The following is a 255977-nucleotide window of genomic DNA, read 5'->3' as shown; positions in this document are numbered from 1 at the left end:
TTGTTTTGTTTTTTGTTTCTGCTTTGTACTTCAAACCAACAACATGTAGGCTTTTTTTCCATAGAGGTCATCCTCATTCCAGCGCGAGCTGCCAGGAATACATCAATACAATCTGTTGAAGCTGCGTTACTCAGTTGTAGCGCAGGTAAAATGTTCACATCTATCTTCATCGCATACATTAAAGCTTTCACAGTCATGTTCAAAGTTGCGTCGGTCTTGGGAGCTCAGAGCTAAGGTTGTGATGATTTTTGGGTCATTTTGTTTTGCGTGTGGTGTGGGTGTTTGCTGATGACTGGGTGTGTGCGCTCCTAGATTGGAGTTTACTTCAGATCACGGGCCATGACCTTGTGATTTATAAAAGGGCTATTTATACATCTTTACATAGTGTCTCTTATTTTACATTTAAATGTTCCCATAGTTGTGTTTATGTCGTCATTTCGAGGGAGAAAAAAACAAGTAGATTCCCATTTCTGATATGTGTTGGTTGATCGCGCTCCTAAATATCTATCTTTTCATTGTGATCTTATTCAATTGAAAAGGACATTGAGGCAGAGCCCCTTTTTGACAAACATAAAATATTAAATATACATTCTACATTCTACAGTAGGTCCTCTATTCCCCATAAGGTGCACACATTTGACTCCAAAATATGATGATGTGATGAATATGTATAACAGTGGCAGCAAGAGGTTGCTTTCTGCAGAACAATGCTTTCTGAGGGCTGTCTACTCAAAGATATTTGTGGAACATATCGTATAATGAAAACTCCAACATGAGGCCGATAAGCTTACGGGACACCTACATTTGAGATGAAAGAACAGCCAATTACGTGCTCATCCTGTGTTCACGTTGTCTATGTACATCCTCCACTCCATTCAAATCCACATGCATCAAATAATTGTGTTGAATATGTGTAGATCTAGCAACAACAACAAAAAACCTTCAATATGAGCATCCAAGATACAGTACCTATTTTCTGCAGTTACCTATGTCACTACTTAAGTCTATAGGAGCAGTAGCTTATCACTGCATGTACAGTGAAGTACAGTACACACACAGATTAGCCCATGTTTATCTATGGCGGCAGCTTCAACAGGAACTGAGGCATTGGTCCAAGTTGATGATCCAAGCATCCGCCACAGTGATAAGTGGAGCCATGCCTGTCTGACATCTGTCACACATCTCAGTACTGGGTAAAGAGCCTTCCACAACGATCTGATTAATCTTTGCTAAGCTGCTGCCTGAGTGATACCAGCAGGGGAGTAAGTGTCTCCCTGCTACAGAGGTGGTCTCAGTCAGAGCTGCAGATGCATGGGTGTCAGCTGATGGGAGGTGAGGGAAGTTTATCGCCTCAAAAGGCCAAGATGAAGCGCACGGTTACACATGTTCGTTCACGTGTTTCTCACTCTTCCTCATTAGCGTGTACGAAGCACCTTCTGGGGAAATAAAAAAAATAATACAATAAGCTCAAGGTCTAAAATTTGCCCTACTCTGTAGATGTGAAATTGCCAAATCAATTCGCCTGGACTTTTATTAAGAAGACACATACCGTATTTTCCGGACTATAGGTCGCACTTGCCAAAAATTGCCTAATGGAGAAAAAAACAACAGGCTGAATAAGCGTACAGTATGCTAGCATAACACATTGATGGCTAGCTACTAGCAAACTAAATAGGTGAAAATAACTAAACAGTTCAGATAACTATAGCAAAAAGAACATACTAAACTCTCGATCTCACTCTAAATCACTAAATCCAACAAAATCTTCATCCATTGTGTCACTTCTGAACAATCGCCTTGGCAACGACCTGGGCACCGTTGACAAGCCTCTCCCGGCAACATGTTTTTGAAGCTCTCATTTGCGAACTCATTCATCTAGCTGTGGCCATCGAGCTTCTAGCCCGTGATTAGCTTTGTTTGTTTTCTTCAAACTTCTTCAAGGCAGCTCGTCTCGTTGATTAATTCAGCAGGTACTTGCAACATTACAAGAACATAATTAAATACACACATTTTAAGTGTTTTGTCTGTTAATAGAAAGAAAGTTGAACTAATGAATAAGATGGTGCTTTTATTTTGATGTGCTGGATCAAAACAGGAAGACACTTTGTCTATTATATATAAACTATGAAAAAAGTGCAACTTATAGTCCGGGAAATACGGTACTTTTTGTTCACAGACCAGTAAATCCAGATGATAGAACTAAAAGTAAAAGGTGTAGTATTCCGACTAGATAATTATACCATTTTAGATGTTGTTGCCAAGGAATAGTAAAGTTGTCACTGACATAGTCCACAGACGTGGCCCTCAGTGAACATAGACCATATATGGACAAGTCACTGCGGTTCAAAGCAGGTCAGCCAAAGGTTTTGGTGCTGGAATCTTTGCTTCCCAGAACAAACCTGCATTGTGCTGTGAATATGGTGTATTATGTCTCTGTTTACCATCCCCGTGTGTGTTTTTATTGCATCACATTCTCGCTGTACAAACGCCACCTCCTTTTGCTCTTCATATGTGATTATTAGCCATCATCTTTATGAGACCATGCGTGCTCATCGTTGTGCTCAGCCCAGTGTCTACTTGCATGTACATCTGTGTAATAAGACCACAGTAAACATTGTCACTGTTATGATCTACAGATCATAATGTGCCGTCAGAGCTAAGGGGCTCGTCTTCATACGGCTAATGTCAAAGGGCTCAACTCCTTTTATGGAGAAAATACACACAATACATTGATCAGAGAGGACTTTCATTCCAAGGCTCTACTGGCTCCACTCTGAATCCGTGGCCAAGACTAATTTGTGTTTAGTTGGAGCGTGCCATACAGAGGTGAAAACTGTGGCATGTTCCCTCTATCAGTGTTCTATCTCTCACTATAACTATATCGCCGGATTGTACAAAGCAATTGAAGTGCCTTCCTCTGAGTGACACAAACAAATGACGCTTTTATGTTGGATCCCTGTTGAGTGAGCTGGGAGGTGGAGATCCTGTTACATTGTGAGTCCCATTAAGGAGCTTGTCACTCTGCCTTTCTTTCAGTCTGACTGTACTGTGTGTGCTTGGGCACGAGTGTGTCTCTCAGCTCTGAGCTCCCCTGCCTGTGGCTTCCATTTGACATCTTGCGACAGATTTTGAAAGCAATAAAATATTGCACATCGAAAAATCTCTAGACCTATCACTTTCTGTTATCTAAAATAGAAATCTGAAAATCTACAAAGTCCCATGACTGCATTGATACATTTCCGTACACACATGGGAGTACAGCAGTTTGCCCTGGTTTTGATTCTGTTATGTGTATATAGTGGTAACATTATGGACCTGTGCGTGAGTGTGTGTGCATGCAGTCTGCTCGTAGGTAGCTTCTGAGCATGACATTACCGTGGACAAACATGGCGTACATCGGGGATGACACCAAAACCGTGTGACTTTGTAACTCACTCCCTTAACATTCAATAGTAACAGGCTTCCAAAGACTCAAACGAGAATGAAAACATTGTATATTTTATATCACCTTTTATAAAATATGTTTTATCATTGTACAGAGACAAATGTAGTATTACAAATTAGATTATGTGCAGTGTACAGACAATTTTAAATGCTCTACCATGTACACATATAATGTGGCTTAAAATGGTAAAATGTTTATGAGACTCAACTGAAGTAAAAGATAAATGTGAGCCTTCTTAATCTTTGCTTTTTACAAATGTTCAGGTTTTAGAAGTGGCCATTGTAGTTTGATTGAACAAAAGAAAGAACCTCGCTAAAATAAGGTTTTAGGTTTTGACATAGACATTCAGAGAGCTAAATAGGCAAATACAAAAACAATATGATAAATTCATTAAAAAGGCTAAACTCACACCCAGATTGAGAACAAATATGTAAATTACACAATAAAATATAACAAACTGTATCAGCAACTTGCAGGGGTTGTTAAATGTATATACTGAGGAAGATATTTGACTTTTTAAATTGCTGCTGTATGTAATGTCCATGTTGTATTCACTTTGTGGCTTATTGTGGCTTTTCTTGCAATAGCAAAGTTATTTTAAATAGTCTATTGTTTGCACTGTATATATCTATATCATAAAAACATTATATGTAATGGAGATGCAAGCCCTTTGTACATACATGTGGTAAATAGCTACTGAATGTTCTCCCTGATTTTTCCGAAGAAACCCTGCCTCCCTGACTTAACTGTACATAAAGGATGATATTGATTTCCTTTCTGATGCATTGATTGATTATCTGTTCAGGACAGTAAACCTGAGTGTTAATATCTCCACCACATCTATGACACCATAAAGGAGCTGCATCAAGTGGTTACATGTGCCATAATCTCTCCAATAAACTATATCAAATGTGTTTGAAAACAGCCTTGAGTGTTATTAAAACAGAGATGACAAGCTTTTGTCTGTACCTTTTTATTAGATTATATAACAAGTAACAAGAACAACAAATATGGATGAGGATACAGTTAAATATATGTACCTAAATATTTTAATCCCAGGTGTGAAGGCTGGGTCAGTACAAATAATCTGAGGTACAAAAGTGTTGTAGCTGCATAACAGCAGTTATCGAAAAGCTATTTCAAGCAAACCTTTCAACATTAGAGTATATTTTAATGCCACAGAATCTCACAAAGCAGGCAAAGCAAATGTTTTAAGTTGAACCACCCAAATTCATTTTTGTTTTATGCACATTTTGAATATGAACCTTGTAGTTTGAACAAACTATTGCATTACATTGTGTTATGGAGCAAAGAGTTTGTGGATTTCAGGTTGTGGTGAAGAAATCAGATTTGTCAAAGAGAAGCATTTCTTGGATGAACTCACTATTTGCACAAAAGGATTATATTTGTTTCTACTGCTGGATATAATATACACAACTAGATGTGTAAACTTCTTCAGTCACTACAGAATATACACAGAAGAGTTTAACAGGGCTCATCTACAGAGGCATTAGTCCATTTGAGCGCGGTCTCGCTTCTTGCCTTCCTTCTTTTGTTTCTTAGCATCTGTAAGGAAAAAGAAGGGAAAAAGTCAAGTACATAAAAGTATACCACAAACCTATATAAATACAATGTACAGTACTGGAGCTGATTTATATCCCGTGTTTGGGAGGAGCAGTAATTTTGGTTAATAATCTTGCCTTTACAGTGAGTCTGTACCATGGCAGCCATGACTCATTGTCACATTCCTCCCCTTTACTATAATGTGATTTACTTTACAGACTTCAATTATAGCCCTATCATTGTGGGTCCAGTAATGAACATCATGGTCACGTGGGGACAGTAATTGTAGAGGCTGGTAAACTGTGGGATGGGGGAGTTATATGAATATGTAAATAAGGAATAGACTTTGTGCAAAGTGAAATGTGGAAAAATATTGCATTTGTGACACTGCAAGTCATTTCAACTTTAAGTTCATATTGGTCTTGAGTCGAACTCAAAATGTAGTCTATATTGTGAATTTGCTGCGGGCTGAAGTGGTCTTAAGTCTGAATAAATTCAGAAAACAGCTGCTGGCTTCGAGGTGAAGGCAATTTGAATTATGATTAGAATGAATATAGTGGTATGGACTTGAAAAAGAGTGGAACCATTTTTACTAAATGTCCTGTATATCTTTCATGCGTCTTTCAGGTACTGCCCTCATTCTTTTGCTCATCACTTTAATCACTAAAAATGTTATACTTTTACCATGCATTTTACTCACATAAGTTCACCCTGACTCTAAATGTTTTAGTTTTAATTTTCTAGTCAATTGAAAGCTCAATTTATAGGGACAAATTGTGGGAAAAAGTCTAACTCACTTATAGTGTGAAAGGATTATCTTCAAAAGGACACCTCTCCCTCTCACAAATCCTTTAATGACTTGCTATAAGGGAGTTCAGAGCAGAAACAAGGCATGCTTCGCCAATGAGATTTCAAACCATTTAATATTCTAAATGTGCACAGGATGGAAATCTCTTTCGAAATCAGATCTTGTCACCTCGGCAGCACACACTTTCACCACGCTCATACATTTTGACATGCAAAGCTCTCCCGTCCATGCAAATCGCCCGACTGCTCTTCCACCCTATTTGTTTGCTTGTTTTCATTTGAGTCAGTCGCCCCCAGTCTTTTGTCGTTGTCAGCAGATCCCTCTCAGAAACAGCTCAGAGAAAAGATTTGCTCAGTGATTCTGTGTTTCTGTCCGTCTCTGTCCCACATACTGTATGTGATTGGGGGCAGTTCTGGTGTACTTTCCCATTACCTCAGCTCAAAACATGACACAGCGGTTTCTACATCATGACTTTATTGTGCAATACAGCAAACTAAGGAAAACAGCAACAAAAGCAATGCCCAATGCAATATTACAATAGCCTGTGGTACAATTACAATCAGAGCAATTCATATACATTGGGAGCCATATGTTTACACACACATTATAAAAAGACACATTTGCATTTATTTCTCACTGTCTGACATGAAACAAGAAAAAAACTTTCTTTTTTTTTTTGATCAAGGAGAATTTTAAAAATTATTTCTATTCACTAAATGCCAGAAAAATGAGAGACATAATAGTTTTATATTACTTTGTACAAAGGTTTACATACATCTCATTAATATTTTGTAGCATTGCCTTTAAACTGTATAACTTGGGTCACTGAGCCAAATTTGTTGCCGCCTTGTGTACACATACCTTTTCAGCTTTGCCCATACATTTTCAAACATTGACTTTGTTATTCTTAAGCCACTTTGTAACCAGTTTGGCTGTGGGTCATTGTCCATTTGGAAGACCCATCTGCTGATAAGTTGCTCCAATATTTCCACATAGTATTTCTTTCTTCATGATGTCATCTATTTTGTGAAGTGCACCAGTCCCTCCTGCAGCAAAACAACCCAACAGCATGATGCTGCCACCCCCGTATTTCACAGTTGGGATGGTGTTCTCAGGCTTGTAAGGTTCCTCCTTTTTTCTTCCAAACGATGGTCATTATGGCCAAAAAAATAATTGTTTTCTGCCGTCACACCAAAGGGTGTGTCTCCAAAAATTTGCAGATAAAAAGGGGTGCCTCCCCTTGTACTCGGGTACGTCCGAGTAGTAAAGTCAGATATTACTGCGTGGCCGTCGAAGTGCTCCTATGTTATTACGCCTTGCTAGCTCAGGTAAGAACATATCTCAGCTCTGTGCTGAGGAGGCGGTGCCTGCAGGCTCGCAGTGATCCACATGCTCGATGCGAACCAGATTGTGGGAAATATAGCTGGCGGAGTACGCACAAGTCTCCTCTGCTGCATCTTCGGTAAACTGGGCCGAGTAAGTTCTCATCCGGGGATTTACAGCGGATTTGTTGAGACGCGGACTTTGAATTGGAACAGGACTATGGCCGCACGTGATGACGTTTCACGAGTCCATGTGCACACAAGTCCACACAGCCCATAGTTCCACCCGAGCCTCAACCTCAACTGGCTCCTCTAGAGGTGAAGGAGCAGCAGCTTTACTCCAAGCTCCTTCCCAGTGACTGAGCTCCTCAGCCACCCTGCGAAGGAAACTCATTTCAACCGCTTTGTATCCACAATCTTGTCCATTTATTCTTGTTGCATGTTGAATTTCTACTTGGAACCTTGTTAAGATCCAACCATGCAAAATGTGAATTATTGCCATCTATCAACTGCTCTTAAACTCTTGATCGGGAGTGTACCTTCCTATCTAAAGTTTATACACTCCTCATTAACTTCACACCCGTAAAAGTCGTAAATTATTATTATTATTAATGTCATTATCTTGGACCATTATCTTGACACAGCTTGACTCAAGAGTGTCATCATCTATAGCCATAAACCTTTAACAGCACCGTGAAAGATAATTGCCTTATAACAGACTCTTAAATCTTATATTTAATTCAAAAACTCTTAGAAACAATGATTGTCAAAACACTCTAATGATTTCAGAACTGGAAATGGGAAATAAAAACGTAATTTTCATTATTATCAGATTGCAAAATCCAACTTTTTCAATACAAGATAATAAGCAAACTCTTTTTAACTTTGGATGAAGTGGCATACGGTCTGCCCAGCGGTTTAGAGAGAGACCCAGTGCAATTGATGTGCAGACAGAGAAGGGGGGGCTTTGGGTCTCTAGTGACACTTATCATGCTTCAATTCTGTCATTCTCTCGTCTCCCTTTCGCTCCACAGGGCCTGGGTTTCCCTTGGTCTCGAATATTTGCAATATTTGAGTCTTCAGTCACTCTCCCTGGACATCTCTTAGCATTGTCTCCTCTCCGGAATCCTCAAATGACAATTTCTACATCCATCAAGGAAGCCCATCCCAGTCCAGCGGAATCTTCTAAAGCCAAAGTATTGAGAATTGCACACTCTCGCTCGCAGCCTCGGGGTTAGATCGCCTCTCATCTCGCTCTCTCCGTAGTCGACTCTTCTTTCGGTATGTTTTATCTGAACCCTGTGATCTGAGGTGGACCCGCCTATGCCATGAACTCAACACAATTGCGCTACTGCTTCCCACCTTGCCATGCACTGCACTGCATTTTTGGTTTTCACCACAACACTTGTGGTTTCTGGGCTTATCTTCCAACTGGCAGACATGGGAAATAACAGCTAGCTGTGATAGTTATGCTGCCTGGCTTCATCTATGCCACGCTCACTCAACCGCTCTCAGCCCTGCTCTACCCCCCAGCACTCTCGGCTCTCAGGCTGTCACTCCAGATCCACGCTGCTGATCTTCATTAGAATCGATGCAACACAGGTACTGTATATATGCACTGGTAACCAAGCAATTCATTTCTGTACACACATATATATAATTCCCGTTTCCTATGGAAGATTTTTTGTATCATCAGAATGTGAATTTTACATGTCTAAGACATAACATATTTTTTTGTCCCCGAATTTCAGACACTGAATATTCAACACAAAATCAAATTCAAAATGAAAAATTCACACTGAAAATATTCACTGTATTGTTTTTTAAATATTTGATATTCAACAGTCTAAATTCAGAGTGAAAAATGTGCTGTAGAAAAAAAATCAAATGGAAAAATTCACCCTTAAAATATTCAATGAGTGAAATTCGCAGTGAAAAATTCACACAGAACATCCTGGACACCAAGGCCTGAGCGATCGATCCAGAGTGAGTCAAGCCAAATTCTGGTTCATCAGAAAACAGTGCACAGGAACAATCAAAATCCTTAGATTTGACTCATCAACTCCTGTTTCCTCATCTGTAAGTCCTGCCCACTAAAGACACACTCTGAATTTCTACTGTTGAATTTAAGGGCTTGATTCTTTAAATATTGAATATTTTAAGGGTGAATTTTTCCATTTGAATTTTTTTTCTATTGCAAATTTGACACTCTGAATTTGATTTTTGTTTTATTTTACACTGAATTTGATGTGTTGAAAAATAATACCGTGAATATCAGGCAATTTTTTCATTTTCACTTTTAAACCCTTAAAAATGAGCGGGGATAATTCAGTGACTGAAATTCTGTGACTGAAAAAAATGTGATTTCAATGTTAAAAAGATTCAAGCATAAATTTCACAGACATTTGAAATTCACATTTTCATTGTTTCCCCTCTCTCTTAAAACATGTACATTCCTTCTGAGACCAGGACTTCCCTATAAAATAAATTCTGAATTTCAGATATTTCTGTACATAAAACATTCAAACCATCTTCATCTACTCTAATTATGTTTAACTTATGCTCACTTCAGTATTTGGAAGAGACAGATCCCAGCTGGCTAAACAAATATCCTGTCCTAGCGCATTCATTATGGGCCATATAGCAAAAAGTAAACAGTGTTGTCGCTTACACGTCAAGTAGAGTTTGGCGTCTTAAGACAAATATTGGGCTTGACAGAGGAGTTAGACTTGGGAACTGCAGCTCGCATCCTGTTACAACAGATGTCTCATTGTCTTATCATTTCATTTAGTCCTCACCTGCCACTGTCTGTTTGCTTTGGTGACAGTGAGGTGGGGTTAGGCAAGCTCTATGTGAAAACGGTTCACACATGTGTCATCTGTGGGGCTGGATGAGCGCACTCGTATGATCACTGGCAGTCGGCCGCACTCGTAATCTTGTTTGAACGGCGCAAATTTCACAGCGGGTCAATTGCATTTATAGAAATTTCAAAGGTCAATGAATCACTTGACATGAATAGAGTGCCACTTTGCCATTTGCTGTATTTCAGCCTCTCGCAGCAAATATCCCAATTGAGTTATTCTCTGCTGTGTTCATTGATATTTATCTCGTCACTTTAATAAGAAAGGTTTTCTCTTTCTTAAAATAACCGATGGCTAAATACATGTGATTAGACCAGAATAGTAATTTAAGGCGAGACACTGCAGGTGAATAGGGAAAACATGTATATTTACAGATATCAATTTGAAACTTTTGCTGTAGATTACTGGCATAAATTTAAGAAAAAAATACATGGCAAGTTTTCTGTCATTTTATCTTTTCATATAAGAACAAGGTGTTTTATGCCTAAAAATGCCCCAAATTTCCCATCATTTTGGCGACGAAATCTGAATAATGGATCGAGCTACATTCAAATTTATAGTTTCATTTTATTGCTAAATGAGCTACCAAGACATTTTCAGAGGGGATTTTGGATATCTTGTTTAATTTTAAAATAAGCTGTTTTTTAGTGGAAAGTTTTGTAAAAATTTAATTTTCGCCTTTTTTTTTTGACATTCAAAACTCAATACATGGGGCTAGAGAGTAAATAATAAAAAATCCCTCTGAAAAAATCTTCCAAATATTGTTCAGTCCAAGGCTGGAAAATGTGAAGTCTTTAGCTCATACTGACGTGGACATAGTGTCGCCACAATGACAGAAAAATGTGTTTTGAGAAAAAGGCCCTTGAAATTGCATTGTCCCATGTAAGTCTATGGGGGAACATTGAATCAGCGCAATATTTAAACATGTTGTTGTGAAAATTAGGTATATTTTCCGTTTCCGGGTGAAAGCTTGTATGTTCAGAGACCAATTTGGCCCAAAACCTGAAAACTGAAAAAATTGAGTTTTGCCTGTAGTGTCTCCCCTTAACCTTTCACCTTTACCTGAGCAGCCATTAACCTCTTAACCCTCACCTGAACCGAGCACATTTTCTCCAGTTCGGCTTTACCCAATTGTAAAAGCTTCTTGACCTGAGAGCTTACAGCCTTCAGGCAGGGTAACATTTGAAAGCTAAGACCAAACTCTTTCCTCGTTTTAGTTTTCGTCACGTTATTGTTGCTTTGTCACATATTTGTCATGTTCTCATCTTCCTTGTTTTGTTTTAATCAATCTTGTTGCTTCTTGTAGAGATTTGCCACATTTTTGTCATGTTCTCATTGCTTTTTCTGTAGCGTTTTTGGCCGCATTTTGTTTCTTTGTGTAATGTAACTGTGATAAAGCCACAAAACATGATGAAAACACGATAAAAATGCAACAAAAATGTTATGAAAAATGAATAATGCATCGTTTTTTTATATAGCGCTTTTCTGGACACTCAAAGACGCTTTACATTGCATTATTCACTCCATAATCGGTGGTGGTAAGCTACTATTGTATAGCCACAGCTGCCCTGGGGTAGACTGATGGAAGCGAGGCAACCAGTCTGCGCCATCGGCCCCTCCGACCACCACCAGCCACTCACTCACTCACTACATTGGGTAGGCTTCCTGGTGTTCTGGTGTTACCGAACGGTCTCCCATCCAAGTACCGACCAGGCCCTTCCCTGCTTAGCTTTCCAGGTCTGACGGGATCGGGCATAGCAAAGGCAGTATGGCCACACAATATACATAAATATACAACAAAAATGTGACAAATGGAACAATTTTCACCACGTTTTCGTCACGTTTTTGTCCTTGGGCAAGACACTTCACCCTACTTGCCTCGAGTGTCTGCGTTTTAATCACCTTTTGTGGCTTTATCACAGTAACATTACACTAAAAAACAAAATGCGGCCAAAATGCTACCAAAAAAAAGCAATGACAACATGCCAAAAACCTCTACAAAAACGCAACGAAATCGATAAAACAAAACAAGGATGAAGCTTAGACAAGTTTTGTAGGTCTTAGCTTTCAAAGGAGGCGCTACTCTGGCCTATAGGCTGTGAGCTCAAGTCGAGAAGTTTTTCGATTTGGGTAAAGCTGAACTGGAGAAAATGTTTACAGCCTCATCTAAGCTCTTGAGCCGGTAGATCTACACGTGAATCACTGCTGCGTTGTGTCCTTTGAACGGACACAGCACAAGCATGAAAGTCTAATGAAGTCAGAGTATTTATAATAACATAGTGAAAATGCAATGTGGCCTTTTAATTTTGAACGGAAAAACAACATTAAAAAAATTATTTACTGAATGTATTATCCTGAGCAAAAAACGTTCACCAAACAACACAAAAACTGAAATACCGAAAAGAAGTTTGGAGAAGTTTTCAGCGGAAATTTGTGGAAAATCTATAATGAAATCTGTAAGCATTTTTCTCCCTATTGCAACCTGATTTGGGATTTGCGGTTTGGAATTCAGATTTTGTTCATTTCCAGGATCATTAACGGGGACATGAGCCCAGACCTGTTCACCACAACTGCCTCTAAAATCCTGCACTCAAAAAGGTGTTAATTCGGGTCCTAAGTGCCGTCATGCTCGGGCTTAATATAGAAACTGCAGTTACACGTATGACCTGAGGTGGCAGTAGTGAGTGTAAAATGGCCAACTTGCATCTAGCCCCTTTAACATTGAGAGATGGCTAAAACATATGGAAACTGCTGATTTTGTTGGTGGAGGTTGAAAACTACATCTCAATTAATATTTTGATGCTCGCCTAAATAACTGTTATGGCAGTTGCAGCTATTCCAATTACTTCTAAGTTCTCTAAAGATACTGTGGCGCGGATGATCAAATGTTCAAAGACACAGAACAATTCGAAACGTAGTCCTCTTTTAGTCTCCACGTGTCCATCAATCCAACCCACAGCTGTCACAGAGGCTTGTTTGTTTGCTCTTGTTTGTGAAGTTGGAACGGTTTGGATTAAATTGCATCCATGAAATTGTTATTGCTATTATTTTCAATTTGATCCAAAAGTAGTTTGTATTCCAGTGTTGGATGGGCAGACAGTTTTCTCTCCATAGCGCGAGGAAACCCAAACAAAACAGAGCCGTTTCCTCGCGTGGCTGTAATGCAACTTGTCGTTCAAATACATTCCCATCTGACAGATAGTTTGTGCCGAACTTTCCTTCTGACGTGTCCTTAATTGCAATTCCACACCGCTTTTGCTTCTAAAACAGTAAAATGTCATAACTTGCTATTGTGATCAAAGATTGTGTGTATTTTCTCGGACAGAGTAATCCATCAGTCGGGCATTGGCGTATTCCCGTATTGCTGACACGCCTAACATGTCCATGCCTATGATTAATTCATTTCGCTTTACCTTGCAGCTTGGTCTTGGGGATTTTCCCACATGGCTTGGTGGCTGTGACTGTAGCAGCGCAAGTCGCGTCCATGAGCGCCCTCTTGAGAACCCCCGTCCTGTTCTTCTTTCCTGTCGCCAGATCGCACTCCCCCCAAGCGTCGAACTCGTACTTGCATTCCCCTGTAGAGGCAAACAAAGCAATCAGATACTTAATTAGATGCTTTTGTGCGCTGGAGTAGCTCTGAGCAGTCATCATGCTGAAGACGCCGGTGCTGTAAAAAACAAGTCAAATTACACATCATGGTGTCTATATTTGTGTTTTAAATGCTGCCAATTGAAATCATTCAATAAAATAGGCCCCTTGAGCATGTGGAGCTGTGAGTCATACGGTTTGAATGGGCATGATGGGTTTTTTTCCATTTACTTGGCTATTACCTTCTCGTAACAAAAGGAGCCATCCCACAACAGGCTAAATAATACACTTGCACTACTTATAGGAACACGTCACAACCTACCAGCAAAGAACTCTTTAGCAATGCCTCCTTTTGTAGACTTTTATTATTAAAAGTATTAACCTACATTTAGCCTCACATGGATGCCTAATTTAAGATTGCTCCAAAAATCAAAGCCAATTGCAGGGCCAAGCAAGGAAAGTTGTTTGTTTCAATTATGCCAGTGTTTTATATTTGTATTGCATTTCGCCATTAGCCAAAACAAGAGAGCTAATTAGGGGCAGTTGCTCATTTACAAGTCCAGTGAAATCAAACAGCGACGACAAAACTAATCTCCTCAGATTACAAATATCCATTTGGCCGAAGGGAAATACTGATTTACGGATAAATTGTTTTGTTTACCAATACATGAAGCTCGAATATGAGAGACCAATAGCTGAGTTTCCCCTTGGATAAAAGAAGCATTAACATAAAAGAATCACAATTAGTCTTTGCTTGTGCATTCTCTAAACTTGACTGTGTGGCTACTGTGCTTTATCTTAAAAACAAAAGGATTTTGGCCAATTGAAATACCATAAAGTTGTTGCCAGTTAATACTGTAGTAAAGTGTATACATTAAAAACTGTCTTTAAATGATACCTCTCTTTGATGTTGTGCTGCTGTAAAGTCTCTTGTCACCATTGGGCTACACTGTGTTTCAGACGACTGATCCACAAGGGAAATGGTCCATACTAGCGCTATGTCCCTGATGTTTTTATGTTGTTCGTGTATCCTTGCGACTTTATTATTGGTCCATCTTGTAGCATTGTCTTACGTTCCCAGGAAATTTCGTGAAAGCAGGTGCAGGTGACGAGAACGGTGAGGAGACAAGCAGCTTGCAGCTTGGACATGAGAGTGACTATTGCTACTACTATACTACAGGGACTTCATTAGCATCCCATTTTCCAAACCCTACACCTTCATACCAATAATTTGTCAGAAAGCAAACACTTCACAATCTCTGTGGAATAAGACGAAGTAGACAAGACAGTAGACAAACACATGGCTGTTTTCTCCAGCCTCCACTACCCTGAAGTCCACAGTAAAAGGACATCAGGGCTGGCAAAGGGGCTGTTATAATCGTATAGCACTGCCCCCATAGTGCGTGTAGCACATGAAACAACCGTGAAGAGCTCGCCTCCCCTCAAACATACACTCGAGCTTGCCATGCATGTTTTGTAAACACACCAAATACATGCAGACAAAGTGAGCTCAAAGCACTGCCCTAAAACACTCAAGAATGAACAAATGTCATGCAAAAATCAACATTAGAATTGTACAGAGCCCAAAACGAAGGGCGGAGTAATGTGCGAGCGCTTTCTGAAATATAGTTTACTATAGTACCCATGAAACTGAAACTGTTTTCGTATGGGAATATTTATTATTTATTTATTTCACACCATTGCAATTTTCACCTCAACATTTATGAAAACTCACTTTTATATCAGGTTTTTTTTGCATAGCAAGAGAGGACCTGTTTGCGAGTGTAATGTTTGCCACTGTTATTTTATGGGCTCTACTTTGTTCAGCGCAGAGTTACGCGCAGTGCTGTCAAATAATGAAGGTGGAGCCTCCCCAAGGCTGGTTAAACGCGAGCACCGTCCGGGGCAGTGTGGCTCAAAGAGCTGTTCAGTATCTAGGATCTTTTAACTTTTACTGAGCGTGAGTTTCCCCCTGACCATTCTCAATGATGCACACTCCAGCCAGGTAAGAGGCAGTAATGCCCCGACGATGGTGGCCAACCGCCAACAAATCTAATAGAAGAAGAAGAAGCAGTGTGGCTACTACGCAAAAACTTAAAGAATATCATGGGTGACCCGGTGCAGAGGTGCCAACAGGTTATGGGGCAGACAAGTCCCAGGTACAGCGATGCATGGAAGGGGACTGCCGCCGCGGTTCGACGGAGACGAAGCCTGCTACCAAGGCAAGGTTTTCAGCATTCTTGAAAACCATCGGCCTCAAAGAAGCTATCTTGTGAAGTGAGTTAGCAGCAGGGGCTAACGCCCAAGAAGCTGCGGAGATCGGTAGCAGAAATTAACTGGTGCATGCAGAACTGTGTGGTTGTTGATGATAAAACGCACACTAATCCTCTACGAAGCACCGGTGAAGGCAAGAAAAGCCTAGAAATATTGAGGTGCCAGTTCGAGTCAGAAGAAAAGCTGCGAATCGTTGCCCTGTATACAGAGCTAACCAATACGCTAAGGAGGAGCTTGTGGACTATTTAGCAAGTGTGGAGAAGATAGTGGTCGAATATGGATGAATACAACCCATTTTCTGTGCATGTTACTCAGACGAGGGAAGCGTTAACCTTCAATGAGTTCTTTGCGAGACTAAGAAGTTTTGAGTGCAGGCCCCGAACAGATGAAGTACTGACCGCGAATGAGTCCACACCAAAGTCTAAAGAGGAGAAGAAATATTTCAATGGAGAATGCTTTATTTGTGAGAAGGTGGGACATAGAGCCAGAGACTGTAAAAGCAAAGACAAGAAACCCCAGCGGAAAGTGACCAGTGCACATAACAACAACAAGGTGGTCACTGAACTATTCTACAAACTACAGACACTGGACTAGTCACTTCCTGCGGTAAAGACAGACATAAGTCCATGAAGAGACGTTTGTGCTGCGAGTGAGTGGCATGGAGCAGCAATGTCTACTCGTAGACACATCCTGACTGAAGAGGGAGCCTTCATTAGATTCAGCAGTCCAAGAACCACGTCATGCAGCTGGCAGATGGGACCTGGATCACCGGCAGCGTCCAGAGAAATGGGGATGCGCCGATCGAGCTGAGTGGATACCCACAGTACATCCTGTGGATGCAGCAGTTTCGAAAGGAGCGAGATTCAACTTTGAGAAGAATAACAAATAACAAAATGATCCTCCCTGATGGCACAACATGTACAATGAAGGTAAAAGACAGACTGTACGATCTGGACATGGTCACGGGGAAAGATGCAAACAGTGAGGACTCCTGTAATGTATCTTGTGATCTGAAAATTTGGCATGAGATAATGGGTCATTGCTATAGTGACTATAACTATAGTGATATAACTTGAAACCGTTATGGTATGAAAGATAAAGCATGCAGACCTATTTGTCTAAAGCAGACCTGGGCAAAGTACGGCCCGCGGGCCACATCCGGCCCGCGAGATGATTCAGTCCGGCCCATAACTTGTAGGGCATAAATTCATAAGCATGTCAAAAAAAAAAGTAAGTCTCTAGCTCATTCCTGTGCGGAGTTGTGATTTTTTATTTTTATTACCAGAGTGGTCACTCCAGCCACTAGGGGGCAGATTAAATAAGAATAAAAGTAAAGAATTCCACAGGTGTCCAGCAAAGGGCACTGGCATAATAAGATATAAAGATATAAACAACACATTGTGTGACTTGCAAGTGGGAAATGGACAGTCTGCCCCTGGGCAGCTGTGGCTACAATAGTAGCTTACTACCACGGAGTGCGGAGTGAATGAATATTGACTACAATGTAGCAGAGACTTGTGACACAGGCTTGTAAAGTGTAAGCCGTTTTTATGAGGCTACAGTCCTGCCAGGCTCATCATTATAGATTATATAGATATAATCTATAGATATTGAAATAATTTATAGATATTGAAAAAAAGTCCTCAATGTATTTTCCCAATCAAAACATTTTTTTATTTTGGAGCTTTTGTTCATGGACCCCAGCGATACACTCCCGATATATTATACTTATATCCCGATATAAGTTTGAGTTATTGTTGGTGCGGCCCTCCGACTCAATTCAGGCTCCTCATGTGGCCCCTTATGAAAATGAATTGCCCACCCCTGGTCTAAAGGGTAATTTTTGCCAAAGCAGAAATAGACAAAGTGATGTAAGGGCCAAAGAGCCGTTGGAACTGGTACATACAGACCATACAGTCATTTGGAGGGTACAAATATGCTATTACTTTCACAGATGATTTTCCTGGTGCTCTCTATGTGTACTTCCTTAGGAGCAAAAACAAGGTGGTTGAGGCAACTAAGCAGTTCTTGGCAGACACAGCACCTTATGGTAAAGTAAAGCGCCTGAGATCAGACAATGGAACAGAGTTTGTTTCAAAGGAATAGCAGTCATTGCTGACCATTTACCATGTTACCATTGTATAGTGATGACATGCGCCACACTTTATTCCTTTGCCTTAGCTTTTTTCTCCCCTCATCAATAACAATATACTGGACAGTCTGTTGTTGTCTTCCACATTTTGTTTTCAACACTGTGTTTTACTATTTACCTCTTCAGTTGTGAACAATACAGGTTTGTGGGCTCCTGACAGATGACAGCTTTTTTTCATTCTTAAATGAAAGGCCCGAGGCTTGCACCGGAGCTTGCCCAAAACTTTTGTGCCGTAATCTATATAAGCAGTTAACGGGCCCATTATTTGCCGCAGTGTGTTCATCACTCCTGACAGGCTCATTGGCGAGCAGCATGCCACTGCCTGAAAGCCTTTAGTGTGAAAACAAAAGTCCCCCAGGCCTGTCACCGAGAGACAGTTCAGCATTCAAGGCTACACAGCCTCCAACCTCAACAGACAATGGCAAAGGGAAAAAAAAAAGAAAAAAGAGCATTCCGCTGCTTCCTAGGAAGGATTTTAATAACTTTTGCATCACCTCAGCTTGATACACTGACGAGAGACGTGAACAGACAGGAGTACAAAAGGAACGTCAGGGTTCTTTGTTGTCTGGTTTGATATTTTACCTCCAAACTTCTTCTTCCAGTTGCAGGGGATCTTGCAGCGTTGGGTCTTGATGGTCTGTTTGCAGTCAGTGCCAGTACGGGTGCCCTCTCTGGTGCCCAGGCCACAGTCGCCCTCGTTCGCCACACACACGCTCCACTGCCACTCCCCACAGTCAGACTTGCGCTCCTTCCTCCCTAGAGACAACAACACAATAATAAAAAAAAACACTTCAGAGTTCGTCAAAATTCTTCTTGTCAATGCATCGTTGATAAAACCTATTCAGAGGTAGAACTTTTCTGTTTGTTTTTAGTTGTTGTTTTTTTTGGCTCTTCTAGTTCCATCTTCTATATTATATCTATATAGACACAGGGATTGGTTCATGAGACATTTTAAGTTTTTTTTTTTTTTTTCTAAATGGAATGTCCAAGCCAAAGATAAATAAATCAAATGTATATCATCTTTGCCTTTGTCTGTACATTTTCAAGTCCTATCAAACCCATGTGACGGTTAACCATGGGACAGACTCATTTATGGCTCCTTGGGTCAAAACTCAAGGTGGTGTTGTTTAATAATTAACTTGTGCTAATTGTGGGTTAAGTTTCACCTCGGCTGCGACATAGTTAGACTTTGGCTTCTTTTTTGTATGCAAGTTTAATTGTAGTTGAAATAACATAAAGTCTTAATTAGTTTTTCAAGTCTCCCACATGGACCTATTACTGAACCTCCCAGAGTGTAATTGTTTGTTCTAGTGTTAAATCTGTTCTCCCCCAACTCAGATTTAAAATAGTTTTGTTTTTCACCCAGCAGAGTAATCAACTATCTTTGAGAAACATAGTGTGTCTGAATATATTGTATTGTATTTACCCTTGGGACTTCATTTGTTCTGAACTAAAGCTGAATCAAACTCCAACACTTAACATTTTTAACAACACAGTCTTGCTAAGACATTGTGTCTTCATAATGTAGTTACAGGGAGAGGGAGCTTTCCTTGTGCAGACAGGATCAATCTTTCTTTGGCTGTGGCTCAAGAGCTTGTGTACATTATGTGCTTCTAGCTATAACAACACTCATGATCGTACATTGTCTAAAAGCTTATGTGGTCACCTGTTTTTTCAGTTTTCCCGCCTTCAGCCGCCATCACTGTCAGCACCAACAGCGCCATTGCGACCAGAAGTGCCAACAGCTTTTGTCCACACATCCTGAAACATAAACAATAGTTGTAAAGGAGAATCCTGAAAAACTGACATTGTTACAGCCCCCTGGCCTCCAGCTCCTCCAACTTAAATCTGGCCATCCTCAGCTATTGGTGGACTGTATCTGTACCTTTAAAGGACCCGCCTCCCTGCCATTCCTGGGTGAACATCCCAATGTCACTCTGTGTCTCTTTAGGGATTATGAATTTTGTGAGACACTAGCAGTCCTCTGTGAGTTTGTATGGAGACTGGTCTTGTTTTACTGTATTTAAGTAATTTTAGGTAGTTTTACAATGGCTCTGGTTAGGCCGACCTAAAGGGATTCTTAACCCGAGAGTGGCAGTTTTGAGTCAGTGTAAATCCAACTGCAGCATTTCGACCCGCTCTATAAAGTCACAAAGAGAGCGTCTGAAACAGGTGACCTCGGAGCGACCTCTGAATCACAGGCCGTTTCTCAATCTGTGTTCTTGTGCAAATTCTCGTGGACTCATGTAACGTCATCACACGCCGCCCAAGTCCTGTTCCATTTCAAAGTCTGCTTCTCAACAAGTCCGCTGTAAAATGCCTGGATGAGAACTTCACCTAGGATGCAACAGAAGAGACTTGTGCGTACTCGGCCAGCTATAGCTATTTCCAAAAATCCATTTCGCTTTGAGCATGTGGATCACGTTCCTCTTGCAGCAGCCCCTCCTCAGCACGCACCAAGCCATGCTCTAGCTGATCAACATCTGATCAACATATGATCCCGCAGTGACGTGAACTAGTTTGGATTAGTTTAAGCTTGCATTGTGGCTACCTGCAGAGGTGACGTCATTTTCTGTGGAGAAGTGGAGCTCCACTAATCACATCACTCTCCATTGGCTGCTTTTAGACCGTTTAGACCTTCTCGTTTGTCTTGCTGTGTGTTGATTGCTTGACCCGCCCTAATGTGTTTCACTTGTGCCTTGTTTCCTTGTTTCATTGGGCAAGGAACGCGCCTCTCTTTGGTCCTCATGGCTGAGAGCTGACGTTTCTGCAATACCACCCTCTGGTGGCCGGGGCGACTCCAAAGACCCTTTTTTTTAAAATGGATTCCAATGAAGACTTTGCAACAAGTTAAACCCCTTTTCCTAAAAATCTTAAGACCTGTGTGACAACGCTGGGCAAGGTGTCATATTTTTAACTATGTAAAAATGCGTTTTTATTTTTTATTTATTGGGTTGGGACAGTGCATGTTAATGAACACATGGGACTCATGCATGTAAACACAGCACGCCGCATTGTAGCCATGGGCTAATTCGCATCTGTTGTCCCACACTCGCATTCACAAACACACTTGCTTTCATCCTGGCCTATTGTACATGTTTTTAGTGGTAGGGGAAACCAGAGTACCTGGAGGAAACCTACGCAGACACAGGGAGAACAAACTCCACACAGAAAGGCCCCATCCGGGTGGAAATCGAACCCGGGACCTTCGAGCTGTGAAGCACGAGCCCTAGTCACTGCGCTACCGCTTTCATTGACTTGCACTGTGGAAGACTGTAGCCGCTCCAATTTTCTACCCATTTTCAAAGGTTTGGTAAAACCTCAGAGATGTAGGTATGAAACCGTTTGTAAATCTGTGAAGATTTGAGCGAGATATGAGGATTTGTGTTGTGCTAATCACTCACTTACTTGAGCTCGCCAGAAAGCTTCCCTGTGGCAAGATGGCCGCCCGCTATGCTGGAAGCGACTCTGCCTTAAGACATCTAGCCTTTATATATATCTATGGCTCCACCCACCCCGTGAGGGCGGGGCTCCTTTTTTTGGAACATGCTCTGTGGGAGGAGATTGAACTGCCGTCATGGATTTTCTTTGGAATGGAGTAATTCATGTAAATGGGGGGAGTGAGCACATACAGTCGATGGTATACCCCTGTGATTCCTTTGTCTTCTGTTAGCCCATTGACCTTTGTCTACATCAACGTCCTCCTTTCCTTGTCCCACACATTTTGTAATATTTAGTACATTATTGCTCCATTTTTGAAATGTTGTGTCTCAACACTTTTCAATAAACCATGGTTTCGCAGTTTTGCTTTTGGGTCTTATTTTTAAGGGGAAAAAACAAAAATATCTACAAAAAAAGTATGTTTTAATACATTTACACTGCTTGGCTTTTGCACCTGTGTCCTTTGGGTTTGTATCTCTGACAGTCAATAAACTGTGGTCTATACTTATATATATTTTATAAGGATATAACACTCGCTGGAAAGTGTGTGAAGCTAAAACAATCATCTGTTTGGCAGCAAAGACGAGGTATGAGACATGCAGTGGTTGTTTGAGTCTTATGGGAACGCAGCAGTAGCCTCCGGACTTTTCTTCTCTCTGTGTCACTTCCACTGCGCGAGTGAGGCAGCCCATTTCTCTCTGTGGTCCGTCTCCAGTGAACTGTCAAGTCCAACAACATGTTACAGCACAAAATATGAATAATACAACTGTATACAGCTAGTTTATAAAGAATGATGTAAAAATGTTAAAACGTCTTGTTTCAATCTGTGTATTATGTAACATTACATTGGTTTATTTGAAATAGAGGCTATGCAGGCTGATATAAACAATAGTTTATAAAGTTTACATCACAAATATATGAAAGGTTTGTGTGAAAACAAAAGAAATTGGGAAAAAACACACACAATATAACTCAAAACCTGGTCCAGATACACTATTTGGAAAGAATTGCACAGTAAAGCATTCATACTGTCTTCAGCTGCTGTGGCACAATTCTATAAAGGTACAGTAGTTGTGAATAATGTTATACAGATATTGGGTGGCACAGTGGTTGGCGCTTATGCTTCACAGGAAGGTACCGGGTATGGTGGCCATTTTGAATACGGAAGTACAATTAAGCAGTACTACAACATGCAACAATATCTCTACTCAGGATATAAAAGAAAGACAACTGATTGACAGTTGCATTTTTATGTACTCGTAATCATTGCTCAAGAAGAGAACAGTAAAAACACGGCCCCAGAGAGGCACGTTTATGTGAGGAAACCAGTAAGTCAGTGTTTAAGATGATAGCATGCTACCGGTTAGCATTTAGCTTCAACAGCTCAGCCCCGACCTCTCCAAAAGAAAGCCCTGAACCAAACTCCAAACCTTGGCTACAACATGTGACAGAGGTCAGAGCTGAGCTGTTACTGTAGTATTTCCTCAGTGTTCATGTGAGCCACACATGTGTTTATCGTGTTGAAGCTAAATGCTAACTGGTAGCATGCCATCATCTTGAGCAGCCTAAACACTGACCCAGACTCTCTTAACATGAATGTAAAAATTCCAGAGAAAGGTTTTCTGTTTCCTCTTAGATGTGCTAATTTAGTCTGAGGAGTGAAGCAGATCTTTTGTGATTCCCACTGTAGCTCAACAGAAAGCACTGCTACGTCTGTGCCACATTTGCTGGTTATATCACATAACCGTGCGGCTCTGGGGCCATGTTTTAACTGTTTTCTTCTTGAGCAATGATTACGAGTACATAAAAATGCCACTGTCAGTCAGTTGTCTTTCATTTTCATCCTGAGTAGAAATATTGTTACATGTTGTAGTACTGCTACTTCGGTATTCAAAATGGCCGCCGGAACTATGTGTGATGTCATTGGAACTGGTCATTGGTACTCCGGTTTCCCCTACCACCAAAACATGTACAATAGGTTCCCTTCTGGGGCCAGGACTCCCCTGGAAATGAGATTCCTAATCTCAGTGGGACTTTCCAGGTTAAATAAAGAATAAACAAAAAATAGACAGTGACCCAGGAGAAAAGACACAGCTGACTTGGTGGTGAAGATCAATGGGAAATTGGGCACAAAAGAGGCACCAAGTTGTAGAGATGCAAATCACTTTAGCGCTAAGTCAATAAGTGTGGTCTGATTAACAGACATATTCTGATCAAAAGTTCATTGTGCACAAAGCATTGCAGGATAACGAGTGAAACTGACTTAGAAACAGGGTGAGACTATGGCAGGTTAACCCCTTTCCGTTGGAGAGCTTACATTGACCAAAACAGCTGAGTCAAGAGCCTCTCCGAAGAGAGTCAGTACATCTTAAAATATAAGCAGTCCAGTTGACAACTCTGAAAACCTCTGCCGAACAAGTAGTCGTTCAGTCAGGCCTTTTGTGTTTAATCTCTTTGACTTTGAAGACACTTAAGAAATTTAAGCATTCACATTATTGATATTGTGCACTCAGACATTTGGCAGTTTTAACTATATTCTGTTTAAATAACTAACTTACTTCTTATTAAATTGTTGCCATATTCAAAGAAAAGGTTCATAAATCACCACAGCCCTGTACCTTCAGAGGAAATGCACACAATGAGTTCTAAAAGTTTCAGAGAGCAAACCCAATGCAAGCTCAACGAAAGATCATTTTCTAAGAAAAACCTATTGTGGCCTTTCAAAAGATAAGAGACAGTTTTCGTCTCATACTGTGCAACAGGCTCTAGACGCAGAGCAGGCATAAAAGGAAAGTGAGCTGATTACTTTAGGTCTATAAAAAGAGTTGGAATGAAAATGACTATACTGAATGAGCAATTTCTGATGAAGCAGGGAATCCTCCAAAAACCCAGATCCTCTTTCTATAAAGGGTCAATAAATTACAGCAGCCTCTATCCACTATGTACTCTTGGGACATTTAAAATGGATGTTTGGCTGTACTGCAATACTTGACTGTCACTCTGGTCCTTCTGGGTACTGTGATAAGCAGCACTGCCAGAGCTAAGGACATTTTTTGTTGCATATGCCATCTCACTTGGATTAGCTTAAACATATAGCATTAACATCATTATTCCATTTGTTTTTATAAAGCTTTAAAAAAAAAAAAAAGAAGCAAAGACTCCTAATTGAGACACACGAGATAATATGTGTGAGTTCATGGTTTATTGACAGCTGAGCGGTCCATATGAAGTGGCTAAGACACCTGGCAATAAATGTGGAAGGAAAAAAACAGTCTCTTCTACCTGCAATAGTTGAAATATATTTGGTGCAACGGTAGCACTGCAGAGACCAAGAGGAAATTCAATGGAAAGCACTTTAAATTCTATTGGTTTTGTTTTACACTTTATTAAAGCAAAACTACAATTACAGTGTTTTTTTTTTTCTAATTCCTTTTCAGATAATGCTAATGTATACTGCATGTTTGTTGTAAATTATCCATTACACAGACGTGTTTGGCAGAAAGGACATTAAACTGAATAAGGAACTATGCAGTAGAGAATTAAATTGAATCTCATCCAATTCTTTGGGCCTGCACATCTGTTATTTTGTAGAAAAACAGAGTGATATCCCATCACCTGAGTCCCATGAATCAGGAGGAAGCATATTTCCATATGGATCTCCTGCTTCGACAGGCCTTGTTATCTACATAATTAAGCTGAAATATTAAAAATGGCAGCCAGTTCAAATAAAGTGACTCCCGCTTTTTGCATGCAGTAGTAATCTCAAACACATCTTGATCTTGCACTTTGTTGATCTAAAATTGATTACACAAATCCTCCCTTTCCTATTCTTCCCGGAAAAATGGAGCAAGCTGCTGCGTGTTGCTGTCTAATGAAGCTTCGGCAATGTTTTTTGCCTACCTTCGGTGCTCTGCGGTGGAAGAATAAGCTTTGCAAAGATGTAAGGCTGCAGGAGGAGCACGAGGTACAGGAGGCACAGTACGATTCAATGACTACACAAACCTAAGCGAAAGACTCAAAACACAGCTCCAACTATGTATGATTTTGATAGGAAGAACATTGTAGCATAGTAACTCCCCTCCATCTCACGCACACACACACACACACACACGCACGCACGCACGCACGCACGCACGCACACACACACACACACACACACACACACACACACACACACACACACACACACACACACACACCTACACACACCCACACACACACACACACACACACACACCTTTAATGGGCCATTGAGGATTCGTCCAATCGAACACCTTACTTGCTCAATTGATCCTGAATAAAAGGGTCACTAAAGGGGAAAACCAAATAGCAGCTGCAAATCAGTGGGCCTGTGACCCCAGTGGTGTAGCACTCTGTTCTGACATCAAATACAAAACGCTGCGTCTTTCTTCTCCCTCATTAGGTCTGATGTAACCCCTGTCTGGGACATGAAAGAGAATCCTACACTGTCAGAAATGCTGCCTGTGTCTCCTCCATCATTATTGTCTCCGAACTATCCGGAAGAGAATTTTGAGAGAATCTATAATTTTATTTATTTATTTAATGCATTAAGATAAAGCGCTTTACACTGCATTATTTATTCCCCTCAATCCATGGGGGTAAGTTACTGACGTACTGCAGCAGCCCTGGGGCTGACTGATGGACTGGCTTAGCTACCACACAGCACCAGTGGCCTCTCTGATCACCACCAATTACTCAGTGTCTTGCCCAAGGACACAATGCAGAGGTCACAGCTGGGATCAAACCACCAGCCTTCTGGTTATGAGAAGATAGCCCTATCACTTGCGCCACAGTACATTTTATATACCTGCATTTTATATACCTGAATCTTTCGGTTACCATAGTGGAACGCAGGCATCATTCTCCTCTGCACAATCACTACTTCAGGAAAGGATGAATCTCTTCATTTCCATAAATTCAGTATGATAACTTTTAGTCTTTCTGGTTATGAAACTTTTCAGATTGCTCCTACATACATTGCTTCATGTTACCCTGAGTAAAGGCACAGCACTTGATCCTGTGTAAAGACTGAAAGCCTTTCACAAACCAACCTTGTGCATGTTCTATTCTTTTCATTTCTTTAGCACCTAAAATACAATGGCTCTTATGAGATGCAAACCCCTGTAGAGACTGTATTGTGGCAGGCATTTGCATACATGTATATGCTCAGTCAAACACAATCAGCCTGTTCATTTGTTAGATCTCCAGTGATTAATGAAAGCCAGGGTAAACCTGTTAGAGCGGTGGGCAGGAAGCCGAGCTCACTTCGCTGCTGTCTGCTGTTGTGGCACACGTGGATGTGACTGAAGCGCCACACCACGCTCCACCAGTTTCATTTGCAGAGTAAAAACAGGGATCAGTGCCAGCCACACAGCACATTGTGTAGACCATGATTGACTGTACATGAGGCCGGCAGCGAAACAGCATCTCAACATGTATATGGTACAGCTTTCATGCAACTAGGCTGCAAACTGTCATGAAACCAAGTCACACACCATCTTAATCTTCACACACAACTTTTTGTATTCTTGTAGAATTATTTTGTATTTTGTAAACATTGAGCCTGAACTGACCAATAAAATTGTGGCTTTACCAAAGAACAAGTGCCTTCTTCCTTAAAGGCACACTGACTAACATTTTGGACTCTACTGTTACCATCAGTACAAAACATGTTCCTAATGACCAGCTCAACACAGAAAATGCTTTTTCTGCAGGGGGTAATCAAACAGTGGATTGGGATGAGAAACTAAAACCTATTGAAATCTCACATTCTACTGCCTTTGCTCAATATCTCCATGGAGACGAGCTGGAGACTTACCCACTCCCTGTAAAGTTACAGTCATGTCTTAGGAGAGCTGAGCCGCTCACAGCGAAGTTTGTGTGTGCATTCATGTGGTATTTTTCAATGATGAAAATATCTGTCATAAAATAAATGCTTGTATTTAAATTATTCGTTCTATGCGGTGTGGCTTTAAACCAGCTGAAGGAAAATAAGCTTAATGGCTTTAGTCAGTATGACTTTAGGAGTAATTCGAGGCAATCCACGACCCTGGGTAAAATCTTATATCAAGAACACACAGCAGTTTGTTCAAATGGGTGTGTATCAGTCATTGTTAAAAAAGCATCACCTGTGGTGTCACTGTTCTGGAAACCCAAATATCCATTATCAAAACCAAGACTTTAAATTATAACGCTACACGGTCTATTGCCCTTTGGTATTACCATACGTTACCTACTGCCCTGAGGCCTGGGGAAACACTTATCATATTGCAGAAAAGAGTTATTCACATTGTACATTATGCTGGATACAGGGAGCACACAAACTCACGGTTTTTGAAATCTAAACCTTAAAACTATAAGATTTAATAACATTTATATTACTCCAAGTAATGCTAAAAAGCAAGGTCCAGAATGCTTAAAAAAAAACAATAACAGGTGTTTAGTAACAAATAATTTCAATGTCTCTGTACCACAACAAAACAAATGTCTATCACAACGTGTGGAGTTGATCTATGGGATGGCCTGGATCAGCAAATAAAGGGCAGCACTTCTAAAGCTCAGATTCAAGCACAGCATACTAAATCTTTTATGTATATTGATTGTTGTATGCATGTAGTGTATACAGTATGTGTGCGCATGTACATGCGTGTGATATGCATATATACAAACTATAATATATGTTTTTCAGTCAATGAAAATGACTGCTATCATTTGTGGACATGGGTTGGTATGGTTATCGTGTATGCCCTTCTCATGTCTTAATTACTGTATGTAAAATTGTGTTTATGGAATGGTACTGGATGTACTTATTTGACATACATTTGAAACTTTACCATACAGTATACAATAACTGAATGTAAATAATATATTTTTTCAAATATGTCAATTTTGTTACGTTTTACAAAGTCAGAAGTTTACATAAGACAAGATGGATATTGGATAATGGGAAAATTCACTAAAATACAAACATAAAATTACAATACCTTTACACAATTTGGGAAAGCCCAGGTGACAATGTCGTGACCTTGGAAGCACAAGTCTGGTTCATACATGGGTGCAATTTCAAGACGCCTGAAGGTGTCACGTTCATTGGTTCAAACCATTATACACAAGTATAAAAAAGATGGAAATGTCCAGCAATCATACAGATCAGAAAAGGGTGGGTTCTGTGTCCCAGAGATGCAGTGGTCTGAAATGAGAATATCAACCCAAGAACAAATGCAAAAGACCTGAAGATGCTGAAACTGGTAAGAGTTTGTCATTATCCAGAGTGAAACAAGTTCTGTACCAACATGGGTTGAGAGAGTACTCTGCCAGGAAGAACCTCTTACTCCAAAAGAAACTTTAAAAAAACAGATTGGAGTTTGCAAATGCACACAAGGATAAAGATTGTAATTCTTTTAGACATTATCCTGTGGTTTAGCGGAATACAAACAATTGTTTGGCCATAATGACCATCATCACGTTTAGAGGAAAAAGGGGGAATCTTGACTTGCAGCCTGAGAACACCATCCCAACCTTGAAATACGGGGGTGGCAGCGTCATGCTGTGGGGTTGTTTTGCTGTGGGAGGGACTAGTGCACTTCACAAAATGGATGACATCATGAAGATAGAACACTATGTGGAAATGTTGGAGCAACATCTCAAGACAGCCAGGAAGTTAAAGCTAAGGTGCAGATGGACAATGACCCAAAGTATATGGCCTAACTGGTTACTAGAGTCTCTTTTCCACAGGCAGGCGCAACTCAGCCCAATGCCTGGTCAACCTAGTTTGTCGTGCTTTTCCGTAGCCGAGGCCAAGGCCAAATCGGTTTGACCAGGTATCCGTTTTGGGACCGACCTCTGGCTGTGACTAAAGCGTGCTAACGTGACCGTGAGTTTGCAGGAGAATTAGCACTTGATGCTTTGTTTTGCTACTTACTGAGGAACCGTTGAAATCGCAAATGGACTTATCAGGAAACGAGGAGCAGAAACTATCATGAGGCTTTACTTCAATCACGTCATGGACGACTCTTTCTGTCCAGTAAATGGACTGAAGTGGAGCAGCTTTACCTGACGCTACAAAGCTGCTCTCTTTAGGTTAGTAAGACAGAGGCTGTGTCTTTGATTTTAGTTTGACCTTGCTTCTTGTTGATGCATTACTTTCATCACATGTGCGTGGCATTATGTGCTTGGGCACGGCTATTGTGCTGCATTTGTAGCAGTGATCAAAGTCATACAGAAGCGATAGGCCAGATGATACGTTTACCCCATGAAACGAAACATTCAACAAAATACAGCTGACTTTGTGTGGCATTTATGGATAAGAATGCACTGTATGTAGTAAGCCAACAATATAAGGGGAAAAAAAAGGGAACTTTTTAACACGACCCACCCGCACCCGAAGTTTGCAGTAATTTTGACGTACCCGACCCGACCGAGTCCACGGGCCCCGCGGGTTGACCGCGGGTTTCTGGTCGACCCGCGCATCACTAGTGGGCAGAGCTGAAAAGGCATGTTCATGCAAGGTGGCCTACAAATGTGGCTCACAGTTACACCAGTTCTGTTTGGAGGAATGGGCCAAAATTCTATTGCGAGAAGCTTGTGGAAGGATATCCAAAATTTGCTACCAAACCAAAAGTTTACATACATTTCATTAATATTTAATGAAATGTATCTAATGTTATCATAAGTTTACATACTTTTGGTTCAAAAGTATGAAAACTTTTGGTTTTGTAAAACGTTATGGAGAGTTATAGAGACATAGAAGAGAGAGTTAGAGATAGAGATCTCTCCTCCTTGTGGAATTTAGCAAATAGAAATAATTTTGAAAATTCAGGGAGAAAACAGGGAGAAAAAAATGCATACCGGTATGTGTGTTTTAGTGAATGTAAACATCTGGTCCACTGTATGTATCTTACTGCCACAGACCACTGAAATATTTATGGCATGATCTACATGAAATTCAACATATGGACGTTTCGCCACGGAGGTGGATTCTTGGACGAGAGTTGTAAATATCATAGAGAGGTGTAAAAAATGATAAATACATTAATAAACTGAGATGTAATGCCACAATAAGGCTACACACACGCTCAAATGAATGGATAAACCTGTGAAACATTAATGGTTATGCTGCAATAAACCATGGCATAAGCATATAGTTTTGTAGTGTTGATTAAACTGATTCTGATTAAGTTAATTAAGTTTAAATTCTTCATTTTTTTTTGAAAGCTTAGAGCAGTTTCCTGAATATCAGTGAAAAGGCCTTATTTGCCCAAGTTACTGATTTTATTGGCCACATATAATTGCATGTTGTTCATAATTCCCCACCGAGAATAACCCTGAATGAAGTCATTTCAAAGCACTCTCTTCGTAATTCTGACTAAAGAGCCCTCTGCACCAAATGTACATCATGTGCAGATGTTTGTTTTGTGACACTCGGGAACTCAGGTCTGTGTCCTTGAGAAAAGTCAGCCAAAAATCTACTTGAGAGTGCTTTACCGGTGGAGCAGGCGCCTCACAGACATGCGACACATTGAGAGGGATTAATTTGGGAATTATTTGGTTTCTGTTTCAGTGGGCTGTGGGTTTGAGACATGACTCTTCATAGGAAAATGGTGTATCAACTGGAGGACAGACAGGCCTGCAAAGTCAAGCATTTCAGCCAATCACTGAGGCTGCAAATCACAAAATAACCCATTATTGAGCTTTATTTATAAGGCTTCATTGGAAAACAGTATTGGGGGGGAAAAAAAGGTTAAGTGGATTCCGGTGCAGTGCAGTAAATCCAGCTGGTTTGATGACTATTAGGCAATGGGGGACACTATCCTTGTGTATAAAGCCTCAATTGAGCCTTGGTAACATTTTTGATGTGTTTAGTCATAGATATCAATGGGGTTTAGTTGGCAATGATTAGAGGGAAATGCCACACATTTCTGACTTGTGTTTTGTAAAGGTCAGGCAGAGGGGGAGAGACAGTGAGGAGAAGGTCCCTGCTATCTCTTCGAACAGCCCCAGAGGATCCCCAAGGGAGCCGTGCACCGGAACAAAACAGCATGTGCGACAGTGCTGCTGCGCAAGTCCCTGTGTAGGCCTCTGTGTGTGTGTGTGTGTGGACACGCCATAGAGCTTAGTGGGAAAGGCAATGGCATTATACTGTTGTACAATAGAAAGCGCAATAATAACTGCTTTAACATTTAAGCTGGTGCTGTGGCTGTAACTCCTGCTGCGGTTGGCCAACAAACAAAAAAAGGTAAATCTATTTTTCTAGTTACATTTTTATTTTGGTATCATATTTGGTAGCTTGGTATTCTCACAGTCAAGAAGTACAGGTGAAACTTGGAAAGTTAGAATATTTTGAAAAAGTTCCTTTATTTCTGTTATACAACTTAAAATGTGAAACTAATATATGATATAGACTCATGACATGCAAAGTGACACGTCAAGTCTTTGCTTGTTATTATTTTGATGATTATGGCTTACAGTCCATTTTCAACATTTTCAAATTTTCTGAGATGTTTTATTTGGGGTTTTTACAAGCTGAGCCATAATCCTCAACATTATAACAAAGGCTTGATATATCTCACCTTGCATGATGATTTTGGCCCAAATGTTATTCCAGCAGTCACAGTTTCCAGTGCATATCCAGCTTTAGCTAGTGCCGGTCTGAATTATGCACTGGCTACTGCTAGCCGTTGGGCCAAAACCTGGGGCATGAAGTTTAATGTCTCCAAGACGGTGTGTCTGTGCTTCACAAAGCAATATGCCAGCCAACTTAACAACCAGGTTGTATTTGAGGGTCACACCATTCCTTTCTCAAATGAGACTAAACATCTGGGGGTCATCCTTACGAGTGACCTCAAATTTACGCGTTACATCGAGGAGACTTGCAAAGCAGCTCGTCAGGAAATTTTTGTTCTGAGATTTCTTAAGACAAAGCTGCCACCGAGAAGTACTGAACTACTGCTGCGCATATACAAGGCCTACATCAGATCTCGATTGGAGTACTGCTCAGTGCTGCTATGTGGTATTGGAAAAACATTGGTGAACTGTCTAGAAAGCCTACAGCGGAGATGTATGCGCATAATTCTCCAGCTGCCATACCGTGCAGAAATAGCACCTGAGCATTACAGAAGGTTAGGTCTGATCACACTGCAAACAAGACGTAACTTTGCACTGTCGTGTTTTGCATATAAAATGTATCATGGACTTTCACCCAAAGCATTGGACCAATACCGTCCCACACAAATGATTCTACCTTACAATGTACGCAGACCAAACTTTGTGTTGCCTGATGGGACGCTGCCTGTGGCGGGGGGCAGTGCGGAGGTCGTGTTTTGTTCTGGCTGTACAAATACTTAACATCCTGGACTATGGCTGTGTCACTCAGCATGGGTCTATGGGGGGAATTTAAGGGGTACCTGACAAGCAATTTCAGAAACGAACAGTTTGTGAATTTTCCATTTTGCTAGGACCTCCCTTTTTAATTTTTTAACTCTTCCAACGGTCTTATGGCCACGGAATCCAAATTTGTATTTTAACACTTGTTTCCTTTATTGTATTTTTTTGTTGTATTTAATAAAGAAATGTATGTATGAAAAAAAAAAAAAAAAAAAAATTCAGAATGTCCGAAAATTAGAATATTGTGAAAAGGGACTATATTGTCGGCTCAAAGTGTCACCCTTTCATCAGCTAATTCCCCCAAAACACCAGCAAAGTGTCCCTGAGACTTTAAAGGGTCTTTCGGTTTGGTTCAGTAGTTCGCCATCCTGGGGAAGACTGCTGACCTGACAGTTGTGCAGAAAACCATCATTGACACTTTGAATAAGGAGGGAAAGCTTCAAAAGGTAATAGCAAGAGAAGTTGGATGTTCTGTATCAAAGCACATTAATAGAGTGGAAGGGAAAAGTGTGGAGAAAAAGGTTCGCATGCCGCAGGGATGAGCGCAGCCTGGAGAGGATTGTCAGGAAAAGTCCATTCAAAAGTGTGAGGGACCTTCACAAGGAGTGGACTGAGGCTGGAGTCAGTGCATCAAGAGCCGCCACACACAGACAGATCCTGGACATGAGCTTCAAATGTCATATTCCTCTGGTTGAAGCATCCTGGTATTAAGATAAGATAAACCTTTATTAATCTCACAAAGGAGAAATTCACTTGTTACAGTCGGCGTTACTTCACAGTCTTATTGTACAGTCTGACAGCAGTGGGGATGAAGGCTTTGCGGTAGCGCTCCGTCCTGCACTGAGGGTGTCTCAGTCTGCCACTGAGAGAGCTGCTCAGCTCTTCTACAGTCCCGTGCAGTGGGTGGGAGGTGTTGTCCATGATGGAGGTGAGCTTGGCTAACACCCTCCTGTCCCTCACCTCCTCCACAGAGTCCAGGGGGCAGCCCAGGACGGAGCTGGCCCTCCTGACCAGCTTGTTCAGTCTGTTCTTGTCCCGCTCTGTGCTGCCCGGGGCCCAGCACACGGCAGCGTAGTGGAGAGCAGAGGCCACCACAGAGTCATAAAAAGTCCTGAGCAGAGGCCTGCTCACTCCGAACGACCTCAATCTCCTCAGAAGGTGGAGGCGACTTTGGCCCTTCTTGTACAGGTCGTTGGTGTTGTGGGACCAGTCCAGTTTGTTGTTGAGGTGAACACCCAGGTACTTGAAACTGTCCACCTCCTCAATGTCCTCCCCCTGGATGTTCAGCGAAGTGTGCGGTAGTGGCTTCCTCGTGAAGTCGATCACCATCTCCTTCGTCTTACTGATGTTCAAGCACAGGTGGTTGCGCTCACACCAGTCCACAAAGTCTAGGATGACCGACCGGTACTCCAGGTCGTTCCCCTTAGACACACAGCCCACGATGGCGGAGTCGTCGGAGAACTTCTGGAGATGACAGCTGTCCGTGTTGTATGTGAAGTCCGATGTGTAGATGGTGAAGAGAAACGGTGAGAGGACGGTGCCCTGAGGGGCCCCAGTGCTGCAGACGACCACCTCAGACTCACAGCTGCGCAGCCGCACATACTGTGGTCGGTCCGTGAGGTAGTCGATGGTCCATGCGGTGAGATGTTCATCCACTCCCGCGTCCTCCAGCTTCCCCCGCAGCAGCGCCGGCCTGATGGTGTTGAAGGCACTGGAGAAGTCAAAGAACATGACCCTCACAGCGTTCCCGGCGTGCTCCAGGTGCGTGAGCGCCCGCTCCGACAGGTAGATGACAGCGTCCTCCACTCCGATGTTGGGTCTGTAAGCAAACTGCAGCGGGTCAAGGGTGGGGCTTACCACAGAGCGGAGGTGGGTGAGGATGAGCGGTGGTGGGAGGTCAGGGCGACTGGTCTGTAGTGGGCCGGTTCCCTGGCGTGCGCTGTTTTAGGAACTGGAATCAGACAGGAGGTCTTCCACAGGACGGGGACCTTCTCCAGGCTGAGGCTCAGGTTGTAGATGTGGCAGAGGACCTCGGAGAGCTGGTCTGCGCAGGTCCTCAGCAGCCTGGGACTGATGCCATCTGGTCCTGCAGCTTTCCCCCGCTTCAGTCGCCTCAGCTCCCTCCTCACCTGGTCCGGTGTGATGGAGAGGGGGGAGTGAGGGGGGGACCGGTGTGGGGGTGGACTGCCGGGGGCGGGGCAGGTGCTAGAGGAAGTCCGTGTGATGGGGGCTGGAGACGTGGGTGCAGGGGGGCTGGAGGCAGGTGAAGGTGGTCGGGGGAGGGGGGCAGTGTCCACTGTGCTGGAGACGCGTGAAGAGGAGGGAGTGGGGGGAGAATCAAACCGGTTGAAATGTTCGTTGAATTCATCCGCCCCGCGCTGGTCTCCATCAGCTGTCCCTCTGGCACTCTGTCCAAAACCGGAGATGTTCTTCAGTCCCCTCCACACGTCCCGTGCGTTGCCCTGCGCCAGCTTTTGCTCCAGCTTCTCGCCATAGTCCTTCTTGGCCTTCCTGATCCTCCACTGGAGTTCATGCTGGACTCTCCTCTGCTCCTCTCTGTCCCCTGAGTTGAAAGCCCTTTTCTTTTGGTTCAGGAGGGCTTTAAGTTCAGGGGTCACCCAGGGGTGGTTGTTGGAGAAACACCGTACCTTACGGGTTGGTACAGTGTTTTCCACACAGAAGTTGATGTAGTCTGTGATGCAGTGGGTCAGGCCGTCGATGTCATCTCCATGAGAGCTGCAGATCATGTTCCAGTCTGTGGTCTGGAAACAGTCCTTAAGTCTCTCTTCAGCCTCTTCACTCCACACTTTCACAGACCTCTTCTGTGCTGGCTCCCTTCGCACCCTGGGTGTGTAATCCGGCCGCAGTAGGACGAGATTGTGGTCTGAGCGTCCGAGCGGCGGGAGGGGGGCAGAGGTGTAAGCGCCCTTCACGTTAGCATACAGAAGGTCCAGGGCATAGACTGTAAAAAATAATGGACGTCTTATGCTCACTCCTCCCTGTTTACCAGATTGACCACGGCCGTGGGGCAATTCATGGCGGATTTACAGGCTCCCCCTCCCCAGCTCTGACGAAGCATGTTCCTAAAAAGGACATACGGGCGGGATTTTCACTGTAGACTCGGCCCTTGCGTGACGTGTAGCTCGCGCTGCTCCAATGCTAACAGTCCGACCCTCATTAAGTACGAGATTTCAAAAAATCCTATTACGAAAACCAGCCTGGTTTCATATAGTGTTATTAACCCAGTGTTATCTCAGGAGGAAGATCTAGCCTAGTCTAGCGTTGAAACAATTGAAACCAGGCTTTAAAGTAGTTTTTAACGTGTCTAAACTCCAATGCTTTTCAATGGGGGCCTAGCGGCGATATGGAGGTACTGCAGCAACGGCGGAGCAATGGCGGCCCCCACGTTTGTGGTCAAAAAGCAGGGTAGCCAGCGGCCATTGGTCCAGGGTCTTATTGTTCCTTGTGTGGCACTTAACATACTGCGTGAGTGTGGGGATAGTGGCAGAAAGAGAGGCGTGATTAAAGTCACCGGTGATGAGCAGCAGGGCGCGGGGGTGACGCATCTGGGTCTGGGTCACGGTACTGTGGATGCGCTCACAGGCTGCGGCGGCGTCAGCCGAGGGAGGGATATACAAGCACAACACGACCATGTGTGAAAACTCCCTCGGTAGATACCTAGGCCTCATGCTGACGACGATCATCTCCAGGTCCCGGGTGCATATCTGTTCTTTCACGTGCACGTGTCCGGGGTGGCACCATCTCTCATTCACAAACACAGCTACTCCCCCGCCTTTCTTCTTTCCGCTCCCCTCCACACACCGGTCTGCGCGCGCGAGTTTAAATCCGTCCAGGGAAACCACAGAGTCCGGTATATTCCCGTTGAGCCACGTCTCCGTAAAGCACATCAGTCCGCACTCCCGATAAGCCCTCTGATGGCGGGTCAGTGCGGCCAGCTCCTCGGTCTTGTTCACGATGGAGCGCACATTACCCAGGATGATGGAGGGTAGCCATCTTCTCCTCTTGCGTCCACCTCTGCAGCCTCTGCGTTTTCTGCGTATCTCGGCGGGGATCACCGGCCTCTCCACATGCATGAGAGGTGAGTCCTTGAGTCCGAGAAGCTGTTCCCGTGAATAAACAAGAGGACTTTGTGTGTCACCGTGGCAACGAGAACAACAAAAAGATGCAGATCCCAAAAATGCTGAAGACATCGCAAATAAAAGGGAAAGTGCAACAAAAAACAGCTTCCCCTGTGCACAAATGCACAATGTCTAGTCTACTTGATGAAAATTTTTAAAAAAAACACGTCTATAAATAAAGATAAAAGCAAAAAGTGTAAGAGAGGTAACAGAGCCAACGTAACTAGCTGCCAGTTAGGGCCGGCGCCATAGCACCACATGCCACTAAGTACATATGCATGCATATGCATGCATATGCATGTTTAAAATCATTTTTTATTGATTTCATGTAAGGTTGTAGTCTTTTGAGATTTTGAATTTGGTTTTTTTTACAAGATGTAAGCCAAATTATAAATAATAAAGGCTTGACATATGTCACTTTGCATGTCACGAGTCTATATCATATATTAGTTTCACTTAATATTTTAATTTTCCGAGTTTCACCTGTACTGCAAGTTCACTGAATGATCCTGGCATACAGTCCAAAAATACTTTTATAGCACAATTTTCATGTTAATAGAAAAAGATAAATGGTTTCCAATATTCCCAAATTCCTTGAGCGTTTTGACTTGTATCATTAGAGATCATTTGCCCAGTAGGGTATTTTTTTCCTCCATGCCACTCCATTGTATTGCACAGCTAAATCACAGGAGGCCATTACTGCGCCAGGAGACATCTTATCAATGTGCTTTAGCTCTAGCCCTCTTTCTGTTTTTCTTCATGTCCAGAAATAGCTGGGTTTGTTCCCGTTCCCATTGGCAGTGCCTGTCTGTCTGGCTGCAGGACCGGTGCCGTGTGACGCTCCTGACAGCTCTAAAACACACCTCCATCCTGCCCGCAGCCCATTGTTTAGCAGCTGCAGTCTCCAGCTCTGCTCTCATCACCGGGACACGTTCTGTGGCCGCTCTGTGATGGCACGCATTCAGAGGTGTCTGTCTAATTAAATAAGAAACATTTATCTCTATGTAGCTGTGCGGTTGGGTGTGTGGTACTGCTCACTCAAAGCACCTAGAGTTCATTAGAGTGCGCTGGGCTTTTTTACATGCAGCGTGGAGAGTTTTGTCTGCCGTTTGATTAAGCTGTCGTCCCTTCTCCCTGCGTGTCCTCTGCTATCTGTTAGACTAACAGCTATAGAGTGTGCACCAGAATGGGCCTGCGCATAATGTGGATTCCTCTTCGCTTTAGCAATCACTGTCAGCTTAATATTGTTTAGGAGTAAAAAGATGGGATTTATTTTGAAGAAAGAAGCAACAAACGCTGTCTGTGTGTGTGTGTGCGTGTGTGTGGTAGATCTACACTTCTTGTGCTGCTTATTAAGAATAAGCTCCAAGAAAGAACACAGTATCTTGCCATGAAAGACAAAATTTCAAAGTTGTTGTTTTTTAAGGGATTTTAGGGTACAGGATCAATCTAAGCCAAGTCCTTAATATACAAGACTGTTTTTCATGTAAAAGCTAATGGTGCATTGAAGGCATCATTGCATCTGTATGCAAATGTAACAAGGATGTTGCATTGCATAATTATAACACAATACCACTACCAGTACAATGAAGTATGGGGCTATAGTGTTGTAGGAAAAATAAACATCTAAAAAACATCTGTTCTTTGAATATGTGAAATATGAGTTACTGATTCGGTCAGTTATTGTGGTTGTTTCCATTCTCGATTCTCTATTTCTTTGCAGTTGTTTTCAGATGACCATTAAGTTCAACTGTCAGTGGCTAAAGTGTCGAGTTCAGACCTTAGAAAAATCTGCTGTTGATCCTGGGTCAGTGAAGGTAAGGAAAGCACAGACGTCTTTCAAGTCGAAGTGTGCGTCAAGAAAAGAGAACAGACGTTTGACTGAGATCACGAAGAGCAGAATCAATAAAACTTTAACTATGGATGTGCAGGGGGCACACTGTGAGGAGCCATACAGTTTTCTTCAGAAGTCTCCCACCACACTGTGTGTGAGGTCCATCAATAGCTTCTTTTGATGAAACATACTCTTCCAAAACAAAATTAGTGTGCGCGGACTATTCAAACCAAAACGCTTTTTATGTTTGTGGGTTTTTATACACAGTTAACAAATAATACCTACATTGCTTTTCTACGAAGAATTCCTTAATGTTTTTTTTAATTTACATGTTTATTGTTTAGATTATATATCATTATTTTATGTAAATGTGTGTAAATTTTACATATTTTGGAGTTGCTGCTCACACTTTAGACAACAAAGTGTCTAAAGCATAAATTAATTCAAACTCTAATGACTGTAATTGACAAAATGTCAACCAAAATATAAGATAGTGTGTCTATAAACTGGTACAAGTGAGAAAATCCTGAGCCAATTCACACTTGCTCTTTGCCAACTCCCCAGTGCTAGCTTTGAGTTTATTTTGAGATATTAAGGGGCAATTGTGGTCAAAGGCGCTGATTTGATTTTGAAGCTCTCTGGTGGACGAGAACCAATGAATGGTCTTAGTGCACATGGACTTGCTGACTGGATTGATAACAGTAATGGAAACAGGTTAAAGCCATGGCCCCCATTCACTCAATCCGGCCTTTTATATTGTACAGCAACAGCAGACAGCCGTCACATCGCATCTCCTCCGCACTCGAGTGATTCTGGTTAAAGCCCCATAAATCAACCCAAACCTGAGCAACCCAACACCAGATTAATGCCGGATGAGCTGGCCACAAAATATTTTATCTTTCTCTTGAACTTACTTTAATCTGAGATAAATAAGGAACCACATCATATTGAAAACACGCCATGTTGTGGTTTTCTGGTCAGAGACACCAGGGGGAGATGAAAGACCCCCCAATCATCACGTGTGTTACCCCCAGAGGGACTACGAAAAGGATTTATTAAGGTAAATAAGTGACATAGTTCTGCTTTAAGATATACAGTATTAAGATAACACAAAATAATATGCTAAACTCTTGATCCTCTCCATGCCTGGACATAAACAAGTAACTGTAGACAAAAGTGTTCATTGTGTGACCAATTCTAGACAAAAAAGTTTCCACATAACCTTCTTGTGGCTAGTAAAAATCTGCCAATCAGCAAAACGGTTAAAGTCAAGCATTGGAATCGTTCATTAATATAGTTAGAAAGAATGATAATTATACAAAAACAGTAATGGCAACAATAATAACAAACAACATGAAAAAAGAAACAAGCATATATGTGTGCGTGTGCATGTGTGGTCAAAATATATTCAGCTCTAGACACCCACATGGTTTGAAAATCTGTCAATTTAAGTTTGCCACCAGCACTCCTCACACAAGAGACTTTCAATGTCAGCCACTGGAAATGTATAAGACCCAAGAGCTGTGGATGTGAGATATTCTGCTGTATCCTGCAGTACTTGACATGGGCAACGTCACAAGTAGATATTTTTATCCCAAGAACATTATTTTACAAAAAATATATATACATATTTTTAAAAAAAAATGGCTGGAGTGATGTCTAAAATGAATATTGATTTTAAAACAATAGTAATTCTAGAAATGCAGTGTTGGGGTAGGTTGACAGTCCTCCCTGTGTTACTGCGGCTAACCCCATCAAGACAATCATTTATAATTTTCAAACACTCTTAAGATATTATTTGAGGGCTGATGAATTTTCTCTCAAAGTGGCTTGTGAGTGGACGAACCGCGGGGAGACATATGGCTTTGGTTGCTCAGATTCTTCTTTGAATGACCAGTTCTGCATCTCTGCGGGGAAGATGTTTTTATGTTTTCTAAATCAAGTCAAGAAACATTTGGGGAGTTTGAAAGTTCACTATTTACAAATGCCAGTGCTGTACATCATATGTGGCCTAAAGTAGTATCCTGCTAAGAGATTTTAAAGTAAGTGACAGTATTTTTCACGTCTGTAGAGTTTTTTGCCCCAGGCCGGACATTGCTTGCCCCTGCTCTAAAGTGTCAAACAAAACGAAATGCACTGCTAAGTTTGGGATCGTGATGTCATATCGATAAGCATCATGGGATTTGCAGAGGGTTCATTCCATAATAAACTAATGGAGGTTTTAAAAGGTAAAATACTAGTGTAACATTTTGCGCTTAGTAGGAGCGCACTTTCAGATCGTGCCACTCCAGACTTAGCGCTTTTAACTGGGAAGTACGTGGGCTGGAGAAACCCCCATGACCAATGTCTGTGTTATGTTCAACAGCCTTTTTCCTCCAACCAGACTCCGCGGCGGGTGTACTGCCAAGGGAGAGGGGTTGTGGAGGAGTGAGGGCTGAACATGTGCTTTTGTTTTGGTCACGTTAACACAATTACGGCCACGCGAGTGCCGACCCGCACCACATCTCTTTTTCTCGGGATATGGACATAGTTTAGCTCATGATGGGGTTAATAAAGTTTTTAGTTTGACATCTGAGAGCCTATAATGCTTAAGGAAGACAAGGCAGCGCGATGAGGAAATGAATGAGAGGCTGCCATCAGAGCGCTGCTATCATGCTGCTTGTAATAAACCACGCCTCAGTCGACCGCTCCTCTTTTTATAAGTGACTCCCTCTCGCAGGTGGCGCGGGCACTTGGCGCAACAGCTGCTCCACATGGAAGATGACCATAGCGCTTGAATCTTGGACTGTCCTTGCACCAAGCACATAATCTGGCCCTTGGACACTACAGTGTATTTGATGTATTTAGTGACTAATGATTTAGCTGAACATGTAGTTGTTCCATGGCTTTTTTTCTCCACTTTTTATCCTGCGTTTAGCTAATGTTGGTCTATGGAAAATGTCTGCTAGTACCCACAGACATTTTATATTAATTTAGTTTGTCCCAGTCTTAATGGACCTGTTTTATGATACTGGTTTTATAATGTCAACTTAAGTATTGCATAAACATGTAGACCATTTCAAAATGCATTGTGTCAAACCAAGTGACCCCCTGTGCCAAAAAGATCTAAAACTGATCTTATAAGATAATACCAGGTCATAACTTGGCCAATATACCAAGTTGAAGATACAGAAACAAAACCAAACAGAGCAATAAAATAAAATCAACATGTCTCTAAATTAGACAGTGAATCGAACTGCATGGGAGCCTGATACCAGCTGAAGCAGCCCGTGTATGGCTGCGGCACCACAATATAAGAAACACTTCAGTGTATTTACCTTTAGATTAGAGAAAATACAAAAATGTCTATTCAGGCTCACCTATAATAAAATGCCATGAGCCTTTTGCAGCAGGTCATGAGTGCAAATAAATGAGCGGTCTATGCTCAGGGCTTATACCACGGTGTGCATGCAGAAAATTACTATAAGTTTATCTTTGCAGGACCTTCCCTTTGATCATTAACTTTATTTCCTTCACGGCCGCAGGTGGGTGTCTGAAATATGACTGTGGAGCTAAATGATGATTAGACTTCCCCTCTCCTGCACTCCGAGATAAATGCTGTTTATTTACCATCCACAAAAAGAAAATACTTCTGAGGTGTGCTATTCCCATGCGCAGGAAACATATTGGTTTATAAGAAAATGTAACAGTCAGTAAATGATGTATCCCTTGCGCCTTTGACCTCTTGTATGAGCCACCGCGCAGTAATGACATCACTCCCCTGTACATCTATCGCCGTTTTACCTCACACAATGGTCTTAATGTTTACTTTACCTCATTGTCATACAACACACGTGCCTTTGTTTCATTCTGCTCGATGCAATATTGATTTCCTACACATTCTCTTACTTGAATGGACTGAATAATTTCCTTGGTCCCCTCTTTTTCACAGTAACCTCCAAATGATGGCGCTTAAACCTTCTTTTTTTTCCTTTTTTTTCTCCTTCCAGTGCAGAGCTGTCATATTGAGTGAATGACCTCATCAAGCAGCACACTGGCCTCTACTGGGCAAAAGACGTTATTGCTGGAGGAAAGGAAGAAAATAGATGTGGTTTTAGGGCAAACAGAATGACTCTCTCTCTCACTTCACTCTGAAACTGTCGCCAAAATTAAATGGTTCTCAGATTAAATTCAAAGTGTAGAGCTCACTTTGTTATGGCTTTATCCAGATTTAAAGGAGCTTTACCTGACATTGTTTTCTTTAATCTAGGGTATTAGCATGATTTGTTGATGCTGTGTATGGTCAACCCAAATAGTCAATATGTGACGAAAAAAGCTTTACCCTTTTCATCACAAATTGACGGACGGCCGTGACAGTAAAAACACCCATTTCGTCACATTTTGATTCAAACAGTTTAAAAAAGGTATAGTCTCTTTAAAGCAGAACGTAACTCATGCCCCTAGAGGCCAAAAGTGCCACTTCTTAACTCATTAATTGTCTGTGAGAGTAAATACTACGCTGACTAAGACAAAGGGAGAGAGTGATATTGTACATTGTGCCACAACTCAATTACACAATGGAGATAATTTTTCCATTCCATTCCTACATCCAAAAAGGATGTAAGAAGGTAAACAAGTTACTTAGTTCTTCTTTAAAGAGGTGGTATTCTGCTTTTTGTAAGTATTTGGTATAAATGTCAAATACATCTTTATCACTATCTGACACTGGTTTGGAAATGCAAATACTGATCTGTAGCAGCTGAAACAAAATCACTACTTTCACTTTCTGATCCTCCAAGTGAGCTGATATAAGCCCCTCCCACTCCTCCCTCCAGCTATTTCAATAAAGAGGGGTAAAAATGTAAAATACACTTCTTGTCGCATGGCTGTAGTGAAACGGTAGCACATGTTTTATTTTTCGATGAAACAGCAAAGCTGAGAAAGAGATGGAGAGCTGAGGAAAACCTTTCCTGGATACGTAGGACCTCAGGAGAGGGGCTGCCGCGACGATTTTAAAAATGGCCACTGGTGAAGATCTAAACATTACTCAAAGATGCGCAAGTGGTTTGAAACACAACTCCAAGTGTGTTTTTGTTGAGATAAACTGGTAAACAAAAGTGGTTTATACCAGTATAGATACATGTATTAACCTTTCTTGCTATGTGTGCTCTCAGCTGTTTTAAAATGATACCTTCGATGTCAAAATTTAAACCAAAATAATACAAAATAAACTGAAATAAATGTAGCAAAACAAGTCAATGTATGTTTGTGTCAGTCCCACGCAAGGATGCCAGAGAATTAATTCATCAACAGCACACTGTCCTCTACTGGGGGGAAATGTGTTGATAGTCAATGAAAATAGACTTGGTTTAAGGGCAGACAGAATTGCTTTAAATGCTTTTCCCTCTAGATGAAAGGTGTCACCCACATTAGGAGCTTAGCTAAAAATACCATCTATTGTGAAGAATAGTCTGGGGAAAGCGATGGTGAAAAAAAAAAAAGAAGACATTTTTTTCCTTTTTTTCAGCTGGAAAACTAAGTGTCCTCCCATCTCCACAGACTGCTCCAGTGACAGCCTTTGAATTACCTTCTCTCATCCCTGCCTAAATTGCTCAAATATGTTTGAAGCTGATCAAACAGAAAAGGTTTTGGAGGCGTGCGGCCAGTAGCTTTCCCTGTGGGCTGCTGGGGATCAGACATAAAAACAGCTAAAGAACAAAGGCTTGTCGGGACTGTTAAAGGCGTTCGGCCCACAGTTGCCCAAAATAAAATGATCTCACTTGAATACACTCCAATGTCAAAAAACAAATAAAGTCTTGTGTCATTAGAAAAATACAGTGAATTTCCCAAGAGACATTGAAACACAACATCAAAGTGATCCACATGTAGTTTTGTAGAATCAAAGTTGTACATAAGTGCTTTGTGAAGAAGTCACTTCAGTAACATCTACAATAAACAGTTTCAATGTATATTGTAGAACAAGAGAAAATTATGATTTCTGAGTAAAGGTCAATTGTCCCAAAAGTTTGAAAAAAAACTTTTTGAATCATTAACTCATCTCATAGCCTCTTAAATAATGTGTCAAGGCAGCAGACAGGTCACAAAAACAATTAACTTTATGCATATGAAGTTTGCAAAGATCATGCTAGGCAGTGATCTTTGCCTCTTGTCTTTTTCTTTCCTTTTTCAGGGTCATTGCCCAGCAAATCCTCTTCTTTGCATATTATTCGTGTGACGCTTTAACAAAACCTTTCCACTAAAGAGCGGACATACAGTATCTGCTCTCTCAGCTGAGCTACTGATGCACAGTGGATCTGTCACATATAAATATATCAGTGTCTTTCCCCTCGTTTCACTATATAATAACCTGTCCATACTTTTGGACAAATCTAACAAAAATATGCTGCTATTTTTAACCGTTTTGAAGCAGCCTGCGATGACACTGTCACTCAGCCGCACACTGCCAGGCTCAGCCCCTCCATGAATCAAACATCGCGTGTGAAAAGACCAGATGCACAACATTCCCACACTTAGACTGGGCTGAGGCAGAGCTGTGTGACAATTATTTACCAAGATTGGGTGACAGAGGAAGATTGGCTACTCCTGAACTGTCAAGGACATGACTTTAGGTCGAAGCAAATCTTTCTCTTTTATTGCATTGTGTTTGAGCCCATTTCCCCCACATCCACCCCCACGCGCACACAAGTACACAGCCTTTATCTAAAACTATCTTCAGGCATAAATAACACCTTGTGTATAAGGATGCGCCCTGACATGGTGGGTTCTGAGAAAATTATGAAAGCTAAACATCTGAAGCAATCCACTCAGCACCTCTGTTTGAAGGTTAAACAAACACCTGTGTAGTCATGGCGAACCTTCTCAAACAAACTTGATAAATCTGCACCTTTGAACATTATTGACAGCAAATAAGGAAGCCTTATACGGTAGTATGTAGTGAAATATGCCCTTATTTCGTGATTAATTTGTTTGACATGCTCATAATCATGAGACAGGACCAGATCTGGCACCGATGTCTTTCCTCTTGTGCAAGTCTCAGAACAAATGCTATTATGTGTCCGTATGTCTTTCACATTCGTCCACATCTTGTCATTGAAATCTGTCTTCTCCACTTGGTCACAAAAACTGCTTCAGAGCTCTGTGTAAATGCCAGGCTGTGGGGTTACGGACGGTGCATGGTGGGGGTAGTGTGGTTCTAACCCGGGGCAGCAAACATGGCCTTTCAACTTGCCACTGAGCATTAAAGCCATGAGAGTAGACACCAAGGTCCTCATGTGAATGAACACCAGTGTGGATAGTGGAGTTGCACAACAGCTGACACAATCTTTTTACTGCAAACGTGTTAAACAGGAGGCACCAGCAGTCAAGGTACATTTGCCCCGTGTACAGCAGTGGGCAAGCTCACTGAGCCGACATCAAGGTGCAATAAAGCCCGTATCAACATCACATCACATCATTATCAAAGGCTGTTGGCAGTTTACAAAGCCAGGCTCTTGGTGACTCTGGTATTTTGTAAGCCAAGCATCTATGTAGCAGCACTTCCATAGATAAAGGCAGCAGGATTCTAGGTAGAAAAGAGATGAGGTTGAAAACAGACTGGAGCTGTATAAATTTACATGTATCTCGTCCACTCTGGGACTCGCTTTCAAACAGCCCGTGGACCTGTGGATTACGAGCCCCCTCTAACCCCTGCTCTCCTGTGCCTGCTCCAGCTGAGACAAAGGTCCGGGCCACAGCTCTGACCTGGTGTTTATGGACACAGGAATGTGATCTCTCCATGTGTGAAGTCGCTCGGAGGCTCCCCCCCCCCCTCTGCAGTTATTTGTTTGGACTGACCGGCTGTCTCAGTATGCTGCATGTGGAATACTAATGCATTTGGCTAATGATCCACTCCATTCTTTGCCCCCCACTTTACTTGTTTCTATCCTTTGTGCTTCCGGGTCATACAGGGAAAACACATGCAATTTAAATACTAGCTCTTAGTTGATGAGGAGCACAAAGGTGAGTCCAGATGATGTTGCAAGATAGCCAAAACTCATGGGTTCAGTAATAACACTTTGATGGGGACAAAGAAATGACCTCCTGTCTCCACTAATGATGCACTTTTTTTACAATACTGTTTTTATGACAGCTCGAGGGAAAAACATGAAGATGTCTCAGAGCTGCAGAAAAAAACTGTGGATCAGATTAAAACCTGCCGCGGTTTACCCAAGGATTAGACACCCCCTTTGGCATTATGAAGCTGTGTGAACTGTGTAAAATAATTTGAGTATTAAGCGTTAAGTTTTCTCTTTTAATGTAACTGGAACGATTTGAAAACACAGAGACCCTTAAACGATAACCTGCAAGTTTATCTGAATTGGTTAACAATACCGTTAGCAGTCCAACTGGTGCTGGGATTGAAATGAGACAATGTTCCACGGCAATGCCCGCAATCACTGCGACTTTCCATTCAGCATCACCAACCGTATCACATGGGAGTGAGCTAATGGGCTGAGGGGACACTGATGCAAACTACCTCTTGTTTTTACCGTTGCACATCCCTGCACACTCGCTGCTCACACCGAATAAATCTTCACAGGCAATAAAGTGTAGTGAATGCTTGATCATTAATGGAGGCACAATGTCTCTGCGAAAAATGGAGTTGTATAGATTGAACCAATAAATCAGAGCGTTTTGGTGGAGCTTTAGTTTAATACATATTAACAGGGTTTTTCATTTCACTTGTAAAGGATATTTTGCTTAAAAGAACAGGCCATACTGAGATATGTTCTGACCTGAGCTTAGACGAGTTGATGCGTACCTGTCTGTTCTTTGTGTATGTGCTCAGTCTCCCAAGAAGACCATGATGTTGTTAGCTTTTAGCCTCTCCTCCTCTCCTCTATTGGGCCAAACAGGGGTGAAGTTACTTTAGTAATATCTTCACTTTACGGCGTGGATGTCGAAGTGCTCCTAAAGTATTATTACGCTTCACAATATAGTACCCCTTTTTTTACCTTTTTACCCACTTAGAAAATCGACATGTTCATTTTGTGTAACTATACTTAGTTACTCACGTAACCGTATTTAAATAGGGGAAACATGGAAGAGCTTGGTCGTTTCTAATTTCACCCCCATTTGGCTCCATAGAGGAGAGGAGGAGAGGCTAAATGCTAACAACATGTTTGGTCTTTTTGCGTGACTGAGTGCACACACACGACCAGACAGGTACACATCAACTCGCCTAACCTCAGATAAGAACATATCTCAGTATGGAAAAACGGTGGAGTGTTCCTTTAAAGCAGAACTAAGCAACTCATGCCCCTAGAGGCCATAGGTGCCACTGCAGGTGTCGTAGCATGTTACTGTTGTTTACTCATTAATTGTCCATGAGAGTAAATACTAACAGAAGCTGACAGAAAAGAAAAAGGAAGGGAGGGATATTGTACATCCAATTACACAATGGAGATAATTTTTTTCACTCAAACTTGTAAATACTGCTAAAATGGCGCTAGCCTACTGTTAGCTTCTTCGTCGTGATTCCATTAGTGTGTATTGGTGGCTCAGATCCGGAGGCAGGGAAGTTGCAATTGTGGTTTTCTGGACAGAGACACCAGGGGAGATGAAAGACCCCCCCAATCATCCCATTAACACTTGTATTACCCCCAGAGAGACAACGGAGAGGATTTATTAAGGTAAACAAGTTACTTAGTTCTTCAATTAGTAGTCCTTGCTATTAATCCGTAGCAACCGATCAAATTGCGCTGCCATTATAGGGAAACTCTTATTTGCGTGGTGACAATATTCCCGGAGGTAAAAAAATGCGAAACATTTCCCTCAGCAATGTACAGGTTTATTCAGACTGGTCGGCTGGTCAGATGCCCATCCTTACAAGGCTGTCTGTTTGGGAATGCCTAATCTGATCTACATTATCTTGTTGCACAATGTAGGCTTCAGGAGCAAGAAACTTGGCACAAACATTAACAGTGGTTCACTTTTTTCGAACATGGAGAATGGCCTCACTGAAAATCAGACCATGTGCCCTCTGTGACCTCCTATTACATTTCCCCACAGACTTTTTTTTACTCCAGTCAATTAGATCTAAATCCAATGACGACAAGCAACAACAAGCAATTAGTGCAAAGTTCAAGTTAGCTGTATGCACAGGGCACACAGATTAATCCACACAGGGTCCACAGAGCAAAAAGAATATTCATAACTTCAGTATTTACCGCAATAAAATTCGCCAGCCTTCCAGCATCTTGTTACAGCTGTTTACAGAGTAAATACTACTTTATTCATACCCATATCCACACTTTTTATTCCTTTAATCATTAGCAGGATGCATTCTCACTCAGCACGGCTCCCTCTTGCTGTTGCTCAGATGACATGTTGCGTGAGCTAGACAACATCATCAGTTCATTAGAGAAATACAAACAGTACCCTCTCCCCAGTGCCTCTCACTCCAAAGACAGTACACACTCTCCTATTGGCAGGCAGCACCCGGAGGATCCCGACTCTCTCCCTCTCTCTGCCATTTGCACAACATAACATGTCGGCAGTATCTCGGTACAAATCTCTTGTTAACAGCTGCTGGTGTAGAAACAAACCAGCAACACATTAAGGCCTATTATGTTTACAAATCCAGCTCAGAGGGTTATGTGTGTGGGATACGGCGTGTCTGACTGTGCAGATGCCATTTATAGATTTAAAGGGCTATTTTTCACCAAGACAAAGAAATAAAGACATCTGCTAAATGTGAACAGGACGGGTTATTCTTGAGAAATGATGAAAGTGATTATTTTGTAAGCCTTGCCGGTAGTGCTCAGAGTTCTGAAGTGATGCTATGAGTGAGCTCCCTCTCCATGATGCACGATAAATCCTGTCAATTCAATTGTTGAAATGAACTTGTTTGCGTTCGAGGAAAAAGTTTGCAGGGATAATCGGAAACCGGGCCATTTTTAAAACAATATTCATTTCAGAATTAAAATTGTAAACCAAGTCCAGGTGTTGCTCACCATAAAGGAATTGTTTTAGCTCAGGCTTCAATTTATTATGTTTGTAGTTTATTTGTCAGTGTGTTTTGTGCTCCTCTATATTTTATCACAGAATGTTTAGAGCCATTCTGATTTAATTACAATTGTGTCTCTTTAATATAGCTTATGTTAGGGACTGCGCACTGCCCAGAAACCAATCAGTGATAACCAAATTAACTGGTAATTAATAGTCAACTAGTCGCAAATAATGAGATTATTGGTTGCAGCCTTATAGCAGTGTTCAAGCATATCCATATCTGGCCGTTGTGTGTGTGATGGCCTTTGCCCTCTCCCTTAGGTGACCTCCATCATGTCGAGGACTGAGCTGCGTGCCTGTAGCACATGTGATGGAGGGCTGTGTGACTAAAGGGGACACTAATGAGCACACTGATTTCCAACTGCAAAGCCTCAGGATATCATTAACTCAGCCGCTATGAAACGTCGCATCAAACCATAACTCAGACAATGAGAGAGAGGATGCCTTTTTCACACACAGAATATCTGAGCAAGAAAAAACAAGAAAGCCTCTTTTGAGAGCAGGAAAACCAGACGCAGCTAGAGTGCTCAAAAACAGATTAAGAGATCGGCACAAACCCTGACTTGCGTATTTTGAAATTGTTCACAAAGGGCATTAGTGATCCGTCAATGGATTCCCCTCTCACATATGGCGGCAGCACGCAGGAAACATTCTCTGGTTGTGGGCTTAGCTTGGCTTTGATTGTCTCGCCTCTTCTGCAATGGGATAGAGTGCATGTTGACATCTGCATTAGCTCTGGGTATTTTCACACATCATTTGGATTGACTGTGCAACCTGAGGAAAATGTTTGTGTGCAGTCACTACATTGATGCAGCAGAAGCAGTATTTGTCAATTATGTGGATGATTATTTTGTGTTGCTATAGTTTACCAGTTGACCTGTTATTTCCTAAGGGCAAAGTTTGCACTACCTTGTGTAGTAATATACAAGGTATAATACTATATGATCATTGTGGTTCAAAATGATCATAGGTCTCCAGGCGGCACAGTGGCTGAGCGGTGAGCGCTCTTGCCTCACAGCAAGTTTTTGCTCGGGGTACGCCGGTTTCGCCTACTACTGGTCATGTTGACGCGTCGTCACTGTGGCTCAGGACTAACTCTCCATCTGAACTACGCAAATTTTGTACAATTGTACAATGGTAAATAAAGCACTACAATGCGCTATCCTATGTATAGTGTTGACAAAAAAGAATATATTTACTCACAGTGGCCCAGCTTTACAACAGTAGCTTTACTATAACTGAAGCCCTGCAGTAAACGAATATTCATACATATGCAGTAGTAGTATATCACTCTTTTCCCAATCCAATCCAATTTTATTTATATGGCACTTATAAACAAAAAAAAAAGAAAGAATCAAAAACATGAGCAACAATTCTAAAGTAAAATAATAATAATATTTTTTTTTTAAAGTACTGTTATTTTCAACTTCCAACTACAAAAAAATATGTTTAGAAGATACAATTATTCGATTCATCCATTTATTTGGACTTATTTCCTGCCATTCCGTCCTCTGTTTTCACATCCATTGTTCTCATTTGTTTGGGACTCCCCGAATCCCATCACTCACCACTGACTCTGTTCTTGAGGGGTAACAGAGCGCCCCTCAAGAACGGTATAAACCAGGCACTCAGTGTGAAGGCCACGCTGATCTCATCCCCCTTTAGACCTCCTTTCTCTGCTGCTTCCTTGTGTCCTGCAGACCAGAAACTGGTCTATTCATACGTGCTCTTCCCTCCCCCTCTCTCTCGGGGCTGCACCCCTAACAGGTCAATTCTCTGCCTTATTGCTTCAGTCCGCCTTAAAGAAGAGAGGACATGCTGTGAAATGAACCAACTTTGTGCTTGGCCGTGACATATAGTGGTGATCACGTGGCTGAGTCTGGGGGTAAGTGTTTAACAAGAGAAAAGGGCAGAATGTGTAAAGGGCTCCAAGTGACTATAATGAAAATGCCAGCGCCTCAAATTTGTAAAGATGTTTTTTTTTTTCTTCAAGTTTGGCTCCAATGGCAGTGGTCCAATGTAATCCACATGGTCTTTCTCCCGTGCATTGCTAGTTTCTCAAGCTCATCTCCACCTTGTGTTTAATCTCCTCTTTCACGAGGACCACACCATGTGTTGATTCTGGACAAATGGAGCGGATACCTCATTTTGAGTAAGAATGAGCCAGGGGATGCCTTTGTCTGACTAGGGAATGTCCATAAGCCCATAAGACAGAGAGGAGCACTGTTTGGGCCGCAGTGGGCTGCTATACCAGGACAGGACAGAGCCATGGCAACGCAGCAGCAGGTCTGCTGGGGTATAGCACTGGTACAAAGCCGCAGCCTGGGGTTTGTCATTCCAGTCAGGCCTGACCCAAATCAGCACATCCTGAGAACTACTGGCCTTCAAGTTGCACTCATCCACAGACAATCTGAACAGGGCTTGTAAGTATTCAGCTGGTAGCAGCAACAATCAAAACAGATGTCTTTTGTAGGTTTAATTACTGCTAAAATGCTCGCGTTAATGACTCAACACTGTAGCCCAAAGCCTATGGCTGCTCATGAAATGTATTTTTCATTTGTTTACACAATATGTTTACAAGCCATTCCCCATCTGCATATAACTCTATGCATAGCTTAATGGCCGTTTATGATTTCCTTCTTTTATTATCTTCCATCAACAGCTGCAGGAAAATATCTGCTTAACATGGGAAAAGCAACAAAGACGTTATTAAGACCGTGTCAATAAAAGTGTTTACTTCAACTGTTGTCATTTTCACCAAAAGCAAAGCATTAAGACACAAATGCAAAACAGATTTTTGAACACCAGCAAAACCTGCGGGTGAGTGAACTTTCTCGACTCTGGAAAATAAAACTTTTCTTTTAGTTTAAAAGTTGATGCCAGTTGTAAACTGATCAACAAATACAACCCAGTGAACCTTTCACCCAAACACACCAAAGTCACTCTTAGTTCTCAAACACCTGAGTTTCTCTGGCTTCATGCTCAGCTGGCTGCTCAAGCAAGACCCTGCCATATCATGTAAATGGTGAGGAGAAAATAAATCCACTTACTTTATGACGGAGGTCTGGTAGTTGTAGTAGTTGTCAGAGTTTTAAGAAGTAGTTTTTGTGAGCTCTTTTCATCTGCACTTGTGCCCCTCTGCCTCAGTCTCTCCAAAACTATTTCTCTGCGGGCTGTGCAGACGATGGCTGTGTACTCCCTTTGTGTGTGTTGTGTTGAGTGTGAGAGAATTTGGTTGGCTGTCGAATACTCTTTTTCCTGACTCGTGATCAAGAGCTCATTACCCCCAAGGTCACTCCTGGGACGTCCTGCCTAGCACTCAGCCTCACACCAGAGACAACATGTGAGATGACGAATGGAGAAGACAAGGGAGAGCACAGGAGCCAAAGAGCCCAGTCAGTCTGTGGGGACAGACTAAGACATAAAAAACCCCAAAGACAGAATTGAATAGTAATAAAAATGAGAACAAAACATAAACTAACCATTGAACAAGGACGCAAGAGACGTCCATCTTTACAGTTATATAAAAGATGTTGATCCATGGAAAGTGCAATCACACCAGTCAATATGGTATTGACACACACCAGCTGGACCCTGACTTTATTTTCACTGTTTTGTTTGTTGTGTTCATTTTCACTCTTCTTCTGTTTTTCAATATACTGATTTGGTTTATTGGGAGACAAATGAAAATACATATGCTGTAATTGGCTGTAATATTTCATATCTTTAGTTTGGCCTGCTGCCATATTCTCATTGTGCTCTGTGTGCCATCCCTAAGCAGTGATAAGTGGACAGTGGCATCTGTCATATGCCAAATTAACACTATACAGTATGATACTCTCAAAAGGTACAACACTGCTGTGAGTGAAAAGTACATATGAAGTTTATTCAGGCAGCTGCTTGAATAGCCTGAAGCCCTCTGCCTGATAGCTGATATCTTTTCGATGTATTGTGCTAATAAACGGACAATCCTCTCAGTGGGTGGACTGGCAGATGGCTGATAACCCTATAGAGTAGCTCTATCCCTGTGCTCCAGAATGGACAGATTACAACACTCACAAATCAATAGCATGTACCATTAGTCCAGTCCACAGACCCACGCGCAATAACTGATGTCAGAGGGCCCTGTAACACTGTCTATACTCCACACACTCACACGACCCGGGAGCTCGTCTTTTCTGTTTTTTTTATGTTTTTTTATTCAATGTCGACAAACAAGCTTTAGCCAACAGAGAAAATGCCCCATTTGTTCATTATCATTAGATAAGCAGTTTCAGAGCCAGATACATTGTGAATGTGCTATTGAGAGCCAGTGGGAATGTGAAAACAATGTGCTTTGTAAGAGCTGTACTGGTAATTTACAGGTAGAGCACAGCCAGAAGCGATAAAGGACAGAGGCCGTTAAATGGTCGTTTTTCAAAAGCAGATGAAAAGGAAGCCTTCATAATATCCTCTGATCTGTTAGGCAAAAATGTATTTCATACGGAGAATAAAATAAGTACGTATTCTGGCTGTCAAATATACTGAGGATTTAGGTTCAATCAGTAAAATGATTGAATAAGATATTAAGATTAATACCATGGATCAACCTAAAAATAATTGTCCCATATCTGAGCTGATTTCCCCCCACCTATCAAAGAGAATGGGATATTTAAGGTCTTTTAAGGTGCCTTTTGGTTCTCCTTGTGACTGCTTTTGGACATGTGTAGCATCATGTTTCACTGTTAGAGTGGCGTCCATGAGCTTCAGTGATGATGGCCAGTATGACTCATACCCCCACTGATAATACCACCGTATACCCAGACACCACTGCTGTCTTCTCAAATTCAAATACATTAATAATGAATTTCATCTATTTGCAGTCCTCCCTTAATTCTAAAAGCCACTTATAATGGCAGTAAGTGTTGATTGATTATCAGCAACGACATGCCTTTCTGGAAAAAATACTACAACATTTTATTCAGCTGGAGAAATCATATTGTGCGCATTTAAATTGCTCGTTTTGAAAACATTTTGTCACTCATTTCTCCACCAAAGTAGAAATAGATCTATGCATCATAAACGCCATTGTGTAATCAGTGGAAGAGCAGAATTGTCCAAAGGGAGCTATGCAAAAGACTTAGAATAATATCTTTGTATGAAATCAAAGAGCTTCTATGTAATTCTTGGTTTAACGGGTTGCTTTCAGAACGAGGGTAAGCTAAAGCCCTTTTGGCTGAGAGCATGTCCGTGGGTAAGTGAAATGAGAAGCGAGCAGTGACTGAGGCTGTCTGCAACACCCGCCTGATGAAACCAAATGAAATCAGGCTGTCCAAAAGAGCTCCTGCTTTTAACCACACCACATCAGCTCTGCCTCCCTCCACGTACTGACAGAGACTCTATCAACACAGAAGGGCAAAGGAAGTCCATTTTCGGAATCTACTTTTTGAATGCATTCAATTGGGAGCAACGTTTTTCAGGGGATCAAAGTGTTATATCACATTGAAGTTTTGTTTTGGAACAAATACCTGCACTGTAAGGATATGGCTGTTGTAGACTTTCTTTACACATCCGCTTCGATTGCTTCATCTAAATGCTGAATATTATAACAAACACTATATACCATATATGGGTATTGAACAACCACAACAAAGGTTCTCACAGTATAGTAAGTAGTAAATATACCCTCAAATACACAGATTTCCCTTAACAAGACACAAGAGTACAAATAGGTATGTTATATAAAGTGGGAGGAAAAGGTGAGTCCATTGTTTCTCACATTTCTGCCTAAAACTGGTCATAAAATGTGGTCTGATCTTTATTAAAAATCATAAGAATGAATAAACAGTGTCTGCTTAAACGAATACCACCCAAACATTTACCTTTTATCATATTTTTATTGGCCATAATATGTAAACATTCACAGGAGAGCGTGGAATAAGTAAGTACACCCCCTGAATCTCGCTGAACTGCAGCAGTTTTGTTTTGAAGAGGAACGGTCCAAGATTCATCCTGATCGTTGGCTATAGGGTGATGCAATGGCACGAAGCCAGTAACAAAAACAAAACATTTTTGTGGCAGAGCCTGCCTGCAGGCGATACTGTCACATCAGTTTAAGCAAACACTGTTTATTCATTGTTGTAATTTCAATAAAGATCACATTTTATGACCTGTTTAGGCTGAAATGTGAATTCCAAACGGTGTACTCACTTTTTCCTCCCACTGTAACTACTACTGAAGGTCGCTGAGACTCATAAACCTTTAGTATCTTCTCATTTCTTTTCACATAAGTATAATGGCCAGTGGCATCTTGGCACATCAAACTCCATCAGCAAACTGCCTAAAACTGCCTGATGGGTTAAACGGACATGCAGACTTTTTCAGATTTGAGCTTACTTTACTAACGTGAAAATGATTACACATTATTCGTAATCATGTGAAGTTGATTCACTGCTGTTATTAAGGCTTAACCTTTGTCTTGAGATGAAATTTAGATATATCTTTTTCATTCTGTGCAAGGGTCAAATGGCTTCCTATTATGCCCATTTAATTTCACAAGAAGCCCGTTTCATTAATAAGGCATAAGCTCTTAGTTGAATATTAATATTTATACGGCTATGCCCCAGCCAATAAAAGTAAAGCGAGCTCTACTTTTCCAAGACCAACTCTGATATTCCCTGCAGTCAGACTGGATTATTTTTTATTTTTTTTGTGATATTACTTTTCAACATTGTGACAGCAGGAAATGCGCAATAAGAGGCCAAAGTTTTACTCGAGAGGCTTGTGATGTGGCCCTGCTTATTATTCAGTCCTTCTTCAGTATTTAATCTCCATTTGAAACTCATTTGATGCTAATTAGTAATGTTACACTTTTAGCATCAACAATTAAATGGCAAAATTCTATTGATTAGCAAGCTAATCACTTTGCACTGAATGAATGCTGATTTATTAGGCTAACACATCGCTATGAGGGGGTGCACCCATGGGAGGAAAGACACGCTTCCAGGTGAGCCTTTGTGCTGGCTACAAGTCAAACAAATGGAAATATGATACAGTACTGGGGTTTATTTTGGTGTGCTTCTGAAGTTTGTAGACTGAATTTTAATGCAGCCCAACAGAGATCGGAGCCAAATCTTAGACTATGTTTATATCAAACTGTGTCAGAGAGCCAACCAGTCCATGTAATATTATTATTATTATTATTATTAGTGTTATTACTCTATGGTGGTAAACTACTGTGGAACCTGCGCCCTTTCACCATCAGGTTCAGGTCCCACTGGGGAGAAAGAGGGCGACCTGTTGAATAAATCACTGCCGGCAGCTCGGACTATTGTTTTTAATGTATTAACTGTATACTAGGGATGTGCAATTAATCTAAATTCAATTACAATTTTGATTATTACACTAGATGATTACAAAAATGGCATAGTCGAGAAGAAACGATCGTTACGGATGCCCTCTCACTTGTCCATCCAAAGTGCAGAAAGTCCATCCAGTGCGATTTGTCTGAGTGGGCTAATCGGGTCGTCTCCTGCAGATGGTGGGTCCACGGAAGGACGGCCTCACAATTCAAACTGAGCCTGTTTGTCTCTCATAAGGGACACATAAGGGGAAATAATAATATAAAAATTATAATTTGTATACGTATCTCTCAAGATAACACTACTGATTCATGTAGTGACGTTTTGAATCCTCAATATTCTTTGCCCAGGGCTGGTTGCTGCAGAAAAGTGTAGAACTCTTCTTCAGGAGCAGATATCACAAACGCAGCTCGAAGCAAACTTGTATTATTTCATGCTGCTGTGATGATTATTTCTGTTCCCTTCGCATTTCACATGCTATAGGCACATGCTTTGGTCCGACATAAACAAACTACACTGTGTGATGATGTGATCAGGACACGCAGCTTGGTTTGCTTGGGCAGGTGTGAGGGCTGGCCTACAGGGGGCATGTGAGCCAGGGATGTCTCTAATAAAGGATTTGTTTTGCAATGGTAGCATATTTAATATAATTTTTACTTTTTCTTTTATGTCCAAAGAAAAAACTATGCAAATGTTTTTGTTTTTGTAAAGGTACCATATAAGGGCACCGAATAATCATGATTTCAATTATTACTAATATAATCGTGATTATTATTATTTTCTATAATCGAGCAGCCCTACTGTTTAGCACTTGACATTATAGTGTATGTCACATGTGCTGTTTTTATTGGGTACGTACTGGCGCTTCCTCTGCAAATGAAGTTCCTCACGGTTAAATAAAGGGAATTCGATTTGATACTATTGTAGCCACAGCCGCCCCTGGGGTAGACTGACTGAAGCAAGGCTGCCGATTTGCGCCACTCCGACTGCCACCAACATGCACACCAACACACGCACACACAGGCAGACACATTCATTCTGGCCTATTGTACATGTTTTTAGTGTCATGTCATTCTATTTCACCACTGGCCAACGCAGGAATGTTTTGACTGACAATTAATCAGAAAGAGCCAAAACAGTAGGAGTGTGGTTGCTGGAGCGTGGCAGCGTGTGTGAAAAACAGCTTTGGCTCCATTCGTCTCTCTGTGCCGACAGTCTCAGCCTCACAGTTATCTGCCTCCATACGCTCCCGCCAAAAAACTCATTAATCTCTAATAGCTTAATTCTGTGTTCCCTGTATGGACTGTGTATGTCCTTTTAATAGCTTTTCAGTCTTTCTGCCATAGAGCAAAAGCAAAGATTATTAAATGTCCTGTTCTGTAAAAGATGATTAGATTAGGAAGATGAATGTGATTTTACGTGTAGTTATTTGAGGATGAAGGCCTGCGGATAATCAAATATGAGAGTGGTCAGGCAGAAGAATGCCAGACAATGAAAAAAATATATCAAGTGGCTTGAACAAGGGGCTGGTATTCATCATTTACACCAGCACCACTTCTCGGCACTCAAAGTTGCCTTACAAGTTGATACATTGTAAGAGTCACAGCTGCCCTGGGACAAAGTAACATATTCATGACTACATATCTAGAATCAAACTGTCAAACTAACCCAGTACAGACAAGATGGAACATTATTTTATGTAACGTATAATTTTACATTATTACAAGAACATTATAATTTATTTTGATACGGAGGGACAATACATATTAATGTAAATACTGTATGCCAGATTATAGCCTTTGGCTAGTTTCCATCTGCAGACCCCCTTGGCAGGTTGGTGTTACACACAAGTTAGTATAAACATACAGAGACACTATATACAGACTGTGTACAGAGAGACGAGAACAGTGATCACATCATGTTAAAACAAACAATGACAACAAGACAACAAAGGACAATATAGAAAACAGTAACGGAAATGCATTGACTGTATTGCACAAACCCTAATATTGCACATGCCCTGACAGACCTGATATTGCACTGACCCGTATTGCTGGGTTGCAGGTTCTAGAATATGATGATGTCACCGGACCCAGCAGGGGGCAGGAGCCAGTTTTTCCCATTAACAGCATTACACTTTCACAAGTCATAGCTCAAAAGAAAATGTATGAATTACAAAAATGATCATTAATATCATTCACTGCGTCCATGATCTCTCAGTATAAGACAAAAAATTTCCTCAAAAACAATATAATTTTTCCTCCATACAATAGTATTGGCCTTTAGAACGCTGTGATGTCACCTGCAACCCAGCAATTGCACCATTCTCTATTGCACTGACCCATATTACACCATTCTGTATTGGTTTAAAGGGCTAATATCACACAAAAATGACTTTTTGGACGCTTTGAAGGTGTTATTTAGCGACCCCCAAAGGGAAATTTTTTTGATGCATTCTCAGATGTCAAGCAAGGCTAATGGTCAGAATGGCTGGAGGATGAACCCATTGTGCATGTTTTCAGTGGTAGTGGAAACCAGAGGCAACCTAAGCAGACACGTTGAGAACATGCAAATGCCACACAGAGAGGCCCTAAGGTCCTAAGTGTCTTTTTAACCATTTTATGACGTGTCTTTGGGAGACCTGCTTGGTGAACCTTGGCCTGCCCCCATAGTCCAGGAGATTAATTCACGGATGAACCACCTGATAGAAAGCCCAGTAAGTAAGCCAACTTACTTAGGAAATTGTAAAACTGTGGTATTGTGTCAGGTGTTTTCGAGCATAATGTGCCACACTTGTTTTGCTGTGTTGGAAACATTGTTTGTTTCTGAAGGCATGGCTGTTGGAAGAGGATGAAGCTTGAGTTGGCCTTTTATTTTGTTATGGTTCTGTCTGTGTTGCTCATTCTGAAGTACTGTTTATTTAGCATATTCGCATATGTTCTAGCATGTAGGACTGAAAGTAGGCTAACGTGCTCAAGTATGCTGTGTTTGATCAAAAGAGTGAGGACAAATGTGTGAGGATGGATGATAGAATCAGTGTGTACGTGTGTGCGGTTGAGAGGAGCCCGGAGCTACATTCATGACGAAATGTAGAGTTTATGCTCAAATCAAACGCGGGCTAATGATACATTAATGATAGCTTATGGGTGCCTTAGAATAAGAGACATCGTCATGAAATGGGCAGCAACCACAAAGGGCCAACTCATATTTTCATATCAAATTAACTTTGGTAAAATATTAGCATAATATGTGCCCCTAGTTGACTTTGAAATGTGTAAAATAGCATGATATAGAACCTTTAAGATGAAAAATGTATTTTTCAAGAGTGCCCTGGCCATGAAGCTGCTAATTGATAAATGGCGTCAACCTATCTAGTGCTTTTCCACCTACATCAGGCACTCAGAGCACTTTTGATCAGGAACCACTCACCTATCCACACTCTCATTAACACACCAGTGTTTACTGTCGTTGAAAAGTTTGGGGTCACATAAAATGTCCTTATTTGCAGGAGAAAAGCACTGTTTTTAATTCAATGAGGATAACATTGAATTAATCAGAAATACAGTGGAGACACTGCTAATGTGGTAAATGCCTATTCTAGCTGGTAAATTGTGATTTTTAATGGAATACCTGTAGGTGTACAGAAGCGCATTTCCAGCAGCCATCACTCTTCTAATGGTACATTGTGTTGAAGGCTAATTGATAGTTACAAAACTCTCATGCAATTATGTTAGCACAGCTGAAAATTGTTGTGCTGAACAGAGAAGCTATAAAACTGGCCTTCCTTTAAGCTTGTCGAGTGTCATTGAGTTACATTGTGTATGAAATGCACGTGAAGAAGAAATTAAACAATAAGGCGAAACATTTTAGGAAGGGTCATGCACAGGTTTATATAAGATTATAAATTGCAAGCATTAGCGATGGAACCAGCAACCTTCAGATTGACAGGCAAATGTCTCTGAACGCTACAGAGCAAGGATTTTGGAATACGGACAGGAAAATGAAAAATGCCAAGGGAGAACATCTACATTTTGTATATTTTATATATATTCATTTAAAGGAACAGGCCACCATTTTACACGTACCTGTCTGGTCTTTGTGCGTGCCCGTGGAAGAGGTTGGTCGCTTCTAACTTCACCCCGTTTGGAGCCATAGGCATACACTGGGAGAGGCCAATTGCAAACAACATCTTTGGTTGTTTTCCGTGACTGAGGGCACGCACAAAGACCAGACAGGTACGCATCAACTCGTCTAAGCTCAGGTAAGAACATATCTCAGTATGGAAAAACGGTGGCCTGTTCCTTTAAAATAATTAATGTATCGAGCCATAGGAGGGTAAGGTGGTAAAACCAGAGCCAATTGGCTGCTAATAGTTGGCTGCATGCACTATGTATTTCTGGTGCAACATCTTGCTAAAAAAAGGCATATTTCAATCCTTATAAAAGAATCATGAGAAGCTGTATTTTTTCCCGATACGGACAAATATTCTTTGTTTACTTTGGGGTATATGCTCTGTAGTGAATAAACAGCCAACCATATCAGATTTCATTTCTTCCAAAGAAAAATGCGTTACTGCTCTCCTCCCCGCGATTTCCAAGGTTTCAACCAAAAAGTCAGCGATGGAAATGGGATTGTCAAAACTTGAGGATTTCTCTGCACCTCACTCCTCCGCACTCGCCTGCAAGAAGACAGAATCAGGGCCATAGTCAAAGCGAGTGCGAGGGAGACCAATTAAACAGTGTCTGGAGAAAATAGACAGCACTTTTTACGGATCACGCTCATAATCTGTTCTCTAGCTTCTATACGGGAAGTGAGTAAACGTATGTTAAAGTTTTTTCACTTAGCGACATATGTGGGACTCTCAGATACAGACGGACAGAATGGTAATGGCAAATCAACCGGACATTGTGGTGGTGGACAAAGAGCAGAGGAAAGTCGTTGTGGTCGACATAGCAATACCAAGATCCCGTAATACATCAAACATCTCAGTCCAGACAAGTGCAGTTCTAGCAAAGATACTGCGCAGAATCCTCAAGCTCCCAGGCCTCTGGTAGAGGACCCGAGCTTGGAGGAAAAAGAGAGACCACCCGCGAGTTTAATATATATGCCTATTTCAATGTGAGTGATTGGTGGTTGCCAGAAGTGAAGTGATGGTGCTGATTGGTTACGTAGCTTCTGTCAGTCAACCCCTTCTACCCCTCACCACCATTGAGAGTGAGTGAATGAATAATCAACTACAAATTAAACCATTATGTAGATCCAGCAAAACTGGACCTTTGTTATTAGTGGAGCCTCATCATCAAGTATTAAACACACTCTACAGCGTAGGGATCATTCTTGCTGTTTTTGATCAGGCTCACCAGGACAAATTGTTCACTGCAGAAGCCCATTTAGGATGGCCGCATGTGGCCTCATTAAAAATGCATGGAAATAAAAAAAGAGCAGAGAAGTGTGATCAAAGAAAGTCTATGGTTTAACGGGTTCTCCCTGCTGCTTTGGTTGCTTTAGTTGGATCCATTTACATTTATTCCAAGTTTATAACCTTTCCTTCATTGTAAGGATGTTTATCTCTTATTTACAAACAAGTCCATCACCTTTAATCAAGATTGATTCGATCTTCTCAATCTGAACTAATGAATTGACTTTTGGAAATCAAATATTTGCCGTAGTCTGGAGCAAATTCCCCCGTTGAATTAAACACTTACTGCTGCAGAACTCAATGTATTGAATGGCCCGTGGCAGAGGGCAGAGTCGACCCTCAGATGCTGATTTCAGATGGTACATGCTGTGTTGTTGTCTGATGTTTCCTGGATTGACAGTAAGCACCTGCAGTGGCCTGGACCAGTACCCGCTAAACTGATGTGAGTTTACACGCTTGGCTGACTCGCCAAGAACCCCTTAACTGGAGAAATGAGGCTCAGGGCCCAAATGCCAATCAGCTGCATTTTGGCTGTCTGACTGAGACAACACACTGAATCCATCACTTCTATAATATGGTCCCTGTCAAACAGTTCCTCCTCATCACCTTCATTGCTATTTTATAAGAAGAAGTAACATAGCCACAGCAATTGAGTCTTTTTCTTTGGCCCTTGAGAGAGGTTGCCGGTAATAAATTATTTTCTCATCGATTGGTGCTGTTGGCTCTCCTAACTCGCATGACTGGTGGAGTGAGACAGAGATATAGTATTTTATTATGGGGATATTGACTTCCATCTAAATTCGCTTTAGTGCTATCAGGTAGACGATCTTTATACAGCATGAGTTAATGCAGTAGCCATTGTATGTGGTATGTGAGAATTAGATTTTAATTTTCACAACAAGTGCTTTTAACGCATTAACCAAGAATCAAAAGTACCTTATACAATGCTAAGAAAATCATATTTTTATTGTGCTTCCACTGTACCACGCCTACCATTATCCACTTCATCAACAAAGTCATCATTTCTTTCTATTTTACAGCAAGTAACATTTTGCCTTACACATGAGAACAGTATGTGTCATTCCCACATGGCAAGCATGTGCCGCATTACTATATAATCAGGTCTATAGATCCTTATCCTCTTTCCCATCCCCTGCTCAAAGCATGTGGCTGAGAAAGCATTTGGACACTGAACTTTTCCCATCCCCTTTTTTTCCAATCGACTGATAAAAAGCCTGTGTGGAGCTTGGCAAACCGCCCGTAGCTCACTACAGACTAGATGACAGAGAACAAATCAAACAGAGACAAGTGCTCCTTCAGGGCTCGGGCTCCATCAGAGATGCCACCGATCCATGACACTTTTTAGTCTCTGCTCACCTGATGTTTTTTTGCTGCTCCATTTGGGCGCTGTATCTTATGTAAAATAAGAAAGTGTGATAACGTATATGCTATGTACTGTTCTAGCATCTTATTTCTTCTAGTTGTGATAGAAGTAGAAATTATTATAATTTGCCTATGCTAGCTCTGCAGGGGTTCAGAGATTCATCTGTTAGTGGTCAGTGATTATATCTTGGGGCGACAGTGGCACAGAGAATAGAGCGGATCATCTTGTTTTCGGAGGGTTGGCAGTTCGAAAACAACTGTTGTTGTGTCCTTGCCTCCAGTGTCTGCGTGCACTGGTGTATCAATGAGCGCGTGAATGTGTGTGTGGTTCCTTGGCGTGTGCCTAAAGCAGGTAGATTTCGGGATTAATGCAGCATGTTGTTAAAGAATACTGGAGGAAAAATGTCACTCATCAGCCTAAAAGCTGCACATGGGACGCACTTGGATGTTCCAACATGACAACGATCCAAAGCACAAGGCCATGTCGACCTCTCATTGGCTACAGCAGAATAAAGTGAAGGTTCTGGAGTGGCCATTTCAGTCTTCTGACCTCAATATCTTTGAGCCACTCTTGGGAGATCTCAAACGTGCAGTTCATGCCCGGGACAGCCCGGGAATTTACAGGACCTCGAGGCTTTTTGCCAAAAAGGTTTTACCTTCCGAGGAAATAAAGACGCCCATCCACAACTACCACAAAGACTCCAAGCTGTCATTGATGTTAAAGGGGCGAATGTATATTTTGGTAGTTTCAGTTATCATTATGATTTAAAAAGAGTAAACTCAGTTGTTTCATGATAAATGGCTTTGCACAACCACATATGAGTGAAAAAAAAAAAAAAGTGTTATCTTTCACTTTCTCTGAAAAATGCCCCCTCCCCCCAAAAAAAAAAAGTTCTGCCAGGGAATGTAAACTTTTGAGCACAACTGTACACGCACGCACGCACACATATATACAGTGTATATATTTATAGTTATGACAAAAACACCAAAAAATGTTTCATGTCCCATCCTAATTATTCAATGTGGCCACGAATGTTTTTTTCCTTTAATGATGATAATCCACCAGCTATCAATCCCTAGATATAGACTGTAGTAATAACTATGCAACGATGGTCCCAAGTTTATCCAAACACTCACTACTGCATGACCTTGAGTGTGGTCAAGGAGAGAAGTCCAACAAAAACAATTATCTCAGCCTGTTAGCCCAGCTCTCACCTACCATACATCATTGTTTTATCAAAATGGAAAGGGCCTTGGTGCTGCCCTTTTCTCTTCCGCACATGAATCGATGCTTGATTATAGCCCCAACAACGTCTTGAGCACTCCTTATTGCTGACAAACTGCAGTTCTGCACTTGTCCAAGTAAATACACCCATGGTTCTTGCCTTGTGAAGCCACTTAAAGATCTGCAACAGCTAAAACTACAATGTAACACTGTATGTTACATCATGAGCTTCCCGTGTTTGGAAGACCACCAGCTCAGTACAAACAGTTTAAGATTCTTCAAGAGTGTTTAAAGCTGCAGTGATGTTCAGCTGAGGATGATGTCTTGGGGACTGTCCTATGGGTATTACTAAGACTGAAGCCATTCTAAGCTTAATCATACTTGAGACAAAATACACTGACTTCAGACATGCTATTGTTCAGCTTCGCCCACATACAACCTGTGATTTCAAGTCGAGAACTCGGCCAAGTTTCTGGATAGTCTCATTATGCAATCGCTGCTCTCACTTCTATTGAGTGGAAGCTGCACTAAAAGAGTTTGTGGTGTCTCCTCTCCTTGAAAGAAACGGCAGTGATAAAAGAAAAAAAAAGGTCTCTTCCCTCACGCCTTTCTGCTTTTACCCACGTAATAATGCACAAAAAATCATTAGCACTTGCAATGTGACATTTGAATGCACTCTTTCTCTTAGTCATCTGGAAACAATATTCTTATCTTGCAAATGTCACACTAATAAGGCACACATAGCTTTCATAATAACCCTTTTCAGTGACTGTCTTCGAATGTGTGACACAATCCCTCCATTCAGCCCCAGAGTCTCCCGGCAACATGGCCGAGCCTATATGTTCGAAACCTTCCAAATCTCTACTGCTAACATACACATAAGAGCGCTAGGGGAAAGCTTAGTTACCACCAGAACAAGAATGAAGCCTCATTTCCTCCCTCAACAAAAAACGATGTGAGAAAGTAAGGAGCACTAAATTTGACATCTGCCATTTCAGTGAAGAGGATATAATGAATTTCTGGGAAGAAGAAGAAAAAAGGAACACCATGCAGGACAAAAAAAAATGAAGTCAAGAGTGTTTCAAAGGACAAACAATAAGAGCCGACCGGAGCATTTGATGGCTCTATCACTGGCATAAACTGCAGTGATAGGGCCATTAAAACCAAGACAAAGAGTAAGAAGAAGCGAGAGAACTCAATAGAGAGGCTCCAGGTAGCTTTCCATCATGGCAACAGCCTAGCAACAGAGCCAAAGGAGTAGCAAGTCTGCATTGTTTTAACTGGATTTGACACTTGGTAAAGAATGTTGAGGGTTCTATTCTACAATATAGAAAATCATATGAAAATACAACTGGCAAATGTGCTGTGCACTTAAAGGAACAGGCCACCGTTTTTCCATACTGAGATATGTTCTTACCTGAGCTTAGACGAGTTGATGCGTACCTGTCTGGTCTTTGTGTGTGCACTCACTCACGCAAAAATACCTAAGACGTTGTTAGCATTTAGCTTCTCCCAGCATATTCCTATAGCTCCAAACTGGGGTGAAGTCAGAAGTTTTCCCTATTTAAATACAGTTTTGTGAGTAGCACTATGACTTTACTGCGCGGATGTCGAAGTGCTCTTAAGGTGTTATTACGCTTTACAAGATAGTACTTAGAAAATTGACATGTTTGATTTTGTATAACTATACTTGGATCGTGTAACTTTATTGTATTTAAATAGGGAAAACGTGGAAGAGCTTCACCCCAGTTTGGAGATATAGGAATATGCTGGGAGAGGCTGAATGCAAACAACATCTTTGGTCTATTTGATTGACTGAGCACGCGTACAAAGACCAGACAGCTACGCATCAACTCGTCTAAGCTCAGGTAAGTACATTTCTCAGTATGGAAAAACGGTGGCCTGTTCCTTTAATACTAAATTAATTGTAACATATTTGCATTGGATAAACAATTAAACAAAAGAACAGATGTATTGTTTAGTGAATGCCTCACCAAAACAACACGAGAGGAACAAAAACTGTTTGCAAGATGTTACTGGTGGTTAATACAGAGCGAGCTTTAAAGAAAAAATTGTTCAACGCCTCATTCAAAATGACAATTATTTTAGCGAAGTCTCTGGGCTGTCTGTGTGAGGTAGAAGATGACGCAGTGAGATGTGGGTGGTGTTGCTGGTGGCAGCTGTGGCCCTAATATGATATAATTCTCTGCATGCCTTTAGATGGAGGGTGTGTGCGCTTCATTCTGGGACCTCTGCGCAGAGATGCTGACTGCCCAGATGATAGGATTACGCCAGTTGCACACTCCTTGGACACCTTTAAGTCAGGCCAAGGCTCCAATCCCTTTCTCTGCCAACCGGGATTTATATCATTCAAATCCTCCCTGCGGGCGAGATAAGAAATATTAATATAATCTTTCAGAATTGTTACAGAGATGTGCCCCAGGAATGTTAATTAACGCTGAGGTCAAAGAAAAGTCCTGTCAGGAAGCGCAATATTTGAACCAGTGGAGTGTGTGGGATTTGTGCTCGTCGACACAAAAAAAAAATGCACCAGATAAGCCAGGCATTCCACACGTACACGGAAAAATAGTCCGTCCGCCGGGCGGGTAGCAATATCAGCTGTGTTATCAAGCACATTATATGCATCTGACACTATTCAATGCTGGTAGGACATACACACTGGCAGGTGCAAACTCATCTATAGGTCAACAAGGGATTGTGAAGCTACATACACTAATCCATGTCTCATTTTTACCCCGGCACAAAGACAACCAGGGAGGAGCGGTGTCACACATCTGGCTCTAATGGGAACAATGATACGACAGAGGGATCCTGTGAGGGTCATTTCAGTGGAGCATATGCATTCATCTGAGCTATGGACACTCTGTTTAAGCACTGATGTAAAAAACACACCCTCAAACTAGCTTTTCAACTCTTTTCAACTGCCCAACATATCATCATAAAGATATTCCAATACAACTGCTAATGTTTGGTTTGTTAAACCAAACATTAGCATCAGAGACATGAGTCTATTGTTATGGCAATTTGCTAAATCCTTGTTCTATCCCAAATATTTCCCGCAATTCAGTGGTTCTCTCCTCTGATTTTGAGAACAAGTAAGGACACAATATTCTGTGATATCATTGTATTTTAAAATAGTTACATTGTACTGTATAACTTAATGTAAATTATCAACCATGACAAAGGTATGCAGATTGAATGTATTTCAGAACATTCCTGTGGGACTGAAGACTTTATATGTGATTATGTTGTTTACAGAGGCCATTGCATTAATTGAATAAAAGAAACCCCAGCTATCCACAACTATTAAAATTCAGATTTGAATTAAAATGCAGCTGACCTTTCAGTTTGTTACTGTAAGACTGGTCCTCCCAGGAACCCTTTACGCATAAACAACAGTAGGTGAACATTCTCCCAATTAGATAAGATTAGATTCAACTTGGTAACAATATGCAATTTAGCCTCTAACCAGACTGCAATGTAAGTGCCTAGAACAGTATTTACATCATGTGCACATAAGCTACACGTATTATTTACATATAATCTTAAGTACACATGTTACGTGTTTATGGTCGTGCTGAAAATACATTAAAAGATTTAAGCAAATGAAGTCACTTTGAAAGTGAGATCCCTGGCTCCAGCCTGAAGCCTCTCATGTCATGTCACTGCACATTTGACACATCACCGGTGACGAGCCACTCCGACATTAACTGAATCAAATGACCCACATAGAGGTAGTCAATGTGTGGTCATCACGCTCCCACAGCTCCCTGTTGGTATAGTCACTACTAGGCTTTGATCTAACCTTAATGAGGATCCCAGTTCACCACTCTTTTAAAACGTCAATCTTTCAGGAATGCCAAGCATCTGCCTAAAACTAGAAAAGGGCTGTGAAATTCATCGTTTGACACTGACACTGTTTCTGCACTTTCTTTATTCCATTTTTCTTGATAGAGCAGCAGTAGGGCGAGAAAAAAAACGTCATAAAAATTTGGGTCATCAGAGACAGCAGATTCATCCGGCTAAAACAAAATTGTCATCACTCTGGTTTGCTGAGCTGGAGTTTACAGAGGAGCGGAGGAAGCCAGGAGGGGAAATGAGTTAACAGAGATATAGAGCGTGCAGCTGTGTGGGGCTGTGTTGCTCTGTCCCTGTCAGCCTGAGCTTCCTGAATTGATGTACTCCTTCAAATCACACTGGGATGAGATGCAGGGTACATATATAGTCATAGTTCAATTCACCTTTAGTAAAATAAAGACAACTTAGAAAGAAAAGATACCAATAACAAGAGGCAGATTTGAGTACTCTGTTTCTATGCCTGAGGCCTCTTTATCAGTAAATCAGCACACATAGCAGGGCCCTACTGAACACAACTGCAATGTTTGGGTACTCAAAATCTTGGATTGGATTTTAGGTAGGTGTTCCCAAAACAAATGGATTTGACTTTTGGACAAAAAGTTGGAAAATATTTGAAGACTCGAGGCTGGTCTTTCATTCATTGATTTGAAACCGACTCACAAATAATTTAGAATGCTTATGGCTCTTTTCTGTTTTATCACACTGGTAAGACTTTGCAGATGTGTATAGAGATGTGATACTCTTTTACATACTTTTTCCGGGACTCATGAGTCGCTTTGAGGCTTTTGAATCTATATTTGTTTATTTAGAGACACATTAATGAACACTCAGTACAGATACTTTGTGTAAATGTGCCAGATTTAGCCATGGGCTACTTTCATGGGCTACTTTCCACAGTCCTAGCACATTTAAAGCATTATTAAGTAACTCGTTTACTTTAATAAATCCTTTTCGCAGTCCCTCTGGGGGTAATACAAATGTTAATGGGATGATTGGGGGGTCTTTCATCTCCCCCTGGCGTCTCTGGTCAGAACAACACAATTGCAACTTCCCTGCCACCGGAATGGAGCCACCAATACACACTGATGAAATCACGAAGAAGAAGCGAACAGGCTAACGGGCAAAGCTAACTGCGGGCTAGCGCCACTTTAACAGTATTTGCAGCCAAGTTTGACTGAAAAAAAAAGATCTTCATTGTGTAATTGGATGTACAATATCCCTCTCTCCCTTTGTCTTTTCTGTCAGTGTAGTATTTACTCTCACAGAGAAAAAAAAACATAACATGCTACGACACTTGCAGTGGCGCTTATGGCCTCCAGGGGCATGAGTTGCTTAGTACTGCTTTAAGACAACGGTTGTTGTTTTAAGACAACAAATGCAATATAAAGGTTCCCCAATCTATAACGATAAAACAGGTCTTGTAAGTGATCACACAATTGATTGATTTGATTAAGCTCTTTTTTAAACACTGTAAAGGTGGAAGACTCTCATAGTAATTGGACGACTATTCCAGCATGTGCACCTTTCTCAGTGGCGGTTCGTCTGAATGGAACCTCACAGTCCCCTCTAGTGGCTGATCTGGTTTACTTTTCATTTAATGAATTCTCCAAAGGGGGAGGGGCCAAGCCATGGAGGGATTTGTAGACAAGACAAGAGGACTTGGACTTGTACTCGGACTTAGACTAGAATTCTATTGTCTGCCGAGGTCGAAATTTGGCTCACCGATGCATAAAAACACAAGACTATGGACAACACAAACATACCCAGTAGAAGGCCAAGGACTCACAGACTTAACTGAGATTTGTTTTACCCCGACTAAGATTGATACCTTGAACTCGGATTTGTAAATTAAAGTACTGGACTCGACTTGAACTTCAAAAATGTTGACTTGACTGGAACACTGTTAGCTACTGTTTTGTCTGTATATAACTATACTGTGAATAGATGTACAACAAAATAACTTGAACTTTATTTCAGATTCTCAGATTTGTCTTTACTCTTGACTAGACAGCAACCATGTGTCCATAAGCACAAATCGCGTTTCAACATTTGTACGTGCGCTGGACAGAGAAGCAGATGGCAAGAAAGTAAACTTACAAATCAAATTGTTGAACCATAACTAAAACTTTACATAAACACGCACCAAAAAAAGCATCTGCCTCTCAAGCAACAATAGCTTACAAGCACAGTTGAAAACTCTGAAATAATCCAATTTACATGAAGCAGTCAAGTCATGGGTGAAAAAGACTAACAAAATGAAAGCATCCTTGCACTGCAGTTTGAAAACAGTGCAGCACGCCGCTTATGAGTCATGTTGTGAAGAGCATGAAAGTGATTTGGTGAGGTGTCAGAATTATTTTAATCTGTGAAAGATCAAAAGCTGATATGCTGCAACATCTAATAAGTCTAATGTTCCTGTCACCGTTTTCTTTGTATCATGGGTAGCAATTATGACTAAACTAGGGGATTAATAACAGCGCCTTCTCCACGCTACATGCTACCTACTGATTGTAATCTTTTTGTTCCGTATTTTCATTTGATTGTAATTATTTCATGCATAAATTTCAACGAGGATTGCACCCTTATTACCATACAAACAATAGTGATTAAAGTCCAATTCGGATGCAGCTATAGTGTGCCACGTGTTTAGTGAATATTTCGACAAGCTGTTCTCCAAGCTAAATCTATTGATGTGAAAATGATGTATGTTGGAGCATAAATAAGGTGACTGATCATGTGTGAAAAATACATTAATCTTGCTCTAGAATAAAGTCTGCAACGGCTGGAAGCAGGTTTGTAGATAATTAATGTGTGAAAGTCATAAGGTCATCAGGTTAGATTTAAGACAGAACAATTTGGGGAAAATTATGTTACATAATGTGATTAAATTACAGTACATTGGAAAACATTAAACACAGACAAGCACATAGAAAAAGCAAACTAGTGTAACTTGTGTGTAATCTTAAAGAAACAGGCCACTGTTTTTACATACTGTGATATGTTCTTACCTGAGCTTAGAAGAGATACATACCTGTCTGGTCTTTGTGCGTGCCCGTGGAAGAGTGTGGTCGCTTCCAACTTCACCCCCGTTTGGAGCTATAGGAACACATTAGGAGAGGCCAAATGCTAACTACATCTGAGTGCATGCACAAAGACCAGACAGGCACGCATCAACTCGTCTAAGCTCAGGCAAGAACATATCTCAGTATGTAAAAATGGTGGCCTGTTCCTTTAATATTTACAAGTTAAAAGCTTGTAACAGTTAACCTTAATCCTATTGGATTCTGGTTTATATTAACAAACACATTTGTAAACATTCTATCTGTATTGTAATTGTTATTATCATTTTGTAAAGGCATTGTTGTAGAATCTCCCTTTCAAACTTTATGTGCTTCATCTGTGGACTGGACACTTGACGCTGAAGCCCTGTGTGAAGGAGCCTATGAGCAGAGAGACAATTCAGACTGGCTCTGTCTCTGCTGTGCGTTAGGCTGCCTGCACTCATTAGATTGGGGAGATTGACACCCCCACCACCACGCTCCTCCTTCCCCCTTGAGCCAAGATGAACCTCTGTGAGCACTAGCAGGTTGTGAGCAATAATGAATCACTATTAGCCTGGGTCACACCGGCTGACAACCAATTTACAAGGGGCTGCAGCCTGCAGACACTGACAGGCAGGCAAATGTGTTTAACCAAGCATGGGCTTCTACATATGAGGCGCTTCTCACAGGCATGTATAAATCATTATTAAGTTTGGCGAAATAAGTTGATGATAATGCACTAAACAAGAACTTTTGTTGTCAATGCTTGCAGTCAAAGTCAGTAGTCTAAAAATTGGAGTGACGCTGACCAAGCTAAACCTAAATACACAGTGACATCTAGTGGTGAAACGACAGACATTGCACTGCTTCTAACAGAAGACACTGCAAGTTTTACTGTCAGTTATGACAGTTAGACATTAGGTTGAGGAAACATACAAAAGAATATCCATCATTGTAGCACACTTTTGAGGAGACTGTCATTAAACAGGCAAGGACAATTATTTCAGACCCCTCCCATGTCCTGTATGAGATGCTCCCATCTGTGGGTGACTTCTAGTTAAAAACAAGAAGAGACAGGCTGACTAAACGGGTATAACTTGTGTGACAGAATTATGTTTTGTAGTTAAATGTATGGGCTTACTGTCCATACGTTAGGCTAAACGGAGCAAAACACTCGGACACTTTAAAAGAACATGTAAAGACATTATCTTTAAAAAGTATGCTCGCCAAGTATCATAACTACTATTACATCCTTAGACAGGCAGACACTTGTGTTTTTGTGTGTGGTTGCCTGGATATGAATATGAAAATATAAAGAAAGTTAAGACCCTAAAGCATTATTTTGCATCGACTACAGTAAGTTTTGTGCGTTTGGAAATCATTTTGTGTGAACTCAAAGTGAGGTCAGCTTGTTAGTTCAAGTTTACATGACAATGGACAAAACACATGTTTCCAATATGTTCATAGATTACATATACGTATGTATACTTCAAGGATGTTTACATGTCTTGTTTCTTTCCCTTTCCCTGTCAATCTTAAGTGAATGACTATGGACAGATAGTTTCTATTTCTACATGGTTATACGGAGCTTGTACATTTGGGTATAGTTGGTATAGCAGGGCTGAGCGATATTATATATATTTTTGTATGATCAGAACGAAAGATCATACAAAAAGCCTTGGTATAACTCTTATGTACCATATGGTGTATTTATTTATTTACGACTGTAAATGATAAATCCTTTATTTTTATTTTTTGGTAACTGTAAATGATGAAATTCTTTGACATTTTGTACGATCATAAACGATTTATATCAACATGTAAGCACAGACTCATGCATCGGTTTCCTGCATGAGTATAGCGGAAAATGTATGTGATGATTACTTGAATGAGAGATAAGGGGTAGGTTTACTATAAGTTCTTAGAACTTCTTCCTACTCCTGTTGAGCACAAAGTCTTGTTTTGTATTTTTCTTTCTGTAAAATGTTGACATACTTTTCTGCTCAATGAATAAATAAATGAAATGAATGAATGTTTATGCCTGTGTGTGTTTTTTATGTGTTTACTGATCAAAAAAGGGCAGATTGACTGATTTTCCAAGATAACATTTGTTTGTGGGGTAATTGGTTGCCAGATCGTGGCCAAGAAGTTAGTAGCCTATATTGACCGGTAAAAGGGCGCTGTAGAAGTGCTGTTTCCGAAAATAATTAAAATATTAATCCTGAACTGGTGCATAGACCAATCAAAAATGCGTGTCAGCTGCACCAACTCAGTATGGAGCCCTCTTTCTACTACACTAAGTGACACATTATTACTCAAGCAACGAGATCTCCGCAACACATCCCTCTACAGTTTCAAAGTTAAGCCAGAAAATTATTCATTAGTTCTTCACAAAAAAAATGACTAAACAGTATATATGTTCTGTTCTAACCGATGGGGAGGGGGTCTAATCATAAGTTTGAAGGGCACAAATGAGGCACAGCAGCATCCCTTTCCTTGATGACTGATATCCAACAGAGTGACCTTCTTTCTAATCAAAAATGTCACCAACTTTTGAGCAAATGCTGTAAATTGGCAGTTATTTGGTAAGCCTATAGGCTACAACAGCGCAGTATGAGGAGAGAGTTAAAATCAATATTCTGCTGAAGTTGAAAGCAGCATAGCCTACTGCAACTTTTGTGAAGAGTTTCTTTTTTTCCCCCCTAAGCCTTGAATAATTGAGAATACACATGCACAGGATAAAGAAATATTGCCTCAGACGTGCTACCGCCACAATCCCGTGGTAAAGTATATGCAGCGCACACCTTGCACTGCAGTTGGACAGTGGAGCTCGCCGTTTTGGAGAACTTGAAAGTTGATGTGGTGTGTCATACTTATTTTTTTAGTCAATAATAAATGTAATTAAAATAATAAGTTTAGAATGTCCTTCTTCTGTCCTTCTTCTCCACAATGCAAAATGTTTTTCGAATCAGAAAACACTACAGGGTTAATGTTACTGCCTTTGCTCCGCCCCTTTTGTCTGACATCACAAACCAGGAAGTGCGACGTAAACACAGCTGTATCATGATCGCCCCGCACCAGGTTTGGTTTCATGTCATTTGCGGCATAATTCGATTACGACTGGTCAGAAGATCAATACATATTGATTATAGCTATTGAGTATGACTGTAGAGCATAGCACATTCAAATAAGTGGCCTAATAATATTGCTGACTAATCATAGATCCTTTGCTCTACTTTCATTTCCAGTAACCTGAAACCCCAGAGGCAATGGCGACCAGACTGTCTTTTTCTGAAGTTGACATTTCGTGCCCGATATGTTGTGACATTTTTAAAAACCCTGTGGTGCTTAAGTGCAGCCACAGCTTTTGTGAGTCCTGTCTGCAGCAGTATTGGGCTCAGAATGGGTCCAGACGGGACTGTCCCATGTGCAGGAACGAGACTATGGACGATCCTGTGCCCAGCTTGACCCTGAGGAACCTGTGTGAGTTATATATACAGGACAGTGAAGATGTGGGGGAGAGAATAGGGGAGCTCCAGTGTGACTCAGGGGACATGTGTCCTTATCATGGAGAGAGGTTCAAACTGTTCTGTCTTGTGGACAAAATGCCCATTTGCGTTGTTTGCCACACCTCAAGGAAGCACAAGCAACATGACTGCTGCCCAGTAAGCGAGGCCATTGTTGAAGTCAAGGTAAAATTAAATATTGTTTCTGAATCCTTTTCTTTTAAAATGAAGAGTTCAATTGCAAAAACGAATAAATTCATTTAATTTATTTATTTTCTAAAAAAAAAAATTACATTTGTGTTAGTTGTTTCCATTGCAACTTTACCGATTTTTACCGATCACCGACTTTATCGATTTGATCAGCTTTTGGAATAGAAACTTTTTTTTTATGATTTACATTAAAACATATAACTTGGTATAAATAAGAAGAAAATGGGATCATTGAGGAATCAGAGCACAAACATACAACAACAAAGAAAAAGAAAACTGCTCCATTGAGAGCAGGACTGAAATAAAGAACAATCAGAATTTCACTAAATTGAGCACTGTCGTGGAGCTTGTTAACTAAATGTGTTGCGTATTTTCCTTTAAGGACAAAATGAAGTCTGCCTTGGAATCACTGCAGGAGAAGAGAACTGCTTTTGAAACCATGAAGAACGTTTATGAGGACTGTGAGTCGCACATACAGGTAGGGAGTTGTTTTAAGGGCCATGCAGGTCTTTACAGGCAACAAGTAACTCCGTTTGATGGTTCAGTTTCAGGCACAGCTGGTAGAAAGAAAAACACATGAGGAGTTTCGGCTCCTTCACAGTTTCCTTGAAGCAGAGGAGGCTGCCAGGGTGGATGCTCTGAGGAGAGAGCAGGACCACAAGACTCGAGCGATGCGAGAGAAGACCAAAGAAATGTCCGACAATATTGAGGCTGTGTCTGAAATCATCAAGGTCCTGGAGGAGAAAATGGCATTGGATGGTGTTCCTATTCTTTATGTATGTATAACAGAATCGTTCATCTATCGATCTGTGCTTACTCAAAGCTTTTGTATGTATTGTTTTTTTTCAGAAGTGCCAAAGTACCCTTGACAGGTATTGTACTGTGTTGTTTTTATTACTTAATTGTGAAATATTTTCAAGCAGTTCTCAATAACCGGTTAGTCTGTTTGCTGGCACACCTTGTACACCTAGTACACCTACTCCCGAGTACATACAGTATTTTTTTGTTATTGAGACACCGGAAATTAATTTTCAAATAACTGCTTTTGAACTATTATTCTTTTCTGCAGTGCCTTGTATCCTTCAGAAGATCTCGTTATGGCCCCAGGCGCACTCATAGATGTGGCAAAATATTTGGGCTCTCTTAAATATCACGTATGGAAGAAGATGAACGAAATTATTACATATAGTATGTATATGACAATGATTTTTTTTATCTTTATACGTGGTGGGTACCGCAAGCAAACATTATAGCCAAGTATTGTTATGTTTGATTTGATTTATATTCCCAATAATAATAAGTAATGTAACCAATACAAGTAGTAGTAATAGTAGTAGAAAGCATGGATTGATTTGATTAAATCAACAATGAATCTGAAAAACAAATCAAGTACATGTACTGTGATTATCCACTTACAACTGTGTGACATAAAATCTGTGTGAATTAAATACAACGTTGAATGGTGGTCATATGATGTTACCTTAGCGTTTGACAATCTGCATGTTTCCTTCAGCTCCAGTGACTCTGGACCCCAACAGCGCGGCCCCCTGGCTCGTGCTGTCCGATGATCTCAGCAGCGTGCAGGACAGTGTTAACAAACAGAAGCTCCCAGACAATCCCGAACGCTTCGACCCTGACACCGGGGTCCTGGGGTCGGAAGGCTTCACCTCAGGCAAACATGGATGGGACGTTACTGTGGGCAGTAACACTGCATGGGTCGTGGGTGTCGCCAAACAATCTGTCCAAAGAAAAGAGAAGGTTTCATCTGTGATGAAGAATGGCTACCTGTCTGTGTATTTTTATCACAAGATGTATTTTGCTGGGACTTCTCCTTTAACCCGGCTTAACCTGAAGAAGAATCTGCAGAAAATCAGAGTGCTGTTGGATTGTGAGAAAGGGAGAGTGTCTTTCTATGACCCACTTGATGGGGCACTCATCTATATGTTCAAGCATGCTATCACTGAAAGGGTTTTTCCATATTTTTGGGTTGGTTGCCAGGAATGTCCTTTAAAAGTTGAACCTGTTGATGTTTCAGTCAGTGTCAAGGAATTAATGCCATAATCATGAACTGAGGGCTGGGCGATTTGTCCATTGTTTGTTTTGGTTTTTTTGTTTTTGTTTTTAAAAACATCTTGGATTACTACAATTTTAAACTTTTTCATTCATCTACAGACCCTTCCTAAAAATTAAAAATAAATACCATGGAAAAGTTTATTTATTTCCATAATTCCATTCAAAACGTTGAACTTTCCAAAAATTAGAACACTGTGAAGAAATCACCATTTACTTAGCAGTTTTTGCAGAAAAAAAAAAAATTCTAACTTTCAAAATGATATGTCAATCTTCAGTACTTTGTAGGGAATCCTTTTGCCTTAATCACTGCCTCAATGCGCCGTGGCATTGAGGCATCAGCCTGTGGCATTGCCAGGGAGTAATGGAAGCGCAGATTTCCTTGATGCTTGCCGTCAGCTCTTCTTTGTTTTGGGGTCTGGTGTCCCTCATTTTCGTCTTGATTATACCCCATAGATTCTCAATGGGGTTTAGGTCCGGCGAGTTGGCTGGTCAGTCAAGCACTGTGATGACATGGGCATCAAAGCAGGTTTTGGTGCTTCTGGCGGTATGGGCAGGGGCCAGGTCCTGCTGGAAGATTAAATCTGCATCTCCATACAGATCCTCAGCAGAGGGAGTCATGAAGTCCTCTGAAACATTCTGGTAGACTGATGACTTTGGATTTAAGAAAGCGGAGTATACCAATACCTGCACGGGACATTGCACCCCAAATCATGACGCTTCCTACTTTGGCTCAGGCTCAGAAGCGGTTTGACCTGAGGAACCGACAGTTGTAGCCCATCTCCCGGATGTGTCTGAATGTGGTGGTTTTTGAAGCTGTGACTTCTGCCTCATTCCACTCTTTCTGGATCACTGCCAGATTCATGAATCTTGATAATCCGCTGAAGCCCACGGTCAGCTCTTCTGCCACATTTTGCTCTTCCACTAGACTTTCTATTGATGTGCTTGGACACAGCACTCTGTGAACATCCAGCCTCCTTAGCTATGAACTTTTGTGGCTTACTCAGCCTATCCATCCCTAGCCAGTTGTCAAGTCTGCATTCTTCCCCATATTGATCCAAACTGAGACAACTGAACCAAAGGAAACCTTTGCAGGTGCTTTGAGTTTAGTAGATGAGTCGTGTGTGACACTCAGTTTAAAACATTCACGCCCTGTAAAATTTGGGTTGATTTCCTCACAGTATTCTAATTTTTGGAAATTCTGTTTTCACGGGTTTTGTGAGCTGGAAGCCCAAAGTACAAATAAACAACTTAATACTCAAACTTGTTTAAGTGGTGGGCCATGAATCTATAATCAATGGAAGTTTAATGTTTTGAATGGAGTTATGGAAATAAATCAACTTACTACTTGCAATTTTTTGGAAATTATCTGTGTCATTGAATGAACTTTGCAGTGGTGTCTTCCAGTCTTGCAAACTTGAAGGCGCAAAGCCATTGATGAGCCTAGTCACATACTATATTTTTTTCCAAACAATAATCAATAGGGAGATCTGCATATCGTGTGTAAAAGCTTAATTTTAAAATTTGTTTTTCTAGATTTTGATGAAATATAAATATTTACAAATTAGTCTCATTCCTTTGAGCAATTGCTCAGCCCTACAGATCAAACTGATAACATTATCCATGGGATGAACATGCTGCTTATCACAGGTTGCTGGTCAAATTTATTTTACAATGTTTAAATCCAAGCACTGTTGATTGTCTTTTTGTTATTTAATATTAGGGCTTTAATGTTAACTCTTTAAGTCACCAATAAACAAAAGATACTTAATAAATCATGGATTAATCGCATTAAATGCATCATGATTTGTCCTCACACACTCTGTATCTCGAGCACACATTACCTGAAAGACCGAGCACTTGCATCATAAGGGACTTAGGCTTCCCCCAGAGCATTCAGCACGAGCTACTGGAAGCTTATTCATGCTCGCCATGTGCCTGGGTTTTTGGAACATGAAACATGGACCTTTTTTAAATTAGGCTACATTATGTTAAAAAAACAAAACAAAAACAAATTTGCTTTATGATCTGTGTGACATTCAACCTCTAACACAATGGAGTTTCAGGGGACGATAGTGGCTTAGTTGGTCCGCAGATCCAGAGACTTACTGGTGTAGACCGTTGTGTCCTTGGGCAAGACACTTCACGTGAAATGGAGTGGGTGGGACGCCACGGACTGACCTTGAAGTGGTCGTGTGGGCCACGCCTACTCGCCCGTGCAGCCGCGTGGATCCCGAGGCCGAGCCATAAACCGTCTTATAATATCGGTCGACCATCCGTGGACAAGGATTCTTACGACGGCCACATTAACTTTATCTTCCTGTGTGAGTATGATCGTAATGAACGCCTTTTGGGTTGTTTTTGGTTTCCACCTAGAAATGTGACAAAACTGTTCGGCCCTGGCGGTGACGGGACTTTAGTGTTTAGCAAAGTTTAGATGAAGTAAGTTATTGGCTATATTAAAGAACACGCTCCGTAAATAAATGTAGTGTTGGTTAGACTGTCATACATCAGGCCAAATCTGCGCGTGACACGTGTATTTTCATTGAACACGCGCAGACCCTTAGCTTGTAGGCTATGCTTACCTTGTAGCTTCCGGGCAGGACTCAGGTAACAACTTTTTAAAACGTATTTTCTAAGTTATGGGAACGTTACCTGGAGGTGTTTTTGGTTATTCCGTAGTTCGTATGGAAAGTTTTCTGTACGTTTTATACAACGTTATTGCAAAACGTTCTTAGAAGATCTTCTGAAGTTAGTTTAAGTACAGAGGAGGAGGAGGAGGAGGAGGAGGAGGCTTTCACCCGACCTTCCTCCAGTGTCTGCGTACATTAGGTATGAATGCAGCGTGAATGGGTGACTGGTTCCTTCCTGTAAAGCGCTTTGGGCCTGATAAAGGTAGAAAAGCGCTATATAAGTTGAGTCCATTTACCATTTAAAATATGGATAATGGGAAAAATTCTTTGTGTTTATTTAGAGTATCCACCCAAGTGGCCCACATGGTCGGCGGTCCTAGTCGAAGGGCCAAAAAAAGGTCCACAACAGACCAAGATGACCAAGATTCGGATCCCCCTCTGAAAGTCAACTTATTAAACCCCTCACAGCTGCTGCTGGAAATCCCCCCTGAAATCAACACCTCCATGCCTGTGTGGAATGCCATCAAATCACAACAAGTGAGCGCAGTGTGGACCATCAACCCTCACTGCATCAATGTTTCTGTATCTCCTGCAATCTCAAATCAAGATCAGATGCAGAGAGAGGTTGGAAACCAATCTGCTACTCAGCCACAAGGTGCAAATCCAAGTAGACCCTGTGTTATGGTGCAAATGCTCCCCCAAAACAATTCTGGAGCTCTCAGCGTAATTAAAGTCCAGTCTTTGCAATGCTCAGCACCAGTTTCCTCTTATATTGCGGCCTTGCCTGTTATCATCACCCAAGCTCAGCCAGCACTGTGCTCAAGCACACCTGAAACATCCCAAACACAACCCCCAGATGCCCAGAATTCAACACCAGTCTCTGAGCTTCAGACGCCCCCGTCCATCCTCCATTTCCACACAAGAAGTGTCCCTGGTGTTGAAATCTGCGACAACTTTCTCATAAGAACGTGTCCCGATGGAGAAGAGTGTGTGATGCACCACACAAAGTTCCCATTTCACTGGCAGTTCATGAGTGTAAGAACTGGCCAATGGATAGATGCCCCAGTGCATGCTCAGTTTGGACTTGAAAAAAGATACTGTGATGTCAACCAGAAGCAAGTATACATTAAGGATGGGTAAGTGACAGAATTCATTTATTTCATTTTTCAATACAGTGCAGAAATGCTTCACATTTATTGGTTCCTCATATACTGTTTATAGTGAAGAACAATATACTCTCCAATTTGAGTCCATGCAACTGTCAGTCAACTCCAAATACTATGGAATCAGACGTCTGGTTAACTCGGATAGACCAGACAAAAATCCTCACTTTCCTGTTGAATGGATCCTTTACTGGTGGGACGACTACCAGTGGACTCCATACAATAAGGTTTACTCTTTTGATGCTCTCAATTCTTCCTAATGCGTTATTGTCTTATAACATTAGTGTTTTTTTTGCAGAAAACTTCTTGTTCTCTGCTGAAGAAAATGAAACAAAAAAAGGTAGAGGAGTGCTCTTTCCGCCGTCTTTCAATGCCGTACATGGTGAACTTTAAAACAATGAAGCAGACGAATGTTAAGTCTGGATTTGTGCGAGACATTCGCTGCAGACCCCGGTATCGCTCCCTTAATGCCATGAAGTGTTATTTAAAGTTAGTATTATCTCTATTTGTTTTATATGTATGCATATATATATTATACTTTATTCATATCATATTTTTTATCAATCCTTTATTACGTACATCCAGGACCCTGGCAGACCATGGTTCTGACCCCCCTGGGACTAACTTCAGTGTGGATGCCCTGAAGGATTTCAAATCCTGGTACCCACCAGTGTGGCGCTTCCCCCAAGAGCAGGACTACAGCCTTGTTGATGTACCAAAAGACACTGAAGCTTACTGGAGCATCCTGACCCCCTTCTTTGAGACCATCTCTGAAACCAGTGTAGACGTCATCAGTGTCCAGCAAGTTCAGAATCTGTTTCAATGGGACAAGTATCAAAGGTGCCAATATGGGATGGTATATTGTAAAAAACAACAACAGTTTAGTTCAACAGGTTGTATGTATTATAAGACCCGAAGGATACTTGTTTATGTTTATTCATTTGGTTTATTCGGTCGGGACGGTGCATGTTGATAAACGCACATGGGATTATATCGGATTAAAGACATGGATTTATTTCCATCCGTTGTCCCTCACTCACACTCTCAAACAAAGGGTTGTTTGTAAAAGATGTAGTACTGACCAGAAAACTCCGGTCCTTGTATCTCAAGGACTTTGTTCATTGCAATTGTTTAAATTTCAATTTGATTTGGTTTAAATGTGTTGTGTGAACAATTGAGCCAAAATATTTACTCAAGCGTAAAAAATATTGACCCAAATAATAAGTTAATCAAGTAAAAGTTTAAAAAAGTACTGATCAGATGGGCCGATGGTGTAGATCGGCAGTCTCACTTCTGTCAGTTTACCCCCAGGGCAGCTGTGGCTACAAAACACTAGCTTATCAATGTAACTCAAATCATCTGAGTATTTATAAACTAAGATGTCATCTAAATTTTCTTGTGTCCTGAAAATTTGGATTGTGAATTTGATTTAAAATAAAATCTTGGAAACTTGAAAAAACATTCTGGCTCAGATTTTCCAAAGTACATGGAGTATTGCGTATAGTTAGAAATGCACTTTATCGGTTTAGTTTTATCCATCAAACTCAAAAGAGCTGCACCAGAGGCTTTTAAGATCCTTCAGGCAGTCTTTGCCTACCCTTGTAGTGACATATATTTTTATTGGCAGCTGCATGTCTACACATTACACTAACTTGTATCTTCTCATTACAGACACAAGGTGTTCATGATGAAGAAATACCCAAAGTCCAAAGACCCTTTGGAAAAACACCTCTTCCATGGGACAAACCAAGGTGCCATTGCGGCCATTTGCCAGAACAACTTTGACCCTCGCTTGGCTGGTGAGGAAAATGGGGCAGCTCATGGTTATGGCTCCTATTTTGCAGTCAGTGCCTCTTTATCTGATACATTTACAAGCAAGTCCACTTCAGACAAAGTTCGACACATGTTTTTAGCAAAAGTGCTGGTGGGAAAAACGACCACAGGATCGAGCTGTTACCGCCGCCCCCCCGTGCTTCGGTCTTTTTCAGTGAAGCATGCACTCTATGATTCCTGCGCTGACAACCCGAGTAAACCCACGTCTTATGTAGTCTTTGATAGTTGCCAATGCTACCCTTACAGCTTGATCAAATACAGACACGTAAGCAACACAATCAAACTTTAAAGTGGATGAACAACAACATATCGATTTGTTTGCACTGAGTTTCACTTGTTATGGTTATTGAATGTAGCACATTAGTTGCATCATTTCACCTGTATCACAGGCTTAAGTTATATTGTGCCCAATGTTTGTTTTTGTTATACACATTACACTTTTAATTTTAGAGCAAAAGAATGCTCCATTGACTCAGTTTTAAGTTAACATAAATTTGTTCTTAAAAAACAAAGTATTGTTTACTCATAAAATAAATCAAAATGAATGCAAGTGGATGTGTAGAAATCTTGTCTTTGTGAGCTGCTGAAATGTCATTTCTGTACAGGAATATTGGAGATATTCTTCCCGATAAACGTGGCAGTGCACAATGTTGCGGTGGCCATAAGACAAGTGTTCATTTGCAAAAGCAGATATCTCCGTTTTAAATTTTTTTAAAAATCGTTTTGGATATTTGTTATTGTACGCATGCCACTTATGAAGCTAAAGTTGTGTGAATTTAATTAGATTTTTATGGCACTGAAACAAATCTGGTAATGAAAAACACTGCTATGTAAAGAGAAATGTTGAAGCATACATTGAGTTTTTTCAATGGCACTTATCTGTTATTGCAAACGAACTCATCGAATAATAAGAATAATAATTAGAGCTGGGCAATTAATCGAAATTTAATCAAAATCGCTTTTGTCAATTTCAATAATGGTCTTGAGACATAATAATCGTTTTTACTTGGACAGTAGAAGCGCATAGTTTTGGAGTTTGAATGAGCACAATGGAAGATTTTTGTATAATAAATGATACTAGGGAAAAATGTTGGGTTTATATAAAAGGTTTGTCTTGTCTCGCGTTCTTGAATCAGCTGAAAAAATGTGATCAAATTTGAAAATCGAGGTTGTTTAATATGAAACAAATAATTGTGATATTTCTTTGCCCAATCGCGCAGCCCTGGTTATAATACCTTTACTTTATAATGCACTTTACTTTGATAGATTTAGCTATCTCAACGTGGTACAATTAAAAATAATTCACATAGAAACTGCAAACATTACATTTATTCTCAGATTTAATATGAAAATATCACAATGTCTGTTAAATAATGACGTGTTAAACATACCACATTTCTCACACTTAAAAATATGAGTACTGACAATATCAGATAAATGATACATTTGTACATAGATCTTCAACAGCATCTCATAAAATGTGCAATTTTGCTTTGTTTTTCTGAATAATTTGCCAACAGCTAAAACATAAAACAAAATACCAGGTTTATCCACATCACACATCAGACAAGGCAGCAATGTAAAAATTAAGACACATAAAATGGATGGCAAATAAAGTGACATAATTTGTTTTGAGTATGAGTCCACTTATGTTACACTGTGCAAAAGAAGGGGGGGGGGGGGGGGGGGGGGGGGGATGGTGCAATGTAACACTGTAAAACACCCACAGGCTGCATATTCATCTAGACCAGTGGTTCTCATGATTGTTTAGTAGCAACCCCTTGTATAAAAACTGAAAAACTGATGGTGCTAGCGACCCTTTAATGCCATGTTTTCTGCTCAAACTACATACCAAGCCACAGCAAATGGAAAAAAATGTGTGTGGTCATGACGGGGGCTGACGGTGCGATACTTGTTCCCTTGGCACGATGACAAAGAATCCTATAGATGGGAGCAACATCCAGGTACTTCTGCCTTTGCATGGAGTCCTCCCCTTTCTGGGTGATAGAAACCCCTTTCTCAGGTTGAAGATACAAAACACACTAAGCACGCTAAAAGTTACACTAGCAAATGTAACTGATGATCACAGAGGAGTTCAGCTATTAGTTTTAAATTTTAAAAGTGTTAACGATCCTCGCTGTGAATTGTCTGAAGCAACACCTCTCTTCCTCTGCCTTCTTTTCAGCTTTGTCAAGTTGTTCAATAAATGAAACTCAAACAGCATTTTTTCAGATTTAAATGATAAGTTCTCAGACAATCTCTGCCCATTAATTTCAATGGCAGAAAGCTTTCACCCAAAGGGGACGGTAACCTCCTCAGTGCTGTATATGTTGCTCCCATCCAAGGGGACTTAACACGTGTCAAAATAACTGTAAAGCCTGGCCCCAAAGAACATTGTTTCTGAAGCGAATATATCTTCTAATCCAACATGGATTCCCTCTCGACCTCCTGTTACTAATGTAAAGAGTGAGAGGAGTGAGCGGTCTAACTCATGTCTACGCTCCCTGAAATGATCTCTCCATCTTGAGAACCGCTGATGCAGAAACTACAGAGAGCTGATACTTGTGTAGAATGAACTTCGTTACATCAGATTTTAAGGCGACAGAAGCATCATGTACTACTAGACCACAGTTAGACAATGAAAGTGATTTGTGTATTACATGTTTTACAAGAGCTCTTATCTCCACACGAATGGTAGAATGCTCAGTTTTTTCCCTTATCTTCAAAGTCTACACTGTAGGCCTATATGCCCTGAATACTCGACACAGAACTCAGATCATTCCCTTTAAAATGGGTGGAGAAAAAAAATAGACTATAGAGGTTTGTCAAAGTGTCTGGATGCATTACAGGATCAGGAATTAAATAATTTCTTTGACAGTCTCTTTCTTCGACATTATGAAAGTTCTACTGTCCAACTTGTTAAAAGTGGAAAGTGATGTGAAAAGTTGTGTAAGCAAGGCGCATTCATTCGCATGCTAACTTGCTGTCAAAGCTGGATAGGCCAATGGCAAAGGCTTGAAGAGCACACATTGGGTAATTATAGTCCAGGGTGAAAATGTCTTCAGCTACTCTGCCAAACTGCATGACGATGTAGTCCGCTACAGGGAGACAACAAGCATGGGGTTATTATATAAACTATAAACCGTATAAACTGTAAGAAATTGAGATACTTACGATCGTTGTCATGAACAATTTGGAAGTTCTTGACTGAAGCTTGAGTGACGCGACCATGGAAATTCAGCACATACGACTGAGTGTCGTCATTCCACACTGGGGCCTTATTGTGCAGCTCTATGAGATTTTCTATTGAGTGGTTTTGCCATCGACTCAGGAGACTCTCCTGCTCCTGTCATGTTGACATATTTTATTGTTTGATTACGTGAGTCACATATTCTATATGATATAAATGTTGCTTAAATTCAGGAGTTTATACTTACACTTTGGGGCCTCACTGGCATTCTTTCAAAGCTCATACTCATGCCTGGGATCACAACGGTCATCTTGCGTGGACCTTTGAATCCCAGTACATTGGTTTCCTGTCAAACGATAGACATTATGTAGCTCCCAGATTGATGGACACAGTAAATACAGCAGAGTGTTCTGCTGTCTGAACTTTTCACTCACATAACATATAGCAGCCAGTTCTTGACGTTTGTTGCTCTCTTCCAGCAGTGTTCCAGGTGTTTTGCATGGATTTGTCCCATTATCATACACTGTAAATTTGGTGCCCATGAGGTTTGACCTGATACAAAGTCATTGTCAATATTTTAATGTCCAACTCTTATGCACCAACAACACTGTGTTTAGCAACTTACAGTAAATGTAAAATTAGCTAGACGTACCTCAGTTTACCAATAAAGCTCTCGCCCTCACGAGACAAATCAGTGGCATCTACAGATATAAGGTAGTTGGAGGTCTTACTCTTCTTCCTCTTCCGTCCTGCTAGAAGAAAAATCTAAAAAGCCAATACATGGATGAGTTATTTGTCATCAGATTTTAATTTGTACATGTCTGTGAAATATGCAGTAAATATTTTTTGAAGCTGCATTTATTTTGTCCCTGAAAGGATTTTCAATTTAAATATTTACATCATTAGCATATTTTCATGCCCTCAAATTTAACAAGGCCTTGTATCCAAGATCTTTGGTATAATTTTTTTTGGCAAACTTTCTATTTTGAATTTTGAATTTCACACACTTGAATAGTGTCAAAATTGCAAGATTTAAAACCAAATTACGAGATTATTTTTGTATGTACTTTGGAATAAAACACAAAAAATAGTAAAGTACAGTATAAAACGCACAAATCATAATCAGATGACACAAAAATATCTTGCATACTGATTAAGATGGAAGAATAGGATGTCCCATTAATGTCATAAGAGCCTAATCACCTTTTTACCGTCCTCCCTCTCCATGTGCATGAAGTAAGTGGGGTAGAGTCCTCGGTCCATGCCTTTTTTGTCCCGTGAGATTCGACATTTAACAGTGGTGCCACGTGGTGCCGGTTGCAACACAAACTCCTCCAGATTGGCCACTTCAATAACAGAGCTCTCTGATAAGGGTGACCCTGGGCTTCCAGCCTCCTGGGCAGGATAAATGTTTCATGATATTATTCACACAACTGTTTTGAAGATTACAATGAAATAAAAGCCTCACCGGGATGTCCTTGCCGCTAGCAGCAGATGCAGGCCTGTTGGTGTCTGTGTGAGGCGTCACAGAGCGTGTTTGACCATCTTCTGAATCGTCCTCATGCTCACTGGTTTCATCAAAGTTCATAGTGTCCGACAACCCTGGTAAAGATGAAACAGCCTCACATTTGTAACATATTGCAATGGGGCCATACGATGGGTTAGTGCAGGGTGTATTTCCTTTCAGCAACATATCTTTTTAAGAGACCTTGTTTCTGCAGTAGTTCTTGGATGTTGGTCTTGGGCTCGAGCAGCGTCTCTGTGTCGCCCTCGCTGTCTGGCCCGTTTGCAGAGGGCGACTGGGGCTGACGCTGCACCTCAGGTTTGTGGTGAGACTGGCCGACTGACATAATTTGGATCTTTCTTCCAAATTCGGCTGTTTCTGAACCCAAAATGGCTGCAGGTCCATCTATACCTACAACACCATAAACAGTAACATGCCAGTGCAGTTAATCAAATTTAATACACAATGGTCAGCTGGTTTGGGTTAGGGCTTTGGAGATATAAAATGAGAGCAAATTATCTCTTTTATTTGCATAAGCTGGAATCTATGTTTGCATACTTGTATAGTTTATAAATATACTGTAGTGTTTACAATAAATTGATATGTTAGTTGATTAATTTGTAAAAGCTATATCTTTTAAACATGAATACAATGTGTGTAGATGTCATTGTTATTGTTCTTCCTGTCATGTCAAACCCCATGATAAAGCAAACAATCTAGTATAACATTTTCCCTTACCTTCCATGATGGCATCACTGGTTATACTCTGGCGGAAATCTACTAAAGGAGCCTGTTCCTCCCCACGACGTGTCCTGGTTCGCCGAGGTTTGGCTTCTGTATTGGGCTGAACCATGAGCGGTTCTTGTCGCTTTCGTCGCTGCTTTTGTTCCAATAAAGCCCTCTGTGACCAGAACACACATTAGAGGACGGTCAGCAACCTTGTTTATCGTTGGGCTACTTTTACATTACAAAAATGTCACAGAACTACTTATGTTTAGGTAGTTAAGGTAGCAATGGAGAGTTCACCATGGAGAGACAGTGGCCAACATGATATTTCACTTTATTTACCAAAATGTCTGCAGATTGTTTTCAATATGTTTAGAACAAATGTAACTCAACAAGCGTATTGTGCTGTGTAGATTAGAAAACCTTTGGGGAGCTACTTGGAAAGAGCTGGAGAGCCACTGGTTACTCCTGCCTGAGATCCCGAAGATAGTAGTATTGAAGTTTCAAGACAAATACTAAAACTATACAGACTACACGTTTTGCTAATAGTTATGTATTTCCTTTTCAGTGCGTCAGTCTGAACATCCACTTCCTTTAAAGTTATTTTAGGAGAGCCTATTGTATTGTTTTTATTTGAAAAGACACATCAGCTTGGTATTTCAAGGCCAGTACAGGATATGACTTTGTTCCGGACATTCTGCCCCAGCAAGAACATAATTGGGTATTGAAAAAAACATTAAGGCATTACAGAAAATTGTAACCAAGTCGTTTAAGAAACAACCAGAAATCCACTGTGAGCTGTGCAAGCGTTCTACAGTTATTCCTCACGGCTCAATTGTTGGCACAACTCAAGCTGGACATCAAATTGTCTACTTTTAGACAACTTTTGACATAATATAATAGCATCATTGGTAGCATCAACTGGTGTTTTTAAGTTTTCAAACAAACTTGTATCTGCATAAAAGGCATAAACTGGGTGTACGGTTGACCTTCTTGGACCTGATTGATCAGATGTCTAGAATTCCCATATAAACCCAGATTCTCAGATGGGACAAGGCCTCGTGGAAGACCCAGGACACGCTGGTGGGACTATGTCTCCGAGCTGGCCTGGTGTCGCTTCGGGGTCCCCCCAGAACAGCTGGAGGAGGTGTGTGTGGATCGGGAAGTTTGGGCATCTCTGCTGAGACTGCTGCCCCCGCGACCCGGCCCCAGATAAAGCGGAAGAAAATGGATGGGTGGATGGATGGAACCCAGATTCTCAGAGTCAAAAAGTATGAGTTTGTTGTATAACCTCATAATCTGAACACAGAGCAGGATATTGCTACCAAAATATAAAGAATTTATAATGGGCCAGGGTACTGTGTAAAAATGACAGAAATACAATGAAACCTACCTGTTTTTCCAGTTTTTGTTGCATTAGACTGGCACTGTCATCTTCAGCTCCACTGTAGAGAGAACATAGGAGAAACAAACGCATCATGTTACATTATCCTACCACTAGATGGCAACAATTTACATAGTTCCATGGATTACAATGTGGCACTTTATATAAAACGCAGCACATCTCAAACTATACAATAAATTGCTTTCCAGGCAGGTGTACATTTTAAATGACTGCATTGACCACTAGCCAACCGCATTAATTTCTGTATGGTAGCTCTTTTAATATCCCAGATTATGAATCCTAAAGATTAAAAGGACTTCATATTACAGCCAATCTCTCAAAGGCTAACCATATCAGATGAATGATTGATCCTTGGTTTAAGCCCTGCAGGTAATTTGGGACATACACTTCTACGGAGCAACAATCTTCTGTTATGGAACATTTGAGAACAGCTGGGGACTGCCTCATCTTACAGATTGAACTGCAGGCATATTTTATGTTATTGTACACAAATGCTGCAACAACTCAATGAAATTATAATGAGGCTATAATGTAAGCAAACATATGTCTTTGGAGCAATCCCAGGGAGAATGTGCAGCAAAAAGGCCAACAGTATTGTAAAGTTTCCTGCTATTGTCATTATACATAAATTATTGTCTGTTGTTAACTATATTATTATGGGTTTAGGCTTCTTTTATTTGTTTGTAAATGTTTGGTAACTTGTTTGTAACACACTACATAACCTAAACGTATCCTAAACATCCTTCTCATTCAAAGGCATCAAAGAATAGACCAGAAAAACCTCTCTTGCTGTGTACGAAAAGTGTCAGCACTGATATCATCTGTAATTGTAGTCATTTTACATTATTCCTTGGAGTGATATGTTGTAACAGGTGAATGGTAGATATAATACAGTTTGTATTGTATCTCACTTGCTCAGGGACGGAAGTTGAAACACAACACAAATCTTTTAGAAATTCTCATACCACACCACAAACGAATGATTTGCTGTGAATTCAGTGATCAGAGAGCTTTTTGTGATTTGTTGATAGTAGCAGTAATGGGTCTACCTTGCCATCGAGAAGCTGGCCGAGCTAGAGGGTCTTTGGGGAATATGCCAATTTGGCACCATTGCGACCGGGAAAACAGCACATGTAAAACACAAAGCAATATTAGCTCCAACACAAACAGAATCTGCACATACCAGTTAAAAAAAAGGAAAAAAAAGAAGTCACAACTGTAACTTGTTGTAAATAAAAAAGAAAAGTCTGCTCGGAAAACTGATACACACACACATGTACGTCTTTGTCATCACAGCTGTCAGTGATCAATGTTTCATTACAGCTTGGGTGACAAGAGGAGGACATTGCTGCTGTTGTTGTCTCTTCACTGTTTGTCAGACAGAGTCACCATGGAAACTTCAACAGCTCACCTCCAGCAGCATTGATTAAACCTTTAGCTAAGTCTTAAGCCTCAATGTAATTGGACACCCAGCGCAGTGATGTAAGATTTACACATTTCTTTCACAGGGACGTCTTATGTGGCTCTCAGTAAAATGCATACGAGAATCAATCATGACAGAATCTAGATAAAGCGTGATAGAGGGCACACCGCCGAGCATGTAGAGCAGGTTCAATTATTTAAGAAAGTAATGTGAGGTATTTCCCTTTTTATCTTTTGCCAACAACAATGCTTTTACAATTACCACTGTTCATTTAAGGCCTGATAAAACACATACATTGAATAAACACAAAGCAATGCACACTAATGCAACTCTGCCCACATACTTTTGAGCAAGAACGTTTTTTTCTAGTACCATACAGAGAGTCAATAAATCACTTATACAAAGCAAAACAGTGAGCAAAATTAAACCGCATGGACAACTCTGGTTACAGCTCAGTCTGATGCTCTGAATAAGTAACAACAGGTAGCAGAAACCTGAGGAAGAGGCATACGTTTGACTATAGCAGTTCAGTGCAAGACCTAAAACTCTAGCCTCACTAGCAGAAGATTACTTTATGAATCTTTATGTGGCATTCAGGAATTGACTAAAGCAAGATACGAGTTTTGAAAAAGGCAAAGATGAATTAGCCCCACTGCGTCTCTACCTGTATGACCAACGACTGAAGACAGGCTGGCATCCTCCATTCTTTACAGTATCCATGGTGGCTGATCCAGAATGCTGCTGTCCACAGTCAGTCTCAATAGTGATACAACAAAACGTGACTCTCGCTCCCTGACTTACAGCTAAGCCCAACCTGACAAAGACCCTGCTGCTTCAAAGAGATCCGCTATTAAGTGACTGAGAAAGAGTAGCTTTGTCAGACCCAGGGGAGTGACAAGCCACTAAGGAAGTGTGAGGTCTTGGAACGGTTACCATGTGTGACCACATAGGAGTTCAGCCAGAATATTACAAATGAATGATTACACGTTTACCTTGCATACATGGTGGGAGAGAAGAATATCGAGAAAACATGGGGCTAGCATAAGTAAAGTTTACAATTCTATCAACATAAAATGATTCATTCTGACTTGCAACATACAGGAAAATGACAACATGTAAGAATGGCAATTTATAGACATTAGAAAAAGAACATTTTGTAAATTAGTCATCTTTGTCAGTTGCATATGAATCACATGTTTCACTTTGTCATCATTACATTCAAGAAAAAATAATTTGATTGTTTATTTCTCCAAAAATTAGATGTCTTGCATGGACCGTACTCTTGTTGCTAAGAGACCTTAGCATTATGCTCATCTTTTTTTTTCTCTCAGGGAGGGAAAGAAATCAAGGCTAAAGAAAGGGAGCAGAGCTTTCGTTTGTCTTGACGCCGAGCAACAGATTTAAAATATGTCAACTGCCTGATAAGCAAGGGAATTATTCACCAGTGGGAGTAATTATTGCGCTGAAAACAAAACATGGAAATCGGCTACAAGAGCTTATAATAACACATTCCCCTGTGATCGCGGATATGTTATGGCTCCGATAGTGTCAGGGAGTGGGCAGGCTTAAAAACATGCAGTGGCATGACTCACAGATCACAAACAACAATGTACGGATGACAAAAACGTATTCTATCTCATATTGTAGGGATCAATAACTGGCTCAGGAAGATTAAAGCAGAATAAAGAAAACAACTACATTAAATGGTTCAAAATGCTGATCTTATTTGTCCTTTTACAAAGTAGATCATTCTAAAAGCGTCAAATAGTGCAATGAATCCCAGAGTCACTGCAGGAGCCCCCAAAGCTTGCCCTCAAAAGTACACATAACAAAGGAGTTAAAAAGGAAACTTATCTTTATTCAATTTTATTAAACAGTATATAGCGCACAGTAATTGCTATCTGTTCTTTAATATGTAATGTTAGGCTGTAAGTCAAGTGTTTGTTTGCCCCAACTAGTAAATCCTCACCTCATCTTTCCGTGTTATAATTTGAGATACTGTGAAGAAGCAAAAACAAAGCACTTTTCCCCTGAAATGAAGCTGTTCGTTTGTGGGCACATCTGTAATCTCAAAACCAAAATATTATTCATATGCTTAATGTATTTTTTTCACCCAAACAATGTGTTACATTTTGATGCAGCCCCAGAGTATCAGACAAAAAACAATCTGAAAGTAAACAGAAAAGGGTGGGCAGTGGGCACCCTCTGATCATTTCTGACTCCAAAGTAAAAGGGGACCTTTGCACCGAGCTCTGGGCCATCAAACTGGAGCATCACACACCCACTGTATTCAAAGCACCTTTTTTGATGATCAAATGAGTGAAGATCACAAGGAAATGGATACAGACACTGCCCCTGGAGTTCACAGTAGCTATCTTTGTCAGGATTATTCTGTCCGCCCACTACAATGATGCAGGCATTTAGTCGATCTTCATTTATTTATGTGCGTAGTTGTAACTGGTATCATCTGCCTTAATACTTTGCATGAATGGCATTACCGACTGCTTTGATACAACTGACGTTAATGTAGTGGTAAAGGCTATTCTGATTTTTTTTCCACAACGTTGGTCACATTGTCTTGCATAAACGCACTGCTCTTCTACACACGAAGCAACGATGTAAGACAGAAAGAATAACATGCACATCTGCACACATCGCAGCTGTTATAGCCGGTGTATTAACGTTACCACCAAAGCTAACATTAGCTTATTTGGTCACGTTTTCTATGTTCAGTAACCCCCCTAAAAGTTATGGGCGTCCCCCAAGTTATTTAGACGAAAAAACTCAACCCTTTTGTCAATTACTTTCCATCGAAATGTACAGCAATAACAGGCGGAAATGCTTTTCTCTTACCTTACACTGTAGTAACTCATATTTACACAGGGTTACCAAGGACGATTCTTCTGCAGATGATGATGGTTGAGAAAGAACTCGATGTTTTCTCCTTAGTTACCAGACGCTTCAATGACGGAACATCTCATTGGTCCGCTATTCACCAAGCTCTACGGTGATTGGCTGAGGTTTGGTAGCGCGTGAGCAAAGTAGTTTGGGGAAGTTGGAGCTGGAGATCATAATAGAATACAAATATATATAATATCACAAATGCATAGGCTATTGTATGATGATGCTATAATATTATGTATGTTTTACATTTAATTAGTCTTTTGTTTCCCTTGTAAGTTTGTTTCAATTTTAGACACATAAAGCCTATTGCAGGCTGTTGCGATAGATGTAGGCTAGGCTTAAATGTATTTATATGGATTACCAAAGCCATTAAATATAGAAATGAAAACAGTGTCATTATTGGAGGAGTCTGTCTATAACGTAAGAATTCATCTTTTAATTTCACTGTGACATGCAGACTAATATTTTATTATCATCCCAAAATACACTCACACAACACAAGTCTATTCCTCAGCATCATTCATTGAATTCATTAAATTCATCAAGTTCTCCAATTGCCCAACATGGCAACATGTGGCTTAGTGGTCAGTGGTCTTGTCTGACAGCAACAAAGTCCCATGTTCGATTTCCAGGTTGGGAGGGGCCTATCTGTGCAGAGTTTCGTGTTACTCCTGTGTCTGCTTCTCCTGACAGGTTGCCCACAGGTTGAAGGATGGGTCCAATTCAGAGGAAACATTTCCCTCCAGGGACAAGACAATCATTTCTACAAATGCTTTACTCGAATACTCAAATCAGACATTAGTTACTTCCAGAGGGTCTGATAAATGGCCTTTCTCTTTCAACAACAGCATTAATTTTCTCCTATGTCGCCATGTCACCTTGACCCCATAATCTCTTTCCGGTGTGTCAGGAACTAAAATATCTACAACGCTAGATGGAGTACATGGTGGAGACCAAAGTAAATGTAGAGGTTGTGAGCAGGTAGAAGAATGTTCCTCTGATATTTGTGCCATGAGTAAATGAGGTGGCGGTGAAGCAACATCAACAGGAGCACAGTCATTGGAGGCATGTGATGAAGGAGCTTCTGTTGGAATATAAGATTTTCCTCCAGTTTTACACAGACTTGTAGCCTTCTTTGAATCTTCATAATGTGATCTGACGTCATCATTTTGGAGCAAACCTTTTTCAGTGGTTCCTATTTTTTGCACATGGCCTAATAATGTACTTGCTTTTTGGCTGTATCCTTGAGCATTTGAGGCAGAAGAACTCCTGTTATTCCTTTGCTTTTGATGATGGTCTTTCTTTGTTTGAAATGATAATGTAGGAAATCTGCTGCTGCACAAACTGCTTTTTCTGGAAAGCTGGGAGAAGTTACTCTGGACGCTTGCGGACAGCTTTCCCCTTTTCCGTTTTACTGGTGCAGCAGCAGAAGTATCAAACTGGGGGCTTACCTGTCAGGTAAAAATATATATATATATATATGCAACACCACACAATTCACAAGAATTAATTTAGAGAAAGCATGACACTTACCCACGAATTTAGAGCTGATCCATTATGCCCGGGTGCCTCTGTGAAAAAGTCTTTTGGATTGAGAGCGGCCCTCACTTCAGGCACGTTGTGATGGACTCTGGCGTCCCCTGCAGGTCGCTCAAGGAACCGCAAGGGTTGCTTCTCAATCTGGATTTTCTTTCGGGGCATCAACTCAAAGCATACCCGAAGAGTCTGAGGGGGAAAAAATGTATATTTACTTTTCAGATTTTCGCTTTTTCGTGGTGTTTTTTTGTTTTGTTTTTTTCATTTGAAAGTCGCAAGCCATCACCATCCCAAACACTCACCAAAGTGCACCTATCACCGAAGTGAACGCCTCGTCGCTGGACACTAAACATACAGTATGTAATGCAGGCCAGGCGCGTGGGATTCGTAAACAAAACTGCACGTATATTGCACTATTTACCCTGCTATGAGTGTTTTCGTCATATCTTTCGTGTTGCTGATTTCCCGGTCTGCAGTGTTGTCAGATCTTATAGGTTGAGGAGTTGCGCTGACGGCAGACACGCGTTTCCATTGGCGCATCTATGTCACGTGAACGAAAGGGGAAAAGCTACACCCACAGCGCCAAAATTCAAAAAACACAAGATGGCTAGATCGGCATGTAAATAATCATAATGGTGTATCTTTTAGGCTATATCAACTATTGCACCTTATGTGAATCCAGTGACCGCAGACGCCAGACCAAGACGACGGACAGATAGAACTCGATAATATGAAGGTTTGGACTAAACACTGTTTATCATGAATGTAGGAAGGACTAGCTCACTAGCTAACGTTTACAAAGCTGTAGCTGCCTACATTGGTCCCTAAAGCAGGCATATACGGGCGTTATTGTTACTTAATGCAAAACGTAGCTATCCTATGATTTAGGCTGTATCCCAATTCGATTGTGAAAACAAGTAGACGCCGCTACACTCAAAGGTAACAATGTAGCATCTCACGTCAAGCATGTTATTGAAGTGGAGCTACTAGCTATCTATGTATAAACCTGTGCATCTGTGAACTGTGGATCAGCACATGGCTGCTGGTGTTTCAACGTTTTAGAACACGAAACCAGTAACCACCATGGCAACGACCATCTGCAAACATCTGTCGTCAGGAAACCGAAGCTTTTTAGATGGTAAAATATGAGCTGTTCAGGACAATGTTAACTAAGAATACGTTTATCCTGCCGGGATATAGAGCTAAACTTCATTAAGCCAACGTTTGAGACCTCCGATCCGTCAGGTAAACTCATATTAAACTAAAGCCTTTGTGACATTTAGAACAACGGCCTCAGCGAGGCTTCGTCTAGTTTGGCAGCGCATTAGCCACAGTAGGCTACTGTCTGTAGGCTACATGTAGCCACTTCTGCATTTGCTAACTAAAATATGATGGCTTCCTTTGTCATTGTTGCACAGGATTATTTTGAAAACCGAGGAGAATTTCAGTGAACTGATGACAATGAGACGGAGCCCAAGGAGACCCTTGATTCTCAAAAGGCGAAAGCTACCTTTCCAGCAAAAGGAAGCAAGCCCAAAATTGCATGATGACAAAGTGGCGACTCAAGATGCCCCACAGGCAACATCCAGTCTCTGTATCCCTGATGGTGTCTGCATCATGGACCACCCCTCCATGTCTTCTACGCAGGTGGTTGTTGTCCCAAAGACTGCCGATCTTCAGACTGTAATTGGAGCTCTTACTGCCAAAGGCAAAGAGTGTGGTGCACAAGGACCAAATAAGTTTATTCTTTTGAGTGGAAATAACCCTTCTCCAGATGAAAAAAATATATCTTCTAAGACTACAAATGAACAGATCGATATTCAGGATGTTAAACATCTGACTGCCCTTAAGCCATGTAAGAGCAACTTTTTTTTACTTAAATAGTTAATTTTTCAAGCTTTATCACAATTATTTACATGTACTATTTGTTCATGATGTAATAGTGGGCAAAGATTTGGAGTGTGGCCCTCTTGATGACAGTCTTACAAATATTCAGTGGTTGGGCCGGATGAGCACAAGTTCCTTAGAAACCCGTCCAGCCAAACCTATTGCTGACAAGGAAAACTTGAATGCCTCACATATGTCACAGGTTAGTTTATCTTTTTTTACACAAACACTTAGTGTGACTGTGTAATTTAATTGTATTTTGTATGCTTTCTAGAGTTGTAATGCAGAAGCCTCTCCTAAGCAGCCATTGTCTGAGAGACCACCATACTCCTACATGGCCATGATACAGTTTGCAATCAACAGCAAACAGACGAGGAAGATGACTCTTAAAGAAATTTATATGTGGATTGAGGACCATTTTCCGTACTTCAGACAGGTGGCCAAACCTGGGTGGAAGGTATGTAATTGGAGTACAAAGCTAACTGTATGTAAAACCACTTTGAGCTTTAACCTAACTTATTTTGGACGTCACAGAACTCTATTCGGCACAACCTTTCATTACATGACATGTTTATACGTGAAACATCTGCCGATGGCAAAGTTTCTTTCTGGACGATCCGGCCTGAGGCTAATCGATGTCTTACTCTTGATCAAGTATATAAGGTAAGCACGGCAGCCATTTGTAACACAGTGCATCCTAAAACACTCTTTTACAATGTTGTCTGCTTTTGTTGGACCTTTTTGTGCTAATTGTATCTTTCTCCACAGCCTGAGTTTGATCCAATGACAGTTCCTGGTCCTTCACCAATGCTTTCCTTTCCTAATCAAGTAAGATTCATAAAACATTGTTTTAATTTGTCTTTTTTTTCCCACCCAGGGACAGTTATAAGATTTTTCTTCTATATTAATACGTACATATGTATATTTTTTTAGTTTTGTTGCAGGTAAAGTTATTGCAAAGAAAGCGTATATTCTTCGTCTTTACGCAAACTCCAAATGGATATAATACCAAAACCGTATTTCCTGTTTCAGTTAGCCTCTTTAACAATGTTATTCATGCTGTTTTATCTTTTATTAGCAGCAGAAAAGAATACTACCAGATGCCAACAAAACATTTGGCAATGGTGAGTTTGACTTGGCGTACCCTGTAGTATTATTATTATTTTTAGTACAATTTTTAACAAAAAAAAATGTCTGTTTTAGAGAGGAAAATGAAGCCTCTTCTCCCCAGAACAGATTCCTACTTGGTGCCTATCCAGCTTCCTGTTTCCTCAACGGTGTACATGCCACCTTCATCATCTGCTCCTCAACATAAACGTAGCATTTCTTGTGGGGCCAAAAAAGTTCGGATAGCTCCAAAGGTTAGTGATCGCTCAATCAAGTTGATCATGTAACAGCAATTCACTGATGCAGTTTTATGCATTATTTGCACTAGTATTCATTTGTGTTTGTGTGTTCCTATGAAAGGTATCAATGAATGATGTACCTGGAGTAGACATGAAGGAAGAAGCCGTTGACGTGTTGATAAAAAGTCCTGCTCCTGAAGCGGTTCCAAAGCGGCCTACCCGTAGCTCTCGCCGTAAGCAGTGTCTGGTGCACTCTCTACATGAAGAGCCTGTCCTGCTGTGCCACAATAACACTTTCTTTGATTCTGGGGTAGTCTCAGACATTTCTACTTTCCATGACTTGGCAGATATGGAGTCAAATAGCCTGGAGAAGCTAAGCCCTAACCGGGAGATGTCATTTAAAACACCAATCAAAAGTAGCAATCACCTGACGTCCTCGACACCAAGCAAAGCGCCTTCTAATGTATTACCCGAGCAATGGAAAGTGACCCCTGTGAGCAAACGGCGCCAAACTGTACTGGACTTCAGTCCTATCCGAACACCAGGAGGTCCTGCAGTCACCCCACGGCATGATTACACCACATACAGCTTCAGCAGCACCCCGTTTAAAGACCTGCCCCTGTTCAGCTCCCCCAGACAGCTGCTGTCTGCACATGTGTCCAAGCTGCCAGACTCCCCAGGTGACTGCCCTCGCAATGGCTGCTCCAGAGAACTCCTGCAGGCTGGAAACGCCACACCCAATAACCGCTCAGTCACAGAGGGATTGGTTCTAGACACCATGAATGACAGCCTCAGCAAGATTCTGGTGGACATTAGCTTCTCAGGTTTAGATGATGAAGATCTGGGAATGGCCAACATCAGCTGGTCAGAATTCATTCCACAATTAAAATAGAAAAATGGTTCTTTAATAACATGGCAGTATATTGTATATTCAATGACACTATAGGTGGGACCTGTGGAAACAGGCCACACATGATGCAAAACTGATTTTATGTGATAAGTAGTAGCAGACTGAGCTGCAGATATATTTGTGGTCTAAATTTTACATGATATCTCTGCATGTTTGAGTAAAAAACTTGACAGACTGTCATGTTTTACATTTTACCAGTTTTCTACATTTTGGGTTTTAATTTTTTTCTCTTGCACTTCCAACTTAAGCTTTCATTTTGTTGTGTTATGTCACCTTAATTTGTCTACATTGTCTGTAGCTGTATATTTTGCCACGTCCTGTATTTTTGACCTTCCTGTTAAAGGAAATGCTAGCTATAAATGCATACTTGTATGTCATTTGATTTGCACATTACATCTTAACTTTATTTTAATCATTTATGTAAATGTAAGAAAAAAAGAAGTCTAGACTAATATAGTGTTCTGCCGCCTTCTTAGTACAATTGTTAAAATCATTACAAAGGCAACATGCAACAAAAAGCACTAGCAGCAATAGAATGTAGATGTTTACAATATCTTCAGCCCAGTCAAAGTACTAGTAGTTTTTGTACAATAAAATAACTTTTTGAAGGCCAGTGACTTTAGGGCTTAAAATTACGCATGCAGTAACATGTGACAGCAATATACTATGTTTTGTATGTTAAAGCATATACTTAAAGTATGCCTAATTGTCTCTGTACCACATTTTATTGTACTTACTTTCAATAATATAAAGACTTATTGATGTGTGTTGTATCAAATCCAGATGCCTTTTTCCATGTGTTTCTGCTTGTAATAAATCTTTTGGTGTTGGTGCCTCAAAATACTCCTAATTTGATTTAATCTTGTTTCCTGTAGGTCATTGTCTCTCCCTTAGTCTTAAAAAAGTCTTAAAATTAAACAAATTTTAATGCTATCCCATAGCATGCCTTTGAGTTTGCGGTATGTACCTGTGCTATATATATATATATATACATATATATATATATATATATATATATATATATATACACCGCGGAGGGTGAGGAAGAGTTTTTTTTAATTATATATATATATATATATATATATATAGTGTGTGTGCATCTCTCGCTGTACTTTATACATGCTGAATATGATATGTGGATTCTCACCCCTATATTTTAAATAGAAAATCAATAAGAAATTGATCACAAAAAAAGTCTTAGAAAAAGTGTTTTTTTAATATACAATTTCTTCTCAGCCAATAGACTCAGTGGAAAATGCTGCTTTGATTCTGCTTCCCACCTGACTCAACATTATTCAGTGTCATAATTGTAAGAGTATATACAGTATATATATATGCAATATAATATACCTATTATAAACCAATCAGGCATTTACATAAAATGAAGCAGCTCCACATGTCTGGGACCTTCAGTAGGTCTGGACTTCCTGTTGAGCAACTTCAAGGAGGATTTGCAGCTGCTTACTGCAGAGATCTAGGGTGGAAAAAAAAACTGAAACAGTGGCTTTCTTGAAGCTCTGTATTTACTGTGCATCATTTAGATACTTGAAATAAGCATTATTAACAAAGAGCCTACTTAAATGGCATTGCTAGTTTCCATTACTTACTGAAGATGCGCATTAGTTTTGGAGGCACTCTTGAGCGGTACACAGTAACATAGTAGACTGGCACACCGCTCAGTGTGAGAGCGCAGCTGCAGCCAGTGTTCCAGGGGTCCGAATACAGAGAGAAACCAACAATGAAGAAGGACACTACCGTGAAAATGACCACAATGACCACCGGCACCTAAAGAGCCAAAGAATAAGTCACTCCATTCAGTTCCCACATTAGTCTGAACTCATCACACTCTCACCTTGAATGGCCTTGGTTTCAGGGGGAAGCGGTAGCGGTGTATGAGCATCCCCAGTGTTGCAGAGGCAAGGAAGAACCAGCGGGGAAAGGAGGCGAAGTTGATGAGCTTGTAGATCTCTCCATTCATTATCATCACCACAACTAAGGGGTACTGGTGGTACAAGCGGCACTGTTTAAGTCTATGATCACAAGTACTCTGTAGTGTTGCTCTATAGTTTGCATTACCAGAAACAATACAGCAGGTAACGGTGTATGTCTGTGGATATGAATCATAGAAAATATTGGAGGCCAGTTGCCATCTCTTGCTCCCACGAAAAGCATTCTGCAACACAAATAATTGATTAAATGTAACTTTGATTTTTTTTTTTTCTCCATCTATAAATATAGCCTGTCATCTTTTAAAGCATCCCATAAATCAGTTGGATGGACTTTAACAGATCATTCTTGTCATTGTTTATCATTACTACCTTAAATTTTACAGTTTACACACTTAAGTCTTACCTTGGTACTCCAAAGAAGCCTCCGTTAAGTGCCCCAAGGCATGACACTGACACAAGAATGGGCATGACAGAGGACAGACCCTGAAGAGCTCGATTAGCGAACGTCTGAGAAACCACAGAGAGGTGGATTGAGTTCGGAGCTGATAATCATTGATGATGAGAAAGAGGGAATCACTGACCACGGCCACTGCCTCAGACTGGAGCAGCTCTGTCGGACTCATCATGGTGTAGTATGCTACATTCACCAGCACATAGAAGACTGTCACTGTCACCATAGAACAGGTGAGGGCCAATGGGATGTTTCTGACAGAACACAGAGGTTGAGAATTTGTCTGTTAACTCTAGTGCGCAAGAGCACAAAGGTACTAATACCTATTTGGATTGATAACCTCTTCTGTAATATAGTTCAAATAAAACCTAAAAGGCAAACATATAGCAATGGTCAAATATTTGTATAAATGTGTGATAATAATGCAATTACTATTAAAAAAACATCAAACATAATACCATCCTCCATAAGCATATAAACCATTATAAAAAGCCAGTGGCAGTGTGTCCAGTGTTATAGATTCAGATTCAAAGGCATTTTGAAAATTCTCAGTCTTTCCTTTAAAGAGAAAAATAGCATGCACAGAAGAGGTTAGAACACAGACCATTTTGACAAGAGTGTTTTCATTGAATTAGTATGAGATCATCTAACTCTAGTAGTTAAGTTATTAGTTCATTAGTGTTTATATTATTAGTTAATCAGTACTTTTATTAATTATAATGTCAATTACAATCCATACCTTTTCCCAGTGCAATGACACCAGGGACGATGATCAGGACAAGGGCAAACATCTTAATGAAAGTTAATGTCACTTGTGTGCGAGAAGCCAGAGACACACTCCAGCAGTTTACTGCCACAACAAACGCTGCAAAAAGAAGATTTGGAATAAATCTTGAACGTAAAGGTTTGCATGTGCCATAAACACTATTTGAATAAAAGCACGTACTGACTCCCAAGATGCCAACCACTCTGATCAACGCAGTGGGAGCCGGACATGGAGTAAAGAAAGGATCAACCACATAGCGCCCAAATGCCAGTGCCACGTAGGAAGCAACGGCTGGCCTGAAATTCATACATTCGTAATTCATTGTACATGCTTAAAATGTCTATTCGTTCCTCCAGTGGCAATTGTTGCTCTGGACAATAAAATATTTCAGCCTATTGCTTTAAAAAAAAACATATGGATCACGTCAATGTGACACTGACAGTCCATTATGTTACTACTGCCACTGGGCAGAATGGATATTAAGTAGTGTAGAAAATGTCCATTTGCCCACCTGATGAATATAAACTCACACCAGAGTCTTAAAAAAGCAGGCAGTGGCCCTAGCGTCTCCAGTAAATAAGTGTAATGACCTCCTGACTTTTTGAAAGTGGTACCCAACTCAGCATAGCATAGTGCCCCTAGGAAACAAATAAGAATCAAGCTTTACAATACTTTGTCCACACTTTTATGCAGTTGCTGAGTTTTCTGAAAACGTAAATGCATAATGGAACATTGTAATATACACGTGTCTTACCAAACAAGGAGAGTACTCCAGAGAGAGCCCATACAAGCAGAGACATCCCAACAGTGCCACTGTTCATTAGGACGCCCTTGGGTGCAATGAAGATCCCACTGCCCACTACTGTCCCGACAATGAAGCACACAGCAGGCAGCAGGCCGATCTGTCGGTGAAGCTGCACTGCATCTTTGTTTTCTTTCGCTTCACCATTTTGTTTCTTGGTTTGATCAAAGCCCATTTTGGTCTGTTTTTAGAATACTCTAGAATTTGTACAAAAAATAGTAATTATGATTGCAACAAGGTTAATCATAAATGCATTTGTATTTACATCTATATCATCACAGCTTACCTCTCACTGGTGACTCTGAAGATCCTGTGTAGCTTGATTCCTTATTAGCAGAAAGATGTCCTTATGATTCTTTGCATGCTTCCTGGTAAACACATATTTGCCCTGGTCTTAGGGACTATGAAGCAAGTGCCGCTCTTCCCAACACATTCTTTGTGTACTCTCTCCTCATTGGCTCCAGCAAGACCCGCCTTCCTGCTTTTCAGATTTTCACACACAAAAAAATCCCACTTTTTCTCAGTGTGCATCCTGTCAAGTATCTATTCATGTGAGTACAGCTTGAAACTTTGAGGCTTAAAGGTCAGAGAGCGCAGAGTTTTGTGGAAGCAGCTGCAGAGACTGTAGGGGGTCTTCCCTAACTTGATGAGAAATGTCCCATGTTGTTGTTGAGCTATGTAAATTTGACTCAAGGTTGTTCTGTAACTTTATTCTATGAGATATATGTCTAAAAAAAAAAAAACAACTAAGAGAGAGAGAAAGAAAGAAATCAGTTAATGTTATACAACTCCAGACAAGGCAAGGAGTAAAGTAATGAGCTTGTTTTCATTCACACTTGACTGCACACTGTATTGATGTCGCTTTCATTCAGTCAATGACAATGCAGCTTGTTAAAATTCCTCCTCAGACTGTACAGTGCACTGAGTTTCTTTTGTCTAAATTGAAAACCCTCAGAGAAACATTTTAAATGAAAATTTAAAGGCACATCGAGTTACCTTGTGTATGAAATGCACGGTATAAATTATGTGGTGGGTGAGAGACAAGAGAGAATGAGAGTTAGTATTGTACGTGTGTGTGTGTACAAGTACAGGTCAGTGGCATTTGTACTTCTTCCAAACATGTATTCAACACATTATTTTTGCAACACTGCATGGCGCCAACAGAGGGCGCTTGAGTCACTCGCATCTGGCCTGGAATGGAGTTCGTTACAGCTACGGTCACTTTTTGGCTAGCTAAACCACTAAGAGCAGATCGTGCACTTCTGATATAAATCACTCTGAAACTTACGGCTTCTTCATTCTTGTGACCTGTGCCCCACACCCAAGGCCAGTCTGGGGTAGGCTAAGTTGCAGAATTAATGTTGCTTCGAAGTTCCAAAGCGCATGCGTTTCAAAACACTCCGAAACACGATTATAAACACGCATGGCACGTGACTCAGGCTGAAGTGTTTCATGAAACGCGACTGTTTCAAAACCATAGATTCAAAACACTTAAAGCCTATTATGTAAAACATATTTTCTTAAGCTTTATATCATGCTAGTGTGTCATTCCCTCCTGTAATAACATGCCTCCAGTGATGCTCAGATTGATTCATGTATTTTTGAGTAATCTTTGAATCTCCTGCCAGCAGCTTTTTTCCTGCTGTTCTGCTGGAGGGGGCGAGGCTCCGCCCGGGGACGAGGCCCCTCCCATGTTCTCTTCCTCAGTTCAGCCAACAGCACCCGCCCCTTGGACTTAGCTTTTAATTAATCTATTTATTTTATTTTTTATTATGTTGTCTGTACTCATTTACGCTTAAAAGAGAAGAAATTTAAAAAAACAACAACAACAACAACGTACTGGAGGGGGAGTGCTCATGGGCTGCCAGACAGGCGCAGCATCAGGAACAGTGTTGATATGAGGGAAAATAATTTTAAGTTGTTTTTTATATTTGCTGCATTTTCCAAACAATTTTGGGCATAGTTATTTGAGTATGCAATAGAATGTGCCTGAAAAAACCTAATACCCCACCTAACTGTGACGTCTGTGTCGAACCACAGGGCTTTGCATGGCTTCCTCCATGTTTTTGTAGTGTTTAAGTGCCATGCGTGAGTTCGCTCAGTCAGATGGTGTAGTTGGTAAAGTTGCTGCGCTTGTGCTTATGAGTCCCAGCTCTGACAGATCACTAAATGTCCATCTCAGTCACTCTGACTTACAGGCCTCTAAACTTTATGTTTAAATAACTGGTAATGCTAACATGTGTTTTATCAAAATAGATGATCAAAAAGAAGCATTGAGGTCGAGGAAAACTGTAGAACATTTATGACAGTTCCACATTTCAATTAGCCTGGCTAACACCAGACTAAAATCACAAGTGATATCTAGTCTGGGGACCACCAATTCATTTTCTCGTAGGAGAGGTGTGGTTTACGTTCGTCCATACTCGTTTATTGGGTGATACGAAAAAAAAAAAAAAGTCTATCATGCGTCTGCACGTAGCCATGGCCAATCGTATCATCGTATGAGATAACGCATGACTTACCCGCTGTAAACTTTTGAGCTAAATTATTTAGAACAAGGTCTAAAGCTTGATCGAAAAATACCATCGCGTCTGCTGTCGTCATGTTGGATCCGTAAATAAACTTTTTTTTTTTTATCCGTAAATAAACTACAAGCTTCCGTATGTCGAATAGCGCGTCATCGTCTTGCTGTCCCTCCTCGCTCTGTGATTGGTTCCCAAATCCACCGGAAAATTTGGGCCATGGTCCCCAGGCTGTTGTGCAGTTCGAAATAATTCGAGCGCACACAGCAGCCTGGCGTTAGCCAGGTTACATTTCAATGGCAAATAAAATCAAACAGAATGTGGTTTTATTTCAGTCACAGACATAGGCCTATCAATGGACTATATGCACGCTTCACTTCATATGCATATAGCCATAACATGGTTGAATCCTGAAACACTGTAAATGCGGTTATAGTGAGACTTTGCCACTAGATGTCACTGTGGAGTGATTGTTTCGAACTGTGATTTGAGGCTCTGGCACAATCGCTTCAACTGCATGGAGTTTCATGAAGCTTCACTTTGCCCATCCCTTGTCCAACCTTGGCTCAGAGGTGAGCAGGGGCTGTTCTATTGCTAAAAATGTGAGAGACAGGCCCTGCACCATTAGTTTATGTTTTTGGCCCCTACAGTTTCTTCTTCTTTTTCTTTCAGCTTAATGGCGAACTGCTAGCCAACCCAAGGCAAACCTATACCTGTATCGAGTGTTGCTTTATGCCTTTGAGAATGTTAACAATCTTTATCCTGGATATCAATCCAGATCCACATGACAAAGACAGTTTTTTGACACTACAGTTTCTATGGGAGGATATCCAGATAAGGCCGAGTAGCAACAGTTGCTATGAAGTATCATTGGACAATGACTTGTCCAAATTTCTTTTTTTTTATTTTATTACATTCATTCAGTCTTCTTGAGTAACATATTTTAGTTTTTTGGTTTCTTTTTGAAAGACACTAGGTAAAAACAACACCTACACCTAAATAAGTGAAAAGAAACCAAAAAACTAAAATTTGTTGCATTTAATGTATTTATCTTCCGCCTTGTAGAAAAAACTGCTACTAAAATTCCTTATCCTCCTGTATCTAAGGAACAGGTATTGAGTCCCTGTTGTGGTTTGTATTCTCTGTGGCAAACACATGGGCTAGACATCCAGACACCTACACATAAATAAGTGAATCAGGAAACAGCATATGTGTCATGAACAAATTACACAATGAATGTAGCAGAGTGCTAAAAGGTGGGTAGATTTGTTATTGACACAACAATAAAAAATCAAATGTTTGGACACAGTGCACCAAAAACTTGTAATCAATACTATTCTGAAAAACAAACTTCAATAATCAGCAGTGCCTTTCTGGCCAACACAGTTGGCTCACGCACTATACTAATAATGAATGGAATGGTAATGGTAATACTTACTGTATTTGTATTGAGCGTTTCACATTATTTATTGTAAATAAAAGATACCTTAGGGCTGTTAGAAGTCTAAGGTACATACACTGTGAAACGGTTGCAATCAATCGCTCGCATTCACTTCAGGAGGAGTCACTAGTGCTGCGCAATTTCGAAAACATAAAAACTCGCTGTTTGAAGATCTAAAGTTGTGAATAATAATTGTTTATTGATTCTTTGCTTTTGCTTTGGTGACAGTGGAATGGTTTTACTATACCTTTCTCTGACACTTGACACTTAACGCAAATCTCGCCACTTTAGTTTCTCTGGCCTCTCCCGGACATTATTTCAATATGTGTGGTTTGAGTGTGCATTACCTGTCTGTCCAGCGATCATGTCATGATAAAATCCCCTTTAAATCATGTTCGTAATCCAGTGCGTTCTTTACTGCGTCCATGTTTTCATAAGTTTAATGAAGCGTGTAATTCCTCTGATCCGAATGCCTGGGCGCATTGTCATAAAGCTTTTCCTCCTCTTTTCAGGCGGTGTTTCCGTTTCCGTTTGTGCCTTCATGATGTAGTAGAGGTGAGGTTACGTTCTCCAAATTCAGACTGATAATCTCATAATCTGTGTCTTTTCTCTCCGACTGTTGGACTCTTGGACTCCACTTCCTCCTAAAGCCGCGTTCACCCGCTGTAAGCTGATGCTCTGTCCACATCGCCCCGCCACCACATGCATTCATCACCCGTCACACCTTTCACATTGACAATACACAGTACAGTCACCCGCACCTGCCACGGCTTCTTTAGGTGTGTATGCAGCTTAAAACACCTTGATGTTAATGGAGATAAGTATTTATCTGAAGTTCGGGAGCAGGACCACACCTCACGTCAGCCCTTTCCTGTCTCCATCCTATACAATAACTCCCGGTCCCTCTCTTCGGTCTCTCCTCGGTCCCGTTTACATGTCCCTCCCTCCCACCTTTATTTCACTACTTCTTTCCTTCTATCTTTTAGGTCAGTGGGGATGAAAGCCCGAGAGCTTGTCGTTGTCTCCTACAAAGCCCCCAAACGACACCATAGCATTATTCGCCTCTGTCATCTTACTTGTTCAATAAAGTTCTTTCACTTGATTTGAGGCTGTGGTCCTTGTGAGTGAACACGCATATAGCCGCAGTTTCCCCTGGGGTAGACTGACAGAAGCACAGCTGCGCACATCTGCGTCAACAGAAGCTCGGACCACCACCATTCTCTCACTCACTCACTGTCATCATCCGAATGTGAAACCTACGCAGACACAGGGAGAACAGGAAAACTCCACACAGAAGGGTTGCAGTTGAATGTCATTTCTCTTTCTGTTAAGTGGAATTTTATGTAGCCTATTGACAAAGTGGTTCTCAATTTTTTTGCCTTTTTTTCAGTTTGAAAGATACTTTATGTACAAAACTGTCATATACTACCACAGATTTCAGTTACATCCGTGTTGCTGCTGTGTCTGTCTTTATCTTCTATATTATAATTACATTCACATGGATAACTACACTATGGATATACGTAATTGATGCACGCGCCATTCAGCCCTGCTGAGACTGGATATGTGGCCTGCATGATGGGGCAGTGATTAACTTGATCTTATTTTAAGGGGTGTGTCCAGCTGATCTGAGGAGGATCATTCACTGTTAATCTGTCCAGGGTGAAAATATCTCCCTCATAACAAGTATTTCGCTTCACTGGGTTGAGTTGATTTTATGGGGCTCAATTTTCAATTATTGCAAAGTAAAGGTGCTTATCATTCAGGACACTCATGACTGAGTAATACCAATGAAGATCGGGTTGTTTATGTTGGTTATGGACTATATGCACAGAAGCAACACACTTCAGATTGGCCTTTCAAACAAAGGTGAAAAGATGTGGCCTGCATGCTTATAACTTCCTGCAGTGCATCAGAATTCCACAAATGGGTCATTACTGTGGAAGAACTAGGTCCAGTTCAAATGCATCAACAATATCTGGCAAGTTGTATTGTTATAAATTTGACAAAGGAATAAATAAACATTATGGTGGAATAATTTCATTTTTCATTTATTTCATTCATTTATTTATTTATTTAATATGGACATAGCAATTACATTGGACGAACCAGATGCATTGTTTAAAGTGTTATAGCACATGTGCTAATTTTCAACACCTGTCCATAGGGGGCTTTTGGGTTTCAAAGATAAAACACATTATTAAACACAGTTACAATAAAACAGATTATTAAACTAAATATGGCACATTTTACACATGTGAACACCTTTGGGCCGATCTGAGCCACTGTTTAAGCTCTCTGGTGAAGATGGTAACGTTCGTCTGCAGTTTCAGAGCCGTAGGGAGAGAGTTCCACAGTGTAGCCCCTCTGAAGGAGAAGCACGACTGTCCAAAAGATTTTCTAAATTTTGGGAGCACACAATCCCCATTAACTGAGGCTCTGGTGGAAGGTCTGAGAGAGCCCTGACACCTCACCATGAGGCCAGAGAACAGAGGTGACACACAATTGTTCAGACATTTAAAAGTCAATTTCAGTATACTAAAATTTACAAAGTTTTCAAAAGTAAAAAGCTTGTGCTTTTGTATGATATCACAATGATGCCATCTCAAAGGTTTCTTGTCAAATATCTTGATTGCCTGTTTATACAGAGAAGTGACTGGTTTCAGAGTGGACGCTGATGTTTGTGACCATGCTGTAATGCAGTATGACAAATGTGAAAAAACCATTGCATGCATATACAATAGAGCCGCGTGGTGTGATAATTCTCTTCTTATAAAACGAAAACAGTTTAGATTAGATTTCACTTTCCTGCAGACATTAGTGACTTGACTTTGGAACTTTAGGTGTTTATCTAAGATTATGCCCAAGTATTTTGTTTCATGAACCTCCTGAATGGGTTCATGTTCTAGCTGAACCTCAAAGGTGCTCTCAGGGGACCTCCGACTGATGGAGAAACATATTGAGAAAGTTTTCTTAACATTTAAAGTTAAATGGGACAGCTGAAGCCATCTTGAGATGTTAAGTAACGCCTGTGTTAACTGCTGCCCAGCCAGTGCAGATGTTTTTGCTGACACATGAATAACTGTGTCATCAGCATAAAGCTGGCAGTTTACACCCTGACAGCAATCAGGGAGATCATTTATGTACATTGAAAACAGTAACGGTCCTAGGACTGACCCTTGAGGCACTCAAGGGTCCCTCTAGGTACGACTTAAACCATGACAGAGCTGCAGCTGAAAATTGAAATTGCTGTAATTTCTGCAATAAGATACAATGGTCCACTGTGTCGAAGGCCTTTTTTAGGTCTAAAAACACAGCGCCTACAACATTCCCTTTATCCAGTGAACCTTTGATCTGTTCCAACAAGAAGCAGTTGGCTGTTTCTGTGCTGTATTTTTGCCTGAACCCAAACTGTTGGGGATGCAACAGTTGGTTATTTTCAAGATGTTCTATTAATTGCCCAGCCACAATTTTTTCCAGCACTTTGGAGACTACAGGGAGGATGGAAATAGGCCTGTAGTTGCAGGCTTGGTCTTTGTCGCCTGACTTATGAATTGGAGTGATTACAGCAATCTTCCAGCTCTGTGGGAAAGTGTTTGTTTGTATTGACAGGTTTACAAGGTAAGTTATAGGATCAAGTAAACTGTTTAGATGCTTTTTAATTAGAGCTACATTAATATTATGTATGTCTCTCGATGTAGAATTCTTCATATTTACGATGATTTTCCTTACTTCATCGTGAAGAACTTCCCTGATTTTAAAATGATCTGTACTGCTACGCTGAACTTTGTTCTCAGAAGGCAATTTGCCCTTGAAAGGTTTGGCTAGATCGTGGACTGATTCAACAAAGAATTTGTTGAACTCATTAGCAATAGACTCATTGTCATTAACATAATTATCATTAATTTTGAGGCAATCTGTCATTTGATGGTTTATCCGATTAGAATTTGTCAGTTTGTTTATATGTTGCCATAGTTTGGAGCTGCTTCCATTTGCTTCTTCTATCATTTTTATAAAATATTTAGTTTTAGCTTTGCGCAGCTCACTTGTGACTTTATTCCTGAGACCAGTGAAAATGAGATGGTCGGTATTATTCCTAGATTTTAAGAACTTTTTGAGTGCAATAATGAAATGAAATCTTCAGAAAGCGTAAAACGCCACACCAAGGATTATAACTGATCATTTCCATCACCTTTTTGATGCAAATTCTTTAAAGGCACACTGCGTCTCGGCAAAGAAAATGCTATTTCTGCAGTGGGTAATCAAAGAATCGATTTGGATGGGGACCTGTTTAAATCTCAAATTCTGCTGACTTTAGTCGACATCTCCATGGAAACGAGCTGGAGACGCACCCACTCCTGGTAAAGCTACAGTCATGTCTTAGGAAAGCTGAGCCGCTCACAGCAATGTTTGTACATTTATGAGGTATTTTTCAGTTCTGACGATATCTGTCATAAAATAAAAACTTTTATTTTTTTATTTTTTGGGAGGGTAAAATTCTACGTAGTGTGGCTTTAAAGGGACTATACGGAGTTTAAAAATGTTAAAATTATGTATTTTTGGATTGGCTTCCGGTGACACGCAGCGATTGGACGCATAAAAACTGAGCTCCAGTGCTAGCCTCCTTCTTCCCCTAGACTCGAGATCTAAATCTGGGTAAAACCTCAATATTCTGTGGTAGTTATGAGTGGGGACAAATCCAAGAAAGGTGGATACGGGCTACGAAACAATTCTGACCAGGAAATGGCAAAAGAAGCATCGGCTAATGAAGCGGACCAAGCATCGCAACAACATGGCGACCGCATGGTTAGCCTGGGCCTGATCCGAGAGGCCGTGAGCGAGGTTATGACAGTTGGAATTGCTACCCTTCGAACGGAGCTAAAAACAGATCTACAAGATTTTCGCTCAGTGGTTCGTGAGGACATGAAGGAGCAAATGGACGAGCACACAGTGGAAGTACATAAATGCACAAGCTTAATAAAGAATGTGCAGTACATGTATGACCCGAGGTGGCAGTAGTGAGTATAAAATTGCCATCTAGCCCCTTTAAGTACACATAATAGACAATCGACACTATAGCCTATTGTAAATAATCCAAGCAAATGACATGACATATTTTTAGACATGATTTCATTCTTTGCTTCTTTGACTATTCTACAATAACAGACAACAACAACAACAGTATTTCTTGCATGGTAGATTTAGTTACTCCTATACTATGCTTGAATCCTTGACTTCAGCGCTCAGCTCTTCGACCTGTAGGATGCTGCCTTGACCAACGCTTTAACACAGAGGCAGTTGCTAGGAGACACCGTCTCCCTGCCCAAAGGACGTACGTGCTCAACTCACACTGCAAATTCTCTCTGACGTCAGGAAAAACAGCCTTGAATGAAGATACACGCATTCTGACTATATTATTGTATTGTATCACATGTCATCTGTAAAATTCGTTAAAGTTTAAGTTCAAATTCTGTCTTAGTAATACAGGTAAGAATATCCCAACTTTTCACAACAGTTAAAGTTCACATAAATTCCTCCATCTCCATCTAGTTTCAGACCACACCACTCTCCCCTGTCATGAATCTGCATTTTCCTCTTTGTGTGAACGTTCATAAAATAGCTGATTGTCTTGTGGCACACGGTTTTACACGTGAAATGAATACGAAACAAATAAAAAAGGAGGAAGCAAACAATCACTGCGATGTCATCCTATCGAACCATTTTATTAATTTCCCTGAATTCAAACTCAGAAGTATTTCTGTTGAACACCTGACCACAATAATCACTCTTGCCCACAGTGTAGATCAAATGAGGCCCAATGTAAAACAAGACCGGCCATTGATCTGTCTGCAGTCTGGGTCTGACAATGCACATCTATCTGCATACAGTATTGGCCTGAAAAAAACATTAGAGAAGGTTTGGTGCAAATTTAATGGTTCTGGGACATTTATTGCATTTATTGCATTTATTGCATTTATTGCATTTATACGCTGTCTGTGAGGTGACCTTGAGAATGTTGAAATGGCGTCCACAAATTATTAATTAATTATTATTGATATACACATAGTTTACGAACACATACCTACAAAAAAAACATAATAATAACACTATATTACAGTAACACCAAATAAAAGCACTAAAACAATTAGGAGCCATTTTCAAAAACAGACAGACAGACAGACAAATTTATAAATTTACAGCCTCTAGGCCAGAGCAATGCCTCATTTAAAAGCTAAGACCAACAAAACTGATCGTTTTTGTCTCTATTTTGTCTGGTTTTTGTACTTTTTTTGTAGGGTGTTTTTGTCACATTTTTGTCATTTATTAGTTCAAACTGGATAGACTCAAACAGACGAAAGCAGTGATTAGGAAGATTTATTGACATGTATATTAGTTTTGGCGATCAGACCCCGGCGGTAGACATCGATGTATGAAAGTCAGTATGGATGAACAGCTTGTAGTTAGGGATGCCTTCCCCCGGAGCCTGGACACTGGTGGTGGTATGGAAGACCCGTGAAGCCGCAGCAGGTAGAAGCCGTGGATGGAAGAGGTGGAGATGGGGTGGAGGCGGGTCGCAGCACAGCTGGGAAGCTAACGAACCATGATTGCTGGGGCTTAAAAGCGGGACCGAGGGCGATGATTGGCTGCTATGGAGGTGATGGCTGAGGTGGAGGTGTGGCCCTCTCGGAAGCGATCATTGGCTGGAGGTATGTGATGCTGAAAATCGTCTCCCAGGTTGAATTAACGTCTAGGCTTCATTTGTGTTTTTGTCGCTTTTTTATTGTGGTTTTTTCCAGGAAATCTCTGAGTTCCATCAGCACAGAAAATAAACACTACACAGAGCAGACCAACACTAATGTCAGGAGCAAAAGCAATTAATTTGAGCCTGTCACAACTTTGTGAGAGGAGGACGTGAGTTTTCATTTGCAACTAGGGCTATAACAGCCAAAACAATACACTATTATTTTGCTGTTATTTCATTCTGCATTGTCACAGCCAACACAATGCGAGCAAACAGTAGATGCATAAACTGTTTCTTGTCGAAGTTATAGGTTCAATAAATATACAATGGGTCTTCAAATGTTCTTCTAGGCTCCTGACTTCCTGCCCTGGCTTGACGTCAAGCTGGGGAGTCGGACTGAGGGGTAAAGCTGCTGTTCACCCAGTCAGGTGCCCTTAAAAAGCTGTTCATGCTTAAAGCAGAAGTAACTCATGCCCCAAGAGGCCATAAGTACCACTGCAGGTGTCGTAGCATGTTGCTTTTTTTTTTTTTTTTTACTCATTAATTGTCCGTGAGAGTAAATACTACGCTGACAGAAAAGACAAAGTGAGAAATGGATATTGTACATTGTGCCATAACTCAATGACACAAGCCCACAGTTATCTTAGCCTGCTTCTTCTCCGGGGTTCTATTAGTGTGTATTGCACCTCCCATCCGGAGGCAGGGAAGTTGCAAGTGTAGTTTTCAGGCCAGAGACACCAGGGGGAGGTGAAAGACCCCCCAATCATCACATCAACACTTGTATCACCCCCAGAAGAACTACGAAAAGGATTTATTAAGGTAAACAAGTTACTTAGTTCTGCTTTAAAATCATACCCACCAAAATGGTTGTAGCCAGGGTGCAACATTTCATGCTACACCTCAGATGTCATGCTTGGTTTGCCCTCAGCTTTCACTCCCACATCGAGGACAAATGACATTGTAAAACATCTGGGGGGAAAAACTAAATTAGTTAGCAGAGGAACAAAATGCATTTAATAAAAAGTGTGTCTACTTCCTGGGTGTCCAAACTTTTTTTTTTTCCATGTTGGATCAATTAATAAATTGAATACAGTGTGTAGGTACATCTTTGTCTTAAATGTATTACCGTAGTACCTGGAAGTAATACATAAACCACTTCTACATAAACCAAAAATGCTTTCATGAACTTTTTACATTGTATTATTGTGTACCCTTTTCTTCAGTTAGTATGGCCTCATGTCATGTGGGTCTGTCACTTGACAGATATCTTTGGGACAGTGGGGTTAGCACTGACAGATGACTGATGCGTAAAGTCCCAGACAGAGATCTGAGCTCAGTCTCTGTCAGACTTTGGCACAAACTGCAGAGATGGGAAAATCACATTCAGGAGCGAAGGGGGAACTGCTGGCTTAACAACCTCTGGCAACTCACATTTAAGACTGAAAAACATGTTTTTTTACTGTAATAATAATGACTCTTTTCAGTAAATTCACAGTAAAAGAATAATACAACAAGAAATAAAAGATGAAATAAATCTATCTATCTATCTATCTATCTATCTATCTATCTATCTATCTATCTATCTATCTATCTATCTATCTATCTATCTATCTATCTATCGCCTCACCTTTGCACAGGAGTATTATCTCTCTTCTGTTAGTTCTTGTTAGTAATCTTACTGCCACATTTTGAACCATGGGAAATATTTTCAGAGAACCTTGATGCAACAAGCAAGTGCATAATCTTTTCTGGAAAACAGTTTTACAGGTCTGGTTTATGCGCTTTAAAAGACAGACCTTGATCAAATTCAGTGTTTATTATCCAAGTTCATTACAAACAAGGGACAAACAAGGATGTTGGTGTCCTTCCATTTGCAAATGCTAACAATTACATTTATAAATCTCAAATTTGATCAAATAGGAGCTCATTGATAAACCTGAGAGATTCTTTTTTTGGTCTGAGCATGTCTCAAACTGAAACAGAATCTGTGTCCGTCTAAATAACCAGTCTGCTGCCATTTGCTGGTTTCCGATCTCTTGGGATGCACTGTGTATCCTGCTCCCGCTTCTCTTTGAATAATTTATAAGCACTGTCCATAGTTTTCTTTAGACCCAAGATCCATCAGTTATGTCAAATATATTGTGGCTATATCCGGTTCTTCCGGTGTTAGTGTAAAAAAAATTAAAAAAAGACAAAATCAAAAATCTGTCTTGGGTAAAAAGAAAAAAAAAGGAGAGAGAGTTCTGTGGGATCTGATACTGACAGGTTTATCACAGCCCTGTTGCATAGGCATCACAGCGGGTCAAAATACAAGGCTCTCCGACAGTGGCCTCATAAAACCTCTATAGAAGAGCATCAGTCAGGCACTGTCAGAAAGTCGAGACCTGGGGAAGGAGGGGAGGCCGATCGGATCTACAAGCCATGCAACAGGATTCAATGTTCATCTACAGAGAAGTAAAATCTCTAGAAATGTTACCGATGTTTACAGACATGATGATTCAACCTTAAAGTGAGACTGTTGCGCGTACGCCTGAGTAGGACTTTGACTGCAGTGTGACCTGACTGTGACTCATGTTTGTGAGGACACCATCTGTGTCTTTGCGCCTTTGGATCCTCGAAGCTTACAGCACAACTCTGAAGATGTGTGGCTTACGTGTTGAATTTGCGTACATCAGTCCGACGGTGCAATGTGTGGGAGGTGGATTGTTCAGGTGAAGGTCTCAGGATGATAGTCTTTGTATTTAGGGTGTACTTGACCAAGCGCTCTTGAAGCTTGTGTGAGGAATGAAGAAGCAGGCCACTCTCCCCATGCACCTATCAGCTTCATTAGCAGCTGTCTGTCAGATTGGCCCACACACCACCGGATAGTTGCTTGGCAACTGGGACCTTTCTTGTCCAATCAGGGCCGGATATAACAGGAGCTCTCCCCTTGACATATGAAAGAGACATGCTAAGTTCTGTCTTAACTCATGACACTTCTGATACACTCTAGGGCTTAGCATATAAAGTTTGTCGCTACGGTGAGTCAAAATAAACCATCATCAACTTCTACAACTCAATCTGAAGTTACTCCCACATTACCTGCACTGACCACAATCACACTTCTCTGTTGTGACTCATAAATCCAATACTTTATGCTTTTCATTACTTTAGAAGAAAGCTCAGGCTCTTCTTTTTTTTTTCTTTTTTTTTGCCTTGTGGTACTTCACATCGAGTGGAGCTAACTGAGGTGGCTCGGGCATCTGTTCCGAACACCTCCAGGTCACCTCCCTGAGGAAGCGTTCTGGGAACATCCCACACATCGGGATCAACCCTCAATTTATAGAACATAGTTATAGGCCTGGATGCATCAGTTGTTTAACTACCATTCATCAAACCAACAGCAATTTATCCCTCGCAATGAACTTTTCAGAATATGCAGATGTACCTGTCAGAGGCATTATAAAACGAATATGTCCAAAGGAATCCTGATATGGACTCATGAGGGGATTGTGGAGGCTCGATGTCTCCCCTTACAAGATTACCATATTATTATTGGTGACCTATGTTTCATGTTGCACCACTGTGCCAAAGAAAATCCCTGTTTGTGAACCCTTACATTGTGACTCAAGCTCCCAGAAAATGAGGGTGGAAATAAAATCACACACCCAAACTGCCATTTGCACAGAAAGTGTAGTGAATGGGCAATGGGACAAGGGTGACTTCAAAAAGACATGACAACAGATGTGGGAAATGTCAGGGTTGATAAGACTCAGTGCCTTTGATCTGGTACAAAACAACCTGGTGAATCAGGGCTCTCTGCCAGCCAAAGCACCCACACGTCTGCTACTCAAATGGTGATCACAGCCTCTATCAGCTACCACTTAATACATATGGCTGTTTATATAAACATCTACTCAAGGGAGTTTCAGCCATATATTCTTTCATTTTCTTTGTGTACTTGTTTATTTTATTTAAATGTATTTAAAGACTTATTGAGATTATTACTGTAAAGTACAATTTGCTTTCTGTAAAACATCAGATGTATACATACCGCAGATCCCAGGAAATACATCTGACATCTCAAGTACTTTTCTACAAACAGCAAAGATACGGCGCAGAACCCTAAAGCTTCCAGGCCTCTGGTGGAGGACCCGAGTATGGAGGAAAAAAGACACTACCTGCAGAGGTAGTTTGGTCATCGTGAGCCTGTATAAAGTAAAGAAACGCCGTAATACAATATTCACAACACAAAATAATTGCTTTATCATTTGACCTAAGGCAACAATAGGTGGCATTGCTCATGTTTTCTAATATCGTCACCACTTCTCATCACAAATAATTGGGCATTAGTTCATATGTCCTGACAGAGAAGACGTTGAACTTTGAGAGTTTTTGTTCCATGTGGATTCTCCCAGCAATAACTGAGATATTAACCAAAAACTAAAGAAAATCAGCAATTCGCCAGTTACTATAGTTACCATAGTTACCGTAATCTAATTTTCAGTTGCTCTCCACCTCAGTTTTAAACTGTGGGCTCTTTAGAATGTTGTGATGTCACGTGAGGGCAACCTATTGCAAAAAAAAAAAAAAAAGTGCTGCTTTCAGCACCATGGACAGCGTCTACTCTGCTGTACACGAAACTGTACGCCACACAAAGGTGGAGGTTCAATTAATACTTTGTTTCACACAAATACCCTTGTGTATGTTTTTTTTTTTACATTTTCTTTTGTTTACAAGACAACAGTGCAAGTGTTCTCTGTTAATTTGTAATTTGTATGTTTGCTTGTGAATAACCAATAAAGCAAAACAGGACTCATGTATTGCAATATTGACAGCATTTTTAGCGTCCGGGTTAAGTCAAAGTCAAGTCAAACGAAACAATTGCACTATAATGATCCTGTTTAACCAAAGTCACCCATGAAGGCAGAAGAAGAATGTGCATCATCATTTGCTCACGTTATAGACTCGCTTTTACTAGTGAATGAAAAATCACGACATTCACACTTTCCTGGCCAAAGGTGATTTCATGGGGAGTTCATGTATGCGACTTGTCTGTTCTCCGTATTTCAACCAAATACGGTGTATTTGTAATCAAATTAAAACTGCACGCGCTAATTATGTTACGTCAGTATCATCATGTGAGTGCTCTAAAGCATTTTAGAGACATTTTTAATGCATCTCCCGTGTTCTTTCTCCAAGAGCAGACGGAAAAGCACAGCTGCAACTTTAAGAGTCCACACGCCTCCCCTCCGTCATCTCGTACAATGGTCTTTACCAGCTCCGCTTATCACAGCACAATTTGGAACATGCGATAATATTTTACCCGGTGTGTATGCGTGTGTATGTATGTGTGTATGTGTGTGTGTGCGCGCGTGGAGCCCCCGGAAATCCAATGTCATCGACTCGACGCAGCTAATTTACCGCACATTTCAACATTTCCCTCTGTGTTTTTGACCATGCCAGCGGTTTGGAGCGGCCGCTGCTGCGCTCGGATCGGATTCTCGGCGAGGCAGCGTCTTGGCGCTGAGAGGTCCTAGGATTGTTCGCTTGATGGTTTAGCAGCTCACACACAGGCACTGCAGTTGTCATTGATCCACGGCCGGAGCCACGACTGAAGTCATAGATAGTACAGTAAGTATTCACACTGTTGCCTCCGTTATCGAAATGACCTACATTGCCCTTTATTCCTTCAGGCTCAAGGTGATTTTTTTTTTTTTTCCTTTTTTTTTTTTACGCCGTGCTCTCTTCACATGGTCAACCCTTGGACCCGAAGCTTGGGCTAGCTCGGTGATGGTGTGTGTGTAAGTGTGTGTAAATGTGTGTGTGGGTGTGTGTGTGTGTGGAGATGTATGAATTAACGATATTAAATCGTTTCATTTGGGTGACATTGTAGTATTGTTGCACACCGGACCGAATGGGAGAGAGAGAAAAAAAATCTATGAGCTGTCAGTATAAAATCAAAGGGGGCGGGATGCAGACTGACTAGAGAGGCATGGGCTGGCATGATGTAATGCACTCGAGACAATAGCCAAGGATTCTCCTCAATTATCATTTCAGAGGAACGCGCTGGAGACGGGTGGACGTAAGACACAACCGCTGCAGTCCGACCACCTCTGCCTCCTTCTTGTGTAGGTGTAGCCCTATATGTGTGGCAGCAGCAGTGAAAGGAGTAGCTGTCATGAAGGAGCCAATGTCCCCCTTCTACAAACAACATATTACAGTTTTATAAAGATGTGACGAGGGAGACAGTGTTGCCTCTTCAAAAGTCATCTTACCGGCTTTACTATAATTAAAAATGCAAAATGACTTTTGTAAAAATGAAAGGGTATTTTGTCTGCTAGCAAGCAGGGTTAATGGCTTCTAGGAAAGCTGTGGATGGAGAGTAGTAAGACCTGGCAGTATTCTTTGCAGAGATGGTATACCGATGCAGTAAAATCCTAGTAATTCTGAAGAAGCTACCTGTAGCAGCACTAGTTTCATATTTGTTAAGGGACACATTTCACACTATGGGCCTCACAAACATGGCTGTAACTTGGAGACAAAATAGCAGTGTTGATTTGTATCGGCTGTGAACATAATCTGAATTTGTTTTTTTGTCCACCTCAGTCAGTCGCTATCGATTTATGTTTGGCGTGACCTTGGACTCGGCGGTTGATTTTGAAGCGGGTTCTTTCACACACACACACACACACACACTACACACAGACTTATTAACAGATGAACTCACAGCCGATGACCACACACATCAGAAGACGCATCATGTCGGGCCCCTCCTTCCCCCTCCTCTGGCACAGTCGCTCACACAGCAGCACCAGATAAATGCACTCACTGATTATGAATGTTGGCTTGATGCATAGGCCTCTGGCTCCACTAATGGACGCATCCAGGGGCAAATCTTATTCTGGACCTCCCATTCAGTTCGTGATTCATTCTTGCTTTCTGTTCAGAAGATATCAATGAAAAGTGCAAGCTATAACTATGGTTACAACATGTTTTCAGCAGCCAACAAAAGATCACCTCTTCATGGAGCCTGTAGTTTAGACCTCTTCGTTTATTAGCTTAGCAGTTCATATTTCAGTTGTCTTTTTAAAAAATGAATATCTTAGAGAAGTTTAAAGTACAGTGTGAAATTAATGTTTGAATTCTTTCGTTGAAGCTTGTTCCAGCTGGAGGGACCTGAGATGGCCTTTCCCCCCCCGCTCTGTGTGCACTGCTGGGACACTGAGAGTTGCTCTATGACATGTATGAAGGCACTATGGAGAATAGATTTGTGGATCAGACTTTTTGGCAATCAATCAATCTGTTTGCATAATTAAATAAGACGGTATAATGTTTTGCTTGATGGAGGCGGTTCACATATTGTTTTTTCCGAGGTTAGTGCTACAGGGACATACTCTGTAAATGAGATACACATACCAGTGTATGATGCCATCTGTTATGCCCCATTCAGAAAAAACGCTGTGTCACACTTTCACCACCTGTCAGTTTGATGTCGATTACACTGTGCAAAGAACTGTTGTTTCCATGATGATTGAGCTTGTCAGAATAATCTGTATGCACTCTGCTACATGCCGAGACATCAAACCTAGACATTATTTAAAAAGCCGCGGTCAGCTACCTTGGCCATTATTACTCTGTTCATCTGTTATTGCATTGTCGTCACTTTCCTGAATCAAGAGTCAGGACTCACCTTCTCCAGTGACTCTTCACTTAATTGTTGCTGTATTCCTTCCTTCAGACACATTCTTTGTCACGTTAGTCGCTCCTACATTAAGAGTAATACTACACCAGACTTTTTTACGGTGAAAGAGACTGAATACTTGCAGTCCTCAGTACGAGTGAGCGACCTGCTAGTATGTAGTGGGAAAGAACGAATCGCTCGGATGACTGAACTGCTAACTCCGCACTAGATAGCCTCACACTAAAGCCTAAAATAAAGCGCAGTGGCCAGTTAAGGCTGAATGGGAATAAATAGAAGTCATTATAAAAATAAATAAATAAATAAAACATAGACACATCTGTAAAAAAGCAATCTGTGCTCCTTATGCCGGTTGTAACAAAAGCTTGAAACATGTCATTAGAAGCGTTGTGTGCCTTTAAAGGCCCATCAACAAGCACATTGCTTATCTCCAAAGGCACAGAGTGTTGCACACTGTCCTCTGTCTGCTCTGCACTTTTCTGGCGGAGCAGGTTTTTGATGTTTCTTGGTGTAGAATAGTGCTGAATGTGCTCCACACGCATGGCTATGAGCTGCTGAGATGCTTTTCTGTGATTGGCTTGTTCTTCGTTTTAATTATACTTTTTTGAGGAGTGTTTTCCTTTTCCTTGATTAATAAAAAAAAAGAAGTCAGATTCTGTACAACCAGCAATATCACATTAAAAGTGTGTGATTTCTAGTATTAACAACATCAACTGGGAGAATAGGGCAGATCATGTTCATTCATTGGATGAAGCTTTCATGCGAAGTTTCAGAGGCAGGTGAAAAAAGCTGGACTTTCTGCACTGATTTGGATAATTTTCACTTCTTTTGCTGAATAATTTATTGATTGGCATATGGCGTGGGGAGAGGAGCTCAGTGATTCCTGCTTGTCTGCATCTGTGGCCCTCTGTTTAACTGAGCATCTCCTACACTGTTGTTTGTCCTGCATACACCTTCACGTTCAACACACAGCCAGCTGCTCTACATTCTGTTTGGGGAAGAATCTGGATTATTTATACGGATGTTTGTTTTGCTTTCACTGAAAATGAAGCACATATCAATACCCAGAGTAATTGACCTTACAATGGGTTTGGTGTGGTTCAGAGCTCTGATAATATTTCTGCCAAATAATTAAGTCATTTTGGTCTATTTTTGCTTCATGTATCGCTTGTACATCAAACCTATTCCCTCATCTTTTGGCTAATTACATCATGGAACATGGAGCGACTTAGAGCCCCTCATGTCATTAGCGTGAGCCAGAAGGTGACACATGCTACACATGAATGCATCATGTGTAGTATTTTCATCATAAACATTCATGTTCATTTGTGTATGGTATTTTTATGTGAAATGAGCAATGGTCCTGGGACATGTTATGGGAGCACCCGGATTCACGAATCGCCTACTTGAGCCTTAAAGAATTACTAATCAGGGCATTTGAGTGAGACAGTGGCACGTTTGGTAGTGGTCATCATTATCTAAAAACTGGAAGGTCACTCCCAGCTTCGACCAGTGAATACTGACACTCTGTTCATGGTCAAGACATTTCACTGCCTTGCCTATGAAGTGGTGTGTGGTGATCATTGGGTCCATTAATGCACATTGGCAGTCACGATTATCAGTCAGCCCTAGGCAGCAGTAGCACTACCACCTGCTGTATAAAACGACTGACAACTAATGATTTATGAGTGTCTAAAAAGTAGCTATAGATCACATGCATTACCATCATATTTGATGGTGGATTTCAATCCTGTTTACTTGTAGTTTTAGTTTTATCCTGTCAGCTTCCCTCTGTATACATCCATCTACAGTCAAACAGGCACTTCCTTGTTAGAATGCTTACCCTGATCCTCGATTCTTTGGAAAAGCCTTTTCTCCAGGCTGACACTGCCTTGTGACATAAGCGTGTGTAGAGCCAGGCTGCAGGCTGTCGGCCCAGTCTCTCAGGTCTAAATGGCAGCGGATGGAAGCTGAATACTGAACTGGGGGAGTCTGGCCAAAAGCCTAGGCTTGATATGGGAGACCCCAGTTCACCGCCAGTACATGCTGTGACACACAGTCCTGTCGCTATACACAGAGAGCCAAGTCTGTCTATAGAAAACGTCTATGTCCACGGTTAGAAATCCCATGCAATAACAGTAACCTACTGTATGAGCAATAGTTAAGCGTTGGCATGTTGGATTTTTAAACAGCTAAGGGGCTCATTTAGTAAGTGATTTGTGAAAAGTTTGAGCTGTGGCCTTATAGCGTTTTTTGTGTGTGCCTCTTTAGCGTACACTAGTGCATATGCACAAACGCTTAGTAAACCAGGCCCAAAGTATTTACATGGTCCACCTGAAATACACACAACAATTATTAATTGCTTATTGTTACAATGAATGCCTGTTTTTTTTCGAGACTTGCACTATTCCCAGGGGACTGTGGAGCGGCGGCACATGACCACTACTGTATAGCATAAATATGGTGTATTATGCAACCGAATCTGGGCTGGCCCATTAACCAGCACAAGCATGAAATGTAGGGCAGAACGGCCGCCTCCAAGACGTCTCTGCAGCTTTGAAACGCTGGGGTGATGCAGCAGTCATTAACTCACCAGAACTCACAGCAATACAAGCACTCATAGTAGATATCATCTCCAATGTGTATATGTTGACAGAGCTTTTTTCATACACACATAAAAAGAGTGATTTATGTGTGTTTATTTGCTATCTATTGAATGAAATATCATACTATATTTTACAGCTGTTTGTTTATATGATATAAAACACTATCAGGACTCACAGTCTTCATATTGCATAGTGATCCAGATCCTCTCATTGAACAAAAGAACAGCAGCAATGATACAAGAGCTTGTTGTACTTTCTGATGAAGTTTATTATATATGTAATTTGTCAGCTGAGTGGCACTTCTGAGAACAGAACATTTTTTATCTGCATTGTTTGCTTCTTTTCAGAGCCAAGATGATGTGCGAGGTGATGCCCACCATCAGTGAGGACACTGCCCTCAGCCAGCGCGGCTCTCAGAGCAGTGCGTCGGACCCAGACTCTCACTTTGAGCAGCTGATGGTCAACATGCTGGACGAGCGTGACCGCCTGCTGGACACTCTGAGAGAGACCCAGGAGAGCCTGGGCCTGGCCCAGCAGCACTTACAGGACGTCATGTATGACAGAGACTCACTGCAGCGCCAGCTCAGCTCTGCCCTGCCACAGGTAACAACTGCTCAGCAATCAACAATACTGCTTTCGAGATTAACATTCAATAAATTACTATTTGAAGAATAGTCTAGTACCGTAATTTCTGGACTAAAGCCGCTACTTTTTTCCCACCCTTTGGACCTTGCGGCTTATACAACGGTGCGTCTAATTTATAGATTTTTATGGTCATACTGAATATTGTGTCATGTGCCTATCGCTGTCTTCCACCACACCTGTTGCCCGGAGCGGGGGCAGCAGGATGCCCTCTGGCGCTATAGCTAACTTGTTTGATGCTCCCCCACGCTGAAATATTATGGAGGGTTCTGAACACACTTTAATAAAAGTAAATGTTCCTGTACCTGGTAAATTTGACCACGCATGAAGAGAAAAGTCCTGTACTTCCATTGCTGATGGCGCTTCAAATGCGCTTGGAACAGCGTGAACAGCTGCGGCTTATAGACCAGGGCGGCCTATAAATGTAAAATGATCTCATATTCAGGTGCGCTTTGCCTGCAGCGAACGTTTCGCGGTAGTTGTGAATTCAAAAACAGCCAAGGATCCATCTTGTGCTGCTCGCACCGCTCTGTTTGAAAACCAAACCATCAGACGTTGGCCGTTTGGGCCAATCACAAGGCAGTTATAATGGATACTAATTTACAACACAGAGAAGTATGAAGAACAGTGAATAAAAATCCCAACACTAAATATACATTGGATAAATGTTGGCTAAAACACTTGATCCAGTCAGCACCAAATGCTGCTGCAAAGGGTTGTCTTCTCCTCTAACGATTTTTGGATTGCAAGCCTTGATGTGTCAGTTTGCTATATCAATGTCCATGGCATATTCAACACCTTTTTAGTGTCCACTGCGTCCATTTTTTTTTCTCATATCAATGCGTACATATCTTACAGTGATGAATAAACTGCCTCAGTACAATTGTAGATGTGTTTAGAGCAAAACATGGACAACACAAGTACAAGGGTGCAATCTTTATTAGCTCCATGTTGCATTGTTTTATTTGGGGTTGAATACAGATCCTAATGTGAGATAGAAATTTGTTGCTGCATTATTAAACATTGTGTTGATAATAGAGGCCTTCTGCAGTGTAATTTCTACACTAAGTGGAGATTAGCACTTTGTGCAAGTGTGTCAGTAATTCTAATCGCATGCTCTCTTTCCCAGAGACTCTGGAGGTTTGCTGTGGAGACTAAGGACTTTGTTTGCCGTTGACACAGTGTGTTCTATTAGCTGTGGTGTGATCTCACATTCGAATGTTAATCAAGCTTTTCTAATATTCATGAAATCTTTTTTTAACCAGAATCAGATTGCTGTATCTCGATTGTTTTACATTTGAGACTGAGCCACTTTGGTCATTAAGGCTTCTGTGTTGTACTGTCTTCTACAAAGGTGAAATGGCACAGGTCTGCTGCTGAGTGGACAACTTTACACACGAACTATTCACTTGAATATGAGTTTTAGAAATTAAAACAGTGAGTAGGTCTGGCAAAAATACTTGAACCAGTGGAAAAACTGTTCAAAGATCTATGTTCTGAGACATGGGATTAAACTCTACTTCCATAGGGAACAGTTGCCCCTCGGCTCTGGTCCCAAGGCCCAAGTCTCGATCTGTGTCGTCCAGATCTGCTGCAATATCACACTCTTTTATTACAGACAAGGAAAGAGGAAACCACTCAGTTTAAATGTTAGTTGTGGCCCAAACACCTTGCTAACTAACATATTTGTAGCATCCCACTTCTTCACAGGGAAGGCTTTATAGGCACGTTTCACAACTCGCAGGGTCACTTTAACAGGAATGTTAGAAAACGCGCCTGTTCATGAAATTGATACAAATTCTTTATGATTAGATGCAAAGGGTTTTCCACACAAATGTCTAGGTTTACTATATTCTAAAAATGTTTTTTTGTGAGCTCGCCAGGGCCCTGACCACAGATTTGTACAAAACTCTTAAAAGATAGTCAGACATTTGGCCGACAGCTGTCGCTTCACATCACTCTCTTTTTGTAAGTCTGAAATAGTGTGTGGAACTGTGCTGGTGTCTATGTTTGCTTGTTTGCTTGTTTGCTTGTTTGCTTGTTGGTTGTGCTGCAAACTGCTCCAAACCGTTCTGTACTGAGCCAGGCCTGTATATATATATATATATATATATATATATATATATATATATATATATATATTTATTTTTTCTTGTTAGAAAAAGGTTGCTTAATAAAGATCAGTTTCTTTTTATCAAAGAAAAGACAAACCACACATTTAAGGTGGGGATATTATATTTTCAGTAATTTGATGAAATAAATTAAATTTGGTTTGAAAACATTTACTCAAGTTCTATTGTAACTTTAATTTGAGACTTCCCTCTCTTTGTCACGAGCCTGTTTCTCCGCTCCATGGATGTAGTTTTCCATGGACTGTATCAAAGGTGCTTCAGCATGTGGCTTTGTAGACGCACAGTTCCAGTGGACGCTTTTCCCACTGGCTGTTCTGTAGGGGCAGTGCGATCGCTGGCACTGAATATTGAAATAGTTGCCACGTTAGGTATAAAAATTACTTATATTTGCATGAATGACTCAAAGCACACGTCCACGTCCAGGTATGTTTTTGAAGAAGAAGTTGTGACATTGTAGAAATCTCCAAAAAGTCTGATAGCTGTATTACACATTTGTGTAATTCTATCATCACTTTGAAAAACTAGAAATAGATTTTGGGGTGTGATGCAGACGCAAGCGCAGACTGATTCAACTCCATTGTGGAGATTTAGCATCTGAGGTCTGCTACATGTAATGGAAATTGCTGTTCGAGGTGGGCTTCTATCAGATAATATCGAGGGTATTAAGTGTTTGTTCTGCACTTTTGTAGTTTGTACAAGACAACTATCTTTATGAGCAACAAATCGAAATGAAGATGTTAGCTGCACATTTTGCTTATTTCTGTTGGTTCACAAAACATCACGCTGTCATCGTCACTGAGAAAGTCCACCCCACTGCTGTTATTATCATAATGTAACATTTGTTTATGAAGAGATTGACACACACATTAATGAAATGGATCATCTCATTTTTAGGGGAGTCCTCACATTCAAGTTAACACCCCTGCTCACACATCTATTTGTCCAGACATAATCAAATATTGTATTGATCATCTGATCACAGTTTATTATAGCTCGTCAATAACATTTTCAGTGTGGCATGCGTTATGTGCCATTCAGATCTGAAAAAGAAACAAAAATATAACGCATGTAACACATGAGTAGCATTCAAATACTATGACAGGGCTGGGACTGTTGCCTGCAACCTCTCACTGTGCCTTTGCTGAGAAAAGGAGGCCTCTGGGCGTCAGAAGCAGTCATCCAGTCAGCTGGTCCTCTGCACCAAGGCAGCACATGATGCTCCATCATTACAATTATTGTTTGTGCCCCAGTTCACACTAACTGCAGGCTACAGGCGAGTTTGGTTTGCAGTGCGGAGGAAAAGAGAAGCAGAGCAAGGGTCATCAGGCCTCATTGTATCAGAAAATGCCAAATAATAAATGTAAAACATCTTCTAAAATCTGTGGAAAGGGAATTAATTGTGTGGCTGTTATAGCTAAGTGATCATTGTCTTTCAGCTAAATAGTTTTTGGATGCCGGAGCAGAGTGTTAAGTGTCCTGTTACGTTGCAGAAGAAGACAGTGTGAAGGAACTTGTGCAGATGTAATTATGTCTCTAATGAACAGCACAGTGGGGCACCAGAGTGCTGTAAAGTCAGAAAGTTGAACACTAGATCACTCTGACAATGAGGCAAGTGCTGTGGCTGCAATCGCCTTGTTCACACTGTTGCTTTCTCCTCTCATTATATGCTATGAAAGTAAATGAAGCACATTATACTACAGTCACTTTCGGGGAAAAAAAAGACACTGAGATGTGACTGGCTTTGCCTCTTTGTATTTTACTGCTACATATGTACAGTATTAATTGTTTTCCGGCAATGCTTTGGTTAATTTGTCTAAAATTGTGGATTTCGATGGGCACACGCTAAAGTCGCCTCATGGCATGATTCAGAAGAGACGGGAAAGGGAAGAAGATTTTGCATCACTTAACTTTGGCATGACTCAGCCCCGTGGCAAAAATGCAGAAAATCCTCAAATCTCAGTCCACAGCCCTTCTTTAATGCACCACATACATTTTCTTAGATATTCAGAGAGCTTCTGCCCGTGTGGATTAAAAGTCTAGTGGCACTTGTGAGAGCTTTTCATTCAAGGCACTGTGCTGTGGTCAATATTGAAATGGTCTGTAGTAATCACCTGGCCTAAAAAGATAAAACATTTTGGAGAATTTATTTTTCACATTAACACCCTCGTATAGACACTTAGATATTTGCACAGTATGTCTAAACGCCACTGTACACAAAGAAAACGGTTATTATTTTAATGAAAGATAAACAAATGTAAACATAAAGGTGAAATGAGATGATAACCACTGCTGAGACATTTGCTTTCTCTTACTTTCTTCTGTCCCATTGCACATTTACAAAGAAAATACTTGAAATTGTTGATAATACATTTTTCATCATCATGACTCCTGGCCTGACACACATGAACAGATCACAGTCAATGACGTCACTAATTGTAGACTAAAGCAGGACTGTGATGGATCAGCAGCTGGTCTGTTAATGGATACCTTTTAGCTCCTCAATGACCAACGTCAAGGACAGAAATAGAGCGTGATGTCACTGGCTTTGGGCTGCTCCAAAAAAAGTCTTCTTCAAAGAATCCTGCTGTGCTGTGTGTTGTTCTGTGATACCGGCTTTGAGACAGCTTTTAAATAAGACAACACAGTGAATTGCATTTGAATCAAGACCTCGATTTTAGTGGTGGCAAATTATTTAGGTCTTAATCTCTTAACCTTAACCAACCTTAACCAGGCACATTTTGGCTTTACCCAAATCTAAAAGCTTGTAGAACAAAGCGTCAAAATAGCAACGAAGACAAGGCTGAAAATATGACCGAAAAAACAACTACAAAAGAGCGACAAAAACAAGTGACAAAAACCCGATGAAAAAAGGGACAAAAAGTGACCAAAAAGCAACAAAAATTTGCTGGAGAAGCAACAATAGCACAATAAAAAAGCAACAAAAATATGATTATAATATGACACATAGTAAGGAAAAAAGGCGATGAAGAAAGCAACAAAATACAGAAAAACTATTTTTTTTTAAAGAGATGAAAACACAACATGACAAAAATGTGGCAACAAACATTTATTAGTAAGAATAAGTTCATACAGGCCCTAAAGTGCAAAACCATGTGGACCCATCTCAGAGATCTTGAGCTAGGTTTGGTCAGGACTGCCAAACAGGAGGATTTAGCCTAATGTGCATGTTTTGGGTTGGGCTAAACCAGAGCACCCGGAGGAAGACACCCAGACACAGAGAGACCTCCCATCACAATGTTTATTTTATATATGAGTAGTTACATTTTCAAGCATTTATTTAGTTGTGTTTGCAATGTAACTTCAGTAAGTCAAGTTAAAATTATGTATTTATATGTAGTTTGCAAATAAAAAAAAGGATAAAGACTTACATTTTTGATGACATATCCTGTGGTTTGATAAAATTCGTATTCATTTTGTGGCCATAATGACCATCGTTACGTTTGGAGGAAAAAAGGGGGAATCTCACAAGCCTGAGAACACCATCCCAACTGTGAAAGACGGGGGTGGCAGCATCACGCTGTGGGGTTGCTTTGCTGCAGGAGGGACTGGTGCACTTCACAAAATAGATGACATCATGAAGAAAGAACTCTATGTGGAAATATTGGAGCATCATCTCAAGACATCAGACAGGAAGTTAAAACTTGGGCGCAGATGGGTCTTCCAAATGGACAATGACCCAAAGCATATACTGTCAGTACTGGTTAAAAAGTGGCTTTAGGATGACAACGACAATGTTTTTAAGTTGTCCTCTCAAATCCAATTGAAAATATATGGGCAGAGCTGAAAAGGCATGTGCACGCAAGGTGGCTACAAATGTGGCTCAGTTACACCAGTTCAGTTTGGAGGAATGGACCAACTATGACAACTATTGTGAGAAGCTTGTGGAAGGAAACCCAAATGTATGTAAACTTTAAAAAGTAATATAAAACCATGTATTAAATTATATCTTTCATTCTTCTGCCATTCAGCAAATAGAAATAATTCATAAAATTCTAAAGTTACTTCTGGTTTCATGTCAAGCAGTGAGAAAAAAATGCAAATGTATATTTTTATTAAGTGTATGTAAACAACCGGTTCCCACTCTATAAGTATGTAAGTGCAGTAGACCAAAGAATCAAAGCTATTGTTTGGTATTATTGTTTACAGGAAGGACGTGAGTTGAACTATATCAAATGTAATGACGATTAAAAAAATAAATAAAAAAATGCAGTCTCTTATAAATGGAACTGTAATAATCACATGTCACAGCCAACCCTGACTGCTGGCTTTGTGCAGCCAATTGGTGCGGCTGTTGTCTGCAGGTGGCAGCACATAATATGCGTCAAGTGTTAGTTAGCCCTTTGCATTGTGCCGCTTTGTGCCTCTCTGTAATGATAATGTTTGTTTCTATAGACAGGACAAGAGCTCCCTCCTCTCCCACAGCTGTGTCTGAAAGCTCAGCGCAGTTATCTGTCGCCTTTCTCTGCCCACTTCTCAATACACTGTAGCATGCTTAGTGTGACATACTGTGCACTGGCTACTGTGCGCCAAATTCAAAGCCTCAGATCAACTCTAAATTCAGCAAAATGATGAATAGTGCCATGGAGACTTTGGTTCCTGAGCAATGTTACAAACTGTGTGCAGTGATTTTTGGATTCTTACCAGAAGCATCATATGCAGGCTAAAAACTAAACTTGCACTAAACTTGATTTTGTCTTCTGCTGCCTTACTGTTACTATGCTATGACATCACTTGCATACCCTCCATGATAAAGTCACTAATATGCCACAAATGATTGCCAGCACTTTGTATATCCATGTTTTACATCTGTCATAATAGGTGTGTTTAAGATGAGCCAGGCGGGCTCAGGCACTGCCTGCAGTGCCTGAGCCCGCCTGGCTCATCTTAAACACACCTCATGTGATGTTCCAACATTTGGGCATTGCTGGATCGAGTAAAAATGAAAACTGCATGTTTTGCCCTTGGTGAATTGATTTCTCTTTTGTGTCTTCTTCTGAACATTCCAGAAGAGAAAGTAGCTACTTGTTCTTTTCTCCTATAGCTACACTCTTTGAACATCTCTGCTGTTAACATTAGCGTTATACTCTTCACTGCTTTCTTGAGAAAAGTGAAATCATTCATAGCATAGAACTCAGTGCAGGACTCGGTGGCTGCTTCACTGTATCAGTAAATGACGTCAGTGTTGATAACAAAGAGCCGTTTGTGTGGGACTGTTGACCTCCGGTCTGAGTCTGTGACATGCTGCGTCATATGAGCATCACAGGTTTACTTCTTTTAACACGTGCCTCACGCAACTGTAATCTCAATACAGTATTATGCCATTGTCTAAAATGAGTGTAAATTAATGACGGCTCAGGTTTGTCTGCTCCCCGTAGCAAGTACTATTATTATTGTTATAATTTTTATAGACAATTAACTTAACATAGCTAATGCTGTGTGTCAAATTTCTTGCTGAAAATCATTTTTATAATCCAGTATTTTCTATTTATTTCAATTTTTCTGAAGGATTTTTTTGGTCTGTAGGTTTTATTTGGGCTAGGCATGTCAGGGTGAAATGGGGTGAAGTGTGGAGAGAGACAAATTGTCAGAACTGGGACCCGAACTCGTGCCACTTGAGCCAGCATGGTAAGGCAGTAAGTAAGTGCTTTATTTGTACAACTGTACAAATGAAAGTGTGTTCAGATGTTAATCCTGAGCCACTGCGACTGAGCACACTGCTCTTGTGGGCCAATCTGACCAGCATGTGTTTGGAGGTATAGGCTCCACAACAGTCTGTCACCATCTTATCCTCGTTTGTCCCTTCCTTTGTCCCCTCTTGGTGCCTCTTCAGTGTTTCAGAAGCTGGCTAGCTGTTTGTTTACTTTTAAAAAGCTGCTTTCCTCAGGACCATTATGGACTTTTTGCATTAAAAAATCCAGCAAAACAGTGTGGAAGACAGAAACCACAAATGCAGTTCACAGAAAAAGGCAACAAACGCTGCTATACCAAAAGAGAGGGAAGTTTCTGCTTGTTTAAGCGTCGCTGTGACACATAGTGACACATTCTGCGCTGTATGCACCAGCCTTAACCACCAGAATATCAGATGTAGCTGAAATGTTTATTTTTCTTAATGGACAGAATAATCAAGAGAGCAGTCTAGATGAGTAATTGTGCTCTCTGTTAACATGTGTGAAGTATGAGACAGTTGTTATGACACATAACTTCCTGTCTGACATGCAGGCACTATATTTAGCCATCACACAATCAGACTAATTTGGCGTTATCATTGCAGAACTAACAAAGAGTGCTAGAGTCTTTAAGAAAAGGCTGTTTTGATGACTTTGCTAACTCCGGTTTAGTAATCTGTAGCGATCTGGACACAGTTATGAAATAAGGGCCTATTCATTATAACGGGGCATCAAAAAGCATTTAAAGTCATTACATTAATTGTGTCAAAATTAAGGCCTAACTCAAACTGGCATTAAGTACTTTTGTGGGAAAAATAATGGCATTGCTCTACTATTATATTTGCCTACGTTTGTTCACGTTCAGCTGCAGTTTTGGCCGAAATTGTCCACATTTTTTGCCAAATTGCTTGTTGTGTCAAATTTGCTTTTGAATATCATGTTTGAAAATCTTAAGAAATACAATTTGCACCGATTACCACTTTTGTAACTGTGGCATTAAAACATAGTAAACCCTGTTAAATGAATCTGCCATTTCAAGTGATTCCCTGTGGTTTGAGTTACAGTATTTTACAGCTGCTTGTTTAGCCCTGATAATTGAAATAGGAGTGTTATGCAAAAGTGCCTGATTTTCGGTAACAGCCCCAGAGGAATAGGAAGTTTTAAACACAGCAGATCTGCACCGCTTGTATATGAACAAGGCAGAACTGAGGCAATGGGCTTCACGGTGTCCTCACGTGATTTCTTCCTGGACAATAAGATCGACGCTGTACCTGTCCCGTGTCTTTTACATTCACGATTAGCAGGACAAACAAATGTAGAGATACAGTCGTGCCAATAAGTTTACACACCATGGTGGATTTTTTCATTTTTCAAAGAATATGAGGGAAAACACACAAACTTTTTTTCACCCATGGTAAGTGATGTTGTGATAACAATGTGTGAACTAATTTCAAATCACCATAGCAAAATAAAATACCAAAATGACCCTGTTTACATACCCCAGTTCCTAATACAGTGTATTGCCTGCTTTAACATCAATGACAGCTTGGAGTCTTTTGTGGTAGTTGTGGAGCAGGATCTGTATATAATCTAATGGTAAAGCGGCCCATTATTCTTGGCAAAAAGCCTCCAGTTCCTGTAAGTTCCTGGGCTGTCTTGCATGAACAGCACATTTGAGATCTCCTCAGAGTCAAAACTTTGCACTAGTTTTAATTTTTATTTTGTGTTAGCCGTCAGCCTCAAGACAACAACAAAAAACACCGTTATGAAGATGTTTCCTCCTGTTTAGACGTTGCATCTCACGAAATGTTTATAACCTGCTCCAGCCACATCCTTTACTTTACTCGCTGTCCTTTACCAAATCTTCAGCTATTCCTTCATTTGTGTGGGACTAACTGTGAAGATAAAAGATTGGGGAGGGGAAGGACAGCGCCGATGTCACTGTCCAGGCGGAAATCATGCACTGTGCAAAAAGCAAAGTAAACTCAGGTCTCACATGTGGAGCAGAAACTCACACGCAGCTCCATGAGTGACAGCTTTAGTCCTGCAATGAAAAGTAGGTCAGCGCCAACCACCCCCTCAAGTGAAGAGAGGCCAAGTCTGCTTTGAATACTAGACAGACATTGTGCTCTTCTGCATCATATTTACCCAAATTACGGCGCAGTTTCCGGGGGCATCACAGGGCAAGACATAAAAAAAGAAAAAAATACTCAGTTGCCCTGTTGAAATTTAAACTGAGCAGTTTCTCATCTTGACCTGTCTTATAAGGGGAAATGAGGAAGTGCAATTTGAAGACAGACATGTTTATACTAAATGACGAGTGAAGCTTTTCTTTATTGTCCCTATTGGGAATTTTTGGCCCTACATTTGACCCGGAGAATGGTTGGCAAAGAGCCCATGCATCATGTTTCACAGATATGTTACAGCACAGGGGAAACATGCTAACAAACATCCAAACAATTTTCCACAGTCGAGCTTGCCATCCATATATTTAAATTGATTAGCAGGTATTGGTGAATTTAGATTTGGTGAAAGCAGACGAACAAGTGACGGTGACCTTATTTCATCACCTTTCAGTGGTGTTTGGCGTCAATGGCGTCTTTGTCTCACCTGTGTCGCGATCAGCACCTAAGGGTTACCACAGAGACAGGGGGGGCCAAGGTGAGGAGAACAGGGTCTCTATGGAGATGAAAGCCATCAGGGAAAAGTAGATAATTAAAGAGGGGTGCTGTATAATCCTCAAAGGCATAATTGCACATCTAAAGAAGATTAAACGACACTTATAAATGGAATGTCCTCTCAATTTGAAACAGATTAGATTCAAGTGATCACATTTGATGAGTCATGTCCTCAGTCAGCTTGTGTTTGTTTAAGGCGCCGTTTTCACAGCAATGGTCTCCAGGAAAAGGCATCAGTCACGCCCTCGCTCGATCTGCTTTTACATGAAACCGATGAAGCTGTAGTTAGGCCTGTCGTGATAACACATTTGAAGTTCGATATATTGAGGCAGGAAAGTATAAACGTTAATATCGACTCTGACGATACTCGATACTGTCAACTCGCAGGCATAAAAATGACAGTAAAAGTTTGTTCTAAAAGTACATGTCCTAAGTATCACACAAGCTGCGATGAGCATGAAATATAATGTAACTCAAGTTTTACAAAGAAAACAATTGGGGGCAAATGCTAATAAATGTATCAACAATGAATGTCGAGTCCAAAAATATATTGTTTAACTGTTATTTATTGAATGATAAGTCGATATAGTAATTATTGTGAGATCCCTAACTGTAGTGCACGCCTTTGTCCAGCAAATGGTGCTGTTACTAACACATGCCTTTATATGCACTGTGAGTGCACAGGCAGTTTATCTGTTTATGACCCATGTATGTTCATTAAAGGAATATTTCAGGATTTTTGACATAGGGCCTCATTTCCTAGTTATCAACTTGAAATCAACAGAAACCATAAACACTCTGGGTAACTAGGAAATGAGGCCCTATGTCAAAAATCCTGAAATATCCCTTTAAAGAACAGGCCACCGTTTTTACACACTGAGATATTTTCTTACCTGAGCTTAAAGGAGTTGATGCGTACCTGTCTGGTCTTTGTGTGTGCGCTCAGTCACGCACAAAGACAAAAGATCTTGTTAACGTTTGGCCTCTCCCAGCATATTCCTATAGCTCCAAACGGGGGTGAAGTTAGAAGCAGCCAAGCTCTTTCATGGGCACGCACAAAGACCAGACAGGTACACATCAACCTGTCTAAGCTCAGGTAAGAACATATCTCAGTATGGAAAAACAGTGGCCTATTCCTTTAACATGCACTGTCCCGACCAAATAAACCAATATCTCTACCTTGTATGTTGTGGCTTTCTAAGACAAGTTATTATAGATGATTTACAGACCCTTATTTGACTAAATAAAAATGTGAGAAGTTTCACAGCCATTCAGTGTTCAGACTGGGCTTGTGACATGACCGTGAGCGGCTGAGGACGGCCTCCCGCTGAGACAGAGTACCTCCTCCAGTGTTTTCAATGAAGCCCGATATGATGCGCGTTGTAGTGTCAAAGATACGGACGTGCAACCGAAACCAACAATCCTGAAATGGCAGAAAGAGTGTCTCTATGAATCAGTGTTTAATTATGTGAAGCTGGTTTCAAGTTCACTGTCGATGTTCATGTTAAAATGACAGGCTTTTCTGAAATTTGTATTTGATTTTCTTTCTAGACACAACAAAAACAAACAGTTACTGGATTGTGTAGTTGAGGAATCAAAAATCGGTGGTGCAAGGAATGAACTAGATGTGTTTTGATCAAGCTTGTATGTGAGCTATGTGTATATGTGCATTTGTAAATGTGCACACCATTATATAAAACTGAACGATGACCCAGAATGGCCTCTGCCTTTTCTCTCTCCCTTTCACCTTACTGCCAGGCTTGTGTCTGTCACGTGACCACAGCAGCTACAGGGCATTTGTATATCTATATTTGCACATACATACACCGTTGGCTCTTTCATCGGTCACTCGTGTAGTGTACGTGGTCGCTCTAATCAAAGTCACACTACGACAGTGATTTCCTCCGGGTCTGCCCTCCCTGTGTTTGATTAGGAAGCTCTCTGTCGGGGTGCTCGTGCTGCCCCGGCTTGGACACAGCAGCGGGACATCTTTCACACAAGATCTCTTACAGTATGCACACTAGCGCACTTAACGCACACTCTACCCCATGTTGCGATTGGCCGAGCTGACATCCTGCGCCTCTGCAGTCTTCCCTGGAGTTGCTGGCCCTGTAGTGATGTCAGCCCTCTCTGTTTGAACACATCTCATCTCTGCTCTCTCAAACAAGGCCATGGCTCAGAGCACTGGGGCGTCTTTGTCTTTTTTGCACTGTCACCCACTGCTGCAGCTAGGTCGGAGCAACCATGGATTTGGTCTATGGATAATATCTCTGGGCATATCCACATAAAACACTTCTTTGTGAGCGCATTTATGTACAATTATTTCCTCATACAGGTCTCTTAAATTGGTGACAATATTCAAAATACATGTGTGTGTGATGTTGGCCAATCTACAGGACTTCCAGCAGGTATCACACATTTACGGCAACAGTACAATTTCAATCAATCCTGCGGCATTTATTCTTTAAAACTTATCAAAATATTGTATGTTTAAGGCAGTGTTTCTCAGATTGATGGCACTTGGGCTTCTTCAGGTGATACTCAGGATTATCTGCAGTTTTACGCTTACATTTTGGTAAGAGATTCACTCATTTTATAGCTATTCATTTGAGTTACCTGTTTGTTTGTTTTTGGTTTTGGTTTTTTACCCCTAGTTTAGGCATAATGTAGTCCAATTTAGATCTGTTTAGACCCTTTTAAGAGCTGGTTCAGTCCTGATTGCTTGGGGTGTCACAAAACATTTTATGAGGTGGCGCATTGGGTTTAGAGGGATATTCCAGGATTTTTGACATAGGGCCTCCTTTCCTAGTTATCCAGAGTGTTGTTGATTTCTGGAGATGTATATATATATTTTTTTATTCATGCAGTCCTTATATTTGAAGATCTTCTTCTTCTTCTTCTTCTTCTTCTTCTTCTTCTTCTTCTTCTTAGTGATGTGAGGCTGGTGCTAGTGCATGTCTATGGTAACTAGTAGCCTGCATTAAAACAGTCTGACCCAAGCACAGTGCACCTGAGGCAAATCACTTATAACACCAGACTAGAATATTTTAAATAAAACTGACCTTGCATCACATGAATTACCGCATTTTGAGGGACTATTTTCTAGCAGATCACTCCGCCGCTGCGTAGCTTACAACCACGAAGCAGATGCTGCTCAAATATAATTTATTTTAAATGCAAAATGGTTACAATTATTCTATCGACACAGACATTTATATCGTTAGTGTTATACGTGATTTGCCTCAGGTGCACTGTGCTTGGCTCAGACTGTTTTTAATGCCGGGTACTAGTTACTATAGACATGCGCTAGCCTAGCACCACTAAACTCTTCAAATATTAGGACTGCATGAATTAAAAATACTATATTTATCTCCAGAAATCACCAACACTCTGGATAACTAGGAAATGAGGCCCTATGTCAAAAATCCTGAAATATCGCTTTAAGGTTCTAATCAAATTGTGCTTAAGATAATTGTATATTAAATTTGTTATTAAAGCAACTTAACCTAATCTGAAACAGGCATAGACAGACATGCTGTGTGCCTATGTGCAGGTATAGTAGTTAGCTAGAATAGAAACTTGCAGGTCATAAGGTTTACATAGCTGAATGAATTCTGATCAAAACGAAGGACTATTATATTTCATGCTACAAATAGCTTTGATATCTTTTCACTTGTGATGTTGTCATAAGACCTCATTATTGCCTTTGTATATGAGATGATATATGAAATATGAAATATGAGATAACATTTTCAACATGCAGCCTATAGTATAATATGCAGCACATAGAAAAATACTGTTGGATCTAAAAAAAATAATAATAATGTGTGCGTATATGGCTATATTTTTGTAGTATCTTCTGGTTAAGCACCTGGAGCCGTGCTTCAGTGTGTGCCTTACAGCCACATTGATATTTAAATTGAAAATGGTGCAGCATATGTTGACGTTCTTGACATTTCCCAGAGACAGAAGTCAATAATGAGAGACTGAGGGGGGAGGGACAAATGTAAACAGGCTGACATGGAAGGCAACTGTCTGTGGTTATAGTAGTTGCATGTTCTTGTGAGCGCAATGCAATCTAATGTTTGCCTTATTTTGTTTTGTGGTATGATGGTGCACGCAGGGACACATATTATACCCTTAACTACAGCCTACACACTTGATATGCAATGCTTCAGCAGTGGTTGTATTGTCTTGTTACAGATTCATGTTTTATCTTGAAAAGTCTAATATTCTTCTACCGCAAAATGTGCAGCCATGATTTAATAATGTCACTACTAGGGAAGAGTTGACATTGCATGACAAAGTGGTGTCTGGTCTAAAAGGTGAACGAGGTCTCGATCTGCTCTTCCCATTGGTGACTCCATCCTCCTATCCTTTTTTGTCCTCCCCTCCCCCCATTGGTCCCCATGGGCTCCAGGCTTGCTCTTTCAACCATCAACAGCACTCGGGACAAGCCAATGTAGAGAGAAATCCTTTTTGCCTACAATTTTCATCACCAGGTGTCATGTCACTGATGTTTAGACACATGCATGTGTTCACGTCATTGACTCTCTATGGTGACCAGGTAACACCTTATACAAAAAACTACCACTGTTCATCTCAGTTCAGGTATATGCCATCAATTTAGTCTATAATTTTGCTTTAGCTTTTGGAAAACATCAAGATTTGTTTATTGACAACATAATGACAATTTACCAAGTTAGCTCGCCAGTAAAAAAAAATGATTGAAGTCTCCACTCAGGAGCTGTGTATTAAATGCATGAAAAAGTGTGCTGGATACTCTTCTGAAGCATAAACCATTTCCCCCCTCATTTACCGTTCTAAATGTATATAATATGGTGCAATTCCGAATCCAAATCATTTCCTGCACCTAAACATGTCTGCAGGGCATTGTCATGAGCTACACAGAAGCAGAAGCTGTGAAATGTCACACCGCTAAAGGTCATTCCTTCCAGAAGGAGTCCAGAGGGTGAAACAAAGTTTTGTTGTGACTGAACGGGTTATAGTTGTTATTGTGGTGTCCAAGGAACAGTGGTTTTATCAGCTGAGAGATTTGTCTGGAGTCAGAATAAAAGTAACAAAACCATCAGAGATTATTTGTATATCATATTATGTGTTAAACTTAAACGGACACAATCCTTTTTGGTCCTGACCAGGCCATTCTCCATTCACTGTTTCTGACCAGCTGTTGCAGTAGATTTTATTGGCCCGTCACAGTCTTTCCTATGAATAATCCCATTATTTCTAGTTGCAGTGTTAGTAGTAGTAGTAGTAGTAGTAGTAGTAGCTATTAGTATTTGTCCTATCAGTTTTAGAAGCCTAATTAAAAGCTTTGTACAGCTTTTTAGCCAAAGCAGTCAAAGCAATTGAAGTCAGATTTTTGTTGTAGGCTATACTGTCCTCTTGTGGGTGAATGAAGTACTTAAGCACATAGGCAGGAGCAAGAGGCAGCATAGAAATCACAGAAATGCCCTTAGTGGCCTTTGGGTCTGGCCTTTATTTCGCCAGCCAATGCAACGTAATGGCACTGGCTTAATGACTGTTGGCATTTTTCTGATAGAACCCATGTTAACAACAAATGCAAGTATGATCATGAGGATTAAGGATTGCTTTTAATCACAGTTTGATCAATTTGCAATGTTCTTGCACACATTTTAATCGACCTATACAAACAGTAGAGGGCAGCCTTCACATCAACATGGGTATCAACCCATCAAATGTGGTTGATGGGTTGATACATTGATACATTGAGCAGGCTAACAGAATCTGAAAAGTCTCCCTGACTAGCTCGCTTGCTATCTGTCCACATACATAATGATCGAACACCGCTTCTCCTTTTTCATTTTTATAGGAAGCAGCTCACATATAAGATCATTCAAAATCATTAACCCAACTGAGCTGTGAAATATTTTTATATGGGCGTGTGTGTTTGTTAAGCTACGTTCCATATCACGCCACTGCAGCTGTTGCCATAGTAACTGTATACAAAATGTGGGGGGTTCAGTTAAAGCATTTTAAAACAACAATGCCCTGGACTTAAATGATCCCCCACAGATCCTAAACAGGCAAAATACAACTTTTCTTTGGTTTGTGGGACTTTGGTATGAACGGGTTAAACAACTCGGATCCAGTGTAATTGTTTAATCCTTGCAGCAGCGCTCATCCATCCCATTTTCATGTCACACATATCAAATTGCAATTTAAAGCTTTATTGAAAAACTGGGGCAAATTTGGTCCTTGGTTTGTTTTTTTCTGCAACATAATTTTTTTTTTAGAACAATTCCTGATTTGTTTCAATATAGTCTATTGAAGTCTATTAAAGGTTAGACAGTCACTTTCTGACTGTCTAACATCCTTTTAAACCTCACAGTTACATGTGCTAAGTCACATAGGCTAATCATTTTTCATTTTACCATGATATCATTATTTAGCCTATTTCATTCCTTCATTGTGTTTGAAATGACATTGTGGAAATTTTCATTTAATCCAGTTTTAACACTGGAGTATATATTCTGGCATTTGCCTTGGTGTTTATGACTGACGGAAATTACAAAATGTTCAATTTCTTCAAAAAATCTACAAACCGCTTAGCATTAATGGTGTTTGGCATTATGTCAAACCTTTGAAACATGACTCAATAGATGCATTAAAAGTTTTGTTTATATACCACAGTGCTAATAATGCCCATGCTAACAGACCACTCCTGTGAGATATGGGCAATGAGAAAAAAAATGAATAATAATGTCAATTTATTTCTACCTGGGACACCCGCCTCTTTGTAGAAATACCCAACTTGGTACTACTCGTGTTGACCAGCAGATGGAGCTGTGCGATCACTTTGTTACTGTGACTCTCCAGTAAAATCATCATTCTCTGCATTGTTTCCACATTTTCTACACACATCGCCATGAATATCTGCTGACACTTTAAGGCAGCCATTATACTAATCTATTGATCTTGGCAAAGTGTTTCTGAAGCTGTGATAATTTCGTACTCGATTTCTCTTTGACACCTCCCTTGCCAGAATATGAATTGGCTCTTCTGTAAAGGGCAGATCAAAGCTATAAATCAAAAGTCGTTTGTGTCACTGGTCTGCTGCCTACTTTATAAAGCTCTTGATCAGATTAACACAGCCAAGTGTCAATGGAGATGGAAATAAATGGGTTTCTGCCATGTTTGCTGCACACAGAAGATCAGTATCAAACTTACTATTTTCTCCTAAATCCAGCATTGTGTTTAAACTTGCAAAAGTGCAATGTGTACGGGCTCCCATCATCTGCAAATATGTTGTTCTATAACAGAATAAATATCTTTTTAAGACTTCTTTACAGATAAAACCTGCCCCATAGAGTAAAGATCTCTATGTTGCATGTAATTCTTGTAGTGTCTGAGCCGTTATTATGGTGTTCACTCAATGTTAATGATGTTAGAAATATGGCAAATGTTTGTTACAAATAAGAACCACTGAAAAATAAGCAGTTTCTCCTGGTCCTTTATCACTGTCATTATCTGGAATAGATGATGGCATCACAATATTGTATTGGACATTGATGTGCAGCACTTTGAGTCAGAGCAGGGTCACAGTAATCTGTTTTGCTGCAGAAAACATATTCAGCCTATAAGGGGGAATTTTTTAAAATGATGACGTGTAAGCCAGCATACAATAAGTATGGGTCACTGTGGAAGCTTCTTGTTTTAACTATTTCATTATTTATTAGGTGTATAATAGATCCCCCCAAACATGTAGCTAAAAATATGAATTAAATCAATCATGGCAAGTTTGTTGTATTCGTAAAAAAAAGACCAGACGAGAGTTGCACATTTGCTCACCAAAGTTGTAATACTCTCGCTGTCAGCAACGTTTCGGGCTCAGTCTTTCATCAGACTTAAACTTGTTTTTTTTATCCAGCACACTGCTGGTGATTGGGGATGTGTGTGTCTTTTGCCTTAAACAAAGTTTGTACTAGAAAGTGGACTCAAACAAGAGAATCGCCCGGTGCCATGACAGTTAAAGACACTATAACGACAACCCACATTTATTGTTAGTGTTTTCTATTGTTGATTATGGTCTGTTTTACAATAAGCTGAAAGTGCCCCCGAAATCATGTTTGCTTGTTTGTTTGTTTGTTTTCCAAAAGTGAGGCTGGTTGTTATCTGTAAGCAAGAGCAGAGGCGTTTTTAAGACTGGAGGCGTAATGAGAAAGTTATGAGATTGCTGCAGCCCCTGGTTTAATGGAGGAGAATGATGATGCTGAATCTCCAAATAAAGTAAAAACAATCAGGGGAGATCGGCGCACACCAGCGCAATAAACCAACGTGGTCTCCTCGGTGATTGATTGTGTCCTTATACATTTGTATTTATGGTGTAATAATTCTGCTTTAGTCCCTATCTTTCTTTGAACAAGCATGCTCTTCTGAAATGCTGTCCCATGAAAAGACTGCAGCGAGTATCTCAATGTTGACGATCTTAAATAAATGGACCCAGTTCAGATCACTTAATTGAGTAATTCATTTCACTGGCATCTTCCAAATTAATTTGTCGGCAACAGTGTCGATCGTGGAACTTAAATTAAGTGTTTTGTACAGAGCAATGGACAAGTCGGCCACTGAATTGTTTTGTTGAAAATAATATACATTTCCACCCACAAGTTTGGAGTCACTTAAGTTAAAATGTCCTTACTTTTCTGTGAGGATAGAATTAAATTAATCAGAAATACAGTCTCGACATTGTTCATGTTGTGAATGCCTATTCTGGCTGGAAACAGGTGATTTTTAATGGGATACTTGTATAGGTGTGCAGTGGTGCATTTCTATCGCTCAAGTGTTCTAATGATACATTGTGTTAGCTAATCGTGTTAGAGGGCAATGGATGATTAGAAAACCCTGCAATTATGCTAGCACTGCTGAAATCGTGCTGATTAGAGAAGCTAAAGAACTGGCCTGGGTGACCCCAAACCTTTGAGCTCAGTAGTCCTTTTTAAACAGTTTCAGTATTCCCCTGAAAAAGAGATTCTTCATCTCAGTGGGACTTTCCTGGTTAAATAAAGGTCAAATCAAGAAATCTAAATATATATTTCTATAGCACATTTGCAACAACAACAGCTGCCTAAAGTGCACCACATAAAAAAGATAGAGATACAAAAATACAAAAACAGGCAATTTGTGCAGCCCCTAAACAGTTATGACACACTAATGAGTGTTGTGCCAGTGGCAACTATGTTTTTTTATTACTTTTTTTTTTCCTTTTAGAATTTTGCAATTAGGGAAAAAAAAAGACAAAACAATGATAAAAAAAAGAGAATACAATTAAAAGGAAGCGAGAGTCGTGCCCCTCTTGGTGATAAAGAAATAAAGAAATAAAATCCATTTCTCGTCCACAAAATCACCTACGTAAATATTGTTCTGTTTGAGTCTCACAAGCCGCATCCAACTCAGTGCCAGTGGCAACAATGATATGTAGGCAGATTTGTGACTCATCACTCACTGGATGACTTTAATAATCAGATCTTGACCCGCAAATAGCATATTCAAGTGGGAGTGCTCTGCTAGCAGACCAAAATGGAAAGCCTCATTTATTTATTGCTGGCTACTCATGCATTTGTATCCAATAGAAGCCATTAGATTTTGCTGTTTGCTTTTTCACTCATTCAACGAACTTCGAGGGAACTGTTTGTGATGAAAGCTCTACTATAACTACAGTGGAATGCATATGTATGGGCCCCCTTTAACTTTTCGACATTTTGCCCCACTATGGACCATAAACGTAAATATACTTAATTGAAATTTGCAGCCAATTGCCTTCTGAAGTTGCCTGATGATTTCTGAATGATCACATGTTGACCCAATGACTAAATAGAGTCTACCTGTGTGTAATCTAATGTCAGTTCAAAAACAGCTGCTCTGTGATGGTCTCAGAGGTCTGTTAAGAGGCTATTGGGGAGCAGACAGCATCATGAGGGAAAAGAACACACCAGACAGGTTCAGGATAAAGTTATTGAGAAGTATAAAGCTGGGTTAGGTTAAAAAGATTTCCAAAGCTTTGAACGTCTCTCAAAGTACAGTTAAATACACCATCCAGGAATGGACAGAGTATGGCATCACTGCAAACCTACCAAGACCCGGCCGTCCCCCTAAACTTACTGACCGAACAAGGAGAGCACTGACCAGAGCTGTTACCAAGAAGCCTATGATGACCCTGGATGAACTGCAGAGAGATACAGCTCAGGTGAGGGAAAGTGTACACACAACAACTATTAGTCGTACACTGCACAAATCTGGCCGACTCATGGCAGAGTGGCATTTTAAAAAGAAAACCATAAGAAGTCCTGTTTGCTTGGGGAGAAACCACCACCTGTCCTTGTTCGGTCAGTTGAGGAGGACGACCGGGTCTTGGTATAGGTTTGCAGTGATGCCATACACTTTCCATTCCTGGATGGTGTATTTAACTGCACTTTGAGAGATGTTCAAAGCTTTTTTAACCTAACCCAGCTTTATACTTATGCTTCTGCTCCCCAATAGTCTCTTAACAGACCTCTGAGACCATCACAGAGCAGCTGTATTTGAGCTGACATTATATTATACACACAGGTAGACTCTTTTTAGTCATTGGGTCAACATGTGATCATTCGGAAATCATCAGGCAACTTCTGAAGGCAAATCGTTGCACTAAAAGGGAAGGGGGCCTTTTGCACATCACACTTTTCAGTTTTTTATTGATAAAATTTTTTATTTCACTTCACGATTGTGTGTCACATAAAGTTTCAATTAAGTATTTTCATATGGTCCATAGTATGGCAAAATGTGGAAAAGTTAATGGGGGGGCGATACTTATGCGACCCACTGTAAACGGTTTGGCCAGTCACTGTGAGCTCCAATGAATACAATGATTGACGCTTTCACCTGATTCAGCATGTTTTACTGAAGTGCCACAGCTCTTATGTGACGCATCAAAGGAACAGGCCCTGTTTCTGTGACGCAGAGTTCGGCGTGATTGATTGGAAACTCTATCGTGTTCTGCTGTGGGTCTGTTTACTTTCCAATTCTATCATAGTGCATTTCAGGGTTCGGCTTAGTGTTTGCTATCGAGGTGAGGGTAAACAAACGGCTGTCACTACTGTATATCATAGATCAAGGAGAGCTTACAACAAACCAACACAAAAACAAAACGCAGCAGTGAGTTTGTCCTTGGGTTGGGAAAATGCTTGCAGAATGAAGCGTTTCAGAAATAGACACGTGAACTGAAGCTGAACTGCTGGGCACAAATTGCTGTTTTGTAGGACACTTCTTGTGGAGGATCAATAATATGTTGTATAGCAGTTTACAATGTGCCCGTGGGTGATTTCAAGTCAGTATGTTAAGAGCGAACTGAAGAAAGACTGAATGAAAAATGTGAATATGCCAAACATTCCCCTGAGCGTCCCTAACCGTGCAGTCACAACCATGATTATTTTCTATCGTACTTTATAATGTTTAGATACTGAGTGACTCAAGAAGGCGCCAGACTTTATTCCTGGACTGGAGGAGTTTGCATATTCTCCTTGTGTCGAGTTGAGTTTCTTAGAGGCACTCCGGTTTCCCCTAATAACCCAAAAGTGAGCTAACCCTGCAGATAAGTAGGTAGGTACTTATTAGATAAGTGGTAGGTAGGAACCCCTTGCCAAGATCCTGGTGACGGATATGGAACAGGGTCCATGGGCACTTTGCTGTGTTTGCTCTGTCTTTCCTGCATTGTTTTCAGCTCATTTGCTCTTAACAATTGGTCTCTACTATAACTATCGACTGATAAGTGGCTTATTATATATGTAGCTGAGAGAAGACTGTGATTGTCATGGACAGTGTGTGTCGCTCTGGTTCTAACGGAAAAGAGCTGCTATACAATCTCTAGTTGTGTATTATCTATTTTTTATCTTGGGCAAGTAAATCGTCTGCCTGGGGTGGCATTTTGAATATGCTTGAAGTAGATTGTCTTTTATATCACATTGCCATTGATATTCTCTTAATGTGTAAAAAAAAAAATGTTTTAAAATAAGAAATAATAATAATAATATGCATTTGTCTTATATAGCGCTTGTTAATATAAGCTACACCTGCCCTGAGGAAGACTGACAGAAGCAAGGTGGCCAGTCTGAGCCATTGGCCCCTCCAATCACCACCAACCACTCACTCGCACACACTACATTTCATTTACCCAGGCTTCCCGGTGTTCCCGGTGTTCCCGTCCAAGTGTCCCCCAGGTCTACCAGCAACGTTGACATGGCCTTAGCAAAGCTGGTGATTAACGCATTGATAGTATAACAAACCTGACTGGTTGTTCTTGGTGTCCAAATGTGCTGTGGAGAATAGGGATCAAAACAGCAGAAAAGGCTGGTTTGAGTACCTCCTATTTTGAGTGACGACACACTCAGGCACATTGTCTTTTTTTTATTTACATTGATATTGTGCTGGCCTATGGCAGCTGCCGCTTTTTGATTAAGATTTTATCATGATGTTTGTTGAGGCAGCTTTGTAAAGCCAATGCATAGAGAGGATTGAGAGTTGTCAACCAATCAGCTCATAGAACACGAGGCCCCGCCCACTGCACATCTGTACAATGACGTTAAGAGTAAATCACGCTCTTGTCAAGATCAGTCCTTCTAAATATAGAAAAGAATCAGTCCCTGTACGTGAGGTGTCTAAAAATACTGAAACAACCAGTACCTACAGTCACCAGAGAGACACTAATGAAAAACATTCATCTACAACTTAAAACACATGTTACTCTTTAGTAGCATAACCATTTCCTAATAGATGAATGTAATCGCGTTTAGGCTACTATCAGTCTATTTCTAGGAAGAAAAAAAAAACGTGAATTGCCTAATGGCTATAGGCAAAGACGTCAATAAAGTCTGTGAAGAAGTTTTTTGCTCGATGGACGCATTTGGTGCCTTGTTTGTTTCTTCCTTTCTTGCGTAAAAGACGCGCTGCTTGTCGCCAATAGAGGCACTCTCACACGACAGCGATGTTCTGGTTGATTATTGGTGAAGCCGCGGGTCTGTTTCCTAATGTGCATTTGAGTGTGGAGGGGTAATCCGCGCACAGACTGCTCCCTCTGAGGCGAGCTTCACTTCAGAAACATGGAGCCACCACCTCCCCGCTTCTATTACCACAACGACAGAGAGAAGAGTTAGACACGCGGTGGGAGCGCCGGAGTCGACGGGCGTGTTTGCGAGTGGAGAACAGCGCATTTCTACAGTGTCCGTGACTCGAACCGCACGATTTAACATTGGTCAGTCCGATGTCCGAGGCTGGAAGCGCAGCGTCGGCTCCGGGACTGCACCGGGAGCAGCTGTGTGGTTGATTGGAAAGCCCAGCCGCTTTGGATGTTGTTTCCGTGGGGATTATGATTTTTTCCGAAATGAGTGCGGGGACCAGCTCCCCAAAGGTGCACCCTCCGAACGGGACACGGTTCTACACCTTCCAGGCAAGTGCTTTCTTCTCTCCCCTTTAACTCTGCACCGCGCGGCTGTGAGGGAATTCATGACTGAGCTGTGTCAGGGTGAAGCTAATGCGCAACAGAACATAATATTTATGGTAGGAAAAAAAGTTTGTTGTCTGCAGTGCTATTACACATAATTTGTTTTCTGTCTTGTCTGCTACTTTCCATTTTAATAGTATCATATATAATTTCATAAAATAGAAATAAAATAACATAGAAATTGACTTGACTAATAAAAGACTTGCTGTATTAGCGCCACGGTCTCATTTATAAATCATCACAGTCGCTGTAAAAGAAGCAGCCTACTATGCAACTACTGTATATGTATTCATAGTGTTGCATTATTCACGAGTATCTACCGCCTACTGAATATCTAGACTATATTTAGATGGTATTCTATTCATTTGTGTGTTTTAGTTAAACACAGCCCCTTGCCGTAATACTTAATCTGCTCATAGATATTGTGTTTCATGTGCAGGGCCAATGCATTGCAATGAAGCTACTGTATGTTCGAGGATGTTGATTCAGTCATGTAACCAGGCCACCTTCCTTTGTTGTAGTGGGCGGACAGTCCGGGATGCAGCTGTTATTTAGAAGATGTTCGACTTTGTTATAATCTTAAAGGCACGTCATTGCCTTTTAAAGGAACTAAAAGCAATAAGTGAAAATGTGGTTGCTTGATGAGCGTATGACCCCTCAGCCAGTGTCACGTGTTCCTTCAGTCACTTTGTAACTGTAAGCACACCAAAGACCAGGTGTTTCTCAAAGCTATATGATGCAGGCCCTATCACCGCTTCCTCCTCAATAATCTCCAATACAGTGTTTTCTACCCTCTTGCTTTGTGAGTCGTTTGATGGCATTGCCTTTCTTGCTGATTGTCTGGGGGGGTCATAAACCTCTGCTGCCCTTTTATGTAAAATCATTAGGGGAGATGGGCTCCCTGAGGGCATGTACCTGTGAGAGGCTGCGCCTCTGATTCCACTAAATCAAAGTCTTCTGGCTCTGTTCAGTTCAGGAAATCCCCGCACATAGTAAATGATGAAGCTCAGCTTTGATTTCCACTCAACTGCTGTGGCAATGTTGGGAGAGTCTGACTTCAAAACTACAGTAGCTAATGTAGGTTTAACAGTAGCTACTGTACTAAAACTTTGCTGTTTTAGTTTAGCAACGTTTAGATAGATTTACATTTACACACTTATTTTTCTCTCAGGGAAAACTGCTTTGTAAACAGCTTTTTGAAGATATGAGAATGCTGCCGCATCCAGGCCCCAAGCAATTTTGTCCAGCCCTCGACTCTCTTTCCATATTTTATATCATTTAAGTAAGTAAGTAAGTGCTTTATTTGTCATTGTACAATTGTACAACAAATTGCGTTCAGGTGTTGGGCTTGTCCTGAGTCGCTGCGACTGCGAGCGCCGTGACGCCGTCATTGTGGGCCAACCTGAGCAGCATGTTTTTGGAGCTTGGGGAAACCGGGGAGCTGCCTTCAGTGCTCCTCTGAAACAGTGCAGCGCCTCGTGGGTTTGTTTTTGTATTTTCCACGGCAAATTGCACCATGGCCATCCCCTGACAGATTTACTACTTTTTATTTTATTTATTCATTGCATTCAAAAGTGACATTAAAATATAGACAACAAAATATATACAACAAAACTGCCCCGTTGTTAACTTTTTTCTTTATTTTTACAATATTTACAATTAAAGCAAGTTCCAAATATGATTTAGTGCATTTTACAGAAAGTTGAGCAGAATTAACTCAATTCAGGTTACTCAATAATTGCCCACCCCTGTTTTAAAGCGTCTGCAGCTATGAGGCTGAAGTTTTCTATTCATGAACAATAACAACCTGTTATTATTAGATGCTTCAGTGTTTCGATTCGGAGCCCCTTATGTGACAACAAACTAAATGTTGTGAAGACAGACTCGTATTACAGTTTAAGTTATCAAGTAGGATCCACGCTGATGCACTTGGAGATGATACTCCAGGATCTTGCACAAAAATACAGCAGGAGGGACATTTAAAGTTAAGGTCAGAAGAGGCTCCTGTAATACTCCTTTTTTTTTTTTTTTTACCACTATCCGATTATAGCAGACTTGTGGAAGCAGGTTCACAGCTGCACACTCTCACAAGCCTGATCAAGCCTGTGGTGTGAGGCCAGCGATTCGAGACACGGTGACTCATCTGCAGACAGCGGCATGAGGCCGTGTGGACATATTGGTGTAAACCAAGGGAGCACTGTACTAAATATGAATTCAAAGTGGTAAGGTGATAATAAGCACCTCGAGTTATTACAATGCACCTCGTCAGGCAGAAGTTTGTGGAAAATGTCACCCCTGTGCACGGGTGACCTATAATCTACCCCTCTAATTTATTATAGTGGTATAGCTGTTGAAGAAAAGAACATCTCCAAAGAGTTTAGCTATGAATCACATCCCCCCCACATCAGTTATTTCTGTCAGTTCTGTCATGTAAGTGGCTATTATCTTTATTTTTGGAGTAGAAACAGCGCAATGATGGAGGTTTACAAACGCTGTACCGACAGATGTTCAGTACTATGGTTCCTTTAGTGACTTTCCCTATAAAACTTGCAATACAGTCATCCTAAATTGACATTTTAAATGCATTTAAAAGATCCATGTATGAATGAAGCCCACATGAAGGAATCAATAAGTCCTCGTGCTCGCTCTCAATCTACAATCGCATTTCCAGTAGAAACAGCAATGCATCCAGATGTGAGCAGCTTATTCATACAGCTGCCCCGCTCCCTCGCTTGTACCTTTGGCTCCGCCCCGTCGTGTCGTATCGATGTGCAGGCGGCGGCTGAGAGACAAAGGTGATTGCATGCAAATGGCCCGACCGGCACACGGCGGACGATACAAAGCAGATTGGAGTCGACATGCGTGACCTTTGTTTGTCACACCGACTGACCAGTAATTGTTTACAAAATACTGTGGCCATTTTTCGCTCCGTCAGGCCTCTCTCATTGATGCCGTTTGCCCTATATATATGTTTTTTTTCTTTTTTTTTTTTTCTATTTTAATCAGCCCGCGTGCATTTAAAACCGTCCGGGGCAGATGGGGAGTTTGACCCACTTTGTTGGATTCCACAGCGATTAAAGGGATGAGTGCGCGTTCGAAAGCAAGAGGCATCCACGAGTTTGTTTATGTTTTTTTTTGTATTATTGTTATTATTTCATCCGTCATATGCTTTTGGAATTAAAGCACTTCGAGAATATGTGTCTCAACCTCAGCGCACAAAGGGGTTTATAAAATGATTGACAAAGTTACACAACAGCTTGCTTGGTGTGAGGTTAACCTCAGCCAAAAAAAAGAAAAAGCGTCCCGTTGTCATGTTAGGGGATGGCAAGATGGAGAGGCTGAATCCAAAATTGTCATCTTCTGCAGAGTTTATAATTCTCACTTCACAGAGATAAGACCTTTAACATGCATTTATTCATACATACAGCCGGTAAGATTTTAATCTGTCCTTTGTCTCCTCCTATACTCCTCTCGCGCAGAGGCATTCACTGTCCATGGTGCTGAAGCAGGCAGAGACATTTCAAAAGGTCTTTTCGTTTTATTGCTCATGTGTTCTTCATCGCTGATATTTCCTCCTCCCAGTGAGCCTGTCTTTGTCGTGTGGCGTCTGTCAGTTGTGTATCCATTCGCTGGAGTTAAATCAAAACAATCCAGAAGTGTGTGTGTTTTCAATTTGGTGCCCTCTGTCAGTCCCCTCAGTGGCCTGCAGTGTTAAGGCTCAAAGATACGTCCATTTGTCTCACTCACACTGTTTTCCTGCTGCTTGCTTTTTTCCCCACAGCCGTTTTTATATGGAGCCTTACAGAGAATAGCGCTGGTAATGTCTGTTCAATTGCATTGGCTTGGTGCTTCTCTTTTATACCACAGCAATTTACATATACATGGGTTGCTGAGATCAGGGAATAAATTATATGTTTTCTTTTCCCAGTGATAGTGTATGTTTCCCTGAAAAAAAGCATCATGAATGTTTTATTTCTTACTTTATTCACAAACACAAATTAACCAGCAATATAGGACTGCCGCTTGTTTGTCGAAAATGGAAAAAAATGACACTGAAATCATTAAAACTATCAATGACAGTTTGAAAGAGCCTCATGTCGTTTATATTCACAGGTCTGTGCTACATGCAATTTTAGTTGACTAAAATCAATTTACTCAATCTGGACTAAAACTAAACTACATTTGTGTGAAAAAACTAAAGCTAAAAAAGCAAAATATGTACAAATTAAAGCAGTTCTAAGAAACTTGTTTACCTTAAAGGGACTAGATGCAAGTTGGTCATTTTTATACTCACTACTGCCACCTCAGGTCTTACCTGTAACTGCAGCTTCTATATTAAGCTCGTGCATGACGGCAATTCAGACACGAAGTAACACCTTTTTGAGTGACAGTGCAGGATTTTAGAGGCAGTTGTGGTGAACAGGTCTGGGCTCATTCTACATATTAGGACATTACTGGAACATGTAGGGGGAGGAAAATAATTAATTTTAACATTTTTAAACACCGTATAGTCCTAACAGTAATTAATCCTTAAAGGGGCTGGAAGCAAGTTCGCCATTTTATACTCACTACTGCCACCTCAGGCCATATGTGTAACTGCACCTTCTATATTAAGCTCGTGCATGACGGCAATTCGGGCCGAAGTGACACATTTTTGAGTGACCTTACAGGATTTTAGAGGCAGTTGTGGTGAACAGGTCTGAGCTCATTCTACACATTAGGACATGGCTGGAACATGTGGGGGGAGGAAAATACTTAATTTTAACATTTTTAAACTCCTTATAGTCCCTTTAAAGAGCTGTGTTAAAAAAGTCAATCGAGATATACGTAATTGTGTCAAAACATTATTTTCTTTTCTCCCTGAAATGCATTGTTTCTTCTTTGAGAAAGACACTTTCTCAGACACTGCAGCACCACAGGTCTGCCACTGAGCCATAGGAGCAGAAGGACAATTACCAATATAAAATAGCACTTGAAACTTTTTACTGTATTAAACATGTGGACGGACCTCAAGGCCAAGTGAAACTCCCACTCCTCCGCAGGTGTTAGAAGCTCTTGGCCTGTTATAACAGCCAAAGCTCCTTTGTGTCTGTGCATGACTGTGACTCCACTCCAGTTTTTGAAGAATGCCGTGATTTCATGTCCTGTCCGTGGACGGCTGTCTGTCATGTGTGCTAATGTGAACTGGCATGCCCTGCTCTGGGCCTACTGCCCTAAAGGCTATTACCATGTCGATCAGGACACAGCACCACCTGCACGGTGATCCCTGCGGTCTGTGACTTACGCTCTTGTTCACCCGAGGTTACCGTGGAAACAGTGACTGCTGCCTGTCTCGACATAGCGGCATGGTCTCTGCCACACCCAAGGGTGTCCAAGGCAGGGAAAAAAGCTTGTGAGGTTCCTAATATTTAGTGTGTAATACACATTTTTTTATTTTGCACTGCAGACACACGAAGGATACTGGATTTCCCTGCAACAAACAGACTTGGGCTGGAGGAAGAGCTGGCAGGCAATTTCCAGAGTCACGATGCTTCCAAAACAGAAAATGAGTCTAGAATTTCATCGATGCAGATTATATAACAAACACACAACTAAATCATTTGTTAGTTAGTCTTAAAAACGGCAAATCAACCATTTTTCAATCTCAAAAGTTGCAATTCAGTTTTCCAATCATATTTTTTGTACATTAAACCATCATGAAACATCCAGTAGCTATAGGTGAGCACAGTTCATTACTTAAAGCCTCAGGGACACAACACAAGATTTCCACACATGCAAGAATTTCTACTTATAATTTAAGCTATTCTAATTAGCAAATACACGTTGGATTATATCGCCAGTATGTGTACATGCTTTGAGAGCTGTCTATTTTACTGACAAAACCTAATATTATCACATAATGTCTTTGAGTCAGTCACTGTAGCTCCCTCTTGATCTGGTAATACTGTGAATTGCAGACAGCCAGTATGTTAGACCAAGATTAGAGATGCCTTACAGATGGAGTCTTTAGTCTGTACAGTACAACATAATATCTAGATTGAAAATGGTATTTCTGTTTTGTCTTTTGGATGTGGGAGTGGAATGAGAGCTCAGCTTTTTAGGACTCGTCTCATGGCGAGCCCATCTTGACCCCTTGTCATCTTGTTGTCCCTGAGCAACCAATGGTTTATTCATGGACATGTTTACTCAAGTGCCCCCCACTTAAAAGCACCAAGACTGTGGCTGTTGCATCAACCTCTTGTACCTCTCAGCTCATAAATCATCAGTGTGGTTCCTCTGTGTATGTTATAGACTATGTATTGTATGTTGCCAATCATGGAACGGGCTTTTAGTGCTGGGGGAATTGAGAGCTTTCTGTGCAAAGGTCTTTCTTTATAGACTACATATGTTCAGGTCAGTGTGGTGGTTTGCTGGAAGGACTTGTTGGATAGATATTAACATTTTTATATCTGGTATGGCAGCTGTGATCACAAAGTGGGCCTGTTCAGAAATGTTCAAGTCAAGTCAACTCCAGTGTCTGGAGTCTGGACTGGGAGCTACCTGTACTTCTTGCTCGATAGAGAGGAGTGTCTGTTTTACATTACTGACTATGATCTGCAAATTATTAACACTAGTGATAAAAGCAATCCAGCTTTTTTTATACCGTTACTGGGGTTTGAGTATTGGCTGATATCCGATATTTACCGATGCCAAGAGACATTATTAAAAGTGGCGTTCTCTGAGTGAAAATTTCATCATTCACTCAGATTTAGTCGGTGAAAGTTGAGTTTTTAAGGCATAGAGAACCAAAACTGGTATTGGTTCGGATATTTGTTGCCAAAACCTGGTATTTTTTCCAATATCTGATTCCAGTATCGGATCGGGGCATCCTTAAAAACCATCATTCACGTCAAAAACCTCTTTAGATCTTATGGTTTCTGTTTCTAGTTTACAAATCAGTCAATACATGCTCAGAGATATTGCACTCTTTTTTCAGTTTTTCTGTGTGCTCCGGTGAATAGTGAGTTTACTGGTTTTGCATATGAATCCAAGAAAAGCACTTGTTTAAAGAGCACGGTGAGATTTCTTTATTTCATGTTACACCAAGTATAATGACAGACGGTGCATTTTCAAGGGAACAATGTCTTACACAAATTGTGCCGTGTCTGTGCTGGCAACACTCATTTCCATTCAAGCCATCAGCTGTTACCTTTTCTTGTCATGTTTTTGTCGTGTGACTGTGAGATTGAATCTTCCGGCTGTAAGTGTGTGCACATAACATTTGGAAAACATTTCTGGTTTTAGCATGTTAACACCATGGACTTTGTAACATCAACAATCACTTCTTCCTCTTACAGGTACTGATAGTGATAGTGATGTTCTTGTTCTGCCTCATTTCAAAGTGCGATCGGCCTCATATTCACGGACCAATGAGGTCAACAAGCCGACCGTTTTGTATGATCTAAAAATAAACCTGGTGTTTTGGACGCGAGCGCTGCTTTTTTTTTTTTTTTGCCACAGCTCTATAATCTCTTAAAACAACGTGAAATGGGCTGACATTTTAAATATCAATGTCTGAATGTTTTCAGCCACAGCACAGTGAAGAGAGTGAAGTGAAAGAAACAAACAGTTGTGAAAGTCTGTGTTTCTGCCCCGCTGTAGCTCTCGGCACGGCCCTGCTATAATTGTGACTACTTTTCTCATTTGATTGCATTGATGTCACAAATGTGTGGCAATGACGCTTGTAAAAATGAAGGCAGTTTGATATATGACCAGTTGAGTACAGCTTTTCCCCACAGAACCACTGTATTCATTTCCTCAGATCCACTTCCTGTCTGCTCTCCATGATGTTATCCCACACACAGGAAATAACGCACCGCTGGTTTCCCATCAGTCACTCGTTTTGGTGATCCACTGGCCTCTTGTGTCGCCAGTGCAGGTTTTTAATATTCAACTCTCACAGCACCCTTGTGTCGCAGGGCCAGTAAGGAGGACACATTTATCTTGTGGGATATACTCCAATTAGGTTCATGAGGTCTTCTAGTAAAGATGCTAGTATTTTCTTATTGCCAGACATGTGTATTATTTCATACCTCCCTCAGACACGTCCCGTCGCAGGCTGACCGCACCATCTGCAGTCTGACTTCTTCCGAACTGTGTCCCAGGTGTGGGAAAGTTGGTACAGCCCCTCGTCCTGGTTCACACTCTGGGGAGCGTGCTTCCGGATGTCAATGGCTTGTTGTTGGTCTGTTTTGTCCTTGGGGTCTGCCGTACAATGCAATGTTATATTTGAGATACCTTGTTTGTCGTGCAGCAAATCATATGTAGGACAAACTGGTAGAGCGTTAAATGTGCCCTTGTCAGTTTTAACGCGTGACTGTTTAGGGGCGATGGAGTGATTGCTTTGCAGAGTCATCCAGGCCATTTTTGAGAGTGTCACTCTGGCCTGCTTTGATGTCGGCCTTTATTTGTGATGAGCCTCAAGCTCCAAACTGTGTCCACATGCATTGAGAAAGTATTTGTGTTGGGAGACCTATTACATGACATGTTGAATTGTACAGTGCTCTTAATTATTTACACATTTGTGTATTCAATCATTAACTTTGTAATATATCTGACCTATGTAGTGAATACTGTATTCATAGAAAACCTCTGATTTGCTGTAAATCATTTTATAAATATTTAATTACTTTTTGTATGTGGCCCCGTAATGATGCAACAAACGGAGGAAACTGCACATTTTGCAGCATTTGACAGATGCAGTAGAAAGAAAGAAGACAAACAAATTCTTCTCACGGTGTTCTTGCTCACCACACTCTTGTTTGTATCAAACAGGGAGAATTGTGGAGACAAGTTTGAAAAGAAATCAAACTCATTAGAATTGTAATGAGTGAAATGTATTTCAAATGTATTTTCTTGTCATGGCTGACGGTTGCCATCTGTTGAGATAAAATATAAATAAAGTAATAATAATGCATTGGTTGTATATAGCGCTTTTCTGGACACTCAAAGACGCTTTACATTGTATTATTCACTCCATGCTCTGTGGTGGTAAGCTACTATTCTAGCCACAGCTGCCCTGGCCCCTGGGTTAGACTGACGGAAGCGAGGCCACCAGTCTGCGCCATCGGCCCCTCTGACCACCACCGACCGCTCACTCACTACATTCGCCCAGGCTTCCTGGTGTTACCAAATGGTCTCCCGTCCAAGTACCGACCAGGCCCTTCCCTGCTTAGCTTCCAAGGTCTGACGGGATTGGGCATAGCAAAGGCGGTATGGCATAATATAATATAATAATACAATTCACTGTTACCATGGAAATACGCCATGTTTGTGGACAAAAGCATACATTTTCCATAGACTAAAAAGTATAAAATGTGGAGGAATAACTCTGTTAGCTGCCACAGCACACTGTAGTGTTTTAATGTGAACAATAACTCCAGTATTTTACCTTTGAAAATCTCCATTCATTTATTATTGCTGTGAATCCCATGATGCTTAGTGATATGACATCACGATCCTGAACTCTATAAACTGTGATTTAAAATGTAAGAATTTAGTCTTTGTTGTAGTTGAGTCCTTTAGTGACCTGACCTGTCGCTGGGAAGAGCAACATCTGAAGAGACATGAACTCCAGACCAAGCCCGATGGCTGCACAGTGCGTGTGCGCATAATATTAGCGTGTGCAAGTAGTAAGTCGTAAACAAAATGCCTCAGTCCCCGTTCAAACGCTGTGTGGTAGTCTCTAGCGTGTGAGAGAGTCCCATCACTTTTATATTTCTGTTTACGTCACAAAGAAGTTTGTAAATTTTTCTGGCTAGTTGATTAAACATTGTGCAACATGTATGGCAAAATTAGCACGAAGGAACCAAATTTAGTATGTTTGAAACTTAAAAACAGAGTAGAAAGCTCTCCTTCCAGCTGATTCGCTGACCAGCCAGTAACACTTGGCACTCCTGGCTTCACCAACCTCAACAGACCGATCTCCACAAACCGACCTCCACAGACCGACCTCCACAAACCGACCTCCGCAGACCGACCTCCGCAGACCGACCTCCGCAGACCGACCTCCGCAGACCGACCTCCGCAGACCGACCTCCGCAGACCGACCTCCGCAGACCGACCTCCGCAGACCGACCTCCGCAGACCGACCTCCGCAGACCGACCGCAGACCGACCGCAGACCGACCGCAGACCGACCTCCGCAGACCGACCTCCGCAGACCGACCTCCACAAACCGACCTCCGCAGACCGGCCTCCGCAGACCGACCTCCGCAGACCGACCTCCGCAGACCGACCTCCGCAGACCGACCTCCGCAGACCGACCTCCGCAGACCGACCTCCGCAGACCGACCTCCGCAGACCGGCCTCCGCAGACCGACCTCCACAGACCGACCTCCACATACCGACCTCCACAAACCGACCTCCGCAGACCGACCTCCGCAGACCTACCCTCCACAGACCTACCCTCCACAGACCGCCGTCTATGACTGACGGTGCTGTCCACACCAAGCACATTGCTGTGAAAGGGCCGTAAAGCTCGCACTGTATGAGTGGAGCACTTTTAAATTAATCACTGCCTCTGCATCTTGTACTAGTGATTTTCTGTATTTATTTGTGAAGCACATGGGCCAACACTGGCTCACATGGAAGCGAGTGCTGTCTTATATTGGGAAGGTTGGCAGTTCAAATCTTGACTCCCACAAGTGCAGACTTTCACTGAGTCCTTGGCCAAGACACTTCACCCACCTTGCCTGTGTGGACGTGGTGTGAAAGTGAAGTTGATGGTGAATTATCGGACATATTTCATGAATCCAAAAAGGTATGGAAGGGCTACAGCTTGAGAACCACTAGTATAATTTGCCAGAACAAAGATGACAAAGGGATTAATATAGAGAGCAAGGAAAGATTTGACTAAAACACTGAAATGGCAGAACGGTACAGAGCACAGCAGCTGTAGCATAACCCAGACCACAAGTCCCAGTGGAAGCAGACATCAAGTTGATGCATGGCTTCTCTATCGAACCTCCTTTGTGCCCTGAAGCTGCCCTTAAAACCGTACGGAATACGTGCAGAAGGCGTTCAGTTGTCAGTATGGGCCCGTCGTTACTTCGCTGGTTAAATGAGTCGCAGCCTCTAAGCTCAAGCAAAAAGCCTGGATTGCTTCTCACCCTTTTTTCGTTGAACACGTGTGAATTCATGGTCAAAATGTAATTGCTGTTTATGGCCTGTACTGGAATTATTTTTGTTTGCAATGACGGTGATTGTTTTTCTACTCACCCATGTGTGTGGGTGAGTAGATCAGTTTCCAAGGAGACTAGTGTGAAACAATACATTAGGATTACTTAAAGCAGTAATGACTGGTCGTGTGGGTGGAAGCTCTCTCAAAGTTCGATCATCTCCAGGCATGTAGGTTAGTTTTGAGGATTTTTTTTTTTTTTGGCCTGGCTTTATGGGACAGCACAGGGTGACAGAGGGTTAAGAGCGTCGCAATTTCCGATACCAGTACTTTACTAGTACGTGCTATTGTTATACCTACCTGAACAATAACAAGTACCAAGAATAATATTGCTCTTCTGTGGTGCTTTACTATGGTAACAGAAAAATATTGGTTTTGCTATATGTAGATACAGCAAGCAATGCACCCTTTTAGGCAGCATTATTTATGTATCTGTGATTCTAAAGGTTCATGTGGCAAGGGCACCTATCCACCATTTTACAGAAGCAAACATTTCTGACATTCTTTCAAACTCAAACTTCCTATCATAATCTATCCTATCCACACTATGTCTTTGTAATATAATGTGTTAAAGTGTTCCTGTTAACCTTCTCCAGACAGCAGACTTACAGCAGTGTGTTCAATTTGTTTAGATTCCAGTTTTAATTATTGCCTTTTGTCTAGGGAAGCTCCAGCTCTGACATTAATGAACAGGACAGGCAGCAGCAGAACTTAGCAGGGATATAAATAGCTGCTTTTGTAGGCTAGGATTCCCTGTCGAGTTGGAGCCCGGCTCATCGCAGATCACAGCAGCTGATTTACATGTTGCCATGGCTGTTGATGCACGTTTTCACTGGTGAAGCTCTGCATTTTTAATTTGAACAGCCCTTCGCCTGCATCGAAACATCCCAAACTGAACTGTGTCTGCTTTTCAGCGGTGTCCAGGGCACATACGATGACAGGGTGTCCCACTTAATAGGTAAAGGGGCTTATTTTTACCACATGCTTTATGATATTGGATTTCCGCTGCACCCTATGGGTCTCATTTTAAAGGACCTTTGAGAGAACAGCCACATGTAAAAGTTTGGATGATTAAATTACCCTAACCCACTGTTAACTATTACTTTATAAACCTCTTAACCCCTGCCTTAAATGAGTTCGGCTTTACCCAAATCTAAAAGCTTCTTGACTGGAGCTCACAGCAAAACTGATGTAAATGGATCTTTGTCCTCGTGTTGCTGCTCACTTTTTTGATGCTCTTTTTCATCACATTTTTGTCACTTTTTCTATTGCTTTATTTTTTGTCACTTGCTGTTTCTCTTTTGTGGCTTTTCTGTTGCATTTTCGCCACCTTTTTTGCTTCTTTTTCATCACATTTTTGCCCGTTTTTCGTTGCTTTATTTTGTCACTTTTCGTTGCTCTTTTGTTTTGCCTTTTCATCACATTTTTGTCTCATTTTCAACACATTTCGTCACATTTTTTTCTTTTTTTTTTGTGGCGTTTTCATCCTTATTTTCTTGTCAACTTGTCGCTATGTTGATGCTTTTTTTCCACAAAGCTTTTGGATTTGAGTTATGCCATGTTCAGGTGGGCGTTAAGGGAATCTCTCTGAAATCTCCGTACAAATGTCCTCAAATTGTTTGCAAACCGAGACCAAGCCACCGCGAATTTGAGTTCAGCGGGGAGTGAGTTCCAGAGGTTAGGGGCTGAGCGGCTAAAAGCTCGAGCACCCATGGTGGCTACGTGGGCAGTAGGTACAGACAGCTGAGTAGGCACATGAAGGAGCTCAGTGAGATAAGGAGGGGCCAGGTTATTCAGAGATTTGAAGGTGAGGAGAAGGATCTTGTATTGAATGCGATGTTTTAATGGGGAGCCAGTGGAGCTGCTGAAGAACTGGGGTGATGTGATGGGTGGACGGAGTTTTCGACGAGCTGAAGTCTGTGGAGTGATTTTTGGGGGAGACCAAAGAGGAGTGAGTTACAGTAATCTAACCGGGATGTGACAAGACTGTGGACCAGAACGGCAGCTGTATTGGGGGTGAGGGAGGGGCGGAGGCGGGTGATGTTCCGGACATGGAAACATGCAGAATGGGTGAAATTGGTGATATGGGCCTGGAAGGAGAGTGTGCTGTCCAGGATGACACCCAGACTCTTAACCTGAGGGAAGGGGAGGACTGTTGAGTTGTCAATGTTGATGGAGGAGCTGTGGCCGATGTTTAGAACTATTCTATCATACGTGTGGGAAAACTATATGTGAAGTTACTTGTGAGAAGAGTTCTGTGTGCAAATAGTGGTTAGTCCAACATTAGCAGCATGTTTCTTTTTTGTTGTTGTTTTGTTGCAGCTAAGTTACGTTAACGCACAACTTCATCGGGCTGTCTAACTTTATTTTACATTACAGTAGTTTGGTTGCTGTCCCTCAGATTAGAGATTCATCTTTAAAAATGAGCCACAGGAAGAAGAGAAGAAAGCACGCTAATATTTCACACACTTCTCGTAGTTGTGATTAGAGATGCACCGATCCAGCTTTTTTGCTTCCAATACCGATTCTGGGGTTTGAGTATCTGCCGATATCCGATATTAACTGATACCAAGAGACTTTCTTCTATATTTCTTTCTATAGTGAGATCAATAAAGTATTTGTCATGATGCTACAGATTAATGATCAAATATTAATAGTAATGGAAAACCTTTCAGCAAGGATCACTATTTTACACAACAGCTCACATGAAGTCATCTGATCATAACAACTTGTGCATATCAGTTATTCTTTAACAGCATTTCTTAAACTAAAATACAAACACCGCTCCAGCAGTGGTTGATTTAATTTTATTAGGCCACTAGATATTTCCATCATAGTTTCCGGCCCAGCCTTGATTACTTGATTACTGCTTTAACATGCTGTTGCTAGCCGCGGCATTTTGCGCGGCGATCAAAACTATGTTTGCGGAGGCTAAATCTAACTCCGCGATTGAATTCCCCGGGTTCTTCCCTTTAATACACCATGCCCATATTCACTTAGGTTTAGTTGATGAAAGTTGTCTTTTTAAGGCGGTGACAGCTAAAACTGGTACTGGTTCAGTATCGACTATTTGTAACCGATACCCGATATATCATATTTTTTCAAGTATCGGCTCCGATATCGTGATATTGGGATAAATACGACAATAAACAATATCATTTGCATTTTTCTGCCCCACTGTAGCACTGTTTTTTTTTTTTTTTTACCCCACTGTTTTTTTGCGCATTGTAGCAAAATTGGCCCATTTTGCATATTCATGTGGTAAGACTTTACAAGAACGTTTGGAAATTACGTTATTGTATTGTGCCTGATAAAGTTCTGATCCACAATGTAATGCATGACTTTGGTTTGAACTTTCCTCCACAACCACATCCATTTGCTTTTGAGACTCTTTCTCATCAATTGGATAGTGTGTCGTGCCTTATTATCACCACTCAGTTATATTTAGTTTCTTAGTTAAATGCAACTCACATAATTGCTGATCTTGTGGCATATATTTTTAGTTTTGAAGCAAATCCTCAGTGGATGCCCGCCATGCCAGTATTACAGACTGAGGCCAATCTGGCAACTCAGAGCTGTCATGGTCTGACGTAGTGTTGGCAGCCCCAGAAGATCCCTGAAGCTTTCGGACATATTGTTGATGACGATGACACCCCCTAGAGCAGGGGTGTCGAGCTCATTTGGAGTGGGGACCGAAGCAGACAAATCCTTTTGTTATATATATATATAGAGAGAGAATTTTGCAATAATATGCTTTAATCTGCCTGAATCTTTTAAGTATTTGTGTCGCCCAAAATCACTACAGGAGCTGCCTCACAGGGCTTGTCATCAGGTCTATTTGTTGTGCTTCAGAATTTAGAAATATCAACTCAAAGGCCATAAATTCAGACCCACAATTTTGGTTTTAGCACGAAAAAACAAGATAACAATTAACCTCTTACCCCCACTTTAACGAGCGCATTATCTCCAGTCCGGCTTTACCCTAATCTAAATTTAAAACCCTCTCGACTGAAGTTTACAGCCTATAGGCCAGAGTAACGCCTCATTTGAAAGCAAAGACCTACAAAACATGTTTTCGTATATATTTATTGTTTTGTTGAGTTTTTGTCACTTTTTTATTGTGGTATCGTTGTTTTTTCTGGCACGTTTTTGTCGTTCGTTTGTGGCTTTTTTATGCTCTTGTGTGGCTTTATTTTGCAGCATTTTTCCAATGTGCTTTTGTTGCTTGTTTATTGTGTTATTGTTGCTTCTCTTGCATGTTTTTGCCGCTATTTGGTCACCCTCGTTTTTGCTGCTTTTTTGACACCTTTCAAGAAGCTTTTAGATTTGCGTACAAAATAAGCTTGGTTCAGGTGGGGGTTAAGAGATTAACACAGTGACCTGGACACTGGGTTTTTGTTTTACCGTGACCGCGGCTCACTCGTCGGCTGTTTTAAGTTCAGGGCATTTCACTGAATTATCTTTCTTCCTGGGTCGAAGCAGCGATAATCGAGCAGTCTCTCTGTCTGTTCTTAGCATTACATTGTGTGCTTGAAGTTGTGAACAAAAGAGCGCTTTGTGAGATGGAGGCTGAGTGAGGAACAAAGGGTGTGTGTCAAATGCAAACACATGTGCCACTGACTTAACTGTTACGACATGCACAACAAGGTTTTAAGTTAATACGTTCGTAAGTACCACTGAAAATAAATCAATGTTTGATTGATTTAAACTTCAGGTAGAGTTTTTTTTACCATGGTACAGTGTTGTTCTCTTACCAAAACATTCCTGGAACTGTGTTTCAACCCACTCGCGCATCTTTGAATCTTGCCCAGATGCTATTCGTAGCACCGCGGCGGCAGCTCCGAAAAAGAGCCTCCTTTTCCCAAACAACTTCCGCACAGTCTATTTTGTTTCTTTCATTTTTTTTTTCTATTCTACCAAATCAACCAAGTGCTTACATTGGACGGCAGAAACAAAACAGTACAACACAACATGTATTCAAATATAGGACTAAAACAAGCACTAGCTGTTCAAAAAAAGCTTGTGTAAAAAGACTTTATGTGATAAACTTTTTGCCAAATACCTGCCAAAAGCATGATGCCCCCTCTTGAATATTCTCATACCGTATCCTCAGAGTTATCTCTTTGATTTTTTGGGAAATATCATAATTTTCAGGTAATTTAAATCATACTTTTACACTCAGTGCTCGACTTACTTACTTATTTGCATTACTACTTTTTACTTCTGTTTATTTATTTAATTATTTATTTATTTATTTATTTGTCTTATGGGTCTTAAGTTTGACATGTCTGCTCTAGAGAGTATAGACAGGCCGCCCTTCATCCCACCAGTCCTAGGTCTACTTAGTCTAGTCTACTAGTCCCCCCTGCACCTGCCACAAAGCAGCTAAGGGCTGACAAACATAAACTTAATGAATAAGGAACATCAAGTTAGAATATTATAATATAATACTCACTCGCCAATTTATCGTATTCATCGTATTGAAGTTTAAATTGTTGACAGATCTAGTCTGTGTTACTTTTTTTCTTTTCATAGGATGATATTTTGTCACTTTGGACTTTTGGAGGCTGTTATAGAAAAGCAATCAGCTTCTTCTCATCAACGCTGATCTGGACGAGACAAAAATGTGTCTCAATCAACAGCTGCTCATTTGAAATTCAAAAAATATCATTATCTGTCATTATCTCCTGCTGAAACCACTGTGTTTTTGTGACACACATTATCTCTATGGAAGCATTTCTGAGCCCAAAGTATTTGCTTGCACTGCAAGCAAATTCTCATTTCTTTATCTCAGCAGCTCTGCAACCTTCGTCGCAGACGGTATCATAATCTCACTGACAATATGCTTTACCTGGCATGCAAGCACTCACTTGTTGCATCCGGAATAGTTTTTATAATTGTAAAGAAGCATATAATTGTTCTCTGTATATTAGTATGTGGTGGAGGAGCTTTTGCATGTTTGAATGTTGAAATAACCAGATCAAATGTCTTCCTGGATGGAGAAGAGGTCAAATTTAATCTTCTAAATATTCAAAACTATCTAACCATGGGTGCTCTCATAACATGATCAGTTTAACAATGGCCTGTCTGATATACAAGGTTCTACACTCCCTCGCTCCTCCACCACTGAAGGACTTTATCAAACCTAAAGATAATTCACAGAGGACCACGCGAGCCTCCACCAGAGGGGACTTGATAATACACGACAGGCTCCACCTTCAGTCAGACGGTCCTGTCTGTCCGAGGTGGGACCTGTGTTAGTCTTCCTCTAACACTGAGAGAAAGCCCTACAGTCCGTTTAAAGCCCAATCCAAAAAATGGCTTTGGGCAAACCAAAGTTACACACATCAGTGGGTATGTTGTATTGTACTTTTGTTAATTTATTCATTCTGTAATGTGTTCATTTTGTAACCTAAGTGAACATGGATGAGCGTTTGTGAAGGTGGATGAATTTGTAAGTCTAATTGAATTATTATATATAGGGCTTTTGATAATTTGTTGATAATTATGTACTTTGATGTAATTTTTTTTTCCTACAATGACCCTGTATGACCCTCACCAGTGGGACTACAGATGGAAATTAGCCTTTGGCTACAATCCGACACATTCACATGCATGTATTTCATGTTTGTTCATTAACATGCACTGTCCCATCAATAGATAAATGTACAGTTTGAGTCATTTCTTATTGAATATTGTGAATGCAAGTGAAAAGATTCTCAGGGAGTCTCCTTTGTGTTGCAGACATGTTGTAAAATGTCAGAGATTCACAGTGCAATTAATTTAGAGTAGTGCCACAGCGCATTTAGTTCTGACAAGAGAAGACAAGGAACGCAATATCTCCCCTAGCTGTGTTTTATGATTTTTACACAGAATTATGTTTTCTTTTTTTTTTGGAAACTAGTGTGTGTGTTCTCTCTTTTTTATTTATTGTTTGAAAATGAGATTAATTTGTTGTAATTATAATGTCTGCCTATATACAAGCTTTAAACATCATTCAAGGAAGCCATCTTGATACAAAACATGTAAATGTAAAGGTCGACTATAATATTTTGTTTAAAAGTCATTTTGTAAAAGCAGCTGTTACTGATAACTCTTTGAAACCATTAGGGAGCTTGTGATGGATTCTTCTCTTGTGTTGCTGTGGTTCAAGTCCATATAATTCATGTGGATATCGCCGACAGAGAACGCACAGTGTGTGCAGCTGCAAAGGGCTGTGAGTAAGCGATAAAGGCAGAGTGCAATAACGCTCAGATGACGGACAAAGACAAGAAGCAGGAGCACGCAGAGATTTATATCACATAAGGTTTCATAATGACCATAGAAGCAGCAGCACATGATACAACATGATCCTTCACAGTGTTTTCAGTTGTATCTGAGATGTGTAGCTGTGCCAGATGCCCTTCCTCCTTGCCACTTTGTGAACCATGTGAATGAAGTGGTTTACCAGAAATACAATGAAAAGTACAACTGAAAAAGTGTTTGTACTGATTTAAACTGGTGACCCTCATTGAACTAAGTAAAACATGGTCCTGTGAGTTAGATTTGTTTGGGTGTTTTCTGTTTTTCTTTATAAAATATAGGATTTGTTTTGTTTTTATCACCACAATACGTTTGTGTGGGTTTTATCTGCTTTTTTGTCAGTAGCTGTGAAACTGGATTATAGAATTTGTATTGAATATCCGACCTCTCAGGCGTGCGTGTGCATTTACAAAGGCACTGCAGAGAAGACGTTTGTTGCACCAGCTTCCCGTTGCTTGTCCATGTTGTCTGTTGCTCTCATTCCTGCTGTGAAGCTTTGTTTTTTCTCGATATCCCTGCGTTGTTTTATCCACGAGGGCCGCACATCACGCACATCACACACATCACACAGCGTGGTGAGGGTTTGTTTGTCTTGTTTACTGGATGTTATCAGCATGGACAGAGTCTGAATCATTGGTCCTCTAATGTCCACAGTCTCCTTACAATCTCTTCAGAAACACTTGTTTGATGCCTTTTACAAGCGTGGCCCAGAGCCAGAATCAAGCTCCGTCTGCATCGCCGTGATGGTTATCAGATAACTCAAATTGCTTTGCTTAACTGGCACTGACTCGTGATAAACCTCTCACATTGAGGCGTTCATCTTGTCGATCTCACATTTGAGAGCAGAGTTGTGTTTTTCTCTATCAGACCTATTAATCTCAAAGAACAATCTAGTATGGGATGAAAAGATTGGTGGTGAAAGGGGATAAAAAAAAAATATTGACTTGAACAACCTCTGCCAATTAGTTATGTTGTCAAACTGAAGTCAAGGGGTAAATGTTTTTTCTTTTTTTTCTTTTAAAGGAATAGGCTACTGTTTTTAAATACTGAGATATGTTCTTAGACAAACTGATATGCAGCTGTCTGGTCTTTACGCGTGCCCTCAGTCACGTAAACAGAGCACAGACGGTGTTAGCATATACCTCTCCTCTTCTCATCTATGGATCCAAATGGAGGTGAGAAGTTAGAAGCAACCAAGAGATGACAAGGTAAATATATACCAAAACAAAACCGGCACATTGGTCAGCTAGCACAACTGTCCCTGAAATTTTGCAAAACAATCTTCAGATCTTTTGATCTGGCAAAACTGTAACTATTGATCTATCGATCTGGTTGGATGCTTCCTTTGAAAACAAAATGTTCTAGTTTCAAAAGCATTAGAAAGCTTCTAACTCTAGTGAAATGCACTGCGTTGTTTAAAGTGCTGCATTAGCAGAGGTGTGAGCAAAATAGAAAAAAGATGGTGATAAATGGGAAGTAGTTTGACCCCAGCCCAACGGCGCCATAAGACCTCATAATGTACAGCACCGATAAAAAGACGGTTTTAAAGTATTACTTTTATGAAGAGCTTGCACATCTGTCATTTGACTCATCCCTCAGAGACAGGAGAAATGAAAATATCTGGGGTTATTTTTCCACTCGCATGCTTGAATTATTGATGCTTAAAAATGGAGAGCTATCCCTGATCTTGGCTTTCAGAGTTCAGGATCCAAGAGCGTTACAACCACTTCTGATAGCTGATATCAGGGACAACGTGAAACTACTTTTACCAGCTGTTGTAGATGCTTAGACACAAGAGTATAGGGGTCAGAATGGGGTGATTGTGTGAGTTTCTGCAGGCTAAAGGTTTGATGACTCTTGTCTTCAGGATGAAGGATTCCAATGAGTTTTAAGGCTCTGATAATGTATTGTCTAGCCATTCTTCCAAAGCAAGCTTTGTGGCACGAACAGCAGCTCCTGTGGCCTATGGTTCGTGTAAATTAAGGCTCTGCCTCAGTCAGTGCATCACTCCTTCACCCATATTATTCATATGAGGTGACCTTTAGTTTCAGCTTTATCTTTTTGTGTTAATAATTTACATGCGTAAACGTATTTCCACTGCAGTTTCACCAAAATGTTGTATTATAATTTTTCCAATGGTTGTGTTGTTGTTTTCTGTCCTTGAGCTCATTTTCTGCGCTATTACTGCATGATGCCCTTTCAAAAACAATTACAGGCAATCAGGACATGTGCAAACAGCACATTAGTCATGAGAGATTTTGTTTTTGTTTCCTTTTATTGATGCATGACTCTTTATCGTAATTGGATGCTATTCATTTCCCTACACACAAAAAGTTGCATAATGCACCTACATACATTAAACTGGAAATGTTGGTGGTGAATCATTTTGCCTGTGTTCATCTCCATCTATTTATTAATGCTATTTGCCACAGAAATGTTTTTGTTTCTAATCAGCCGTCCATACTTAAACTCTAAATCATAGACTTTATGTAAGTTGATTGACTAATTCTCACTGAAAAGACAATGAACGCTGTATATTATGTACAGCATTTGCATTAATTAAAGTTTTGGATATTTTCAGTCCAGCTGCTCGACGTTATGAAAACTGTGTCGTACTGCTCATCTAACGATTTATAAGTAACAAACACTGCAGCAGCAGTATTGTCTTTCTGATGTTGACATTTACAGGTACTCTCTGACGCCGTTTGGGATCTGTGGTCTGAAATCCAGCCTCTGTCCTAGAGAGGGCATCTTCCCTGGCCTACATACTTGTCACTTACTGTTAACTCACGTGAGCATGAAGCCATACAGTGGACATGCTCACTCAGCACACATAACCTTCTGCAATATTAACACCAGAAAAAACAGATGCACCATGTTGTCGAGGCCTGCTCATTAGTGCCCGCAGAACTTTGACATATACAGTATATGAACACAATAGCACAATGCAATGTGTTTTTGTCTTAATGGCATAGCTATTGAAACAAATATTATTTGACTCACACAATATTGTTCTCATGCCCCTAGAGGCCACAAGTGCCACTGCAGGTGTTGTTGCAGGGATATTGTACATTCAGTTACACAATGGAGAGCTTTTTTTTTTCACTCAAAATTGGCTGTAAATACTGTTTAAGTGCGCTAGCCCATAGTTAGCTTTGCCCGTTAGCCTGTTAGCTTCTTCTTCGTGATTCCATTAGTGTGTATTGGGACCTCTGACCCGGAGGGTCCTTAGGAAAAGGATTTATTAAGGTAAACAAGTTACTTGGTACGGCTTTAATTAATTGAGCATTGATTGTTTGTAGTTATTTCCCCCATATTTGTCTTAGTTTATATCGGTGCAGTGGGTGATAGAACTTGGACTACCTGAGAGACATTATAGCCCCTGGTCTGAGTCTGACAATTAATTTGAATATTTTGCACAACAAATGTGTTCCAAATGATGATGGGGAGAAAAACAGATCTGCATTTTCCTGAGTCATATAATAGACCCTTATCCTTTCCTTTGCTCTGGCCCAGCAGTGGCAAACGATTGTATCAGACAAGTGACACATTTTGCAAGAGACATTTTTGTGCCCTTCATTCGCTCGCTGTCAATCACGGTGCTCTTTGAATCTGTAAGTGTTTGGCATTGTGTTACTTTTGCAAAGCCTTATAATGTTGCTTCCTCCCCTGCACTGATATAATGCTATCGCACAACAGCAAAGGTTTAGGAGGAAGTGTTCATGCTCACACATTCAGCACAAACCAACTCTCTCTGTAGCAGACATACTGCCGTGGTTTGCAGTTTGTCAAGAGAGTTGGCTGAAGAAAGGAGGAGGTGCTGCAGTTGTCCAGATTTTCTGTGCATTTTAGTGAACAGTAGACCTGCAGTATATCATCCTTGTGAATGGCTCTCGATGCATACTTATGAATACATAAATGTAAGAACTCATACAATGTAGGTTCACAAATAGGTTACATTAGGTCACATTACTAATCACAAGTGTAAATCATAATAGTTTCTCTTTATTAAGTCCTCCCAAAACTTATGGAGAACTCATTAGTTTCAGTTTTGGATACCTGCACAGGCTGCTAAATCAAATGTTGTATGCTTTATGTTTATATATCTTTCTAAAATGACTCAATAAGAGACTGGTCCGCCCCACTGATGCATTAGAGATGCCTCTGTCACGCAACTCACTGTGTACATATGCACCTTTTATTTATAGCCTCCCCAGCTCTGTGCCGCTGCTGAAGATGCTAACACTACAGTTCATTCAATCATTCACTTCTGTATGACTTTGCCTCAAATGCTGGATTCTCAGGTTATTTATAAGAACGTGGCTCAGGTCAGGGGTTCTTGGAAGTACAATCCATCACATTGTGTAATCTTTAGAGATACCAAGAAATTAAGTTGTTAACATAGAGCTCCATTCGCTGCATGGAATTAATAATTCAGTGCTATCGTTTTCTGTACTATGAACATGATGCTGTATCTATTCGTCACTTACAACGGGTACAAAATGCAGCGGTAGTCCAGGGAAGTCTGCGTGTGGATATGTTAGACATTTCTTATTACCTATTGATCATGTGGTCTCATGTCATGCATCACGCAATTCTTTTTCGATATTGTTTTTGTTTCTCTGACCTCCTGTCAACTGTGTAATCAGTCCCTGTTGGTCAAAACCTGTTTTGGTTCCACGTCTTAGGTAGAAGTACAAGCTATAAGCATCTACATGTGCAAGTGTATGTCTGTATGCTCTGGTGAATGTTGTAAACCATAATGAGAACTGCTGGGAATTTGTATGTGTCCTCACAGATGTATCCAGTGAAGTGCACCACAGCAATCAGAGAGTGTGTAAAATGTATTTAAAAACCTTACATACTATTTTTGTTCCCAATGGTTTAAGCATTCATGTAAGTTTACATGATTTTAAAGATAGTTGTTGGCTTGGCCGCTCCTCTGTCTGCTCAATACTTTTCTTCTGCCAAGAAAGGACCTGGTAATTGTACGCCAAGATAGAAATGATACAGTATGTATGGGATGCAGAGTAGCAGTAAGGTCATACCTGTCTATCCCCTTCGCTTTCTTCATTGGAAAGCGCCGCGACTGTTGTTCCCTGTAGTGCACTCTGCTCTCATCTGCCTCTGTCTGTGACACAAAGCACAGTCATTCCCTTGGTGTGTTGTGAGGTGTAAGTCCACTACAGCTGGCTCTGTGCCTACTCTGCTCGATACAACCAATCCTATTTTATCCACAGATTACATCCAATCCTTTCTCCCACTGTGCTGTGGATTGAACCCTTCCCCAGATGAAACACACTGGCTCTGACCTACTCTTAGGACATGCCCAGTGTGCATGTAGAATAAGTGATTACTTAATCTCAGGCTCTACAAGAATCATCGCAAACCACAGCAAATATTTTAGATTTACTTATTTACCTTGATGATGGTAGTGTGGTCACTTCTATTTTCAGGCCCTGCTCCAGGGATGATGTAGACCTCATTGTCGTGCAAATATATTTGTTGCAATATTTCAGTTTATATGTAGCTTACTTCAAGGTGTTTTGATTTCCCCAACTAAAACCATGTACAATTGGATCCCCCCTGCTGTCAAGATGACTCCCCTGGTGAAAAAATAATAAATATATATGTATGTATAGTAAGTGTGAAACCCGATAGTAGATTACAGAATGGCATTCTGGTTTGAACAGGTTCGACCTGGAAGTGCTAGGTTGAAAGGATGAATGTTCTTCAATTTATCTGAACGTCAGGTTGTTCAGGTGGATTGCGTTTAATTGATGTGAGTCTTTATGAGCCAGCTCTGTGGTGCGCTTATGACTTGTGAGAGAAAGGTTTTCCACGCCAAGATGTGGCCCTGCGTCTGCAAGGGCTGATGTCTTACTTGACTTCTGGTCAGGCAGAGTTGAAGAAGCCGCTCGGTGTGGGGCCCTGTCCCTAGTTCAGCTGAGCACTGATACGTCACGTAGCTGCACCCCAGCTGGTAGTTAGACGCTCGTAGTTGCAAAACGTGAAGTTAGAATCACATCATACGACAGGCAAATCTTCAGGTTTTTGGTTGTCTCTGTGTGAGACAAAGAAAGGTCAGGGGTCAGGCTGCTTGTGGTAAAGCCATGCTCTCCTCTCCAACTCTCTTTCTGAACTCCTTCTCCTTCGTTATTCGACCTGCCTCTGTTTTTGAGTTACGTGTCACCCAGGGTTTATACCGGGGGCGGTCCATCGGTTTCAGAATCTGAACCGATTCAGTCGTAACTCGATATGATCACGAGACGAGTCCCAATGGGAGGAGTATGTTAAATGTCATTTTAAAATAATGCAGTACCAACATCACAACAAAACTTATTACACTATGTACATCTTTGTTGACCATGGGAAAGAAACATCATTAGCACAGATCATGTTGAGTTGAGTTCATTCTCCCTGTTTCACTGAGATATTTGAAATCAGTCTTTAGAGAGTGATGTTAAGTCCATCCAATGGCCATTAAAGATTTTGGTGGCTCTGAAAAGGTCTCCTGGAGTCTACATTCCTGGGTGGTGAAATCAAAAGATTGGTTGATCTCAGTTTTCATTGTCCTCAACTGTGAGTTAAATCTGACTTTAATCAATCATCCATACCATTGTTTCACTTTACAGAAAATAGTGGCTCAGAATTGTGTGTAAGACCCCTTGGAGTGGATTTCTTATCTGTCCTTTGGTACGCCGTAACCATGGCAATGGGGCAGCATAGGACAAGACATCACACGCTTCACTAATTATCACCTTAAACTGTATTAAAAACATTAATGTTTCAAAATGTATCTTTTTAACCCACCTCTGTCACAGACACAGATGTTTAAATGCTGCTCCTAGAAACCATAAACTCCCCTCACTTGGTCAACTATAATAGAGAATTCACTATGACAGTGAGTGTATACCCTTATAATGTTGTGTTACCACAGTTATCATCACATATTACACTGACTGAACATGTATAATTCACTTCCAATAGTCTGATATAATGCAGCTCTTTAGATAGGTGTCGGGTATTGCAGTAGTATATGCAGTAATTTGTCATGACTATACTTTCTATTATAGCCAAACACACACAACAGTGTCAGGATTAAGACACGATTTTCCTCCAAAAGTCCTGACATTACCAGAAGTCCTGCTGTGGGTGCATGTGTGAATTTGGCTGTTGCATCATTGCAGTTTGCGCCGCAGAGCTTTATTGCAGAGTATTGTGTGTGATGCTGACCCTTCTCTTCTTTGTCTTTTCTCCCAGGAGTTTGCTGCGCTGACCAAGGAGCTGAATGCCTGTAGGGAGCAGCTGCTAGAGAAGGAGGAGGAGATATCAGAGCTGAAAGCTGAAAGGAACAACACGAGGGTGAGTGAAGAAACTGTATTCAAGGTCAAGCAAAGACTCACAACTGTAGAGAACAAATAACATGACCGTAGATTATTCATTATTCATTCATCATTACAATAGATTGTATCAAGGAAGTAGATTTACTGAATGAAGACATCGACAAAAGAACTTGAAATAATCGCGTGTGCTGGTATTTTTTTTTTGGGTAGTTTCTGCCAAATGGAGTTTGCACCGCACTTTTTAAAGCAGTACTAAGTAACTCTTGCCCCTAGAGGCCATAAGCGCAACTGCAGGTGTCGTAGAAAATTACGATTTTTTTAACTTATTTATTGTCTTGGAGAGTAAATACTACGCTGACAGGAAAGGCGAAGGGAGAGAGGGATATTGTGCATCCAATTATACAATGGAAATATTTTTTTTCACTCAAACTTGGCTGTAAATACTGTTTAAAGTGACGTTAGCCCGCAGTTAGCTTTGCCCGTTAGCATGTTAGCTTCTTCTTCATGATTCCATTAGTGTGTATTGCTTGCTCCGGTCCGGTCAAGTTGCAAACATGGTTTTCTGGCCAGAGACACTAGGGGGAGATGAAAGACCCTCCAATCATCCCATAAACACTTGTATTACCCACAGAGGGACTACGGAAAGGATTTATTAAGGTAAACAAGTTACTTAGTACTGCTTTAATAATAGTGCTACAGCGGGACCCATCGATATATATTCTCTCTCTCTCTCAGGACTTGGACCGTGTTTAACTCACAGTGGGAGAAATAGTTTGTAGTTTGTCCTGCAAAAGCTTAATAACATGCAAAAGGCTGCGTGCGGTGTTAATGTAGAGAAGAGGAGAGCGAAGAGAGTGAGCGCTGCTTGTAGCACACGTCTCAGCTAACCCCCTTTATTTCCTAAGCTACGCACTCAGACGACCTTGAACAACACTGTTGTTGCACCAGGTTGAAGATCGGGCCCTAAAAGTGTGTATATGTGTACCTGTTTGAAAATTGTAGCTTTTGTCAAGTTGTCATCCTGTCATAGATAAATGTTAGCGTGTCAACCCTTCAGAATAGTGACCCAAATCACAGTGGGTCAAATCATAATTAAAATGGGTATCATTCTATTGAATATTGAAGCCTTAGATGTATCTATTCATTGTTGTGGAGAGTGTGCATACTTGGTATCTTGTAGCAAAATGTTGAAAGCCTTGGCAGTAAAGCTAAGAGATTTAATATGTTACCCACCCCGCTCTCCTCTTAACATTAGCATTTTTGCCATATTCCGCCAAGTCAAGCTATTTCCTTTTCAAAAACTGTTATTTAGATGTATTGTCTTTATGAAGTCTTGAGGAGTTTAAGTTAAAAAGCATAGCTCAAGAAAAAGTCTTCTCCGTCTCACTTGATTATCACTTCCAGTTCTCTGGTTTTTATTCACGCAGGCTCTAACTAATCTTTGTTTAGATGCTGATCTGATTTTACAGACAATACTGAAGTCTTATAAGACATGTACAACAATTAATGGATTGTCCACTGAGAGCTACCAGACAGCAGGCGGCCCAGTGACAGCAAATAAACATTTCACATTACTCAAAGTGCTTACCGGTATTCAAACACAGGCCTATAACTCATTCAGCAAGCCTTGTTACACTGATCAGTGAAGAGTCATCAGTGACATTATTATTATGTTAAACTGACATGTTCTGCTTATTAATATTCACATACAATACTCAGACAGGCATTTTGAGCCTTCTTTTAATCTTGATCAAAGCCTATTTTGTAAATGTGAAGTGTGACCACAACACTACAATTTTACATGAACGGCATATCTGACTACTGTTCCTTACTTTTCCTTTTTGTGTGTCTCCCTGTAGCTGCTGCTGGAACATTTGGAGTGCCTTGTGTCCCGACATGAGAGGTCTCTTCGGATGACGGTGGTGAAAAGGCAAGCGCAGTCTCCCTCAGGGGTCTCCAGTGAGGTGGAGGTCTTGAAAGCTCTCAAGTCCCTGTTTGAACACCACAAAGCCCTGGATGAGAAGGTACCAAATCAGTCACGGCACCATATTAACTAATCACATGCATATTTTGTACAGTACAGTATTCAAGCCCTTTCACTTTTTCCACATTTTCTGCTAGTACTACAGTAGTTAAGACAGTGGCAGAGTTTCATGGCTTGAGTGGAAATGGGCAGAGCAGCTTTAATTAGAGTGTGTTGCGTAGTAACACATTTCCTTATGTGTGTGAGTTTTGAGAAGCACAGATAATGTGATAATCGAACAGACTATAAATAACAAACACAGTTAAAGGAATCTGCTTTGCTTCTAGGTACGAGAACGATTGCGGGTTTCACTGGAAAGAGTGTCTGCGCTGGAAGAGGATCTCACCGCAGCCAATGAGGAGGTAGGTCACTTTTAATATATATCCAGCATTGTACAGTACATGATTCCTCTACGCTTATGAAACAGTAAATACATGAAACACAGTGAGTCGTATAGTCATCTTACCGTAGATGCTTAGGGTTTCTCCACAGTGTTCCCCCAGCTACTTCTTACAAATGATCACTTCTATTGTGTGAGAGCGAGAGGGGCCTGTACTAGCTCGCAAATGAAGCCACTTCACAGCCTGTCAGACATGCCACTCCAATACCTCAAGCACCATTTTAAAAAGGTTGAGGGTTGAGGAGAAGGTGAGATAATACAAACAACCGGCAACATAGAAATAGCAGATGCTGTGGTTAATAAAAATGTTAGGATATACAGTAGTTGTGGGCAAGAGAGAGAAGGTACATGCCACAACTCGATGACTGCAACTGACTGTGTGCATTATTGTAGCAAGTACTTATGCGTAATGAATGTCTGTTAATGACAATATAAGTTTTGTGTTTATCAGCCTGGCATCAGCAAATCACAAAGGCTAGACTTCTTAAGTGATACAATGTGCTCTGAAAACAACTTTGTCAAACATTGTACTCATACTTTGAAGTTATTCGCTTTTGTAAAAGAAAAACATATAACTCAAATGATGAAATTACTGCTGTTTGTCCCATGACTGACTGCTGCCTTTGTGATAAGCCTGTACTTCACTAGTCATCCGAGTCCTATTAGGAACCAGCATGTGACGATGTTAGTGTTCATTATGTGAGCCTACAAAAGCACATTATAGCAACCTCTTCTGTTGTGCGGAGACGGCATTCAACTAATAAGAATGAATGAGAATTAAAGCGCAAATTATCCTGCCAGATTTGTGAAACATCTTTACAAGAATGTTTGTTGCTGTGTGAGACATTTGAAAGAACATCGTATTTTCTGTTCTGGGAAAGAAGTGGGTTGTTTTATTTCATTTGTTTGTTTATTTCGGTTGGGACAGTGCATGTTAATGAGCACACATGGGACTCATGCATCTAAACACGCCAGAATTGGATCACACACACACTCTCAAACACACCCTCATTCATTCTGGCTTATTGTACATGGTTTTAATGGGAGGGGAAACACAGTGCCTTCACAGGCACGAGGAGAACATGCAAACTTTACTCAGAAAGACAGAATTTATTTATATATATATATAGGCCCAGGATAGAACAGAGTGGGGAAGCACCAGCGCTGACTAATTGTATATTGTCTGTGCTGAAGGAAGCAAATGTCGACAGGCCTCCATCTCAATGCAATGCTACGCTATGCTATGCTTATGGGTTTCACGTTTTTTTTTAATCTTGTGATTGTTGTCCTGCAGATAGTGGCCTTACGAGAGCAGAATGCACACTTCCAGAGGAAAGTGGCAGCTGGAGAAGGAGACGACTTACTGGAGGGCACTGACGCGCAACAGAAAGTTCATGGCAAGGTACGAGCTTACAACAGCTCCAAGAATATGTCTTTAGTCAAATCTGACGTGCACAGTATACATAATCACTGTCGCCCCCATGTTATTGTTAGATCATTAACGTTGCTCTTTCTCTGACGTCCGCCATGGAGTCATCGTTACATGGTGACCTCATTCTCCCTCTTTATGCAGAGTCACTTACGGTTGTACAAATGATTGAGTCGTAGATTTCCCACATTGTGCTATGCAACTAAAACATTTTTTGATGTGAACAAAAGGTTTCAGCATAAAGTGAGAGCTCACAATGTCAGGAAATAACGACATTGTGAGTTCTCACTTTTTGAAACCTTTTGAATTTGAATTGAATATTTTACTTCAAGCCGTATAAACATAAGTATAGACAGTGCACAAAAACAGGTACATAGACAAAGGTACATGCTGAATCTGTCCAAAATCTTTACATTTCATACATTGTTCCATTGCCCCTATAACAATAAAATTTTAATATTTTAGCTCAAAAAGTAGTAGGAAGAAGACGTTATGGGGGAAAACAAAACCATTGAGACAGTTTTGTTTTGAAAATACAAATGCTAAGTAGTGCCTATACTGACACTTGATGGTATGGCAGGAATCAGTTCTTCTGTACTGAGGGGCAAGTAGTAGTAGATCAGTTGCACATAAATTAACCTGGCAAGCCATATTGTTTCAAGTAATATCAGATACACAGATAAGTGTGTTGAAATTATTCTGTGTAGGCCAACATTCTCTCATTGAATCTCATTTGATCAAAAAGTGAGAAATATTATGGACATTTGCATTTGACATCTTTCTGACAGAGGATATCCAACGGTCTGGAGTCGGCCCACGAGGCGAGTCAGGTGGTGGAGCTGCAGGACCTCCTGGAGAAGCAAAACTATGAGCTGGCACAGATGAAGGAGCGCATGTCCTCCCTCTCCTCCCGAGTGTCCGAGGTGGAGCAAGAGCTGGAAACTGCCCGCAAGGACCTGATTAAGTCTGAGGAGATGAACAACAAGTACCAGAGGGACATCAAAGAGGTGACGCAGCACACTGGCACCGACAGCGCTCTTAAGCACATGAGTCAGGGAACAACAGAATCAAGAGACACTTCAAAGAGGGCTGGGCCTGACCTAAATGGGATTTGCATAGGCTAACACATATTTACTGTACGCATTATGCACATTTTTGAGAAGGGTCTGAATGCAGCCGATGGAGGGGCGTGGACGTCACCTCAGCAGGACAACGCTCGCTTAAACTAATCCAAACTAACCCTAAACCTAACCTTAAGGATAGTGCAGTTTAATAAAGGCAACTCATGTCTCTGAAGGCCGTAAGCGCCACAGCAAGTGTCGTAGCATGTTGTGTTTTTGCTTTTTACTCATTAAATGTCCGTGAGAGTAAATACTACGTTGACAGAAAAGACAAAGGGAGAGAGGGGATATTGTACATATTGCCACAGTCCAATTACACAATGGAGATCATTTTTTCACTCAAACTTGGCTGTAATTACTGCTAAAGTGGTGCTAGCCCACAGTTAGCTTTGCCCATCAACCTTTTAGCCTCTTCTTCGTGATTCAGATTAAGTGTGTATTGCGCCTCAGACCCGGAGCAGGGAAAGTTGCAAGTGTGGTTTTCTGGCTAGAGACACCAGGGGGAGATGAAAGACCCCAAAACATCCCTTTAACACTTGTATTACCCCCAGAGGGACTACGGAAAGGATTTATTAAGGTTAAGAAGTTACTTAGTTGATTAGAAAATAAATCCCGTGACTTTCCATCAGCTGCATTTAGACCCTCTTGACAGTTTTAGTTAATAATTTTTGTGCTGGTCCCATGTCTGAAGAAAAAGAGAAGGCTGGATCATGTTCATTGACAGATGGTTGTGACAACCCTAGAAAGGAACAAGTTAAAGCAGAAAGAGAGCAAACACATTGATTCCACTGTTTGTTTGGTTATTACTGCTTGATTGCTTATAGAGATGAGTTGATTCCATGTTGCCCTTGGCGGGAATAGCTATTGATTGTTAGAGATCTATTCCCCTGTGTAATGATTGTGGTCCAGCTACATTATGTGACCATTTCAGATTATCATGCACAATGGTTCCCCATGAAGAAAACATTCAATGTCATTCACTCTTTTAAGGAGGTTTCCCAAAAAGTTGATTTTAAGATTTTGTTTTCTTTTGTACATTCAGGCTATGTGTCAAAAGGAGGACATGGAAGAGAGAATTGTCACCCTTGAGAAACGTTACCTGAGTGCCCAGCGAGAGTCCACCTCTGTGCATGACATCAATGACAAACTGGAGAACGAATTAGCCAATAAAGAGGCCTTCCTCCGACAGGTCTGTATACAGTTTAAGATGTTTAACAAAAACATTAATAACATTATACAGCATTTACATGTCTGTGATTATTTGTCAGTTTTCATGATGTGATGGTTTGACTGAATATGCACCAGCACTTGAAGTAATGTTACTTTAAATGGAAAGTTGCAGTGGTGCGCAGAACATATCCATTCCCTGGTCCACGCTAGTCTAATAATTGCATACTGAGCTGCCAGTGGTGGTGGAGGCAGTTCTTTAAAAAAAAAAAAAAAAAGAGTTAAAACTGCCCAGAGACTTCAGTGTTGCATCTGGCACAAAAATATAGGACACTGGTGTGCAATGGCACGCAGTCCTGCATTTTGTGCTCAGCAGTAGACACGGCTGTATGTGTCTATTGTTGATCAGCTACTGTATAGCTGCATTATGATGTGCAGACATGTTTCTTGGCGATGCTTATGAATAATCAACTGATTGCCAAATGGGCTTTTGATTAAAAAATTGAGTTTGCCTTGTGTACGAAATGCGCGGTGTGAGTAAAGTTGCCTTGCCTTGCGATATTACAGTAGAATACAACATTATCTGACAGCAGATGTGACAGCTGTTTAAGATATACAAACCAATTATGTGCATTTTGGCTAATGATAAAAAGTTTTTTTTATGATGTTTCATGATTATTACCAGGGAAAAAAATCTTGCTTTAAATCTTGTTTATATAAAATCTCCTACACAATGACACCAATCCGGTGGTTTACAGTTAATTAATAAATGTTTGTTAATGTCGTCAATTAATTATTTAAAGAAGTTGGGCAGAATGTGCATCCCTAGTCTTTTTGAAGCCACTAATGCAGCACAACCTGTCTTTGTCTATGTCTTTTTGACTCTTTTACAGCAAAAAAGAGTCAAAATAGTTAGTTTTGCTCTGTGTCCAGTATTTGTCATTTTGAATGGGTGGTTTGTGAACTGATAGATGGAGGAAAAGAACAGACAGCTGCAGGAACGACTCGAGCTAGCAGAGCAGAAGCTACAGCAGACCATGAGGAAAGCCGAGACGCTGCCAGAGGTCGAGGCGGAGCTGGCCCAAAGGATAGCAGCACTCACTAAGGTACAAAACACCTTCATTACACTGACAAACAGGTTGTTGACACTTTCCCACCGATTTCCTGGTGTATTTATCATGATGCATTTGTGTAAACATTCTGTTTCATCGTCTTGTTTCAACATGTGTCTCTTCTTCTTGGGGCACAAAGTCTGACTCCAGCTCATCCTCCTCACCTGAGGATTATCAGTTTGTTATGGAAGCTAAAATCCAAGACAAGAGCTCCATTCTTAGGAAGGTAGTACAACAGGACGCTGCCAACTCCTGTAGAGCAGATGTCCTTCTTGTGGTGGTTACTCGGGTAGTGCTGTTCTGATCCTGTGGTAGAGCTGCATGGCACTGGCTGCAGCTCATAACCTGGCAGTGCTGGAGCAGCTCCTCCTCATTCATTCTATCCTTTGGTGACCTCATACTTTCCTTGTAGATTGTTTTCTATTTCCATATGCCTCTATGCAAAACAGATTTCCATCACTTAGCTCTGGGTAGAGGCTTTGGGCTACTGTTGTTGACACCGCTTGTTTATTAGCATATATACATATGCAAACAAATGAGTTAGCCTTGAATTGTCCTATATTTGTGGTGCAGGCAGAAGAGCGACACGGGAGCATTGAAGAGCGGTTGAGGCACTTGGAATGCCAGCTGGAAGAGAAGAACCAGGAGCTGCTCCGGGTGAGTCACGATGTGGCAGAGCGCCGGGCCGCGTTACCCAGCAGCCACTCCGGCATCAGTACGACAGCTTGAGCATCTCATCCCATGTTGCTGACGTATTGCTCCTGTTTAATGGGTTGCACACATGAGTGGTTGTTTCTCAAAAGGTTAATGATACACTTCTAGTATGTACAACTGTTTGATGGGAACATTTAATATGCAGTCACATGCTGGCAACCACTTCACCTACCTCCTCTCAAAGTGTGAGAGGAAACCATTACAAGGTCTTTATCAAATACTAAAGAAACAGTTTGTCACACCGCACGGTCAGTCGATCAAAAAAGTGCGCTTGATTTGATTGTGAGGCAAAAAACATCAACGTAAATTTAATTCTCATTTAGGCCCGCCAGAGAGAAAAGATGAACGAAGAGCACAATAAACGTCTGTCGGACACGGTGGACAGACTCCTGACTGAGTCCAATGAGCGACTGCAGCTCCATCTGAAGGAGAGGATGGCCGCGCTGGAGGAGAAGGTAGTAATACTGTGATCACCAAACAGTTGCTCTGATCAGTGAAGGATTATAATGCTTTTTTTCTTGATCTAGAACTTGTTAATTCAGGACTCAGAAGGATACAGAAAACAATACGAGGAGTCAATACATGAAAAAGTAGGTCTCGATGTATTATATGCGCACCATCGAAAATGAATAAGTACAGCAGTGATAACTTCTCACTTTTGTTTAGACACACTTGGCCGAGGAGATAGAGAAACTCAGATCAGAACTGGACCAATTCAGACTGAGGGCAGGCTCCCTCACTGAACCAACGCTCTCAAGGTACTGTGTGTCGATTTCCTCCTCATTTTAACCCCAATATGATATCAGTCAATTTGCCAAGAAGGCCCATAACCTGCAACGTGTACCCTTAGCTGTAATATCTTTGAATGACAAAACAAAAAGATAATTAACTAACATGCCGTCTTTCAGATCTCACCTGGACACATCTGCAGAACTCCGTTTTTCACTGGGGTCTTTGGCTGAAACTCAATCAGATCACTACCATTCAGCCAAGGTCATCCGCCGACCGAGGAGGGGGAGAGTAGGTCTGCGAGAAACTAAGGTTTGTTTGTTCGTCTTTGAAACTGCATGTTGTATTCCCATTATGCTGTAATACAATAATACACTTTGTATTGCCAATCTTTCAAAATGACCAGATGATAATAATATACAAAATGTTACACAATTTTGCAGCACTTATGTAGCCTAACAATGTGCTGCCATTTGTTGACATTACTTTTGCATGATTCCATCTATGCCGGGCATCATCTCAGCGGTGTAATTGCTCTTCAAAAACACTCATCTGTTTCCCTTGGCGCAACATTGTGTTACAGAAGCCTTAAGCTACACACTTATCAATATGCCTTGGCCAAGTTGTCTTTTACAAGCCTGATTGGCCGTCTTGGCTGTCTGTTCCATGCCGCTCATAGGACTGTCTAAACCTCCAGCAGTGGAGACATAGTTAGACTTGAATGAACAGATGAATAGACTTGAAGTTAGACTACCACAATGTGTTGAGGATTCATGTCTCCAGGTCCTATAGTGATAAGTCAATTTCTCCTGCGTTCAGAATCTCCTGCCTCTCTTTAAATTTCAACTATATATTTTATTGTGAAGTAAATTTTAAAGTAAGCTACTGTTAATAGAGACTAATATTCTTGAAGGTTGTATTTACGTTTTCTTCTGTGTGATACCTCTTAATCAGCAAATTATTGTCAAAAATAGTGGTGGTTAAAATAAAATTTTAATTCAGTAAATGCTTATCAAGAACCCTGCTGTTCCATGTCCAGGCTAAATCACTAGGGGATCATGAATGGCGGTCCCAGCAGCTCGGCGTCTTAGGAGGGCATCACTTTGAGAGTGACACAGAGATGTCGGATATCGATGATGATGACAGAGAAACCCTGTTCAGCTCCATGGACCTCCTCTCTCCCAGTGGCCACTCTGATGCACAGACTCTGGCCATGATGCTGCAGGAGCAGTTAGACGCAATCAACAAGGAGATCCGGTACCTCGCCCTCACCCACACATTTTGTTAGAAAAGGTCACATATCCAGACATATTGATTTGCTTTCATTGTTGTGTTGCTAATCTAGTTTGTTTTGCAAAGCTGGGTCTTCTCAGGTGCTTACTGCTTTTATGTTGATAAATTGTGCTACTCTGGGCACACATGAGTTTAATTGTATTTTGAATCGTGCATTATCTTGCAATAACAAAGATAGTGCACTCACTATACATGAACATGTACCTGCAGTAATCTTTGGCGTGTTTTGACTATTTGAAAATGAGTGCATTCCCTGGCATTTCCAGGTTGATCCAAGAGGAGAAGGAGTCAACAGAGCTGCGAGCAGAGGAGATTGAGAACCGTGTGGCTAGTGTGAGTCTAGAGGGTCTGAACTTGGCCCGAATGCATCACCATGGAGCCTCTATCACTGCCTCTGCGACTGCCTCCTCTCTTGCCTCCTCATCGCCTCCTAGTGGACACTCCACCCCCAAACTCGACCACCGAAGTCCTGCACGAGACATGGAGCGAATGGGTGTCATGACACTGGTAAATTCAATCCATTCAAACCTTTATTTAACCAGAAAAAAACAGATTAAAAATCTCTTTTACAAGTGCCCAGGGCCAGGAGACAATAAATACAAGGCAGATTTGCTTTTGAGTGAAAGTTGTACATATGTCCTGCGCGTACCTGTCTTTTAAAGACACTGCATTACATTAGTAGAAGGATTAAGTGTGGGAAACTAAACTTAATAATGCTAATGTGATTGCTGCACACTTATCCTATATACTGTGGACATAAGTAATGAATAGGTCTGCTGATTCTATTGGGTCAATAATAATTTGCAATTGTACTGTCTCTGCAATAACTTTATTCCTACCATATTCTTGTTGATGTTTGTCATTTGTGCTTTGGTTAGAGAAGATTAATAACAAGATAAGAAATAAGATAAGGAAGGACTTTATTGGTCTCACAATGGGGTTATGAGAAATAGGGTTTCCACCAATTATTACTAATTTCTAATCTCCACTGTTTTAAGCCAAGTGATCTAAGGAAACACAGAAGAAAGGTAAACGTTTTCCATAAAATCCATATTTATAGCTAGTTGTCCTAGAGAATTGGGCATCACTCCTGATCTTTATTCAGATCGCAGCAGTGGACGAAGATGGTCGTGAGGACAAGGCTACCATCAAATGTGAGACATCACCTCCTGCAACGCCCCGCACAGTCCGCATGACGCACACACTGCCAACCACATCGCACAACGATGCTCGAGGGTAAGACAAATATGTTCAACTTATCACTGTTTTACATAACGTTTTGTTTCTCTAAAAGCTCATGCTCCTTTTTATTCTGTTTCCGCAGTATTGTGACCTCTCTGGAGGCTGAGGCCGGCGCCCTGAGTAGTGTAGGAAGTAGCCAAGATTCTCTTCACAAGCAGCCAAAGAAGAAGGGCATCAAATCCTCCATTGGACGGTTGTTTGGCAAGAAAGAGAAAGGCCGACTTGGCCATTTGGCGCATAGACATGTCATGGTAGATCCACAAGGTAATAAGCAAGTCTATAATCTACATACACTTTTTCTGAAAGAGTCAATGTACTGATTTCCTTTTTTTGGTCTTTAGCCACCATGATGGACCTAGACATGTCTGGACAGGAGATGGGGGTTGGCAAACTTGGCACTCAGGCTGAAAAAGATCGCAGGTTGAAAAAGAAGTAAGCTTCTGCCGAGGCAATACATGTGATATACCCGAGGGAGAAAATAGGCCAGTTTGAGAGTAACTAATTCACAGACGCAGATACACACTTAGGTATAGCATTGTATACAATATAACACGGATATAACCTCTTTTCTTTACCATAATGTTGCTGTTATGTGCGTAATGCCATAATAAACTGAAAGCAGCACATCGATATTGCGGATCCACACACAGAATAAGCTTACTGCATTCAGAGACACAGCCACAGTCAGCGTATTGATTCATGTCTCACCAACAATTAATCCAAAGGGGTAGTGTCTTATTTGGGAAGCCATAAAAGCATTTCTGACACCCCCCATTGCAGGATATTGTATATTTCACTTGGTTTGACGAGGGTGCTTTTCCCCCACATACTCACAAAACAAAATCTGCTCAATTCCAATATTTGAATGGTAGTGTTTGCAGAGTGGATAAGTGTATGTGTGCGTGCATCTGCCATGCTCTAGTGCCAAATGATGAATGTCATTTGCTCGAAGTGCACATCGAGTTGCCATGACGGATAACTTTGCCTCCCATGTAGTTGGTTAGAGTATTGTTTGTTGTATGTTGACAAATGTTTTCCTTTCACCGCACTTACTTCTCCATAGCAGTCTCCAGGATTAAGGCCCCTCCACCATCACTTTGCATCTTGGTGCCTCCTCCACTCTGCATGCCATTAAGCTGCCTGCTCTTCTTTTCCATTTCAGCATCTTGAGTGGTCAGTAGCGCAGTACTCTCATAGTAGTGGGTGTGTCTTCTCTTCAGAGGTCAAAGCTATCTTGAATGTACCTGAACATCTGAATGTAAGGCCGCGGAGGGGGGTCCTTGCTGTGTTTCAGTGCATTTCCCATGTTCTGCTGCACGATGATGTGGTCAGGACTGCATTGTAGAAGACAACATGTGACTGATCTACAGATGCTCCTGTACTTGATTGATCCGCCATCGTGTCTTATGTGCGAGCGACTGTGTGAGAGCATGCGTTTTGTGTTTGGGAGCCCTTATTGCCGATTTACTCATTAACTTGTGTGTACTTTTGTCTCCCCGTCACTCTCTCTATCTTCTTCCTCTCTGCACAAACACTCACACTCTCCCCTCCCTCTCCTCCTCCTCTTGACTCTTACAAAGCGGGTAAGTTGTGAGGACGTCTCTGACCTCCTGGATGTGACCATTGTCTGAGCCGTGTGCCTTGTCTGTCATCTCTCCTGTCTGTGTCCATGTGTACTCTCCTGAAAATCCAGTGCCAAAGCTGATGTCTCTCTATCTTTATCTCGATCCTTCATGGCTGTTGACAGTACCACGGCTTTCTTTCTTTCTTTTTATTCATTCACCATTTCGAGACATTTCTTTCTCCCTTTTACAGCCCAATGGCAGCTGCACCCTTGGCTGAAAACGAATGCGCCGTTGCTAAACTGGGCCCCCTTTTTTCTGAGCCCAGAGTATCTTCCTCTCCTTTTTATGTGTCTGTATCTCTGTAGTTGTGCAAAATAACCAGCTGCAATATCTGGTTATGGGAATGTCAGATGTTTTTGTTCATATGATCTGTTTCCTCCCTTTTCCTAGATATGTTCAGTGGATGTAATCTCTTCATGTATGAGGCCTGATCTGAACATAAAACATGAGCATAACTCAATATAGATTAAACAATGTTTGTATGGTCACATTTCTCATCACCTATAGGCTCACTAGATCTATGGTGTATGTTGTGTTTGAGTGCTTTTTCACTGTATTTACACTTGATACAAGGGAGGTATTCCACACGTGTCCTAATGAGACTATGTCTGCAGTTTTCCGAGTTATTTTAACATTCGTTGTTACACAAGGGTTTTCACACTTGTAGTGGGTATGTCTCAGTATTGTTTCCGGCTCTCTTCTTGCCATACGTTTGTATCTGTCAGTTGCAATTCATAAGGCTCTCTTATCTTGGTTAGGAGATCTTAGGGAAAACATTGTAGTTTGCCCACTTATGTTTCAACATCTAGGATATTAAAGCATGGAAAGAGAAGACCCTTTAAAGTGCATATGACAGGTTTGAATGCTTTTGAGAATATGATTTATTTAGAAGGATAACATCAGTTGCAAGTTCATCAGCATAATCATCATTTTATTTCAGTGAAGCAGCAATTTTAATGAACAAATGGCAAATTTTTAAGCTACTGACAGGAAGTGACATAGCAGAAGGTGACTTTCCATAGCAATTTGACTCATTCATTTCCTAAAGATACAGACGGCATTCCTGGAATCGCCCATATATGGTCATGTTTTGAAGCAGCTGAGGGGGAAAACAAAGTGGAGAAAAATCTAAACTTTCTCTAATTATTTTAAAACTTCTTAACAAGTGCTAAATTATGAATATTGTTTTCTACTCAATAAGTGTTTCAACAGCCCATAATTACATAAATGACGGAGAATGCTAGCATGATGCTTCATGTTAGCATTGTGCTACATGCTGACGCTAGCCAAGACTGCCGTTTTTTCCTACTGAACAATTTGGTGTGACAAAACATCCAGATGGATCCGATTAAACAGAGTGAAAAATTGTGTTTTCCCAAAACATACTTCCTTGCATTGCCGTCTCTATTGATTTAACATGGTTAGCATGGCAACAGTTTAAAAATGTTTACCTTCTTCTATGTCACTTCCTGTGTGTTCAATAAGGAAGTAAAACTATAAACATCACAAAAATGTCCAAACTAAAGAAAGCTGGGTGCAATCTTAAATATAATGGTGTTAACTATGTTTTAGCAAAAGTTGTGTCTAATGTGTCATATGCACTTTAAGACTTCATGTGCAGAACCCTCACTGATTTACAGTAACAGTAGAACGTAGAATAGATGTCTCAGTTATAGCTTAATCTTCAGTGGTTTGGCACTCAGTAGGTTCACACAATGTTTCTTTGCATGTAAGCCTAGATAATCCCCTCAGCTTTGTTTGAGGCATCAAAAGGGTTTTGTTTTTTCTTGTTTTATAGAGCTGCATAGGATTAAATACATTGGTGTCTTATGCGTCATGCACATAGCGTCACAACGTAAATGTGTTAATGCCGGGTCTACTCTGCCTTAGACACGAACTGCTGGAAGAGGCCAGAAGGAAAGGTCTACCTTTTGCCCAATGGGATGGGCCCACAGTGGTTGCCTGGTTGGAGGTAAGAGAGCAATGTTTTACTGTATTTTAGGTTCATGCCACAGCATCACGCTCATACAGTCAATTCTGCCCTCTAGTGTATAGAAAATGGCATTGCAGTAATGTTTTGATATCTTCATATTTTTCCAAGTGTAATTATTGAACCGAGGGGGCATATCTGTTTATATTTATACACTACAATAAAGAACGTGTGTGTCCCCTTGCTCCTGTGGTGCAGCTGTGGTTGGGGATGCCGGCCTGGTATGTCGCTGCATGTCGTGCAAACGTCAAGAGTGGAGCCATCATGTCAGCACTGTCAGACACAGAGATCCAGAGAGAGATCGGTATCAGTAACCCCCTGCACCGACTCAAACTTCGCCTGGCTATTCAGGAAATGGTCTCCCTCACCAGCCCCTCTGCACCACCCACTACAAGAACCGTGAGTCCTGCTGAATACATGTAGAGATGCATGCATTACATTGTGTGGGCTGTGCTATTTTTGTTTCTGTTTTATTCGGTTTCTCAATTCTATCATGTAAAATTTCGATTGTTTCAGTTATAAACAATAAGTTGAATTAATCTACGTAGGTGCAATTAAACAACAGAAACATGCATAGTACAGGTGGCTGACGGGCTGCCCGATGCCCTTTAAATTATTGTAGTGTCATGTAGTAACTTGTGGAATCATGTTTTGCCTCATTAAATAGAGTCACTTCTATGTCATGACATAGAAGGTCCCGGGTTTGATCCTGGGCCGGGCGGGGCCTTTCTGTGTGGAGTTTGCATGTCCTCCCCGTGTCTATGTAGTGTGTATGTGAGAGTGAGTGGTTGGTGGTGGTCGGAGGGGCCAATGCCGCAGATTGGCAGTCTCACCCTCTGTCAGTCTACTAAGGTAGCTAACCAACACCAACGTGAATGTGAATTGTCTCGTGTAAAGCGCTTTGAGAGCATGTCTGTGGAAGGCGCTGTACCTGTGTGACAGACCGGAATAAACTTCACGCAAAGCAAGTTGAATTTAGTTCGAGAGATTATTACTTAAGCCTTCTTTATTAACTATTATTAACTTTTTTTGTTATGAAATATATTATTTTATTTTATATACATTTTATTAAACACATTCAATCTTATTCAGTGTTACAAAGAGCAGTGGAAAAATATTGGCCTTTTTTAAGCAGGAAGTTCAAAAATGAATTCATGTCATTTAAATTGCAATGGCATGCTCTAAACCATAGGTGTCAAACTCTGGCCCGCGAGCCAAATTTGGCCCGCAATGTAATTATATTTGGCCCGCGAGGCTATACCAAATGACTACTCGAGCTGGCCCACCGGTATTATACATTTTTTATTCAGATTTTGCATATCTGGACTAATAAGTTATATATTGTATAGTAATAAGTGTTGCTTATTCCATATTCAATGTTAAAGCAAAATCTTGTTTGGGTCCATATTAAAAGGTTCATTTGTTCAATGGTGGCCCGCGACTTTGTTCAAGTTTTACATTTTGGCCCACTGTGTATTTGAGTTTGACACCCCTGCTCTAAACTATTATACACTCAGTGGCCAATGTCCCAGTGTGCTTTCAAATAATTGAAATGTGCTTCCAGTGTCTGTGTGTTGTGTTACAGTGTACTTCGTGGCTTTGCTTGTTTTTGTCCTGTACATTTGCCCTTTGATCCCCGGTGGGTGGGGCATCTTCGTCATCTGACTGTGATGCTTTAACACTATTGGCTTACAGTGGTGCTGCTCTTATTCTTTAACACTGCTTGCGCCTCCTGCCGGACCTCTACTACCAACCCTGCTGCTGCTGCTCTGTCTCCTGGGCCTTGCCTTGTAGCAATCAGGCAATGTTTGGGTGACCCATGAGGAGATGGAGACCCTGGCAGCCCCCTCCAAAACGGTCAGTTCCCTCGTACCCTGCAGCTCCTGTGCGTACGTGTGTGTGTGTGTGCGTGTGTGTGAGTGTGTGGATAATATGACTGGGGCATTGTGGTAAAGTTAAGACATAATGAAAATGTTACAGGCACATTGAGTTACCTGTATGAACAGGTATAAATAAATATGCCTTGCCTTACAGCATAACATACAATACAATTCAAATGTCTTTCTCATTTTAAATGGCAAATCGGTAATAGGCAAAAAATAATACAGGAAACAACATGGGTTTAGTGCTAGAGAATTTATCCACAGATCCAAAGTCAGTGGTTCAAACCCTGGCACTGGCAAACTGGAGTCCATTTTGTCTATGTTTGACTGTGGTTTGTGAGGTGATGGTGGTTGGAGGGATTCATGGCACAGATTGGAGTTTGGAGAGTGAATGGATGATACTTTGGCATGATTACAGTTAACAGATACCTTCTTTGTTGTTTTGTTGTTTTTTCAAAAAAGGGTTCGTATCTCTGTGTGTTTTAATCCTAAAGTTATGATACCTGTTTTCTTTCTTTTGCTTCACTCAGAAGTCAGATTCTGAAGAAGGCAGCTGGGCTCAGGTAAAAGGGAAAAAAAATGTATTCATAAATGACACAACTTGCGATAATTACGAACCCATTTCTTCCTCCAGACTCTTGCATATGGTGACATGAACCATGAGTGGATAGGGAACGAGTGGCTGCCCAGTCTAGGACTACCTCAGTACCGCAGCTACTTCATGGAGTGCCTGGTGGACGCCAGAATGTTAGACCACCTTACCAAGAAGGACCTTAGGGTGCACCTTAAAATGGTGGACAGTTTCCACAGGTACATTAATCGCTCTTTCCTCAGAAGATTCAGTGGATAGTAGATGGCTAACATTCATTTTTGACCCTGCTGATTTACAGAACAAGTTTACAATATGGGATTATGTGTCTGAAGAAACTCAACTATGATAGAAAAGAATTGGAGAGGCGACGAGAGCAAAGCCAGCATGATCTCAGAGGTAGGAAAAAAAACATCACCACATAAATAATTTCATGTTCACCGTGTGGATATGAGTTAAAGCAGAGGTATTCATGCTGTTCTGTGTCAGCAGATGTGCTTGTGTGGACTAATGAGCGAGTGATTCGCTGGGTGCAGAGCATCGGCCTGAGGGACTATGCTAACATACTACTGGAGAGCGGTGTTCACGGAGCGCTGGTTTCCCTTGACGACAACTTTGACTACAGCAGCCTAGCACTGCTGCTCCAGATCCCCACACAAAACACTCAGGTTTGAATGAGCTCTATACTGAACTTCATAAGAGATAAGCAGGGAGCCAGGAAGGGAGACAGTAACTTAATATCAGGTCGAATTGGTGAATGGTTGGTGGTCGGCGTGAATGCAGCCAAGTGCTTTGGGTTATGCATCTTGTGAAAAATGTTATGATGAATTTAAATCATCATGTGCCAGGAGTATTTTACTTATTGCAATTATTATTATTTTTTTATGGTAATATTATATTTAATTCAACAACATGAGCTTGTTACTGACCCCCAGTAAGTGGCCCATCAGATGCCATGTCATTGACCCAGCAATATTGGGTGTACTGTGTGTTGCTGTCAAGATACAATAGTTGGATTAAATCACAACATGCAGATTTGCCAACTGTCATTCTGGCAGGTTGTCTGTGAATGTGCGCCGCATATTTTTATTCTTGCTTGCCTCTGGAGCAGTGTGAACAGAGCCGTGAGTGTCTGTTGCTGTGTTTCTAAGAATAGGCAGTGCGTGACTGTCAAGCTTTTCCTCCTCAGGCACGTCAGATTCTGGAGCGAGAGTACAATAACCTGCTCGCCCTGGGCACTGACCGACGGCTGGATGAGGTGAATCCAAATACAATTTCAAATCCCTTAATTAAAATGCATATGACGGGTTGGACTACATATTTCACCAAAAACAGAGATGACAGAAATATTACCTAGTTAACCCTGGTTTTATTTATTGTGATGTTTACTATTTTACTTCCTCAGTGGAAATGGACACAGGATGTGACATAAGAAGAGGTAAACATTCCATAAACGTCACTGACCATACTCCACATAAGGGTGAAAGCCTAAAAAAAAGTAAAAGTAAAAAAAAGAAGGAAAAAAAAGACACTTAACTGGTGCAAATTTATGATTAATTCTCACTACTGGAATCATCCAATAAAAATTATAAAAAATAATAATTACAATAAAACTGTCATATGCAGTTTAATTGTTCTAATTTCTCGGCTGGTTTTGTTAAAATCTGCATATTTGGCTTGATTACATAATATAATTAATATTTAAACAGTGTGATGACAAAGACTTCAGAGGTCCCTCGTGGAGGAGGCAGTTCCCGCCGCGGGACGTACATGGCATCAGTATGATGCCTGGATCAGCAGAGACACTTCCTGCTGGATTCCGTCTTACTGCATCTGGCCACCCCCGAAGACTGCCCCCTGATGGTGAGCACTAAATATTACACATTTACAATGCTTTTACAGCAACAACAGTTTTAACAGGAACATTTTCATGTTGTGTCATGTGTAGTTTTCTATATTAAAGTTGTATAGATCAGAACAAAACAGAGTCATAACACTGCTCTTTTGGGGCTTTCTGACTGTGGTGTTGTCTTTGTGGCTGCTCTGCAGTCCTCTATGAGGCTCTGGATGACAGTCCTGATGACTCATATCTGGACTGGTTTCAAGGTCAGCTATGCCCCTCTGTAAGGCCTTACAGGGCTTTAGGATCCTGTGTTTATTCATTTACATGTGCCCCTCCTGGCCACAGCTGTCCTTCTGGTCTTCCTTCTCTCAATCTTTTCTTTTCCTTTTTCACAATTTCATCATCTCAGATGCAAAACCTTTTCTGATATAGACCAGGAGCCATTGTAATTAAGTGTGTTTAAATACTGTGCCTATGACACTATTATTGTTTATGTACTATTGCTCATGTTGAAGTAATAAGGATAACTTAAAAAAAAAAAAAAAGGTAGTTATTATTATGAATATCCAAGCACAATGAAATCACTAACAAAGACAATATAGTTTCTGGGTATCAAAGGGAAATATACAATATACAATTATAAACAAGGAAACATTGCTTGCTACATTTTTAGTTGTTACAGCAGTAGTATGCCCAGTCTTATCTGCCTTGTGTTGTCAAATGTATTTTCTGGCCTGAACACAGAGACTCACATAAGTAACCTTTAAAGCTGTGGTGGTAATCAAATTATTTCTTGTAGTAGAGTAGTAGTAGATGCACTTCATTTGGCACCATAGATGAACATTGTAAACCTGACATTTGCAACAGAACAACCCGGTGCTCTGATGTGTGTCAAAATTTACCACATTTTCCTCGAGTCCGAGCCAGGAAGTCAGAGGCTAAATCAGCACCTTGTAACAATTAATAAATCCACATGTATCAAAAATGTAAGCACAGTATTGATGGGGAACAGGTGTTGCTTATACAGTAATCCTTCATAAGCAATGCATAAATGTTATGCTGAGTTTGCTTCGTGGTCTCACAATATGTGCTTTGTGACACTTCCTATTGCCCTAGTTTATTTATGCTCTTGTTTTTCTCTAAACTAATATCTTTTTCCTGATGTTGCCCACACAAAACTAAAATGCATCACATGGATTTGTCTGTGGCTAACCCCTAACAGTCTGTAGTGTGTTGAGTGAAGTGCGTTGTGGTGGTCTTACTTGTTACACTGGGAAGATGGTGTGTAAAAGGTTAAAACATATCCTGATTTGTCTCTTACTGTCTCTCCTCAGTCGGCCCGTCTGCAGTGCAGCGGCTGGACAGCTCCACGGTGAGAACATACTCCTGCTGAGAGGAAGAGAGGGACCTTTAACTGTACAGCGTATGTAACACAGACTCCTGCTCTGTCAATTACACTGTTTACCATGAACAGGCCAGTGCTGTTTAGGGAGCACAGGCAGCTCCTGCACGGTGATGATTCAATATCTGTCTGATTCTGTCTGTGTTAAACAAGCCATGCAAAGCCTATGTATTTCAGCAGATGCCCAACAAAAAACCTCACACATTAGCATGGCATTTCTGATTAGTAAATATTGTAACTGTGGACTATAAAGGGACTATATTATATCATCCATTCTAAAGTCAACTATAGGCATTTATATGATATATTGTACCACTACCACTATGGAGTACACTTTTTGGTGCGAAATATAAGTATTTTCTGGGGGTATTTTTCCAACCTGGAAGACAAGCCACTTGGATTCAGTTAACTCCGCTCCTCTCTCCGAGTTGATGCCACCCATGCAACTTTAGCAGTAGTAGAAATATAATTATCGCCAGAAATTGGACTCTTCTTTAGGAAGATTGAATAAAGTCCTGTACCTCTCGTAGCTAGACACACATTTTGTTATAAGAAGGTAAGAAAAAAAGAACAGGCGGTGTCCAGAGGAGCCACTTTTTCACAACTACTGCACACAAAAATGACTGTTCGGGGCGGTGTTTGTTTACTCTGCAGGGGCAGCGCCACTGAAATATATATACGGCAGCGCAGACACGTTGGGCACTTCCTTTTTTCTTTCCAACTACAGAAATGATGAAAAAGCTGTTATATAAATTAAAATCAGGCCATAAGGCATTACATTACTGACGTCGGGCACTTCCTGGTTTTACAATCTGACGTAAAATGCGTAACATGGGAACAAGTCAGGGCGGAGCAGCTGCTCAGAGAGCAGGATTCATGAGGATTACTCAAACATGTGTGAATGAAGCCACAAACCACTCTGGAGGTTTTTGGCATAGGAAATAGCACACTAACATGGTTAAAAGCTCCAAGAAGTTGATTTTGCATGACATAGTAAATCAAATATTAAATAGTTTTCTCAATTGTATCCGGTCACATTATCAAAACCACTGAAGAAAAGATCTTAACAGCTTTGAAAAATAATGATTTGTTCTCCATGAGCCTTAATCCCCCTGAAGTAAATAAAGCAGTGACCATGATTTTGTTGGACCTACACATTTATATAGTATATATCCACAATTATTTTCAGATTGCTCATGGGCCGCTTTTAATGCTTCTTGTTTGTTTGACAACTTTTTGCGAAAGATACTTTTGATTCAGTTTGATATGAACATGTGCACTTGAAGTTGATTTATTGATGTTTGTTATAGTTGCAGTTTTGAGTGGACGATGAACTGCTGAAGACACACACTGCCAAGAAGTCCTGCTCTCCTCTCAACGTGAGCCCCCCACTCCGGTGCTAACTATTCTGCAGGCTGCCCTCTTCTCACCGTTTTTACCCACTATGTGTACAGTATCTTGTCCATGCATAATGTACTGTGTATTTCTTCTACAGAGATGTGTAGGTTATCTGTAAATTATTATAAATATATCATTTTATAAATATATATATAAACATCTAAAAATGTATTCAGAGTTTGTGCAAAAAATGTTCCTGCCACCTCATTTATTAGACCATAGATTAATATGCTGCTCTTTAGAACTGTCTACATATGAACCCAGCTCCCAAGATCAATTTGTACATATTGTTTTATTTTTTCATTGTGTTATGATGATGACTATGAAGAATTTGTGCTGTGCCAGAGAGGAACGACTCTGTATGTTGTGTGAAATAACTGCCCTCTAGTGCACAAAATCAAAAGCCCTACAAATGAGCATTTTCATTTTCATATGAACAGGCTGTCAAGAAAAGGAGACATAACAAGCACTTTGATACTCATGTATCAGCCCAACGGACTCTTTAGTAGCCAAGGACAGAACAAAAAAAGACTGCTGTTCTCTGAAGTTGCACAACACATTCTCTCAGAGTCCGATGCAGTGTGTTGTTTGTACTACTGTCACTGTTGTACTGTACTTTCTGTCAGGAGTAAAACATCAACACAAGGACTCTCTCAGCCGAGCTGGCCTTCTCCCTGAGCCCTCAGCCACAAAAGACCAGAGGAACAACTGAACGACAGACGCTTTAGCTATAGTGTCTATAAGAGTATGTGAAAGGTGAAGTGAGGTGGCATTTGAAACTTGTTGCTTGCTGTGACTTACATTGGCGTAACTGTTTCTGATTCTGTCGAAGGGTTTGAGGAAACCTGCCTTGGCCCTGTCATCTGTCTTTTAGTCATTTCTGACTGATGGGTTTACACATGTTTATTTGGACAATTTGCACGAACAAAAGACTTTCATTTATGTTCATTTTTTATTTATTATATCTTGTACTTAAGTCAACAGTTGTGCGAGCAAACAAACTTCATTGTCATTAAAAACTGTGTGTATGTGTTTCTGACTTCTGATTGATCTTGGCACAACACTTTAAATACTACACGACAGCAGCTGTCAGCAGCAGACGAAATGTGCATGGCACAAATGTGGGTATAAACTTTTAAGTTCATACTGTCTGAGATTGAATTGATCCGACGTCTTACGTGAAAATCAGAAGGTTTATTTCTTAACTTTCTTGACTATTTTCAGTTACACCCAGTAGCTTTTGTAACAAACAGATCTTCAGTCTAATTACACGTTTTTAGACAAAAGGATTAGACCAACGGATTAAGCCGCGGCAGAGTAAAAAGACTTAAGAAAAGAAGTTACTTTCATACTGTAGAAAGGCTTATGCCCCTAATGGTGCTTTTTCTAACTCCCGTTCCAGCACCTTAAATACTTCAGGGTCTTCTATGGTTGGAGTAATCTATGGGAGAAAAAAAGTTTGTTAATTAAATGAGTAATGAAAGACCATGGACTGAGGCAATCTCGAAGTTATTAAATGATCAAGATGATCACGACATTTTTCTAGTATTTTCTTATAGAAATACCTTGTAGGGTTTGCCGCTGACCAGGTTTGCCAAAGCGGAGCGTGGAATCTTTCCAGAGCGGGTTTTGGGCAGAGCTCGAACCAAAAAGACTTTCTTAAAAGCAGCCACCGGTCCAATAGTGTCTCTGACGTGCTTCACAATCTCTTTAACGATCTCTTCTTTATTTTTTAACACTCCTAAAAAACACAGCAATAAGTGTGTTTTCATTTTAAATGCTGCACTTGTTTGTATGACTCACCTTTTTTGAGCACACAAAGAGCCAAAGGCACATGACCTTTTAGCGCATCCTCGAGAGCCACAACAGCACAGTCTCCCACAGCCGAATGCTGCAATATTGCCTGTAAAAGGCATTTCCTATATTTTAATAAAAATGTGTATACTAAAAACTGAAATGTCAATACCTCCTCTAGAGCTCCAGCAGAAAGCCTGTGCCCTGCCACGTTGATGACATCATCCGACCGAGACATGATGTAAACGAAGCCTTCCTCGTCAATAAAACCAGCATCCATGGTGTCATAATAACCCTGATCAAAGTCCAAGAGAATATCAAATACTTTACAAGTTATGAACACTAGAGGGAAGCCTTTTCAGTACATATCTGAGGACGTGATAGTCCCAAACATAATTTTACTAAGTACAGAACAGCTACTTACAGAGAACTTAGAAAAGTAGAGCTCTTTAAACAGATCCTTGTTCTGCCATAAAGACAAAGCAGCTCCTGGAGGTAAAGGAAGCCTGAAAACATTCACGTAAACATATTGAGAACCAATAAATATTTCATTTGATTTACATTTCAAATACAGTATTAATGTTATTTACTCCTACCCATAGGCTACATGTTTCACTACAAGCAAATAACATTAACAGCAATGCAGTAGAAGGTATCATGAAACACTGCAGGTCTGCTAGTCTGCAGAAAAGCTCTCTCCTGCTTTATACATTTTTTATAAGCTGCATGAACAAAGAATGTCGCTGACCAATCATTGAGTACAGTAACACAGCTGTCCCTGTCTGTTTATAGCTACTTCCTGTTATTCCTGAATCCTGGCTGTAAATGAAGTTTCTTTGGAAATCCCCAGCTTGACGAGCAGCATTGATTTGTAAAACTATTTTTACTGACAAATATTGGTATAATTAAGCCTAACACCACAAAATACAAATATTAACCTTACCCTGTTAAATTGTACATACACACAAACTCACCTCACAACAATATTACCCAGAGTTTTTGGCTTCACCTCTTCCATGTCATTGTCAATCACTCTCACTATAAAAACAAATGCATGACCATTATTTTCAATGCAATGTCAGAAGTTATTTATTAAGTAACATCGTTCAGAAGCGTGGACTGACCGTCATATCCTGGTACAGGTTTTCCGGCTTGGCCTGCAGGGGGAGTAAGTGAGTGATCCAGTCCTGCACATGTGGACGTTATGGGAGAGCCAGTTTCTAAAGAGAATAAGGACCAAAGCTGTAACTTTTTAGCTTTAAAGCACTTTTTTAATCTCATAAACCTGGAATTGTCTCTGGTTGGCGCATATGGGAGAAGTATTGATTTAAAAATGCCTCATTCTGCCGTTCACCCCTTTTCTATCATGGTGAAAGAAAGGCGTCATGAATGAGATGAAGCTGTACAGAAAACTATCAAAGGGATACGTGTAAGATGGATAAGAATCCATTCCAATTTCTTTAAACATGTTATATTGTCTAGTTTTCCTATTGTCCCGTATTTAAAATCACATTGAGAGGGATTGTACAGTATACTTTAAGAACTATGAACAAAGATCTGGTCCATGAGACGTAGATGAATCAGAATCAGAATCCCTTTATTGAGCTCATGTGTTCATTGGTGGCAGTTCAGATGAATAGGCAGTCCCTACACAACCACTAATTACTGTGTGCATCAGCCTCTGAAGGGTTTGTGGACTTTCACCCTAGGTTCATGCTAGTTATATGATGGTTTATGGGACTCATAACCAGAAACAGAGTAAAGGGGAGTTGGATATTGTATGCCGCCGGGGCAATCTGTAAGGAGCAATGGGTGACCGCAGTGTAATGCCTGAGGACCCATCTTCAGAGCCTGGCTAATGGTCAGAATCACCTGGCTGGAGGATTAACCTATTGTGCATGTTTAAATCGCACGGGCCACACGGCTGGGTGGGGTTTGCATGATCTCGCTGTGTCTGCTTTCCTCCAGTTACTCTGGTTTCCCCTACCATAGGCCAGAATGAAAGAGAGTGTTTTTGTCAGTGTGAGGTGATTGGTGGTGGTTGGATGGGCCGCACAGATTGGAAGCCTAATGACTACAGTACAGTATTAGTGCTCAAGACAGAGCGAGTAAAAACAAGACTTAAAAATAGTGCTCAAGACAGAGCGAAATAGTGCTCAAGACAGAGCGAGTCCAAACAAGACTTAAAAATGCATATAACTGAGAGTATTTTATCTACACTCTTGCCTCTTACTGTAATTGATTAATTCTATGTTGATGTTTTTATTGATTGTATTTGTTTTCTTATATTTATGCAACTGTGAAGCACTTTGAATTGCCTTGTGTATGAATTGTGCTCTACAAATAAACTTTATTATTATTATTATTATTATTATTATTATTTTTATTATTATTATTATTATTATCATGTCTTTTAGTGGTAGGTGGGAATACAAGCAAGGTCTAGCATGAAACATCTGATTTTTCCAGTCACAAAATGGTTCATTTGCTCCAATCAAAAACCAGCAAAGGATGTTGACAACAACACAATTAGAGCAAGGTTTATAATACATTATAAAGTACAGAAAATGAAATGTGCACAAACATTTTTGGTCATGTGCAAAATGCCCCATTTCACCATTATGTATCATACTCAAGTCCAGTTTCAGGTAAAGTTTCAAAACCATATTAATAATGCAGTTCATCGTCATTTGCTTTGTAGAATGAATATTCTTTAGAACTGTCTCTCTTGAGAGAGAGGGTTGCGTTTTTTTATTGAAGCCATATAGCTAACCTCTAGGTGACAGAGACCTTCTTTAGTCAATTCAAAGATAAAGGGGAAAGATAAAGAGCAGAATATAATGCTTTAAGACTGTAATAATTAGACTCAGTAAACCTGATAGTGAGATACTGACGTCTCGCTGAACACACTGCTCAACGCCACCAGTGGAAACACACATCTGTTACTAGGCAACATCTGTGACATCATCATCCTTCCTCATCCTCCTCCACCACCAATGGCACCGGGGTCTTAAAATAGTGCTCTGGTTATTACCAGCTTTGTGAGGGGAATGTCTGAAATGAATATGTGTGAGGTGTGACGCTTGTCTACAGAAGATGGTTTAAAAGTAGGAGTGTGATGGTATAGTTTGAGGGAGGAAAAGGTTGAGGAGAAAGACTAGCACATACTAAGACAGCATCCAATAATCCCCACCTATAAAAGACTGATACAAACATACAGAAGATTAGGTTGAGCAAGAGGAGGTCTGGAGCTCGATGGGCACTCAAACAAGAGTTTACACATAATCTTGCTTCTTTTAATGTACAGATTAGGACACTCAAATGCACTCTGCAAGAAGTGGACTGATGTTTGAAGGGCACCCCCTTTTGGTAACAGGCCACCAAATCATCCTATTTTTAGCACTATCAACACCTGCAGAAGTACCGAAAATAAACAAAAGTAAAGCAAAGCACCCCAAAAAATTATAAGGAAAATCAATTAATCAATTAAGTAACGTAATGGAACGGTGTTCACCGACAGCAGTGGTAGTTAATAACACACAAATGCACCTCTCTCACACACCCACAGGTACTTTGTTACTTTCAGACAGACCATTTGTTGTTCAGACAGTTTGTTTGTTTTTTGTTCTTTTCTTTTCTCTTTTCTTTCCCCGTTAGTTGTACCACATTCAAGTAGAATTACTACAAATGTATGGTTTAATATTCCAATTTAAACTTTTAAATAGATATAAACAGCAGATGCAAAAACATTCAGTCTTAATTTCATTACAAAAACACTAATGCCCCAAACCAGAGAATCTACTCAAGGCAAATCCAAGCTTCATTATGTCTAGACAGCTACTCAGTACTAAACAAATACTTTCTTACTTCAGTGTATTTTTTTGGGACAACTACCATTTTCCGCAGTTTGAATAATAATATCTTAAATAAAACAATACAATTTGGCATCATCTAGAGTTCATGTTACTTATGATGACACTGTATTTCCACATTTCTGTGTGTTGGATAATTGTAGAGAATTAGATACAATTGTAGAGAGTGCGCATGAACGCCTCAGTAGACAAGAAGCTAGTCAGTAAAGCCTTTCACCTTGTATGTTATGTTATGAAGAAGTTTACTTAACTGAATGTAAATCTTTTGTCATAATTTTGACCGAATAAACTGAACTGAAACTGACCTTCCACTGAGGTTCTACTGTGACTTCTGTGATTTCAGGATATTACCTGTCTGCCACCAGTGGTCTAGGATTGGGACTCCAAAGCTTTTCTTGGCCCATTCCAGAGTTTCAACATCACAACGCTCTCCGGCGAGGAACAATGTCTGCAGCCTGCAAAGAGACACACAGCAAATAACACAACTGGGCAATATGGGAAAAAATAATCACATTCATCACATTGCGTAATCTAATTTTCGCTTTCATATTAAAAACAAATAAATATAGCTATTACTAGTACAATTCATACACATAGACAAGCTAGGCCAAAACAAAAACATTGATGCTTTCCACTCCAGGCTCATTTAACCCACAAAAATCTTCCTCTGTGCTCCAAAACTACCTGCTGTTACTGCTATAGAATTGGTTGTAAACCTGACGATTAAAGCAGAACTAAATAACTCATGCCCCTAGAGGCCATAAGCGCCACTGCAGGAGTCGTAGCATGTTGCGTTTTTGTTCACTCGTTAATTGTCTGTGACAGAAAAGACAAAGGGTGAGAGGGATATTGTACATTGTGCCACAAGTCAGGGACAAAATAGAGATTTTTTTTTTACTCAACCTTGGCAGCTAGCTTTGCCCGTTAGCCTGTTAGCTTCCTCTTCGTGATTCTGTTAGTGCGTATTGTGCTTCCGACCCGGAGGCAGGGAAGTTGCAAGGGTGTTTTTCTGGACACCAGGGGAGATGAAAGGCCACCCAATCATCCCATTAACACTTTTCCCCAGAGGGATTAAGAAAAGGATTAATTAAGGTAAATAAGACACTTAGTTCTTCTTTAAAAAGGTATTTTTACTGAGATTGACCAAAGTTGAGATTGTGATTTCGGATAGTTGCCCAGCCCTATTTCAACTGTTCCTGCATCAGTTGATTGACACATTCCCATAACAAAACTACAAATTTATAATAATACATAAGCTAGAGTAGTCCAGTCAGTAAACATACATGCAATGAAGTCATATAGTCTAAATACTATGTCAACATACAGTTGCAGTTGCACTTCCGAAATTTCTCTGAACTTACTAAAATAGATAACCATACTTCTGTACTCCAAGCTCGATAATTTACTACTGCAGTTGTGCCTTCACTTAAAGTATTCCCTTCATTGCCTCAGAAATCGACAGGCAAATGGTTCTTCTCACCTTTGCGACAAAAGGCAAGGACACAGATATCATGAAATCAATCAAACATTGAACGCACTGGGGGTCTCAGTCACTCTTTCTTCCAATGTGCACTGTACTACACACTATTTGAATTTGAGACTACAGCTTTTTGACCAGCAGCATCTATTATACAAAAACTATTATAAGAACTTTCAGCCCTGTGAGATTCAGACCCCCTAAAAAACAACAATAAATACAATTATTTGGTGTTAGAAAAGTTCTGTTAGCTTTGACCTGTTGCAGATTTTGGAGCCTCTTCTTTCTTAATAACCATAACAAACAGTGTCATGAAGAACATTCATTGTTGTCTTATCCGTTATGTCATAATGTTGGGATTAAAGTTAGCATTTATTTATGGGAGAGAAAATGTTAACGTTATGTTCTCATTGCAAACCAGAAGCCTCATTGCAATAAATATTTGCAAACCTTTACAGTCCCACACAAAAATCCTGTTCACTGTTAATGCTACCTTGGGACTTAAGTTGAAGAACTGGTTGGGAAGATTCACACAGACATATTGACCTTAGAAACCGGTGTTAATAATCTGCACGGTTTTCTACGTCACCATCACTTCATTAACACTGCATAATCATAATGGATTTGTACAGAAGTGCTAAATTATGGTTAAAGTTCAGTCAAGATCACAACAAGCCACGGCAGTTTTATTGAATGAATGAATTTATTGATTTCTGAAGGAATTCGTCCTAAATATTTGTGTCCAACTTGCCAACTTTATGAGAAAGGGACGGATACAACTACAGATCAACATCATGTCTAACACATACTGTAATGGTGCCTCTGTGTCAGTGTAGGCCAGGGGTGGGCAGGTTTACTTAGTTGCGGGTCATTTTTTGGCAGCAGCAAAAGAACTATATAATATGCAAAAGAAAGAGCCCTTTTCTCTCATCACCGGCCTTGTAATGACTATAAACACAAGAGTGCTGACGAAAAAACAAAGGCAAGGTCAATGCAGGCAAAATAAGTTAAGACACCATTAGGAACCATAGGAAAACCCACACCAAACTTTTTGCCCTTTCCCCACAGCACAGTTCAGGACCTAGTGCACAGTTTGGTTGTCTTCTTTTTTATTTGTTTTATTATTTTTATTATGTTCAGTATGACTGAAAGGGTTTAGTTTTAGTTATTTCTTATTATGCTTTACCCTGTTTGCAAAGTTCCACGAGAAAAAAAAACACAAAAAATGACAATGAACCTTAGCGTCCAACAGAAGCGAAATACACAATTGAATTCACTTTCATTATTTTAATAACATCATTTTCCATATTTAGGCCCGCGCCTGGACGTAAGCCCTGGCAAAGGACTTTTGTTATATTATTATTCTTCCAACTCTGAAATAGCATTTTTCAGTGCCTTCCCATGCACGAAAACTCATTCAAATTGGCACAATGATCAGGGTCAGAGAAAATGTCATGCAAGTGGGCGACAAGCACACGTCCTAAACAGAATGGCTCAGCAGATCCCCCTGAATCCCATGGGAATTGGGGCACGCATTTTTTGGCGTGGGCCAATCCCATTTGGCACAGTGATAGAGTACATGAAGACAGTCATAAAACATAATTATAGCTCTGCTCTCTGACCAACAGGAAGTCGGCCATATTGTATAGAAATCCTAGAGACGATTTCACTGGATGTTTCTGTTTTTGGCAGATTAAGCTCAGTTTTTTAGGATAAACCATCGTGTAGCGCCCTGACAAAAAACAGTTTTTTCCCGTACCTTTGACAACATGTCGCAGGTATGCACACTGTCCAATCTCAATCAGTACGATCAGGCCAGTCACAGTCTGAACAGATACAGCTCAACAAGGAAACTCCACTCAACACAGCCCGCTATTTATACCTTTAAAATCGCAGTTTTGATGATTTATATGATACTTTGCAAATATATTCTGCGCAGTAAACTTAACAAAAAAATAATTTGAAAACACATCATATTGTGACGTGGGCGTGGCCTGTGTAAAAGTCTTTACGATGAGCTCTATCACAATTCTCAAACATTTTGGAAAAGTTACTTGTTAGGCTTAGTGATGGCAATCATGGCTCTTGGGAATGATATTGCTACATCAATGGACAAAAGTGATTATGCAGTGGGTGTTTTTATCGATCTGAGAAAGACCTTTGACACCATAGATATAGACCATACAAGGCTTTTAAAAAAGATTGAAAGGTTAGGTGTCAGGGGACCTGCATAAGATTGGCTGGAAAGGTGCCTTAGCAACATATCTTTTTTTTTTCCTGTTCCTGCTTTCGATACTTTTGTTTTTTTTTATACCCGTAGAACCTAATATTTTTTTCCAATACCAACCTGGTATCGTTTAACGGTATCCAGCCCTACAATTTCTACGAGGTAAGGAAGAATGAGGGAGTTATATAGTATGAGAAAAGAGTTTTTTTTTATCAAGTACAGTTCTCATTTTACCAATTACAGCAGTGTTTTTTTGCTTAAATATATACATTGATTTTAGCTAATTTTGTTTTAAAGATGCTTATAGCATGTGATGTCCATTAGGTGTTTTCCACAAATGGCAACACCTAAAAACGTATTTGTAAAGACTCTATCTCTGTAGCATTACTCATTACTCACTCATCCATTGAAAGTTTGTCGAGATCAAACCACTTTTTCAAAACTGCGAGCTCGTCTTCTACTGTAACATGGAGCTGTTTCCGGTCCTTTCCTTAGCAGTACAGGCTGGTATCGTCAGTACATAAAATTTCACTTTCTTCAAAACATCACTGACATCATTATTATCCATCATAAAGAGTTAAGAACCCAGTATAGAGCCTTGTGGAACCCCATGTGATTACTTTTTCTTTTGGTGTCTGTTGCTATGGTACCTTTACAGCCATGCAGGTCCCCTGACACTTAATCTTTTAATCTTTTTAAAAGCCTTGTATGGTCTATCTATGGTGTCAAAGGTCTTACACCCACTGCATACTCACTATTGTCTATTGATTTAGCAAGAGCCATGGTTGCCATTATTTGCCAAGATTTAAAATATCTATAATTATCAAATATGTTTGTTTCAATTTTTAAGAATAGGAAATGCTATTGCCATTTTCATTTCTCTTGGGAAAATGCCCCTAAGCAAGGACAGTATGTATGTAATAATTAATTTTACCATCATCATATCAATTTTAAAACAATCAACCTTTCATTCTTAAATTCTGTAAAACTGTACTACCATTTTCAGCATTGCTTTTGCCCAGGTCGGGAATGCGGCTCCCAGCTCTGACTGACCCTGGTCGAAATCCAACAAAACAAGGGTCAATGGGCACCATGGGGTTAGAGTGGTGACAGTCGAAAGGGGTATTTGTAACTTAGCGCTAAGAGGCATTTTTAGAATCAGGAAAATAGCTGCTTATTATAAAAACAAAACTGCTATCTATGTTAAATTAATCAAACACTCTACAATAATAGAAAACACGCTATGCACACTTCACGTGAACTCAGTAAATCATCCACTCATGACCTGTACAGAGCAACGGTCAAAGAGAAAACCTGCAACAATATCAGATTAACACCAAGCCAAGCAAACACACAGCTCACAGTAGGGCCGCACCGCTACATTTCTTTTGATTCCAGTACGTTTGGTTTACTGATGCCTGAACTTTTTTCAATACTGACATATTTGTTATCAAGAACCATAAAACAGAACAATAATGCTCATTTATTCCATAATTTTTTTTTTCCAATACCAGTAGTACCTAAACTTTCTTTCATATGACAAATTGGTATTGTTTAACGGTACCCAGCCCTGGCCCACCCTCTTTAATCTTGAACAAAACACACGATAAACACTCGCTTAAAGGAATAGGCCACCGTTTTTACATACTACAATATGTTCTTACCTCACTTTAGTCGAGTTAATATATCCCCGTCTGGTCTTTGTCCGTGCGCTCTGCCAGGCAAACGGAGCACATACGCAGCCTCTCCCACATGTCACATAGCTCCGAAAAAGCTCACGATAGAAGCTACCAAGCTCTTCCACGTGTTCCCTATTTAAATAAAGTTACGTGAAGTGTTTTCATGCGAAGTATATTTACACAGAAACTCCTAATGGTTATTGACGGAAGTGAGCGGGGGAAGTCTTTAGGAGTTACTGCGCGGACGTTTTGCTCCTCGTATCATTACGCCTCACAATATAGTACCCCTTTTTATCTGCTTATAAAATCGACACGTTACATTTCTGTGTAAATATACTTTGCATGAAAACACTTCACGTAACTTTATTTAAATAGGGAACACGTGGAAGAGCTTGGTAGCTTCTATCGTGAGCTTTTTCGGAGCTATATGACATGTGGGAGAGGCTGCGTATGTGCTCCGTTTGCCTGGCAGAGCGCACGGACAAAGACCAGACGGGGATATATTAACACGTCTAAAGTGAGGTAAGAACATATCTTAGTATGTAAAAACGGTGGCCTATTCCTTTAAAGCACATTTATAAGTCACTGATTCCAATGCGCTGGTTGGCCCGGTGTTAAACGTTTTCCTGATTATTGGACAGTCAGAGGTTGTTTCAGTCATCCTCCCTGTGAGCAATGTTTTCTGCGCATCTTTTAACAGCATTCGCTCATTTGCATTTCAGATTTGTGATACATTCAGCGTCAAATGGTAAATCAGGTGCCACACACAGTATTTTTCAGCTTTCACTTGCTATTTAGCACCTATCTTGTTAAATTACCCCTCTTGCAGTCCCCTAGTGCAGTGTTTCCCAACCCTTATGGGTACGTCAGCACCATACAGGAGCTACTTTGAATTATTTCAGATAAAGAAAGAAGTTGAAACTGAATACTAATTACATTTGACTTTCAAAGGAAAGCAAAAAACATATGGATTTGACAGCCTTTAAGTCTTGTTTTGAATACAGCACATTGTCTTAACTAAACAATCAGATAATCTCGACATGACAATCCACACCGGATTGTAGCTTTGGGCTAATTTCCACCTGTCGTCCCCCATGCGCGTTCTCAAACATCCTGGCCTACATGTTTTTAGTGGTAGGGAAAACCGGGGGGAAACCTATGCAGACACGGGGAGAGCAAACTCCTCACAGAAAGGGCCGGGTTTCACTCGGGACCTTCTAGCTGTGAAGCACAAGAAGACTGCGCTACCACGCCGCCACTTGACGTATAAAAGAAACGTACAAAGGGGACGCAAAACCAAAGGAAGTTGGGAACCGCTGCTCTAATGATCAATGATACTGTATGATTTCCGATGCAGTAATGGGTGACTCTTCCGGTGGGATTTTAGGAGGCAAAATCAATATAGAATGATTTAATTAATCAAAACAATTTGCCTTGTCTATATAAACTGTTGTTGCACCACTAAGATCTAAAAAATTGTAATGTTGAATTGTTCCCTGTTTAATTTACCTTGACAGAGGATAATTCCGTCCCACTGCAGCCTCAGGGTCCTGTTGCCGAATGGCCCGGATGGCAGTCGGTGCAGTAAACATGGAGCACACACCATGTTCAGACAGGACACGAAAGAAAGCCCCTGGGTCTGGTGTCCCCACTGGTTTGCCCTGCAAACACACAGCAAGTTAAATACTTACTATTAATTGAGGAAGTGCATAAGAAGGGTATACAGTTCATTTCATTTGTTTTACCCAGAAAATAAAAAACAGCCATGAATTTCAACTATAATACTGTGATATTGTACCTCATAAAGAATTGTAGTGTTTCCATGGAGTAAAGGTGCATAGCAGATATATGAATGTCCAACCACCCATCCCAAATCTGACGCGGCCCACCAAACCTGTGAGACATATCAATTAACTGCTTTAGAGATACTTACAGTATATTTAATATTACATGAGTGATGAATTGCTGGATAGTCTTACATCACCAGGTTGAAGTCCATAAATATTTGACATGGTCCATTTCAGCATCACAGCATAGCCTGCAGTATCTCGCACAATCCCCTAAGGAATAAAAAAAAGACCTGTGCGTTCATATTTCTGTCATAATGTGGAGCTCATGCTGAGGCACAGCTTTTTGGCAGAGCAAGCCAACAGTCAGACGCACCATTGTGACACTGAGTGTTCTCGGTGTATAGGAGCTTTGAACAGCACTATAACTCACTACTGCTTAGTATAGAGTGAGGCCAGTACCTTTGGTGTCCCCGTTGTCCCAGAGGTGTAAAGCACATAGAGGGGGTGGTTGGAGGGAACAGATACACAGTCATGTGGTTGAGCAGTGGCCATCTCCTCATCCCAGTCTAAAGATATCTCTGAGCTCATAGAGACTCTTTCCTGAAACATTACATATAATAAAATTACATTTGAAAAGTCTGTCTAAAGAATATGTATGTAACAAAATACACAAATGGTGTGGTACCATGGTATAATCTAATTTCAATAACTCAGGTGTTCACTTTGGATCTGTGCCGTGCTAACAACCTTCTACTCGGTCTTTGCTTCAAGGTTCAGGAGCAAAAATACTTGATTCACATTTTGTTAGCCTAAGATGCGTCATCTCATCTTTACTAGTATTTACTATTGCTTGTTTGCAAAACATCCTGTTCTTTGATTGCTGATTCCTGACTGAATGTTCCTGAGAACTGAAGTGAACTACTCCATTGTGAGATCCATAAACTATATGTTATCTTATCTCACTACATTCAAATGTAGCAAACACAGCAAAGAAAGATAAAAACAAAATAATAAAAGATGCACTAGAAAGTGTTTAATCGCCAAGGAGTACCATATTTGGTCTGTTATAGATGAGGACTTTGGAGGGCCTGTGAGAGCTCAGCTCTAAGGCCTTCTCCACCAGAGGAATGTATTGCACTCTTCTGCCAGGCTCAATGCCAAAGGAGGCTGTTACCATCAGCTTGGGCTGGAACACAGAAAATTAGGTTGGAAAGAATCACAACAAGTTCATAATGTGTTGCCTGGCAGTGAAATTTACCACAATGTGTTTTCTTTATTTAACATTTAAGTTGTTAAATAGAATGGTAGAGCACTCTAGTACTGCTGTTTTAATAAATGTGGTTCACCCCTTTACCCACCTTCGCATGAGTAATGCGAACAGCAAGCTCTCTGGAAGCAAAGCCACCAAAGATAAGACTGTGTGGTGCACCAATTCGTGCACAGGCCAGCATGGTGAACATGGCCTGGGGCACCATGGGCATGTAGATCACAACCAAATCTCCTTTCTGCACTCCATGCTTCACTAACACTTGTGCCAGCCTGGAAACCTAAAAATAAACCTCATTAATAACTGAGTACATTTATTAAGAGTTTAATCATGTAAAGGGTTTAGTAAATAAAGTGCAGTTCTTAGGGAAGGCCCCTTACCTGGTCTTGGAGCTCTCTGTAAGTGATGATTTGTTTGGTTCCTGTCACAGGGCTGTCATAGATGATTGCTGGCTGATCTCCACGTCCACTCTCTACATGCCGGTCCACAGCATTATAACACATGTTCAGTTTACCACCTGAAAACCTGTCCAAAAAATGCATACAATAACCATAATGTTTGCTTGTGTTAGATTCTCTATAAGGCTGACAAATTAATAAAGAGCAGGTGGTACAACAAGTAATGCCAAAGATCTGGAGGCAGGTGTCTTTTATGCTCATCAATACAATTATGGTAACATATTTACAAAACTTTCACATTAGCAAAAGTGCCACGCCCACGTATAGGTATCAAACCTGTGTGAAGTTAGCCCCTAGTGTCTGATTCACTCCAAAATGGTGTTTTCAAGCATCCTGTTTTGGTTTATAGACGAGATGGTACAGTAGCGCAGTTGTTAGCACTCTTGCTTCACAGCAAGTCCTGGATTGCATGGCCCCATGGTTTCTGTGTAGGTTTCCACCGGGTGCTCTTGTTTGCCCTTCCACTAAAACATGTCCAATAGGTTGATCATCAAGCCAGGTGATTTTGACCATTGGCCTGGCCCGACACAGAAAGGTCTCTGGGTGTTGAACACTTATTTTGTGTTCACCACAGGTGTCAGTAACAAAGCAAATTTGCTACAGTACTGTAGTAGCTGTGCTTTAACTAAAGTAATGAAATTAAGCACTTTGACCAACAATGGTGTTCAGAAACATGCACTAACGAAGCACTAACAAATGACATTTTGAAGGGAATCGGACACTATGGAGGGGGGGGGGGGGGGTGTCAATGACCAATCAACAAGCAATAACTCAAAAATGAGACATCCATAAACACTCATTTTGTGTGCACTAACCCTAACCCGCTTTTTGAAGTAACTGTACTGTAACTGTAACTTCTTTCGGAGGGTGTTTGTCTCACAGTACTCTTTACTTCTACTTGAGTCATATCAAAATTAAGTAACTGTACTTTTGAGTAAGAAAAAATAGTAACTTGTGCCCCTGTAAGAAAATCTTTATGGGAATTCTGATGCATAAATGGGATTTCTTCATAATAATTAATTTTTACATGTGTTTCATGTATTTTCTTTGACAATATTATAATTTCCACATTATTTCATGTTTTGTTTTTCATAAATTATTGCACCTTTGAAACACGAATCAAACTCTCAGTTACTCAGCACTCACAGTACTCAAGTAATACTCTTTTACTCTTACTTTGGTAAATATTCTGGCTGCTCTACCCCCCTCTGGCACTAACAGATAACAGCAAGTCGGTGTCGCACAGGTGTCTTCAGGACATTTTCATTTTCACTGTAAGTTTGGTGTAAACATTGGCCCGCCTTTTGGCTTGGAGCGGTGGGTGTTTCTAAAGGCAAAACGTGCTAACTCAAGAAAAAAGTAATTCCATATACGAATTTTCTAAAGGAAACCCTGTGTTTACTCTATTTCCTTACCAATCAGGAAACACGGGGTCGACCATGTGCAAAGTTTTAGTCCATGGCTCAAACCAGTGAATACTTTGTCCAGCTTCACTCCAGAAAGTCTCGGGGCTGTCCCTCGCAGCGCTAAAGACTTGTGTGTACGCCGAGTCTGATGCATATTTCCTGGAAGCCTGGAAGACGAAAGGGAGAGTATTTGCAGCTGCAGGAAATCCTCCTGTGCGTGCGCCATTCTGGAGTTGTACAAAATCAACGTGGAGTTTCCTTCCGATTGTTGTTGTGCACTGCGCTTGGGCACAGGGCTTTAGTCGAAGAAACTGCCTCATGCGTGTGTGCATTGCCGTGGGGTCAGTCTAAAACGTCTCTGAACTGATTTTACAGGTTAACTTTTCCTTTGCAATGCAGATGACTTTCTCGCTTTCACAAGTCTACGCTGAGCGACGTCATCAGAGGCTGTGGAGTCTTGAGAACAGCCCTTCATGCTCAAGAATGTGAAGGTGATGTAAGAGCGTGGCTTCGCTCCCGTTGGGAAACACTGCGCCATGAACTCTGCACATGGTAAACTGTGCAGCACTTTCAGATGAATTTTCTGTCATGTAGGCCAGTAGTTCCCAATCTTTTGTCTCTCAGTGACGTCATTACATCAGTACTTGCATTAGTGATACCAACAACCCACTTCTAATCTCCATAATGTCTCATTGCTTAATAACGATATTATAGACTTTGTGGATTTTCTTCACCTTTATAGGTGCCTGTCATATCATTAAAATATCATGGGACAAGTGCATTTACTTCTGTTATTCAGCTTAAACTGTGAAACTATGATAGACTCAAACTTACATGCAAAGTGAGATACCATATGTAGCCTTTACTTGTTTTCATTTTGATTATTATGTCTCACAGCTTGTAAAAACCTCGAATGAAAAAGAGAATTTGAATATTTTAAAAATAGACTGTAAGCCATAATCATCAAAGTTATAACAAACAAAGGCTTGACATGTGTCGCTTTGCATGTAATGAGTCTATATCATATATTAGTTTCACAGTTGAATTACAGAAATAAATGCACTTTTTCATGATATTCTATTTATATGACGAGCACCTGCACATTGCCTGTGTCCCTTGTAAATAAATGTTTATAAAAGTGCTACCTGCCCTATCTGGACAATGGGTTATTTTTAAATAGTATATGTATGTGTGTGTGTGAAAAACTTGTTTTTAATAAACTTAGTGATTTTATTACTGCACAAAATGTGAAAAATTTCAGTCTGGCTTTAGGGTAAACCACAGCACCGAGACCGCCCTTTTAAAGATTTTAAATGATTTTAGATTAAATTATGATTCTAAAAAGTGTTGGTTCTACTGGATCTGAGCGCTGCTTTTGATACAGTCGACCACACTATCCTTTTAACTCGTTTAAAACACATCGGCCTCTCTGGTGCTGTACACAAATGGTTTACTTCCTACCTCACAGACAGGACGTTCATGTTAAGTGTGGATACCTCCTCCTCTAAAGTCCATAATATCACATGTGGTGTGCCCCAGGGTTCGATTTTAGGCCCAGTGCTTTTTAACTTGTATATGCTCCCTCTTGGTGATGTCATGAGGCCAATAGATGCACTTTTTAACTGCATTTTAGATATCAAATCCTGAAAGGCAGAAAACTTTCTCCAGCTTAACCAGGACAAAACTGAAGTTTTAGTCATCGGTCCTGAAGCCCAGAGAGAGAAACTTTTACCCAAACTCCAGTCATTGTCTTTTAATCCTTCCTCACAGGTGAAAAACCTGGGCATGATTTTTGACTCTGAGCTGACTTTTATTCCACACATTAAGAATATCACAAAGATGGTTTTAACCACCTAAAGAACATAGCCAGAGTCCGCCCCATTCTCTTTCGGGCCAACACGGAGACGCTAATGCATGCTTTTATCACCAGTCGTATCGACTTCTGTAATGCCCTGCTCTCTGATCTTCCCAAAAAGAGTATCTCAGGTTTGCAACTTTTGCAAAACTCGGCAGCTCGTGTCCTGACGAAGACCAGGAGGCGGGACCACATTACACCGGTTTTAGAATCGCTGCATTGGCTCCCCGTGTGTTTCAGGATCGATTTTAAAGTTCTTTTAATGGTTTTAAATGTCTTAATGGTCTTGGTCCTTCTTATCTTTCAGAACTGGTTTTACCTTATGAACCTTCACGGCCCCTTCGCTCCTCCGACAGGGGTCTCCTAGTTATTCCTAAAGTCAACAAAAAGACTCATGGTGAGGCGTCTTTCCAATATTACGGCCCTCGCCTCTGGAACGACCTGCCGGAGGAGCTCAGGGCTGCAGAGAACGAAAATGTTTTTAAGAGCAGGCTCAAGACCCACCTTTTTAGTTTAGCTTTAAGATGATTTCTATTAACTTATTTATTCAGTTATTTTTATTATTATTTATGTTTATAATTATCTTATTATACTAGTTTTTAGTTAGTTTTATATATATGTTTTTATTATTCTAATGTTGTTATTTGCATATTGCATTTTTGCATCCTCTGATGGTATTTCCCTACCTGGTTCATCTGTACCCAGACTCAGCACTACGTCCATTATCTCATCGTGTGTGTGTGTGTGTGTGTGTGTGTGTGTGTGTGTGTGTGTGTGTGTGTGTGTGCGTGTGCGTGTGCGTGTGCGTGTGCGTGTGCGTGTGCGTGTGCGTGTACGTGCGTGCGTGCGTGTGTGTGTGTATTGTACTTAACTTCACATAGATTACTTTCTTTTCTGTTTTTTAAAGAATTCCTGAGTAATCGGTCATATTTTAAAAATAACCCAGTATTCAGCAGGAGCACATATGGATGAGGTCTGTAATCTTCCTGTGCCCTCTTTCTGTGTGCTCTTTTAATCCCTTCCTGTCTCTCATCCCTTCAACATCCACCACATCTGCCTGCCTCTGGATGGCACAGTGGGCATGGAGCGGCCTGGATACTACACAAACTACAAGGTCTTGTTTCATTTGATTATTATATGATTGCAGCACCAGTGGCAGCTTTTAAAATCAAGACTAAAAAATGATCACAACCACTTCCTTCATAGTGAATATGAGTCATCAGGGAAGTGTTACTGGGCTCTAGTTTGGTACAAAAGAGATCCCGTGTCAGTGGGTCTTATGAGCAAGCAGGGTAAAACCATTTTTATACAATCTTTATCATCGGTTTTGTTTTCATTCTTTTTATGTGGGTTTTCAACATGCTGTTCCTTTTTTCTTTTGCATATTTTTAAATGGCACAGCCATATTCCTTTGTTGAAAGGATGCAGACTTGAGGTGATTCACACATGTACAGTTTGAGCCCATGGCACCAGGAGTGCAAGACAAATTTCCCTCTGGTACAACCGTACAATGTAATTTTACCGAACATTATTGTGCACCCCAGCACTCCTCATTTGATCCAGCTAACAGGCAGCGCAAGATCCAGAACGGGTTCAAAAGGGTGTGATGCTAAATTTGAGGGTGCAAACATTTTAAAATGAGGTTGCAATGCACCCTTGTGCGCCCCTGTAGATCTGCACCTCCTAACAGGCTATTAGGCCTTGGACCTAAAAGGGAAAAGGCTTGTGTTTTCCTCATTTCTGTGGTAATACATGATATACACACAGATTAATGCTTAAGCCCTTAAGTTCACTGCCATCGTACAGTGGTTCATGTGCTTCTGCGTCACAATGATCATAATGGTGTGGTTGCAATCATCTTTTTTAATAAGCGTTGTCCAATGAAGATTATGGGGGGTTTTACACGCACAGGCACATAATACATGTGACTAATGTGTGAAAACCCAAAACATTTATAGTTGCATTACCGAGTTCACTAAATCCACACAGCCAAACTGCCCAGTACAGACAGCCTATGTTTCAAGAATTATCCATCCAATTCCCTTCTTCAAAGGGCCAAAGATATTCCATCAGAAGTCCCAGTCACCAGCTCTAGTCCCTGATGGGACATCTGATGGAATATCTTTGGCCTTTTGAAGAAGAGAATTAGATGGATTATTCTTGAAACATCTGCTGTCTTAAGTACAGAAAATCCTGCTGATCACCATTTACTTCCCAATTTCAGTATAGTGTTTGAGTTTCTATTTTATTCCAGATTGACTATAATAAACACAATTAACACCTAATTGTTTTAGGCTAGAGTTTATTGTGCACAGAAATACAGTCCCGATCAAAAGTTTAAGAAAAAAATTGTAACAAAAACATATTTTGCATGGTTGGATATTAACAAGGTTCCAAGTAGAACTTCAGTGCAACAAGAAGAAATGGGAGTGAAACAAAAATAAAAAATGAGTAAATATTGTATTGAAAACAACAATTAAACTGAAATATGCTGTTTTACAACTGATCAAAACTTGGCTCCAGCAACAGTCTTCATTTGCACAAACTTGGCCTTTTAAAGAGATGTGTTTGCTCAGCTGCAAAACCTATTTCAGTTTAATTGTTGTTTTCAATAAAAGGTTCTCTTAAAAATGTTTTTTTTTTCTCACTTCCATTACCTCTTGTTGCATTATTGAAGTTCTGCTTGGATCCAACCATGCAAAATGTGATTTTTCAACTGCCCCACTACACCATACAAAGGCATTTTATGAGATGAAATAGTGATGAAGTCCTCTCTCTCTCTCTCTTTCATTCTCTCTCTCCCTCTCCCTCGCTTGCTTTTTCACTCTCCCTCTCCCTCCCACACTCTCTCTTTCACTCTCTCCCTGTCTCTCTCTTTCACTCTCTCTCCTTTATCTCCCTCTCACTCCTCGCTCTCTCCCAGTCTCTCTCTTTCACTCTCTCTCCTTTATCTTCCTCTCTCTCCTCGGTCTCTCCCTATCTCTCTCCCTCTCTCTCCCCTTGCTCTATCTCTATCTCTCTCCTTCTCTCTCTTTCACTCTCTCTCTCTCTCCCCTTGCTCTGTCTCTCTCCCTCTCTCTTTCACTCTCTCTCTCTTCTCACTCTCTCCCGGTCTCTCTCCCTCGCTCTCTCACGCTTCCCCTCCCAACCTCCCTCCCTCTCTCTCTCCTCTCCCTCTTTCACTCTCTCTCCCTCGCTCGTCCCTCTCTCTCTCTCTCTTTCATTCCCTCTCCCTCGCTCCCTCTCTCTCTCTCTTTCACTCTCTCTTGCTCCCCCCCTCTCTCTCCCTCCCTCCCTCTCTCTCTCTCTTTCACTCTCTCTCCCTCCCTCACTCTCTCTCCCTCCCTCCCTCTAGCTCCCTCTCTCTCTTTCTCCCTCCCTCTCTCTCCCTCGCTCCCTCTCTTTCACTCTCTCTCTTTCTCCCTCCCTCTCCTTCGCTCCTTCGCTCCCTCTCTCTCTCTCTCTTTCACTCTCTCGCTCCCTCCCTCTCTCTCTCCCTCCCTCACTCTCTCTCCCTCCCTCTCTCTCTCTCTTTCACTCTCTCCCTCACTCTCTCTCTCTCTCTCCCTCTCTCTCTCTCTCTCTCCCTCCCTCCCTTCCTCTAGCTCTCTCTCTCCCTCCCTCCCTCTCTCTTTCTCTCCCTCCCTCCCTCTCTCTCTCTCTTTCACTCTCTCTCCCTCCCTCACTCTTTCTCCCTCCCTCCCTCCCTCCCTCCCTCTCTCTCTCTCTCTCTCTTTCACTCTCCCTCCCTCCATCCCTACCTCACTCTCTCTCTCTCTCTCTCTTTCACTCTCCCTCCCTCACTCTTTCTCCCTCCCTCCCTCCCTCCCTCCCTCCCTCTCTCTCTCTCTCTCTCTTTCACTCTCCCTCCCTCCATCCCTACCTCACTCTCTCCCTCCCTCCCTCTCTCTCTCTCCCTCGCTCTCCCTCTCTCTTTCACTCTCTCTCCCTCCCTCCCTCCCTCCCTCCCTCTCTCTCTCTTTCACTCTCTCTCCCTCCCTCTCACTCTCTCTCTTTCACTCTCTCTCCCTCCCTCCCTCCCTCCCTCTCTCTCTCTTTCACTCTCTCTCCCTCCCTCTCTCTCTCTCCCTCTCTCACTCTCTCTCCCTCCCTCCCTCCCTCCCTCCCTCCCTCCCTCTCTCTCTCTCCGTACCTCCCTCCCTCCCTCCCTACCTCTAGCTCTCTCTCTCCCTCTCTCTCCCTCTCTGTGATGCTGCGGCTCCCGTAGTCCAGCTCAGCTCCAGTCTCCGTTAAACAGCAGTCATGGCGACAGTGGTCCAACCGCTCACCCTGGAGCGAGGTAAGACGCTCTCTCGCACCTTCCCGATACAGGCTATTTGTCCTGCACATATTTTTGAAGTTAGAAAATAAGACCAATATTTATAGAAATGTTTACCCCCGTATCGAATCGGTAAAATGTCGCTGTACACCTACGACTCGTATTCTCAATGCACCGTGCGCCTATGCCATTTTAAATCCAACAGTGCCTCACGTTTGGCTGAGCGTAGCTTTAGCAAAACGAAAGCGCCTTTCCTTAACGCTGCCTTCGGCTTATGTTCATTAATTCATCACCATTAGTTTCAGTAAGAGAGATGAGTGCAACCTGCTTAAAAGCGCGACGCGATATGAACCCATCCAGTATTATGTAATACCGAGGTTTGGCCGTCTTTCCCATATGCAACTCAACTTATTGAATTGTAGCGAGTGTAAAGCAGATTGCTCTCCTCAGTCCTACTATTACAGTCACGAACAGTGCAATTATATGCTAACCTAATGGTGGGCTGATGTCAGTTGACTTAACAGTGCAAGTGTTGTTTACTATGGCTCGAGTGGGGTGCCAAATAGTACATGCATGTAACACATTTCAGCGTGTGCTTTGACGTCGGCCACACGGATGTCTGTGATTTTTTATTTTTTATTTTCTTCTAACATTTTAAAACTAGAGAATAGAGTGGACTGCAGTACAGGTTCCCACAAGTCATGAATAGGAAATGGACAATGTCAAATGAAACATGAGACACTCCAGCTATTTCCTGTGGGCCAAGAAAAGTTACACCAGTCACTGTTAGATATAGACGATGTGCCTATAAATGCTGTTTTTTTGTTTAGTTTGTTGTAAAAAAAAATAATAAAAAAAATAAAAATGTGTTGAGATTGTATTGTGATACAATAATTGTAAATAGAGCCTTATTTTGTAAAGAAAGCTGCTCTATCATATCTTCTTTAAAATCAGTTGTTGAGGGAGTGACTCAGATCTGACCTTGGAGGGCATGCAGGGCAGCGGGAAGTATCTCCTGCCAGTGTAGTGCTATGAGAAAGTTAGGGATGAAAACATACTGTAGAGTTAAAGGACACAGCACAAACACTACCCAGGTCTGAAGTAGAAACAATATGTTTGTGCATCCAAACAATAAGGAGGAGAGTGAACTGTTTGTGATATAACACTATGTTTTGACTGCACAGCCTCCCTGCTTTTATATAATTGATATGAAAATGCAGCAGAGCAATGGGAAATGGTTCTGATTGATAATCATGTATAACTGTAGCCTACTACAGGTGCTCGTCATATAATTAGAATATCATGAAAAAGTGCATTTACTTACTGTTATAATTTTGATGATAATGGCTAACAGTCCATTTTTAAAATATTCAAATTCTCTGACATTTTTAATTTGGGGTTTTTACAAGCTTTGAGCCATAAAAATCAAAATGATAACAAATAAAGGCTACATATCTCACATTGCATGTAATGAGTCTATCATAGTTTCACAGTTTAAGTTGAATAACAGAAGTAAATGCACTTTTTCATGATATTGTAATTATATGATGAGCACCTGTATATGCACTGAATAATAGTGTCAATTGCCTTTGCTGTGAAAATAATTTTAAAGCTGAGAAACATAAACGTTGTTGGCAGATTATCTGTTATTGAATCCTTCAAAGTGAAGCAAATACTTCGTGAAGTAGGATTGTGTTGTGGAGACGAGTGATTTGAGCCCAAAGCAGATTGCATCACATGCTTCTGGTCACATCAGATCAAGAGGATTAGCAAAACAGAATGGCTGACATATTCTCCTCTGCTATTATATTCACCTTGCACAGCCCTCTGGGTTTTCCTGATCATGATAAAACAGGACATGGTTGCCTTATATCTATGTCAGATTGTATTGTCCCTGTCAATTAGAAGAGCAATGGAAAGACCGACTTTGTGTTTTTTACATAGCAAGCTGCTAGCAACAATGTTTTTTTCTTAACTGTCAACCCTTCACTGGTGTGGAACTATTTACTATAGTTTTTTGTTTTATTTTTTGTTTTGTGTTTCAAAATTACACTCAGAAAACAATGACTCATTCATTGTGTGTGCCCCTTGTGCAGCCATTATTTGTCAGTGTGTCTTTGTGGGATCTGTGTTGGCTTCACTAATTAGCAGAGATGAGGCTGACCTTTTATTCCTTATACAAAGAGAATGGAGTTCACAGAGTTCAGTGTTGTGGTGGAGGCTTTTAGAATATGTTTTTCTTTTAAATGTTCATAATTTACATAGTATAAGAAAATAACATAGTGAATCTGCTCTGAATCGTCTTAATGTCATGGAATTAATATTATATTGACCTAAAAAAAATCCTTTTTAGCTTGTCTGTCATAATATTTCTATAAAAATGCTTGATTATTGAAAATTTGGAGACGTTAACAGTGTTATGCTGGATTGAAAGTTGCCATCCGGCCGTGAGGTCTGAAATCTTCATATTGCTTGTTTTTCTGCAACAAACTAATAACATAATATTTAATCTTGTGTCACTGCAGACAACCTCTGACCTCTTTTTTCCTGAAGTACTGTAATATCTATGAAACAGCTCAATAATGTGTATTTCTTAACTGGTTACAGTCTGTTTGACTCATGGAGGAGTGAAATCATGTACTTGATTTTTAATTATAAACTGTACAGAACATAAAGACATGTTGTGTTTTATACACTTGCACAGATTCACCTCCTCCTCATAACTTATTGATATGATCTCACATAGGGATGGTCCGATATGAAAATTTTCTGCCGATACCGATATCCGATATTTGCCTCACTGGTGTGGCCGATATCCGATATTTGCCGATATTTATTTCAACGTTAAAAATCAATAGAAAGGCTTACTCAAATGTGGTAAAGTTTGTAAATTGTTCCATTATTGGAATATCTTGTGCTTATGCCTGGGACACATCTCACACACCAGGATGAAACAATCCTTTTTATTAGAAAAATATTAAAAAGACCAAATGCAATGTTGGAGTGAAATGTAATTTTGTTTTTGGCTAAATATTTACTCAGACCTACTTATTATTATACTTTCACCCATGTCCTCTATTAATGGGAAACACTGACACTGGGAATATGCTAGGCTACTATTTATTGTATTTTGTATTAAAATATGTAGCCTACCATGTTGTTTAAGCTACATGTTTTAACTTTAAACAAATCTGATAAAGGACACACAGCTCTGTATGAAGCTTTGGAATTGGAAATATCATAATGTCACTTTAACAGCACCTTATATGAACTTATGAGGCCAGACTGAATATTTACAGTTGGTTTAGAGCTGGCAAAAAGCAAACAGTAGATTTACAAGATTAGCCTGAGCTTTGAACTGCACCGTTTTCAATGATAAATGCGCGAACGATCGCAAATGCGTCTCATTAAATATGCGCGAAAATGCGACATGACATAACGCCTCGTTTTCACAGGTCATTAACATGACAAAAGTGGGCGGAGTAAACGTGAATACAGACATTATCATCACTGTAGTTAGACCTACATGACAGAAAGGTCATGTTTACGTGTCGTAGCCTTTAGCCTGTTAGCAGCTATGCTAGCGCTAACAAACAAAGTTATAAATCTGGCGTCAGGACGGAGAAACTTTCGCAACACTTACCTCAGATGTAGCAACAAATAATCCATCAGAAAATGATTCCTGTTAATCCTGACTCAGAATCATGTCCATGAGGCACTTTTAGTCCCGTTTGTTACAGCAGAAACCTGTGACTCTGTATCTCTGCGGTGTCCAAGTGTCCGCTCCACTTTGTTTAAATTTAGTAAAAACATACTTTCTTTTGGAGACGTGTGAATTTATGCTGGAGGTTCTTTATTTTTAAGAGCCACTGTTTATTTGAGATAATTTGAATAAATTGTTGCCCCGTCTACACTGCTGCTGCATTCAGGTGCGCTATGACATTACGGTGTAGTAAATAATTCAAAGAAAAAAAAAATATCGGCCGATATTTTCCCATATCGGACCGATACCGATATGTGAAAAAAGGACAAATATCGGCCGATAATATCGGCGGCGCCGATATATCGGCCATCCCTAATCTCACAGGCTGCTTCTATCTGCACATAGTGATGCCGTGATACTATGACCATGATTAGGCGTTTATTGTTATGAGTTCACATGGCCATCAAAGGATGTTTTCATGCTGTGTGCCAGACTGTGAGGTAATATAATTTGTAATTTCTCATTGAGCCATTTCTGCGTCATTTTACCTTGACCTTGAATTGTTTGTACATCCCTGAAGATCATTTCAACCGTCAGATGACAAAAAAAAACATGTTTTCATCCACTAATAGAACCAAAACTACAACTTATCGGAAGGGACTAAAAGAACACGATCCAACTATTTGCATATTGGCAGGGCAAGTTTATTTATAGGGCACAGTTTGTGGACTGCTGTCATCTTATGAGAGGTGGGTGAATAGCCAAAATATTTACTCAAGTAAGAGTAACGTTACTTTAAAATTATTTTACTCAAGTGGAAGTAAAAAGTACTGCATGAAAAAAGTTACTTAAGTACATGTACTTGTGTAGCCTAAATGTCACCGAGTACTGCACTCCTCTGGACCTACTAAAGAAAGCGTAGAACATGCCAATAATGAAAAACTTGCTCCGTCACCATCATTGTTTATTGTATACAAGTGTAAATAAAAAGATAGATGCAATTTATAATGTGTTCTGTATAACAAGTAAACATTTAAGTCTGCAGATAAAAAAAAAACACTAAGGAAGTCTTAATAACTCAGAAAAGTCTCTCCCACATCAGCCTTTGAAGTTATGCTTCCGATGCTGAGTTTAAAGTCTTGATGTGGGGAAAGAAAATGGTGCTAATGAGCATGTGAAAAGCTGAAAGAATATTTCTTGATGGCGCTTGACCTTCGTTTAATGAGAAGGAAATGCTTGTAAACCTCCCAGACAGATGCCCTTGCTGGGTGGAGCAGGCACCGCAGATCGTTATTCAGCTGGAGTCAGACCGCACACAGGGCTAACGATCCTCTACTGCGTTACTGAAGCAAGTCTAGGTGTTAGCATTCTTGCCTAAGCATTACAAGACATTAGCTATGAATAAATGTCACATGTATTCATTAGTTTTGGGTGTCATTACAGTATCATAGTGAAGCTTCAGAAGGATCTTAAATGGCACTACCTCTGTAAACAGAAGTTCCTCTCTTTATGCTTCTATAGGGATGTTTGGAAACACAGTGGCTCTCAATTTTTCAATACCACACGCAGAAGTGGTAAGCTATGTAGCCACGGCTGCGCTTTGGGCGGAGGCCGACAGAAGGGTGGAAAAGCTTCTGGCTCCGGCTGAGCGGGAAGGACAGAAGCCGGGGAAAGAATACCTAACCCCAATGACACCTGCACAGGGCAACATCCTTCAGCTGCAGGGGGTGACAGGGAGACGACCCTGTCACGACTCCGCCACCAGGAGACGATTAAAGAGAAGTGGGAAAATTGGAAGGAAATTACTCCTACTTGTACATATGGCATCATGGCCACATATAAACAGGAAGCAACCTCCCTCTCTCTCGGTACAGCTGAATTTTTTGGCTTTCTCTGCGAACTGCATTTGTGGTTTCTGTGTTCCACATTGTTTTACTTGATACTTTTGTACATCTTTGCCGTGTTTTTGTGTGGATCGGTGGATTTTTACTGCAGAGAGTCCATATTGGTCCTGAAGAAAGCAGCTTTTTAAAAGATAACAGCTAGCTTATCAGTCTCTTCTGAGACACTGAAGAGGCACCAAGAGCCGCCCACACCTGCAGTACAGTGGAGGCGCCACAAGAGGAGCTAGAGGAAACAAAAAAGGGACAAACGAGGAGGTATGCGGACAAGACTCACAGTTAAGCCACACATGCCTTCTATTGTTCTGGCTAATGGACGTTCACTGGAGAATAAAATTAACTGCTAAGCTCTTCCCAAGATGGTAAAAGACTGTTGTAGTGCGTAGGGAGCTGCGCAGGAGGAAGAGGAAGGAGGAGGTGGAGTTGACCAGTGCAGGACACCACGCTCTGAAACAGGGACAAACCCAGGAGGCGCTGCACCGTTTCAGAGGATCAGAGGAGAGTGAAGGCAGCCAGACTGGTTTGCTCTGGGTGCTACGGTTTCCCCGACCTCCAAAAACATGCTGGTCAGGTTGACCCACAGTGACAGCGCGGCTCAGTCGCAGCAGCTCAGGACAAACACCTGAACAGTGAACACTATTTTGCTGTGTACACTTGTACAATGACAAATAAAGCACTTATCAAGTGTAGCTCCCTGTTTACATTAAAACAACAAACCGTGAAACCCATTTAGAATAATGAAATAAATTAACCTATGAAAAAGAAGTCTGGATAAAAAACAATATTAAATAAAATATAACTGTCTACAATAACAGTATAACCAGGAATAGAGATAGAAAATCCTATAATAAGGAAGCTTCACCCTACTCGCCTGTGTGTGTAAGTGAGTCAGTGGCTGGTGGTGGTCGGAGGGGCAGATGGTGCAGGTTGACAGTTTCTATTATGAATTTTTTTTAAAACAATAAAGATAAGTGATTAGTAACAGATTGTTGCGGCTATTTTGCGACTATTATGTCCTGCAGCATGATACACAATGGAAAGAATATATAATATCAAGCATTCTAGTGGCGAGGTCATGGCAATAACCTTGATGATCAAAACAAACTAATCCTGTTCAATCCGGTGTTTGTGCACAGTCTGTACAATTGTGCTGAATCTAAACAAACAATCCATAGAGCGCTTGGCATCTTTTTCCCTCCTCCACCGGACCTTTATTCAAATCCATTCTCATTATCCCACACATTGATTCTCAAGCACCTTCACCATGACTGTGCTCTTGTGTTAAGTGTCTGTCTTCATGCATCACGATTTGCCCCTTTGTCCTGCAGATGTTTCCAGGGCCATCGAGTTGCTGGAGAAGTTGCAGGAGTCGGGAGACGTCCCTGGTCATAAGCTCCAGTCTTTGAAGAAGGTGCTTCAAAGTGAGTTCTGCACTGCCATCAGAGAGGTAGGCCACATTTTTAATCATCTAATAGCATCTAAGCCCTACTGTAATAATCCATCCAACCATGGAGTCACCTAGCCCCATGTCACCATTGATAATTTCATGAAGGGCATTCATAATACATATTTATATATATATATATATATTTATTTTTATTTTATTTTTATTTTTTTATATATGTATACAATTAAGTCAAATTACATTTTAAATGAACTTGAAACATATTGAGCATTTCATTGACTTGAAATTTTGATGAGCTTGGTGTTTTAATTAAACAAATCCTTTCTAAACAAGGTGATCACCCATTGTGTTCGCCGTTTTGTCGTACACAATAAAACACAAATGTACAATCTGTCTCAAACCCACCTTTGTAGCTCTTGTGGTGCATCACAAACAGAAGAAGCATAAACCAATTCCTTGTATTTTCAGTATGTGTTTTCTAATATATTTTCATACAATTTAAAGAAGATTGTGTACATAGAGCAAAGAAGGGGCTGTGGTAGGTGTGGTCACATTTAGTGGTGGGCAGCAACAAATCCTATGGTGGTAACTATGGTAACTGTGAACAGTTTTTGCATTGATCTATTGTTAATATCTTTGTAATGCCTGGGCCTATACACATGAAATGAAAACTGTCACAAAGATCATCGTCATCTCTCTCGGAACAAATAATTAAGGTTAAATGATTCTATTAGTCACTTGAAAGGACTTTCAGCCAAAAGATGAATATGGCAGGATTGAATAACCTATAGGTGGTTATTAATATTGTAACCACTTTTGGACACTTTTATGAGCAAATGATTTGACCTTGGTTCATTCTTACTGACGGAGAAGATGTTGAGCTTTGTGACCGTTTTTGTTCGTCCTGGTAATAACAAAGATATTAGCGATAAACATACTGTCTTTTCAGCTTCCCACCAACTCAGTTTAGAATGTTGTGATGTCACTTGAATGCAACCTATGGCTTTCCAAATGTGTTAACTTGTCTGGGATGAAAAAGGTTCACTATCATTTCACATTACAAAGAAAGGCTTGTTCCCAGCTAAACAACAGAACAACAACCCCGTGATGAAGGCCACAGTCCTATCTTCAAAAAGTTCAATGGGTTTCTATCCATTTGGAAGTGCATGGCACACGCTGGTCTGGGAGCATCAGAGTGAATGCTCTGTAAGGTATCACAGTATAATAATAAAATGACTGAGCGGCAGCACTAAGATGACCAAAACTCTGAACTTTGCACTACTATAAGTACGTGGCCTAGGAAATATTTCAATATGTTTTGATGTTATGGTGTTATGATCAGTGTGATGATTTACTGATGACCAGTACAGTACACTATTATTTCACAAAGCAAGTCATTGTTGAATCATCACACTCCACAACAGTGCGTCATTTACCCTCTGAAATATGACCAAATATTTTTTTATTTTGTCATCTCTGACTATTGGGGAATAATTGTTTTATTTCATTCATTTATTAATTTGTTGAATGATCTGCATATTTGCACATCTCTCATGTTCATCGATGTCGCTGCTTTGTTCTAAATAAGTCGTCAGGGTCAATAAGAGGAAAGACACGGGATGAGATGACTGGACGAGCTAACCAGCTAGAAATGATCGAGAATGAGGATTCACATGGGGAGGGCTGCAACCGGCAAGAATGACTTTTACTCTTTGAATAATTTTACGCAATTTGGCATCTTAAACAATTGATTTTGGTGGCAACAGTTGTAGATACATTGTAATGATAATATTCCTTTTGCATAAGAAAGGTGATTATGCTCTTCTCCATATAGTAACGTATATTCTTGAATAGAATTGCAGGAATGCCTCCCACTTCCTCCCACAGAAGTACTAAAGAAAACACACAGAAAATGTTTTCTTTCTTTTTTTCCCACAGCTCGTGAAAGTGTTACGTAAGCTAGCTGTATAAATACAGCACTCTACAAATCAATTGTAGAATTAGATTACTTTCCAACACAGTTTATGGGAAAAAATTTGCACTCGATATGCAGATAAGTACATACTATATTTCCTTGTTCATACTACAAAATCCAGCATCAATTACACTGCAATAGATTAAGATTATGAATGCTTCTGACACTGACTGACAGAAAAGCACAATATATTTAGTTTTGACTAATAAACTTTGCTATTTTATTTATTCTTTTTGATTAGAGGGAGTCTTAATTTGAACTGTGCATAGAAACAAAACATTTGTGCAAAGAAAGTTAAAGCTGTTACAAGCAGAAGCCAGCAAAGCAAATAATCTAAGTATTGGCTTCATGGGGCACATATTTGGACTTTATTCTTCAGAAAAAAAGGAATGGTATTTGAATAAGCCACAACACATTTGAGCTTCAACGCTTTATTTCGCCTCGAGGGATGACAGGGGAGGAAACATGGCTTTAACCGGCCTGTGCCGACCATTGACTACGAGTCACTGTATATTAAAGCTCCTCTGCTTGAGTGCAAAAGTAATCAGCTCTGAAGTTACCAAGACATTTTCCCAAAGCTTTTCTTCTGTTAATTAAGCTTAATCTTTAGTGGTAGACGTTGTACTAATTTCCCTTGGCGCTATATAAAACCTTAATACGTATTACAATGGGGATCCTCAGGTGAGCTAAGCCGTTACTTATCTCTGACATCCTCTGATATATGAAAATGTATGCTGCACAGGTCGGCGCTAATTCAAAGTCATTAGCTTCTCGCTGTGCCTTTATCTTCTGACCCTCTGACTTTGTATTAACCACCACTTTGAACTATTTCACTGTTTCTGCTGTGCTGTGGTTTGAGGTTTTGTGACCTGTCCCAAAACCTGTTCAGGTCTGAAACAGGATTGTCTTGGTCTATTTAACATCATCATCATTTATTCATTCATTTGTTTATTTATTTGTTTGTCTGATTGAGATCTTGGTCATGAGTGAAAGGGACCATTTTATCGTAACTATGAGCTAACTAGGTTGTATATTAACTACATATTATATGGGGCTTCAGACATCGCTTCAAGTCGTAAGTATACCTGGAGTAAAAGGGGTACCGTATTTTCCAGACTACAAGTCCCTCCGGAGTATAAGCACTAGCCAAAAAATGCATAATGAAAAAAAAAACAGATATAAGTCGCACCAGCCTTGGCATCGACCTGGGCATGGACGCATAACTGTACCGTAGACAAGCCTCTCCCGACAGCACGTTCAAGCTCTCATTTACTCGTTCCACTAGCTGTGGCCATCTAGCTTTTAGCCCACGATTTTTTCCTTTTCTTCATTGCAATAAGAAAAACACCTGCTTTTTTGCCAGTCCTTCACAAGTTTCTCACTCACTTCAAACTTTACAGTTTTTCTCATTTTCAGTGTACAGTAAGTAAGTAAGTCAGTAAGTAAGTGCTTTATTTGTCATTGTACACCTGTACAGGAGGAGCAGATACTGGTACACAAGCCTAGAGTGCCCTCTAATGGCTGTAAGTGTGAAAATAATTATATATTTTGATATATAAGTCGCACCTAAGTATAGCCAAGTACAGCCAAACTATTAAAAAAAGTGCGACCTATAGTCCGGAAAATACGGTACATGTTTATACGCATAATCTACTCTCATACCTGTACGCCCCTGTGCAGCATTATACTATTTGTTTGTTTGTTTTCTTTTAGTTAGTTGTTTATTTTTTCTTTTTTTTCTTTTTTTTCAGGTTTATCAGTACATGCACGAAACCATCACAGTAAATGGATGTCCGGAGTATCAGGCGAGGGCCACTGCCAAGGTAAGAACTCAACTACTACACAGTGTCTGAGAGAGACATCTTGTGTGTGAGTGTGAAGCATTTATTTTCTTTCTACTTTTTTTTTTGGAGGCCTTTCTTTATGAATCTAATATTATGGCCATTACACATTTGTTATTGTAGGGTGCTTGCCCTTTGTAACCTATATATGTGCAAACTCAAGCGTTTTAAACTTTTTTTTTTCCAAAATGATAACTTTTGATAACTTTAGCTCTGTACATCTTTTTTGGCAGTTGTATATATTATATATATGCTGATCCAGTTGGAGGGGTTTAATAGTTTCATGATGAGAGAGCGCTCTGCCGTGGATGAACATTATTAGGAACAATCCATGTTATTACTTCCATAACTCTCTCATTAATGGCTTCTTTGGATGCCTGATGGGAAATAAAGAAATTGATATTATATGGTTACAAGTCTCCAGCCTCTGGTCCAACCTCTCGCGTCTACACTGCTTTGACAGGAGAGTGTGCTTGTGAAAGGATGAAAAGAATTAAGTATGAACTCATAGCTGTAACACCTTATTATTTCCTATGAGATAAGATTGTGAGATTTACTGTTTAACACCGCCACAAGGTTTCCACAAGGGGTCCCTAGAGTGATATTTGCATTGGAATTTGGAAGTATTCCTTGAATATTACATTGTGAGATTGGTAATTTGATTGGTAATTTCTTAAGCAACCCTTTGGTCTAGATGACATGCAAAGACTATTTGACTAATAAGACATCATAAAGTTGTGAACGGAAATGCTTTGTACGGCCTTTGGGCATCAGTGTGCATGCATGCTGAGGAGCTGCTTTGAGCCTGAGATCAAGGTTTGCCTAGTGAGTCAGCGACTGTTAAAGATAATGAGATGGCAACAAAGGGAGGTGAGTTTGCAGAATACAAAAAGGTGGGAAAACAAAACATTGGGGGAAGCGAAGATAAATAAGCCCAAGTGTCTGAGAGGAGTGTAAAGAGAGTTGCAGGAATATAGAGCATGGACCTACAAATGGCAAGTGACAAAATGTTGCTTTGAGGGATTCTGGACACATTTCATAGATACAGTTCACCCCTTGCAGAGACACACTAGAACTTGTCCCTTTGCCTTCACTGTTCAGAAAAAGATGCAAACAACCAGCACATGTGTGAATGACCGAATGTTTGGCCGCGATTCTACTTTGTTCTCAAAGAGTGCGGCATATAGTTCAAAGGATCCCCACAAGCAGAGAATCACTGTAACCGGCTGCTGCTAGATAAAACTTATCTGACTGCTCCAGCATGAGTTTGGAATCTAAATCTGTGTGTTCAGCAAATTATGAACTTTGTGCAGCAACATCTACAATGTTAGGTGAATTGCTGTGTGGTGCAACGAAAGTAACAGGTGGTTTTGTGTAGGGCTGTCACGATAATTACTACATCGACCCTGGACCATGCTAAGCTAGAGTCAGTATTGAGATAATCCTATCCTTAGTCTGTTTCCTAAACAACCTGATCTGTCTCATCTGCAGGCCACTGTGGCAGCGTTCGCCGCCAGTGAAGGTCACTCTCACCCAAGAGTCGTGGAGCTTCCTAAAACAGATGAGGGTCTGGGTTTCAATGTGATGGGTGGAAAAGAGCAGAACTCACCCATCTACATCTCACGCATCATCCCTGGGGGCGTGGCAGAGAGACATGGAGGCCTGAAGAGAGGAGACCAGCTGCTGTCAGTCAATGGAGTGGTATGTCTTTCTAGTTCAAGTGCTAAAAAATCAACAGCTCAAGACAATATATATCCCTCCAGTGGGCATACATGCTGCTTCAGGTGGTATTCAGGCCACACATACTAGTCTGTTTAATTTAGAAACAATTTTGTTGTTTTTTGAGCCTCTGTAAAGCATGCAATGTCACAGCTTTCATATAATAAGGGTACATGAATGAATGCATCATTTATGATGAATTCATGCATGGATTCTTGATGACTTCTTTAATGTATCATCAAATAACATGAGTTCATCAGGCCTCTGCAATGGGCTATATGCACAGTGTCCCCACCTGATTTCTTCCTGCACACTCGCTTGCTCTCCTTTACAAAATCTTGGAGCTATCGCTTCATTTGTGTGGTATCCTGCTAATTGTGAATGTAAAAGTTAGGGGAGAGGAAGGACAGTGCAGATGTTACAGTCCAAGCGGAAATCATGTGGGGTCACTGTGCAAATAGCCCATTATGTTTTTTGATAAGCACAGCTAAGTGCTTTAGTTTATGGGGCATATTCATAATGAACTCATGATGAATTAATGATGAGTTCACTTTTACTGTAAGTTTATACAGAGCTTTGTCTTTGCCCCGTCTGCATTTTTCACAATGAAGAAAATGAAATAAAATCATCATCATCATCATCATGATTTACTCATGAGGCCTCTTATTATGAGTATTTACATGATGAAGGGATTCATGGAAGATGTAAAAGATGACCACTGTACAGTTAAAGGTAATATTTGACTGTTTATTAAAATGCAGAGTGTGGAAGGCGAGCACCATGAGAAGGCGGTGGAGCTCTTGAAAGCGGCGAAGGACAGTGTGAAGCTGGTGGTTCGCTACACTCCCAAAGTGCTGGAAGAGATGGAGGCGAGGTTCGAGAAGCTGCGCACAGCCCGACGCCGCCAGCAGCAGCAGATCCTCATGCAGCAGCAACAGCAGCAGAGCGTCAACTCACAGCAGAACCACATGTCGTAGGTGAGGCGCTTCATTGCTTTAAGGGCGAAGGAGGGCGAAGGAGGGCGTGCACCGATACAAGAGCCCAGGATCCAAGAGGAGGCACTGTACAAAAAGACTGTTGTTTTCAGTCAAAATAACCCCTTTGTAATGCAGTGATATTAATGAACTTAAAAAAAGATTAGCCATCTTGTCATTATGATTTATAGTTTACATTTTCAGGGCTGAAAGTAAAGAACTATGAAAGATACTTTGTAGTTGCCTTTGTTGTGCCCTTCATTGGCCGACTGTGTGAGGACTTATTGCCTGCAGTCTCTAGAATCTAAACTGGAAGGTAGAAAATGAAAAATGATTAAATCCAAAGGCTTTACAAGATGAAACCTTTTTTTTTGCTCTTTCATGAAGTGGAGCGTTGTTGTTGGAGCTGTGTAAGTTAATGACTGGCATACTGCAAGAGTTGTAGCTTTGAATAAGAAATTAGGAATCACATCTTAATGTAAAGCGACACTTTTCCTCTGTCTTTGTGTTTTCTTTTAAAGAGTTGGGCAAAAACAGCTTTTGATCTGAGGTGCAACAGGCGTGATAGAAATAGCAAATACAATCACTTTATGTAATGATTTACAGTACCAACAATGATGCATTTAGTTATTCATTGTTCAATTAAGCACATTACTGTATTTAATATTATCGTGTTTTGCCTAGTTTTCGTTTGTATTATTTTACTTAAGAGTGAAACTGCCCACCTTACTTGATGCCAGAGTATAATTCTGTAGTTTGAAGTATTTTCAGTATCTGTCATTTTTGAATCCATTTTGTTTTACTAATTGTGTTTGTCTTCTTCTTTTTTTTTTTTTTTTTACTGTTTTTGTTACGAATCATGATCTGTTTGTTGATTTTAAGCCTTTTTCTCTTCTCTGTGTCTACTTGAGTATCTGTCTATCTGTTGGTGTATTGAAGTTTAGCATGTGTCTGTGGCAATCTTTTCGCATCGCAGGCAGGAGACAAAACAAGTATCATGTTTTATCAAAGCATGCTTGATGTCTTGAAAGATTTACATGGTGGCCATTGAGATATTTAAAAGTGTCACAGTTCACAGAGCATCATAAGCCACTACATACGCGAGATTACATTGAGAGATGGACCACTGGGTGGGTCTGAGCATGACATTTGTAAAAAGGTAGAAAAAAAAAAGAAATACAGCAGGTGCTTAGTTGGAAAAGGTAGTGGCGCTTTTTCTTACACAGAAAAATGTAGTCTTTTGGCAATATAAACAACTCCTGAATTAACTTTTTTCACCTGCTGTAAGGGTATATAGTATAATGTTGCCTAAAACACACTAATGTTAAAGGAACATGCCACCATTTTTCCATACTGAGATATGTTCTTACCTGAGCTTAGACAAGTTGATGTGTACCTGTCTGGTCTTTGTGCGTGCACTCAGTCACGCAAAAAGACCAAAGATGTCGTTTGCATTTAGCCTCTCCTCCTCTCCTCTATGGGGCCAAACAGGGGTGAAGTTAGAAACGACCAAGCTCTTCCACGTTTCCCTATTTAAACACAGCTACACGATCCAAGTGCAGTTACACAAAATTAAACATGTCGATTTTCTAAGCGGATAAAAAGGGGAACTATATTGTAAGGCGTAATAACACCTTAGGAGCACTTCAACGTCTGTGCAGTAAAGTGAAGCAATTACTGCGCGGACGTGACAATCGACATGTTTAATTTTGTGTGACTATGCTTGGATCGTGTAACTACTCATGTAACCGTATTTAAATAGGGGAAACGTAGAAGAGCTTGGTCGCTTCTAACTTCACTCCTGTTTGGCCCCATAGAGGAGAGGAGGAGAGGCTAAATGACAACATCTTTGGTCTTTTTGCGTGACTGAGTGCACACGTAAAGACCAGACAGGTACGCATCAGCTCGTCTAAACTCAGGTAAGAACATATCTCAGTATGGAAAAACGGTGACCTGTTCCTTTAAAGAGACTAGATGCAAGTTGGTCATTTTTATACTCACTACTGCCACCTCAGGTTTTACACGTAACTGCAGCTTCTATATTAAGCTTGTGCATGACGGCACTTCAGACCCAAATTAACAACCTTTTGAGTGACAGTGCAGGATTTTAGAGGCAGTTGTGCTGAATAGGTCTGAGCTCATTCTACACAGATAAGGACATTGCTAGAACATGGGGAAGGAAAGTAATTGATTTTAACATTTCTAAACTCCGTATAGTCCCTTTAAGTTAATAAGCCAATTACAGCTGCGGTGTTCTCCCTGTAGCTTGAGAGTTCTCCATAGTTGAAAGACTCTCTGTATCCTATCAGTCCTGTTATGAATTCTGTCTGAGCCCTGATTAACTGTTGTTTTTTCATTGGTAACACTATAGTGATTAGCAAAATGGCAGCGTTGTGACAAGTGTTTGTGCCTCAGCCGACTTGGCTCTCAGTTTGTTTTTCCTTATGTGTAATCTGCAGGTTGTTTCAGAAGAAAAAGTGAATGGACGACCACAGCAGATCTCAAAGACCACCTGTTTGCGCTGAGCATCCCAAAGGAAAAAAAAAACACTTCTATTTCTCTCAGTGTGGACAGAGTAGAAGACTTTTTACTTTCCACTCTCCCTCAGCTCTTGTGTACCAGTGAACAAGCAAAAGAGCCAGTTTTCCCAACAGGCACTGCTTTCGGGAGACTCTTGCAACAAGTCGACCATTTTCACTTCTTATGTTTTGGTTTTTGGATAGTCGTTTTTGAAAGTTGTTAGTTGTATCTTCTTTATGTTTGCAGTCACTATTGATTTAGATATAATTTGTACAGTGGTGTTTTTTTTTTCACAATTCCTCGACTGGTGCTTGCGTCTCCATACAATTGAAAGATCCATCTTAGGTGTGTCCTGTTTTGGGATGAAAGTGTGAAAAACTCTTTTTTACCTTCTTATATTGTAGCAAAAAGAGATTTTGTATCCTGTAGGGTTAGCAATAACACACATGGTTCAGTTTGATTCAACACTTTATTCACTCTAATAAACTTTATTTAGTGTTGTGCAAATGATGGTTTTGTACATTGTGCGGCAGCTTCTGTTCAAACTTGTGCCATTACATGAGATTATTATTATTAATGACTAATTATGGATCACTAAACGCGCACTCCAAATAAATAAAAAACATTTCTTGTTCAGAGTTTCCGACAGATGAAAAGATTGTTATCCAAAAATAGGTTTTAATATATTTATTTATTTTTTATTTCCAGATTTGTCTAGATACTACAAATATAAGATAGATATATAATAGGCAACTATTCCTTTGAGATTTTATTTATTTCGTGCACAAAGCAATGTAAGATTGTCAGTGTAGTATAAGAGTTTGTTTATTCTGTTTTGGACAATCCCTGAGATCAAGTGTACACAAATGTTTGCTGTGAGTTCTCATCCCTTCTTTGGTGCTAAAGTTTGTGCCAGTGTCTTGTCTTTCAGTGTTGTCATAGTTTTGATTCCTTTTTTTTTCCTCCTTTATTTATTTGTTGGTTTGTTTAACGGCTATACGATCAGATCTGCATATGTTTGCGCATATTTAAAGACAGTGGTGTCACTTATTGAGTATTCCGTCAGAGCATTAACACAAAAGTCCCCACGTATGAATTTAATTTAAAAAGTGTCATTAAAATGTATTGTTTTTATCCACATAAGAGTTGTTGATGCAGTGTCTTCTTAATTGACTTGCATTTTTTTATGCTGATAATAACATTCTGTTGAGACGAAGAAGACAAACTGTTCATATGCAATTGTTATACATATATATTTGTATAAATAAATCTATGTGCTTGTGTACAGTGAATACTCTTTGAGTGATTCTTAAAACTGCTGCTGAAACCCCAAGACATAGGAAAAAACTAGGCCTTATACTAAAAACAAAAGAGAGTAACGTCATTATCCAAGATATGGGATGTTCGGTAACACTTTATAATAAGGCTACATGAAGACATAGATGACTTCATGCATGAATTTGTTTAGTAACTACTGTAGTGAAATCATGAGTAAATGAATTAATGAATTCAAAATTTACATTTTTAACTGATCATAGTTATGAAGTTTATGCATGAATATCATGATTCATCATGATTTTTAAGAAAATTAGTTTGCAAGATATACCTTAATATACCACTTACTGCTGTACAGAACTCATCATTAGCTAATCCTTAGTTTATTCATAAATTCATGATGTTTGCGTCCCCTATACTAAAGTGATGCACTTTTATGCTTTGGACAATAATCAAGGTGTTAATTGGACAAAACAAACACGATCATCAAAGACATTATAATAAACACACTAAAATAATAAAAACACTGCCTATTGCTTACATTACAAATAGATATTGTTTTTCTAAGGCCGATGCCGATATGTACCACCAATATTTTTGTTAATTTTATTTAAGAATCATGATATTCATGCATAAACTTCATAATTATGATCAGTTAAAAATGTAAAGTTTTTATTTTTTATTTTAGTGAATTACTCATGACTAAGATCATGATACATTAACAAGACTTGCTCATGATTTCATTACAGTAGTTACTAAATTAATTCATGCATGAAGTCATCATGAAAGAACATGAAGTCATGTTCGTGGGGAAGGTGGACACTATCGGATGTAATATTTTATCCTCCCAAAATAATATGGTTTTAAATACATCTGGGTGTCTGCCTTCAGAGAAAACACTGGACAGTTTTGTCCTGGTTAATGCTGAGATGCTTGATAAAGTTTTCTCCTCAGTGAGGCCCACCACATGTCTTTTAGACCCGGTCCCAACGCCGTTTTTTAAAACATTTTATGGATCTTTTAGAGATGAGCTTTTAACCATCATGAATTGCTCTCTTCAGACGGGGGATCTTCCCTGCTGCGTTTAAAGGGGCGGTGGTGAGGCCCCTGCTGAAGAAGAGCAATTTGGATTTTAATGACCTGAACAATTTCAGGCCGGTATCCAACTTACCATTTTAAGCAAAATTTTAGAAAAACGTGTTTTTAATCAACTTTGTGATTTTATTACTGCACAAAATGTCCTTGAAAAATTTCAATCTGGCTTTAGGGTAAACCACAGCACCGAGACCGCCCTTTTAAAGATTTTAAATGATTTTAGATTAAATTATGATTCTAAAAAGTTGACAGTGTTGGTTCTTCTGGATCTGAGCGCTGCCTTTGATACAGTCGACCACACTATCCTTTTAACTCGTTTAAAACACATCGGCCTCTCTGGTGCTGTACACAAATGGTTTACTTCCTACCTCACAGACAGGACGTTCATGGTAAGTGTGGATACCTGCTCCTCTAAAGTCCCTAAAATCACATGTGGTGTGCCCCAGGGTTCGATTTTAGGCCCAGTGCTTTTTAACTTGTATATGCTCCCTCTTGGTGATGTCATCAGGAGACACGGAGTCAACTTTCACAGTTATGCTGATGATACACAGTTATACATCTCCGTGTCTCCTGATGACACCAGGCCAATAAATGCACTTTTTAACTGCATTTTAGACTGCATTTTCAAATCCTAGATGGCAGAAAACTTTCTCCAGCTTAACCAGGACAAAACTGAAGTTTTTGTCATCGGTCCTGAGGCCCAGAGAGAGAAACTTTTACCCAAACTGCAGTCATTGTCTTTTAATCCTTCCTCACTGTCTCAATGGTCTTGGTCCTTCTTATCTTTTAGAACTGCTTTTACCTTATGAACCTTCACGGCCCCTTCGCTCCTCCGGCAGGGGTCTCCTAGTTATTCCTAAAGTCAACAAAAAGACTCATGGTGAGGCGTCTTTCCAATATTACTGCCCTCGCCTCTGGAACGACCTGCCGGAGGAGCGAAGGGCTGCAGAGAACGTTCATGTTTTTAAGAGCAGGCTCGAGACCCACCTTTTTAGTTTAGCTTTAGCTGATTTCTATTTACTTATTCATTCAGTTATTTTTATTATTATTTATGTTTATAATTATCTTATTATACTAGTTTTTAGCTAGTTTTATATATATGTTTTTATTATTCTAATGTTCTTATTTGCATATTGCATTTTTGCATTTTTAGAATTTCCAGTGTTTCCTCTGATGGAGCCCTCTGCCCCGGGAGCGGTGGTTGGCTGTGTGGGCACTGTCCTCTGGGTGCCCGGATGGAGGTGTGGTGTTTCTGCTGCACCTCCGCTGGGTGTCCGGTGGTGGTGCCCTGTGGCTGTGGCTGATGTGCCGCTCCCGGTGCAGACGGCTCCTCTGATGGCATTTCCTTACCTGGTTCATCTGTACCCAGACTCAGCACTACGTCCATTATCTCATCGTGTGTGTGTGTGTGTGTGTGTGTGTGTGTGTGCGTGTGCGTGCGTGCGTGCGTGCGTGCGTGCGTGCGTGTGTGCGTGTGTGTGTGTGTGTGTGTGTGTGTGTGTGTGTGTGTGCCTGCGTGTGTGTGGCTATGGGGAAGGGGGGTGGGGTGAGCAGTGTTGTTGTCTGTTTTTAATCTCTAAAGCACTTTGTGTTACAACCTTGTATGAAAAGCGCTTTATAAATAAAGTTTTGATTGATTGATTGATTGATTGATTGATTGATTGATTGATTGATTGATTGATTGATTGATTGATCATGTTAACTCATGATTAGTCATGATATCATCATGCATAAATACATCATGAAATCATGTATTATTTCATGCACAATTTCATGTTATTCATGCATGACTTCATGTAACCTTATTGTAAAGTGTTACCGCATGTTCTCTTCCATTTACATGAATAAATCAATTTAGATAAAATATACGTTTTCAAAATCAGTGATGGAAAGTAGCAAAGTAAAAAATACAAATCATAGGCACTTTTACTTTACTTATGTACATTTTATGAATACTTTTACTTCACTAAATTTTAGAGCCTGTATCTGTACTTTCTACTCCACTACATTTTAAATTGGGCTCAAAGTAAAAGTATATTATTTTGAGAGTGACCTCTCTACAATGAACTGGTTTAGTCCCTGTTTAGACTTGATTTAGTGGTTTACTCCTGTTTAGACTTGGTTTAGACCTTGTCCGGGTTTAGACCTGGTTTATTTCCTGTTTGTGACCTGAGTTAGTTGTTTATTCGTTTAGACTTGGTTAAACTCTTAAATACTTTGACCTTTTACTTATAAAGTACATTTTACAGAGCATACTTTTATAGTTTTACTTAAAGGCCCTATAGCTCTTTTTTTTTCAAACAATGAAAGAGGAAAGCACCAAATTGAAATGTTAGTTGTATCCAAACTCAGTTTGGATCTGTTAGTTTTCCTAACAGATTTGCTGCATCCCCATTCTTCACATGGATGAGTTTATCGGCACATTTCACAACTTGCAGGGTCACTTTCAGAAAAATGCTGGAAAACTGTTTTATAATTAGATGCACAGTGTTTTTTCCCACAAAGGTATGAGTTTAAAGTATAGGGGGACAAACAAATGTCATTCCATAAATAGAAAAAAAAATCATGTACAGCTCCTTTAAGTAAAAATGTTATCAGATACTTTTACTTAAGTAAGAATATTGAGTACTTCTGCTGTTCAAAATACACCAGACTCCCAATACTGCAACTTCTCCTGTGTCTTTGGGCAAATATCTTCACCATCCTCTATGTGATTTGTGTATGTTTGCGAAAGTGCATGAATGAAACAGGACACTACATACATAACTTACATAACTTTTTTCTTCATTTCTGACCTGGCCAAAAATAAATACATCCAGTTTTGATTTGACTTTTCTCGCATTGTCAAAGAACATCATCACAACTATAGAGAAATAAAACTTTAATCTTTACAGAAAATATCAAAACAGAGCAAACTAGATCATTACAGTGAATCATAAATACAAAATACAACATCTTATAATGTTTAATGCAATGTTATTAAAAATGATTCAGTCACAGTACAATATTATGAAGGATAATTGTCATTTACATACATATTCACAATCTCATTTACAGTTGGATTGACTGGTAGTCTTTTGATCATTTGTGCCCAGATAGTCATTTTTTTTGGTTCATATATTCAAATTGCTGTACCTTCACAGAACATGGTACACAGGCTTGGTCCCGGGGCTGTCCGGGGTGCAGGGCTGCGAGTCGGTACTGACGGGGGAGTAGCTGGGTACGTCCCGTAGAGATGTGGGGCCACAGCTGGCCTCCACTGAAGAGAGGCGGTCGACAATACTGGACAAACACTGCAGACTCGAGGCGCCGGCAGATTTCTCATTCAAATGATCTAAACACAAAATCATGATGATAAAGAGGAAATACATTTTGTTCTAAATAGTAGCCACAGACTCAGACCTACCGCTTTTGGAATATGAATAGCTGTTGTTGTAGTGTGTATTCAGCTGATGCCACCCCGGACTTGTGCTTTGAGCCTGGAAAGAACAGCAAAAGACGAACTAGAAAATGTATTTTGTATACTGTGAAATACAACAACAGTATTTGACCTACACTGTATATTGAGAATAATTTACTGAAGAAACACTTGTGCCCTTCCTGTTATTTTGGACAGGCCAATAAATCATGAATACCACAGTTATGCGCGTTCTTGTTTCGCATTCACCTTTACAGCCTTAGTGGCGGTGGGTGCTCTCCTCCGCTGCCCGGCTCGGAGCATGGATAATCGATTGTATCAGTGGAAGCAACACCAGTTTGTGCAAGATGACACTTTCTCTGAGTTAATCTGCAGAAAATCCTGGCAGCGGCGCAGAACATGCCGTCAAGATGGAATGCACAAAAAACCCGTTTGCTCTGCCAGACTTCACAGAGGTGGATTTACTGTGCTGTGTGAGAGCTATAAAGAGTCCTGTGGGAGAACCACTGCAGCTACAAACAAAATCATGTCTTGGTGTTAAAGTAGAAAATAATCTTACACTTTTCCCCATGTTTCTGCAATGAAAATGTAAACTAAAAAGGGTGTGGTTGTTAGCTCTGTTACAGGTCCCAGGGATAACCTCAGGGAGAAGGGGTTTCCCATCACTCTGAGTATCATGTCCAACTCACTGATGTTCAGGACTCACCGTTCTCTCTGAGCAGCTGGACAGCGGGCTGCTGGGCTCAGAGCTGCTCTCTGCTGGGAGGCTGTAGTAGTTCTCCACCTGTTCCCTCAGTAGCTCCTGAAGGCTCTCAATATACTGGATGGCATTGCGGAGGATTTCCACTTTGGGCAGGCGCTGGCTGGGGTTGGCAGAGGTACAACGGCGCAAAGCCTCGAAAGCATGGTTGACCTTCTTCAGTCGCCTGCGCTCACGCATTGTGGCTGCCTTTCTGCGGTCCACAAAGCTGGACTTGCGTTTGCAAGCCTTGCAGGCCCACTGCAGACAGTGTCCCGGCTGGTGGGGAGCACCAGGGACTCTTATGTGCTCATCCTCCTCAGAACCAGCGAGCTCAGCTCCAGGACCGAAGTCCATACTGTCCGGTGAAGAGGCACATGCCCTGTCGTAGTACACCTGGGAATGGGCAAACACATCCATGGACTATGTTAAACGCTCTGAAGTGAAGCAAAACACTGGTGCACCAGAGAGACCTCAGAGATGTGAGGGTCCCCGGCCCCTGGCCCTCTTATATGCCCTGGGACAGAGCCCAGGGCCCACATTGGCCAGATCTGATTACCATAGCCCTCTGCCCCAGCAGAAGGCAGGCCCCTCCCTGAACCCCCCTCACCCCTCTCACCCTTCAACCCCAGTACCCTGCAGAGTTTCCCACATCTGCACTTATGGTGTTTTCCCACTTGTCACCGCTCATGCCTCTTGTACAAGGCCAATGATCAACACACAAAATGTGTTTTTTTTTCTTAAGGGTTGCGTAGTTGCTGCGGAAAAAAGTGAGGACATTAATGATATTTTTATCAGACAATGTAAAGATCATCTACCCCCTTTTGAAAGCCCATTTGTGATATGGTGCAGCAAAGGCATACCAGCTGCAGAGAAAGGTGTAATGTTCCTAGCCCCAACGATTCACATAGAGGGGTAAATTCCCTCTAAACACCTCACTCTTGTCACTGAAGGTGTTTGTTAAAGCTCAATTCAACACTAATTACGCTATTGACACCACTGTGTAATTCTCTGCACCGTCTTCCTGCTCTGGCCAAATTTTGACCATTAAATGTTAGTGACTCAAGTCAGAAGTTCAGATCTGCTCAAACAACTGGCCATTATGGCTGAGTGCCAAAGATGAGGGTGTATTTATTCTCATGTAGAAACAGAGCAATTGATTTTTATCTCAGAAACTGACAGCCTACACCAGTACATCACACTTACATCTCATTTGCCAAATGTCAGGAGTCTGTAACACCATGATATATCCGGTCACAAGGCTTTGCTTAATGTGTCTCTGCCATACTTTCCCTGAAATCTGTTTGGGTAGCAATGCTATCGTTGATACTTGGCACTTTTTCACAATGCAAATATTTGATGAATCCCATTTCAGGTTGTAAATAATCACTAACACCTTAGCAAAAAACACATTGATGTGTAAACACAACATTTACACTTCTGACGTGGCTGGCCTGTGCAGCATATGGCAAGGCCGTGCACAGTTTGCGGTGATTTTCTGCACATGGATCAGTGCGCCCTCAGGGGAACATAGGGCTCTGCTTGTGTTGTTCTCAAGGGTCACAGATAAAGTTAAGTGAAGGGCACGGGGTGATCTTTTATGTCCATCTCCCTCACGTCTCAGAGCCCTATTTCTTCTGAATGGTCTCTAAGGTTTGATTTATTTATATGCTGCTCGTTTGGTGCGACAACAGCCGTTGACAGAAATTCAATTTATCATTGCATTCTTACAAAACAGATAATACTTTTTTGAAACTCAATATCTCATTAAGCCCTGTTAAAATGCTTAAACCATAAAAACAAATGTAGCCTACATGGTTTACCTTTGTTTTTCATAAAGAAAATCCATGAAAGGCAACATTTCTTGGGTCATGAAACATTGGACCTGGATGACTCATAATAACTTACGCTGTAAAATAATTTGAAACAATGCCACAATAGGTTGATATAAAGGACTCAAATGCACCAGGCAGTGTAATTAAAAAACATTTGTGTTCAATAGTTAAACACAGTGGAAATCAAACACTTCTATCTCAGTGAGGGAGCATAAGTCCATTAAAATCACATTAGTGGAGTGGATATCAGGTTTCTGACTGGATCCTTCAGAAAAGGTGATATTTTGTCCAAACTTGTCTAAAAAAAACCCAGAGAAAAAAAACAGGAAAAAAAAACAGTATCAGTTGGACTTTGAGGATTTGCCTACAGAGTGTCCCGAAATATATTCTTAACTGCATCGATTATGCTTTAATTTAAGAAATGACTTTTTGTGTTAAAGGTGTTTAGGCACTGACCTCGCACATGGACGAAGTTCATAGGTCAGCCCCAGAGTCCAGCCATCGAGATCTGAGGGTGTCCATCATCTTACGAACTCCCTCTCTAGACCATAAGCGTTGTGTTACTCATTTTAATAACTCAGAAGTACTTTGCATTACGATAAGCTAGAAGCCAATAGCTTAGTATCTTTGTTCACTGACTGGGCTTTGTGTCCAGTCCAGACTTTCAGCATGTTATGGGACAAACAGTCAGTTTCTGCAGAGGGATTAGAGCTGCCATTTGGATTATTTTAGGGAGACTTCATGAGTTTTAAATAAGCATGAATGCAGAGAAACCAGTGTGTGGCACTCAAAGTCACTGGTGATCAATAATGTTTGAGGTGCACATTTTATTCTCGATTTCATTCCAAAACAAACGCTTGTCTAAAAGCATTTTACAGCACTGATATGTTGGTCAGATACAAATATTCAAACATATTTATGATTATGTTTTACAATATACTTTGAAAAGAAATGTTTGCATTTGAATAAAAAATATACAGTATATAAAACAAGTAAAGTCCGGCCCATTCAATACAACAATATATAAAATTTAAATTTAGAAATAATTAAAATCTTAGTTTTCTGAGTTGCTTTCTCTGAGACTCTTCTCATTGTCGATACTGTCCACTATAGAGGAGAGACATAGGAGGCTGCAGCTTGCTGTGGCATCCTCAGATTCTGGAAGAAAAAAAAATACAATATACATAAACAATGCCCTCAATTCGTGCTGTTATTGATATGTCCAGTCATCTTATTTACCCCCTCGGTGGCACATCGCTGCTGTAGTGGAATGGTTGGAAGTGGGCCAGCGCTCAGTGTGCTTCCAATTCAATCCAGCCTACAAAAACAACGTGTTCAATTATAGCCTGTGTAGAATCAATAGGCCAAGGAACACATTTTAACTTAAAGTAATGGGCCACCGTTTTATAATGTTCTTACCTGAGCTTAGACAACTTGATGTGTACCTGTCTGGTCTTTGTGCGTGCGCTCAGTCATGCAAAAAACAAACAAAGATGTTGTTAGCATTTAGCCTCTCCTTCTCTCCTCTATGGGGCCAAACGGGGGTGAAGTTAGAAGCGACCAAGCTCTTCCACGTTTCCCTTATTAAAATACGTTACGTGAGTAGTTACATGATCCAAGTACAGTTACACAACATTAAACATGTGGATTTTCTAAGTGGATAAAAACTATGTTGTACGGCGTAATAACACCTTAGAAGCACTTCAACGTCTGCACAGTAAAAAAAAAAAAAATCAATATGTCTAATTTTGTGTAACTGTACTTGGATCGTGTAACTACTCATGTAACCGTATTTAAATAGGGAAAACATAGAAGAGCTTGGTCGCTTCTAACTTCACCCCCATGTGGATCCATAGAAGAGAGGAGGAGAGGCTAAAGGCTAACAACAAGTAAGGTGTTTTTGCGCAACTGAGCGCACGCGTTAAGACCAGACAGGTACGCATCAACTCGTCTAAGCTCAGGTAAGAACATATCTCAGTATGGAAAAACGGTGGCCTGTTCCTTTAAGAGGATTTAGCCTGGGCCTTGGACAAACTTAGTGAAAACAGAGTAAAATAGTTTTGCAAAAAAGGATTTAGTCACGTCACAGCAAAGGCAACAGCGCGTGCTTACACGTTGCTCCTGGTATGTTTCAGGCCCACTGTGCTTTGTTTCCTGCCCGTCTATCGAGTGCAGTATCTCCTGTAGTCTCTCTATGTAGCTGATGGCGCTGCGTAAAATCTCCACTTTGGGCAGCCGTTGGTTGGGGTTGGCCACAGTCTTCCTCTTGAGCGCTTCAAAGGCCTCGTTGATCTTCTTGAGTCTCCTCCTCTCGCGGAGCGTGGCGGCCTTGCGTCTGTCCGTGGGCGCAGATTTTCTCTTGCAGATTTTACAGGCCCACATGAGGCACTGGCCCTTGCAGTGCGTCTTGAGTCCGGGAGGTGCCTGGACGTGTTCCTCTCCGCTGCTGTCGCCCCCGGTTTCAGACTGAACATGATCCTGGCCCGCGGACAGAGGGCTGTCACTGCCGTGGTACGGAGGGGATACGTCCACCATGTCCATGTTCTGTAGCGTGTCATGATCTCCATCTTCCAGGTAACGCAGGTCACTAAATAAAAAGGTATTGGTCTCAAAAAGGTCCATCATATTGTGGCACCCCTCGTCTCTGTTTTGACACTGACTATGGCATTTAAACAGTGCACAGCGCAGACGTGCCAGGCTTAAATATAGAATGTGAAACTCTATCCGACACATTGGCTGTCACCGCATCAAGCATAGTCCCATTGCACTGTCCCCTCTGACTTTGTGTAGGGGAATACTTTAAATACCCAGCAAGTGTTCTCAACTACACATTGGTGAGATATTTGGGAATTTAAAAGAAATCTAAAACTATGGAGGCCTATGTTCTGAGATTAAATAGTGTATATAAGTCCACGTGCATTTCTCAACATTGGAATGTGAGGATTCCTATTGCTGTGGCTTTGTGTTATGAAACAAGTAAGACAAAAAAATATTATAATATATAGAAATTATAATAATAATTATTTATTTGCGCACAAACTAAATGTTTTTGGCGTAAGGCTTTATTTTTTTTAACCTCTTACCCCCCAGAGCACATTTTCTTCTCTTTGCCCGAATCTGAAATCTTCTTGAACAAAGCATCAAAACAGCGACAAAAACGAGGATGATACATCAAAAGAGCGCCACAAACATGCCAAACAAAAAAAATCGACAAAAACGTGCTGAAAATGTTTTTTAAAAAGCGTTAAAAAAAACATTAAAAATGGGACACAAAAACGAAACGACAACGCCACGATCTACGTGCATGTAGGCCTATCGACACTACCCTGCAGACCTGTCTGTTTCCATCACACACACACCTGCATTTGTTGTAGGTGGCGCCTCACAGCGGAGCACGCTGTACAGATCGTCATTAAAAGTTTTGCTAGCCGCGATGAGAACAAATGTGGACAAATGCTGCCTTCTGGCGGGAGTTATGGAATCGTTCAGAGGTGCCAAGCTGTATTAAAACAGAAAGAAACCGCTAAATAGAGTTCGGGAATGTGATGTCATTTCGCTAAGCATTATGGGATTAGCAGCAATTGTAAACTAATGGAGATTTTAAAAGTTAAAACACTGGAGTTACTGTTCACATTAAAACACTTGGACACCACAGTGTGTTAGATGGATTTACCAGCAGTAACAGCAGCTAACAGATTTTTTCCACAGCTATTTTCTCCACTTTTTATACTGTTTTAAGCTAATGTAAGTCAATGGAAATGTATGCTAACAGCTGCAAAGATGGCAGATCTCCATGGTAACTGTGGAATTTCCCGAACTCTATACAACTATGAAGATAAGCTACATGCAAATGTTATGCTAACAACAGCTAAAGCTGAGCTAACAGGGGCTAAATACTGAAATCAGCAAAATCCCCTTATAGCACAGCTGCATGATGTTGTGAAATATTAAATCCATATGACCTGCGTGTCAATAGTGAGGACTGTTCACTCTCTCGATCAGAGGCCAGCAGTCTGTTCAGACACGGGTTAGCGCTTTGGCCACTGCCAGAGGTTGGTCCCAAAACCTATAGCTGGTCAGACTGGTTTGGCACTGGCACTTTGTTGTAAAAAAAGCTTGACATATTAGAGGACCTTTTTTTCACCCACGGAATGGCTTTAAAAAACGCCCAATTCCGTGGTTTAACCGCGAACCTGGCAACCCTGCCTTGAGTTTCTGTGACTTTTACTTCACCACTCTTCGCCCAAACGCTGTACTGTTACACCTGTGGAGGACAGAGAACGTTCCATTAAAGGTCCTATATCATGCAAAATCGACTTTTTGGAGCTTTTAGCCATGTTGTTATGCTATTTCCTTATCAAAAACACCCCCAGAGTGGTTTGTGGCTTCATTCACGCAGCTCTCAGTAATCCTCCTGAATCCTGCTCTCTGAGCAGCTGCTCCTCCCTCTCCTGGTGAACGACTGAGTGTTCAGTTGTGTCATAACAGCGGAACGGAAGTGCTCAACGTCTGTAATGTAATGTCTTAATTCTATGCTTACGGACGGATTTTAATTTGTAAAACAGCTTTTAAATTTTTTCTGTTGTAAGAGAGAAACAAAGAGAGAGAAAAAAGTGAAGAAAAAATAAAAAATAAAAAGGATGTGCCCGAGGTGCTTCCAGGTCAGCTGAGGCCAAAACAAACACATCCCCTGAGCGTCTGAACAGATCAGTCATGTTTGCGCTGCAGCTGAAGATGGAGCTCGTTGCAACTTATTCTGGACATCTGTTCTTTATTCTTACCTAACGATAATGTCACGGACGGAGAAAAAGAAGCGCGTTTGGCTACGAGGACTTTATTCAACCTTTTTCAAGAAGAGGCCACTCTTTCCGAAGCTGTTTTTTTTCTTCGGGATTTAGCGACTATCACCAAAATGGTGTTTTTCTGTGACTGTCACTGATGGATGTTTGGTGAACCTTCGCCAGAACCAAAGTGGATTAACTTTTATAACCAACGCAAGTCCCATAATGTAAACAGCGATGGACCAGAGCGGTGAGTCAATCCAAGCGCGGGTTAGCTTGTGTGTTAGCATATTAGCTTGTGTGTTAGTCATTTATGAAGCTGTGTGGCAGATGACAACTCCGTATAACTGCATCGTGAAGTAACTTCACTTATTGTTGTTTATTTATATTACGGTACAGTATGTGCGGAGAGAGGGGGCGGAGTTAACTGAATTGAAGCGTTTTGTCTTCCGGGTTTGAAAAATACCTCCAGAAAACACTTATATTTATCACAAAAATGAGTGCTCCATAATGGTAGAGGTACAAAATATCATATATACATGCCTATACTTAACTTTGGAATGGCTAAAATAGCATGATATAGACCCTTTAATGTACAATGTTATCATGAAAAACACAGTAATACAACCAGTATTTTACACAACGATGGTGTTTGGTGAGGACAAAAAATGTTTTGACAAAGGCTAACATGTTTTATGTTATTTCCACAAAACATTTAAAATACAGCAAGTTTAAACTACTTCTCGTACTTATTTCGGGTAGGCCTACATATTGATACTGGTAAACAACCGCAAGATACTGATGGATGGGTTGGATGAATTCTTGCTCTAAATGAGCGATGCCTTGATCTATACAGTATATGTCGAGCTTATAGCCTTGTGTATTCAGCACATTTTGAAGATAAATGAGAGGCCTCCCTGTTGTGCATTGAGTGTGCATTCTCTCCATCCCACTACTGTGCATCCTGAGGAACACCATAAATTCCCGTCAGTGTCAGAGGGTTGCCGCTTCGGCTGTCAAGGAGAATCATGGGATATCCTGGGCAGAAACTCAACCTGGATGATCCGGCCTCTCGGGGAACAACTACACATTGGCATAAATCAGAGTGGAATCTAGCCCTGTAGTCAAAAGCAGTGCAAAGTTCATGATTCATTAAAAGGCACATTTTTATCGGGACTTTATTAAGCCTTTGTCAGTGCAGTCAACAAAAACTATCAGTACGCCTGCATGCAGGAAATCCAAGATGGATCTCAATAAATTTGCATGTGTAAGTATTTCAGAACTGCATTCCTGCACCATTTGATATACTTAATTAATGGTAATTGTAATATTGTCCTGATTGAAACAGCTCACTGATCAAGATTAAATATCCAACTCACTTTACTCAGTTTAACAAGTTTTATTAGTAACAAATAAACTAATAAAATACATAAACTTTTTCCAAAACCTCCAAAATTAGAAATGTTGCACCGTATGATCATTAATATTTTCTATAATATTGAGAAAATTATTTGACATTGGAATTTGCAGAGTGAATATTCAATTCAAATAAGATTTTATGATTATGTCATGATGTATTTTGATTCATATAATAGCATGACTTTGAGCATCAATTGCAATTTGTTTCACTTTTTTGTGGAGGGACACTAGTTAGGACGAGTGCTGACAAGAGGGTCACAAACAGCCCTGACAATGAACATGAACCAAAGGCCTCTGCCCCCCTCTTGTCCACCTTTTGCTCCACTTTAATAGGACGTCCTGCCTCAGACGGGGTGCACACTCAATGCCATGTTTTAGAGGAAACTCCGAGCACCATGACGGACACACTGCATCTATCTCCACACCTGGAATATGACTTAGCCAGTGTAAGGTTAAGTATCCTGGGCATGAGCCTGATGACAGTGCCTCACCTCGGGTCACAGATGGGGTCACCGGGCTGTTGAGTCAGGGTGAATGAGGCCCACTGGAAAAATGAACTAATACATATCGGTATGGATGAAAATAGACATTAAAATTGAACATACGCTAGAGAAGCAAATAACATGTGGAGTTGATATGTCGTTCGTAAGAAAAGCCATTATTGATCTCACAATGGAGAAATACACTGAAAGAACAGGATAGTGTGCAAACAATAGCACATGGAGGTATGTTATGTACACGTAATAACTGGGGGGCAAGTATTAAGTATTTAGGACATTAGATGTATGATTTATGTAAAAAGATTAAAAGAATGACCTCATACGATGCTTTGTTATATTCTCGTCACCTAAACCATCGCACTATTGGGCGCATGAAGTGTGCCTGTCCCTCCTGTCTCCATGAACTACAGGCAACCTTCGAGACGCTTCTAAAGTGTTCTTCTTGCACTGTCGCGTCCCTCACAGCTAATCATCTGTGCCCGTGTCTCGCTCGCTAGCTAGCTTCATGCCGGTTCCCGAACAAAGGAGGGTGTCTCTTGGGCTAAAGCTAGCAGACGGCTCCTCTCACTCGTGCCCTAAGCGGCGGGTTACACGGGGAGGCTTGGGTTTCAAAGGCTGTGAGGGACTGCTAGCTCTGATGGCATCTGCCTGCTTTCTGCCGGCCCATGTAGGGATTCATTTCAAAGACCGAGCAGCTGAAGTGTGTCAATTAGCAAGAGAAAAGAGCTCGCTAACTTGCGCTAACTTTGCCCGACCTCAGTGTTTTGCCGTGTGAGGCCACGTCAAATACACCAAATGCACCAGCCCGCTTTGTGCGCCGTGCCTGCAAATGGATGTTTAGAATAATAAGTTGGATGAGAAGCAATAACTCGAGCAGGTTTTTGCAGCTGTTCACCCGCCAATATAGCTGTCCTTTCAACAGGTTTCCACTATATGCCACAAACACAGACAATGGCCATTTTTGCAGCTTATCACTTGACAGGCAAGGGTGATTTAGGTGGTTGTGATCTGGTGGCACCTCCTGATTGATTCTGTCTTCATTCAAGAAAGTGATAGACTGAAACATTTTTACCTCGGGTTGTTTACACTGTGTCCTATAGGGTGTTCAGACGGACCAGACCTCTGGATGCAGGACTTAAAGGGGGCACTGGCCTTGACCCTCATGGAGACCTCTCGTCTGGCCGGCGAGGTGAGACACTGATCCCGTTGACCTACTCGCAGTTTTGATCTATATTTTTTTTACATTGTTTTTTTTTTGGTCTGTTTTGACGGGGGTGGGAGTTTGCAAATGTGTCGGGATAAAGTCACGTAATCGACTGGTAAAAATGGCCGAATCTGAGATCGTTTCGGTTTGTTACACGCCTTTGATGTGGCACCCTGTAAACGATATGGTGGGACAGTTATCATTAACATCACGCAGCCTTTGGGAGTCAGGGATGTTGCGTGCGATAACGCCGACTCTGTCCCCAGCCAAGTGTGAATGTCGTCATGGCAACCGCGCATGACAGCGATCCCACAATATTAGTTTTTCCTGCAAGGGTCTGAAACCAAGAACAAAGCGTGTTTAGTTACAATGAAAAGTCTCCAAAAACAATGGTGCTTTTAATCTGTTGTGGCAGAGATAATGTGACTCAAGGAGAAACTAATAGGATAATGATGGATGTCTGCGTTGAAGAGTGAGACGTGGGCCTCTGCTGAGCGGTAAAATTGCTGATATGGGGTTATCATTGTAAAAACATCGACAGAAAGGACACTAGATGCAGATATGGCCAGGATCACCATAAAGCCACAGTGGGTAAATCACACGGCCATGTCAGGCTCAAACTCTGCTTCATGTCTTTGTCACACAAAACCTGGACATCACTTCATCCTAAAGCTGGAACGAAACAACACACAGAATTCAAACTGTTTTAATATAATAAGATTGAATGAACCGCCTGAATGACTGAGTCTACATTTCCTTTTACTAGTTTGTGTCAAGTATTTTTCATTTTCAAGCTTCAATAACATTTGGGTGCATAGGGTGAATAAATTAAGCAAACCCCTGACTAGCCTAATAGTGCAGCCAATTCACAGACCTCAAGAAGATGTGTTGGATTCTCATGTTTTTTTTTTTAATTCTGTCTGCAAGCTTATAAAGGTTGTGTAAATGTTGTGAAAACAGGTCATGCATACCTTTAAAGTACTACATACAAATATTGCATCTTTATTTAAACAAGGTCTTTATAATATATGAGTTCATCATTTATTTATGATAGCTTATCACCAGTCTGGCAGAAATCTGTGGCCCTTGATGTGGCGCTTGTGGCTTTACCATAGGTCCCGGGCCGGCCCTAAGGTTAAGAATGGGGACAACTCATTTGCAACACACGGCAGGCGCCACTGTGCATACGCCTGGTGGATTATTCTTGTGATGTTGCTGATCAGAACGACTTTGCTGCAGCATTTAGATTCCCCTGATGTTGAAGCAACAATAAATACTTTTGCTGTTTAAATTCAGTTAAAAAATGTAATTGAAAGTACAAATACAGACTCCAAAGTGTATTTGTAAAGAGTAGACATATTCATCATTGTAAAAATTTACTTGAAGTGCATTTGACACATTAGACAACATTTTTGCTAAAACATAGTTAACACAATTATTTTGATGATTTTGCTAAACATTTTACCCAGCTTCCTTTAGTTTGATGATTTTTGTGATGTTTATAGTTTCACTTCCTTATTGGACACTAACAGGAAGTGACATAGATAGAGGACAACCATTTTAAACTGTTGCCGTGCAATCATGTAATGTTAATGTCAAATTAGTCAAAATGCTCTGGAACTGTGCCTTTATCTATGTCACTTCCTGTCAGCAGCTTAAAAATTCTAAATTACTGCCCAACATTTCCTCATAAAATTGCTGCTTCACTGAAATAAAAATTATCATTAGTGTGTATTGGTGGCTCCGGTCCGGTAGCAGTCAAGTTGCAAGTGTGGTTTTCTGGCCAGAGACACCAGGGAGAGATGAAAGATCCTCCAATCATCCCATTAACAGTTGTATTACCCACAGAGGGACTACAAAAAGGATTTATTAAGGTAAACAAGTTACTTAGTATTGCTTTAAGTAAAGGAAAAGTACCTAAATCGAGCATCTTTTACCTTTTACTTAGTTACTTTCCGCTACTGTATAAGCATTCGAACTTCAGTGCATTTTGACAAAGCCATGGTGCATTGCCCATTTGTTGACATTTATTTATTGGAGATATTTATCAACCAGCACCAGTAAATCATGTCAGAGGATCGATTTATCGCTAAATAGGCAGAGGACAGGCTCCATTTACTGTAAATGTGTGTGGCCTTTAAAATGTAAGAAAATCCCAGATTCTCATTTGTGACACATCCATGAAATATTCCCAACAGGTTCCTCTCCACACCCAAATGTCACGGACAAATTACTGTCCAAACACTCAAATAATTGTGGTGCACTCAGTCATTGCAATGTATTATTTGCCTTTTTATTGTTTAGTATGACCTTTTACAACAACATTTCAAGATGTAGAAATAATCACACAGTGACAACCACCAAACAAAAGACAGACACTCTGTCTGGAGAAATGGCTTTCACTGGCTGAAGGTCATCGCCACCTGTTTGATACAATAAAAATTCTTGTGTTACTGCAGCCTTAGTTATTGGGTGTTTAGTTTCAGTATGTTTTAGTGGTGCAGGTGCATGCAGGTTGATGACTGTGAATAGCTTTGGGGTTTATGTATTTTTCATAGCCAGGGAGGCATGTTTTGTTGGGAAAAGGTTAATTGGAAGTAATGAGTTGCAATATGCTGCTGCTGCAAAAAGAAAAGTCCTACCATGAGAAAAAATGGTCAAGACAGACATAGACGTGAATCAAAAATCTACACACACACACACACACACACACACACGCACACGCACACCCACACACACACACACACACAAAACTCCATGGAGACAGTAAGGACAGACAGTACTATCAGCAAAATTGTCATCAATGATAAATGACTAAAACTTATAATAAAGCTTACAGTATAATAAAGTACCCCATGGCATTGAACTTGAAATTTATGATTTTTGAAGTAAATATTGATTCTTTTTGGGCAACTTCAAGTGAATCGAGCAGATCTGCTGAGAAGTCCTCCCAGTGAACGGTCACTCCTAATGACTTAATCCAAGTTCAGTTTCACAGGCTTTAGCTGATATGTGTTTATGTCTAATCCGTGCTGTGAGATGGGAGCAGAGCTGACCTCACTGTTTGGTTTTAGGGGGTCCCTTGGGGGCCCATGGAGGTTCTGGGATGGTTCTTACTGTGGGACGGCCCATGCAGACGGAGTCTTGGTGGAATGCCCGCCTCAGCTCCTGTTACCAGCGAGTTAGTCACGGCAGCACAGATTTATGTGTGGAACAGTACTGAGGATTTGGGTTGCACAATACAAAAAGAGTTGCAATAGTTTGGTCCTTTGTTGGTTCTGCTCTGTTGGTAATAGACTTGATAGATGTGAAAATAAGATACACAATGTTCAAGACACATTGAATTAATTGAAGGCATAAGTGTTGAAGAATTAATTTTACACAATTTTGAACGTAACTAGATTTTTTTCCTTATTTTTTTAGTCATTATTGCGTGAATTCGGAGCTCTGAGTTAGACCTAAACAAGTAAATGTACAAGTTTATGCTTTTTTCCTCCTGTATTCTGTATCTTGAATGTTCTGATAGCTAGAAATGTATTTATCATTGAGCAATTGATAAATCACTGAAAAGTCATAAATGGGAGTGTCTTCAGCATTTCTTAAGTTAGAAATGGTCAACAGTTTTACAAAACCCACTTACGTGAACAAAGACCACCTAACAGGACGCACATTTGGGCACGAGTCTGCTCCATGTGTCACTTATATATCACAGCTTCA

At 40.7% G+C, this 255977-nt stretch overlaps 12 protein-coding genes across 22 annotated transcripts; 5 read left to right on the top strand and 7 right to left on the bottom strand.

Annotated features, from left to right (window-relative positions):
- Positions 1–3810: 3810 nt before the first annotated feature.
- Positions 3811–53107, bottom strand: ptn (pleiotrophin). The gene is made up of 5 exons (XM_079582446.1): positions 52930–53107; positions 19680–19774; positions 18596–18769; positions 13413–13574; positions 3811–5011 (listed from the first exon to the last, which is right to left on the bottom strand). The coding sequence occupies exons 2-5, from the start codon at positions 19771–19773 to the stop codon at positions 4956–4958; spliced, it is 486 nt and encodes a 161-aa protein (XP_079438572.1). The 5' UTR covers position 19774; positions 52930–53107; the 3' UTR covers positions 3811–4955.
- Positions 53108–75197: 22090 nt separating this feature from the next.
- On the top strand, positions 75198–77987 carry LOC306959751 (zinc-binding protein A33-like). Of its 2 annotated transcripts, none has more exons than XM_079551952.1 (7): positions 75198–75289; positions 75415–75858; positions 76265–76360; positions 76428–76658; positions 76732–76754; positions 76952–77070; positions 77396–77987. In XM_079551952.1, exons 2-7 carry the CDS (start codon positions 75436–75438, stop codon positions 77941–77943), a joined length of 1440 nt encoding a protein of 479 aa, XP_079408078.1. In that variant the 5' UTR covers positions 75198–75289; positions 75415–75435; the 3' UTR covers positions 77944–77987. The 2 variants fall into 2 exon arrangements, with proteins under 2 accessions (XP_079408078.1, XP_079408077.1); XM_079551951.1 differs by having other exon boundaries at positions 75205–75325.
- Positions 77988–80948: 2961 nt separating this feature from the next.
- Positions 80949–83870, top strand: LOC306959349 (protein mono-ADP-ribosyltransferase TIPARP-like; the record flags this gene model as incomplete). The annotated part of the gene is made up of 3 exons (XM_079551437.1): positions 80949–81721; positions 82145–82588; positions 83420–83870. 3 exons carry the CDS (start codon positions 80949–80951, stop codon positions 83868–83870), a joined length of 1668 nt encoding a protein of 555 aa, XP_079407563.1.
- Positions 83871–86242: 2372 nt separating this feature from the next.
- tulp3 (TUB like protein 3) lies at positions 86243–94747 on the bottom strand. Of its 3 annotated transcripts, none has more exons than XM_079552320.1 (11): positions 94683–94747; positions 90395–90446; positions 89014–89176; positions 88480–88686; positions 88240–88373; positions 87975–88166; positions 87424–87536; positions 87206–87323; positions 87019–87117; positions 86756–86927; positions 86243–86679 (listed from the first exon to the last, which is right to left on the bottom strand). In XM_079552320.1, the coding sequence occupies exons 1-11, from the start codon at positions 94700–94702 to the stop codon at positions 86546–86548; spliced, it is 1404 nt and encodes a 467-aa protein (XP_079408446.1). In that variant the 5' UTR covers positions 94703–94747; the 3' UTR covers positions 86243–86545. The 3 variants fall into 3 exon arrangements, with proteins under 3 accessions (XP_079408446.1, XP_079408445.1, XP_079408444.1); XM_079552319.1 differs by lacking the exon at positions 94683–94747 and adding an exon at positions 92494–92859 and having other exon boundaries at positions 87975–88163; XM_079552318.1 differs by lacking the exon at positions 94683–94747 and adding an exon at positions 92494–92857.
- A 481-nt stretch (positions 94748–95228) lies between these two features.
- rhno1 (RAD9-HUS1-RAD1 interacting nuclear orphan 1) lies at positions 95229–96711 on the bottom strand. The gene is made up of 3 exons (XM_079582418.1): positions 96572–96711; positions 96267–96458; positions 95229–96184 (listed from the first exon to the last, which is right to left on the bottom strand). Exons 1-3 carry the CDS (start codon positions 96620–96622, stop codon positions 95525–95527), a joined length of 903 nt encoding a protein of 300 aa, XP_079438544.1. The 5' UTR covers positions 96623–96711; the 3' UTR covers positions 95229–95524.
- A 160-nt stretch (positions 96712–96871) lies between these two features.
- Positions 96872–100526, top strand: foxm1 (forkhead box M1). Its single transcript, XM_079582486.1, has 9 exons — positions 96872–97005; positions 97688–98124; positions 98213–98358; positions 98431–98613; positions 98691–98819; positions 98925–98984; positions 99235–99280; positions 99360–99517; positions 99624–100526. Exons 2-9 carry the CDS (start codon positions 97725–97727, stop codon positions 100392–100394), a joined length of 1893 nt encoding a protein of 630 aa, XP_079438612.1. The 5' UTR covers positions 96872–97005; positions 97688–97724; the 3' UTR covers positions 100395–100526.
- Positions 100527–101678: 1152 nt separating this feature from the next.
- On the bottom strand, positions 101679–104844 carry LOC306959712 (cystine/glutamate transporter). The gene is made up of 13 exons (XM_079551893.1): positions 104667–104844; positions 104333–104577; positions 104090–104216; positions 103759–103874; positions 103552–103677; positions 103271–103370; positions 103136–103180; positions 102943–103066; positions 102765–102868; positions 102489–102585; positions 102265–102414; positions 102020–102197; positions 101679–101886 (listed from the first exon to the last, which is right to left on the bottom strand). The coding sequence occupies exons 2-13, from the start codon at positions 104553–104555 to the stop codon at positions 101822–101824; spliced, it is 1455 nt and encodes a 484-aa protein (XP_079408019.1). The 5' UTR covers positions 104556–104577; positions 104667–104844; the 3' UTR covers positions 101679–101821.
- Positions 104845–120333: 15489 nt separating this feature from the next.
- ppfia2 (PTPRF interacting protein alpha 2) lies at positions 120334–198875 on the top strand. Of its 5 annotated transcripts, XM_079582205.1 has the most exons (33): positions 120334–120698; positions 125720–125975; positions 175810–175911; positions 177752–177916; positions 178203–178277; positions 179610–179717; positions 180533–180751; positions 181908–182054; positions 183004–183138; positions 183718–183801; positions 184182–184313; positions 184386–184448; positions 184525–184616; positions 184767–184899; positions 185627–185844; positions 186147–186387; positions 186879–186908; positions 186986–187116; positions 187205–187386; positions 187464–187554; positions 188691–188705; positions 190638–190719; positions 190936–191136; positions 192532–192594; positions 193151–193183; positions 193255–193430; positions 193511–193608; positions 193702–193877; positions 194399–194467; positions 194919–195072; positions 195259–195315; positions 196387–196475; positions 197765–198875. In XM_079582205.1, exons 2-32 carry the CDS (start codon positions 125727–125729, stop codon positions 196443–196445), a joined length of 3780 nt encoding a protein of 1259 aa, XP_079438331.1. In that variant the 5' UTR covers positions 120334–120698; positions 125720–125726; the 3' UTR covers positions 196446–196475; positions 197765–198875. The 5 variants fall into 5 exon arrangements, with proteins under 5 accessions (XP_079438331.1, XP_079438332.1, XP_079438333.1 ...); XM_079582206.1 differs by lacking the exon at positions 188691–188705; XM_079582207.1 differs by lacking the exon at positions 195259–195315.
- An 84-nt stretch (positions 198876–198959) lies between these two features.
- Positions 198960–214291, bottom strand: acss3 (acyl-CoA synthetase short chain family member 3). Of its 3 annotated transcripts, none has more exons than XM_079551881.1 (16): positions 213832–214291; positions 212339–212483; positions 212050–212238; positions 211743–211877; positions 211151–211291; positions 210881–210961; positions 210700–210795; positions 210411–210562; positions 203870–203973; positions 200771–200866; positions 200621–200684; positions 200071–200152; positions 199819–199941; positions 199656–199755; positions 199418–199593; positions 198960–199293 (listed from the first exon to the last, which is right to left on the bottom strand). In XM_079551881.1, the coding sequence occupies exons 1-16, from the start codon at positions 214152–214154 to the stop codon at positions 199216–199218; spliced, it is 2085 nt and encodes a 694-aa protein (XP_079408007.1). In that variant the 5' UTR covers positions 214155–214291; the 3' UTR covers positions 198960–199215. The 3 variants fall into 3 exon arrangements, with proteins under 3 accessions (XP_079408007.1, XP_079408009.1, XP_079408008.1); XM_079551883.1 differs by having other exon boundaries at positions 212339–212475; positions 213819–213923; XM_079551882.1 differs by lacking the exon at positions 198960–199293 and having other exon boundaries at positions 199443–199590; positions 199652–199755.
- A 5574-nt stretch (positions 214292–219865) lies between these two features.
- lin7a (lin-7 homolog A (C. elegans)) lies at positions 219866–237201 on the top strand. 2 transcript variants are annotated; one of them, XM_079582428.1, is made up of 6 exons: positions 219866–219977; positions 226889–227007; positions 230692–230763; positions 232273–232482; positions 233262–233473; positions 235934–237201. In XM_079582428.1, exons 1-6 carry the CDS (start codon positions 219941–219943, stop codon positions 235953–235955), a joined length of 672 nt encoding a protein of 223 aa, XP_079438554.1. In that variant the 5' UTR covers positions 219866–219940; the 3' UTR covers positions 235956–237201. The 2 variants fall into 2 exon arrangements, with proteins under 2 accessions (XP_079438554.1, XP_079438555.1); XM_079582429.1 differs by having other exon boundaries at positions 233262–233477; positions 235934–237199.
- Positions 237202–241501: 4300 nt separating this feature from the next.
- Positions 241502–242941, bottom strand: myf5 (myogenic factor 5; the record flags this gene model as incomplete). Its single annotated transcript, XM_079551628.1, has 3 exons — positions 241502–241698; positions 241771–241843; positions 242489–242941. The coding sequence occupies 3 exons, from the start codon at positions 242939–242941 to the stop codon at positions 241502–241504; spliced, it is 723 nt and encodes a 240-aa protein (XP_079407754.1).
- A 2469-nt stretch (positions 242942–245410) lies between these two features.
- myf6 (myogenic factor 6) lies at positions 245411–246981 on the bottom strand (the record flags this gene model as incomplete). The annotated part of the gene is made up of 3 exons (XM_079551436.1): positions 245411–245514; positions 245596–245674; positions 246469–246981. The coding sequence occupies 3 exons, from the start codon at positions 246979–246981 to the stop codon at positions 245411–245413; spliced, it is 696 nt and encodes a 231-aa protein (XP_079407562.1).
- Between the last annotated feature and the right edge of the window lie 8996 nt (positions 246982–255977).

The sequence above is a fragment of the Gobius niger genome (genome assembly GCF_951799975.1).
Source record: "Gobius niger genome assembly, chromosome: 2".
Classification (NCBI taxonomy): domain Eukaryota; kingdom Metazoa; phylum Chordata; class Actinopteri; order Gobiiformes; family Gobiidae; genus Gobius; species Gobius niger.
This window is presented reverse-complemented; position numbering and strand designations above follow the sequence as displayed.

Bases quoted from the DNA above. Each gene is read 5' to 3' on its own strand.
- ptn (XM_079582446.1), bottom strand. From the start codon at position 19,773: ATGTGTGGACAAAAGCTGTTGGCACTTCTGGTCGCAATGGCGCTGTTG. The intron at 18,770-19,679 runs GTGACCACATAA...TGTTGTCTCTAG, and splicing joins CGGGAAAACTGAAAAAACAG to GGAGGAAGGAGCGCAAGTCT. The intron at 13,575-18,595 runs GTAAAATATCAA...TTGCCTCTACAG, and splicing joins CTGGAAGAAGAAGTTTGGAG to GGGAATGCAAGTACGAGTTC.
- LOC306959751 (XM_079551952.1), top strand. From the start codon at position 75,436: ATGGCGACCAGACTGTCTTTTTCTGAAGTTGACATTTCGTGCCCGATA. The intron at 76,755-76,951 runs GTATTGTACTGT...TCTTTTCTGCAG, and splicing joins TGCCAAAGTACCCTTGACAG to TGCCTTGTATCCTTCAGAAG. The intron at 77,071-77,395 runs GTATGTATATGA...TGTTTCCTTCAG, and splicing joins GAACGAAATTATTACATATA to CTCCAGTGACTCTGGACCCC.
- tulp3 (XM_079552318.1), bottom strand. From the start codon at position 92,549: ATGGATACTGTAAAGAATGGAGGATGCCAGCCTGTCTTCAGTCGTTGG. The intron at 87,324-87,423 runs GTACGTCTAGCT...ACTTTGTATCAG, and splicing joins AGCTTTATTGGTAAACTGAG to GTCAAACCTCATGGGCACCA. The intron at 86,928-87,018 runs GTAAGTATAAAC...TCAACATGACAG, and splicing joins TGCCAGTGAGGCCCCAAAGT to GAGCAGGAGAGTCTCCTGAG.
- rhno1 (XM_079582418.1), bottom strand. From the start codon at position 96,622: ATGTTTAGTGTCCAGCGACGAGGCGTTCACTTCGGTGATAGGTGCACT. The intron at 96,459-96,571 runs GTGAGTGTTTGG...TTTCCCCCTCAG, and splicing joins TCGGTGATAGGTGCACTTTG to ACTCTTCGGGTATGCTTTGA. The intron at 96,185-96,266 runs GTAAGTGTCATG...TTTACCTGACAG, and splicing joins GATCAGCTCTAAATTCGTGG to GTAAGCCCCCAGTTTGATAC.
- foxm1 (XM_079582486.1), top strand. From the start codon at position 97,725: ATGACAATGAGACGGAGCCCAAGGAGACCCTTGATTCTCAAAAGGCGA. The intron at 98,614-98,690 runs GTATGTAATTGG...TGGACGTCACAG, and splicing joins TGGCCAAACCTGGGTGGAAG to AACTCTATTCGGCACAACCT. The intron at 98,985-99,234 runs GTAAGATTCATA...ATCTTTTATTAG, and splicing joins TGCTTTCCTTTCCTAATCAA to CAGCAGAAAAGAATACTACC.
- LOC306959712 (XM_079551893.1), bottom strand. From the start codon at position 104,555: ATGGGCTTTGATCAAACCAAGAAACAAAATGGTGAAGCGAAAGAAAAC. The intron at 104,217-104,332 runs GTAAGACACGTG...TTTGTTTCCTAG, and splicing joins TGGAGTACTCTCCTTGTTTG to GGGCACTATGCTATGCTGAG. The intron at 103,875-104,089 runs GTGGGCAAATGG...TATGAATTTCAG, and splicing joins TGTGAGTTTATATTCATCAG to GCCAGCCGTTGCTTCCTACG.
- ppfia2 (XM_079582205.1), top strand. From the start codon at position 125,727: ATGATGTGCGAGGTGATGCCCACCATCAGTGAGGACACTGCCCTCAGC. The intron at 187,387-187,463 runs GTAATAAGCAAG...TTTGGTCTTTAG, and splicing joins TGTCATGGTAGATCCACAAG to CCACCATGATGGACCTAGAC. The intron at 191,137-192,531 runs GTGAGTCCTGCT...CTTGCCTTGTAG, and splicing joins CACCACCCACTACAAGAACC to CAATCAGGCAATGTTTGGGT.
- acss3 (XM_079551881.1), bottom strand. From the start codon at position 214,154: ATGCACACACGCATGAGGCAGTTTCTTCGACTAAAGCCCTGTGCCCAA. The intron at 200,867-203,869 runs GTAATATCCTGA...TATTCTCTTTAG, and splicing joins AGACCACTGGTGGCAGACAG to AAACTGGCTCTCCCATAACG. The intron at 199,942-200,070 runs GTAAGTAGCTGT...GACTTTGATCAG, and splicing joins TCTACTTTTCTAAGTTCTCT to GGTTATTATGACACCATGGA.
- lin7a (XM_079582428.1), top strand. From the start codon at position 219,941: ATGGCGACAGTGGTCCAACCGCTCACCCTGGAGCGAG. The intron at 232,483-233,261 runs GTATGTCTTTCT...ATTAAAATGCAG, and splicing joins TGCTGTCAGTCAATGGAGTG to AGTGTGGAAGGCGAGCACCA. The intron at 233,474-235,933 runs GTAGGTGAGGCG...TGTAATCTGCAG, and splicing joins TCACAGCAGAACCACATGTC to GTTGTTTCAGAAGAAAAAGT.